The sequence below is a fragment of the Somniosus microcephalus genome, chromosome 10 (assembly GCF_052327205.1).
Source record: "Somniosus microcephalus isolate GS21.2 chromosome 10, FLI_Smic_1.0, whole genome shotgun sequence".
Classification (NCBI taxonomy): Eukaryota; Metazoa; Chordata; class Chondrichthyes; order Squaliformes; family Somniosidae; genus Somniosus; species Somniosus microcephalus.
This window is the reverse complement of record NC_140996.1, coordinates 214,439,157-214,727,514: the sequence shown is the minus strand read 5'-3', so window position 1 is coordinate 214,727,514 and position 288,358 is coordinate 214,439,157. Positions and strand designations below refer to the sequence as shown.

General features: G+C 46.1%; 1 long non-coding RNA gene across 1 annotated transcript; it reads left to right on the top strand.

Annotated features, from left to right (window-relative positions):
- Positions 1-102,460: 102,460 nt before the first annotated feature.
- Positions 102,461-258,374, top strand: LOC147112084 (uncharacterized). The gene is made up of 3 exons (XR_015079862.1): positions 102,461-102,585; positions 104,920-105,036; positions 258,145-258,374. It is a non-coding gene; the product is annotated as an uncharacterized LOC147112084 (long non-coding RNA).
- The last annotated feature ends 29,984 nt before the right edge of the window (positions 258,375-288,358 follow it).

The window sequence follows — 288,358 nt, the reverse complement described above, 5'->3', positions numbered from 1 at the left end:
GTCCCCTATCTCCCACTGGTGACTTTTGTTAGGTTTGAGCAGCAATCGGTTATTCCGATGCTGCTTCCCCATGCTCCCTGCTGTCTGCTCGTACACCTGCTTCAGGTACTCGAGGAGGGTTCGGGCAACTTTGTCCCGATTTACTTCCCGATGCTGCCCTTCAGTGAGAACCGGGGCTAGGACATGGGTGGGTGTCTGCATTACCCTGCCAGTCATTAGCTCGTACGGGGAATATCCTGTACTTTTGGACTGACTGGCCCGGATCCCCATAAGGACTAAAGGTAGGACCTCCGCCCATTTTTGGGGCGAGTCCGCTACCTCCTTCCTCAGTCTCTCTTTTAATGTGCGGTTCATCCTTTCCACAATCCCAGATGACTGTGGATTGTGGGCCACGTGCCACTTCCCCTGAATGCCTAGCAGCATAAGGGTGTTCTGCATCACCTGGCCGGTGAAGTGACTTCCCTGGTCGAACTCCACAAACTGGGGTAGTCCCCACCGCGAGAACACCTCCCGTACCAAGATCCTTGCAGTACCCAGTGCCGTAGCTGTTTTACAGGGTAAGGCTTCTACCCATTTGGTAAACACGTCTACCAGGACGAGGCAGTATCTGTAGCCTCGCTGGGCGGTGGGCAGGGGCCCAATGTAGTCGACCTGGATCGACTGCCATGGTCCCTCCACCCTCCTAACGTGTCCCATGGGCATCTTCCTTTTGTGGGGGTCAGGGTTGTTTGCAGCGCATACGAGAGAGCCGGCACAGAACTCGCGGACATCTTCCGGGAGTCCCGGCCACCATCCCACCTGTTCCACCCATTGCCAGCTGGTCTCAGGCCTGGGGTGTCCCGCTCCTGGACCCTCATGGGCCAGTTGAAGGAATTCCCTCCGGTGCTGCTGGGGTACTACCCACTGTCCTTCCTTAAACAGCATGCCTTCCCTTATGGAGAAGGCCGCTGCGCCGTAAGGGCCTTCTATCTTCCTACCCTCTATTACTGAACTGATGACGGTTTTCAGTACAGGGTCCTGGGCTTGGACCGTTTTAAGATCCGGGGCTAATACTATTTCTAAGCTCCTTTGGGTCCCATCCCTGCCTCTAACTGCCGCCACGGGCCCGGACTCATACGGGTCCCAGAAAGTGCCTGCGTGTGCACCCTCCTTGGCCAGCATGTCAGCTTGCTGGTTGCCCTGGCCGCGGGGTTCTGTGGAGGAATGGGCCTTCACTTTGTGGATAAAGACCTCACCTTCCTCCCCCACAGCTGCCAGGATTTCTCCAGCAGGGGCTTTACGGTTAAGGGTCTCCCGTCGGCGGAGGTATACCCGCGGCGGGACCATATGGCCAGGTATTCCGTAGACAAGTTGCATGTCAACATGCTGTCCGAACAAATCGTGTACAGGGTGGGGAAGATTTCGGGGTGGGTAACCACGTACACCACCGCAGACAGTTCAGCCTGCTGGGCGCTTATGGTGCTGGGGAGCTTGATCGCCAGGGCAATGTTTGCCGTTGGGTCATAAACTCTACAACCCGTGAGTCGTTCGCCAGCAGATACCATGCTGGAACCGTCTACATAGATTTCGCGGCCTGTGGGATGTATCCCGGCCCGTAAACCTACGTTCACCTCCCATACCCCTTCTATGGAACACCGATGGCCTTCCAGGATATACCATATTGGCCGCGAGCTTTGGCTCGCAAAGACCCTTCACCTTCAGATCCATCTGCGAGAGGAGGAGGGTCCAGCGCGCAATGCGGGCACTGCTGACCGTCCCATCTTTAATCCTCCCGTCCAGAAGCATCTGGGTGGGTGTGTGGTGGGTGAGGAGGGTGATGGGAGAGGTGCCTGTGAAGATCGAGGATCTTTTCACAGCCCAATGCGTGGCCAGAAGGTGCCGTTCGCAATTGGAATAGCCTCTCTCTACATCGGTGAGCACTCTGGAGGAGTAGACCACCGGTCTTAACCTGCCATGCCGCTCTTGGAGCAGCACAGCACTCAGGCTATCCCCGCTAGCTGCTACCTCCAGAAAGAACTCTTTCCCCCATCTATGGCTCCTAGGGCTGGTGCAGTCTGCAAGTCTCCCTTGAGCTTGACAAATGCTGCCTGGCAACCCTCATCCCAAAACCACTCCACTCCCTTGTGTAGGAGTCGGAGCAGAGGGGCTGCTGTGGCTGCATAGTCTTCAATGAAGTCTCTGCAGTACCCCGTTAGCCCTAGGAATGACCGCACACCTCTCACTGTGTTGGGGACCGGTAACTCTTGGACCGCTTCCCTCCTAGCCTTATCTATGGCTCTCTCTCCTGCACAGATGGTCAGGCCCAGGAATTTAACTTCCCGCTGACCGATCTGTTCCTTCTTCGGGTTTACCTTAAAACCCTTATTCTGAAGCAGCTCCAGCAGTTCGGCCAGTAGCGGGCCATGCTCCCCGACTGAGTCGGTAAACAGGAGCAGGTCATCCACATACTGCAGCAACTGGGTGTGTTAAGTATGTGTATTGTATTGAACAATTAACACAAAGACTTAAACGTATAACTCAAACAGGTCTTTACTGGTTGGAGGTAGGGACTACACGTAGATCTTTACTTCATGCCCACAGGCGGGAACTGAGGGGAGATCAGTACCCACAGTACTATTTATACCCCTATGGCCAGGAGTGGTACTGCGTATCACTACGCCCTACAAGTAGTGCAGTCCTGTCCATAGGTTCAAAGTAGCACACATATTACATACACAACATTCCTCCCTTCCTAGCTTTGCAGTCATCTCCCCATTTAACATAACGTAATAACATACATACATATATAACTTCAGGTTTACATAACAGAATAACATAGATACATAGATAACTTCATGTCAAAACAGATCACAGATTCAGTCTCTGCGGAAAACAGTTCACAGATTCAATCTCTGTGGTGTAGTCGGTTCACGTTGCTGGAGTGACTCATTCAATAGTCCTTCCATGGATTTAACAGTTTGAACTTCCGAACTGAATTGGCTCCGTTCGGAGGGACCACGTGTGTGATCTGGTAGAGGTAATAATGGTTCAGATGGGTCATCTTCTGTTTCGACTTTTCCTTTTCTGCTTCTTGGAGACTCTCTGGGCTCCGTCAGCTGCCAGCTGCATGCGCAGTTCCTCCTTCTCTTCCTCCTTTTTCCGTAGTAGAGCCACCTTCTCCCGATGTTCTGTAGACTTTCGGTGCTCCTCCATGATTTCTGTATGGTGGGAGTCGAAGTTACAAGTTGGGCAGGACAGGACATAGTAATATTCGGTGTCGTCCTGATCTAGGCCAGCGAGAGGGTCTTCTATTTCCTCCATACCCAGCTGGGCGTTAGCCAGCTTTTGTTCCAAGTCCAGACATCTTTCCTGAAGAGACTTCTTCATGCGTACCTCTTCATCCAGCTTTTTCTGGGCTTTCAGCAAGTCGTTTACTAATGACCTCATTTGAGATTTTACTACTTCAACTTCTTTTGGAGATTGATTGATCGGACTATTCAATCCCTCTACCGGAGCAACTGTTTCAGCGGTCTGTTGTTCTACGTTGACGTGAGTCAGCGTACTTTTGGCATCCAAGGGCTGCTCTGTTGCAGTCATCTCAGTCTGTGTTGCCACCTCAGCTCTTCCAATAACCTTTGAGAGCTCCGAACCCCTTTCGTTTGAATATTGAAGTTCGTGTTCAAGTTTTTCCCATTTCAGAGTCCTGTCCTTCAGCATATGCAAGAGTTGGCTGACCGTTAACTCCTCTGACATCAGACGTTTTGTGTGCTCCTGCTCCATTTTCTCCATCAGCTGCTTCTGTTGTCTTTCCAGATTCTCCAACTCTATATCAAAGAACTCTTTCGTTGCATTCAACTCTTGCTCAAAACGGCGAAGCATTTGTTCTAATTGCTGTTGTAGTTTGAAATGGAGTTGAGTTCGAGCCCGGTGTCCCTCAGAAATGGGCACATCAGTAGACTTGCCAGACTCAGAATCCACAGTTAAACTATGTTGTTGTTGCTCAGTGGAATTCTGTGCTGAAACTTTGTCTTTTGCACCTGAGTTGGGCTTACCATCATCCGTTCCAGAGTCTGGGCCGACTATCTTCACCGAGTTCTCACTCGTTATTGTTTGTAGGAAATGCCAGTCCATATTCATTTTCCTAATCCACTCCCGTCCTAGTAGTGGAGGACCTCCTTCAGATATCACATATAAGTCCATTATTTGACTGTCTTCGCCCTTGTGGACCACTGCAACCTCTATTTTCCCGATGGGGTACACTCTTTGCCCCGTGTATGTTTTCAATATAATCCCCGTATCCTGTAGGGGAATATGTTGGAATAACTTTCCGTAATCTTTCTTATTTATGACCGTCAATGCCGATCCAGTGTCCAATTCCAGTTTTACTTGGACTCCTTCTATCTGAAGAGTGACCCAAATTGTCTGGAGGTCTGCACCCTTACCAGCGTTGAGTACTCTTAAGCTAGCCAGTTCATTACTGCTAGCGTCTGAATCGGACTCCTGTTCGGTCACCTTGTGTACCTTTGCGTATTTCCCTTGCGGTGACTTCTTGTTGCTGGTCTTCTTCCCTGACCTGCATACTCTAGCTATATGTCCAAGCCTACCACAAGTTCTACATTCTTGGTTTTTAAACCAACACTGGTTCTGATCATGCGTTGTCTTTCCACAACGATAACATTTGCCAGAACTCACACCCAATTTGTGTGCACTGAGCTCCGGTGACCGTAGCTGCATTACTGCAGTGCCTCTCGCTGCGGCTTCGTGTGCTGCTGCCATAGTGACCGCCTTCTCAAGCGTCAGCTCATTCTCCTTGAGCAGTCGCTTTTGTGTATCCTGTTTAAATAAACCACACACAAATTTGTCTCGTAGTGCCTCTGTCAGTCCCGTTCCAAACTGGCAATATTTCGCTAATTTACGCAATTCCAGCAAATATTCAGCATTGCTTTCATGCTGTAGCTGCCTTCTGTCGTAAAATTTAAATCGTTCCGCTAGCATCAGCGGCGTGGGGTTTAGATGATCTTTCAGGACAGTAACAATCTCATCGAACGTCTTATCCGCCGGTTCATCTGGTGATAACAGGTGTTTCAATTGCCCGTATGTCTTCGCACCCATTAAATTTAATAATGTTAGAGCTTTATCTTGGTCACGAATTTTATTGGCCTTACAATAATTTTTTACTCTTTCAACATATATGGCCCAATCTTCGAGGTCACTATCAAAGGTACTAATATTCCCGTGTTTAGGCATTGTAGATTTGCAATTTCTCAGATTTTATTTTCTTTACTTGTTATCAAAGATGGCGGCTTCCCGCTCTTGCCGTCGTCCTCCGCCCACAAAATGGCGGTTTTCCCGCGCTTGGCGGTCTTCACCCGTCCCCCGACGCCGTCTCCCTTCAGCCCCCGAGTGCGGCCCTTATCTTCGCCGCGATCGCCCGAGTGCGGCCCTTATCAGCGGATGCGATCGCTGGATAGCGAAGTGGCTCCCGACCGAAGCGGCTCTTGCTCGCTCCCTCCCGGGCTCTGGCTTACCCGCTCGCGCGTTTCACCGCGGCTCTTATCAGGGATTGCGATCGCCCTTATCTTCTCCAACTTCCCCAGCCCTGTCTTTGCAGCCAACACTGCACGGCTTACCCCACCACCTAGGTTGAACAAGGAAACTGCAGAAAGACTTCTGTCAGTCGCTGGAAGCTGTCAGGATGGCTGCTGCATTCCAGTGCTCAGTCGCTGATGGAGGCTTCAGAGTCCTAAAGCCTGTCGCTTCTAGTGGGGTGGTGATGTTTGAAACCTCTCTTCAACTGCCGCAGGGTAAGAACCTGACTCGTCGCCAGTGTTAAGTATGTGTATTGTATTGAACAATTAACACAAAGACTTAAACGTATAACTCAAACAGGTCTTTACTGGTTGGAGGTAGGGACTACACGTAGATCTTTACTTCATGCCCACAGGTGGGAACTGAGGGGAGATCAGTACCCACAGTACTATTTATACCCCTATGGCCAGGAGTGGTACTGCGTATCACTACGCCCTACAAGTAGTGCAGTCCTGTCCATAGGTTCAAAGTAGCACACATATTACATACACAACAGGGTGGGCTGACTAAATTCCTTTAAGCTATTTGCCATACACTGGTGGAAGATGCTGGGGCTGTTGTGAAAGCCCTGCGGCAAGCAGTTCCAGGTGTACTGTTGCCCTTTAAAAGTAAAGGCAAACTTGTACTGGTCCTCCCTCCTTAAGGGGATGGACCAAAACCCATTCGAAATATCCAGCACCGTGAACGTGGTCGCGGATGCTGGAATGCTCCCGATAAGGTTGGCCACCGCTGCTACTGTGGGGGCACATGCGGGGATATTGCTGTTGAGCATCCGATAGTCCACCGTGGCTCTCCATGAATTGTCCGGTTTCCTGACTGGCCATAGCGGAGAGTTAACATGGGTGGCTATGGGCCTCAACACTCCCTGCTGTACTAAAGAGGACATGGCTGCTTCCATGTTGGGCTCTGCTTCTCTGGGGAAGTTATACTGCTTCTGGGGCCTGGCCATGGGGTCCCCGTCTACTCTGACCTCAAACCCGGTGACCTTCCCGCAGTCGTGTCTGTGCGTGGCAAACGCAGCTAGGTGAGCCTGCACGAATGCCTGGAACTCCCTCGGGACACCATTGACCATGAGCCCGAGGTTGTAACCCTCTTTCGGCTTCAAAGTACACAGGGTCCCCTTCCCTTCCTTTCCTGGGATGACGACCACTTCGCCCTCCTTTCCTGTGCTGGCTCCCCAGAGGCAATGATTGCGGAGGTCCACGAGAATCCCGTGGCCCACAATAAAGTCGGCCCCTAGGATCCCCTTTCCTCCCTCCACTTCCCACTTCGCCAGGTTACATGTCCACGTGGTGCGGAGCATGCCCAGATGAATTGAGAGCGGCTTGGAGAACGACCCAGTCTGTTCCCTGCCCGTGAACCTTGATAAAATGTATGGAACCCTGCTAGACAGGGGTGAGGTGGTGGGGCTAGCCGCATGGATCACGGTGTGCGATGCTCCTGTATCTAGCAGGTAGGTCCCTTTAACCTTCTCTACCTCCATCTGCACGAGCGGTCTCTTCCATCCATCATACCGGAGAGCACACAGGTAGATAGGCTGCGCGGGCTCCAGTCATTGCGTGGAGTCAGATGGGGCTGATGGGACTACAACACCTGTGGTGGCTGCTACTTTTCCCTGGCTGGTCAGGAAAACCCGCATCGACTCTAACAATGATTCGACCGTGGGAACTCCTGCCTCTGCCTTTTGGGCTGGGGGTGGTGAATTCTTCCCTTTATTATCCTTCCAAGGATTTTTACAATCCTTGCGCCAATGGCCGTCCTTCCCGCACCCATAGCAATTTAGCTTGATTTGAGAGGGACGGTTCCCTTCCTGGTGCCACTCTTTCTTATTTTGGACCCCAGGTTTAACCTCATAAACTTTGCCCTTTTGCTGGGGCGCCTCATTACTTCTGCCGTTTTTATAGGCTACCGTGAGCTGATGGATTACGGTCTCTTCGGTGGTTTGGGTGCTTCGGGGGTCGAACCAGGCCTCGGCCTTGGTTCGGATCTGGGGTAGGCAGTTCGACACCAGGCAACGAAGCCAGTGGGTCAACTGCGGCCGGGTCAGGAATGCCCGATCCGCCACTCCCAGACACGTGCTATTGTAGACTGGCCACAGCCTGTCTGCGAACGCCTGCGGGGCCTCCCCTGCGAGCTGTACCATCCTCTCCACTTGGGAGAACGGACTGCCATCGTTCATACCCATGGCCTCCAGTATCTCATCTCTCAGATCGCCATGCCCCTTCTGCCCTTTTTTGCACTCATCCGAAAGGGTCTGGAGGAGCTTACCCTCCAGAGTGAATAGCAACATCACAATCGTTGATGCAGGCTGCCTGCTCTACCTCTCGGAAGTGCAGTGAGGGGTCTCCTGTTTTGGAGAGCTTGGGGATATGACTCACCATGGCCCTGAGCTGGTGGGTGCCATGAGGTAAGACAAATTGGTTTTGGATGGCCCCGGGTTCATTGTCCTCCCCGGGCGGGCCATACCTCCGCTGTCGGATGGGGCACATCGGTCCCGGTCCCGACCTATCTAACGGGGGCTGCTGTACCTCCCCTACCACTTCATCTTCCACCCCCCTTTGCTGCCAGACCTGCTGAAAGTTCGGCGCTATGGGTGGTGGCCATGAAGCCTCTGGTTCCCTGACTAGCTCGTCCCCAGGCGCTGCCTGCGGGACAGTTCTGCTTGGGTTGCCGGTAAAGTCCGACTGGCCTGTCTTCGGGCTGATAAGGCATACCATCCCCTTTGCCCTCACTAAGGCCATACTCAAGCTTTCTATCTCTCCCCTACAGGGGCCATGATCTGCTTCCTCGAACCCTCGGTCACAGGCTAGCTTATACGCTGCCTTTACCTCCCTAACACTCTCCTCCTGTTCTCGTATTTCTTGGGTAAGGCAGGCGTTCTTCTCCCGCAACCTTACCTCACTATTCTTGGCCTCGGTAACTTGGCACTCCAGATACTCCAGCTTGTGCCTCGTGTTACTTTAGCCCTCACTAATCTGGCGCTCCAGGCGCTCTATTTTGGCCTGGTGTTCCCTTGCCGTCTGCGCTCATTCCTGATTTAGCGTCTTAAGGGCAATTAACAATTTCTCCTCTGCTAGGGCCTTATCCTGAATCTCTATTTCCTTATCCTGGACTTCCAGGGCTGCTTCCTTAAGCTTGACAGCCTGTGCCGCTACAACTCCATCCAACAGTAGGACCTGCTTCTTGTAGCACATTAGCCACACTGCTTTCTCTATTGACCTTTTATGTTTCTTACTCTCTGTCCACTGGGCGGCAGCATCTATCGGATGCTCAGCCTTTAACAGAGTGCTTATCCACTTCTTGGTGATATTCACCTTTCTAAAAACACAATCGGACAACCTCTCTTCCATAGCTGTTCCTTCCTCTGCACCACTGTCTGCTATATTGCTTAATGCTGCCGATGGTCCTGCCGTGGTCGCCATTCTGTAAGGGTTTTTTACTGTGTGAGTGTCTTGGGTTCATCAGTTATGCCTCTGACTATCCCCTTTTGAGCGGCTCGAATCGCTCGCCCCTTTTTGAGTTCTGACCACCAGACTTATTTGCAGGTAGTGATATAGAAAACGAGCAGACCAGTGGTTTGGTGCAAAGAAAAGCCAAGATTTTATTACCAGAAAATGATTCTATACAAAGGATAATATGGATGCAGTACACTTACACTTAACAGGGATGGGAAATAAACGGCACATCGAGGGAAAATGACTAAAATGACAATTTTAGCAATCCCCTTAACTCCCACCCTCTAAACCTCGCTAGGCTATCTTATGAGGGGTCAGAATTCCATGCTCACCAGTCTGAGTCATTTAAACAGATGAGAATCTTGCTTCTTTGCCCTGCTGCCTTTCGATGCCACATGGTTTCAGTGCTGCACAGGGTATCATCCAGGTGAAAATACCCCAGTAATAAAATAGTCTCTGGCAGGGTATTTCATCTCTCGGGACGGGCTCTTCTTCGTAGGTCCTCTTCCTGAGGTGGTGGCAGGCAGGGCGCGGGAGGCGAGGAGAGAGAGAGAGCATGGCTTCCTGAGGGGCTATAGTTATACTCCTCTTGGTAGCCCTTATCTCACGCGCTAAATCAGCTCATCCTTTGTCTGATTTGAGCGGGTTGGAATTGAACAAAAGGTGTCGATCTTGGCCCATCGACTTAGATGGCCGGTAATAGCTTCTAACGGTCCCATAACTGCTCTCCTTTGTTCAACAGATTCCTTGATGGGGCCAGCCTAACCTGGATGGCTCCGCTGATCGTTTGGATCGTTTGAGTAAACAAGCTTGATGGCCTGTAAACGGGGGCCTGAATGTAACTGAGTTTGCTCCCAATACATAAATGTAAAAGTTCTGTCTGGTTTCGTGATCTCCCAGGCATCAAAAATACCCAAGCTGTTAGCTTGTCACAGAGTCCACAATTGGAACTTACAGGCTTTTGGTCACAAGGTTGACCGCAGCCATTTTGTGTGCCCCTGGATTTTTAAAATCAGTACAACCAGGCTCTTTTAATTAAATAATCTTCGGCGGGGGGGGGGGATCTGCCTGAATTTTGCGAAACTTACATTTGTTAGTTTCTCTGTCACTTCCTGACCCACTCTGCTTATTATTACCCAAAACTCTACTCTGCTCTAGAGCCTTGACATTTCTCTTGCTGCTTTTAAATTTACTCTTTCCTGAGTCCTCTCACCCCCACTTCATTAGTTTAAAGCCCTGTCTACTGCCCTAGTTATTCGGTTCACCAGGAAACTGGTCCCAGCCTGGTTTAAGTGGAGCCCGTCCCAACAGAACAGCTCCCTATTTCCCCAGTACTGGTGCCAGTGCCCCATGAACTGAAAACCCTTCTTCCCACACCACTCTTTGAGCCACGCATTTAAACCTCTAATCTGTTTGTCCCTATGCCAATTTGCGTGTGGCTCAGGTAACAATCCAAAGATTATTACCTTTAAGGTTCTGCTTTTTAATTTGGGTCCTAACTCCTCAAACTCCCTCAGCAGAACCTCATTCCTAGTTCTACCTATGTCGTTGGTTCCTATGTGGAGCACAACAACTGGATCTTCCCTCCCACTCCAAGTTCTCCTCCAGCCACGAGGAGATGTCTTTAACCCTGGCACCGGGCAGGCAACACAACCTTCGGAAGTCTCAGTCACGGCTGCAGAAAACAGTATCTATTTCCCTGACTATACTGCTCCCTACCACAACTACATTCCCTTTCACTCCTCCCCACTTGAATGGCCTCCTCCGCCATGGTGCCATGGTCAGCTTGCTCATCTATCGTGCAGGCTTTTCCCTCATCCACACAGGCAGCAGGAACCTCATACCTGTTGGACAAGGGCAAAGGCTGAGGCTCCTCCAGCACTGCACCTGGGGTCTGCGTACCTGCCTGAGTTGCAGTCATAACCTCCTGTCTGTGACCACTAACCAGACCTGTACCACTACCCAACCTAAGGGGTGTGACTGCCTCCTGGATCAAAGTGTCCAGGTAACTCTTGGGTCCCTGATGCCCTGCAATCTCTGCACCTCAGACTCCAGCTCAAAAACTCTGAGCTGAAGTTCCTCAAGATGCAGGCACTTACTGCAAACATGGTTGTCTGGGATCACAATGCTCTCCACAAACTCCCACATGCTGCAGTTGCAGCACACCGCCTGCACTGCCGTCCCTATATGACCTAGTTTTATTTATTTAAATTTAATTAAATTTGTAATTAATAACTTAGTTTACAGCATAGTTTCTTGACTACTTACTTGATCTAAATCAGGTTACGGGTACTGAAATTAAATGTCTACCTGTAACACAAAGCACTACAAGTAGTGTAGGAAAAAGCAGGAACTCCTTCCCCCTCCTCTCTGAAATCCCACTCTTTCCAAATTCCCAAATAAAACACTCTGTTTAAATACACTCCATTTTAATCCCACTCTGTGCGGACCGCTTGGTTGGTGATCTTAGCCCCAAGCAGGCACACTGGCTGGGAAGGTCGGCGAGAGAGGATGTTGGGGCAATTGGGATTGTTGCTTAAAGGAGACAGTGATGGTTGCTTCAGTGGGCCTTTCGGAGAATGCCAAGAGAGACACAAGGTCTTATTTTGGGTGGGGTTGGGGGGGGGGGATTCAAGCCTGGGATGGCAGCATTAAGTAGAAAGGCAGAGGAGTAGTGATGGCTTAGGGTAGGGATTGGAGGTGGTGGTGTGGGGAGCAGGGGGTGGGTGTGGTACAAAGTGCCTGAGAGGGAAGAAATGAAAGATGGCATGGTTGGAAGGGCGGGAAGGTATTGGTTGTGAGAGAAATGTTGGCCAGGACACTGGGGGAAGTCCCAGCTTCTTCTTTATGCCATCTGACCAGGCAGATCATCTAAATGTTAGTTCCTGGTTCATGTTGACTACTCTTGTACATCTTTCAACCTTGACAGTGTCACTTTGGCACCAAAGCATGGAAACTCAATTTAAAAGAAAACTCAATTATGGAAAGGTAAATGCCCAAGAAAATGGATTTCAATAACAAGCACTTTTTTTGTTGCAAAATCCTCACACAAACAAGAGGTTGTATGACCCATTCCATTGAATGAAAACACCCAAGAGTTCTTTCCAAAATGTGCTTGCAATGAAAATAGTATGTCCACAATAATGTGGCACAAGACTTGCCCCCTCCCCAGTAAACATCCTGAAGTTGGTTAATGAGTCAAGGAATAATTGAACCCCCAATGTTCAAAACCCGGTACATCACTCTAATCTGAAAGGCATGCTGATTCAGCGCTCATTAATTTTCTTTTATTCCATACCAATTCTTGTGCAATTATAGAGAATAACACAAAGAATTTTGGTTAAAAGGTCTATAAATTTTCATTATGCGAAGCCAGCTCAGCCACAAATGTTACAGAACAGAAATATTCTGTAATCATGCGGCGGATGCTTTTTTGGGAAGAAATGAAAAAAAAGAGGAAATTGGGACATGTTCTCTGAACGTATAATAAAGCAACTTTTCCTATGAGGAAAATTTTCTCCGATAGTTTTGCTCCATAAATGTCATAATTTCACCACATTAAAGGTTTCAGTCTTCTGTTAGTTATTTGCAGAACTCAAATGCTACAGAAACTCCTGTGAAACTTTAATGGGCTGATGACAAACAAAAATGTGCAAAATGGAAGAGCACTTTTAATGGTACCTTCCTGCCTCTTTGGAGTTGTGGCCATTTTTTTTCCTATTCTTTCTTTATATATCTGCCAAATGGCATACCGTACAGTTAACATAGAAACATAGAAGATAGGAGCAGGAGTAGGTCATTCGGCCCCTCGAGCCTGCTCCGCCATTCAATGCGATCATGGCTGATCATCCAAATTCAGTACCCTGTCCCTGCCTTCTCCCCATATCCCTTGATCCCTTCACACAATCCTTAGAATCATAAGCCTCGAACAAGCTGAGAGATTAGAAAGTAACTTTTTTTTCCACAGGATATGTGGAAGCAAATTCCCAGAGAAGGAAGTTGATGCGGGATCAATTTGGCACGTTTAAAAAGGAGCTGGATCAATGTCTATGGAGAGGTGGTATTGAGGATTCTGGAGATATTTAATGATACAGCTTGATTTTTTTGTTTCAGGTTACTAATGTCCTCTGAAGTAGGTAGTGTGGGAAGTCCACGATTGAATAATCGCCCAAGGACTCTGATGGAGTGGGAATTATCCTACATGGACACTGGATGGAGCTGGAGTAAGCTAGATGGGGGTCTCGATGGAGTGGGAATAATTATGCCTGGACTCTGCATAGAGCAGCTTTCATGAGCTGAATGGCCTGTTCACATTCTGGAATGTCTTACATTTTTATGAATGGAAATAACCAGCTTCCCTTCTCCTCCATAGAGGCACAATGCTCAGGTTTCCAAACGATATCAGCCAACCTACTGAGATCTTCTTTGGAGGCCTGTTTACTCAGGCACTTTGTCCCCCGCCCCCGCCAATCCCTACTGCTGAGGGCGGGAGGGGATAGCAATAATATAGTCAGAACCTACAGTCAGAGTATTTGTACAAATCTTTACATGGATAGAATTATATAGAATATACAGCACAGAAACAGGCCATTCGGCCCAACCAGTCCATGCGGCCACTCATGCTCCACTCGAGCCTCCTCCCATCTTCCCTCATCTAACTCTACCAGCATAACCCTCTATTGCTTTCTCCCTCATATGTTTATCTAACCGCCCCTTAAATGCATCGACGCTATTAGCCTCAACCATTCCCTGTGGTGGCGAGTTCCACATTCTCACCACTCTTTGGGTAAGGAGGTTTCTTCTGAATTCCCTATTTGATTTCTTAGTGACTATCTTCTATTGATGGCCTCTAGTTTTGCTCTTCCCCACAAGTGGATACACTCTCCCTGTCTATTCTGTTAAAACTTTTCATAATTTTAAAGATCTCTATTCAAAAGAAAAGAGACCCAGCCTGTTCATCATTAATGAAGCTAATGTTTGGCTGAATATCAATCTATGTTTATACTATTGAATTCTTTGGTTTAATCTAAAAAAAATTCACACCAAAACTGCCTTTCATGTATGTTATCCTCATACTCCCTCACATGCTCCCCAAATTTTAATTTTTAAAAATTTATTTATGGGATGTGGGCGTCGCTGGCAGGCCCAGCATTTATTGCCCATCCCTAATTGCCCTTGAAAGGGTGGTGGTGAGCCGCCTTCTTGAACCGCTGCAGTCTGTGTGGTGAAGGTACTCCCACAGTGCTGTTAGGGAGGGAGTTCCAGGATTTTGACCCGGCGACGATGAAGGATCGGCGATATACTTCCAAGTCAGGATGGTATGTGACTTGGAGGGGAACTTGGAGGTGGTGGTGTTCCCATGCACCCGCTATCCTTGTCCTTCTAGGTGGAAGAGGTCGCAGGTTTGGGAGGTGCTGTCGAAGAATCCTTGGCGAGTTGCTGCAGTGCATCTTGTAGATGGTACACCCAAATGTGTTGATTTCTGCATGAACTAGAAGAGAGATACAGCTCAATGAGAGTACTTGATCTTCAACAGGTGTGTGAACTGGCCCAGTCAGAACAATATATAATTGAAGCGGATTGCAATAAGAAGGAACATTCCTCAATCGCGGTGAGCAATAAGCTGCCAGTTGCATTTCTGCCATTGATGTAGTAACAGGCTGAGCAGGTGACTTATAGTATGGAGAAGGGAAAGGTACTAACTCATTTCAAAGGAGTGAGAAAAGCAATATTATGCTCTGGTTTTTTGTTGTCATGCATCCATAACCTCAGCACATCTGGTACTGATGTTGCTCCAGCTTACACAAGTAATTGCAACATTTATACAGCACCTCTAATGTCAAAAAACTTCTCAAAAGTCGAAAAATGGACCCCGAGCCAAAAGGTGAAGCTATTATGTGGAGGGGTGACCAAAAGCTTTGTCAAAGAGGTGGATTTTATGGAGAGTTTTAAAGGAGGAGAGGGTGTCTTAGGAGTTATGGGAGGGAATTCCAAAGCAGGACGACTAGGCAGCTAAATGGAGAGGAGGGATGCATAAGAGACTAGAATCAGAGGAATGGAGAGTTCGGAGTGGTAGGGTTATACCGTAGTACTGGAGGAGGTACAGAGATAGAAAAGGGAATGGAGTGCTTTAAACATGAGGATGAGAATGTTAAATTTGAAGTGGCGGCGGGAATCGCGGAGCAGCGGCAGTATAAAAGGCTCCAAGAGACCAGGTAGGCCTCAGTGCGGCGCGAGCGGCGGCGGGAATCATGGAGCGGCGGCAGTATAAAAGGCTTACCAATCTCCAATCTCCGAACTCAGAGGGAAGGAGAGAAGTAAAAAGTAATCGAAGTGTGATGTCACCAGAAAGCAGGTAAGTGATTGGTTGGTGAGTATTTCTCTCTTTTTTAAACTTAAACTCTGTGGTTTATAGTTTCTAAAGTCTCTGTGGTGTAGCAGGGACTGTTTGTAAACCAGGGCCCTTAAATATACCATTTAACAGTAGTGTAATTGGTGGGATTGATTTGATTTAATTTAATTGCAATTAATTAAAGGGTAAGTCATGGCAGGACAGCCCAGTGCCGTGGTATGCTCCTCCTGCACTATGTGGGAACTCAGGGACACTTCCTGTGTCCCTGACAACCATGTGTGCAGGAAGTGTGTCCAGCTGCAGCTACTGGCAGACCGCATTGCGGCGCTGGAGCAGCGATTGGATACATACTGGACCATTCACGATGCTGAGGAAGTCGTGAATAGCACATTTAATCAGTTGGTCACACCGCAGGTAAAGGTGGCACAGGCAGAAAGGGAATGGGTGACCAACAGGCAGAGTAGTAGGCACAGGCAGGTAGTGCAGGGGTCCCCTGTGGCCATCCCCCTCTCAAACAGATATACCGCTTTGGATACTGATGGGGGGGGATGGCTTACCAGGGGAAGGCAGCAGCAGCCAACTTCCTCGCACCAGGGGTGGCTCTGCTGCACAGGACGGGAGGAAAAAGAGGGGTAGAGCTATAGTAATAGGGGATTCTATTGTAAGAGGAATAGATAGGTGTTTCTGTGGCCGCAAACGAGACTCCAGGATGGTGTGTTGCCTCCCTGGTGCAAGGGTCAAGGATGTCTCAGAGCAGCTGCTGAACATCTTGGAAGGGGAGGGTGAACAGCCAGTTGTCGTGGTGCATATAGGTACCAACGATATTGGTAAAAAAATGGGATGAGGTCCTAAAAGCTGAATATAGGGAGTTAGGAGGTAAATTAAAAAGTAGGACCTCAAAGGTAGTAATCTCAGGATTGCTACCAGTGCCACATGCTAGTCAGAGTAGAAATAGAAGAATATTTCAGATGAATACGTGGCTAGAGGAATGATGCCAGGGTGAGGGATTCAAATTCCTAGGACATTGGAACCGGTTCTGGGGGAAGTGGGACCAGTTCAAACCGGACGGTTTGCACCTGGGCAGGGCTGGTACCAATGTTCTAGGGGGAGTGTTTGCTAGTGCTCTGGGGGAGGGTTTAAACTAAAATGGCAGGGGGTTGGGAACCTGAGCAGGGGGACAGAGGAAAGGGAAACAAGGATAAAAGCAAAAGATAGGAAGGAGAAAAACAAAAGTGGCAGTCAGAGAAATCAACGGTTTAAATCAAACATGGCCACAGTAAATAATAATTCTAATAGGTCTAAGAGCATTAAAAAAACAAGCCTGAAGGCTTTGTGTCTTAATGCGAGGAGCATTCGTAATAAGGTGGATGAATTAGCTGCGCAAATAGAGGTAAACGAATATGATTTGATTGGGATTACGGAAACATGGCTCCAGGGTGGCGAAGGCTGGGAACTCAACATCCAGGGGTATTTAATATTCAGGAAAGATAGGCAAAAAGGAAAGGGAGGTGGGGTAGCATTACTGGTTAAAGAAGGGATTAACACAATTGTAAGGAAGAATATTAGCTCTGATAATGTGGAATCTGTATGGGTGGAACTGAGAAATACCAAGGGGCAGAAAACGTTAGTGGGAGTGGTATATAGACCTCCAAACCTCCAATGGGGAAGGCATTAAAAGGGAAATTAGAGAAGCGTGCAAAAAGGGCACAGCAGTCATCATGGGTGACTTTAATCTACATATAGATTGGGCTAACCAAATTAGTAATAATACTGTGGAGGAGGAATTCCTGGAGTGGGTATGATATGGTTTCCTGGACCAATATGTCTGAGGAACCAACTAGAGATCAGGCCATCTTAGACTGGGTATTATGTAACGAGAAAGGATTAATTAGCAATCTTGTTGTACAAGGCCCCTTGGGTCGGAGCGATCATAATATGATCGAATTCTTCATTAAGATGGAGAATGAAGTAGTTGACTCAGAGACTAGGGTCCTGAATTTAAATAAAGGAAACTACGATTGTCTGAGGCGTGAATTGGGTAGGATTGATTGGGGAATGTCACTCAAAGGGTTAACGGTGGATAGGCAATGGCAAACATTCAAAGACTGCATGGATGAACTACAGAATTTGTTCATCCCAGTTTGGCATAAAAATAAAACAAAAAAGGTGACTCAACCGTGGCTAACGAGGGAAATTAGGGATATCATAAGATCCAAGGAGAGGACATATAAATTGGCCAGTAAAAGCAGTAATCCAGAGGATTGGGAGCAGTTTAGGATTCAACAAAGGAGGGCAAAGGGATTAATTAAGAAAGGGAAAATAGAATATGAGAGTAAGATTTCAGGGAACATAAAAACTGACTGTAAAAGCTTTTATAGATATGTGAAGAGAAAAAGATTGGTGAAGTCAAGCGTAGGTCCCTTGCAGTCAGAATCAGGGGAATTTATAATGGGGAACAAAGAAATGGCAGACCAACTAAATACATATTTTGGTTCTGTCTTCACAAAGGCGGACGCAAATAATCTCCCAGAAATGTCGGGGAACATAGGTTCTAATGAAAGGGAGGAACTGAAAGAAATCAGTATTTGTAGGGAAATGGTGTTAGGGAAATTGATGGGATTGAAGGCTGATAAATCCCCAGGGCCTGATAATCTACATCCTAGGGTACTTAAGGAAGTGGCCCTAGAAATACTGGATGCATTGCTGATCATCTTCCAACATTCGATGGAATCTGGAACAGTACCCATGGATTGGAGGTAGCTAATGTTACCCCACTATTCAAAAAAGGTGGTAGAGAGAAAATGGGGAATTACAGACTGGTAAGCCTGACATCGGTAGTGGGGAAGATGCTAGAGTCCATTATAAAAGATTTAATAGCAGAGCACTTGGAAAACAGTGACAGGATCGGACAAAGTCAACATGGATTTACAAAAGGTAAATCGTGCTTGACTAATCTACTGGAATTTTTTGAGGATGTAACTGGTAAAATAGATAAGGGAGAACCAGTGGATGTGGTGTATTTGGACTTTCAGAAGGCTTTCGTCAAGGTCCCACATAAGAGATTAGCGTGTACATTTAAGGCACATGGGATTGGGGGCAAGGTATTGACTTTGATAGAGAACTGGTTGGCAGATAGAAAGCACAGAGTTGGAATAAACGGGCCTTTTTCCGAGTGGCAGGCAGTGACTAGTGGGGTACCGCAGGGATCGGTCCTTGGACCCCAGCTATTCACAATATGTACTAATGATCTAGACAAGGGAACCAGATGTAATATCTCCAAATTTGCAGATGACACAAAGCTGGGTGGGCGTGTGTGCTGTTGAGGAGGATGCCGAGAAACTACAGGATGATTTTGACAGGTTGGGTGATTGGGCAGAAGCATGGCAGATGCAATATAACGTGGATAAATGTGAGGTTATCCACTTTGGTGTCAAAAACAGGAAGGCAGATTATTATCTGAATGGCAATAGATTGGGAGAAGGGGAAGTGCAACGAGACCTTGGTGTCCTTGTGCACCAGTCGCTGAAGGTAAGCATGCAGGTGCAGCAGACGGTTAAGAAGGCAAATGGTATGTTGGCCTTCAGAGCGAGAGGGTTTGAGTACAGGAACAAGGATGTCTTGCTGCAGTTGTACAGGGCCTTGGTGAGACCACATCTTGCGTATTGTGTGCAGTTTTGGTTGCCTTATCTGAGGAAGGATATTCTTGCCATGGAAGGAGTTCAGCGAAGATTCACCAGGCTGATACTTGGGCTGGCAGGAATGACGTATGAGGAGAGATTGGGTCGATTAGGCTTGTACTCGCTGGAGTTTAAAAGAATGAGAGGGGATCTCATTGAAACTTATAAAATTCTGGCAGGACTGGACAGACTAGATGCAGGGAGGATGTTCCCGATGGTCGGGGAATCCAGAACCAGGGGTCACAGTCTAAGGATAAGGGGTAGGCCTTTTAGGACAGAAATGAGGAGGAATTTCTTCACCCAGAGAGTGGTGAACCTGTGGAATTCTCTACCACAGAAGGCAGTAGAGGCCAATTCATTAAATATATTCAAGAAGGAGTTGGATATATTTCTTAAGGCTAAAGGGATCAAGGGGTATGGGGAGAAAGCAGGAACAGGGTACTGAATTTGGATGATCAGCCATGATCGCATTGAATGGCGGAGCAGGCTCGAGGGGCCAAATGGCCTACTCCTGCTCCTATCTTCTATGTTTCTATGTGTTGAGGAAGCAGGAGGTGAGGGCAGGGACTTGATGCGGGATAGGGCACAGGTACCAGAGCTTTGGATGAGCTGATGCTTATGGAGGTCCAGGATGAGAGACCAGCCATGAGAGCATTGGAATGGTCGAGTCTGGAAGTGACAGAGGCAAGAATGAGGACTTCAGCAGCAGATGGGCTGAGGTAGGCAGGGCCTGAGGCGGCTGATGTTAATAATGAAACTGGACTCATTGGATCAGCCACATCCACCCTCACTGAGGCCAGTTTGAGGCTAACAGCTGTAGTTTGGGGTTATAGCTAGGCAGTACCCTGTTTGGGGTTATAGCCGGGCAGCACGGTGGCATAGTGGTTAGCACTGTTGCCTCACAGCGCCAGGGACCCGGGTTCAAATCCGGCCTCGGGTGACTGTCTGTGTGGAGTTTGCACATTCTCCCCGTGTTTGCGTGGGTTTTCTCCGGGTGCTCCGGTTTCCTCCCACAGTCCAAAGATGTGCGGGTTAGGTTGATTGGCCATGATATAAAAAAAAAATTGGCCCTTAGTGTTAGGGGGGATTAAATACGTGGGGTTACGGGGATAGGGCTTGGGTGGGATGGCTGTCGGTGTAGGGATCGGGTGCTAGGGTTTGGATGATCAGCCATGATCTCGTTGAATGGCGGAGCAGGCTCGAAGGGCCGAATGGCCTACTCCTGCTCCTATCTTCTATGTTTCTATGTTTACACTGCCGAGGTGAAACTTGAATTCTGCTGAACAGGAAGAAACTCTGCACGTGTCTGCTTACATATAGGCTCAGAGTTCCTATGAAGCATTAACTCTGTTTCTCTCTCCACCAATGTTGCCTGACCTGCTGTGTGTTGCTAGGTTTGAGTCATGTTATTACATATACTTTAGTTAGAGACCATAGAACTGCTAGACCACATAACCAATCATGTTCAGGACAATTTCCAGTCATTTAAGGTTTTCAATTATCCAGCTTTTTATTATGGTTGTTTTAAGCCAGACAATAGACTAACCACCTTATCCTGAATATAGCTGGAAATGATACCATCCACCATTAATAATGCAAATTCCCCACATGCACCATTAAAGAAACTCACCAACCCTCTGATATTATTTAACTAGCAAATAATTGGCATCCAACCCATCACCACCACTTCAAAGAAAGCAACTCAACTCAGCAATTTGAGAGGAGTCCCAGGTTACATATCATTTAAAATCAAAGCTGCTGTTGTGTGCTATACATTTTACCACATACTGTAAATTATTAAAAAATGAATTTAAAAAAAGGATACACCACATAAAAAAATAACTCTGCAAAGTTCAGGGGTGAGATGAGGAGAAATCTTTTTACGCAGCTAGTTGTTATGCTCTGGAACGCACTGGCTGAAAGGGCAGTGGAAGATTCAATCATAACTTTCAAAAGGGAATTGGATCTCTACTTAATAAGGAAAAAATTTGCAGGGCTATGGGGAAAGAGCAGGGGAGTGGGACTAATTGGATAGTTCTTTCAGTGAGCCAGCACAGGCGCGATGGGCTGACTGGCCTCCTTCTGTGCTGTACGATTATATGTACAAAATACAACTGATATCGGGGAGTGACCTCCAGACTATAATCCAATCTCTGGATTCAGGTGACAGGTATAAAGTGCTTGAGGGTTACCCTCATGTTTTATAAGGTGACTGGAACTGTTTACATAGATTTTAATCACCCTCTGGCATCAATCCAACATCACAGTTTGGGGAAAACCGTGAGCCCCAAGCCCCTGACTTTCCACCACTTTTAACTGAATGGACAGAATCATAGACTAGAATTGTAGAATGGTTACAGCACGGAGAAAGGCCATTCAGCCCGCCGAGCCTGTGCCGGCTCTCTGCAAGAGCACTTCAGCTGGTCCCACTCCTCCGCCCTTTCTCCAGAACCCTGCAAATTTTTTTAGACAGAGACTCAGTGACTGTGAGCCTACGATTTTCCGACCAGTGCTCCACGTCAGGAGATCTCCAGCGGGGAATCAGCCATGTGACGTGAAGATCAGAGTCTAGAAATTACACCGTGTAATATTAGGTTACGAAAGAAAAGAAAAAAGACTTGCATTTATATCGCGCCTTTCATGACCTATGCTTAATGCAATGATATTTATATTACCCCCCTACTTTAATACAGATGTTACGCCAGTTATGTTAAACAGATTAATGCCTCTTATGCAAACAACGTCACGCTAATATCGCAAACAACAACTTCTAGGCTTTGAATTTGTTTTAGTCACCGCTATTATTTAAAGGAACATAAATCGTACCTCACAATAGTTTTTCTATGAACACCACAACTGTACTCAACTGCAACTTTGAGCATTGGCATACCCAGATAAACCACAGTGGTCTTTTCCGGCCCTGTTGGTTCCTATGCAGGAAATGTAAGTGTGAAACATAGCCAAGACATAATTATCTAGATTGATCCCTGGGATGAAAGGGTTGTCCTATGAGGAGAGATTGAGTAGATTGGGCCGATACTCTCTGGCGTTTAGAAGAATGAGAGGTGATCTCATTGAAACATACAAGATTCTGAGGGGATTGACAGGGTAAATGCTGAGAGGTTGTTTCCCCTGGCTGGAGTGTCTAGAACTAGGGGGCATAGTCTCAGGATAAGGGGTAGGCCATTTAAGACTGAGATGAGGAGGAATTTCTTCACTCAGAGGGTTGTGAACCTTTGGACTTCTCTACCCCAGAGGGCTATGAATGCTGAGTCTTTGAGTATATTCAAGGCGGAGATAGATAGATTTTTGGACCCTAGGGGATTCAAGGGATATGGGGATCGGACTGGAAGCTGGAGTTGAGGTCAAAGATCAGCCATGATCTTATTTGTAATGATCAGTAACCTGTCATTCTGGAATGGTACACTAGGTGGTGCTGTATGTATATAAGAGTGGGCTACCCACGATGCACTAGGCTACCCACAAGGCAGCAGTCAAGATGGAGGCCTCTACAGATACTGTGCTCAATAAAGTGTCTAGCAAAAGCTAGCTGTTCTTAATAAAAACGACTAGTTATTAATGAACATAACATTATTGAATGGTGGAGCAGGATCGAGGGGCCGAATGGCCGACTCCTGTGCCTAATTCTTTTGTTCTTATGTTCTTAACACAAAACCAAAATACTGCAGATGCTGGAAATCTGAAATAAAAACAGAAAATGCTCTCTCTGTAGCTACTGCCTGAACTGTTGAGTGTTTCCAGCATTTTCTGTTCAGACATAAGTAATACAGATTAAAACTGGTACCTCAAAATTAGCACCTCAAGTCTTTTTTCAACAAAAGCCACCTTTACCTGAGGCAGCTCTCCTCTTCCCGTTCAAAGTCAGACGAGGTAGGCTACCAAACAGTAATGGTAATGTAGGGCACAGTATCAATCAAGAGATTAGAAGGGCAATACGGTAATCATGGGGGACTTTAATTTACATATTGACTGGGCAAATCAAATTACCACTAATGATGTGGAGGACGAATTCTTGGAATGCATGCGAGATGGTTTCCTGGGCCAGTATGCGGAGGAGCTAACCAGGGAACAGGCTATTCTGGATCTGGTACTGTGTAATGGGAAAGGGCTAATCAATAATCTTGTGGTAAAGTCGCCTTTAGGGACAAGTGACCATAATATTATTGAATTTGACATTAAGTTTCAGAGTGATGTAGTCCAAACTGATACTAAGGTCTTCAATCTAAACAGAGGAAACTACAAGGGTATGAGGGACAAGTTGGCCATGGTAGATTGGGAGACTACACTAAAAGGTCTGAAGGTGGACATATAAGGAAATAATGCATAATTTGCAACAAACACATATTCCTCTAAGGCATAAAAACCCAAAAGGAAAAGTGATCCAACCATGGCTAACAAAAGAAATTAAAACTAGTATTAAGTCAAAGGAGGAAGCTTATAAAGTTGCCAGAAAAAAGCAGTCAGCCTGAGGATTGGGAACTTTTTAGAAATCAGCAAAGGGGGACCAAGAAATTGATAAAGAAAGGGAAAATGGAATATGAGCACAAACTAGTGAAAAATATAAAATGGATTGTAAAATCTTCTATTGTTATGTGAAAAGGAAAAGACTGGCGAAGGTAAATGTAGGTTCTTTACAGTCAGAGACGGGAGAATTTATAATGGGGAATGGCAGAGAAATTAAATAAATACTTTGTTTCTGTCTTCACGGAGGAAGACACAAAAAACCTCCAAAAAATATGAGAAAACCAAGGGTGTGACAAGAATGAGGAACTTAAAGAAATTATTATTAGTAAAAAAACAGTACTAGCAAAATTAATGGGACTAAAAGTCGATAAATCCCAAGGACTGGATGACCTACATCCTAGGGTTTTGAAAGAGCTGGCCATTGGAATAGTGGACGCATTGGTTACCATCTTCCAAAATTCTATAGATTCTGGAATGGTTCCTGCAGATTGGAGGATAGCAAATGTAACCCTGCCATTTAGGAAAGGAGGGAGAGGGAAAACGAGGAACTACAGACCTGTTAGCATCACATCAGTAGTTGGGAAAATGCTGGAATCTATTATAAAGGATGCAATAACTGGGCACTTAGAAACTAATAGTAAGATTGGGCAGAGTCAACATGGATTTATGAAAGGGAAATCCTGTTTGACAAACCTATTGGAGTTCTTTGAGGATGTAACTAGTGGAGTAGACAAAGGGGAACTGGTAGATGTGTATCTGGATTTTCAGAAGGCCTTCGATAAGGTCCCACACAAGAGGTTGGTGAACAAAATTAGGGCACATGGAATTGGGGGTAATATACTAGCATGGATTGAGAATTGGTTTACAGACAGAAAACAAAGAGCTGGGATAAACAGGTCTTTTTCAGGATGGCAGGCTGTGACTAGTGGGGTACCGCAAGGATCAATGCTTGGGCCCCAGCTATTCACAATCTATATCAATGATTTGGATGAGGGGACTAAATGTAACATTTCCAAATTTGCTGATGATACAAAGCTAGGTGGCAGTGTCAGTTGCGAAGAGGATGTGAAGAGGCTTCAAGGGGAACTCGACAGGCTCAGTGAGTGGGCGAGAACATGACAGATGGAATATAAAGTGGATAAATGTGAAGTTATCCACTTTGGTAGAAAAAACAGAAAGGCAGAGTATTTCCTAAATGGTGAAAGATTGGGGAATACAAGGTGTCCTTGTACATGAGTCACTGAAAGTGAATGTGCAGGTGCAGCAAGTCATTAGGAAGGCAAATGATATGCTGGCCTTCATTACAAGAGAATTTGAGTACAGGAGTAAATAAGTCTTACTCCAATTATATAGGGCCTTGGTGAGACCACACTTGGAGTACTGTGTACAATTTTGGTCTCCTTACCTAAGGAAGGATATACTTGCCATAGAGGGAGTGCAACAAAGGTTCACAAGATTGATTCCTGGGATGGCGGGACTGTCGTATAAGAGATTGAGTAAACTAGGCCTGTATTCTCTTGATTCAGATGAATGAGAGGGGATCTCATTGAAGCATACAAAATTATTACAGGGCTTGATAGGGTTGATGCTGGGAGAATGTTTCCCTTGGCTGGGGAGTCTAGAACCAGGGGCCACAGCCTCAAGATAAATGGTAGGCCATTCAGGACTGAGATGAGAAGAAATTTCTTCACACAGAGGGTGGTGTATCTTTGGAATTCTGTACCTCAGAGGACTGTGAAGGCTCAGTCATTGGGTATATTCAAAACAGAAGTCAATAGATTTCTGACTAGTAAGGGCATCAAGGAATATGGCGATAGGGCCGGTGAATGGAGTTGAGGCAGAAGATCAGCCATGATCTCATTGAATGGCGGAGCAGGCTCGAAGGGCCGAATGGCCTACTCCTGCTCCTATTTCTTATGTTCTTATGCTAAGCGCCATACAAACTTTCATGACGTAGCTTTTTGAGTTTTGAGAAATTATTGGTGCTTTTCTTATTTGATTCAGAAAAGTAGAATAACCTCCGCATAGAGATAGGGATAAAAAGCAGAGTTTTAACCATTTTAGCTCAGTGCTTCGGTCAGTTATGTCATTTGTTGTTCAAAGGGCCTATACCAGCCTAACAAGTATACCTTCTTGGCTAGGGCAGAGATCACATCACATAGAAGGTAAGTCTATGACCATGCAAGTCTTGGTCCATGTGATCTCCTGCACTGGTTTTGGTCACCTGAGAGGGTCAGGGAGGAATTTTCCTGAGTATTTTTTCCCTTATTGGCCCTGGGTTTTTTCTCTGCCTTTTTGCCTCTCCCAGGAGATTACATGGCAGCGGGAGAGCAGGTTGGGGGCAGGGGGTGGGGGGTGGGGGTGGGAGTGAGAAGTGTTTGGTCATGATGCTCCAGACATCATGGTGTGGGGCAAGCCTGATGGACCAGCTGGTCTTTCCCTGCCCGTCAATTTCATATGTTCGCATGGACCTGCACTGCACAGTGTGTGCTTTGTGTAACTTAGCATAGAGAAACCTTAAATGCAAACATGTATGGGGTTACTATATGCAAACAAAAGTATGGTTCTGACTCACCAGTGTCAAATTTTTCTTTAAGATCTCTCAACCCTCCGAATATTCAAGGTGTCAAATGTGGGCACATAGCTCATTGTGTTACTGTAAGAAGAGTTATCCAGTTTGAACCCTTTGCTATCTCATTTGTATGAACCTGAGAAATTGTAATGTGGGATCGTCTCAATGGTAATGTGGGAGCAGATAAAGGAAACCAGAGGAAATGTGCTAGTATTTACTGACCAATAGAAGAATGCATTTAAAATGTTAAAGAGAGGCTTAAATAACCATGATTGGCCAGTGATTATGGTGCTGGGCCAGCAACCCAAAGTTCCTATGTTCACAATCTCACCATGGCAAGTTGTGAAACTGAATTCAAATGCTCTAGTCATTTGTTGACCAGCGCCAGAAAATGACCATAAAAGCTTCTGGATTGTTGCAAAAACTCAACCGGTATTACTAAATGTTAAGTCTGTGTGTCCCAGTTATGCTTATTATAAATCACTGGACACAGACCACAAGAATAACTTTAACAGGTCTTTACTATTCGGAGGTCAGGGCTGAACTGCCCAGCAAATCCCTACACAACACTTATATACCGGTGTGGTCACCACCGGTATTACAGTATACAGCAGCCAAGAGAAAGTAGTACATCTCTTAAGGTAGTTCTCTTAAGGTGGAACAGGTTACATACACCACAATCCTCCCTTTTTAGCTTAACAGTTATATCCCCATTTAACATAACATAATAACATATATATATACAACTTCATGCAAAACAGTTCAAAGATTCAGTCGCTGAGGAGGCCTCCTGATTCGAGTTGGATAACGCCTTTCAGGGGTCTCTGATTCTCGTTGCTGGGGTGACTCATCTAGTTGGTCTCTTATGGATTGGACATCATCATCAGGTACATTCACTTCTGAGGTAGATGCTTCAGGTTCACTAACTTCTTCCACGGTTGTCTCTGCCGTAACCATAGGTTCGACCCTTGTTCTCGATTCTACCAATTGGTCAGCATGACGCCGTATTACATTTTCATCAATATCTACCGTGTACATCAGGGGTCCTTGTCTGGCCCGAATTGTTCCAGATTGCCATTTCTCGTTTTTATAGTCCCGGGCTAACACTGGTTGTCCTATTTCGAAACTCCGAGTGGTTTTGTTATTTATATGCTGGAACTGTTTGTTTTCAACTTCCCTCCGCACATTTGGTTTTAACAAGTCCAACCTGGACCGCAACCTCCTGGTATAGAACATCATGGCAGGACTTTGGTTTGTCACTGCATGAGTGGCGTTTCGATATGCCAGTAGGAATTTGTCCACCTTGTGTTGTAGTGGAATCTGATCTTCGCTCATGGCCTTTATTGCTTTTTTGAACGTTTGTACAAAGCCGGATGATATGGGGCAGAGGTATAATGTTTCACCCCATTCTTCTTCATGAATTTCTGGAATTCTTCTGACACGAACTGCGGTCCGTTGTCTGAACATATTTGTTCTGGCAATCCATTTCTTGCAAATATCGTTCTTAGCACCGCGATCGTCTTTTCCGAGGTAGTGGTAGTCATCTTAATCACTTCTGGCCATTTAGAATGTGCGTCCACTGCAATTAAAAACATGGAGTCCATGAATGGACCAGCAAAGTCAATATGTACACGTTGCCATGGGGTTGAAGGCCATTCCCATGGATGCAGCGGTGCAATCGGAGGTGCATTTTGCACTTTTTGGCACCCTGAGCAGCTTTTCGTCAGATCCTCTATCTGTTGGTCGATACCCGGCCACCACACATAAGCCCTAGCAAGGCTTTTCATCTTGACTTCCCCCAGATGACCTTCATGCAGTTCCTTTAGAACTCGCTCTCTTAACTTAGGAGGAATAATCACCCTTGTTCCATACATCAATGTTCCTTGACAGACGGACAGCTGTTCTCGTCTTGCTGAGAATGCCGGTAGCAGTGGATCACCATGTGCTGGCCATCCCTTCACTGTCACTTCGTAGACCCGGGACAGTGTCGGGTCGTTCCTGGTTTCTCTTTCAATACTTGCATTGGTGACTGGTAAACATTCGATGATGGTCGAGTGAAATAACTCAACAGGGTCAACCGTCGGTGCCTCCTCCTCTGTAGGTAGTGGCAGGCGCGACAGCCCATCAGCATTACCATGCTGCTTTGTACCTTTGAATTCAATCTGATATTGATGTGCCCCTAGGAAAAGGGACCATCTCTGGAGTCTCTGTGCTGTCATCACCGAAACACCCTTCTTAGGGTTAAAAATGGATACCAACGGCTGGTGGTCTGTCAGAAGCGTAAACTTTTGGCCCTGCAGGTAATGATTAAACTTCTTTACTCCCCACACAAGGCTGAGAGCCTCCCTATCTATCTGAGCATAGTTGCGCTCAGCGGAGGTCAATGATCTGGATGCGAACGCAACTGGCCTCTCCAGGCCATTTGGCAACTTGTGTGAGAGTACTGCCCCAATACCATATGGAGAAGCATCACAAGCCAAACGAATAGGCAGCGTTGGGTTGAAGTGAGCCAACACTTCCTCTGAGGTGATCAATGCCTTGCTTTTGCGAAAGGCCCTCTTACAGTCCTCGCTCCACTTCCATGGTACTCCCTACTGCAAAAGAGCGTTCAGCGGGTGCAGCACCGTGGATAAATTTGGCAGAAACTTATGGTAATAGTTAATCAACCCTAGGAACGACCTCAACTGGGATACATTATCCGGAGCGGGAGCCTTCACAACAGCTTCGATCTTGTCAGGAGACTTATGAAACCCCTCCTGGTCAATGACATGACCACAGTACGAGATCCGCTTCTGAAAGAACTCACATTTCTGGCGATTAACTCGAAGTCCATATTCTTTCAATCTGGTGAGCACCAGTTCCAAATTTGCAAGGTGTTCCTCGTCATCATCTCCTGTAATCAGAATATCGTCCAGGTAACATTGTGTGCCTGGAATTCCCTGTAATACCTGCTCCATGGCACTCTGCCAAATTGCTGGAGCCGATGCCACTCCAAAAACCAGTCTATTATACCGGTACAAGCCTCTATGCGTGTTGATCGTGAGATACTGGCGTGACTCTTCCTCAACTTCCATCTGTAAGTACGCCTGCGCCAGGTCTATCTTGGTGAAGTGTTTCCCGCCAGACAACGAAGCGAAGATATCCTCAATCCGCGGAAGCGGATACTGCACCGTGTGAAGCACCGGATTAACAGTGATCTTGAAATCTCCACAGATGCGAACCTTCCCCGGTTCCCCCGGCTTGTTGCTCGATGAATGCTTCATGACGGGGACAATGGGCATGGCCCACTCACTCCAGTCTGCCTTAGACAGTACTCCTGAACGTTCTAGCCCTTCCAGCTCAGCTTCCACAGCAGGTCGTATCGCATAAGGTACTGGTCTGGCTTTGAAAAATTTTGGGTTTGCATGTTCTTCGACCTTGATGTTTGCCATAATTCCTCTCAGTGTTCCCAGTCCCTGTTGGAACACCTCTTTAGCATCGTCCAATATTCTGGACAATCGTTTAGGTTTGACATCTTTTTTACCGGAATCTACCGTTAGTGCTTTTAAGGAATGCCAGTCCATATTTATTTTCCTAATCCACTCCCGTCCCAGTAGTGGTGGACCTCCCTCAGGTAGCATATATAAGTCCATTCCTCGGCTTTCTTTGCCCCTGTGGACCACCTTTACCTCTATCTTCCCGATGGGGTATACTCTTTGCCCCGTGTATGTTTTCAATACAATCTCCGTATCCCGTAGGGGAATATGTGGGAATAACCTTTTGTAATCTTGCTTATTCATGACCGTCAATGCCGATCCAGTGTCCAATTCCATCTTCACTTGGACTCCTGCTATCTGAAGTGTGACCCAGATTGATTGGAGGTCTACTTCCTTACCAACATTGTGTACTCTTAGACTACCCAGTTCATTACTGCTGGAGTCTGAATTTGACTTCTGTTCGTTCGAACTGTTCTCTGTCACCTTGTGTACCTTTGTGTACTTTTCCTGCGGTGACTTTTTGTTGCTGGTCTTCTTTCCTGACTGGCATACTTTAGCTATGTGACCAAGCCTGCCACATTTTCTGCATTCTTGATTTTTGAACCAGCACTGGTTCTGATCATGCATTGTCTTTCCACAATGATAACATTTTACTGTACCCAAGACCATTTGATTGGTGCTGAGTTCCGGTGACCGTAGCTGCATTTCCGCAGTGCCTCTCGCTGCGGCTTCGTGCGATGCTGCAATAGTGACAGCTTTATCAAGCGTAAGATCATTCTCCTCAAGCAGTCGCTTTTGTGTTCCTTCTTTTAACAATCCACACACAAATTTATCTCTCAGCGCATCTGCTGGTCCTGTTCCAAACTGACAGTACTTTGATAGCTTACGCAGTTCAATTAAAAATTCAGCGTTGCTTTCGTCTTTCAGCTGCGTTCTTCTGTAAAATTTAAATCGTTCCGCTATCATCAGCGGCGTGGGGTTTAAATGATTTTTCAGGACAGTAACAATATTCGCGAAAGTCTGATCCGCCGGTTTATCTGGTGACAGAAGGTGCTTCAATAGCCCGTATGTCTTCGCACCCATTGAGCTTAATAAGGTTAGTGCTTTCTCATCATCTGGTACCTTATTTGCTTTACAATAAACTTCCATGCGTTCTACATACGTGGTCCACTCTTCGATATCACTATCAAAGGTATTAATGTTCCCATGTTTAGGCATCCTTGCAAGTTTTTAAATTTTTCTTTTTCTCAAAATGGTGGCTTCCCGCGCTTGTCTTCTTCCCCCGCCTACTAAAATGGCGGCTTCCCGTGCTTGGCGGTCTTTCCCGCGCTCGTCTTCTTCCCCCGCCGACTACAATGGCGGATTCCCGCGTTTGCCTTCTTCCCCCGCTGGCTGCAATGGCGATTGCCGTGCTGCTGCCGTTCTCGCCTCCCCAGCGGTTCTTATGCAGCCCGGTCCTTTACACCGGCTGCGTTTGAGTTCTCCGCGGCTCTCGTGCCTTAAGCTGCCCCAGTCGCTGCGCCTCTCGGCCTCGATTGCAGCCCGGCCCTTTTCACCGGCCGTGGTCGAGTTCTCCGCCCTTTTTCCTCCGTTTTCCCTCTCCCACTCCACAGTCAACGCGGCTGACTTTCTGCTCGTGTCGCTGATCGGCTTACCCACCACCGTGGTAGAAGGGATGATCACTGCCTGTCGCTGATGGAGGGCTTCGTGGTCAGAATTTTTCTTTTTAACCCGGGTTCTCGATGCCTCCCGTGCGATGGTGCTCAGCAGGATGATGAGGGTGGATGCCTCTTCTCGACGCCCGTTCTGAGGACGAAGCTGCCTTGGATGTAAAACTGCCGCAGGGTAAGATCGGACTCGTCGCCACTGTTAAGTCTGTGTGTCCCAGTTATGCTTATTATAAATCACTGGACACAGACCACAAGAATAACTTTAACAGGTCTTTACTATTCGGAGGTCAGGGCTGAACTGCCCAGCAAATCCCTACACAACACTTATATACCGGTGTGGTCACCACCGGTATTACAGTATACAGCAGCCAAGAGAAAGTAGTCCATCTCTTAAGGTAGTTCTCTTAAGGTGGAACAGGTTACATACACCACATTAAAGTCCTACTATCACTACCTGGTCTGGTCAGCACATGACTCTACCTCGACCGCCTAGAAGGATAAGGGCAGCATACGCATGGGAACATCATGGCCTCCAAGTTCCCATAAAGGTCACACACCATCTTGGCTTGGACATATATCGTCATTCCTTCATCGTGGCTGGGTTAAAATCCTGGAACTCCCTCCCTAACAGCACTATGTGAGTACTTTTACCACACGGACTGCAGCGGTTCAAGAAGGCGGCTCACCACCACTTTCTCAAGGGCAATTAGGGATGGGCAATAAATGCCAGCCTTGTCATAGATGCCCACATCACAGGAACGAGTAAAAAAAACTCCAATCCCACAATAAGTTGTTAACTCTTAATGCCCTCATGGGCAATAAATATTGCCTTGCCAATGCAGCCCACATCCCAAGAACATAAGAAATAGGAGCAGGAGTTTGCCATTTGGCCCCTCAAGCCTGCTCCGCCACTCAATGAGATCATGGCTGATCTGATCTTGGCCTCAACTCCACTTTCCTGCCTGCTCCATAAACCTTGACTCCCTTATCGTTCAAAAATCTGTCCATCTCCACCTTAAATATATTCAACGACCCAGCCTCCACAGCTCTCTGAGGTAGAGAATTCCAAAGATTCATGACACTCTGAGAGAAGAAATTCCTCCTTATTTCCGATTTAAATGGGCGACCCCTTATTCTGAAACTATGGCCCCTAGTTCTAGATTCCCCCACGAAGGGAAACATCCTCTCTGCATCTACCCTGTCAAGGCCCCTCAGAATCTGATATATTTCAATAAGATCCCCTCTCATTCTTCTAAACTCCAATGAGTATAGGCCCAACTTGCTCAACCTTTCTTCATAAGACAACCCCTTCATCTCAGGAATCAACCTAGTGAACCTTCTCTGAACTGCCTCCAATACAACTATATCCCTCGTTAAAGAAGGAGACCAAAACTGTACGCAGTACTCCATGTGTGGTCTCACCAGCGTCCTGTACAGCTGTAGCAAGACTTCCCTACTTTTATACTCCATCCCCCTTGCAATAAAGGCCAACAACATTTTTAGGAAAGGTCCATCTGTTGGGTAATTTTGTAATAATCTGAGTCACCAATTCCAGGTCATTTGTTCATCGGTAGCCATGGACCGCAGTGGCAATCTGATCCGTAGATGAGTACAATGATAATATATTACACAGAATATCTCAGACTAATAAAATGCCATTGTTATACTTGACTTCATTAATCCCAGTTGAGTAGAGCAATTGCTGGGGCGGGGGGGCGGGGGGGTGGGTGGCGGGGCAAAGTAGTTTCAGTTGTGCTAATGGCCAGCTTTCCGACCAATGTCAGATTCTTCCAGTGAAGCTTATGCCCCTCCAATCTTTGTACCTCAATATCACTATAAACAAATATCTCAAAAACTCAAGACTGAAGATTTTTTTTCCACATTATGTTCAGAGGTGACAATCCAGATAATTTATGTACTGATGAAATGCGTCGAATGAGACTGTTTCTACACCTCCCCCTTCCAACGCAGCTCAGATGATTATGAAGCGTCCCAGCTTGCCTGTGATAAATTTCTGAATTTCCAACGGCGATCCATCAAGATTTGTCAATGAGTTCACATATCTTCTGCAGTGCCTTTTTACCTTAAGTGGCACCTTTTTTGAGTTCATGGACGATCGAGAGCCATTAAAAGGTGTAATGGGAAGATTCAAATTCATGCAAATCTCTGAATGTTCAATTACAACTGTCGGCGAGCATCTATGACCTGTCATGGGCGAGATTCGGCCAAATTGATTATTAACTGCTCCTGAAACTCTATGCAAAATTTGCGAATCTTTTGTGGCCATCCATCAAGGTTCATCAAGTGGCAGATGCAAATTCTCCCCAACTGTTCAATCTCAGATGTCTGCAAAGCAGCACTCAATAAAATATATTGATAACGCTTTCCCAGAATATTAATTAAAAGCACTCGGTTGGTGCTTGGAGACATCCCGCAACATCCTGGAGCTGTGCTGGGCAGAAATATGCCTCCCAAAAAAGAAGGAAGGCCAGGGTCAAGCCTCAAGTGACTGTAGCTCTGAAACGAAGTTCTCGGAGAAGGGTTAGCTCATTCCTTCGTTGCATGAAAGAAAATTGATAGATAATTCCACAGCTGCAGTGGCCACACGACCACCTAAATAACAATCACTGCACGCCAGAAAGAAACTCATTGTGTGATGCACTTTGAAACTTTTGATGCAATAAGGTGGCGCTATGTAAATGCAAGCGCAATATTTTAGTACCCGACATGAATGTAAAAGATTTCCGCACCAGAATTATAACCCTTTTAATCTCGGGGCCACTAAGAAAGAGCAAAAATGATGTCTGGCACTGAAACGTGGTTTGTATTGAATCACAGCAAGCAAATCGTGTCGATACAAAACGAGACAGAAAATGTTCCATTACCACTCCAGGGGCTTGAGCTCATAAAGCTAGGCTGACACTCCAGTGCAGTACTGAGGGAGTGCTGCACTGTCGGAGGTGCCGTCTTTCGGATGAGACGTTAAACCGAGGCCCCGTCTGTTCTCTCAGGTGGACATAAAAGATCCCATGGCACTATTTCAAAGAAGAGCAGGGGAGTTATCCCCGGTGTCCTGAGCCAATATTTATCCCTCAACCACCATAACAAAAACAGATTATCTGGTCATTATCACATTGCTCTTTGTGGGACCTTGCTGTGCGCAAATTGGCTGCCACATTTCCCACATTACAGCAGTGACTACACTTCAAAAGTATTTCATTGACTGTAAAGCGCTGTGAGACTTCCAGTGGTCGTGAAAGGCGCTATATAAATGCAAATCTTTCTTTCTTTCTTTTATCATGTGCAACTCAAGACAGTGGCCGAGAAATTTGTTGGCACGGCACCCGTTTCTCGGGGGCGAAACATGAGCCCAAGCCGGCAGCAGCAACAGGTGACGGCAGGCGGCGCACACACGCTCATTCCACTACCGGATGCACGTCGCCCGCCATATTGGGTCGGTCGGCCCCGTAGGCATCCAGGACACACGCCGGAAGTATGTTAAACCCTGATTAAGATCTATAATAAGGGTTTTATGCTTGTTGTAGGACACGTGCGCTATTGGTCTGCACCAGTGCCTGGCTCTCCACGTGAGAAACTCGCTCAGCTAATCGATGGTGCTAACTGGCAGGAAGGACCCTTCAGCAGCACTCGTTAAACGTATCATCCACTGCAAGTTAGTTGATGCTTTGATTTTTGAGGCTGCTGGTTAACTTCTGGGTGTTGTTTTGGCGAGTGTTCCGATTTATAAGATGATGATTGAGGCACGCAGCTGTTTATTGGCTGCACGTCTGAAACATTTCAATAATTTTAACATGCTGCCTGGGACCACAGGAAGATCAACACCTCCCACCGCACCCCCCACCCCGCCGCCCATCGACCCTAAAGGGGGATCACATTCAAGCTTGATGTCCACAGGAACAAACCTTTCAGCACTGGATCAAGTGTAGGAAACCCGGCTTATTAAATGGCCCAGAAATTCCATTCGTAGCCCTCCCGTGGGCGGAGGGCTGCAATTTGGAAAAATCTCCGCCTGGACCAGAGGGCTCCCGGGAGGCGCCGAATTCCGTTGCTGTGCCTCTTCAAACTGCCGGTGTGCAGTGCCCGCATATCCCAGGGGCGCAGGAAGTTCGCAGCGTCCCTGGGATCAAGTGGGCCATGGGAAGCCAATCAGAGCAGGGAATCTCCATTCATAGATTTGACAGGAAGACCCCCAAAACATAAGTAAAACTTCAAATAAATTTTTTTTTTAATTACATTTTTAAAATGACTATAAATTACATAAATTAACTATTTTAAACAAAAATTGTAATTTTTTAAAAAAATAATTAAAGTTTTTAACGGGGCTAAAAATAAATTTACCTTTCTTTAAAGTATTTTAAAATGATAAATCAGTGGAAAAAAATATATTTTTTAATTTCTTCACCTCTTAGCCTGGTAAAAGCAGGCCTTGCGCCGAGGAGCTGCCGGCTGTACGCCTGCTTTTCCAGGCACAGCTGTTTCCGACTTACCTGGACTGAAGCAACTGTGGAAAAAAACGGAAGGTTCAGCCGTATGCGCTGCCTCTCCAGCGCAGGCGTTTGACCTGTGAAGCCCTTCTTCACAGAACGGAAGTTCCGGTTTCCAGCGCATGCGCAGTGCATACCTAAAACCGGCACTTCCGTTGGCCCCACGGGTGAGTACACAGCGCGTACACACCCATAGGGAATCGGAATTTATGGGCCATTGTGTCCCCATCCCGAGCCCAGGAAAACTGCTGCCCATTTTAGCAACCTGCTACCACTTTGACTAAGAGCAGCTAACTGAAGACGGAGCAGGGGTCGTACTTGGGACCATTTGCTTTGTGCAGCTTGGTATAACTTCACAAGGTGTGTTGTAGCCATCAAAATAACAGATGTGCCTTTTAGATTGACGTGAAAGAGCACTTGGGGTGAAACTGCGGCTTCGGACATCTTTGTGATGACCGCATCGCTGCATTTATATGAAACACCTGAGGTGGCGATGTTAACCTTTGGGGCACCATCTGGCAGAGGGCGCAGGCTGAACGCTCCATTCCTGCGGTGACGAGGCCCCTGCGATTTTGAAGCCCCGGCCTCGTTTAAATTCGGCAGGCGAGCTGCGGGGTGCCAAACAGAGGTCCTGACACAGCTCGCCTGTTTGAGGCCTCAGGATCAGGCCAGGCTTCCGCCATCAAGTTAATTTGCAGGAAGTGGGGTCGGGGGGAAGGGGGAAGGGGGATGATCAAGATCATGGAGGGTGGGGGTCCCGGGGCGGCGGCGGCCAAGATTATTTTTGTGAGCACTCAGAGCCCACAAAAATAATTTGATGCTTACCTTCGACGTGTCATAAGAACATATGAGCATAAGAAGTAAGAGCAGGAGCAGACCATATGGCCCCTCGAGCCTGCTCCGCCATTCAATAAGATCATGGCTGATCATCGACCTCAATTCCACTTTCCCGCCCGATCCCCATATCTCTTGATTCCCCTGGAGTCCAAAAATCTACCTATCTCAGCTTTGAATATACTCAAGGACTCAGCACTTTGGTTCCATCACCCGTGGCAAGCCAGTTCTGACCAAAAATGGCAATCGGGGTTCTTTTTATGTTGGAAGATCCCGATTTCCATGTTAAAAGGGGCCCATCGCCTGTAACAGGCAGGCACTTTGGACACCCGGCAGTAGGCCCCTTTCAAAATGGAGCCAGCCTCATTATAAGAACATAAGAACATAAGAAATAGGAGCAGGAGTAGGCAAATCGGCCCCTCGAGCCTGCTCCGCCATTCAATAAGATCATGGCTCACCTGACCCTAACCTCAAATCTACTTTTACTCTCCATCCCACCCGAACCCATGTGATCTCCCGGGAGAGGCGAAAAACCAGCTAAAAAACCCAATGGCCAATTTGGGAGAAAAAAACTGGGAAATTCCTCTCCGACCCATCGAGGCGATCGAAACTCGTCCAGGAGATCACTCTGTCCCTGTATTTCCTGCAGTACTTACCTTCTGTAAGAGGTGATTTCCACCCCAGCCAGGAACAGGCCCAATTTACTCTTGAAGGACTCCTAGCTGGCAGCCTGTTCCCGAGGTCTCCACTAATCCCTGTGAATAGAACCATCTCCTGAAATCTAACACAGAATTAGAACACAAGAAGTAGGAGCAGGACCAGGCTACACGGCCCCTGGGCCCACTCCGCCACCCACAGGGCCATGACCGATCCAAACCTAGCCTCATGTCCGATATCCTACCCGCTCCCTGTGACCCCTAATTCCCCTTACTTCTAGGAAACTGTCTATTTCCGTTTTAAATTTATTTAATGACATAGCTTCCACAGCTCTCTGGGGCAGCAAATTCCACAGACCTACCACCCTCTGAGTGAAGAAGTTTCTCCTCATCTCAGGTTTGAAAGAGCAGCCCCTTATTCTAAGATTATGCCCCCTAGTTCTAGTTTCACCCATCATTGGGAACATCCTCACCACATCCACCCGATCAAGCCCCTTCACAATCTTATACGTTTCAACAAGATCGCCTCTCATTCTTCTGAACTCCAATGAGTAGAGTCCCAATCTACTCAACCTCTCCTCATATGTCAACCCCCTCATCCCCGGGATTAACCGAGTGAACCTTCTTTGTACTGCCTCGAGAGCAAGTATGTCTTTTCTTAAGTATGGACACCAAAACTGTATGCAGTATTCCAGGTGTGGTCTCACCAATACCTTGTACAACTGCAGCAATACCTCCCTGTTTTTATATTCCATCCCCCTAGCAATAAAAGCCAACATTCCATTGGCCTTCTTGATCACCTGCTGCACCTGCATACTAACTTTTTGTGTTTCGTGCTCCAGGTCCCCCAGATCCCTTTGTACTGCAGTACTTCCAGTTTCTTGCCATTAAGATAATAACTTGCTGTATGATTTTTCCTGCCAAAGTGCATAACCTCACACTTTCCAGTATTATATTCCATCTGCCAAATCTCTGCCCACTTACTTAGCCTGTCTATGTCCCTTTGCAAGTTTTTTATGTCCTCCTCACTCACTACTTTCCCTCCCATCTTTGTATCATCTGCAAACTTTGATATATTACACTCAGTCCCTTCCTCCAAATCGTTAATATAGATTGTAAAGAGTTGGGGTCCCAGCACTGACCCCTGCGGAACACCACTAGTTACTGATTGCCAGTCTGAGAATGAACCATTTTTCCCAACTCTCTGCTTTCTGTTAGATAGCCAATCCTCCACCCATGCCAGAATATTACCCCCAATCCCGTGATTTTTTATCTTGAGCAATAATCTTTTGTGTGGCACCTTGTCAAATGCCTTTTGGAAGTCTAAATACACTACGTCCACTGGTTCCCCTTTATCCACCCTGCATGTTACATCCTCAAAGAACTCAAGCAAATTTGTCAAACATGACTTCCCCTTCATAAAACCATGCTGACTTTGTCCTATTAAATTATGTTTATCCAAATGTCCCGTTACTGTCTCCTTAATAATGGATTATTTTACCAACCATAGGTGGTAATGGGGCGGTTAAGCTATTGACTCCATTTTGAGGCCTCTTCACGCTAGGCGATGGCAGTAAAAATCCATCCCCTAAATGTGCTATTTTAATCCATTTATTAAACCATTTACAACAAATATGCTAACAAATGCAATAAAATAGCATGAAAGGAAATTGTAGTGTATGTACCTTTAAGGGGAGAACTACTTTTTACAGCTCCTGTATACTGTAGTACCGGCAGTGACCACACCTGTATATAAACCCTGAGTAGGGATCTGTATGTTTAGTTTTAGAGTAACCCTCATCCAGTAAACACCTGTTGATTGTTCCCTGCAGTCTCGTGTCTAGTTATTGAAGGACCCATAACATCAAGATACACGGATCTAACATTGGCGACGAGGCAGATTCGAACCTACCTGCAACTCTGCATCACCTCCCAGGGATTCGCTCCTGGAGAACAGTGGAAGAAGATCGAGGCCAGAAGCACGGGCGTCGACCACGAGCAACCGCCCAGTCATCCAGCGGAGATTTGAGCATTGCAGGGGAGGCTGTTGAGAGATGGGCTTGGTTTTCCAGTCGCGGTGGTCCAGCGAAACGGGCTGGCAACAGGTACAGCGCAGACCCTTCCCGGACAGCGGCGGCTAGAGCCGACCGACGGCACAGAAAAGGCCGAGCAGCATCGACGGGAGGAGAGAGAGGATAGAGCGCACAGGGCGCAGCCGGTGTTCAGGACTGAATGGCGTTGATGGGAGAAGAGAGAGGGTAGAGCGCACAGGGCGCAGCCGGTGTTCAGGACCGAATGGCGTCGACGGGAGAAGAGAGAGGGGCGCAAAGGAAAATGAGCAGAGCGCAGCCGGTGTTCAAGGGACGAGCAGCGGCAGCGGGGAAGAAAGGGAAATGCGCAGAGCGCAGCCGGTGTACAAGGGCCGAGCAGCCGCAGCAGAGAAGAAGGGAGAGCGCGGGAAATGCCATTTTGAGCCACAGCGGAGAAGAAGGGAGAGCGCGGGAAAACGCCATTTTGAGCCGCAGCGGAGAAGAAGGGAGAGCGCGGGAAACGCCATTTTGAGCCACAGCGGAGAAGAAGGGAGAGCGTGGGAAAACACCATTTTGAGCCGCGAGAAGAAGGGAGAGCGCAGGAAAACGCCATTTTGAGCCAGTCTAACCACACCCAGGGATGCCGAAGATTGGCAGTATCACAGCGTTCGACAATGAAGTCGAAGATTGGACGACATATGTCGAATGCATAGAAGTGTACTGCAAGGCGAATGAAGTGCCAGATAAGAGGAAAGCACTGGTATTGTTGAATGCAATGGGTGCAGAAACGTATGGATTACTGCGAAACCTAGTAACCCCAGAGAAGCCAGTGGAAAAGGATTTTGGAAACATAGTGTCAATCCTACAGGTTCACTTAAACCCCACACCGCTGCTGATAGCAGAAAGATTTAAGTTTCACAAAAGGAACCAGCATAAAGATGAAAGTAATGCTGAGTATTTAACGGAACTGCGCAAGCTATCGAAACACTGCCAGTTTGGAACGGGACTAGCAGATACTTTAAGGGACAAGTTTGTGTGTGGGCTTCAAAGTGAAGGAACCCAGAAACGGCTTCTATCAGAAAAGGATCTTACGCTGGACAAGACTTTCAGCATGGCAGTATCACACGAAACAGCCGCACGGGGCGCTGCAGAGATACAACGGAGACCGCAAGAATATGGCACAAATGAAATGTCATACGGAACAGTGAAGTGCTATCGCTGCGGCAGAACAATACACGACCATAATGATTGCTGGTTCAAGGACAAAGTGTGCAGACAGTGTGGAAAAGTAGGACACATAGCAAGAGTCTGCAGGTCGGGAAAGAAAACCAGCAGCAAGAAATCTCCACAGGAGAAGTACAAGAAGGTACATAAGGTGACGGAGAGTTGTTCAGACGAACAGAAAAGTGATACAGACTCCGGAAGCAAGGAGCTGGGTTGTCTGAAACTACATAAGGTGATCAAAACGGAGCATCACCAAACTATCTGGGTCACGCTCAAGATAGCTGGAATCCAAGTGAAAATGGAATTGGACACAGGATCAGCCCTAACAGTCATAAACCGAAGGGACTACAAGCGGCTATTCTCACATATACCCTTGAGAGATACAGAGATTGTCTTGAAGACGTACACGGGGCAAAAAGTCTACCCCAAAGGAAAAATAAGGGTGAACGTTATATATAACGGCAAGGAAACACCAAAAATGGACCTATATGTATTGCCAGATGGAGGACCACCACTACTAGGACGTGAATGGATCCGGAAGATACAGCTAGATCGGCATTCCATACAAGCACTGACTGTAGATGCCAAAAAGGATGACGACGTCACACCTGGATGACTGTCAAAAATGCTAACTGACGCACAAGAAGTGTTCCAGGAGGGACTCGGAACACTAAAAGGAATAACAGCGATGATCAAAATAGAGGAAAATGCAAGCCCAAAGTTTTTTAAGGCCCAGCCGTCGAAGCAGAGCTGGAAGGGTTAGAACGTTCAGGAGTACTGTCCAAAGTGGACTGGAGCGAGTGGGCTACACCCATCGTTCCTGTAATGAAGAGGTCATTGAGTAATACGCCTGGGGACCAAAGAAGGTTCGCTTCTGTGGGGACTTTAAGGTGACAGTGAACGCAATCCTTCACACGGTACAATATCCGCTTCCACGGATTGAAGATATTTTCGCCTCGCTATCTGGAGGGAAACGCTTCACTAAGATTGATCTGGCCCAGGCGTACCTGCAAATGGAGGTAGAAGAAGCCTCGAAACAGTACCTCACGATCAACACTCATAAAGGTCTCTACCAATACAACCGGCTGGTGTTCGGGGTAGCATCAGCTCCGGCTATTTGGCAAAGGGCAATGGATCAAGTCCTGCAAGGGATTCCAGGGACCCAGTGTTATTTGGACGACATCCTGGTCACAGGCGAAAATGACAGTGATCACCTTGCCAACCTGGAGCAGGTGCTCACTAGATTGAAGGAATATGGGCTCCGAGCGAATCGCCACAAATGCGAGTTGTTCCAGAAGCAGAACTCGTATTGTGGCCACGTTATTGATGAAGAGGGGTTACATAAGTCCCCTGAAAAGATTGAGGCAGTTGTCAAGGCTCCAGCACCGGAAAATGTGTCACAACTGAGCTCGTTCCTCGGGCTGGTGAACTACTACCATAATTTCTTGCCAAATTTGTCTACAGTACTACACCCACTGAACACCCTACTGCAAACGGGGGTACCATGGAAGTGGAATGACGAATGTAAGCGAGCTTTCCAGAAGTGCAAAAAACTGATCACATCAAAAGAGGTGTTGGCTCATTTCAACCCCGCACTACCAATTCGGTTGGCGTGTGATGCATCACCCTATGGCATTGGAGCAATGCTGTCGCACAAGTTCCCGGACGGCTCGGAGAGGCCGGTAGCCTTTGCGTTTCGGTCACTAACCTCAGCCGAGCGTAACTACGCCCAGATTGACAGGGAGGCCCTCAGCCTAGTGTGGGGAGTGAAAAAGTTCAACCACTATCTGCACGGGCAGAAGTTCACCTTGCTGACTGACCACCAACCACTTGTCTCCATCTTTAATCCAAAGAAGGGCGTTCCGGTGATGACTGCGCAACGGCTACAAAGATGGTCCCTTTTTCTAGGGGCGAACCAACATGAAATCGAGTATAAGGGCACGAAACAGCTTGGAAACGCTGATGGGCTATCACGCCTGCCACTGCCTACTGCGGAGGAAGCACCAGCAGTGGACCCTGTCGAAATATTTTATTCGACTATAATTGAACGCTTGCCAGTAACTAACGCTGATATAGAGAAGGAGACCCGAAATGACCCGACACTGTCTCGGGTATATGACTTGATGGTGAAGGGATGGCCAACACATGGCGACTCACTGTTGCCAGCATTCTCATCCAGAAGAGAACAGCTTTCAGTATGCCAGGGGACCTTGATGTGTGGATCCTGAGTGGTAATTCCACCCAAGTTAAGGGAGAGAGTGCTAAATGAGCTTCATGAAGGCCATCTGGGAGGGGTGAAGATGAAAAGCCTTGCTAGGGCTTATGTGTGGTGGCCGGGATCAATCAGCAAATTGAGGACCTGACTAAGAGCTGCTCAGGATGCCAGAAGGTCCAAAATGCACCACCACATGCCCCTCTACACCCATGGGAGTGGCCCTCATCTCCATGGCAACGGGTGCATATTGATTTTGCTGGTCCATTCATGGACTCGATGTTTTTAATAGCTGTGGATGCGCACTCGAAATGGCCTGAGGTGATCAAAATTTCGTCCACCACCACGGAGAAAACTTTTGCAGTCCTACGGACCATATTTGCCAGGAATGGCTTGCCAGAGCAGATTTGCTCTGATAACGGACCACAGTTTGTGTCTGAAGAATTTCGAAGATTCATGAAAAGGAATGGGGTAAGGCATTACACATCCACCCCGTATCATCCAGCCACAAATGGATTGGCTGAGAGGTTCGTACAAACCTTTAAAAAAGCAGTAAGGGCCATGTGCGATGACGACATTCCACTGCAGGACAAGGTGGACAATTTCCTGTTAGCCTACAGAAATGCGACACATGCAGTCACCAACCAGACCCCGGCCATGATGTTCTTTAACCGAAGGTTGAGATCTCGTCTGGATTTGCTCAGACCAAATGTACGAAGGGATGTTGAGAATAAGCAATTCCAGCACATCAATGAGAAGCCGACAAGGAGATTCAATGTAGGGCAACCAGTCTTGGCCCGCGACTACCGAACAGAGAAATGGCAACCAGGAACGATATGCACACGGCAGGGGCCACTAATGTACACAGTGGATGTTGGGGAGAACATTGTGAGACACCATGTTGACCAGATCCTAGAGTCACAGGGATGAGTCAACCCCATGTCTCACGTACCTGGTGATGAACCCGACATACAAGTAGCATCTACCCCAGAAACAGTAGCATCGGAAGCTGATGAACCAACTGACGACAGGGGGCCTCCGCACCAAGCGCAAGACACTCAGGAAAGGCGCTATCCAGAAAGGATCAGGAAGCCGCCCCATAGACTGAATTTATAAATGTACTATTTTCAGTTTATGTGCATGTTAAAAGTGTTAATTGTTAAATGAATGTTATGGTACTGTTAATCTAAAAGGGGAGTAATTGTAGTGTATGTACCTTTAAGGGGAGAACTACTTTTTACAGCTCCTGTATACTGTAGTACCGGCAGTGACCACACCTGTATATAAACCATGAGTAGGGATCTGTACGTTTAGTTTTAGAGTAACCCTCATCCAGTAAACACCTGTTGATTGTTCCCTGCAGTCTCGTGTCTAGTTATTGAAGGACCCATAACATCAAGATACACGTATGTAACAGAAATATGATATGAAACCGGTAACATGGTTGTCACAATTATCACTGCGAGTAATTTCATCACCATCGGGGCAGCGTAGATATACTATGGTTGTCAGCCTTGGCTCAGTTGGTAGCATGCTTGCCTTTGTGCCTGAAGGTTGTGGGTTCAGGTCCTGCTCCAGGACATAACGAGCACATAATCTAGGCTAACACTCCAGTGCAGTAGTGAGGGAGTGCTGCAGTGTCTGGCAAGGTGCTGTCTTTCAGACAAGACATCAAACCAAGGCCCCTGTCTTCCCTCTCAGGTGGATGTAAAAGATCCCAGAGTGGGGGAGTTTTCCCCAGTGTCCTGGTCAATATTTATCCCTCAACCAACACCTAAAAACAGATTATCTGGCCATTATCACATTGCTGTTTGTGGGAACTTGCTGAGCGCAAATTAGCTGCTGCATTTCCTACATTACAAAAGTGAAAAAATTACTTAATTGGCTGTCAAGCACTTTGGGAAGTCCTGATGTTGTGAAAGGGCGCTATATAAATGCAAGTCTTTCTTTCTTTAGCCTAAAACAAATCTATATGTTTGACCTGGGAGTGTTTGCTGCTAACTGGAAACGAATGGGAAATCACCGGTATCCCTCAATTTAGTGAGCAGAAATTCACAAGAAAACCAAATATATTCCCATTGATCAGCGGAGCTGTAATTTTCAGGGTCTTTCTGTCGCGACAAACAGCTCGGATAGATGTTTATTTATTGATTCATGTCGGTTTTATTGTTCCCCATATGAGATGAGAAAAAGTGTGTGACGTGACAGGTTAGAGATGTGCTCCGCCTTTACGATAATTTAGCTATTCACATCGCATTTGTACACCATCACATCATAACAGCTGTGTAACTGCCTTGAACTTAATCCTTAGCAGATTGCCACTTCAGACTTCTCTCAACAGATACTACAGCTACACCTAAAAGGCACTTCACACTTTCCCATGGTATGCCAAGCTTTCTCCGCACAACAATCTGTGCGCTCGTAAATTGATACTCCAGCCCTCTCACAGTGAACTCCCCAGGTTTTCTTTGCAGGCATTTCCACAGACCAATGTTCCGTGGTTCCGCAAAACAAAAACCTGTGCTCACTGACCTGCATTAGCTCCCGGTCCGGCAACTCCTCAATGTTAAAATTCTCATCCTTGTTTTCAAATCCTCCATAGCCTCGCCCCTCTCTATCTCCATAACATCTTTCAGCCCTGCAACTCTCCAAGATCTACTGCGCTCCTCTAATGCATCTTGTGCATCACCATTGGCGGAATTGCCTTCCACTCCCTCGGCCCTAAGCTCTGGAATTCCCTACCTAAATAAACCTTTCCATTTCTCTAAATGTCTCTCCTCCTTTAAGGTTCTCCTTAAAATATACCTCTTTGACAAAGCTTTTGGTCACCTTTTTTTAAATTTATTCATTAACAGGATGTGGATGCCACCAGCAAGGCCAGCATTCCTAATTGCCCATGAGAAGGTGGTGGTGAGCCACCATTACACAACTGAGAGTCTTGCTAGGCTATTTCAGAGGACAGTTAAGAGTTGCTGTGGGTCTGGAGTAGACCAGACCAGGTAAGGATGGCAGATTTCCTTCCTAAAGGACATTAGTGAACCAGATGGGTTTTTATGACAATCTAGTAGTTTCATGGTCACCATTAGTGATACTAGCATCTTATTCCAGATCTATTTGTTAACTGAATTTAAATTCCCCAGCTGCCGTGGTGGGATTTGAACCCATTGGATGGGATTTCCATTGAGGAGGCGGGTAGGAGGCGGGACTACAACTTTCGGGGTTGTAGTCCCGCCTCCATCGAGTTGTAGCCAATCCACGCGATTTTGACTTGATTGACCTTATTGAGCCCGCCCAGCGGGCTCAGCAGGCCAATTAAGGGCCACCCGGCAACAGGTGACGTCACAGATTGACATTTCATCTGTCAAGACCTTTTGACAGATGAAATATCAGCGTTTCACAGCTGTTTGAAGCTGTCAAACACTGACAATCTGTACTCTAAGTTAATTCCTTCCTCTCAGGATGATTTAGAGATCTCTCTGGAACAGAAAGCTGAATGCTGCAATTTTTGACAGATCACAGCCATTCTGCATTCTGTGCCGGTGAGATGAGCGACTCCCGAGACCTGAGGGAAGGAAGGCTGTAAAGGTAAGTAAAACTTCTTTAAACACTTTAAACACACCAAACACACTTACCTCTGCACTCATGCACCCATCACTCACCTGAACACCGAACATCTCGAACCCTCCAAGCCCTTCAGCCCGACGGCCCGCCTCGCTAACTCGGCATGGTTTGGAGCCGTCGGGAATCCCACACTTCAAGAATGAAAATAGGGATTAGGCTAAAAACTGCCTGTTAACTACCTGTTAACAGGCAGTTAATTGGCACTAATCCCCTTCCCACCTCGGGAAGGCGGCTCCCAGTGCGGGTCGGGTACCCGCCTCCTTTGAAACTGGCATGGAGGCAAGTTGTGGGCGGGATGGGTTCGTGCCCCCCGATTTTGGGATTTTAACCCCCCACACGCCTCCAATCCCGCCTCTACGGCCCAATGAAAATCAAGATCATTGTCTCTGGATCATTAGTCCAGGCCTACTGAATTACTAGTCCAGTGACATAACCACTATGCTACCATACCTGATATCACTTTATGTAGCTCAGTGCCTAATTTTGGTTTTGATAATGCTCCTGTGAAGCACCTTGGGACATTTTACTACGTTAACGCTGCTATATAAATGTAAGTTGTTGTTGTTGTAAAGACATTTACCAGCTAACACAGCAGACTTCTGTAAAGCAAGGCTGCGGGCTTCTGCCAACAGATTCCAGACTTTCGCCAATGAATGCTGTGGACATTCACCAACTGACGCTCAAAGCTTTTGACCAAAAGGCTTGCCCCCCCACAACAGCTAACCTGATCTTTGCTGAAAGAGTTTTGCAGCCTCCCACAATGAATGCTCCGAACCTTCCAGAATAGAATCTAAAGAAAGATAGGAAGAGCTTGCATTTCTATAGCACCTTTCACGACCTCAGGAGGCCCCAAAACACTTTACAGCCAATTAAGTACTTTTGAAGTGTAGTCACTGTTGTAATGTAGGGAAACACGGCAACCAATTTGCGCACAGCAAGCTCCAACAAACAGCAATGTGATAATGACCAGATAATGGGGGAAAAATTCGGTTGATTTGCGTCTCCCATTAGCGCCCTAAGAGGGCACTAACGGGGCGCAAAGCAACTAGCGCCCAGACGCGGCGATGTTTGCGCCGCTCGCTAAATTGACCAGAGATTTTGTGGCAGCGCTAAACACTACCGCCACGATCTCCTGTGCCCGCAGATCGTGACATCAGTTGAGTGTGTCCCGGTAGTGCCATGGACTGGATATTGAGTGGCGCCCCTCTGCCTTTCCGCCTGCCGCTAGCAATGACAGGTAAAAGGGATCATTCTGCAGTTGGGAAGGGGCTCTGGGAGCACTATTTAAAGGCGGTCGCTTCCTGCCTTTTTTTGTCAGCGACATTTTTGCACCACACATTCTGAGAGAGAGAGAGAGACTTCTGAAGAGATTCAATGCTGTGTGAAGCAGTTTTGGGTGACTGAGCAGCACTTTGATGGTTCCTTTTTATTTGAACTTCCTTGCATCGATTTAGAAGAGACTATGGGGGCTGCACTCTGAGCTCTTTCCCTGGGCCTCTCCATTGTTCTTTCCAGCAGAATTGATGTACAGGTCTTTCTCCAGGCCGAGATTCAAGGCTGCAATGAGCAGGGTGTGGACGGAGAGCAAGATCGACCCTCCCCTTTAAGAACTGGCCGGCACCAGTGTGTCTGTGTTCCATTGCTAACTGACATCACATGATCTTCGCCAGCGCTCTGAGGTAACGCCTTGCTCCTCGGCATTAGCGCCTTAAGAGAGGTGTGTAGCGCCTGATTTAGCACTCCAATCACCTCCAGGGGCGATAGAAGCCAAGTTTATAGTCGGAGGCAATAATTAGTGCCAGGTGCTAAACTTTGCGCCCGGCCAATAATTGCGCCCCAAACGGGGCGATACCGAATTTCTCCCGCAATCTGTTTTAGTGACGTTGGTTGAGGGATAAATATTGGTTAGAACACTGGGGAGAACTCCCCTGCTCTTCTTCAAAAATAGTGCCAAGCAATCTTATATGGCCACCTGAGAGAGCAGACGGGGCCTCGGTTTAATGTCTCACCCTAAAGACGGCTCCTCCGACAGTGCAGCACTCCCTCAGCACTGCACTGGAGAGTCAGCCTAGAATTTTGTGCTCAAGTCTCTGCGGTGGGATTTGAACCCACAGCCTTCTGACTCAGAGGCGAGAATGCTATCCACTTTCGTTTTATATATTATTTATTGAACATTATAAACAGTTACAACATCGTGATCACTCCATTGTATCATACAAATCCATTCCGCTACTCTGCACAGCCATTCCTCCACCACATATTAACGTCAAAACCTAAAGTTTAATTTGTCTCCCATAACATATACTAATCTATTGTACTTTAAAAATTGATCAGTAATCATGGCTTCGAATAAAGGAAGTGTGCCTGATAATCCCCCCATCCTTTAATCTCTGGCCCTTCCCTCCTCTCATGCTCCTTCCCAACTTTTCGGGCAGCTGTTGCTTTCTCCTGCAGCCTCTGGTGCTTTTTCACCTCCACTTTGCACCTTCCCTGTACTTTCAGCCCCTTCCTTACGTTAGGTTTGGGCCAAGGAGCTGCCCTTCTCTTCCTCCTGCCCCTCACTAACTGTTCCCTTTCCACATGATGCCACCCCACCCCCCACTTCCATGTCTCTGTCCCCCTCTGACTCCTCACTCTCGAGCTCTTCTGCAACCTCCCGTCCCTGCTCCCCATCAGATACATAAGGCTGGATTTTGATTGAGGAGGTGTGTAGGAGGCGGGACTACAAATTTCGGGGTTGTAGTCCTGCCTCCATCGAGTTGTGGCCAACGCATGCAATTTTCACTTGATTGACCTTGTTGAGCCCGCCCAGCAGGCTCAGCAGGCCAATTAAGGGCCACCCGGCAACAGGTGATGTCACAGATTGATATTTCATCTGTCAAAAGCTTTTGACAGATGAAATATCAGCGTTTCACAGCTGTTTGAAGCTGTCAAACACTGACAATCAGTACTCCAAGATAATTCCTTCCTCTCAGGCTGATTTAGAGATCTCTCCAGAATAGAAAGCTGAATGCTGCAATTTTTGGCAGATCGCGGCCATTCTGCTTTCTGTGCCGGTGAGATGAGGGACTCCCGAGACCTAAAGGAAGGAAGGCTGTAAAGGTAAGTAAATGTAAGTAAAACTTCTTTAAACACTTTACACACAACAAACACACTTACCTCTGAACTCATGCACCCATCACTCACCTGAACACCAGACATCTCGAACCCTCCAAGCCCTTCAGCCCGACGGTCCACCTCGCTAACTTGGCGTGGTTTGGAGCTGTCGGGAATCCCACACTTCCGCAATAAAAATAGGGATTAGGCTAAAAACTGCCTGTTAACTACCTGTTAACAGGCAGTTAATTGGCACTAATCCCCTTCCCGTTTCGGGGAGGCGGGTCCCAGCACAGGTCGGGTACCCGCCTCCTTTGAAACTGGCATGGAGGCGGGTTGGGGTGGGATGGGTTCGTGCCCCCCGATTTCAAGATTTTAACCCCCCACACGCCTCCATTCCCGCCTCCACGGCCCAATGAAAATCTTTTCCCTTAGAGAGTCTTCCCGCTATCACGGTTTCTCTAACAGTGCCGCTCCCTTCAGCCTCATCTCCACTGCTGACCCTTGCTCCCCGTTTCTTCTCTCTCTGGGACAATGGCGCATCTGCACCTATCTTGCTCCCTTCTGGCGCCTTTGTCTTCCTGCTCCCATCCTGCTGCCCCTTTAAGGCTCCTGCCTCTTGCACCCTCTCCTTGTCTTGCCCCCTCCTGCTCCCTGAGATGTCCGACTCCCCGTCTTTCTTTGGAGTAACTACACTTATCCCGCACCCTGCTCCCACCTCCTCTCCCCCCACGGACACCAGATTCTTTAGGGAGAACCGAGCCTTATTATGGCTCAACTATGTCCTCGACCCATGCTGCCTGCTGCTGTCTTTGCCATTTTCTACCATACTTGGTGTGTTTTCCACCATCTCCATCTGCTCCACAATTTTCTGCCTCTTCCAGCGCTCTTTTCTCCTTCCATTCACCAGCTGTGTCCTCTGCCTGCTCTGCTCCTCCAGCCGCTCCACTCACACCTCCTGCTCCTTCTCCTTCTCACATCGTCTCATCACTCAAGGGGCTTCCTTCTGCTTCACACTCACAGTGGGTGGGGCCTCTGTGACACACCCCACAGCTCTCCGCCTTGCAGCTCCGAGCGATGTGTCCAGACTCGCCGCTGTTATAACAGTACAAGTCTGGACAGCTTCTTACAAGATGGTCGTGTCCAAGACAATAATAATAAACCTTCACCTGGTTATCATGCAGTACCCGGAAGTACTGCATTCCTTCCATTGTCTCAAATTTCATACTATACGGCAATGACTTCACCCCCTCTGGGACCGTACCTTTACGTAACGAGTTCCATCTGCTACCTGTGTTCCTGGATAGTATCTCCTCTTTATTGCCGAGCAAATTTTAATGTCCCATGACTACAACTTTTTTATTAGCACATCGTCCTCAATATAAATTGGCAGGTTTAAGAATGAGACCACCACCTCTTCAGAATATAGCAGAGAGACTTCCAAGAACTTATCTCCAACCTTGAAACTCAGTAAAAGTCTTTCCACCTCCTCTCGGCCACTGACCGTCACCTCGAACCCAACATTCGGCTTTGGTCGGCAGGCAAAGCAGCTTCCCTCGCCACAGCCCTCATGTACCGCCTGGATAATATCCCAAGCTTGTATCTCCTTATCCTCGCACTGAACCACCACCATGTTTTCTTTTCCAAACCTCCTGGGGCCCCGGCCCAAATCTTTGGGCCTTTTTTTCTCCCTTCCCCCAACATTTTATCCCCTGATTAAATTCCTCCTGAGAACATTGTCCTCTGAGGGGCCCGGCACTCCGGGTGCCCTCAGCAGCCATCTGGCCGCTGTTTAAGGACCAAAAAGGCCCTAAAACCTGAAGAGCAAAAACCACCACCAACATTTTACAACCGCACTCCAACTCCCTGCAGCAATCAAGCACGCAGCAGCACCTGCTAACTCCTTGCCCCTCCCACCTAGAGAGTGCTACCCACTGAACCATGGCTAACACTTAGAAGGAGATGAAGATAAATGCTTAGAGCGAGTTTTCCACACAGGCATAAACAAGAGGGTGGGCACCTCTGACAGTGCAGAGTTAGCTAGACTTCATCTGACAGATACTTTAGGCTTCCCCAACAGATACTCAAACCTTTTTTCCAACAAACAACACAGGGCTCCCCAGTGAATACTTAAAGCTTCCCCAATATGTGCTTCAGGCTTTCCTGAGGTGCGCCTCCAGACGCTGTGTGACACTCTTATGAGTGTGCATGAATGTTCTCCTGATAAGCCACTTTTTTCTTTTGTTTAATAAATCTGTTGGGCCTACGGAGGCAAAATAATAATATCACAGATGTAATCTCATGAGAGAAGACAAATGTCACTATTTTCATTGAGAAATTCAGAAGCTGCTTTTCCCTAAAAATAAATGCTAAACTTGAGTTTTCAGGAGCAAACTTTTCATAGTTCAGTCCAATAAGACTAGTCCTCTTTTGAATTGGCTCAGTTCTTTGACCTGCCAGGTTCCAATCCTCATCCGATAGTCCAATCTGAATTGTTAGCATTCTTTGATTTCAAATTAAAACCAGCCAAAATAATTATTTGGTTTAAGGGAGAGGCAATATACACTTAATGGCACAGTTTTAAAGAGTGTGCAGGGATAGAGGGACCTGGGAGTTAATGTGCATGGTCCCTGAAGGTGGCGGGACATATTGAGAGAGTGGTTAACAAAGCATATGGGATCTTGGGCTTCATAAATAGAGGTATTGAGTACAAAAGTAGAGAAGTTATGCTGAATCTTTATAAAGCGCTGGTTAGGCCACAACTGGAGTATTGCGTCCAGTTCTGGTCACCACACTTTAGGAGGGATGTGAAGGCCCTTGAGAGGGTGCAGAGGAGATTTACCAGAATGGTTCCGGGGATGGGGGATCTTAGCTACAAGGACAGGTTGGAGAAGCTGGATTTGTTTTCATTAGCGCAAAGGAGGTTGAGGGGTGATTTGATAGAGGTGTACAAGATTATGACGGGTTTGGATAAGCTAGACGGGTAAAAGCTGTTCCCACTAGTTGATGGTACAAGGACTAGGGGACACAGATTTAAGGTTTTGGGCAAGAGATACAGGGGGGATGTGAGGAAAACCTTTTTTACGCAGCGAGTGGTGATGTCCTGGAATTCATTGCTGACGGAAGTGGTGGAAGCGGAGACTCTCAATGTTTTCAAAGCAAGACTGGATAGCCACTTGAGGGAAATAAACTTGCAGGGCTACGGGGATAGAGCGGGGGAATGGGACTGATTGGATTGCTCTACAGAAAGCTGGCACGGACTCGATGGGGCGAATGGCGTCCTTATGTGCCGTTATGACTTTATGGGGTAAAATTGAGTCACGCCCCCTTGGGGTGCTAACTCCCGAAAAAATTAGCGCCCTCACAGCCGAAATTCATCGGTAGTGCCCCAAGAGGGATGCGGGGTGCTACTGGAAGTGCCCCACCTCCCTCTTGGGACGCTGTGAGTGAATATCGCGGCGCTACATGCCGCGGTACTGCAGGCCTTCCTCCCCTTCTTAAAGGGGAGGGGCCTTGCACAGCACAACCCGGGGCCCAGCTGGGCCACCAGGGATTGGACTGCCGGCAAAGGAGCCCGGCACGCAAGAGAAGTGCCGGGCTCACGGAGCGCAGCCAGCACTCCACGGGGGGCGGAGGGGGAGGGCTTCAGAGGAGGCCGGGGACGGCAGAGGTGGCAGTTGCTGGCAGGCGGCCAGCAACAAAAATGGCCACCCAGCACCTCGCCCTTAATTAGCGCTGCCCCGGCCACAGGTAGGCCCCCCTGACCCCGTCGGACATAGCATCCAGCGGTAAGTCAGGGGCGCTACCGAAGATTGCGGCCAGGGCGCGAGCGGGGCGCTGCGCATGGCGATGATGTCATCGCCAGTGGCGCAGCACCATGGGGCGCTAATGGTTACCGCCACCGCTAAGCTCCCGCTGAATTTCACAGGAGGCGTTGGTGGCGCTGCGCCCGGGTGCTAGTTGCTTTGCGCCCGTTATAACGGGGGGCACAAAGCAACCGAATTTTTAGGCGTATGACTCTTCGCCAATGCACGTGCCTTAGTTGGATAATAATATTTTATTATCACTTTGAATTGTTATATTTTACACAATATCACTTCCTCAGCCCCACTGTAAGGAGGCACTTGGCGTAATTTTGACTTTGTTCGATAGTGTAAAGTGGGTGATTTCCATCAACGGAAATAAAAATCGGGGGAGATGTAAACCAAGCTGCTGACTCGCTATCGGGCTACTTTATCACACAAACTCAAAATTACCTCCACTGTCACTGCCTTCAGTGCCAATCAATGTAAAGACATGCCTCCCAGCCTTAGTGGTTGCTGTGTCAATGGAACCCTGGATCATAATCAATGTGCCGGCCAAGATTAAAAGCTTTATTTTCCCGAATCTTACTTTGTAACTACTGAAAGTCAAATTTTTTTTCTGTGCGATTTGTCGTGACTGCTGAAAGCACGAGAGGAAGCGAGAGATCGGAACACGAGGCAGACTAATTTGCACCATTTGGCTGTCACTCACTCCCGCATGCACATCGATTCAAAATGGCAGGTCGGGCAATTACATCGGCTGCTCTTGAAGTTGGACGTTTTATGCAAAATATGGTGGTTGCAGCTGTAATTTATATACAGTTGCAATCCAGACAGGACTCTATTTAAGCTGAAGCAATTGCTATTTCATGTATTTAAAGCACATCACTCCTTTAATAACCATGGCCTTCAATCAATACTCATCCAATCAAGTGCATTGCCCTGGGTTAAAAGGGTAAACAGCATTTCCCACTCTTTCACTGGTGTTTGATTTACAAATCTGCCTCTCTCCCACATCACCTGAAGTACTCAGCACTGTCAAGTCTTGAAATAAGCACAATATCTCACCATTCAGATCTAACTGGAGGTTCAGTCTTTGACTCAAGGAATATTTCTATACTCATGTGTCAGCTGTGGCTCAGTGGGTAGCACACTTGCCTGATGTTAGAAGGTTGTGGGTTCAAGTCCCACTCCAGAGACTTGAGCACAAAACTCTCGGCTGACACTCCAGTGCAGTACTGAGGGTTTGCTGCACTGTCGGAGGTGCTGTCTTTTGGATGAGATGTTAAACTGAGGCGCTGTCTGCTCTCTCAAGTGGACATAAAAGATCCCACAGCACTATTTTGAAGAAGAGCAGGGGAATTATCCCCGGTGTCTTGGCCAATATTTAGCCCTCACTCAACATCATTAAAAAACAGATTATCTGGTCATTATCACATTGCTGTTTGTGGGAGCTTGCTGTGCGCAAATTGGCTGCTGCATTTCCTACATTACAAGTGACTACATTTTTTTTTTATAAGTACTTTATTGGCTGTAAAGTGCTTTGGGATGTCCGGTGGTCGTGAAAGGCGCTATATAAATGCAAGTCTTTCTTTCTCTTAAGTCTTTGAAATTGGTGGGGATGAACTTCATGAAAATTCAAATCAATCCGGATTGGATTGTGGGTGAATCCAAAACGAGGGGCCATAAATATAATATAGTCACGAATAAATCCAATAGGGAATTCAGGAGAAACTTCTTTATCCAGAGAGTGGTGAGAATGTGGAACTCGCTACCACAAGGACTAGTTGAGGTGAATAACATAGAGGCATTTAAGGGGAAGCTAGATAAGCACATGAGGGAGAAAGGATATGCAGATAGGGTTAGATGAAGCAAGCTGGGTGGAGGGTCATTTGGAGCATAACCACTGGCATGGACCAGTTGGGCCGAATGGTCTGTTTCTATGCTGTAAATTCTATGTAATTCAGACTGATTTGGAAAGAATTAAATTTGGGCACTCTTTGTAATATTGGAATTCATCTTGCATGCTAACAGGACACTATACAAACAGTGAGACAGCCTCCTGTTTTTTGTCATCCCAGGTAAATGACCTGATTTCAACAGCCAGAACAGTGTCAGGATGGGCGCAGTGGGTGGCACTCTTGTCTTTGAGTCAGAAGGTTGTGGGTTGAAATTCCATTCCAGAGACTGGAGCCCATAGTCTAGGTCGACACTCCAGTGCAGTGCTGATGGAGTGCTGCATTGTCTAAGTTGCCGTCTTTTGGATGAGATGTTAAACCGAGGTCCCATCTGTCCTCTCCGGTGAACGTTAAAGGATCCACCATTTTGATGAAGAGCGGGGGAGATCTGTCCTGTGTCTTGGTCAATATTTATCCCTCAACCACCACCACTAAAACAGGTTATTCGGCCATTATCTCATTGCTGTTTGTGGGACCTTGATGTGCGCAAATTTTTAAAAATTTGTTCACGGGATGTGGGCTTCACTGGCTAGGCCAGTATTTATTGCCCATCCCTAGTTGCCCTTGGGAAGGTGGTGGTGAGCCACCTTCTTGAACCACTGCAGTCCGTGTGGTGAAAGTACTCCCATAATACTGTTAGGGAGGGAGTTCCAGGATTTTGACCCAGCAACGATGAAGGAACGGCGATATACTTCCAAGTCAGGATGGTGTGTGACTTGGAGGGGAACTTGGAGGTGGTGGTGTTCCCATGCGCCTGCTGCCCTTGTCCTTCTAGGTGGTAGAGGTCGCGAGTTTGGGAGGTGCTGCCGAAGAAGCTTTGGCGAGTTGCTGCAGTGCATCTTGTAGATGGTACACACTGCAGCCATGGTACGCCGATGGTGGAGGGAGTGAATGTTTAAGGTGGTGGATGGGGTGCCAATCAAGCAGGCTGCTTTGTCCTGGATGGTGTCGAGCTTCTTGAGCGTTGTTGGAGCTGCACTCAGCCAGGCAAGTGGAGAGTATTCCATCGCACTCTTGACTTGTGCCTTGTAGGTGGTGGAAAGGCTTTGGGGAGTCAGGAGGTGAGACACTCGCCGCAGAATACTTAGCCTCTGGCCTGTTCTTGTTGCCACATTGGCTGCTGCATTTCCTACAATACAACAGTGACTTCACTTCAAAACGTTCTTACTTTTATCAGAATTTGGCCCAATCAGCCCACGTCAGTGCTACCACCCGCGCAAGAAAATAGTGCTACTCATCTTTACCAGCCCTGTTCCCATATCTGTTCAACCCCTCTTCCTTCCCCCACCTATCCAATCGATTTTGAGTTCAGTGCAGTGGGAGACACAAGGAGCCAGGCAGGTCAGCAAGGACAAGCACGACGGGCGAGCAGGACTTGGCGTAGGACGGGTGTATCGGCTGAGTTGGGTTTTGTGTGTGGTGGGGCTCAGGAGGCTGGTGGCGATGGCTGGTCTTCAGTTAATGATAGCATGGGCAAGGGTTGTAGCAAGCTCAAAAGAGCGGTTTCATTGAATTTCCGACATGGTGGAATCACTTCAGCCCTCAGAGAGTTTAATAGCTGGCCAACAATCATCAATGTCATATCGGCAATAAGTAACCTCAGTCTCTAGGGTTTATAGTCTTTGTTTGCATCTCAAACTGAAGCATCAACCAGCTATTTCGAAATTCTCTAGTTACAAGTCTCTTGACATTGCAGAGCTGCCAGCCCTCAAGTTGCTAGTATATAAATATTTATTATCTAGGCCTAGCCTATATTCTATGTATAATGAATATCGTTAGATCTTTGATTGTGTTCTTATTTGAATATTGAATTAAACATGTGCCTTCACAAAACATTTCCAAATTGCACTGGCCTCAGTTCCTTGATAGTATGGTAAATGTGTTACAAATATCTTTCATTAAAAATGTATTTAGTCAATATATTTCTGAGTATATCAAGATGCATATTGTTTTGATATTCATCCCATAAAATGATATCCAAATGGACCTAATTAACATCTAAATACATTGAAATAACAATAATAGGTATTTTTGAAATACAATGTAAAATTTTCTTTTCAAGAGAAATTTAGTAAATGAGGGAGTTTTCTGAAATAATGGACCCAGCCCCAGTTCAACCTCTGTTCAGGCATGTGCAGATGCTAAAGATTTAATAGGTCCTTCGCCTTTGGAACTGTTTTCACTCAGTATTTTTCAAGGTATTGCGGAGTCCTGTGTGGCGCACATACAAACGAGGAAGAGTAAAGTTCAGAGGAAGGGGAAGCGTTATGCCCAGAACAGATTTTCAAAGTAACAATGTTACGTTTGAGACATAGGAACAGGAGTTGGCCATTCAGCCCCTCGAGCCTGTTCCGCCATTCAATTGGATCATTACTGGTCTGTATCCTAACTCCAGTTTGCCGCCTTGGTTCCGTAACCCTCAGTACCCTTGGCGAACAAAAATCTATCGATCTCAGTTTTGAACTTTTCCAATTGGCCCCCAGCTTCAACAGCATTTTGGGGGGAGAGAGTTCAAGATTTCCACCACCCTTTGTGTGAAGATATAATCAGTAAATTGTAAATGGCTCTCAACAAGTCAGGAATAGTTACGATGGATTTCCCATTTTAAGCAACTTTCTCCTTTCGGTTCTCTGTTCAGCACTGTGCACCATTCCCTTGACTTGCTCTTCAAGCATCTGCCAGTGCCACTCTTGTGCCAGCCACTGGGATGTGTGCAAGGGTACAAGGCGTGTTGCTTCGCCCTTCTGCATTCCCCATTATCATGGTGGAAGTATGGCAGCAGAATACTTCTCTATGCATAGGTCTCAAAGAATTTTTCCAAGGTAAGCTGCTCTGAGTGGGGGATAGTTTATGATGAAGGATCATGCCCGAAATGGTAGCCTATCCCAAGCTGCATTCGATGGTGCATTAATGAGAAAGTGGCAGGAGTCGGATCCTGATTTGAAAACCATAGGGGTAATTTTCCTGGGTTTAGCAGCCAAATAGCACTCGATAAACAGGAAAATTTGGCCATCCTCTGCATTTGAAAGCACTGCAGCTAAATTTCCTGTACGGCTACTCAAGTAGTTGCAGCCAACTGCACCTGAAGAGGGCGCCGCATTGTAAACTGCATGGAAAGGAATGTCGGAGACCTGGGCACTCAGATGGTCTGCTCTGGCACTGGGTGCAGTCCAGGGCAAAATTATTCCCAGAAAAACTGTGCTATTGATTCCTGAACCACTGTTAAGGCACTATAGGCCCTACAGGCCTGGCGGGCAGTTAAAATTGGGGCAGAGACTTACCCACTCCGATCCCGTGACCTTCTGTTGTTTTAGCAGGTGAGCGAGACACCCGCCGGAAGGCAATGTGGTCCTTCTTTAAATACGCATACCAGTCTCCAATGATGTCAAAGGGGCCTAAATGCAATTTTAACCCAAGGCCTGTGCAGGGAAGCCATGGTGGCTTCCTCACTAGGCCAACCTGGCGCTACGTTCATCTGGGGCTAGAAGAGGCCCAGAACAATAAGTTATTTTAATTCTTTAGTGTGTCCTAGTGGGCTAGGAGGAGCAATGGTCTTCCTGTGGGCCCCACAAGGCAACCGTGAGCCTCCCTTGTACCAGGCTTACCCTCCCCCTCCTCTGACTGCAATGCTCTGCTCACCTCACCCCCGTACCTAATCACTCACCTGACTGCCAGAGGCCTTTCCTTCCTTCAAGTCCTGGCCGTGCCCTCCTGCCGCCTGCCCGCCGGCCGACCGGCTAGTGCTTCCCGACGGGAGACTGATGGCAAGCATGCAGGTAAGGCCCTGCAGTTAAAACCTCCCCGGTCTTCACGCCGCAAAGGGCCAGATGGATTGCTGCCTGCCTCAGCCTCCACCTGCGCCCCTCTCACTGGGAGTTAAAATCTGGGCCATATCTGCCTTAAGCGGCAGGCTTGTGGTTTCGATAAAGGTCTTTATTTATGACTTTTTAAATGGAAAATGGCTTTCTTGCTTCAGGGCTTGTTGCAGAATGCTGTTCGTCTTTTACATTTAGCGATGGAGGCCATGTTTAGAACAGTGCCACTTTTGCACTTTCCAATATGGCTCATTTGGAGGTAGACAAGGCAGAACAACGGCAAGCCCTCTTGGCAGCTGCTGAGCTCATTTGCCTCGGCCTCTGCTGACCCCCTCACAACTGATTCTCTACCACAGAGTAGGAATCCCCCTCCCCCCTGACCATACAGTCGCCACATGCCACCTGGCATGAAACTAGAAGCCTCGCAGCCAGACCAGCACTGGCCTCCCAGTCCCACACAGTCATTCTTCATACCTGCACTTGTCTCCCCAGCGCCTCTACCTACTGCTTGGCAAAATGGTGCCGCCCTCTTACCAGCTCCCCGCAAAGCGAATTGTGGAAGTTCCCAGACTGCTGCTTGCGGTACTGCTGTCATCCCAGCCTTGGCAATAGCAGTAGGATCCTGCTGACAGGGGGCCGGGCCTTGAAATTAACGTGAAGACCATTGACACCTGCCGAAAACTGCTCGGGCAGCAGCACCGAAACCATTGGGGCAGAATTTGCCTAGAAATAGAAACATAGAAACATAGGAGCAGGAGTAGGCCATTCAACCCTTCGAGCCGGCTCCGCCATTCAATATGATCATGGCTGATCCTCTATCTCAATACCATATTCCTGCTCTCTCCCCCATACCCCTTGATGCCTTTTGTGTCTAGAAATCTATCTATCAAAAGCATCCACCCCGTCGGGGAATTGAACCCCGGTCTCCCGCGTGACAGGCGGGGATACAACCGTGGCTAACAAGGGAAATTAGGGATAGCATAAGATCCAAGGAGACGACATATAAATTGGCCAGAAAAAGCAATAATCCTGAGGATTGGGAGCAGTTTAGGATTCAACAAAGGAGGACAAAGGGATTAATTAAGAAAGGGAAAATAGAATGTGAGAGTAAGCTAGCAGGGAACATAAAAACTGACTGTAAAAGCTTTTATAGATATGTGAAGAGAAAAAGATTGGTGAAGTCAAGCGTAGGTCCCTTGCAGTCAGAATCAGGGGAATTTATAATGGGAAACAAAGAAATGGCAGACCAACTGAATTCATACTTTGGCTCTGTCTTCACAAAGGAGGACACAAATAACCTCCCAGAGATGCCGGGGGACATAAGGCCTGATGAAAGGGTGGAGCTGAGAGAAATCAGTATTTGTAGGGAAATGGTGTTAGGAAAATTGATGGGGCTGAAGGCCGATAAATCCCCAGGGCCTGATAATCTACATCCCAGGGTACTTAAGGGAGTGGCCCTAGAAAGAGTAGATGCATTTCTGGTCATCTTCCAGAACTCGATAGACTCTGGAACAGTACCCATGGATTGGAGGGTAGCTAATGTTACCCCACTATTCAAAAAAGGTGGCAGAGAAAAAGCGGGGACTTATAGACCGGTAAGCCTGACATCGGTAGTGGGGAAAATGCTAGAATCTATTATAAAAGATGTAATAGCAGAGCACTTGGTAAGCAGTGACAGGATTGGACAAAGTCAACATGGATTTACAAAAGGTAAATCATGCTTGACTAATCTACTGGAATTTTTTGAGGATGTAACTGGTAAAATAGATAAGGGAGAACCAGTGGATGTGGTGTATTTGGACTTTCAGAAGGCTTTCGATAAGGTCCCACATAAGAGATTAGCGTGTAAAGTTAAGGCACATGGGATTGGGGGCAAGGTATTGACTTGGATAGAGAACTGGTTGGCGGACAGAAAGCAAAGAGTTGGAATAAATGGGTCGTTTTCCGAGTGGCAGGCAGAGACTAGTGGGGTACCGCAAGGATCGGTCCTAGGATCCCAGCTGTTCACAATATATATTAATGATCTGGACGAGGGAATTGGATGTAATATCTCCAAATTTGCAGACGACACAAAGCTGAGTGGGAGGGTAAGCTGTGAGGAGGATGCCGTGAAACTCCAGTACGATTTGGACAGGTTGGGTGATTGGGCAGAAACATGGCAAATGCACTATAATGTGGATAAATGTGAGGTTATCCACTTTGGTGGCAAAAACAGGAAGGCAGATTATTATTTGAATGGCAATAGATTGGGAGAAGGGGAAGTGCAAAGAGACCTGGGTGTTCTTGTGCACCAGTCGCTGAAGGTAAGCATGCAGGTGCAGCAGGCGGTTAAGAAGGCAAATGGTATGTTGGCCTTCGTAGCAAGAGGGTTCGAGTACAGGAACAAGGATGTCTTGCTACAGTTGTACAGGGCCTTGGTGAGACCGCACCTTGAGTATTGTGTGCAGTTTTGGTCACCTTACCTGAGGAAGGACGTTCTTGCCATGGAAGGAGTGCAGCGAAGATTCACCAGGCTGATACCTGGGATGGCAGGAATGACGTATGAGGAGAGATTGTGTCGATTGGGCTTATACTTATTATGTCCGTGTATGATTGAAACACGGACAGCAGGAGTTGAACAAAACAAGTCTTTACTGAAAGGAGTCAATCGGGAAACTGAACTACAGAGGCTCGCCAGCGCCTTTTATACAGGGGTCGTCACTGCCGGTACTGCAGTCTGAGACCAGTTATTCTCTTAAAGGTACATACACAACAATTCCTCCCCTTTTAGATAAACAGTACATAACATTCATTTAACAACTAAATGATAACTAATTGCAATCACAATTACGGTTGCTAGATACATTGGTTGAGTTTAAGCAATTATAAGTTCAGTCTTTGAGGAGGCTTCCTGATTCTGTCTGGATAACGCCTCTTTGGGGTATCAGGTTCTTCTGGCAAGGTTGAGTCGGGATCAATGTCGTTGTTTGGTTCATCTGCTTCCAATATCACCGATTCTGCGGTAGCTGCAATTGGTACGTCGATTTCATTGCCAGGTGTATCAGATCGTGGTGTGGAGTTGACGTTTTCCAGTGACTCTAGAATCTGGTCAGCATGGCGTCTTACAATGCTCTCTCCAACGTCCACGGTATACATGAGAGGTCCTTGCTGTGTACAAATCGTTCCTGGCTGCCATTTCTCAGTGCGGTAGTCCCGGGCCAAAACTGGTTGACCTATCTTAAAACTCCTGGTCGGCCTTTCATTCATATTCTGAAACTGCCTGTTCTCCACATCTCTTCGGACGTTTGGCTTAACCAAATCCAAGTGGCATCGTAGTCTTCGATTGAAGAACATCATGGCTGGAGTTTGGTTGGTAACTGCATGTGTCGCATTCCGGTAGGCAAACAAGAAGTTGTCCACCTTGTGTTGTAGGGGTATATCTTCATTACACATTGCCTTGGTAGCCTTCTTGAATGTTTGAACAAACCTCTCGGCCAATCCATTAGTGGCTGGATGATATGGGGCAGATGTGTAATGCTTAACACCATTGTTCTTTAAGAACCTCCGGAACTCTTCAGACACAAACTGTGGTCCATTCTCAGAGCAAATCTGTTCAGGCAGCCCATTCCTGGCGAATATGGTTCGTAAAACTGTGATAGTTTTTTCTGTGGTGGTTGAGGACATTTTTATTACCTCTGGCCACTTTGAATGTGCATCCACCGCAATTAAAAACATTGAGTCCATGAAGGGACCAGCAAAATCAATGTGCACCTTTTGCCATGGAGATGAGGGCCACTCCCATGGATGTAGAGGAGCTTGTGGTGGGGCGTTTTGGACCTTCTGGCATCCTGCACAGCTCTTGGTCATCTCTTCGATTTCTCTATCGATTCCCGGCCACCACACAAATGCTCTGGCTAAGTTCTTCATTTTTACCCCTCCCAGATGACCCTCATGAAGCTCATTGAGCACTCTATCCGTCAACTTAGGTGGAATTACTACTCTGGATCCACACATCAATGTTCCTCTGCACACTGACAGCTATTCTCTTCTCGGCGAGAATGCTGGCAGCAGTGGTTCGCCATGTGCTGGCCATCCCTTCACCGTTAAATCATAGACCCGGGATAGTGTCGGGTCATTTCGTGTTTCCTTTTCTATGTTTGCATTCGTCACAGGGAGACATTCGACGATGGTCGAGTGGAATAACTCCATTGGATCCACTGCAAGGTCTTCTTCTTCCACCATCGGCAACGGTAGGCGCAACAATCCATCAGCATTCCCATGCTGTTTAGTTCCTTTGTACTCGATGTCATATTGGTGTGCCCCTGGAAAAGGGACCACCTCTGCAGCCGTTGCGCTGTCATTATCGGTACGCCCTTCTGAGGGTTGAAAATGGAGACAAGAGGTTGATGATCGGTTAGTAGAGTAAATTTCTGACCGTGCAGGTAGTGATTGAACTTCTTCACCCCCCACACTAGGCTGAGGGCCTCTCTGTCAATCTGGGCGTAGTTACGCTCGGCAGAAGTTAACGAGCGTGATGCAAAAGCTATCGGCCTCTCTAAACCATCAAGGAATTTATGTGACAGTACCGCCCCAATGCCGTAGGGAGACGCATCACACGCCAGTCTGATCGGCAGTGCTGGGTTGTAGTGAGCCAATACTTCTCTTGAAGTGATTAAGTCCTTACTCTTCTGAAAGGCCCGCTTACAGTCATTGCTCCATTTCCATGCTACTCCCGTTCATAGTAGGGCGTTCAGTGAGTGCAAAATTGTCGACAAATTCGGCAAAACTTATGGTAGTAATTCACCAATCCGAGGAATGACCTCAGTTGTGACACATTTTCAGACGCTGGGGCCTTAACAACCGCTTCAATTTTGTCAGGGGACTTATGTAACCCCTCTTCATCAATCACGTGGCCACAATACAATATCTGTTTCTTAAAAAACTCGCACTTGGGGCAGTTGGCTCATAGCCCATGTTCCCGTAGTCTAGTGAGCACCTGTTCTAGGTTGTTAAGGTGTTCACTGTCATCTTCACCTGTCACAAGGATGTCGTCCAAGTAACACTGAGTCCCCGGAATCCCTTGCAGGACTTGTTCCATCGCTCTTTGCCATATCGCCGGAGCCGATGCTACTCCGAATACCAATCGATGATACTGGTAAAGACCTTTGTGAGTGTTTATCGTGAGATACTTCCTAGAGGATTCGTCAACCTCCATCTGCAAATATGCTTGTGCTAGGTCAAATTTTGTAAAACGCTTCCCTCCAGATAGTGAGGCGAAGATGTCTTCTATTCTTGGAAGAGGATATTGTACTGTCACCTTGAAATCCCCACAGATGCGAACCTTCCTTGGCTCCTCAGACTTATTGCTTAACGTTTTCTTCATGACAGGAACGATGGGTGTCGCCCACTCGCTCCAGTCGACCTTAGACAACATGCCTGCCTTCTCCAGATTCTCCAGCTCTGCCTCGATGGCTGGGCGAATTGCATATGGTACCGGTCTTGCTTTGAAAAACTTGGGAATTGCATTCTCTTCTCTTTTTATCGAGGCGGTTACGCCTTTAAGAGTGCCCAGTTCTTGTTGAAATACCTCTTTGGCGTTAGCTAAGATTGTTGACAATCGTCTAGGAGTGACGTCTTCATCATTTTTACCATCCACCGTCATTGCATGAATGGAGTGCCAATCTAAGATTATCTTCCTGATCCATTCACGTCCCAATAACGGTGGTCCACCATTTTGCAGTATGTAGAGATACAATTTCCGTATTTTCTTGCCGTTGTATTCGACAGGTACCCTTATTTTTCCTCTGGGGTATACTTTTTGCCCCGTATACGTCATCAAGACGATGGATGTCTCTCTCAAGGGTATGTGTGAGAATAGCCGCTCGTAGTCTCGTCGATTCATGATGGTTAGCGCTGATCCTGTATCCAATTCCATTTTAACCTGGGACCCTGCTATCGTGAGTGTGACCCAAATGGTTCGGTGATCCTCTTTTGCGATTACATTGTGAAGTTTGAGACAGCTTAGTCTCCTGTTCCCGGATTCACTATCGATCATCTGGTCTTCGGAACTACTGTCCGTCATCTTTTGTACTTTCTTGTATGGTTCCTTAGTAGCCTTTTTGTTGTCGCTGGTCTTCTTCCCAGACCTGCAAACTCGTGCAATGTGTCCCATCTTTCCGCATTGCCTGCATATTTTGTCTTTGGACCAGCAGTCCTTCTGGTCATGGTTAGTTCTGCCGCAGCGATAACATTTTGCAAATCCCGTGTCATTTCGTGGGTGCCGTATTCCTGTGGCTTTTGTTGTATTTCTGCAGCTCCCCTGGCTGCTGCTTCGCACGATACTGCCACGCTGAAAGCCTTATCTTGCGTCAGCTCTTTCTCTGAGAGTAACTTCTTCTGTGTTCCTTCACTCAGGAGTCCACAGACAAATTTGTCCCGTAGGGTATCTGCCAGTCCTGCTCCGAACTGGCAGTGCTTTGATAGCTTGCGTAGTTCCGTAAGGTACTCAGCATTGCTCTCATCTTTATGCTGAGTTCTCCTGTGGAATTTAAATCTTTCTGCTATCAACAGCGGTGCAGGGTTTAGGTGTTCCTGTAGGACAGCAACAATTTTGTTAAAACTCTTCGCCTTCGGTTTGGCTGGAGTAATCAGGTCCCGCAATAGGCCGTACGTTCTAGCGCCCATTAAGTTTAGCAATACCAATGCCTTTTTCTCATCGGCTATTTCGTTTGCCTCGCAATATACCTCGACTCTTTCCACATACGTGGTCCAGTCCTCTATTGTATTATCAAAGGCAGTGATACAGCCAGTCTTCGGCATCTTGAAAATCTAAAATGGCGCCTCCCGCGCTTTGCCTTCTTCCCCGATTTAACAAAATGGCACCTCCCGCGCTTTGCCTTCTTCCCCGCTGATTAAGATGGTGCCTCCCGCGCTTTGCCTTCTTCCCCGCTGTTGCTAGCGCTGCTTTCCGTGGTTTCCGTTGCAACCTGCAGCTCCTCGCGGTTTCCTGCGCGCTTAATATTTCCTTTTTTTATTATTTTCCCGTCGTGGAACAACCCTGTGGGACTCTTGCCTCCCTCTTCTCGGGTCTATACGCAGCCCGGCTTCATAGCACCGGCCGCGCCCTGTGTGCTCCACCCTCTCTCTCTCCTCTTCCCGACAATGCTGCTCGGCCCCGTTGCAAGCCACCCGCTCGAGTTCGCGACTGCCGCAGCCCAGGAAGGATCAGCGTACTACCTGCCACCAGCCCGATTAGCTGAAGCACTGTCGGCAGGAACCAGGCCCCGCTTTCAACAGCTTCTCCAGCAATCTTCAACTCCGCTAACACAGGGGCGGATGCCCACGGTCGACGCCCATTTCTACTGCTTTTTTCTTCCTTCTGGCCTCGGCCTCTGCTCACTTTGCTGCAGGAATGGATCCCAGGAGGTGGTGCAGACTGTAGGTAAGTTCGTATCTGCTCGTCGCCAGTATTATGTCTGTGATAAAAATAATAACTTCCGGGAAGTTATGTCATCACTTCCTGTGAACTGTGAACTGTGAACTATGAACTATGAACTGTGTACATACCTCACTTCCTGTCATGTGTCACTTCCTGTTGGACTGGTATAAATACTGGTCTGTTCAGTATTGTAAGAGGCTTCTACCAGAGGCATGGTAAAGACCTCTCTTGTATATAGTGTGTTTATAAGTTACTTAAAGCTTACTTTAAAGTTACTTGATGGTAAGCCTCCTTTTTCTTACATCAATTTAAGTAACTTAGTATTTACACTCACGAATACTAGACCTTCGGACAAACTCGGAATTAAGGATCCAGGGAACCACCCATCATGGAGAAAATCCTTAGACCTATTCGTCTGGACTTGGACCCGAATGCACCAGCAGCTGGCAGGGTATGGAAGCATTGGTACCGTACTTTTGAGAATTTTCTGGATGAATGTGAAGCAGATGCTCCTGCTAGATTGAAGATACTTATCAATTATGTGACCCCAAAAGTGTTCGAATATGTTGATGAATGGGATAATTACGATGAGGTGATTCGGGCACTTAAGAAACTGTATGCCAAGACCCCAAATGAGGTCTATGCTAGACATCTACTGGCCACAGCCCGACAAGGGCCAGGGGAATCAATTGACGAATTCCTGCAAGAATTTCGCAGGCTCAGCGTAGATTGTAACTTTCAGGCAGCCTCAGCTGAGCTGTACCGCCAAGAAATGATTCGTGATGCTTTCATCTGCGGGATTGCCTCTCCATTTATACGCCAGCGTCTACTAGAAAGTAAAACACTTGAGCTACAAAAAGCTTTTGACCTAGCTTGTTCACTGGATTTGGCAAAGAGAAATGCAGACCTCTATCAGCTGCCCAGATCTCGATCTGCTGCTGTAGCTGCAACCAGACAATTCAAGCGGTCTCAGGTGAACCCTATCATGGGGGAATCTAATTCTGATAATTCTGATGAAGAAGAGGAGGACGACCCCACTTTAGCAGCCTCTTGGCAATCTAGGAAGGAATGCTTCTTTTGTGGAGATGCTTTTCACCCTAGGAAAACCTGCACTGCTCGCAATGCAATCTGCAGTTATTGCGGGAAAAAAGGACACTTTGCTAAAGTTTGCCTATCAAGGGCCTCTACGAGGGCCAATCCAGCTAAGGCCTACCGAACTGCCCCAATTAGGGCCTATCAAGATGCTCCAGCTAGGACCTATCAAGCTTCCTCTCGAGCTCTCTCCCGAAGAAGCACATCGAGAGTTTTAGCCACTCTCTGTGCAACGACACCAATTACAGCTGCTTGCCCACAGAACCTGTCTCATGCTGCCACAAAAATTTCAATTAAAGGGCATACCTTAGATGCCTTAATTGACTCAGGAAGTACTGATAGTTTCATTAAGGAACAGATTGTTGCGAAATTGAAACTACATGTCTTCCCATCGGACCAGGCAATTGCGATGGCCCAGTCATCACTTAATACCAGAATCTCCGGCTTTTGTGTTGTTGATATGACACTTCATGGTCGTATGTATCCCTCCACCCGACTTTCGGTGCTCAAGGACTTATGTAGTGATCTCCTCTTAGGACTGGACTTCCAAAAACAGCATAAGAAACTCACCATTGAGTTTGGTGGATCCAAACCCGGACTTACTATTTCTAATATACCGTCTAAATTACCATTTTGTGCATTATCAGCAGCTTCACTTGATGAACCCTCATTATTTGCCAGTATTCTGCCTCAATGCCAACCGATAATAACGAAATCGCGGCGCTTTAATCAGGAAGACCAATCTTTTATTGCGGCTGAAATCTCTCGACTTCTAGCAGAGGATATCATTGAACTATGTTCGTCGCCCTGGCGGGCTCAAGTCGTCATTGTCAAGAACCCTCTAAAACCTCACAAACAGCGACTATGCATCGATTATTCGCAAACCATCAATCAATATACCGACTTGGACGCCTACCCATTGCCACGCATTGATGATATGGTTAATAAACTGGCCGAATACAAAGTGTTCTCAACTTACGATTTAAAAAGTGCCTATCATCAGTTACCCTTGAAGGTCTCAGATAAGCAGTACACAGCCTTTGAGGCTAATGGACGGCTGTACCAATTTCGTCGCCTCCCATTCGGGGTTACTAATGGAGTGGCTGTCTTTCAACGGGCAATGGATGGCCTGGTTAAGCAGGAAAACCTAAGGGACACTTTTCCCTATCTTGATAACATTACCATTGCAGGTCACGATCAACAGGAACACGACTCCAACCTCCAAAAATTTCGGGATGCCCTCCATCGCCGTAATTTGACCCTGAATGAATCCAAATCTGTTGAGTCGCAACCGACCATCAACATCCTTGGCTACTGCGTAGGCAATGGTATCATTAAGCCAGACCCAGAAAGACTTCGCCCGCTCCAAGAGCTCCCGTCACCTAAGAATCCGGCTTCTTTACGTCGGGCTCTCGGTCTGTTTGCATACTACGCTAAATGGATTCCTCATTTTTCGGACAAAATCCAACCCTTGCTGCATGCTAGATCATTTCCACTGGGAACAGCGGCTGTTGTAGCCTTTAACCTTCTCAAAAAACAGTTGGAGAAAGCGGCTCTTCACTCCATTGATGAGAATCTCCCTTTCGTGGTTGAATGTGATGCCTCGGAGGTGGCGATCTCGGCTACTCTGAATCAGGAAGGTCGTCCTGTAGCATTTATGTCCAGGACCTTACAAGGTGCCGAGCTACATTATCCTCCGGTTGAGAAAGAAGCCACAGCCATCATAGAGGCAGTACGGAAGTGGAACCATTTTCTAGCTCGCCAGCACTTTACATTGATCACGGACCAACGATCAGTCGCCTTCATGCTCGATAATCGAAAACGAACCAAAATTAAGAATAATAAAATACAACTTTGGAGGATGGAACTGGCCTCTTTTGGTTATACCATTCTCTATCGGCCTGGCAAGGAGAATGTGGCCCCTGACACCCTCACACGGGCATTCTGCTCCACTATGTCATCCTCCATCCTGGCGTTACGCGCATGCTACATTTCGTACGATCACGGAATCTCCCTTTTTCCACTGGAGATGTAAAGAAAATATGCTCAGAATGCCGGCTTTGTGCGGAATTAAAACCTCAGTTCTTCCGCCCCTCAGATGGTATACTCATACATGCAACCCAACCGATGCAACGACTTAGCATCGATTTTAAGGGCCCAGTGCCCTCTTCAACTCGGAACACATATTTGCTCGCCATGATCGACGAATATTCACGTTTTCCGTTTGCCTTCCCCTGCTCCAATATGCTGGCATCCACAGTAATCTCCTGCCTTGAGCAGGTATTTTCTCTCTGTGGCATGCCGGCTTATATTCACTCAGATCGGGGTCCATCCTTTATGTCGAGGGAACTCAAGGACTACCTCTCAGAACGGGGAATTGCTACAAGCAAAACAACACCATACCATCCCATCGGAAATGGGCAGGTAGAGAGGTATAACGGTATCATCTGGAATTCCGTACGTCTCGCTTTAAGATCTCGGGGCCTACCAGACCAGCAATGGGAAACAGTGCTTCCGGATGCATTGCACTCTATACGGTCCCTGCTTTCTACAGCCACAAATACTACACCTCATGAGCGGTTCTTTGGATTCCAGCGTCGCTCATCTCATGGGACATCACTCCCGTCATGGCTAACTACTCCTGGACCTGTATTACTCCGAAGATACGTTCGGACGTCTAAAAATGACCCTCTTGTAGACGAGGTCGAACTAACCGATGCCAACCCCACCTATGCAAACATACGATATTCCGACGGCCGAGAATCTACCGTATCATTACGGGATCTGGCTCCCTGCCCACCAGGACCAAGTGGGACATCGGGTGATGGCATTTCACCAGGAAACTCTTGGGACCTATCGGGTACCCCTCTCCAGGATCCTGATCGGACACCAACTAGCTTGGTGCCGGTAGAACCCCGTGCTCAAGGTTGCGACCCTCCCAGTACCACGCATGAAAGTACTGGTCTGCCACAGACCAGCTCTGCACCTCCCTCTGAACAGAGGCAGTCTGACTTTGAACCTATTGGGGCTCGTACTCGAAGCCATGATCTCCCCGACCCTTCACAGGGCAATCCAGGCCACACGGACTCTGGCCAATGGCCAACCGCATGTAAGCGGACCAGTGACCCTCTACGACGGGAATCCAAACGGGTGCGACTCTTCCTTGTTCGGCGGCTGCGGACCAAAAGGTAGACCACAGCCTCCTAAACCTGCAGGAGGGAAGAATGTGATAAAAATAATAACTTCCGGGAAGTTATGTCATCACTTCCTGTGAACTGTGAACTGTGAACTATGAACTATGAACTGTGTACATACCTCACTTCCTGTCATGTGTCACTTCCTGTTGGACTGGTATAAATACTGGTCTGTTCAGTATTGTAAGAGGCTTCTACCAGAGGCATGGTGAAGACCTCTCTTGTATATAGTGTGTTTATAAGTTACTTAAAGCTTACTTTAAAGTTACTTGATGGTAAGCCTCCTTTTTCTTACATCAATGTCCATGTATGATTGAGACACGGACAGCAGGAGTTGAACAAAACAAGTCTTTACTGAAAGGGGTCAATCGGGAAACTGAACTACAGAGGCTCGCTAGCGCCTTTTATACAGGGGTGGTCACTGCCGGTACTGCAGTCTGAGACCAGTTATTCTCTTAAAGGTACATACACATCAATACTCACTGGAGTTTAGAAGATTGAGAGGGGATCTCATCGAAACCTATAAAATTCTGTCAGGCCTGGACAGACTAGATGCAGGAAGGATGTTTATGATGGCCGGGGAGTCCAGAACCAGGGGTCATAGTCTAAGGATAAGGGGTAAGCCATTTAGGACTGAAATGAGGAGGAATTTCTTCATCCAGAGAGTGGTGAACCTGTGGAATTCTCTGCCACAGAGGGCGGTGGAGGCCAGTTCATTAAATATATTCAAAAAAGAGTTGGATATATTTCTTAAGGCTAAAGGGATCAAGGGATATGGGGAGAAGGCAGGGACAGGGTACTGAATTTGGATGATCAGCCATGATCTCATTGAATGGCGGAGCAGGCTCGAAGGGCCGAATGGCCTACTCCTGCTCCTATCTTCTATGTTTCTATGTTTCTATACTAACGAGGAAAAAATGGACAGCAAGTTCGGGATTTCCGCAGGCACTTGCGCACGCGCTACATCCTGAACTTGCGATCTGTCGAGTTTTGACTTGACAGATCATCCACTACAAAATTGAAATCCTAATGGCTGGCACAGAGTTGGGCTAAGTGCCCACCAACTGCCCAGCAATTACCTATGAAAATTTCACGGCTGGTGCAAACAGGCGCAAGGCCTGTTGGCACAGCGCAAGGGGATCCCCCCTGACACATCTGAGTAGATATTTAATTTTAAAAGCTTAAACTACAAGCTAGTCTTTCAAACTCACCATCAGGTGGGTGGTGTTCTGAGTGAGGCTGCTATCTTTGAGATTCTGAAGCCGGAAATGGAAGCATTTATGTATGACCCACTGGATTATGACAGTTGTACTTATTGTCCGTGAAAAGTATTTCTTGTCCATAAAGGACTGTCTTCCAATAGATTTTTGAAGAAAGCATTATTCTCAGGTTTCTGAAATGGTTTGCTGGGAGGGAAAAAATGAAAATGTAGATGACTTACAAAATAATGCATTCTGCACGCACCCAGAACCCCAAATCTCAAATTTAAGTATATTTTCAAAGTGCTAAAGTTTAAATGAAGAAGCTCTACGATCTCTAGTCATATTAATGAGAGACCTTCTGTTTGCTGATTGGAGCACCGGCCCACATGATCCCAGGTACGCTTACACACACGGTTACGCCCCTGGGATCCGTGGGTCACTAAGCTGCCCTCTACTCCGCAGCGTCTGATAGCAACATCTTGAAGGAGGCTTCCCAGCACGTAAGTGCGCATTCGGTTCGGATGCCAGTGGCGTAATCATTAGTTACGCCACCGACTGCAAAATCCGGGCCATTACTTCAGGGCACTGGTGCAGAGACACACGTGGAGGTGATGTCACAGAGAGGAATGGAGGGCAAAGGTCATCCATCCAGTCTGCCTGTCCCTTGTAGTAATGCAGGTACCATGGCAGGTGCAAGATAAAGGCGTCAAGGTTGCTGTCGCAGTATTGTGCATTAACCTACGTTGTTCTGTTCATGTAGTTCCACAGTAATGGAATGAAAGCCTCTCCTGTTCATGTATGCCGTGGAGTTGTTGGTAGGAGCCTTGATGTGTGTCATAAATGAGGGCCTGCAGATTAGGGAAGCCTGCCACTTGGTAAAACTCCTATGCTTTCTTGTCTAGTTCCCTGCCTTTCCATGGGGAATGTGTCAAAAATGTTCCCCTGATCTGCTCGACGTAGTCTGATTCACATGGCAAATGTTACCAGTGTTGGGTGAAAGGATCCAGAGGCATAAACGTTCAATGCTGTGGTGACTTTCAGAGTAACGGACGGCAGGGCTGTACGTGCGCAAGATCTTGTCTGCAGGTCACGCAAAAGATGACCAGACGATGAAGATAAGAAGGTAAGAAAGCGGACATGGCCTCCCCTAACATTAAGAAGTGGGAACACGGGGAGAAGAGCTTTGCGCATGTGTCTGAGCAGGCATGCACAGTACTCTCCCCTCCAGGCAGAGGGGAAATCACAGCCGGGCACAGCACGACGTATAACCTGAGAATTCCTGGCTGCTAGTCACACTGTATGGCTAAAGATCTCCAAACAATAGTGTAGTCTAACTGCAACCCTTTTACTTCAGATGCTGATAACTTGTGGTGTGTTTCTAAAGAAAGACAACAGCTAACCCAGACTACTGCCGAGAGAGATTTGAAGCATCCCACAACAAACCACCCGGAATAGAATCTAGAGAAAGATAGAAAGAAATTGCATTTATATAGCGCCTTTCACAACCTCAAGATGTCCCAAAGCGCTTTACAGGTCATGAAGTACTTTTGAAGCGTAGACACTGTTGTAATGCAGGAAAATCTAGCATCTTCTATCTCTAGTTTGGATTTCCGGTATGCATCATTTCTCTCTATTTGAGCTCGATTCCATGAATTAGCAATCCAGGGGCGTAGCTTTGTGGGACCAGAATGTACATCGGGAATTCAGTTGTGGAGGCCGGCACGGCCCGTACAATTAAAATCAATGGATCGAAAACCATCCAGTGAATCTCTGAGCCAGGGGCACTAATTCACCAATTTCCCCCTTCATAACCTGCTCATTACATTGTTAGGAAAGAGCTTTAAACCAATACCAGGCCATTCCTTAGAAGCACAAAGGAAGAACTTTGTGGCTTTGTCGCTGCGGTGCTCTGGAAATCCCATTGCACTTTGACTTGAATATTAAAATGGCAGTACTCATCACTTAGTGGCCCAAAGCGGCTTGCCCGTGCCACTCACAAAGGCTGGTATTTAACGCCGAGCCAGTCAAGCTGCCAACTGCGCATATTAAAAGCTTCGTCCACCTGACAGCTGCCAACAGTTCGAAGTGAAATGAGTATGGGTAGTCTCAAGGCAGCTCGGAACGGGCATTGGGCCATCGCACTATTCCCATTTGGAACAAGAAATGTAAAACAATACATTTTTTGAAGAAAGATTGAAAAGAATGGTCTCCGCGTGTTGGCGCTTTCTCACAATATCCTCATCATCGTTTGGATTGCATTGATCACTCACACTGATTGACAATCAGCGTGCTGCAACAACTGACTGCTGATGGGGCCACGGCAGTGAAATGTAAGGTCCAAAGGGGTAATCAGCCCAGCTTGCACTGGCCTCTATCAATACACCATGTCCTGTCGCCATTGCTTTTGAGTATTGTGTGCAGTTTTGGTCGCCTTATCTGAGGAAGGATGTTCTTGCCATGGAGGGAGTGCAACGAAGATTCACCAGACTGATACCTGGGATGGCAGGAATGACGTATGAGAAGAGATTGGGTCGATTAGCCTTATATTCGCTAGAGTTTAGAAGAATGAGAGGGGATCTCATTGAAACTTATAAAATTCTAACAGGACTATATAGACTAGATGCAGGAAGGATGTTCCCGATGGCGGGGGAGTCCATAACCAGGGGTCACAGTCTAAGGATAAGGGGTAAGCCATTTAGGACTGAGATGAGGAGGAATTTCTTCACCCAGAGAGTGGTGAACCTATGGAATTCTCTACCACAGAAGGCAGTTGAGGCCAATTCATTAAATATATTCAAGAAGGAGTTAGATATATTTCTTAGGGCTAAAGGGATCAAGGGATATGGGGAGAAAGCAGGGACAGGGTACTGAACTTGGATGATCAGCCATGATCTCATTAAATGGTGGAACAGGCTTGAGGGGCCGAATGACCTACTCCTGCTCCTATCTTCTATGTTGCTATGATTTTCAGCTTTGTTCTTCGGCAGCACCTCCCAAACCCATGACCTCCAGCACCTAGAAGGACAACGGCAGCGGGTGCATGGGAACCTCCAAGTTCTCCTCCAAGTCACACACCATCCCAACTTGGAAATATACCGCTGATCCTTCATGGTCACTGGGTTAAAATTCTGGAACTCCCTCACAAACAGCACTGGCGGAACATTCACTTCACGGACTGCAGGGTTCAAGAAGAAGGCCCACCACCACCTTCTCAAGGACAACTAGGGTTGGGCAATAAATGCTGGCCTTGCATGCCACACCAATATCTCCAGAATAAATATAAAATTTTAGTAATGCACAAATCCGCTCATAGAGCATCAGATTCAGGACTACTAAATCTCTATCCATGTTTTGTTTCTAGCTTTGTCCTTAATGGAATTGTCAATCTTGTTATATACAAATCTAATTACATGTGTACTTTGATCTCTCCTGCCCTGGAACAGTTTTCCCCCGTGCTTCATAATACCGCTTTACAATCAAGGCCTGATTTTTTTGACAAAGTTGTTATTTGTTCATTCATAGATCCAGTTTCATGCAATTGCAAACACTGGAAACATTGCTCCCAAAGTTGCACTTTTTTCCAGTATTTAAAAAGAAAGACTTGGATTTATATTGCACCTTTCATGACCATTGGACGTCCGGTGGTTGTGAATGGCATTATATAAATCCAAGTCTTTCTTTTACCAGACATCCCAAAGTACTTTACAGCCAATGAAGTACTTTTGAAGCATAGTCACTCTTGTAATGTGGGAAACACAGCAGCCATCGTGCACACAGCAAGCTTCCACAAACAGCAATGTGATAATGACCAGAGAATATGTTTTTGTGATGTTGGTTGAGGGATAAATATTGGCCAGGACACCAGGGAAAACTCCCCTGCTCTTCTTCGAAATAGTGCCATGGGATCTTTTACATCCACCTGAGAGGGCAGACAGGGCGTCAGTTTAACGTCTCATCTGAAAGGCGGCATCTCTGACAGCGCAGCACTCCCTCAGTACTGCACTGGAGCGACAGCCTAGATTTTTGTGCTCAAGTTTCTGGAGTGGGACTTGAACCCACCACCTTTTGGCTCAAGAGGCAAGGGTGCTACTAACTGAGCCACTGGCTGACACTTTTACACAGCTGATTTGCAACTTCACCACCTGAGGGGTAACCTGGCAGAGCAGCACAAGACCATCAGCACCTGAAAGAGAAAGATGAGTTAAAGCAGGAGTACTCAGTTACTTTAACAGGAGATTGACATACAACAAATCTTAGGCTGGGGTCCTGAGTTCCCAGATAATTAGAAATGGGTTAAAATAGCGCAGTGCGATATTAGTGATGAATATATCAAGGCGTATGTATGAAATTGTTTTATCCGCTACTTTAATGGCAGTGCTAATCCAATTATTTGAACATCTACAAACCCAAACATATAGGAACAGTCTTATGGAATAAATAAAATCACTGCTCGTTAGCTTGATCTTTGATAATCATATATAATTTATCATCAAGCCTCTTCGTTTTAAAAGATTTTGTGTGTCAGTCCTACTTTAATGTTAAAAGAGTGTCGAAGTCAAGCAGTGCCAATGTTTTGCGTGCACCAGAAGATTAAAAGCAACAAATAAATTAGCTCTTCTTTAATGAGTTGCTAATTCACTCAGAACTCCAACTTACACAAAAAATAATAGATCTGCAAAATGGAAAGACTGCTATTCCTCACCTGCCCCCAATTCACCTCATTTACCTCCCCTCCCTCTGTCCTCCTGCCTCCCTTGATCATGACTTTTATCCATGTGATCCACTGCCACCAAGGTGCGGATACAACAGCTTCCAAGTGTGGTTACAGCCTGCAGTCTGCTATTTGAGTAGTCCTGGGTTCACGGTACGGGGGCGACCCATTCATTAGAACTGGTGATTCATTCAAATGCAAACTAGATAGATTTATTTCGGAAAATAACATTTTGGGCTACAGTATGTGAGCAATTTGAGACATGACGTATGGCGAATGTAGCATGTTTGGGAGGAAAAGGTGACTTTGAACCTATGGTTCCCTAATCCCGCCACCACTGGGGTTTTCCTCGTGTCATGTCTGGGTCTGTAGTAGACTAATTGATAGAGATTGATTGCTGTGATTAGTTAAACAACTCCATTATATTGTATCAGGCGACAGGATGGTAGAAGGCGAACTAGATGGATCTTGATACAATAGCAAAATACTGTGGATCAAAATCAAAATCAAATCAAATCAACTTTTATTGTCATTGTTAGTGCACAAGTGCAGTACAATGAAATGTAGGCTTGCGGCTCCCGAGAGTGTACAATTTGGATTGTACACTCTCGGGAGATGTTGGAAATCTCACATAACTCTCGGGAGATGTTGGAAATCTCACATAACAACAGAAAATGCTGGAAACACTCAGCAGGTCAGGCAGCATCCGTGGAGAGAGAAACAGAGTTAACGTTTCTGGTCGAGGACCCTTCGTCAGAACTGGAAACGGTTAGAGAAGAGAGATTTTTAAGCAAGTGCAGGGGCAGGGACAGGGAGGAGGGGAGGAAAGAACAAAGGGAAGGTCTGTGATCATTTGGAAGACAGGAGAGATTGACTGACAAAAGAGACGATGGTGCAAGGCAAAATGGGACAAGTTAATAAACAAAAGATGACTCTAGATGAGGAGTAAATGGCGATGGCAGAATCATCAACAGCTGCCATGTGAAAAAAAAGGAAAACAAATATAGGGGCAGAGGTTATGGTCTGAATTTGTTGAATTCGATGTTGAGTCCAGAAGGCTGTAAAGTGCCTAATCGAGAGATGAGGTGCTGTTCCTCGAGCTTACATTGAGCTTCATTGGAACAGTGTAAGAGGACAAGGACCGAGAGATCAGAGTGGGAGTGGAGCGGAGAATTAAAGTGACAGGCGACCGGAAGCTCGGGGTCACGCTTACAGACTGAAGGGAGGTGTTCCGCAAAGCGGTCACTCAATCTGTGATCTTGATTTGTTTTTCAGCTATGTTCCAACGTTAAGCCCCATTCATAGGACTGGTGAGGACAAATCAGGACATGTCCAAGGACCCTGCACGCACTGTTAAACTACCTTGTGCATGCTGATAGGCTTGCTTTACATTTCTAGCATTTTCACTTTTTATTTCTGTTAATTATGTCACTAACAGAACAAGAACTTGTATTTATATAGCGCCTTTAACGTAGTAAAAGGTCCCAAGGTGCTTCACAGGAGCGTTATCAAACAAAATTTGACAGCAAGCCACATAAAGAGATATTAGGAATTCCAGGGCTTAGGGCCTAGGTAGCTGAAGGCACGGACGCTAACGGAGGAGCAATGAAATTCGTGGATACTCAAGAGGCCATAAATTGGAGGAGTGCAAAGATCTTGGAGGGTTGTCGGGCTGGAGGAGCTTAGAGAGATAGGGAGCGGCGAGGCCATGGAGGGATTCGAAAAGAAAGATGAGAATTTAAAAATCGAGGCGTTGCCAGACTGGGAACCAATGTAGGTCAGCGAGCACAGGGGTGATAGGTGAATGGAACTTGGTTAGGATACTGGGCAGCCGAGTTTTGGATGAGCTCAATTTTACAGAAGGTGCAAGGTGGGAATCTGGCCAGAAGAGCTTTGGAATAGTGGATTTTAGAGGTAACAAATGCATGGAGGAGGGTTTCAGCAGCAGAAAAACAGGAGGAATAATGCAGTTTCTAAATATCAACACATTGCACACACACTGTATGAATGTTAGTTAAATGGAACTTCCTTTTCCCCTTGTCCCAATCTATCGGATCTCCAACTGCCCTTGCGGAGACCAGCAGCTAATGGAGCATGTCCCTCGTCATTTTGAAATGCATTGCAATTGTGTCAGTGCTGGAAACATGTCACTTTATTAAGGTGAAGATAAAATTGCTTTTAGCATTCGTTCATTTGCCCAGTGCACTTCAATCACTTCCAGTGCCCACAATCCATGTGCCTTGCATCAACATCCCAGAAACACTGATGTCTCTAATTATAGGCAAGGATAACATCAGCGCGTTCCTCAATCTTTGTCGTCCACGGCCAGGCTAATGTTTTGATTGGCTAATTAGGTTTAACGATGAACACAAAGAAATGCAGCGATAACAGCGAGGAACAAATGGAATGATTTAACAAGCAAGGGTTTGGAATGCGACCCTTCAGAGGGCAGGGTGAAGGTAAAGTGCGATTACCGGCAGGCACTTTGGATAAAATGCACTCGGTGTTGATGGTGGGTAACGAGGAACTTTTACTGTCGACTACTCACACACTGCTGAGTGATCGGCGCCCATTAAAATTGACCAATATGCATGCGAGACTTGTGCAGTGTCGCAAAAGCGCCCGAACATATTACAGTGGGGCTATGTCTATCAGTACGCTTAGAAAAATGCATAGAATTACATAGAACTTACAGAACAGAAACAGGCCATTCAGCCCAACTGGTCCGTGCCAGTGTTTATGCTCCACACAAGCTTCCTTCCAACCTGCTTCATCTAACCCCGTCAGCATATCCTTCTATTGCTTTCTCCCTTATGTACTTATCTAGCTTCCCCTTAAATGCATCTGTGCTATTCGCCTCAACCACCGCATGCGGCAGCGAGTTTCACATTCTCACCACTCTCTGGGTAAAGAAGTTTCTCCTGATTTCTTTATTGGATTTATTAGCGACTATCTTAGCTTTATGGTCCCCAGTTTCGAATTTAACGAACATTCACCAGGGCCAATCAATTGACCCAGGGTCACTTTCACCTCCATCGCCTGGGTGGTATCATGGTGGAGTGTATCACCTGCCTGTTATAGAACTAATCCCATTTGAAGTCAATGCCATGAAGATCGGACGAGTTCTATAACAGGCGGGCGGTCCGCTCTGCCACATTAATGCCCAGGTGGTGAAGCTGAAAGTTAACCCCCTGCCCCACTGCAATGTGATGATATTAAGAGACTGCATTAATCTTCCTGTGTTACTAACATAATTAAACAGAAATAAAAAGAGAAAGCGCTCCAAATGCAGAGCAGGCCAGTCAGCATCTGAGAAGGGAGAGATAATTGAAGCGCATGCACAAAGTTCTCAGGTCAGACTACCTTTTGGCTGCCGATGGAGATCTAGGAAGGTTCCGGTTCAATTTAAAACATCCTGGGAGGTTTGAGGGAGGATTTATAATAATAATTCAACTTTATTGTCATTGTACAATGCACAAGTACATGAACAACAAAATGTGATCTTGCAAGCTCCCACGAGTCCAGTACAAATAACATTAAGATTAAACGTAAATAGCACCGTCCTGGGAGAAGCAAAGCCGCTGCATCTGGGTGCGCTGCCATTCCATTATTCCTCCTGTCCGACAATCTTCAGCCCAACGCCCGGGCCTACTCACCAGCCGCCCCTCCCGGGGCTCCTTCCGTGACCTTCTCACCAACCCCCCCTCCTCGGGGCTCCTTCCGTGACCTTCGTGCACCTGGTCTTCCCTGATAGTCACCCCTCCAAGTACTAACCAGGCCTGGCTCTGCTTAGCTTCCAAGCCTTGCCAGTGACCCTGTCCCTAGTCCCAGGAACAGGGCTTTAACTTTGAAGACAGTCCTCACCTTTGAATCTTTAACCTGCCCCAGGACAATGTTCGACATTCTGGTTGGCAGGAATTCCGTGCTCAGGGTCAGTGCTGGAGAGCACCAGCAGGCATAATCCCGGCATAACTACTGAGATTGTGGCCCATGCCTTTTCATTTGCTCCAGTAAGCAGGACCTGAAAATCTTTGCAGTGGGCATTCATAATGTCGACCCATCATGATTTGGATTGACACAACCTATCCAACCCTGGCCTCATAGCGTCAATGATGGGAGGTGATGATTAAATATATCAAAGCCCTAGAACTTGAGCTAACTCAGTCAGATCTGCGTAGTTTTCTGTTCAGTGCCTTGTCTTTGTCCTTGTGATGGTCAGAGATTTGAACCTAATGGTTTTTGGGCAAAACTGAGTAGGCAGGTGCATACCCATTTTCATACCCATTTGGATTTTCTGACTAGGAGGGACAGGTGGGGTGTGATCTCGCCAGCCCTGGGGAGGCAGGTTTGGAGGTTGGACTGCCGGGAAAATGGCAGAATCTGAGGGCGGGTGCCCAACCCGCCTCCATGCCATCTTACTACGAGGCGGGTAGCCGTCCCGCGCCGGGTCCCATCTCCTTGGAGGCGGGAAGGGATTACATCCACTTAACTACCTGTTAACAGGTAGTTAACAGGTCAGATAAGAGGATTATCCCCTTTTTGCCCACACAAGTGCAGGCTTCCCGAAGGCTCCGAACCCCGCCAGGTCACCGAGGCAAGTAGGGGGTCGGAGGGGTCCAAAAGTATGCTTTGGAGGTGAGTGAGGGGTGCAAGTGTGGAGAGGTGAGTATCTGAGGTAAGTGGAAAGTGTTAGAGAAAAATTTTACTTACCTTTGTTTCTTCCTGCAGGCTTCAGTCAGTGGGGATGCGGAGAGTCTCACACCTTCGTGGTAGAGATGACAGATGGCCGTTGCATTCTCCAATGCAACAACCATCTCATTTCTGCAAAAGAAAGAGGTTTGATGAGGTCTTGAATTCAAGAACTCATCAAACTACAGAGAATAACACAGTTTGACAGCTTCACAGAGCTGTCAAACGATGACAAGTCATCTGTCAAAACTTTTTGACAGATGACTTGTCATCGTTTGACAGCTCTGTGAAGCGTGGATTTGTCAGAAGTTGATGGAGGCGGGACTGAAACGCGACAAGTGGGAGTCCCATCTCCAAAAGCTCCCCATTGCGAAAATCACCCCCGTGATGTTCAATATATGCGAATAGAAACATAGGATCAGGGTTAGGTCATTCAGCCCCTTGAGCCTGTTCCACCATTCAATTCGGACAAGTAAAAATGTTTTATTTATATTAAATCCACTATGTTCCTCCGCTTTCCTTATCTTTCTGTTTCCTTGTACCGCTGATATTTTGTCCTCTTCCTCCAATGTAAAAACAGATACAAAATATGCATTAACAAGTCTGTCATTTCCTTACTATCCAACAAGTCTGCCATTTCCTTTCTATTCATTGGAGTCTTTACACATCTATCTGTATCTCTAATGGGCAGGCATGTTGAAATTATTCAAATGACAGCACTACCTCAGCCAAATTATTTTCTTTCTTTTCACCTATAGCAACGCTGGATTCAGGGGTTGCCTGTTCATCTCTTGTGTCCAATGTGGCAATGACAGTGGAGGGGATGGGATTTAGACGTTAAAATCCAGAATCAAAATATTTTCCAAACTTCACGAGCATCTCGGAGTATTACCACTGGAGACCTCAGCCTTCCACTAGGGGCAGAGTTCTTGGGGGAGGCCGGGAAGCCCACCAAAAATATCCAAATGACCCCAAGGATAGAAAATCGGCTCGGGTCAGGGATTCAACTTTTGGGGTAGGTGGCGGTCCCACCAGAATGAAGATTCATTCCATTTGTGCAAAAGCAGAGGATTGAGGTCACAGTCTTTAGATGATGCAAATATTTACTGAAGTGTACTGGCACAGCACGTTGGAGCACAAAGTGGTAAGGGGTAGGTACTGCCCATGATCGCCCACTTGCTTAAGTTCCCAACATCAAACTGGCACGAGTTGGTGCCTATTGAAGGCCAGGCACTACCTCACAAACAGAGAAGATTAGAAACTGATTCATGATGGACAATATTGGTAATTGAAGAGGGAGCTGACTAACGTTCTGGATGAGGGAGTGATTAAGGGATAAAAGAAGTATCGTACCGTATGATATTTTTGAACTGTTAAACTGGTCAGGTGAACGGCAATGGTCATTCCTTGTCCTGGATGTAGTGTATGTAACTGTTCTACCTTTAAGAGAACTATTGTATGTAACCGTCCACCTTTAAGAGAACTATTTTGGGTGTGGCACTACTTTATCCTGGCTGCTGTATACTGTAATACCGACGGTGACCACACCGGTCTATAAGTGCTGTGGCAGAATTTATTGGGCAGATTCGCCCTGACCTTCGAATAGTAAAGTCCTGTTTAAGTTACTCTTGTAGTCTGTGTATTACTTCGCTATACAACCCACAGACTTTACAGTGGCGACGAGTTCGATCTTACCCTGCGGCAACAATACTTCTGAAGAAGTAAACGAGCGTCGAAAAGAGGCACCCGCCCTCGTCGTTTTGCTGAGAGAAAACTCGAGTCTGCAGACCAAGAAAGGAGGAAGATTCAAACACGAAGTCTTCCATCAGCAACAGGCACGGATTGTCCCTTCTGCCACGGTGGTGAGTGAGCCGATCAACACGAGAAGCAAGTCGGCCACGGTGACTGTGAGTAAAGGGAAAATAGAAACAAATAAACGGAGGATAAGGGCGGTGCACTCGACCACGGTCGAGGGGGAAAGGAGCCGGACAGAAGTCGGGCCCAGAGGCGCTGAGACTGGGGCAGCGTGGAGCAGAAGCCGCGGTACAAGCGGGCTGGGGAGCGTCGTGAGACGACTAGACCGCGACGGCGAAAAAGGCCGGGCACCTACCGAGGCTGCGAGGCACTGCGACCGGGATCATAAGGCGCGGAGGCAATAAATAAATAAATAACTAAATAACCCGCGAAGAATCAGCCGCAGCCGGGGAGGGAAGGACCGGACTGCGGGAGGTCTGGGAGAGGCGTTTAAAGCCGCTGAGGGAGAGCCACGCGAGCGGGAGAGACAGAGCCCGAGAGAGAGCGAGCGAGAGCCGAGCGAGCGGGAGAGACAGAGCCCGAGAGAGAGCGAGCGAGAGCCGCGCGAGCGGGAGAGACAGAGCCCGAGAGAGAGACCGAGCGAGGTTCCGGCCAGTGGCTTGCAGCAGCTGCCGTGAAGGACCAGGAGCTGGATCTGTCCGACGCCAACTGGTTGTCCCCAGCGCCGGTTGCCCCTGCCGAAAAGAAGAAGGGGGGGGGAACAAGGAACGCGATCAGCTTTTCTAGCGCGCGCTTCAGAATAAACTGAAGCCGGCGCACAGGCTACAAACCCCGTAAACCAGCGGTCGTCGCCCGAGGGCAAAGCTTACCCCTCCCACCAGAGGAAGAAGTCAGGAGCGGGAAACCGCCATTTTGCCAGTAGGGGGGAAGAAGACAAGCGCGGGAAACCGCCATTTTGCCAGTAGGCGGGGAAGAAGACAAGCGCGGGAAACCGCCATTTTTGGAAAAAAAAAGAAAAAGTTAAAAAGTTAAAGAGAAATCCTGTTGTTTCGCAGAAAGATAGTGAGAGATAGTGAAAATGCCTAAGCATGGTAACATCAGCAACTTCGATGCCGAGGTGGAAGATTGGGCCACGTACGTAGAACGTATCGAGATATATTGTGAGGCCAATAAAATAGAAGATGATGATAAAGCTATAACCTTGCTAAACTCGATGGGCGCAAAGACATACGGGTTATTGAAGCATCTTCTATCACCAGCTAAACCGGTGGATCAGACTTTCGATAATATTGTTGCTGTTCTGAAGGATCACTTGAACCCCACACTGCTGATGTTGGCGGAACGATTCAAATTTTATGCGAGAACGCAACGGAAAGAGGAAAGCAACGCAGAATACTTGGTCGAACTGCGTAGACTAGCGAAATACTGCCAGTTTGGAGGAAATCTGACAGAGGCATTGCGAGACAAGTTCGTGTACGGGTTGTCGAAGGAAGGAACGCAAAAGCGACTACTCGAAGAGAACGACCTTACACTTGAGAGGGCTGTCCTTATTGCAGCATCGCACGAAGCCGCAGCGAAAGGAACTGCGGAAATGCAGCTAAAGGCAACGGTACTCAGTGTGGATCAAATTACTTCGGGTACAACGAAATGTTATCGTTGTGGGAAGACAACACACGACCAGAACCAATGTTGGTTTAAAAACCAGGAATGTAGAAAATGTGGCAAACTGGGTCACATAGCTAAAGTATGCTGGTCAGGAAAGAAGACCAACAACCAAAAAAAGCCATCACAAGGAAAGTACAACAAAGTACACAAGGTGGCTGAGAAGAGTTCAGACGAACAGAATTCGGATTCAGACCCAAACGGCCAGGAACTGGGTAGTCTGAGAATTCACAATGTGAGTAAGAAAGCTGACCTACAAACTATCTGGGTCATGCTAAAAATAGCCGGAATCCAAGTGAAAATGGAGTTGGACACTGGATCAGCCCTATCAGTCATAAATCGAAGGGATTACAACCGGCTATTCTCACATATACCCTTGAGAGATACCAAGTTCGTATTGCAGACATACATGGGGCATAAAGTATACCCCATGGGGAAGATAAGAGTCAAGGTGAGAGACAGGGGCAAAGAACACCCAGGAATGGACTTATATGTACTACCTGAGGGAGGACCACCACTTCTAGGACGGGAGTGGATCAAGAAAATAGACATGGAATGGCACTACCTAAAAGCAATAACGAGTGAGGACTCGGTGCAGACAATCAGCTCAGACTCTGAAACAGATGACGATAAGACCAGCCCAAGTATGAAAGACAAGGCTAAAATGGACTTGCTGACTGAGGTTGGAAAAACGAAGGCGTGCATAAAGGCTTATGCGCCAGAGGAGAACAAAGTTTCAGAACAGAATTCCACTGAACAACAACAACATAGTTTGACAGAGAATTCTGAGTCTGTCCAGTTTACAGACATCTACATTACTGAGGAACACCGGGCTCGAACTCAACTTTATTTCAAATTACAACAGCAATTAGAACAATTGAGTCGCCGTCTTGAGCAAGAGACAACAGCAATGAAAAAGTTCTTGGACACAGAGTGGGAGAATCTGGAAAGACAACAGAAGCAGCTGGGGGAGAAAATGGAGCAGGAGTACACAAACCGTCTGCGCGAGGAGGCCAAACGAATCAAAGCTGATTCGGTCTCTGAAGGTGCGTGCTCTAATCTGGTGGAGCAAGATGTTCAGCAACTGAAGGCGCTTGTTAGCAGGTTGCAGGCAGAAAAGGCTGATTTGGTCGCCATGAATTCCGAGCTCCTACTGAAGTCGGGTGCAGCATCACCGGACGATTCAATTGTGGAAATTCGAATGGTGGGGGCTGCGGATGATGGCGAAGTAGAAACAGCAAAGGAGCCCCAGGGCAAGGTTCTAAACAGCCCTGCAGCTAATGGGAAATGGATGATGGCAGAAGAGTTAACAGTCAGCCAACTCCTCCAGGGCAAGGTTATAAACAGCCCTGCAGCGAATGGGAAAGGGATGATGGCAGAAGAGTTAACAGTCAGCCAACTCCTTCATATACTGAGGGACAAGACTCTGAAATGGGAAAAACTTGAACACGAGCCTCAATCTTCAAGGAAAAGGGGTTCGGAGCTCTCAAAAGTTATTGAAATAGCTGAAGTGGCAACACAGACGGAGAAGACTGCAGCAGAGCAGCCCTTGGATGCCAAAAGTACGCTGACTCACGTCAATGTAGAACAACAGAATGCTGAAACAGCTACTTCAGTAGAGGGATTGAATAGTCCGATCAATCAATCTCCGAAGGAAGTTGAAGTATTGAAATCACAAATGAGGTCATTAGTAAAAGACTTGCTGAAAGCCCAAAAAAAGCTGGATGAAGCGGAACACATGAAGAAGTCTCTTCAGGAAAGATGTCTGGATTTGGAACAAAAGCTGGCTAACGTCCAGCTGGGTAAGGAGGAAATAGAAGACCCTCTCGCTGGCCTAGCTCAGGACGACACCGAATATTACCATGATCTGTTGAGTGACACTGAATATTACGAGGACCTGGTCTGCCCAGCTTGTGCCGAGAACTCCCAAAGTGCCGAAATCAGGATGAATCACTTAAAGTCTAAGGAACATAGGGAGATGGTGGCGTTACAGCTGGCAGCTGACAATGGAGCCCCGAGAGTCTCCAAGAAGCAAAAAAGGAAAAGACGAAGCAGAAGATGATAACCATCTGAACCATTATTACCTCTACCCGATCACACACGTGGTCCCCCGAACGGAGCCAAATCAGTTGGAAGGTAGGAAAATTTCCCAAGGCAATCCAACTGTTTTTTGTTTGTTTTAAAAAGTCAGCAATGCTGGTTCAGAAGTGATGGAAGTCAAGCTGTTAAGTCTAGGGAAGGACTATGGGATGAGTCCCTCTAGCAAGGTGACCCGACTACACCACGGAGGCGTGGTCCGGACCGAGTCAAGAAGATCAGAGACTGAATCTGTGAACTGTTTCCCGCAGAGACTGAATCTGTGAACTGTTTCCGCAGAGATTACCTCTGTGAACTGTTGTAACATGAAGTTGGATATGTTATGATGTTATGTTAATGGGGAATAAGTATGTTGTAAGCTAAAAAGGGAGGATTGTAGTGTATGTAACTGTTCTACCTTTAAGAGAACTATTGTATGTAACCGTCCACCTTTAAGAGAACTATTTTAGGTGTGGCACTACTTTATCCTGGCTGCTGTATACTGTAATACCGACGGTGACCACACCGGTATATAAGTGCTGTGGCAGAATTTATTGGGCAGATTCGCCCTGACCTTCGAATAGTAAAGTCCTGTTTAAGTTACTCTTGTAGTCTGTGTATTACTTCGCTATACAACCCACAGACTTTACACTGGACATCCCTATGTTGCTAGCTCACAATTATCTTCATGCATCTGCTGGTGGCTGCTGCCAGAGCAGCATTGGTGGAGGTCTATGAGTTAGTAGGTCTCCCGCCCGGCATCTGGTCTGTAGACGGTGTGTACCGTCAATAAAATAGGATGCCTTAAAAAGAAAGAGCTCACCCTAATCAAAATGAAAAGAAGCTAATCTCCGTGCAGACCTTAAGGGTCAATGTTATAATTGGTGGGTAATGTCGTTGAGTTATTCATAATCAACACCAGTAGCTGGTGATTTTTCACATATGTACGAGGCAAAATGAAAATGGTATGAATTAGGGAGAAGGAAATGCAGGCAGCTTGATCCCAAGGCCTCAAAATGATTAGTGACTGTGTTCGGTTTGCTTCAGCGGCCTAAGGTGAATATGATCTCCTGAAGTTTATACCTACAGCTGCTCAGATTTAGTTCGTATGCCGAGCAGCATTACATTACCAGTCTGACATGTGCCTGGAGTCGACTTCTTTATGGAAAGCACCAAGGGACCTGCATCAGGTCCTTATACCGGCTTACTGTGAAACACAGCCCAGGTCAATGACAATATAATGCTAGAAAGGAAGGGCTTGCATTTACATAGTGGTGTTCAGGAGTATCCATCGCCTCCCTGCCCCCTCCCCCCATAGGTCTCGGAAGAGTTGCCATTCTACGTGCTACTCTTATTTCCTTATCAATTAACTTTTGTAAATAAAGCAAAAGACTTGCCTCCCCACCGCCCCCACCCCCCCACCCCTTCCAGCAAGCTGCTGGAATAGTTGCTCATCCTTTCAGCTCCCCACATGGACACCCCTGCCCGTCAAAACCTCAAAAGGCCCCAAAACACTTCACAGCCAATGAGGTCCCCGTATTTAGTGACTCTGTTTCATAATTTGCCAACAACTGTGAATTTTCGCCATGTGTTAAAATAGCTTTCAGAATGTACATTTTCTCTTTCCCAGCATTCATTTCGGTTAGAATTGTTTTCTCCTCTTCCCCTACTGGTTTCCCACAATCCACCATCCCCAGCTAAAAGACCAGACAGGTCTTGGGCAGAAGGCACAACAGGAGCATGGCAAGCGGTGAGATTGTGGCTTGAGTTCCAATGTTCGATTTACTGATAGCAAGAATTCATTGCAAAACCTTGGTATTATTAATAGCTAAAACATCCAGAAATGGGAAAAAAAAGATAAAATGTAGACATTAGGGGCTGGATTTTCATTGAGGAGGTGTGTAGGAGGCGGGACTACAACTTTTGGGGTTGTAGTCCCGCCTCCATCGAGTTGTGGCCAACCCACGTGATTTTCACTTGATTGACCTTGTTGAGCCCTCCCAGTGGGCTCAGCAAGGTCAATTGAGGGCCACCCAGCAACAGGCGATGTCACAGATTGACATTTCATCTGTCAAAAGCTTTTGACAGATGAAATATCAGCGTTTGACAGCTGTCAAACACTGACAATCTGTACTCCAAGTTAATTCCTTCCTCTCAGGCTGATTTAGAGATCTCCCCAGAACAGAAAGCTGAATGCTGCAACTTTTGACAGTTCACGGCCATTCTGCTTTCTGTGCCGGTGAGATGAGGGACTCCCGAGACCTGAAGGAAGGAAGGCTTTAAAGGTAAGTAAATGTAAGTAAAACTTCTTTAAACACTTTACACACACCAAACACACTTACCTCTGCACTCATGCACCCATCACTCAGCTGAACACCGGACTCTAACACATATATTCAGAACCTCTCTGGCCACAGGGGATGTGCCAGAGGACTGGAGAACTGCTAATGTAGTACCATTATTCAAGAAGGGGAGTAGGGAAAAACCGGGGAACTACAGGCCAGTGAGCCCAACATCAGTGGTAGGTAAATTATTGGAAAAAATTCTGAGGGACAAAATTAGTCTCCACTTGGAGAGGCAAGGATTAATCAGGGATAGTCAACATGGCTTTGTCAAGGGAAGATCATGTCTGACTAATTTGATTGAATTTTTTGAGGGGGTGACTAGGTGTGTGGATGAGGGTAACGCAGTGGATGTGGTATACATGGATTTCAGTAAGGCCTTCGATAAAGTCCCGCACGGGAGACTGGTCAAGAAGGTAAGAGCCCATGGAATCCAGGGTGCCTTGACACATTGGATACAAAACTGGCTTAGTGGCAGAAGGCAGAGGGTGATGGTCGAAGGTTGTTTTTGTGACTGGAAGCCTGTGGCCAGTGGGGTACCACAGGGATCGGTGCTGGGTCCCTTGCTGTTTGTGGTCTACATTAATGACTTGGATATGAATGTAAAAGGTATGATCAGTAAGTTCGCGGATGATACAAAAATTGGTAGGGTGGTAAATAGCGAGGAGGGTAGTCTCAGTCTGCAGGACGATATAGATGGGTTGGTCAGATGGGCGGAACAGTGGCAAATGGAATTTAACCCGGAAAATTGCGAGGTGATGCACTTTGGGGGGACTAACAAGGCAAGGGAATACACAATGAATGGTAAGACCCTAGGCAAGACGGAGGGTCAGAGGGATCTGGGTGTGCAAGTACACAGATCCACCTGGATAAGGTGGTAAAAAAGGCATATGGGATACTTGCCTTCATTAGCCGAGGCATAGAATATAAGAGCAAGGAGGTTATGATGGAGCTGTATAAAACACTGGTTAGGCCACAGCTGGAATACTGTGTGCAGTTCTGGTCGCCACACTACAGGAAGGATGTGATCGCTTTGGAGAGGGTGCAGAGGAGATTCACCAGGATGTTACCAGGGCTGGAGCGCTTCAGCGATGAAGAGAGACTGGGCAGATTGGGTTTGTTTTCCTTGGAGCAGAGGAGGCTGAGGGGGGACATGATTGAGGTGTACAAAATTATGAGGGGCATAGACTTAGTACAGACTTGGTGAACATAACCTGGCGATTGAAAAAGGTAGACACAGACAGACCCGGCTACCAAGAGAGGACAGGATATGCTCTCACTGCAGTCAGGGAGTGGTGGAGACAGAGATGCACTTCCTCACAGCTTGTAGAAAATATCAGGGCATAAGGGAGAATTTCTACCCAAAATTCACAAAAATATGCCCGGAATTCAGAAATTTGAATGACGACCAAAAACTCCCATACCTACTAGGGTAAGAGAGAAATTGCATAACACTAGCGGTACACTATGTTACAGCTTGCCATAAACAGAGGGACAACCAGTAAATATAAGAAAAGAGTATATATAAATTATATGAAAGTATATATTTATACACTCAGGGATATATCTGTTTATACACTGTATGGATAGATCTGTATTTTTGTGAACAAACATGAACGTTTTCTGATGCTTTGGCAACATAAGATGTAACTTGTCATGCCAATAAAGCGATTTGAATTGAATTGAATTGAAATTGATAGGATGGATACTAAGGAGCTTTTTCCCTTAGTAGAAGGGTCAATAACAAGGGGGCATAGATTCAAGGTAAAGGGCGGGAGGTTTAGAGGGGATTTGAGAAAGAACTTTTTCACCCAGAGGGTGGTTGGAGTCTGGAACTCACTGCCTGAAAGGGTTGTGGAGGCAGGAACCCTCACAACATTTAAGAAGCATTTGGATGAGCACTTGAAATGCCATAGCATACAAGGCTACGGACCAAATGCTGGAATATGGGATTAGATTAGACAGGGCTTGATGGCCGGTGCGGACACGATGGGCCGAAGGGCCTCTATCCATGCTGTATAACTCTATGACTCTATGACTCATCTCGAACACTCCAAGCCCTTCAGCCCGATGGTCCACCTCGCTAACTTGGCGTGGTTTGGAGCCGTCGGGAATCCCACACTTCAGCAATAAAAATAGGGATTAGGCTAAAAACTGCCTGTTAACTACCTGTTAACAGGCAGTTAATTGGCACTAATCCCCTTCCCGCCTCGGGGAGGCGGGTCCCAGTGCGGGGCGGGTACCCGCCTCCTTTGAAACTGGCATGGAGGCAGGTTGGGGGCGGGATGGGTTTGTGCCCCCCCCGATTTCAGGATTTTAACCCCACACACGCCTCCAATCCCACCTCCACGGCCCAATGAAAATCCTGCCCTAGATTTTTGGTGGTCAGTTTATGGTAAAACCAGACCGCACACTCCATAACTGGACAGAAAGCAACTCTGGGCGAGCCTCAGTCAACCCTACTTCGTGATTAGCTGCTAGGTTGTGCGTAAGATGGATCTCAAGGGTATGGGTTGACACTCTCTTCTATCTGCCCTTCTTCTGAGTTTAGAAGAATGAGAGGGGATCTTATTGAAACATATAAGATTCTGAAGGGGCTCGACAGGGTAGATGCAGAGAGGATGGGGGTGAATTTGCCAATGGGGGCGCGTTGGAGGCGGCACTGCTGCTTGTCGGGTTGTTGTCCCGCCTCTATCGACTTCTGACCAACACACGCTATTGTCCCTTGATTGACCTTATTAAGCCCACCCAGCGGGCTTAGCAGGCCAATTAAGGGGAGGTCGGTTACAGAGAATGTCAGTGTATGATGTTTCATCTATCAAAAATTTTATGTCAGATGAATTGTCATCATTTGACAGCTCTGTGAAGCTGTCAAACACTGACATTTTCTGTAGTTTGATGAGTTCTTGTATTCAAGACTCACCAAACCTCTTTCATTAGCAGAAATTAGATGGTTGTTGCATCAGAGAATGCAGCAGCCATCTGTCATCTCTGCCGGTGAGGTGCGAGACTCTCCGCATCCCCAACTCTTGAAGCCTGCAGGAAGAAACAAAGGTAAGTAAACATTTTCTATCACTTTCCACTTACCTCACATACTCACCTCTCCACACTTGCACCCATCACTTACCTTCACAGCGCACCTTTGCACCCATCCGACTCCCGCAGCTCCACTGCTTGCCTCGATGACCCTGGTGGTATTTCCCGACATCGGGAAGCCCGCGCATCAGTTGGAAAAATGGGGATAATCTTCTTAACTGACTGTTAACTGCCTGTTATCCCCTTCCCGCCTCCAGGAGACGGGACCCAGCGCGGGTCAGGTGCCCGCCTCCTGGCAAGATGGCACGTAGGCGGGTTGGGGGCGGGATGGTCACCCGCCCCCAGGTTCTGCCATTTTCCCGGCAGTCCCGCCTCCAAACCCGCCTCCCCAGGGCTGGCAAGATCACGCCCGATGTTTCCCCTCATGGGGGAATCTAGAACTAGGGAGCATAATTTCAGAATAAGGGATCGCCCATTTAAATCAGAAATGAGGAGGAATTTCTTCTCTCAGAGGGTCGTGAATCTTTGGAATTCTCTGCCCCAGAGAGCTGTGGAGGCTGGGTCATTGAATATATTTAAGGTGGAGATAGACAGATTTTTGAACGGTAAGGGAGTCGAGGGTTACGGGGAACGGGCAGGGAAGTGGAGTTGAGGCCAAGATCAGATCAGCCATGATCTTATTGAATGGCGGAGCAGGTTCGAGGGGCCGAATGACCTGCTCCTGCTCCTATGTCTTATGTTCTTATGTTTATGTTCTCTATGTGAAAGAGGCTGATCGCTGCTTGGTTGTTCCTTCCATGATAGTTGACCGAGATCGGGAAGTAACAACGTCTGATATACAAGGGCTGAAGGAGGAGAAAACAGGATTCTGGGTTTTACATAGAGAGGTGTAGATGGCAGTATGCATCATTGTATGTAAATTGGGTTCTGCAATATTGAAGGTATGGAAAAGATGCAGTATAGATTCACCAGAATGCTACCAGCTATCATGAGAGACTTTCAAAAAAGTAGGGCAGCAGTCGCTGGAGAAAAGAAAGATGCGGGGGAATCTAATAGAAGTGTTCAATATTATGAAAGAGAGTAAATAATCAAAGCTTATTCCTGCTGGTCAGTGAATTGGTAACGAGAAGATTGATATTAGAACCATAAGGGACCTGGGTGTCCTTGTATATCAGTCACTGAAAGCAAACATGCAGGTGCAGCAAACAGTTAGGAAGGCAAATGGTATGTTGGCCTTCATTGCAAGAGGATTTGAGTACAGGAGCAAGGGTGTCTTACTACTGTTATACAGGGCCTTGGTGATACCACACCTGGAGTACTGTGTGCAGTTTTGGTCTCCTTACCTAAGAAAGGATATACTTGCCATAGAGGGAGTGCAGCGAAGGTTCACCAAACTGATTCCTGGGATGGCAGGACTGTTGTATGAGGAGAGATTGGGTCAACTAGGCCTGTATTCATTAGAGTTTAGAAGAATGAGAGGGGATCTCATTGAAACGTATAAAATTCTGACAGGGCTAGACAGACTGGATGCAGGGAGGATGTTTCCCCTGGCTAGGGGGGGGTCTAGAACGAGGGGTCACAGTCTCAGGATACGGGGTAGGACATTTAGGACTGAGATGAGGAGAAATTTCTTCACTCAGAGGGTGGTGAACCTGTGGAATTCTCTACCCCAGAAGGCTGTGGAGACCAAGTCACTGAATATATTTAAGAAGGAGACAGATAGATTTCTAGACACAAAAAGCATCAAGGGGTATGGGGAGAGAGCAGGAATATGGTATTGAGATAGAGGATCAACCATGATTATATTGAATGGCGGAGCAGGCTCAAAGGGCCGAATGGCCTACTCCTGCTCCTATTTTTTTTTCTATAAAGTGTGTGTTCATGCACAGGGTTTTAAGGGGATGGAATGCTTTAGCATAAGTGCCTATTGAAGTCAATCACAATACTTAAGAGGGAATTAGATAAACACTCGAGTCTATAAATTACTTTTGGTGAATTTAGCAGACAGTTAGGATATTCTTCTACTATTTTAGTGAAGCAATTTAATGTAGGTAGTAATGCATTTAATAAATAAGATAGCACGTGTGTTGGAATGGCAGACAAAGAAATGTCACAGGAACACGTTAAGTGTCTATAAACTCTAAAAGCATTTGTTTCGCAACCTTGTGACGAACACCTGCCTTTATTTTTGATGATCTTAGCGAGGTTAAATCCAAATCAAAACAGGATTCCGGCAACTGTGTCACTGGGATAAAAACAGAAAATGCTGGAAACACTCAGCGGGTCAGGCTGCATCTATGGAGAGAGAAACAGAGTTAACATTTCAGGTCGATGGCCTTTCGTCAGAACTGGAAAACGTTTGAGGTGTAACAGATTTTAAGCAAGTACAGGGGCAGGTGTGTCCCTGGGACGTCTGCAAATTCATGTTGTTTTGTGGCCAATTTGATATGTAGATGACCAATAGACATGGCTGGTTGCATTGCAGTTAGGCTTGTCAGTTGATTCAATGACAATGTCTGACATGAATCTTGTCATTCATGTGGAAATGACTTATGAGATAATACTGGGCGGCCTGCTGGTGGCGCTGTCCAGGGAGAGTATAAATACTTGGGCATGGGCCCAGCTTGCTCAGGGCATTCTTTAACAGGAACTAGTGAAGGACACAACTAGACTTCCATGTTGTAAAACAGTTGATTAAAGCTTTGTTTAACGCTTAGACCAAATGCCTAGTAGTTTCAATCACATTTACCTACCCAAAACACATCGGAGCCAAAAATCTTGGGGTGGGGGGTTGACATCCTAGCATAATTGCCAGGATGTGCCCACCGGTGATCTCCGTTCCTGACCCCACAGGAGGTCACCTCATTTAAATAGAGTTCACCGATACTACACCAACCACCACAGCACGGGAACAGGAAATAGTGGCAGAGACTCATCCCTCCAAGGGACGCTGACAGTTCCAGGCCCTTAAGAGATAGGAAAGGACTAATCGCACCACTTGTAAAGGGGAGCAATTTATCAACATAGTGAGCTTCTGTCTTTGGGGATCCTGGCCAGGAGCTAGACCTGGTCCTCAGATGGGTCAAATTTCTGACGCTGACGAAGGATGTCTACCTTCTATCTCTTGGTGTTTGGCCAATCAGTGGATCCCAGGCTGGGGAGAAGGATGTTCCCGGCCCGGTAGTCCCCTTCCCCTTGGCCACACACCCTCTGATATGATGGACAGAGTTTCTGCCCCAAACTCCGGGCTGCCGAGACTGGGATCCAGCATATCTGGGTACAGGCCGTAGTAATGTGACTTCCGCCACCGTGTCCCACCAGATGTACGGCAGAAGTGCCCTGGAAGGTCATGTGGAAAACCACTGTTCTTTTTGTCCACGGGGATCCCCAGAAGGGCCACCTTAACTGATTACATCTTAGTGGTAGTTGTTTCAAAAATGTCCTTATTTCCGTTATGGAGCTGGCAAGATGTGAACCACAAAGAAGAAACATGTTCTGGACCATTAATACACAGCATGGTGTGATGTGTATCTGCTCAGATACTGTTTGACAGTCATCGAGGAGACTGCTTCAACATCAATGGAAAACACACCCTTATAATCTACGGACCTGCCAGGGCCTTCAAATTTCCATTCGTTCAATCTCTGTTGCATCAGGAGTAGAAAGCTCCTGAGAAACCATTTGATGTAATGTACCATGTGTGCCTAAGAAGACCCTGGCAGGAGTTTCAAGAACTATAGACACTGCCATTACTTTTAATTAGTCGATCCGGTTGGTACCAATTTGAATTAAAAGCAAAAAAAAACCAAACCTTCAATCTGAAACATAAACAGAAAATGCTTGGAAATGCTTATCAGGGCAGTCAGTATGTGTGGAGAGCACACAGGTTAATATTTCAGGTGCAACCCTTTAATCACCCAAATGACCATTTGCCGTGAGTGAGCCTGCGCAGCGAGCGTAGGGAGGTTAGCGGGAGCACTGGGTTGACTTTTTCTCCTCCATTGCCTAGGGACACTGTGGATCACCTGTAGCAACCTCCACCACTGCCTGTTGAGATCTACAAACCAGGGTTTGACCTGGGGATAGTCCTGCTCTGTGTGGCTAAGCACCATACACGTGCATTTATCCACCTTTGGGAGGCTCGAACCAAAATTTGCTTACTCTGTGCACATGTGCAACCAAATATAACGGAGGAAGTCACCAAGAGAGTGGAAGTTAGCCCTGGAGAAGGAGCATGCGGTGTCCGCCGGTACGCTTGAGGCCTTCCGCGACCAGTGGGCAACGCAGGGACTGGAGCGCATAGCGGACACCCGTAATAACATTATTATTTAATTTGTTAAGTTTCCTTTTTTTTTTATTATTTCTTTTCTATTAGTTGTGTCCCTTTAAAAGGGGGCACTTTAGTTAGATTCTTGGGTTGATGACACTGGGGCAACCCAAGAATCTAACAAAAGTGCCCCCTTTTAAAGGGACACAACTAATAGAAACTAAATCATAAAAAACAAAGGAAAATTAACAAGATTGGTCAAATTAAAATAGAAGAGTGGAATTTAAATACTTTTTGTTAAAGTTCAGTTTAAAGGAAAAATCAGATTGGGGAACAATGCAAGGTAGATTTTCTCATTGGCTGTTGGTAAGTCCCAGTAAATGGGATGCAGGTAGGAGAGATTAGCCAAATTACCTGATTAGTAGCAACTGTTTGAGCCATTATCACATAAAATGTGAAATCTTTGCCAACTCACTCCTCTCTCCAATATTTCTCACTGGTGAATCGTTTTATTGGTGCATAAGTAAGCCAGTCACCAGGTAAAGCTGGCACTTCAGTGGTAAGGCAAGCAAGTATCAAGGAAGAACCAAATGGCTTGATAACAGAATATAGCAGACAGGGGGGACAAAATGGTTTCCAGGCCAATTGAAGTAGAGTGGGGGGGACAAAATGGTTTCCAGGCCAATTGAAGTGGAGTGGGGGGGGGATAAAATGGATTCCAGGCCAATTTAATGGTGTTTTAATACATTGTTACTCAGTCTATTGTCGTATGTCTTGGTGTTTTTAAAGAAAAGACAGTTACAAATCAGTCTTAGAAATGCCTACATAACAGTTGCTGCATGGCCAGTAAATGAGAAATTCAACAACCCCCAAGCATTTCAGAATCTATTATAAAATAAGCAAGCAATACAAAGTTTTGCTTGTCACGGGCAAGTGAAGGGTGTGTGGAAATTGTGCCTGTCAGAAACCTGATTTGACCCCTTTGAGAGCCCAATCTTGATTTTTCACACCCTCTTAAGTTTGAAATGTGAAACGGCATTTATTCTCCATTGAGCTCAAGGCCTAGGGTTACATGATCTTTATTTTAATTTTATCAAAATCAGCTCATCCTGTCTGGGCTGACATGAAGGCATCGTCATTTACACTGAACGAAAACTAAATCTATTTTATAAACTCATTATAAGTGGTACATTTTCATTATCTCAAGCTCACTTTGTCTTGCACTGTGTCGCACCCACGCCCTCATTAGAAGCCTCGTATGGCGATAACACTATCTCCTGTGCTATGACTACCAGAGCTTGGCTCTGGGTATTTATTTTTAATGGTTAAACTTCACTGGTAAGCAATGAGATAGCACGCACCGTTTTCCAACACACAGACTCCTGATCTGTCAAGGACCAGATTTTAATGAGGAATTTTTTTTTAAATTGAGGAAACAAAGTGACAAAGCCAAGGCCCCATAATACAGGACAACACCAATTTTCAAAATCATGAAAGGGGAGATAAAGTAAATCAGGATGTAATAATTAGGTGGTGTCAAACTTGGGTTTCAGATGCTTGAAGAATACAGGAGGAGCTCCACAGTTTTGAGGTCCTCTGGGAGAATGAGTCAGGGCAGAAGACGGCAAAATTGGCCTCAATTTCAATACAATGCTGATGCAGGGAGGAGGAAAAGGGCGGGGTGGAATCTGCTTTTAACCCATTGCTTGTTCCCATGGAAGCGAGAAGTACTTCTACATAGATTAAAAATGGTCGATATATTCCTGTATCTTAAGTATGTAACGCTATTGTTCAGTTTCAGTTACTTCTAGACTCGACTATTCCAATGCTTTCCTGGCCGGCCTCCCAACTTCCACCTTGAGCTCATCCGAAACTCTGCTGCCCGTATCCTAATGCGCACCAAGTCCCGTTTATCCATTACCAACATTCCCGCGAAGCGGAGGTCCTGTACACGGGCCGCTCACCGACCTGTCAATGCAACTGAATATCCGGCGCTGCGTATAACGGGCGGCCGATCCGAGACCGCCTGTTTATCGCCACCGCCCAGGATGAATTTCTAGGCCTATAAGTTTTTTTTAAAAATCCAACACTGACAAAGTCCATTTTTGGCAAACATGCACTTTTCAATAGGGGGTGACTCGGCAGCGTTCAGGATTGGGAACTCTGGCTGCTGTGCCCTCGGTAACTTGGGAAAAGTACAGGCAATTTCAGTGCCCTATCATTGCCCCCAGCTGACTCAACACTAACCAGGAATTGAAGCTCAGACTCCCCTGACCTCTGCGTCACAGACATCGGGGGATCGTTTTACAAGAAATTAGATGAGCATCTGACTGTACTTAAGACTAGAAGAAGAGTTGTATAATGGTGGGAAACTCCACAATGAAGTTATGCTTTTACTGTGTCTCTGAACAGTGCATTGCTTTGCCTCAGAGCTACTGCTGAGAAGTGAAGCACAAAGCGCTCCCAGATCACCACCAGGCTCCTCCTGTGAACTGTATGTTCTTCTGTGTACTGTTTTTGTCATTTCTTTTATATTTCCCTCTGTGCCCAGATGAATGGAACCATACCAGTATGGAAACAATGAAATGCTCAGTTGTTGAGTATATTCAAGACAGAGATCGATAGATTTTTGGATATTCGAGGAATCTGGGGATAGTGCTGGAAGGTGGAGTTGAGGTAAAAGATCAGCCCTGAATTTATTGAATGGCGGAGCAGGCCCGAAGGGCCAAATGGCCGCCTCCTGCTCCTATTTCTATGTTCTTATATTTGCTAAATTGAAACAAAATGCAGTCGCGTCCCCGTTAATACTGGTGTATCTCATTAACTTACAAATGCCACTGCAGCCACAGGTTCTGGTCCATGTAAAAAGAATTGCTAGCCAGGTGATGTCTGTGAAGGAAGCATCTTGCACATTCCCGATTTCCATCGCCCTGCCTTGGCGGCCGTCCCTTCAGCTGCCCAGGCCCTCAGCTCTGGAATTCCCTCCCTAAACCTCTCCGCCTCTCCACCTCTTGCTCGCCTTCTTTAAGACGCTCTTTGAAACCTACCTCTTTGGCCAAGCTTTTGGTCACCTGTCATAATATCTTTACACATGTCTCGGTGTCAAATTTTTGTTTGATAACGCTCCTGTGAAGCGCCTTGGGATGATTTACTACGTTAAAGGGGCTATAGAAATGCAAGTTGTTGTTGTTGATGATGATGCACATATCCTGTCTGCTCTCTTTCGTGAACGCTGCACTGGGCCAGGTTGAAAAGCACTGCAGTCTATTCATGGGCCATCAAGATCCCTCTTTTTATCTGCTTCTTTTCCTCTACCCCCATTTTGCCCTTCTCCTCTCTCTCACCTGTCTCTCACTTGCCACTTTTCCTGCTGCATCTCTCCATATAGCCTCGCTCTTCCTATCTCTCCCACTTTACCCTCTTACTTTCTGCCTTCTCTGATTCTCCTTTTTTCCTCCTACACCTTCTCTCCTCTTTTTCCATCTTGTTCCCAACTCTACAAACTGTGAACTGCCCTTGACCTTATTCTGTTTTCTATTACAGAGTACAGGAAAGAAATTCCTGGGAATCTGGGAATTCGGGGAGCTGAGATCATTGAAATAGCAAGCAGGAACTATTTAATCACTGTGTGATTGATATCAATGCTGCAACTGACCATATCCCACCTGACCCAGAACTCAAATCTTTCACTTCCTATCTATGCTTTTCCATTTAAACAGTGGAAGATATTCCAGATTTAAAAGCTGCTCAAAGCTACACTGGCTTGCCTAAATGATGCACTTTCACAATATCACATTCATCCGAAGTAAAACAAAAAGGTTGAGGGGAAACAGTAGGTCCATCAGCATCCAGCAGGAGATAGATGGGTTAGTATGTTGGGTGCAGACCCTCAGTCAGCCATGGCTTAGTTGGTAGCGCTCTCGCTTCTGAGTCAGTAAGTTGTGGGTTCAGAATCCTACTCCAGAGACTCGCATGCAAAATCTAGGCTGACACTCCAGTGGAGTACTGAGGGAGCGCTGCACTGTCTTTTGGATGAGACGATGGCCCTGAAATTAGGATCGGGTGCTTGCCGCGCGTGCAAGCCCCCAATCTGCACTCACCCTGCGCGCCAACATCTGAAGCCCGGGCCTGCTTGCATTTCCTGTCACTGGCCCGGTTCAGATGTTGGCGCGATGTGCTTACCTGATCCAGCGGCGTAGTTAGTGCTATGTGCCGGCTGGGATCAGGTGATCACTGTGCAGCCAATCAGGGGAGGGGAAACTCATTCATGAGTTTGACAGTAAGAGCTGTCAAACTCATGAAAACTCCTGGCCCCAAAACACAACGTAAACCTGAAAGAAAATTACAAAAAAACATTGCACTACTTAAATGAACAATAAAGAACTCTGAAAAACTATTTTAAACAATAATTTTAAAATTTGAAAAAGAAAAATGTTTTTTTAAATCGGGTCTAAAACTAAACTTACCTTACTGTAAATTCTTTAAAAATAACAAACCTATGGAAAAAAAAATTCTCAACTGTACTAAAAGCCCACTTACCTGAAAAACGAAGTACTTACGTGTGGTTTTTCTATGCGTAAAAACCAGAGGCCTTTACACACGCGCAACTCTGGAAAAAAAAAGGAATTTCACTGCACACGCGCTGCCTGTGCAGTCGCGTGCATTCTGCCTCTTAACCCCTTGGGTCAGAGGACAGGAAATGCCGGTTTTCAGCGCATGCGCTGTGCATGCTGAAAACCGGCAATTCCTCCGGGCACACGCGTGAGTACCCCGCCCTTACTCACGCGTTGTGCCCGGAATTACTGGGCCGATAAATCGAAGCCCTGTCTGCACTCTCAGGTGAATTAAAAGATCCCCTGGCACTATTTTGAAGAAGAGCAGTGGAGTTCACCCTAATATTTACCCCTCAATCAACATCACTAAAACAGATAGTACGATAGCAAAATACTGCGGATGCTGGAAATCCGAAATAACAACAGAAAATGCTGGAAAAACTCAGCAGGTCAGGCAACATCGGTGGAGAGAGAAACTGAGTCCTGATGAAGGGTTTTGACCTGAAATGTTGACTCTGTTTCTCTCTCCACAGATGATGCCTGGGCTGCTGAGTTTTTCCAGCATTTTCTGTTGTTATTTCACAAAAACAGATTATCTGGTCATTATCACATTGCTGTTTGTGGAAGCTTGCTGTGCGCAAATTGACTGCTGCGTTCCCCTACATTACAACAGTGACGACACTTCAAAAAGTACTTCATTGGCGGTAAAGCGCTTTGGGACATCCCGAGATCGTGAAAGGCGCTATAGAAATGCAAGTTCGCTCTTTCTATCTTCTCTTCAGTATGATTGCACCAGCAGGGTGCCAACCCAGGGAGGTGTAGCTAGCAGTGTAAAGTTTCCCCTGGGCCCCCGCAATTATCACTCCACTACGGAGTTAACACTCTTGGAAGTTGAGCAAAGACTACGACCTTGTGGACATCATTGTGCGTGCTGTTTCCTGTCTTCTGGACAAAAGTGGTGACAAATGAGCAATGTTCCCAATCGCCCCCTGCTGTTGCCCAGGCAATGCTGAAATAAGTTCCTGTGCAATTGCTTAAACGCTAATGTTTTTTCTCTCTCTCTTTATAGTTGCTGGATAGCCCGCTGTGAATTTCCAGCATCTTCTGCTTTTAATTCAGATTGCCAGCATTCACAATTGCCATTCTTATCTCAAAGAAAACATCTGATCTGTACATATGGTATTTTTTTAAAGATGTTCAATGGCATTCCATGGCAATAATGAAACTGTATATATCAGAGATAAAAACAGAAAATGCTGGAACTACTCAGCCGGTCAGGCAGCATCTGTGGAGAGAGAAACAGTGTTAATGGCCCAGTAATTCGGGTCCCAACGCGTGAGTACGGACGGGGTACTCACGCGTGGGCCCTTTGGAAGTGCCGGATTTCAGCATGCACAGCGCATGCGCGGAAAACCGGCATTTCCTCTCCTCTGAACCAAGGGGTTAAGAGGCAGTTCCCGTGCGACGTTTCAGGCAGCGCGTACGTGTTGAACTTTGGTTTTTTTGACAGGTTTGTCCGTGCGTGAAGGCCTCCACTTTTACGAATGAAAAAAGCAGACGTAAGGACTTAGTTTTAAAAGGTAAGTGGTCTAATAATTAAAGTTAGAACATTTTTTCCACAGGTTTATTATTTTTAAAGAATTTACAGTAAGTGTATTTTTGGACCCGATTTCTTGGGAAAAAATTTTTGCCAGAAATTTGAATAATTGTTTAAAATAGTTTTTTTACAGTTATTAATAGTTCATTTAATTAGTGGGATGTTTTTTTAACTTTTATTTGAAGTTTAAGTACTGTTTTGGGCACCCGTAGTTTTCATGAGTTTGACAGGTCTTATGTCTAACTCATGAATGGACTTTTGCAAACTCCAATTGGCTGCCCAGTGCTCACGTGATCCCAGCCGGCTCATCGCACTAAGTACGCCGCTGGATCACGCACGCACAGCGCGCGGGGAGCTGAACCGGGCCACAGACCGGAAATCCACGCCGGCCCAGTCTTCAAATGTCAGCGCGATATGTAAGTGTAGGTTGGGGGCTTGCACCCGCGGGAAGCCCCCGACCCGAATTTCTGATCCAATGTTTCAGGTCAATGTACCTTCATCAGAACTGGATATATCAGTGGGTAAATTCACTGATCCTGCACTCCCACCAGTGTTGCAGTACTATCTCTGACTCCCAAAACAAGCGCTCTACTCAGAGCACCGACATGGCAGAAGAGCCCCAGGTGGGCAGAGGAAACGCTTCAAGGACACCCTCAAAGCCTCCTTGAAAAACATAGAAACATAGAAGATAGGAGCAGGAGTAGACCATTCGACCCCTCAAGCCTGCTCTGCCATTCAATGAGATCATGGCTGATCATCCAAATTCAGTACCCTGTCCCTGCCTTCTCTCCATATCCCTTGATCCCTTTAGCCTTAAGAAATATATCCAACTCCTTCTTGAATATATTTAATGAATTGGCCTCTACTTCCTTCTTTGGTAGAGAATTCCACAGGTTCACCACTCTCTGGGTGAAGAAATTCCTCCTCATCTCTGTCCTAAATGGCTTACCCCTTATCCTTAGATTGTGACCCCTGGTTCTGGACTCCCCGACCTGTCCAGTTCTGTTAGAATTTTATAAGTTTCGATGAGATCCCCTCTCATTCTTCTAAACTCCAGCGAGTACAAGCCCAATCGACCCAATCTCTCCTCATACGTCATTCCTGCCATCCCAGGTATCAGCCAGGTGAATCTTCGCTGTACTCCTTCCATGGCAAGAACATCCTTCCTCAGATAAGGCGACCAAAACTGCACACAATACTCCAGATGTGGTCTCAACAAGGCACTGTACAACTGCAGCAAGACATCCTTCTTCCTGTACTCAAACCCTCTCACTACGAAGGCCAACATACCATTTGACTTTTTAACCGCCTGCTGCACCTGCATGCTTACTTTCAGCGACTGGTGCACAAGGACGCCCAGGTCTTGTTGCACTTCCCCTTCTCCCAATCTATTGCCATTCAGATAATAATCTGCCTTCCTGTTTTTGACACCAAAGTGGATAACCTCGCATTTATCCATGTTATATTGCATCTGCCATGCTTCTGTCCAATCACCCAACCTGTCCAAATCATACTTACCTCTTTGAACATGCCTTTCTGCATCTCCCCATCTTGTCTCCTGTATCGTGCTCACCTTGTAACATTTTGTTACGTGAAATACACTATATAAATAGAAGCTGTTGTGCAAAAAGTGCAACATCCCCTCCGACACCTGGGAATCCCTGACCCAAGACCACTCAAAGTGGAGGAGAAGCATCCGGGAAGGCGTTGAACACCTCGAGTCTCTTCGCCGGGAGCAAGCAGAAGCCAAGCGCAAACAGCGGAAGGAGCGCATGTCAACCCAAGCACCCCACCCACCCGCCCCTTCAACCACCATCCGCCCCACCTGTGACTGAGACTGTAGGTCCCACATTGGACTCACCAGTCACCTGAGAACTCATTTTTAGCATGGAAGCAAGTCATCCTCGGTTCCGAGGGACTGCCTAAGAAGAAGAGACTATCTCCGACCTGTGTTCCCTTCGAATGTGACTTCTCCAGGTCTTCTCCAGGACACTGAAAGTTTCCTGGGCTGCCCTTTTCTAAAACCATTTGCTGCAGTAACTCACACAGCTTCTCATTCATTGTCCTCTACCTATTAATAGAAACTAGAGAGAGGAACAACAGCTTCTATTTATATAGTGTCTTTCACGTAACAAAATGTTCCACGGTGAGCACGATACAGGAGACAAGATGGGGAGATGCAGAAAGGCATGTTCAAAGAGGTAAGTTTTCACCATTGGACCATAGAAGTTTACAGCACTGAAGGAGGCCACTTGGCTCATCTCATCTGTGCTAGAGCAGTCCATAACTAACGCTACTCCCTTGTTCTCTTCCATAGCCCTATGTTGTCCTTTGCTTTTGAAGAGGGGAGAAGGACAAGGTGAAGAGAATTATAGTGTGAAGAGAAAGGATGGCTGAAGGCATTGAAAGAATGGTTGGCATAATGAAGAAAAAGGTGCCTATTTAAGCTTTATTCTGTTTTTTTCTCCCCCCACTTCCTCTCATCTCCTCTCCTGAAAGTGCTGACCCATGTTGAGCTATAGTTCCACTTCCACCCAAGTTGCCTTATAAACCTTCTGGCAGGCATCACTGGCTGGTGCTCATGAGGGGTGCCAATGCCAATTGTAGCACGCCAACTGCTGCCCTCACTGAAATCCAGGAACTGAATCTGGAACCACCTTGGTCTTTTTGGTTTCAGTTCCCTTCATACAGATATCATTCTCCGTACACACTGAGGTCCGGTAGCATAGTGGATTTGTTACTGGACTAATGATCCAGAGACATGATGTTCATCATTTTTAAATTCCTCACATGCTGTGGTAGGATTAAGTTAATTAAATAAAATCTGGAATTAAAAAGCTAGCATCAGTAATGGTGACTATGGAACTACCAGATTGTTGTAGAAACCCACCTGGTTCACTAATATCCTTTAGGGAACGAAATCTGCCGTCCTTAGCTGGTCTGGTCTATATGTGACTCCAGACCCACAGCAATGTGTTTGACTCTTAACTGCCCTCTGAAATGGTGGCTCACCACCACCTTCTAAAGGGCAATCAGGGATGGGCAGGCACATCCCATGAATAAAAAAAACACAAAAAAACAGGATAAATGCACATATTGCCTGAGGATCCACTCGTGATCACCATTTTTTAACCCCTGCCGAAAAGTGCATATGGAGAGGATAGGTTGTGACTCGGCTGTGATTCCCTTTCACAGTCAAATAGCTTGCTAACAGAACCAGGCAGTTAAAATCTATCCAGGGGTCCTACCCGCCAACACCCAGCACTGATCTCACCACCTTCGATATTAATCCATTCTTCTGAGCAGGTGGTGAGAACGCCCACCTGAAGTGGACGGAGTCTTTATTTAAACACGCAGCACAAATTCAACTGGGACCTGAAAGAGGCCCAATACAGGAACGTTTCGTTTACTTTCCTTGCGTGGCAGGAATGCATCTATGAGCCCCACAGGGAAAGTTTAGGTCTTCCTGGGCTTTCCCCACCCCACCCCCCCCGCAAGATTGTCCTAAAACCCCCTTCCCCGCTACTTACCACGTTGCCGGCGACGGTTCTTTTGGTGCCGGCTGGCTGGCAGCCTGAAATTCTGCGCCCGCCTGTCTCGGGCGAGCAGCCGACCAGTGCCATGCCGACGAGGCCTGCGGAATTAAAATGCCAGGACCTCGCGCTGTCAAGGTCCGGGGAGTCTGGCGCTCAACTCTTTCCCGTCCGTTTCCCATTGCCAGTTAAAATCGGGGCTTCAGTGTCCCAGGTCAGAGTGAAGACCTGCCACTCGGCTGCCAAAGTCCTAAGGAACCAAGCCTGAATCAGGTGACCAAGTTGCTTAACCAGCCCTTTGGCTTGTCCCAGCTATTTGCAGTACATTATGCATCCTAGACTTTATTCAGCGCCCATTTAAAAGAAAACAAATAGGAATGGGATAATAAACGTTACTAATATCTGCTTTCAAAGTGACAGATTAGCATGACCAGTTAATCAAAGCGATTAGCATATTTATTTGTGTAATTTGATCACGACAGCAATTCCTTTTATAATAAGATTTACAAGTGCAAGTGATTAAGTAATTAGCCTACATCTTCACAGATTAGAATTCCTCCAAGTTCCGCTCATTCTGGTTATCGATGATTACAGTGCTTAGTTAGAGTAACTGTTTTTCTCAATGAGGTTCATCTGGTCTTGGTCAAAATTAAAGTGTTTATAAATGACCTCGCCGACACTGGAGAGAAAATAGAACCCCTTTTATGCACATTTGCACCGGGTTCCCAGTCCGCAGCTACTTCTTTATTCACAAGGAGCATACACCAGGGAAATAAGTACAGCGTATTAAATTCAATTGAAAAATTATGTACACTTGATAAAATAAAGCATACTTTTCTGTGCTCGCATATCTAAAAACAGCCATCAAGGATCCCTTTGTTGCTCCAAAAAGCAATTGCCTGAGGGGTGAAAACTATTTCTCAAAAGTTCTATACTTACCCTCATATTTACAAAGTAATTTGATGGTTAGTGTTAATTTCCTAAATGCGGACATTAAAGGCTGTGCGGGAGAAAATTTTGAAAGAGAAAATCATAAAAACAGCACAGAATCAGCAAAATTGCTACCATGTGTGCTGCCCTGCCAACCAGATTGCAGTATAACTGCGTTTGACCTATTGAACCTTTGCCAAATCAATTTTAAAGCCAATGTTCTCTAATGAAGGCCTAATTTTTATTGCCACTCCATTGACTTCAAAGTAGTTCAAGTTGCCAAACATAATTTCGCTAGAGGTATTTTCAGGTGCAGTGCAAATGGCTCATAAATAATTTCCCCGTTAGGCTATTTTCCCATTAAGCATCCCCCTCCTCAAGCATTCTTTGCCTGTTATATCATCATTAAAGATTGCTGGGATTTTCAGACTAATCATAGAGTTAGTGCTGTTTTGTTTTGAAAATGACAATGTAATTGGTTTTGATCTTTTCAATAAAAAATGCCATTATTAAATAGCAGAAAGCACATATACCAAAAGGCCTTTTGTACGCCAAGGGTCTCTGCCTTTACACAGCACGTGGGCATTTGTAAACCTGCCCGTTGTGTTTCTGTGCTGTTCAATGTTGCACGGAGTAACCTGAGATTTCCGTGAAGGCTGATTCTCGGCACAGTAGGTGATGGTTTGGGGAATCATTGTTGTCACCTTCCCCTCGTTTTCAGTACATTTGAATCAAAGGAGCTCGTGGATTAATAACTCTTGCCAGCAGGAAAGAACAGTATGTTCCATCTGGATGTGGATGAACCAACCTCGCATCAAAAATTTGGTTTGAAGTTTCCTCGATGGCCTGGTGGGCAAAGTACAATCATCTACACAGACTAGTAAAACCCAGGTTCAGTTCCTGGTCAAGAAAGAGAGCAATTGCATTGATATAGCGCCTTTCACGACTTCATGATGTCCCAAAGCATTTTTACAGCCAATGAAGTACTTTTTGAAGTGTAGTCACTGTAGGAAGCGCGGCAGCCAATTTGCGCACAGCAAGCTCCCACAAACAGCAATGGTATAATGACCAGATAATCTGTTTTAGTGATGTTGGTTGAGGGATAAATATTGGCCCCAGGACACCGAGGAGAACTCCTCTGCTCTTCCTCGAAATAGCGCTGTGGGATCTTTTACCACCACCTAAGAGGGTTACTGTCTCATCCGAAAGACAGCAGCACCTCTGACAGCGCGGCACTCCCTTAGTATTGCACTAGAGTGGTCAGTCTAGATTTTGTGCTCAAGTCTCTGGAGTGGGACTTGAACCCACAACTTCCTGACTCGGAGGCAAGAGTGTGACCATAATTGACCTCAATAGTAAGGGTGCTATAATTAACTCTGAGTTCTGACGAAGGGTCATCGACCTGAAACATTGCTGATGCCGAGAAACTCCAGTATGATTTGGACAGGTTGGGTGATTGGGCAGAAGCATGGCAGATGTGATATAACGTGGATAAATGCAAGGTTATCCACTTTGGTGGCACAAACAGGAAGGCAGATTATTATCTGAACGGCAATAGATTGGGAGAAGGGGAAGTGCAACGAGACCTGGGTGTCCTTGTGCACCAGTCGCTGAAGGTAAGCATGCAGGTGCAGCAGGCGGTTAAGAAGGCAAATGGTATGTTGGCCTTCGTAGCGAGAGAGTTTGAGAGAGGAACAAGGATGTCTTGCTGCAGTTGTACAGGGCCTTGGTGAGGCCACATCTTGAGTATTGTGTGCAGTTTTGGTCGCCTTATCTGAGGAAGGATGTTCTTGCCATGGAAGGAGTTCAGCGAAGATTCACCAGGCTGATACCTGGGATGGCAGGAATGACATATGAGGAGAGATTGGGTCGATTGGGCTTATCCTCGCTGGAGTTTAGAAGAATGAGAGTGGATCTCATCGAAACTTATAAAATTCTAACAGGACTAGACAGACTAGATGCTGGAAGGATGTTCCCGATGGTCAGGGAGTCCAGAACCAGGGGTCACAGTCTAAGGATAAGGAGTAAGCCATTTAGGACAGAGATGAGGAGGAATTTCTTCACCCAGAGAGTGATGAACCTGTGGAATTCTCTGCCAATGAAGGCAGTAGAGGCCAATTCATTAAATATATTCAAGAAGGAGTTGGATATATTTCTTAAGGCTAAAGGGATCAAGGGATATGGAGAGAAGGCAGGGACAGGGTACTGAGTTTGGGTGATCAGCCATGATCTCATTGAATGGCGGAGCAGGCTCAAGGGGCCGAATGGCCTACTCCTGCTCCTATCTTCTATGTTTCTTTGTTTCTATGTTTCTGTTTCTCTCTCCACAGATGCTGCCTGACCTGTTGCGTATTTCCAGCATTTTCTGTTTTTATTTGCTATAATTAACCTCAGCTCTAAGATAAGGAAAGGAAAACTTTGATCACTAACTAATGACCTCCTCTGCACCCTTTTCCTTAAACCATTGCCTTCAGCCACCTAGGCCTGACACTCGTGAATCCTCTCCTTAAACCCTCTGCTCCTCATTTAAGACCCCCCTTAAAACTCCTCTCTTTGACCTCACTCTTCTTACCCTTCTTTATATCTCCTTCTTGGGCTTAGTGTCTATTTTATTTTCTTCTTACATCTCTTTGAAGTGTTTTAAAGGTGCTATATAAATGCAAACTGTTGTAGTAGTGATGGTAGATTTTGGACATCAGATGATTATAGGATCACCTTTGGTTGTGAATCCTTGAATGACCATTAGCTAGCCAAGACTCACTGCCCAGATATGATGAGTGACCACTTTTACAAGGTATCGGAGGGCTGTCAGGGCCTGTGGATTCAGCACCTTTAGGGGAGGAGGGAAGCGGTACGAGGGAAAATATCTGGTTTTGTTTCCTCCCTCACACACTCACTTGCACAAACTTGAAGAAAATCTGAAACCGCCAACAACATACGCAAAGAAAAAAAAAGAGTTCTCTTCCAGCTCCCAAGCTTCTCCAGATCCCAGACTTCTCCAGACCCCGAACCTTTCTTATGCAAAGAAATAACATTTCTGATTTTAGAAGGAGGTTTGACCAGATCCAAAATGCAAAAGCTTCCCAAGTAGGTCCAACATTTTAAACCTTTCACACTAATTGAATTGGCTCATGTTTGTGCAAATTCTCTTCCACCTACCGTCACCTCGCACCCCCCCCGCCCAAACTCCCAGCTGGTCCAACTGTTAAACTATTCTTTTGACCAAGTGTTTGCACCAATCGGATTTGAATTGGCTCGTGTTCGTGCAAACGTCCTCTTCCCACCCCAAATCTTTTCCATATTATTCACATGCTTTTTTTTTCCCCTCGGCGATTTTAATGCATTCTGCGAGCTCTGCGTGGTTTGAAAAAAAATTGTGCCAGGACATTTTTTTTTCCTTGCAGATGTTCAAAAAAAAAATTTATTACGAAAGAAGGGGTCTCGTAATGAGTAATTAAATACAGGAAGCACTGCCCAAATGAATCAGATTTTACAGGGCCTGTAGCGAGGTCACGAACTATGAAGTACCAGTTGCCAGTCATAGACTCTTCAAGAAAGCCAGACAACATGCTTTAACATCAGTTAGGAATTGTTTCGCTTCCTTCCCTTCCCCCTTAAACTTCGGTTGGGGGGGGGTGAAGAATAACACGTGTCAATCTTACTATATATTTTAACTGTAGGAGTCTATTCATGCAAGCCCATGCACCACACGGAATTTTAATAATTGTCTGTCGTCCTGTGTGTGTTGGTTTTGTTAGAGTCCAATAAACCTGCTTTGTTTATGGAAAGTCAACTTGTCTGTTACTGAGGCTAATAAAACGAATCGAAGAGTTGGAGCGGGGCAGGGGGGGGAAGCGAGTGCATTGAGGAGTATCAGGTTCCAGTAGTGCAAAGGGACCTGTTTTTTTTTACTCCTGTTTTATTGTCGGCTTTGATTGTTATTGTTGTACTCCGACATAACTATCTAGGTCTGCATCTCTTAAATAATTTTGCAGACGTCGACGGCTGCATCTGTTGGCCAGCTCGGGTTTTAATAGGCCAGTTAAAACTGCGCATTTAGCAGCGAAGTGAAATTCGGGATCTGAAGACAGCCAACTCAAATTGCGGAAAGCAGCATAGGACCACCTCAAGGGGGTGGTCTCACACTGTTTCAGCTTCGCGTCGCCTGCTTTCGAACTTCGACTGGTGTGAAGCAAAATTCCCAGTTGGTCCAACTTTGAAACTTTGTATTGACCAACTTGGGGACTGTCAGGTAGCGATATAGAACAGGCACCATTGCTCAGGCATGTCACCTCTGCCTCACCGTGAGCACTTGGTACATAGGAACAGGAGCAGGCCAGTCAGCCCCTCGAGCCTGTTCCGCCATTCAATTAGATCATGACTCCATCTACCCGTCTTGGTTCCGTAACCCTTAATAGCCTTGCCTAACAAAAATCTGTCAATCGCAGTTTTGACATTTTCAAGTTTGATAAGTTCAGGCCAGTTTGTGTAGGTGAGTGTGTGAGGGAGGAAACAAAACTTGAAGAAAATCTGAAACCGCCAACAACAACATATGCCGATTTTTGGGGGGGAGGGAGTTCCAGATTTCCACTACCCTTTGTGTGAAGAAGTGCTTCCTGACATCAACTCTCAACAGTCTAGCTCTAATTATACCCCAGTGTTCTGGACTCGACTACCAAAGGAAATAGTCTCTCTCCACCTACCCTATCAATTCCTTTAATCATCTTAAACACCTCAATTAAATCACCCCTCAATCTTCTATAGTCAAGGGAATCCATGCCTAGTCTCTGCAACCTGACCTCGTTAAACCTTTTTAACCCCATTACTGGGAACAGGTACTGTTCTCAAACTTGTAGTTGTGTCCCATTACTACACCTGGTTGTGGATTAAAGGTACAAAAATGGCAGTTAGATTATTAACACATTGGAGTAGATTTTGTCTTTGTGTGAGAGTGTAAAACGGATGATAGTGAGTCAACCACCGTCTGCCCCACCTGTGACAAAGGTTGTAGGTCCCGCATTGGACTCATCAGTCATCTGAGAACTCATTTTTAGTGTGGAAGCAAGTCATCCTTGGTTCCGAGGGATTGCCTAAGAAGAAGAAGATAGTGAGTCGGCAGCCCGTTTTACATCTCTCTCGATTTTTATTTCGATTGAAGTCAAAATTGGGAGAGTTGTAAAACTGGCTGCCGACTCGCTATCGTTCCTTTTACACTATTGCACCTATTATGTTCTGACATGTTTTCTAATGATAATGTTTTAGTGATGTAAAATTTGTATGCTGTAATTTTTGTCAACTTTCAATCAGACTTAAGCTAGTGATTCTCTACAGCGTATGACATTACAACAGTAACTACACTTCAAAGGTACATTATTGGCTGTAAAGCACTTTGGGACATCTTAAGGTCATGAAAGTGTCTATATAAATGCAAATCTTTCTTTCTTTTACAAAGACCTAAGTTTATGCCACAGATCATTTCACTGTTAGGTAAAGGACATAAGAAATAGGAGCAGGATTGGCCATTTGGCCCTTCGAGTCTGCTCCTCCATTCAATAAGATCATGGCTGATCTTCTACCTCAACGCCACCTTCCTGCACTATCCCCAGATCCCATAATTCCCTTACTTCCCAAAAATCTATCGATTTCTGTCTTGAATATAATCAATGACTGACATCCACAGCCCTCTGGGGTAGAGAATTCCAAAGATTCACAACCCACTGAGTGAAGAAATTTCTCCTCATCTCAGTCCTAAATGGCCGACCCCTTATTCTGAGACTGTGACCCTGTGTTCTAGATTCCCCAGCCAGGGGAAACATTTTCTTAGCATTAACCCTGTCAAGCTCCTTAAGAATGTTATGCGTTTCAATTAGATCACCTCTCATTCTTCCAAACTCTAGGGAATATAGGCCTAGTCAACTCAATCTACTCAATCTCTCCTCATAGGACATCAGTGGAATTGGCTAATAGAAGGAAAGAGACACGTGTCAAAGTACTATTAACAATTACCGAAATCTTTTAAATGTTACATTAACAAGCATTAGAACAGTATAAAATAAGAAATGGCCATTTGGACCATCAAACGAATTCCTTCTATTGACAATGTACATTTAATTTATCATGAATTCCACCCTAAGGCACTTAATCCCCAAAAGAAAGGCTCTGCAAAATAACAACAACTTGCACTTATATAGCGCCTTTAACATACTAAAATGTCACAAAGTGCTTCACAGGAGCGTAGTCAGACAGAATTTGGCACCAAGCCATGTGGAGCTATCAGGACAGGTGACCAAAAGCTTGGTCAAAGAGGTAGGTTTTAAGAAGGAACTTAAAGGAGGAGAGAGATGCGGAGTCGTTTATGGAGGGAATTCCAGATCTTAGGGCCTAGGCGGTTAAAGACACGGCCACCGATGGAGGGGCGAAGAAAATCGGGGAGGCACAAGACAGATTTGGAGGAATGCAGAAATCTCGGAGGGTTGCAGGGCTGGAGGAGGTTACAGAGATAGGGAGGGGCGAGGCCATGGAGGGAAATGAAAACAAGGATGAGCATTTTAAATTTGAGGCGTTGCCGGACCGGAAGCCAATGTAGTTCGGCGAGGTAAGGGGCGATGGGTGAATGGGACTTGTCGCGAGTTACGATATGGGCAGCACTGTTGTGAACAGTCGGCCAACATTCCTGTGGCCCAAAACCGGCGAGCTGCCTTGGGGGGCCCGTTTGGCAGCCCCAGCTTGCCGGTTGAGGATTCAAATTCCGCCCGGGGCCTCAAGATCGCGGCGGCCGGCTTGCCATCGGAACAGGCAGCAGGTTGGCTGTCCAAAAGTTGAACTCTACCCGTGGAAGTGACAATAAGGAAAGGTACTGAAGTGCACGATGTTATTAAATTTGTCCGAGTTCGGATGTGCAGCTGGTCAGAACTCAAAGAACAGCCAATATAACCCAAGTAAAGCTGATGCACTAATGCTTGGCTTCTTGCCTGTGACATGTCTCCATTTGAGTTGAATTCTTGAGGTTTCAGGACAAGGCCTGGAGCAGCTTCTTGAGAATGATGGAATTGTTTTCCAATGTTTATCAGTTGCTAAGTCATTACTCTCCAGATAACATTACAGAGAGCAACACAGTATAAGATTAAAATCCACGCTTTAGGGAATGGCACATTAGAAAGGTCCTATTTTGTTCGGGCGCTTAACCAAAAGAAAAAGAAATAATATTTTTCTGTCACGCCAGTCCATGAATGCCATGCACACCCGCAATGCAAACATAATGGGCAATCGTAATGTGGTTGAGGTTACTTTTCCTGGCAAGATTCTATTCATACCAGAAACAGCCCCAACCTAAAAGACAACTCTTATAGTTCAATAGGACCAGATCAGACAAGGCGATACATACTTCTACTATTCTATAATGTGGTGGTCTTGTTTTGTGAGCTCTCCAGTGCCGTGCATTGACTCATGAAGTGTCAAATTTTTCTGTGTGGGAGGAACGCCTTTTTAAGTACTGACGCATTCCCAGGAACTGTTCCTTGTTCACAAGCCCAAAAGAATCAGCTATCCCAAGAAAAACAGTGTCCCACTCCAAAGACTTGAGAACCAAAGCTAGGCTGACACTCCAGTGCAGTACTGAGACAGTGCTGCACTGTCTGAGGTGCCGTAATTCAGATGAGACATTAAACTGAGGTCCCAACTGCCCTCTCAAGTGAACGTAAAAGATCCTGTGGCACTATTTCGAAGAAGAGCAAGGGAGTCATCCTCGGGATCCTGGCCAATATTTATCTCTCAATCAACGTCACTAAAATGGATTATCTGGTCATTTTCACATTGCTGGTTGTGGGAGCTTGCTGTGCCCAAATTGGCTACTGTGTTTCCCACATTACAAGAGTGACTACACTTCAATAGTACTTCATTGGCTGTAAAGCACTTTTAGACGTCCTGAGGTCATGAAAGGTGCCATATAAATGCAAGTAAGGAGTGTGATGGAATGCTCTCCACTTGCCTGGATGAGTGCAGCTCCAACAACACTCAAGAAGCTCGACACCATCCAGGAAAAAGCAGCCCATTTGATTGGCACCCCATCCACCACCTTAAACATTCACTCCCTCCACCACCGGCGTATCGTGGCTGCAGTGTGTACCATCTACAAGATGCACTGCAGCAACTTGCTGAGGCTTCTTCGGCAGCACCTCCCAAACCCGCAACCTCTTCCACCTAGAAGGACAAGGGCAGCAGACGCATGGGAACACCACCACCTCCAAGTTCCCCTCCAAGTCACACACCATCCTGACTTAGAAGTATATCGCCGATCCTTCATTGTCGCTGGGTCAAAATCCTGGAACTCCCTCCCTAACAGCACTGTGGGAGTACCTTCACCACACGGACTGCAGCGGTTCAAGAAGGTGGCTCAGCACCACCTTCTCAAGGGCAATTAGGGATGGGCAATAAATGCTGGCCTTGCCAACGATGCCCAGATCCCATAAATGAGTAATAAAAAGAGTCACAGAAAATGCTGGAAAAACTCAGCAAGCCAGGCAACATCCACGGAGAGAGAAACAGAGTTAATGTTTCAGGTCGAAGCCCTTCTTCAGAACTGAGAAAAAAGCAGGAAATGAAACAGATTAAAAGGCCAGTTTGGGGGCTGGGAAATGGGGGAGGGGATGAAAGAACAAAAGGGAAGGTCTGAGAGGTGAAGAGACATTAAAAGATATTCAAGGCGAGACGAGATGGTAATAGGACAGGTAAAGAGACAAAGGATGGCTCTAGATGAAGTGTGAAATGCGCTGGCAGAGTGAGAGACAGCTGCCATGTGGGAGAGAGAAAAAGGAAAAGGCACAAACCAAAGGTGTGGGAAAAAAATATATAAAAATATAATAGGGGCCGAGGTTATGATCTGAAATTGTTGAACTCGATGTTGAGTCCGGAAGGCTGTAAAGTGCTGAATCGGAAGATGAGGTGCTGTTCCTCGAGCTTACACTGAGCTTCCATGGAACAATGCAAGAGGCCGCGGACGATGAGGTCTGAGTGGGAGTGGAGCGGTGAATTGAAATGATAGGCGACCGGAAGCTCGGGGTCACCCTTACGGACTGAACGGAGGTGTTCTGCAAAGCGGTCACCCAATCTGCGTTTGGTCTCCCCAATGTAGAGGAGACCGCATCGTGAGCAGCGAATACAGTATACTAGATTGCAAGAAGTACAAGTAAATCGCTGTTTCACCTGGAAGGGGTGTTTGGGGCCCTGGACAGTGGGGAGGTATAAGGGCAGGTGTTGCATCTCCTGCGCTTGCACGGGAAGGTGCCGGGCGAAGGGGAAGGGGTGCTGGGGGTGATAGAGGAGTGGACTAGGGTGTCTCGGAGGGAGCGGTCCCTACGGAATGCTGAAAGGGGAGGGGAGGGGAAGAGTGGGGAGGTCCGGTAGCGCATGAGAGACCCAGAGGTCTGGGTTTCCACTCACGCTGTGGAGATTTAACTCCACAACATGTGACTCTTGGCCAGACAGGTTCCTCACCTGGAAGTCAGCCTGATTGACAGGCTTGGCTTCCACTCAGGTGGGGAGCATCCTGGGGCAGGCCGCAGGACCAGATAGATCAGATCCCAGAGGGACCAATTCCCGACCCAGGGGTGTGGTGGGGGGTGGGGGTTGTATGGTGGGCGAGCTTGTGGAGGGGGGGAGGAAGCACTCCTGCTTCTCCCGGCCCACAAGGAATGCTCCCCACCCTGAGGCTGTCCTCTCCTCGCTGCAGCTGCCACATTTCCCGAGGCCTGGGAACCCGCCTCCTGGGAGTGGATTGGCTGCCTGCCCCTTGTCCCCACCCTCAGTAAAACACGGAAGTCAAGCAGGTTGGAGCCGGCTTCCCAACATGCTTGGAATTTTTGCCCATTTAACCCCCCCCCGCCACCTGCACCCACTCCCACCCACTCCCCCATGTTAAAAGTCCCCCCTCTGTTTCTCTCTCCGCAGATGCTGCCTGGCCTGCTGAGCATTTCCAGCACTTTTTGTTTCTTGTTTCGGATCTCCAGCATCTGCGGTATTTTGCTTTTGTTTACATAGAAACATAGAAGATAGGAGCAGGAGTAGGCCATTCGGCCCCTCGAGCCTGCTCCGCCATTCAATGAGCTCATGGCTGATCATCCAAACTCAGTACCCTGTCTCTGCTTTCTTCCCATATCCCTTGATCCCTTTAGCCTTAAGAAATATATCTAACTCCGACTTTGCCTGTCTTCCATGCTGATCCTCGCCCCACCCACACCAATGGAGCCTCCAGGTGTCTGGCTCAAGAACAGCCTGGGACATTTGAGGGGGAAGTTAGATAAGTTCAAGAGGGAGAAAGGAATAGAAGGGTACGCTGATAGTGTGAGAGGAAGAGGGGTGGGAGGAGGCTCATGTGGAGTATAAAAGCCGGTATAGACCAGTGGGGCTGAATAGCCTGTTTCTGTGCTGTAGACGGGACAAGTCTACTACCCCGAGCTGTTTAGCAGTGGTGAGCACTGAGACTTAAAGAGTGGTGGGGAGGGGAATGAAATCAATCAAAAATGAGGGGAGAAGAAATAGCTAATTATCCAAGTAGTACCAATTTAGATTAATAACTATGTTTTTCTTTCTTGTTCTATTAGCGTGTCACCACGTTGCTGGCCTTGCAAAATCTCCTTAAAAGAGCTCATTCCTCTTCTACTACCCAGAATGAGAGCTTATAGTTACGAAGAAAATATTTTTTTCCCACTGGAATGGAGAAAATTAAGGGGGAATTTAATTTAGGCTTTCTAAATTATGAATGGTTTTTGAGAGGGTAATTACTGAAGAATAGTTTCCACTGGTTAGCGGATTGGTAACAAGGGGTCATGGACTTAAGATAATCACTGGAAGAGCAAAGGGGAAAGCCAGAAGAATTATTTCCAGACAGTGGGTTATGAGAAGATGGAATGCTTTACCAGAAGTGGTTATTGAGGCACAAGCTACAACATTTAACAGGGAATTGGAGAAGTATTTGAAAAAGAGGATACAGTGAAAGGCAATGGGTTTAGGGTAGATGGGTTCCTTTTGAAGGGCAGAGTCACAATTGGGTCAAAAGGCCTAATTATCTGCTGTGGTTCTAGTCTGTTTGGACAACAAATATATCTTTAATTCAATACTGCTTAAGAAATAAGAGCAATTGTTCCACCGGGCTTTCTAGCCATTCGAATTAATTTTGTGGCACATGCCTTGTGACTGATTTATGATGCAGTATGCAAATGGCGGCACCATTTTCTCAAGTAACACATGCCGTATGTCTAGAATAACAATCTGGTCAGAGAAGGCTACAAGGTTGTGTCTCAATCAGGAGTGCAATGGTGACATCTTAAGCTGCAAAACGTTAAGCTTGAAGCAGCCTGTGCCGCGGGTCAGAACATGGAGATTGTGTTACAGCCATAACTCATTCCAACACACCTGCTATCTGGAGTAATATAAAGAGGCTGAGTCCGGCCCATACTGGCAGCGGGTGTAGAAACTGGTGCTTTGAAGTTTATATGAGCTGCGAGACAGAGCCTGACAAGGTGCTGCAACAACTTTATGTCTTCTGCGCACACCAGTGCTATTTATACCATGTGACAACAGCTTTGATGAAGTTATATCAGGTCCTGCAACAGTGATATAGCATCTCTCTGCCTGGCACGATGCAGAAACACTGCATAGCCCCTGCATATTTGTTAGGATAACTGTTGCTGCAGAGATTACCCTCATAGCTGGCAGATCCAAAGGGCAGCACATAAACAGGCGCGGATCCATTGTAAAGGTATTTTCAATCTCGGGCTACTTTGAGACTGGCATGTGAATTGGAGACTGTCACAAGGCTCATACAAGCCCCAAAGCAACAAGATGCCAGGTGGTCTTTCACTCTTCGGATGGAGCGGATAGAAGAAAATCCGACAAGAAGAATCACCCACCTGTAATGGAACCCACCCGATTTTTCCACCCAATTTAATATAATGGTTGGGAAAGCGGATGGGCTCCATTAGCCCCTCTCGATTTTCCTCATCGAGTCTGTCCGGGCTATGCTCCAACACCAAGTGCAAAAGAGGAAAACTTGCCCCATTTTTCGGAACAGGCCATTAGGCACAACAAGCCTCTTCCTTTTTGATAGGTCAACTTCGGCTTCTCGCCCTATCCCTCAATTCCCGCTGCTTTCCAGAAACACGCCGAACTATCCGCTAAAGTTGTCTTTCCTCAGGCAAAAGGCGTTCGCTTCACTTCCCTTCGTAACCTCCTCATTTTTGTAATCTCTGACCAAATAAGGCCTCAGTGCGTCGGCGGGAATCCTGAGCGGCAGAGCAGGGCTATAAAAGTCCCCAGAGACCAGGTAAGGCCTCACAGCGTCGGCGGGAATCCTGAGCGGCAGGGCGGGGCTATAAAAGTCCCCAGAGACCTGGTAAGGCCTCACAGCGTCGGCGGGAAACTCGAGCGGCAGAGCGGGGCTATAAAAGTCCCAGAGACCAGGTAAGGCCTCACAGCGTCGGCGGGAATCCTGAGCGGCAGAGCGGGGCTATAAAAATCCCAGAGACCAGGTAAGGCCTCACAGCGTCGGCGGGAATCTCGAGCGGCAGAGCGGGGCTATAAAAGTCCCAGAGACCAGGTAAGGCCTCACAGCGTCGGCGGGAATCCTGAGCGGCAGAGCGGGGCTATAAAAGTCCCAGAGACCAGGTAAGGCCTCACAGCGTCGGCGGGAATCCTGAGCGGCAGAGCGGGGTTATAAAAGTCCCAGAGACCAGGTAAGGCGTACCAGTCTCCAGTCTGGGAGGAGAGAGGTAAAAAGTAATCCAAGTGTGGCGTCACCAGAAAGCGGGTAAGTGATTGGTTGGTAAGTATTTCTCCCTTTTTAAGCTTAAATCTCTTTGGTTTATAGTTTCTAAGGTGTGATATTCACCATCTAGAATCGGGGCAGAGGATATTTAAGAATAATATTAATAAATTTAATTAATTACATAGAATGGGAGATCAGGTGATGTGTTGCTGCTGCAATATGTGGGAGCTGGTGGACACCATTGATGCTCACGGTGATCACATTTGCAGTAAGTGTTGGCTGCTCGAGGAACTCCGGCTCCGTGTTGAAGAGCTGGAGTCCGAGCTTCAAACATTGAAACACATCAGGGAGGGGGAGAGTTACCTGGACTCTGTGTGTCACGAGGTAGTCACACCAATTAGATTAATTAATTCAGATGTAGTCCGTGGCCAGGGTCAGGATGGTGTGACTAGAAGTGAGGCAGGTACGGGGATCCAGGAGGTAGTGTTGGAGGAGCCGCAGCCCTTGCACTTGTCCAACAGGTTCAAGGCTCTTACTCCCTGTGAGGATGGGAACAGGGACTGTGGGGAGGATGAGCAACCTGACCACAGCACCGTGGAGCAGGGTGCCATTCAAATGGGGGGAGTTAAAAGAAATGTTGTAGTGGTAGGGGATAGTATCGTTAGGGGGATAGATAGAGTTCTTTGCAGCCGAGAGCGAGAGTCCCGAAGGCTGTGTTGCCTGCCCGGTGCCAGGGTTAAGGACATCTCCTCTGGACTGGAGAGAAACTTGGAGTGGGAGGGGGAGGATCCAGTTGTCATGGTCCATGTTGGTACCAACGACATAGATAGGACAAGGAATGAGGTTCTGCTGAGGGAGTTTGAGCAGCTAGGGGCCAAATTAAAAAGCAGAACCACAAGGGTAATAATCTCTGGATTATTGCCTGAGCCACGAGCGAATTTGGCTAGGACAAATAAAATTAGAGAGTTAAATGCGTGGCTCAAAGACTGGTGTGGGAGAAATGGGTTTTGCTTCCTGGGTCACTGGCACCAGTACTGGGGCAGGAGGGAGCTGTTCCGTTGGGATGGGCTTCACTTGGCCAGTGCTGGGACTAGAGTCCTGGCGGATCATATAAGAGGGCTGTAGAGAGGGCTTTAAATTAACTAGTGGGGGGGAGGTTCCTAGAGAGCAAATAATAAAAATGACAACAGAGAAGGTCATAGACTTAGGTAGCAGTGGGGAAATTAAAAACCAGAGCATGTCAGGAAGGGGCAGAAGGGATGGAGTAAAAGGTAAAATAATAAAAAGGGCAAAAGCAGGAACTAAGTGTCACAAAACATATTTGAAAGTTCTCTATCTGAATGCACGTAGCATTCGTAACAAAATAGACGAGTTAATGGCACAAATAATTACATATGGGTATGATCTTGTGGCCATTACAGAAACATGGCTGCAGGGTGACAATGCCTGGGAATTAAACATACCAGGTTATTTAACGATCAGGAAGGACAGGCAGGAAGGAAGGGGAGGTGGGGTGGCTATGTTAATAAAGGAAGGAATCACTGTAATACAGAGAAATGATATTGGGCCAAAAGATCAGGATAATGAAACAGTTTGGGTGGAGGTAAGGAATAATAAGGGGAAAAAAACACTAGTGGGAGTAGTCTTTAGGCCTCCGAACAGTGGCAACTCTGTTGGACGGTGTATCAATCAGGAAATAGTTGAGGCTTGTAATAAGGGAACATCTATAATTATGGGGGATTTTAACTATCATATTAATTGGACAAATCAAATTGGGCAGGGCTGCCTTGAGGATGAGTTCATTGAGTGTATTAGGGATGGGTTTCTTGAGCAGTATGTAACTGAACCGACCAGGGGGCAAGCAACCTTAGATCTGGTCCTGTGTAACGAGACGGAATTAATTAAAAATGTCCTAGTAAAGGATCCCCTTGGAATGAGTGACCATAACATGGTTGAATTCCATATTCAATTAGAGGGTGAGAATGTTGGATCTCAAACAAGCATGCTAAGCTTGAATAAAGGAGACTATGAAGGTATGAGAGCGGAATTGAGTAGAGTGGATTGGGAAAATAGATTAAAGGGTAAGACGATACATGATCAGTGGTGTACATTTAAGGAGTTATTTTACAACTTCCAAAAAATATATATTCCACTGAGAAGAAAAGGGTGTAAAAGAAAAGACAGCCATCCATGGCTAAGTAAAGAAATTAAGGATAGTATTCGACTAAAAACAAGGGCATATAAGGCAGCCAAATCTAGTGGGAGGATAGAGGATTGGGAAAACTTTAAAAGACAGCAAAAAATAACAAAAAGATTGATTAAGAAAGGGAAGATAGATTATGAAAGTAAATTAGCAAAAAATATAAAAACAGATAGTAAGAGTTTTTATAGTTATATAAAAAGAAAAGGGGTGGCTAAAGTAAATGTTGGTCCCTTAGAGGATGAGACCGGGAAATTAATGGTGGGAAATATGGAGATGGCAAAAACACTGAATGAATATTTTACATCAGTCTTTACAGTAGAAGAGACTAAGAATATCCCAACACTGGACAAACAGGGGGCTAAAGGGGGGGAGGAGCTAAACACGGTCAAAATCACTAAGGAAGTGGTACTCGGTAAAATAATGGGACTCAAGGCGGATAAATCACCTGGACCTGATGGCTTACATCCTAGGGTCTTGAGGGAAGTGGCGGTAGGGATTGTGGATGCATTGGTAATAATTTTCCAAAACTCCCTGGACTCGGCAAAGGTCCCGGCAGACTGGAAAACTGCTATTGTAACACCCTTATTTAAAAAGGGCAGTAGACAGAAGGCTGGAAACTATAGACCGGTTAGCCTAACATCTGTGGTAGGTAAAATTTTGGAGTCCATTATTAAGGAGACAGTAACAGGACATTTGGATAATCATAATTTAATAGGACAAAGTCAGCATGGTTTTATGAAGGGGAAGTCATGTTTGACAAATTTGCTGGAGTTCTTTGAGGAAATAACGTATAGGGTGGATAAAGGGGAACCAGTGGATGTAGTGTATTTAGACTTCCAAAAGGCATTTGACAAGCTGCCACACAAAAGATTATTGCTTAAGATAAAAAATCAAGGGATTGGGGGTAATATTCTGGCATGGATAGAGGATTGGCTATCTAACAGAAGGCAGAGAGTTGGGATAAATGGTTCATTCTCAGACTGGCAATCAGTAACTTGTGGTGTTCCGCAGGGGTCGGTGCTGGGTCCCCAACTCTTTACAATCTATATTAACGATTTGGAGGAGGGGACCGAGTGTAACATATCAAAGTTTGCAGATGATACTAAGATGGGAGGGAAAGTAGTGAGTGAGGAGGACACAAAAAACCTGCAAGGGGACATCGACAGGCTAAGTAAGTGGGCAGAGATTTGGCAGATGGAATACAATACTGTAAAGTGTGAGGTTATGCACTTTGGCAGGAAAAATCGTAGAGCAAGTTATTATCTTAATGGCAAGAAACTGGAAAGTACTGAAGTACAAAGGGATCTGGGGGTCCTGGTGCACGAAACTCAAAAGGTTAGTATGCAGGTGCAGCAACTGATTAAGAAGGCCAATGGAATGTTGGCTTTCATTGCTAGGGGGATAGAATATAAAAATAGGGAGGTATTGCTTCAGTTGTACAAGGTATTGGTGAGACCGCACCTGGAATACTGCGTACAGTTTTGGTGTCCATACTTAAGAAAGGACATACTTGCTCTCGAGTCAGTACAAAGAAGGTTCACTCAGTTAATCCCGGGGATGAGGGGAAGGACATATGAGGAGAGGTTGAGTAGATTGGGACTCTACTCATTGGAGTTCAGAAGAATGAGAGGCGACCTTATTGAAACATATAAGATTGTAAAGGGGTTGGATCGGGTGGATGTGGGGAAGATGTTCCCGATGATGGGTGAAACTAGAACTAGGGGGCATAGTCTTAGAATAAGGGGCTGCTCTTTCAAAACTGAGATGAGGAGGAACTACTTCACTCAGAGGGTGGTAGGTCCATGGAATATGCTGCCCCAAAAAGACGGCACCTTCGACAGTGCAGCACTCCCTCAGCACTGCACTGGAGTGTCAGCCTAGATTTTGTGCTTAAGTATCATGGTGTGGGACCTTCTGACTCGGAGGCAAGAGTGCTACCCACCACCACATTCTATGTTTTTACACCCATGTCAGGGTCAAGTATTCTTAGGTTATGTGTAACAGCTGCAGAGTAAAGCTCCACCTACTCTTCCTTCAGTAATATAGTAATATGTATTAACCCCCAACTCTCAAGAGGTCCCCCATCCTCCCAGACACCTCAATCACCTCCACCGGATCAGCAAACAGGGAGTTGGTGCTGGGCTCCTCCATCCTTTGCCTGCCTCCAACCCCCGCTCTTCCCCCCCCCGCCACCAAAAAATAGCTCTGGGGCTAGGAGTCAATTGAAAACTGAGACTGATGGATTTTTGTTAAGCAAGGTTATTAAGGGATATGAAACCAAGGCAAATGGAGTTAAGATACAGATCAGCCATGCATCTAATTGAATGGCGGAACCGGCTCGAGGGGGCTGAATGGCCAACTCCTGTTCCTATGTTTAAATAAGAACATATAAGAACATAAGAAATAGGAGCAGGAGTAGGCCAATCGGCCCCTCGAGCCTGCTCCGCCATTCAATAAGATCATGGCTGATCTGATCCTAACCGCCAATCCACTATCACAAAACCATCTCCTGAATCTAACAGAATTAGACACACGAAATAGGAGCAGGATCAGGCTACACGTCCCCTGGGCCCGCTCCGCTACCCACAGGGCCATGACCGATCCGAACCTAGACTCATGTCCAAATTCCTGCCCGCTCCCCGTAACCCTTAATTCCCTTTACTTCTAGGAAACTGTCTATTTCTGTTTTAAATTTATGTAATGATGTAGCTTCTACAGTCTTTCAGGATGAGATATTAAACCGAGGCCCCGTCTGCTCTCTCAGCTGGATGTAAAAGATCCCATGGCACTATTTCACAGAAGAGCAGGGGAGTTATCCCCTGGTGTCCTGGGCCAATATATGTCCCCCAACCAACTTCACAAAAACAGATTATCTGGTCATTATCACATTGCTGTTTGTGGGAGCTTGCTGTGCGCAATTGGCTGCTGTGTTTCCTACATTACAATAGTAACAACACTTCAAATGTACCTTATTGGCTGTAAAGCACTTTGGGACATCCTGAGGTCGTGAAAGACTCTATATAAATGCAAGTCTGTCTTTCTATTTTAACTGCCCCACACCCGGTTCCCGCCACCTGGCAGGGGGGGGAGTTTGCTTCTGAACCACTGGGACAGATTATGTCCTATGTTAATAACAATCAATTTAAATTTTAAATACTCGGCTTTCTAAAGAGAAAGAAAGTTATGCTTTTGAGTAATAATAATCTTTAATGTACCATGTTTAAAGAAAAACAAATCTAATGCAAGTTATGTTCGCTTCATTAGGAAAAGAAAATAGAGTTTGCCTGATCTTTCATCAACAATATTCAACATGCTGTAATAGTTACACTGAACAACATTTTTGCTTTTTTTCTATTACAAATTATATTAAAATGATTAAAAACTGCTCCCAAGAGGGGAGGGGAAAAAACTTGGAGGGGAGGGTGGGGTTATTTTAAACAAAAATGTTTTTCTTTTATTTCGCATTACTGTAGTGTAGAGTTTATATAAAGAATGTTTGCCTAATTATTTGACCATTTAAAGTAAAAAGGGAAAATAAAACTGCAATAAAACCTAAAATATAAACAAGAGAATGCCATAAATAAGCAGCAAAGAGTAAAAGGAAATGTCAGGTTATGGTGTTTCAGGTGTAAATCCTACATCAGAATCAAAGGTTCCACGCCAAGAACATCACAGCTTGTCCTTTAAGTGTCAGCCGTGGCTCAGTGCGATCACTCCTGCTGAGTCAGTAGGTCGTGAGTTCAAGTCACTCCAGAGATGTGAGCGGGTAATCCAGGCTGACACTCCAGTGCAGCACTGAGGGAGTGCTGCACTGTCTGAGCTGTCGTACTTCAGATGTAATGTTAAACTGAGGCCCCGTCCGCCCCCTCAGGTGGACGGAAAAAATTCAGTGGCACTATTTCGAAGAAGAGCGGGGAGTTCTCCCGGTGTCCTAGCAAATATTCAACCAATTTCACTAAAAACTGGTCATTAATCTCATTACTGTTTTGTGGGACCTTGAAGTGTGCAATTTGGCTGCTGCATTTCCCTATGTTATAATAGTGACCACACTTCAAATGTACTTGATTTGTGTTGGGAAGTTATGAAAGGCACTATATAAATGCAAGTTCTTCTGTATATCCTCTTCACTGATGCTGCCTGACCAGATCCTTTAGATTGGTTCACAATTTTCCTTCTGCTTACTCATTTTGGATCCTACAGTGCCATGGGATCTTTTACATCCTCCTGTGAGGGCAGACGGGGCCTCGGTTTAACGTCTCATCCAAAAGACGGCAACTCTGACAGTGCAGCGCTCCCTCGGTACTGCACCTCCTGTGTAGGGAGGAGGAGAAATCCAGCCAGGGTCCCACTCCTAATTCCTATTCTCTGCCTCAAGCTAAAAGATGCGTGTGTGCGTGCACATCAAGTAAGGGGTGGAACTAGGCTCCACTTTGATGCCCCAAATGATTGAACTGCCCATTGATATTCACTGCCTAAGGTCACAAATGGAGAAGTGGTCAGTTGACGAGGAATTGGAGCCTGACCTGCACCCAGGGAACTGTACCCTTGATGAATTCAAGACAGGAGGGAAGACAGCGGGAGGCAGCGGGGAGAACATTTGCCACCAAAATGAATGTTATCCTTTTGCTTTCGTGATTTGTGAGATTTGATTTAACAAATTAGTGTCCCCAGCAGAGAGCTTCAGCGACAGGAGCCCATATCGAGACTCGGGTGTGGTGGTCAGTTCGCCCCTCATGACTTTTCATCCTTGAATATTAATGATCAGAAAATCATGGAGGTTTCACAAAGGCAGACTGTTGCAGCCAGATCACTGTCCTGGCTGAGATCAGCTACCTCTACACTAGAATTCCCCATTTTGCACTCCACTTGCATGAAGCTCGACACAGGAGCACTAATTTATGAACTCGTCCCCTATAGAGCCCAAATCAAAGTCACAAATGACATCCTCTATGACTGTCACCATGGTGCACTATCCCTCCTCAGTGTCCTCGAGCTCTCTGCAAGCTTTGACATGGTTGATCACACCATCCTGCTCCAACGCCTCTCCTCCATTGTCCAGCTTAGTGGTAGAGTAGGCTGTTCAGATTTCGGGGCTTTGCTCAGTAAGCCTCTGGGACAGCTGTATCTTAACAGGATCATTTGGTGAGGACTCACTATTTTCAGTGAGCATCTCTAGGCCCGAGCGCAGGTTGGATTCCAGGGCCCTGATTCTCCAACTTATTTTCCCATCTAGCAAGCCTCAGTACCAACAGCAGGACATTGCAAAGTTACCCTTTAAGAACCTTTATTATCCTCAATGCAGTACTGTCAACCCAAGGACCCCACCCACCTGCCCCTTCAACCACCATCTGCTCCACCTGTGACAGAGACTCTAAGTCCCGCATTGGACTCATCAGTCACCTGAGAACTCAGTTTTATTGTGGAAGCAAGTCATCCTCGGTTTCGAAGGACTGCCTAAGAGGAAGAGAAGAAGTACTGAGGGTGTGCTGCACTGTCGGAGGTGTCTTCTTTCGGATGAGACGTTAAACCGAAGCCCCGTCTGCTCTCAGGTGGACTTAAAAGATCCTATGGCACTATTTTGAAGAAGAAGTGGGGAGTTAAACCCGGTGTCCTGGCCAATATTCATCCCTCAATCAACATCACAAAAACACAGATTATCTGGTCATTATCACATTGCTGTTTGTGGGAGCTTGCGGTGCACAAATTGGCTGTCGTGTTTCCTACAATGCAACAGTGACTACACTTCAAAAAAGTACTTAATTGCCTGTAATATGCTTTGGGATGTCCTGTTGCTGTGAAAGGCGCTATATAAATGCAAGTCTTTTTTTTTTCAGTCCCAGCCCGTTGAGAAAGCATTCAAGTGTATACATCTGAAATAAAAACAGAAAATGGTGGAAATACTCAGCAGGTCAGGCAGCACCTGAGGAGAGAGAAACAGAGTTAACGTTTCAGGTCGTTGACCCTTCGTCAGAGTTCTGACGAAGGGCCATCGACCTGAAACGTTAACTCTGTTTCTCTCATAGAAACATAGAAACATAGAAGATAGGAGCAGGAGTAGGCCATTCGGCCCCTCGAGCCTGCTCCGCCATTCAATGCGATCATGGCTGATCATCCAAATTCAGAACCTGGTCCCTGCTTTCTCTCCATGCCCCTTGATCCCTTTAGCCTTAAGAAATATATCCAACTCCTTCTTGAATATATTTAATGTATTGGCCTCTACTGCCTTCTGTGGTAGAGAATTCCACAGGTTCACCACTCTCTGGGTGAAGAAATTCCTCCTCATCTCAGTCCTAAATGGCCTACCCCTTATCCTTAGACTGTGACCCCTGGTTCTGGACTCCCCGACCATCGGGAACATCCTTCCTGCATCTAGTCTGTCCACAGATGCTGCCTGACCTGCTGAGTAATTCCAGCATTTTCTGTTTTTATTTCAGATTTCAGATTTCCAGCATCCGCAGTATTTTGCTTTTGTATAACTGTATGCATCTGAGGGTTTTTGGGTGGGGTAGAGTGTTTCTATTGTGATATGCACAGGTAAGTGCGTGGGACAGGCAGGATGGACCTGAGGGTCTATTCCTGTCTGTCATTGTTCCTATAGTATCTTCTCTTTACAGATGCTGCTGGGGCAGCACTGTACTTCCACCATTTTCTATTTTTATTTGTAACCGCATTTAAAATGATTGTTACTAATTGACAGGGTCCCTTTTTTAAATGCACACAAGTGTTAAATCTTTTTGCACGTTTGCCAATGTGAGGCTGATGTTCTATCATAACCCTCAAAAATGAATGGGTTTACATTCACGTGCAAGTGCTTGCCAAGGCAAAGAGCAGTGATATTGATACCATCGTAAAGGAACATTTATATGTGAAAATGGAAGGAAGTAGGACAAGGGGTATGTGTAGTAATACAGAGTAAGTGGTAATGTGCGTTCCAAGATGTTGGGTACATCTGGAATATTACACAGACAAGTGTTTTCATCTGGGAACTTCGACCGAGCACACATTTCTTTATTTGGTAAGTAGCCATAATTGGTGCAGGCTGATTGTTTAGAATTCATTCTTGAATAGAATCTTTTTTATACAGAAGGTGAAGTAACTTGGTAAACTAATATGAATAATCGGATAAAATCTCAGTTTCATCCATTTTTTTGTTGTTGTTTATGTCTGACTGTTAAAGACACGGGCTTGCTGTTTTCATACAGAAAAATTAATGAAATTGTGGACTGTTATCCTCAAAATTCCGATAAGAATGCCAGAGTTCCATGTTGTAAAAACAGGAACCGATTTAATTCAGCCGCCATGAAGCCTCTCACTTTTTTCTTTTTTAAATTCTCTATACGCCACGATCCAGCACATCAATCGCAAGCCCGTTAACGTCTCACTCTGCCCCGGCACCCAGTGTGATTCCTTTTCATCATGTGTAGTGTTTCTTGGAATTTAACTAAACTGAATACTAGCGCAAAGAGAATGAGTAAAGGCCAATCACCTCTCCCATTGTAGAACCCAGCCTCTTTTTGAACATCCTCAATATTTCTGCATCCATTAACCTAAGGCTAATGTATGAAGTATTTAAGGATTTTCAACAACAAAAAAAGGTCCACTGTGAATGCTGGATACCTGAAGTCAAAACAAATGAAAATCTCAGACGGTTTTCTCACCGAGAAAAGTCCGGTTAACATTTTGAGACAGTGGCAGTACAAATGAACACGAATGGTGTTATTTTATGACTTCACACTCCCAGTGGGGACTCTTGCCGGCCAGGAGTATGTGTCAGAAATTCGAGCGTGTGCTTTGCACAATTTTCGGATGGCTGCCTGTGTCCTAACTCGCACCAAGTCCCGTTCACCCATCTCCCCTGTGCTCGCTGACCTACATTGGCTCCCGGTTAAGCAGCACCTCGATTTCAAAATTCTCATCCTTGCTTTCAAATCCCTCCATGGATTCGCCCTTCCCTAGCTCTGTAATCTCCTCCAGCCCCATAACCCCCTGAGATATCTGCGTTCCGCTAATTCTGCCCTCTTGAGCAACCCTGATTATAATCACTCCACTATTGGCGGCCGTGCCTTCTGTTGCTGAGGCCCTAAGCTCTGGAATTCCCACCCTAAACCTCTCTGCCTCGCTACCTCTCTTTCCTCCTTTAAGACACTCCTTAAAACCTACCTCATTGACCAAGCTTTTAGTCACCTGCCCTAATTTCTCCTTATGTGGCTCGGTGTCAAATTTTTTGTCTTTTTAATACTCCTGTGAAGCGCCTTTAGACGTTTTACTACATTAAAGGCGCTATATAAATACAAGTTGTTGTTGTCGTTGTTCATTTAAAAGTCTAGATTCACAGATCCAAAAACCAGAATTCCAAACCTAGATTTGATTTACCAGCCCCACTGATCTCTGATCTACAATCTGGTTAACACTCCACCAGATTCGCACAGTGTAACTCTCGGCTTAAATTACTGGCGATACACGCAAGCCCTGATATAATCCTCATTTTTATTATGCCCATGAGATAGGAACATAGAAACATTGGAACTGACAACACTTCCTGACATAGGCTTATAAAGCAACAACAACAACTTGTATTTATATAGCACCTTTAACGGAGTAAAACGTTCCCAGGCGCTTCACAGGAGCGTCACAAGACAAAAACTTGACGCCAAGCCACTTAAGGAGAAATTAGGGCAGGTGACCAAAAGCTTGGTCAGAGGGGTCGGTTTTAAGGAGCGTCTTCAAGGAGGAAAGAGAGGGAGAGAGGCGGAGAGGTTTAGGGAGGGAATTCCAGAGCTTAGGGCCTTGGCAGCTGAGGGCACGGCCAGATTCCCACGGTTCAACTCTAGGCTGAAATTATTGGCGATACAAGCCATGATAAAATTCCCATTATTCAGCCCATGAGGTAGGAACTTAGAAACATTGGGCTGAATTTTGCCGGTGCTCAGAGAACGGGTTTAGAGGCGGGTCTGCTGTCAAAATCACAAAGATTGGCAGCGAGTCGGTATCCCGCTGTAAACCCACCTCCTTGTCAGTTTCCTCAAGTGTCGGGTCTGTCTCCCTGAACAGACCCGACACCAAATGGCAGGTCAGCCAATTTAGATAGTTAAAAGGTTATTAAAGGTTAGTTAAGAACTATTTTTCCATGTACTTACCATTTTACCAGGTTTTCAATGAGGTTCCTGGAGAGCGACTATCGCATCAGGTAAGTATGTTAGGTTTTCAATGACTGTGGATTGCTGTGAATAGGTGAAAGCTGCAAAAGTGGTATACAACCTACCATTTCACAGCTGTTCGCTTCCCAATCTTAGAATTTGGAGCTTTAATGATTTGGAACCCACTTTTGAGCTTTATGCACTTTTGAAGTGTTTGGAGTAATCTCTCTATATCCACTGTCACCTCCTTGGAGCACGCTCTCTTACCATTGACACATTACTTCTGTCATCTCAACCTCACCTGCCATCTATTCCATCAGCATCGGTGCCCTTGAAAAAATCTCACCTTGGTCCTCAGAATCCCAACAAGATCAACCCCAACACCAGCAGCACCAGGCACACCAGCAGCACCAACATCCACACCAACCTTCTCCGCAATCAATTGATGCTGCACTGGACACAGGGCATCATCACCCATGCATATAGCTGCCCGGGATGCCAGCGATGGCCTCACCATGTCCAGATTTGCTTCACTTTAACACTAAACACCCTGGCTGCCACATGATGCACCAGGTTGGCACCACCCCACACCAGCACCATACAACATCCGTACAATGTCCAAGCCATTCCTTTCACACTCACCACCATTGGAGGCGGGGGAGGGAACGTTATGTCGCACCATTCACTGGAACTCACTAAGGCACTTTCAAAGGTGCACACAAATCTGTCAAAGTCAAAGTGGTGACAAATAAGGATTTCAATGTTTGACAACACATTAACAGAAAGTTTACACGAACATTGGCTAAAACACCCAAGTGTGTTCTTTTTTATTCATTTATGGGATGTGGGTGTTGCTGGCAAGGCCGGCATTTATTGCCCATCCCTAATTGTCCTTGAGAAGGTGGTGGTGAGCCGCCTTCTTGAACCGCTGCAGTTGGTATGCTTGGACTAGGATGAGGGTGAGGGTGAGGGGTGGCTAGTGAGATGGGGAAGTGATAATGTAGATAGAGAGGGATGGGTGGAGGGGCAAGGTAAGTTGGTGTGAGTAAGGATGTGCAGGAGTCGGGAAGGCAGAGTGATGGGGATGTGATGAGTGGCACAGCAGGATGAGCTTGAGTGTGGCTTTTCAGTAACGTTTCGTGATCTACTGAGATCATTGAAAGGTTTGCGTCACTGCAGCCTGGTCCTCCTGACCACATCCCTGCTTGTGTGCTCCTGTGCAATGTGCAACTAGGCTGCTTTGGTGTCCTGGGGAGGTGTCTTCTGCCCATTGGAAGGGAAGAGAACCTCCCTGCATGCTGTGACTACCTCCATAAGCTTGTCAGTGTTTGCAGCACCTCAGTAGAACTGTCAAAATCAATTTGGACATGGTCCCTTTAAGAAACCGGCTGATAATATGTCACCAAATGACGTCATCAGACCCGCTTCCTATTAATTGGCCGGGAACCTCGCAGGGTGGGCTTAAGAAGCTCTATTAACATAAAATCTTATTGGGAGGCCAGGATCGAGACAAATGCTGCGTCCCCACACGCCAGGGACGTCGCCCGCCCCGGACCGGAGGTTGGAAAAATCCAGCCCATTGGAACCAATAATACTTCCTGAAATAGGGTTTTTAAGCAACTATTTTCCTGCATTAACAGAGGTGTAAATTTACAAATTGCAAGGTCTTGTAGCGCCAAAATACCATTGAGGTGTTAAATGTTTTTTCTGCATCTGTTTTCACTACTAAAGGTAATGTTGAGTTGCCAGTGGTGATAGAGGAGCCCCTGATATTGAATCCACGGAGGTCAATGCAGAAATAGCCCCGGCTAGGATTAGAGCTCTGAAGGCAGATGGAGGTGCTGACCCTGATGGTACTCACTCTAGATTAGGAGCATAGGAGTAGGCCATTCAGCCCCTCTAGCCTGCTCCACCATTCAATTAGATCATGGCTGATATGTACCTCAATTCCATACACCTGCTTTAGCTCCACATCCCTTGATACCCTCACCCAACAAGTAATTTATCTGACGAAGGGTCATCGACCTGAAACGTTAACTCTGTTTCTCTCTCCACGATGCTGCCTGACCTGCTGAGTGTTTCCAGCATTTTCTGTTGTTGTTTCAAATTTCCAGCCTCCGCAGTATTTTGCCGTTGAAAAAAATCCGTCCATCTCTGTCTTGAAAGCTTCAATTGACCCCCAGCGTCCAGTGTAATTTGCGGGGAGCGAGTCCCGGGTTTCTACTGCCCTTCATGTGGAAAAAGTGCCTCCTAATTTCCCTCCTAAATGGCCTAGCACTAATTTTAAGATTCTGCACCTCTTGTTCTTGATTCCCCCTCCACTAGAGGAAATAGTTTCCCTGTATCTACCCTATCGAATCCTTATAACATTTTACACAGTAGTAAAAGACATGGGGGTTGTGTTATGCAAGCTGTTGGTTGTTATAAATGTAACAGTTCATTGAAATCTCGGATTGTTTAAACAGGGCAGTAAGTCAGAAACTGGGAATTATAGGCCAGTTCGTGTGACTTCAGTTATAGGCAGATTGCAAGTAATTAATTGCCTGTAAAGTGATTTAGGGACCTCTTCAAGCGCAGAGGCCCTGCAACAGCAAAACCGGCCAAGGTTTTCCTCTTCGGCAGCTGGCGGGAATCGCGCTGCGAGCTCGTCCTGCATGTTCAACGGCCCCCAACCCAGAGAAATAGGCAGGCGATGGGGGCAGGTGGAAATTCTGCCCATTCACTAAGCTGCTGGTAAGTGGAGAATCCAGCCTTGAACATTTGCTCAACGTTGGCATGCATCATGTTATGTGCCTGGCTGCAATTCCGTTCTTCCAGCGTCTATGGGTTGCACAATGGGGGTCATAAGCCGCATTTGCAGGCCAAAGCACAAATCCTTCAGCAAGCCAGCATTGCAATCATTCATCATGTTCAAATGCAGCAGCCACAGAGGATTAGCTAAGGGTGAAGGAGTCATGTTTTGATCCTGGGTGTCGTGCAGTCATATGCAGGATATTTCACCGTGCATCACAGAACACTTGTTTATTCATTAAATAGAGGTTTTTGCTGTTGCTGCATGCTTATAGGATTGAGCTAATAGCAGAGATGTTTATTCCCTCCCCCAGGTGATTAGAATGAGCTAATAGTAAAACAATTCAGGATAGCTGCAACAAAAGCAAAATACTGCGGATGCTGGGAATCGGAAATAATAACAGAAAATCCTGGAAAACACTCAGCAGGTCAGGCAGCAGCTGTGGGAGAGAGAAAAACAGAGTTTGGGGGAAATATTAACAGGGAGCGCAAGGGTTTGGGAGTGGGTGGGGGATGAAAGCTGGGGAAAAATGACAGCACATCGGGAAGCCAGCTCCAACCCGCCAACTTTCGCATTTCACTCCAGCGTGTTAGGCTGCATGTGCGCAACCCCCCCGGGAGAGAGGCGGGTCGTCAATTGACATGTTAATCGTTCAGTTAGAGCAATATTTCAAATACAGTTTTGACGTCAACATCGGATCCACGAATTTCCCGGGCTTCCTGAAACTCGCCAGTGAAAGCAAGGCAAGAACACAACGGCAATTGAGGGGGCTGAATCAATCTCATGGAAATATTGCAATAAATACTCAGTACTCACAGCTGCTTTCTTACCAGCTGGTTGGAAAGGGTTTGTTCCCTTTCATCAGAACTGGAAGATGTTAAAGATTAACAGTTTTTAAGCAAATTTAGAGCCAGGGAAAAGTGGCGGTGGGGGGGCGGCGGGGCGGCAGTGCAGGAAAGAACAAAGGAGAAAAATCTGTGATAAAGTGGAGGGCAAGAGTGATTAATCAGCAAGAGGGATGACGTTCAATGGGGTGATAGTGAAACAAGTAAAGAAACAAAAGATGGGTCCAGAGGAGATATAAATAGCACCCTCGCCTCTGAGTCAGAAGGTTGTGGCTTCAAGTCCCACTCCAGGGACTTGCGTACATAAATCTAGGCTGACGCTCCAGTGCAGTGCTGAGGGAGTGCTGCACTGTCGGAGGTGCCGTCTTTTGGATGAGACGTTAAACCGAGGCCCCGTCTGCTCTCTCAGGTGGACGTAAAAGATCCCAGGGGCACTACTGTATTTCGAAGAAGAGCAGGGGAGTTATCCCCAGTCTCCTGGCCAATGTTTATCCCTCAACCAACATAACAAAAAGAGATTATCTGGTCATTATCACGTTGCTGTTTGTGGGAGCTTGCTGTGCGCAAATTGGCTGCTGCATTTCCCACATTGCAACAGTGACTCTACTTCAAAAAGTACTTCGTTGGCTGTAAAGCGCTTTGAGAAGTCCGGTGGTCATGAAAGGCGCTATATAAATGCAAGTCTTTCGTTCTTTCTTTCAGAACAGCAGCGGGTGAGGGAAACATGGAAAATCTAGCCAAGTGGAGAAAGCTTCCGTGTCCTGGGAAAATAGGCCAGAATAGCTGTAACCTTCTGGTGAATGGTCTCAGACCTGAAACGTTGGGCTGGATTTTCATTGGGCCGTGGAGTCAGGATTGGAGGCGTGTGGGGGTTTAAAATCCCGAAATCGGGGGTCCCGACCCCATCCCGCCCCCAACCTGCCTCCATGCCAGATTCAAAGGAGACGGGTCCCTGCCCCGCACTGGGACCCGCCTCCCCAAGGTGGGAAGGGGTAGTTAACAGGCAGTTTTTAGCCTAATCCCTATTTTCATTGTTGAAATGTGGGATTCCCGACGGCTCTAAACCACGCCAAGTTAGCGAGGCGGGCCGTCGGGATGAACAGCTTGGAGGGGTCGAGATGTCCGGTGTTCAGGTGAGTGATGGGTGCATGAGTGCAGAGTTAAGTGTGTTTGGTCTGTGTAAAGTGTTTCAAGAAGTTCTACTAACCTTTACTTACCTTTACAGCCTTCCTTCCTTCAGGTCTCGGGAGTCCCTCATCTCACCGGCACAGAAAGCAGAATGGTCGCCAGCTGTCAAAATCTGTAGCCTCTGCTTTCTGTTCCGGGGAGATCTCTAAATCATCCTGAGAGGAAGGAATTAACCTGGAGTACAGATTGTCAGTGTTTGACAGCTTCAAACAGCTGTCAAACGCTAATATTTCATCTGTCAAAAAGTCTTGACAGATGAAATGTCAATCTGTGACGTCACCTGTTGCCCGGTGGCCCTTAATTGGCCTGCTGAGCCCGCTGGGCAGGCTCAACAAGGTCAATCAAGTCAAAATTGCATGGGTTGGCTAGAACTCGATGGAGGCAGGACTACAACCCCAAAAGTTGTAGTCCCGCCTCCTACCCGACTCCTCAATGAAAATCCAGCCCATTGACTCTGCTTCTCTCTCTCCGCAGATGCTGCCTGACCTGCCGAGTGTTTCCAGCATTTTCTGTTGTTATTTCAGATTTCCAGCATCCGCAGTATTTTGCTTTCAGTGTAGCTGTAACTTTCACAGCCACAGGTAAAAAGTTCTAATCTTTAAGTCATCCGCTACAATTAGCACACTTCAGTAATTGTCTTCGAATACTACTCCGCCATTCTACCCTGGCATGGCTTTTTGCCCCAGTGTGCGGACGCTCTCCCTCAAATATACCCATCTCCCCGGAGTCCAGCGATGGTGTGTTCTCACCTCCCATTTACACTGCTCCTCCTCCAAGGCGGAGAATGGCGGCCATGATAGGAACAAATAACATGTTTGCCGTCCTCCTGTTGCAATTGGTGGAGTCATAGATTCATAGTCATAGAGTCATAATGGCACAGGAGGCCATTCAGCCCATTGAGTCCATGCCGGCTCTCTGTAGAGCAATCCAGTCAGTCCCATTCCCCCGCTTTATTCCCGTAGCCCTGCAAGTTTATTTCCCTCAAGTGCCTATCCAGTCTCCCCTTGAAAACATTGAGTGTCTCCGCTTCCATCACTTCCTTCGGCAGCGAGTTCCAGGTCCTCACCACTCGCTGCGTAAAAAAGTTTTCCCTCACATCCCCCCTGTATCTCTTGCCCAAAACCTTAAATCTGTGCCCCCTAGTCCTTGTACCATCAACTAGTGGGGACAGCCTTTCCCCGTCTAGCCTACCCAAATCAGTCATAATCTTGTACACCTCGATCAAATCACCCCTCAACCTCCTTTACTCTACTGAAAACAAATCCTGCTTCTCCAACTTGTCCTTGTAGCTAAGATCCCCCATCCCCAGAACCATTCTGGTGAATCTCCTCCGCACCCTCTTAAGTGCCTTCACATCCTTCCTAAAGTGTGGTGACCAGAACTGGATGCAATACTCCAGTTGTGGCCTAGCCAGCACTTTATAGAGGTTCAGCATAACTTCTCTACGTTTGTACTCAATACCTTTATTTATGAAGCCCAGGAACCCATATGCTTTGTTAACCACTCTCTCAATATGTCCTGCTACCTTCAGGGACCTATGCACATTAACTCCCAGGTCCCTCTGTCCCTGCACACTCTGTAAAACTGTGCCATTAAGTGTATATTGCCTCTCCCTGTTCCTTCTGCCAAAATGCATCACCTCACACATCTCTGTATTAAATTCCACCTGCCACTTGTCTGCCCATTCTGCTAGCCTTTCTATGTCCTGTTGCAGTCGATTGGTAGCATCATCACTGTTTGTCACACCCCCAAGTTTGATGTCATCGGCAAATTTAGAAATTCTACTCTGTATTCCAATATCCAGGTCATTTATATATATCAAAAAAAGCAGTGGCCCCAGCACTGACCCTTGGGGAACGCCCCTGTCTACCATCCCCCAGTCTGAAAAACAGCCATTTACCACAACTCACTGTTTTCTGTCCTTAAGCCAATTCCTTATCCAAGCTGCCACTGACCCACCTATTCCATGAGCCTCAATTTTGTTAACCAGCCTTCTATGTGGTACTTTGTCAAACGCCTTCCAAACATCTATGTAGACAACATCCATTTCATTCCCTCCATCAATCCTCTTTGTTACTTCATCAAAAAATTCAATTAGATTAGTCAAACACGAACTGCCTTTTACAAATCTGTGTTGGCTCTCCTTAATTAGCTTAAACCTCTCCAAGTGCCCGTTAATTTTTTCCTTGATTATTGTTTCTAAAACTTTTCCCACCACTGTTGTTAAACTGACCGATCTGTAGTTACTAGGATTGTCCTTGCAACCTTTCTTGAACAGTTGTACAGGGCCTTGGTGAGACCACACCTTGAGTATTGTGTGCAGTTTTGGTCACCTTATCTGAGGAAGGATGTTCTTGCCATGGAGGGAGTGCAGCGAAGATTCACCAGACTGATACCTGGGATGGCAGGAATGACGTATGAGGAGAGATTGGGTCGATTAGGCTTATATTCGCTAGAGTTTAGAAGAATGACAGGGGATCTCATTGAAACTTATAAAAACATAGAAACATAGAAGATAGGAGCAGGAGTAGGCCATTCGGCACCTCAAGCCTGCTCCGCCATTCAACGAGATCATGGCTGATCATCCAAATTCAGTACCCTGTCCCTGCCTTCTCCCCATATCCCTTGATCCCTTTAGCCTTAAGAAATATATCCAACTCCTTCTTGAATATATTTAATGAACTGGCCTCCACCGCCCTCTGTGGCAGAGAATTCCACAGGTTCACCACTCTCTGGGTGAAGAAATTCCTCCTCATCTCAGTCCTAAATGGCTTACCCCTTATCCTTAGACTATGACCCCTGGTCTGGACTCCCCGGCCATTGGGAATATCCTTCCTGCATCTAGTCTGTCCAGGCCTGACAGAATTTTATAGGTTTCGATGAGATCCCCTCTCAATCTTCTAAACTCCAGCAAGTACAAGCCCAATCGACCCAATCTCTCCTCATACATCATTCCTGCCATCCCAGGTATCAGCCTGGTGAATCTTCGCTGCACTCCTTCCATGGCAAGTGCATCCTTCCTCAGATAAGGCGACCAAAACTGCACACAATCCTCAAGGTGCAGTCTCACCAAGGCCCTGTACAATTGCAGCAAGACATCCTTGTTCCTGTACTCGAACCCTCTTGCTACGAAGGCCAACATACCATTTGCCTTCTTAACCGCCTGCTGCACCTGCATGCTTACCTTCAGCGACTGGTGCACAATAACACCCAGGTCTCTTTGCACTTCCCCTTCTCCCAATCTATTGCCATTCAAATAATAATCTGCCTTCCTGTTTTTGCCACCAAAGTGGATAACCTCACATTTATCCACATTATAGTGCATTTGCCATGTTTCTGCCCAATCACCCAACCTGTCCAAATCGTACTGGAGTTTCATGACATCCTCCTCACAGCATACCCTCCCACCCAGCTTTGTGTCGTCTGCAAATTTGGAGATATTACATCCAATTCCCTCGTCCATATCATTAATATAGACTGTGAACAGCTGGGGTCCTAGGACCGATCCTTGCGGTACCCCACTAGTCACTGCCTGCCACTCGGAAAATGACCCGTTTATTCCAACTCTTTGCTTTCTATCTGCCAACCAGTTCTCTATCCAAGTCAATACCTTGTCCCCAATCCCATGTGCCTTAATTTTGCACGCTAATCTCTTATGCGGGACCTTATCGGAAGCCTTCTGAAAGTCCCAATACATCACATCCACTGGTTCTCCCTTATCTAGTTTACCAGTTACATCCTCCAAAAATTCCAGTAGATTAGTCAAGCACGATTTACCTTTTGTAAATCCATGTTGACTTTGTCCGATCCTGTCACTGCTTTCCAAGTGCTCTGCTATTACATCCTTTATAATGGACTCTAGCATTCTCCCCACTACCGATAAAATTGTAACAGGACTAGACAGACTAGATGCAGAAAGGATGTTCCCAATGGCGGGGGAGTCCAGAACCAGGGGTCACAGTCTAAGGATAAGGGGTATGCCATTTAGGACTGAGATTAGGAGAAATTTCTTCACCCAGAGAGTGGTGAACCTATGGAATTCTCTACCACAGAAGGCAGTTGAGGCCAATTCATTAAATATATTTCTTAAGGCTAACGGGATCAAGGGATATGGGGAGAAAGCAGGGACAGGGTACTGAATTTGGATGATCAGCCATGATCTCATTAAATGGCGGAACAGGCTCGAGGGGCCAAATGGCCTACTCCTGCTCCTATCTTCTATGTGTCACATTTGCCACTTTCCAATCCTCAGGCACCTCACCCGCATCTAGGGAAGATTGGAAAATTATGGCAAGCCCTTCTGCTATCTCCTCCCCCAATGTTGCTCACCCTCCTGCCAACTCTGAGCCAGACTTACAGCCATGTGTCCAGGCCCCCTGAAATTCTTAACGTGACTGGATTGAATTGGATCCGCCCACCAATTAATGGGCTTAATTGGTATCCCCACCCCCCCCCCCACACACCCACACCCTACCCACCCCACCAACAGCTTTCCCGACATCGTGAACCCATGTTGGAAACTGGGAAGACCTTCTTTCACAACGGGTGACTGTTTCAATCTGCATAGCTGTGCTGTTTCTTAACGTCGTTGGGCCATCGGAAACATGACCAACAGACGGAAACTTGCCCCTAACCTTCTTTAGCTGAATAAATCTTAGCAGCGCCAAACATATCCACAGATTATTATTTTTTTTTTGTTGTTGGCCGCCGTATCAAGGAGAAATATTGCAGGCGCACAACTCAAAATATTTTTATACCTAGAGATTTAAAATGTCAACAGCGCTTGAAGCCCATTGAAGTGAGACTCCAGCAGCATTAAAGGGAGGTTTTGTCAAACATTTTTGCGATGTTTGCACATCCACACACAGTCTATGTATATATATATATAAATATTAAAAAAACACAATACTGCAGTTACAATTCCCAGGCCGGTAAAAGGAAGAGAACTCAGTAAAGGCTGCTTAATGGAAATTGTTCAAAGGCCTTTGATGTATGTTTGTCCAACTACCTTCCCCAAACAAAGAGGTTAGCAGCAATTACAGCTCTGCTTGCTAAATTGGAATGACCTCTGCTGTGTAATTTCTCCATATGAATGTAGTTTGCTGCGATGCAAATGGAAATTAGCACTCGCCCCCTCCAAAAAAAGACCCAACATGTAGACACTGCAGAAATGCCATGTTTCCTTTATATTTAAACACATACACACACATACCGCACAATCAAATTAATTGCCCAGTCTCCGACCAGCACTATTCGAATGAAAGCAACCTTTTTTTTAAAAAAAAATGTACAACTTGTAAAAAAAATGGGTTCTGGTTATTTTTTTTTTAAACATGCCATCCAAGTTTCAGTGAAGGAACTGCTGGTAATATTAAGCACCTGGGGAGCTCTGGGAATTTGATGCCGCAGTATTTGTCCTCAGGCTCTTGTAACTCCGTGTTCAGCTAAGTTAGTCTTTGTCATCCACTCCAGCCTAGACATACACACACACACAAAAACACCATTCTGAAGAGAAACACCTGTTTGTAAAGCCTGACCCCAGTCAGTGCAAGGATGAAAGAAGAAGTCAGCTGGGTGGAACAGAGCCAGATGTCGAGAGTGCAGGTGCTTCCCCTGTAGTCCTGCGCACCAGGAAAAGCCGCAGTGGCAAACAGCAAAAGCATCTGAATGCACAGCGTTGCAGCACTGGATACAATCGAGGCCTTAGAAATGATTCCTTTAGGCACTTAAATGCCGGGATTCTAAATATTTCATCAAATTAGCTCTCTTCTGTTTGAAGCTTGCTGTGGTGTTCCAGGGAAGCTCTTGTTTTGAACATGTTTGATTGCAAAATGACAAGAGCAGCCAATGTTGAGAAGATGTGAGCCATTCGTTGTTACAGGCTGAAGCTTATGTTACCGTCACATAGAGTTACATCGAGTTTTTTTTTTCGCTCCTTGAGTAGAGGGTGCTGTTAAATCAAGGCACACCTCTTCCTTTGTTGATTGATGAGAGAGGGTCCTTCTTTCCCTCTGCTCAATGATCAATAAAATACTTAAGGTGCCTCTCAGAGAGAGAGGTAGAGAGAGAAAGGGAAGGAGGGAGGCCGCAGGGGCGGAGTCGCCACCCTCTGATGGTGGGTGGGTGGGTGGGTGCTTGCAGGGGTGCACTCTCCGATGGAATCACAAAGTCTTTGTTGTTCCTCTGGTGGTGGGGGTGGTGGGGGGAGATGTCTTCACCTGGGGATAGCTGGAGACGCCCAGGCACCACCAGGTCTTAACGATGCGATATTAAGGGGACTTCACCCAGGCTACATCGAGTTTACAGCAACAGTTCAACCCAGCTGGTCTGTTTACATGCTCCACAAGTTTGCTATTTTCCTGACTCTAGACAAGGGGAATGTGTGCCCAGTGCAAAGCGGAGGGTAGTGGCGCTTTGCAGCAATTGCCACTCCTCTGCCCACCCCCCCCCCCACCCGCTATCTATGGTACATCCTTCACTGTTGGAGAAGAATGATCATCATGACCGGTTTCTGATGCAAATCCTCTGAGTTTTGCGTGCTATGTTTTCAGAAGCAAAGTGAGTTGATTGTCCCTCGATGACCTAGTGTCCATTTCTAAGTGTGCAAGCCTGCTGACAGGTACTAGGTTGAAGAATGCAACCTGCTAAGCACAGCATAGTGCCAGCAGATTTGAGTTATACTGCTGGCTGCACATTGCTTGCTTGTTGGGGAAAGCAGTGCTCTTAATCACTTCCCACATTACAACAGTGACTCCACTTCAAATAGTACTTCATTGGCTGTAAAGCGCTTTGAGATGTCTGGTGGTCGTGAAAGGTGCTATATAAATGCAAGTCTTTCTTTTATTAACGTAGGTTATCTTTTAGTAAAGATCTTCAATGGACGTTTTACCTCTTTATACATAATGGGCTTGATCTTGCCAGAGCGAGGCATCTTTGAGATGTGTGCCCTTAGTTAGACCTTATCCTGCACCCTGCAGCTCAAAAAATATTTGCGCCATTACTTGTTGGAAGTGTGAGCTGATAACGGGCAATGGGGCATCTGGGACCTTAGTGAATGGTGGGACCAACAGTCTATCTCCTTGACCAATGAGATTGACCAATGAGATTGAAAAAGAAACAGAGGACAGAGAAGGAAATAGGGTGAATTAGAGTCAAATCAGGGATAGAAAGAGAAGGGGCGATTTTAACCCTACTCGCTCAGCAGAAACCTGGGGGGTGGGCAGTTAAAATCGCCCTGGCTCTTACCCGTCCGAAAGCCGCCATTATTGTGACATCTGCAATTTTAACCTGCTCTCCTGAGCAGGCAGCAAGGACAGGCGCCCGAAGCCAACAGGGTCCTTCGTTATGTCTGCATGTTGTGGCCCGATGACATCATTGAGACCCGATTGTAATTTTAACTCAGGCCTGAGCGGGGAATCCACCCGGAGTTAAAATTGGGGCCAAAGAGAGGGAAATAAATTAGGAGAGAGAGAAAAAAGAGACAGAAAGGAAAAGTAAGAAAGAAACTAAAATTAAAATAAGATTTGGCCCAATATATTGGGGGTGAAATTGGTCTATACCAGTCGTGTGAACCAGGCAATATGGCTCTGACCATGAACACAGAATATGATAGGATCTAAGTCTGGCATAAAAATTAAGCCATCGGGACCAAGTCCCATTCATCCATCACACCTCTGCTTGTTGACCTACATTGGCACCCGGTCCAGCAACGCCTCGATTTTAAAATTCTCATCCTTGTTTTCAAGTCCCTCCACAGCCTCGCCCCTCCCTATCTCTGTAATCTCCTCCAGCCACATAGCCGTCCGAGATATTTGCATGCCTCTAATTCTGCCCTCTTGAGTATCCTCGATTTTAATCACTCCACCATTGGTGGCCGTGCCTTCTGTTGCCAAGGCCCTAAGCGTTGGAATTCCCTGCCTAAACCTCTCCGCCTCTCTTTCCTCCTTTAAGACTCTCCTTAAAACCTACCTTTTAACCAAGCTTTTGGTCACCTGCCCTAACATTTCCTTATGTGGATCGGTGTCAAATATTGTTTTGTAATGCTCCTGTGAAGCACCTTGGCACGTTTTACGATGTTAAAGGCGTTCTATAAATGCAAGCTGTTGTTGTTGTTGTTTTCAGGTTCAATCCCCAGTCTGCACTGAAATAGTTGATCGCAGCCGAGGCAGTGGTTGGGGATCTTCACTTGTTATCCGCACCCATGGGTTAGCAATGGGGGGATGGGGTGAATCGCCCAGGATCCCTGCTCTTGATCTCTCTCCGGTAACCCCTGCTGAGACCTGCACATCTTTGGATGTTGGATGAGGACAGGATTAGGCTCCCACATGGCAGCTGTCTCCCATTCTGCCAGTACATTTCACACCTAATCTAGAGCCGTCTTTTGTCTCCACTAGTCCTATCACCATCTCGTCTCGTTTTGAATACCTCTTAATGTCTCTTCACTTCTCTTTTGTTCTCTCCCAGCCCGGCCTCTTAATCTATTTCATTTCCTGTGCCTCTTTAGTCTTGACAAAGGGTTTTCACCCAAAACGTTGACTCTTTTTTCTCTCCATGGATGTTGCCTGGCCTGCTGAGTTTTTCCAGCATTTTCTGTTGTTATTCAGGAATATGGTTTTGTTCTGATGCCCCACGTGTTTAAATAACCTGTCAGCTGACTCTGTTCGCATATGAAGGAAGGCGACTTGGGTGAGATACCAGAGGACTTCTGGTGTCCGTTAGCCGTAGCCACGCCACAGCCCACGCCTTCAGGAGAGGAGGAAAGAAAACAACAACTACCTGCCAGATGACTTTAACATAGAAAAATGTCCTAGGATGTTTCACGGAGCCATAAATAATGCTGAGCCACAGAGAGAGTTAGGAGGGATGAGCAAAAGCTTGGTTGTGAGTTCCCGGCATTCCGACCCTCAGTCAGGACCCAGCGTGACATTGGCGGAGGTACACCCGGTGTCACCTGGAACACCTCCCAACACCCCAATAGCAGTGGGGTCCATCTGGGGGTCTAGCCCAAGATCGAGGTCTGGAACTCTGAAACATAGAAACATAGAAGATAGGAGCAGGAGTAGGCCATTCGGCCCTTCAAGCCTACTCCGCCATTCAATGAGATCATGGCTGATCATCCAAATTCAGTACCCTGTCCCTGCCTTCTCCCTATATCCTTTGATCCCTTTAGCCTTAAAAAATATATCCAACTCCTTTTTGAATATATTTAATGAAGTGGCCTCCACCGCCCTCTGTGGCAGAGAATTCCACAGGTTCACCACTCTCTGGGTGAAGAAATTCCTCCTCATTTCAGTCCTAAATGGCTTACCCCTTATCCTTAGACTATGACCCCTGGTTCTGGACTCCCGGCCATCATAAACATCCTTCCTGCATTTAGTCTGTCCAGGCCTGACAGAATTTTATAGGTTTCGATGAGATCCCCTCTCAATCTTCTAAACTCCAGCAAGTACAAGCCCAATCGACCCAATCTCTCCTCATACATCATTCCTGCCATCCCAGGTATCAGCCTGGTGAATCTTCGCTGCACTCCTTCCATGGCAAGAACGTCCTTCCTCAGGTAAGGCGACCAAAACTGCACACAATACTCAAGGTGTGGTCTCACCAAGGCCCTGTACAACTGTAGCAAGACATCCTTGTTCCTGTACTCGAACCCTCTTGCTACGAAGGCCAACATACCATTTGCCTTCTTAACCGCCTGCTGCACCTGCATGCTTACCTTCAGCGACTGGTGCACAAGAACACCCAGGTCTCTTTGCACTTCCCCTTCTCCCAATCTATTGCCATTCAAATAATAATCTGCCTTCCTGTTTTTGCCACCAAAGTGGATAACCTCACATTTATCCACATTATAGTGCATTTGCCATGTTTCTGCCCAATCACCCAATCTGACCAAATCGTACTGGAGTTTCTCGACATCCTCCTCACAGCTTACCCTCCCACCCAGCTTTGTGTCTGTAGTGTCTGAGGATCAATAATACTCAGACTGCAGGAGAACAATAAAACAGGTATTTACTGAACAGATAGTAATTCAAGACTGAAGTACAGAAGCCTGCTATGGCTTTATATACAGGAGTGGTCACTGCCGGTACTGCAGTAATGTGGTGATTATTCTTTATGTTAGTAAGAAGTATTGTGATTGGTTGTTGTTTCCTGCCTTGGGATATATGCTGTAATCTCATTGGTAGTTGATGTCATGTGATTTGTGGTGGCCATCTTAAATTCAGTTCTTTCCAGCCTTTAGTTGGGACTGGGTGTTGAAGATGTGCTGCAGGATTTTTAAGTTAATAAAGCCTAGATTAGAAAGGCAAACCTATTCTTTATTTCAATTTATTAACTTTATGTCAGAATGGAGCGATATCTTCAACCAGAACGATTCAATGCTGACCCTAATTCTGCAGGAGTGGATGATAAATGGAAACACTGGTATTGTACATTTAAAAACTTTTTGGGCGTGTTGGATCAAGAGTCTCCAAATAAGCTGAATATGCTGATCAACTACATTGCTCCGGATGTGTATAAGTATATTTTGGACTGTAAAACTTACGAAGTGGCTATTTCTACATTGGAAAAGATTTTTGTTAAACCAAAGAATGAGGTATTTGCACGTCACCTTCTATCTGCCCATAGGCAGCAGGTGGGAGAATCTTTGGATACTTATTTACAAGCACTTCGGTGCCTTAGTGTTAACCGTAATTATAAGGCCGTGACGGCTGAAGAATATAAGGAAGAATCGGTACGGGATGCTTTTATTAATGGATTACTGTCTAGATCAATTCGTCAGCGGTTGTTAGAAAATAAGACTTTGGATCTTAAGAGTGCTTTTGAGCAAGCTTCTACATTGGATGTGGCTCAGAGAAGTTCGGATTCTTATGCTCTTTTTAATCGGCCTGTGACTGTGGTTTCGGCAGTTCCGGATGAAAAGGAATTATGTGGACTTAATAGGAGTGGTTTACTAGATTCTGAAACAGTTTCTACTTCAGCGGCTGTTGCCTCTAGGATTCAGAAGTGTTATTTTTGTGGGAACGTCCGGCACCCTCGTCTGAAGTGTCCTGCTCGGGAGGCTGTGTGTAGTAAATGCGGCAAGAGAGGTCATTACGCACGTGTGTGTAAATCATCAGGTTCAATTACCTCCTCTGTGACTATTCAGCCTTTAGATAGGGCGTTTATTGCATCAATTTCTGCTGCATTTGCTCATGGCCTAAACAAAGCTATAGTTACGGCCCAAGTTAATGGTTTGGAAGTGAAGGCCCTTATAGATACGGGCAGTACCGAGAGATTTATAAGTCTTCAGTTTGCAAAGGAGAAGCATTTGAAAATTTCGCCTGTTTCCTATCAGGTGTGTATGGCTCAGACGACTCTCACTTCACAAGTAGCTGGTTGTTGCCTTGTGAAATTGGTTCTTCTAGGTAATACGTATACTGATATATGCCTATCTGTTTTGTCTAATCTCTGTGCGGATATTTTGATTGGTCATGATGTGCTTCAGTTACACGAGTCTCTCAGCCTTTCATTTGGAGGGACCAAGCCACCTTTATCTATTTGTGGATTAACCTCTTTATCCATTTCTCCATTATCACTTTTTTCCAATTTGATGCCAGATTGTAAGCCAATTGCTACCAAGTCAAGAAGGTATAGCAGTCAGGATAGAGAATTTATTAATTCTGAAGTTCAACGTCTCTTATTGGAAGGAATCATTGAACCTAGTTGTTCGCCTTGGCGGGCACAGGTAGTTGTCACGACTAACGAGAGACATAAGAAACGAATGGTGATAGACTATTCCCAAACTATTAATAGGTATACTCAATTAGATGCGTACCCTTTGCCTAAGATTGATGAGCTTATCAATAAAGTATCTCAGTATAAGGTTTTTAGCACTATTGACCTAAAGAGTGCTTATCATCAGATTCCTATTGTTAAGAAGGATCAACCATATACAGCCTTTGAGGCTGGTGGAAAGCTCTATCAGTTTTGCCGAATACCATTTGGTGTTACTAATGGTGTTGCTTGTTTTCAACGGGCAATGGATGCTTTTATAAGTGATAACTCTCTCTCTGACACCTTTTCATACTTAGATGACATCACGGTGTGTGGCAAATCAAGGGTGGAGCATGATTCTAATTTAGAAAGATTCCTTCAAGCTGCGGAAAAAGTTGGTTTAACTTTCAATAAAGAGAAGTGTACCTTTTCGACTACTGAGGCAAATCTGGGGTACATTATCTCGGGAAACAAGATTAAACCAGACCCAGAACGTCTGCGACCATTGATTGATTTACCTTGTCCTACTAATTCTAAGACTTTGCAATGAGTTGTTGGACTGTTTTCTTACTATTTTAATTGGATTGCAAATTTTTCACAGAAGATCCGGCCTCTTATTCGGGTTACGACATATCCTCTATCATGGGAGGCCAGGACATGTTTTGATAATTTTAAAAAGGATATCCTTGGAGCAGTTGTGCATTCTATTGATGAGCAGGTTCCTTTTGTGATTGAGACGGACGCTTCTGATTTTGCAATTGGGGCTACTCTGAACCAAAATGGAAGACCTGTGGCCTTTTTCTCACGTACCTTGAACAATAGTGAAAAAAGGCATTCTTCAATAGAGAAAGAGGCGTATGCAATAGTAGAAGCACTGCGTAAATGGAGACATTATTTATCGGGGCAACATTTTACGTTGGTAACTGATCAAAAGTCTGTGTCCTTTATGTTTGATGTCAAACATTTTGGAAAGATTAAGAATGATAAAATAATGAGGTGGAGGATTGAGTTGGCATGTTACCATTTTGATATAGTTTATCGTCCGGGGAAGGATAATGTTGCTGCTGATGCGCTGTCGAGGGCTTATTCTGTGATTCACGGAGATACGCTTATTAATCTTCACAATGCCTTATGCCATCCTGGGGTTACGAGGATGATACACTTCGTACGCAGTAAGAATTTGCCCTTTTCAGTTGAAGACGTCACGCGGATGACTTCATTATGTTCTATCTGTGCTCGGTGTAAACCGAATTTCTTTAAGCCTCAACGAGCTCATCTTATAAAGGCTACTTCTCCTTTTGAACATTTGAGCGTCGATTTTAAGGGGCCTCTTCCTTCAACTACTCAAAACCGATATATATTTACTGTTGTGGATGAGTTTTCAAGGTTCCCTTTTGCTTTTCCTTGCGCAGATGTATCAGCTGCTACAGTTATCAAATGTCTGACTCAACTTTTTGTCATCTTTGGGATGCCTGCGTATATCCATTCGGATCAGGGAAGTTCTTTTATGTCTTCCCAGTTGAAGGAATACCTTCAGAGTCGGGGAATTTCTACTAGCAGAACTACCCCGTATAATCCCCAGGGTAATGGACAGTGCGAACGATACAATGGGGTGGTCTGGAAGGCAGTTATGTTGGCTTTGACATCCCGGAACCTTAAGAATACACAGTGGGAAATGGTATTGCCTGATGCCCTGCATTCCATTAGATCATTGCTTTCAACGGCTACTAATGTGACCCCCCATGAAAGGCTCTTTAACTATCTGCGGAGATCTACTACGGGATATTCGGTACCTTCATGGCTTACTATGCAGGGACCTGTGCTGCTTCAACGCCATGTTAGATTGTCAAAATATGATCCTTTAGTGGAGGAGGTGGAGCTGTTGGAGGCAAATTCCCAATATGCTCATATTCGATTCCAAGATGGGAAAGAAAGTACCGTTTCAATTAAAGACTTGGCTCCTTGTGGTGGCCAGCCCTCTTCTGAGGATATTAACAATAGTCATGATTCAGATAATGTGGATGCTGTTACAGATACTACGAATATTTCCAATCCGACTGCAGATAATTATACTTCTATTAGTCAGCCCTCGATGGATGTTCATGACCGTCCCAGTTTACCTCCTGATGTGATTTCTAATCCGGAAACCGTTGAAAATCGGGATATGGATAGCCTTCCTGCAGAAGATACTTCTGTGTCTCCTGGTGTGGGAGGGCAAGGAATTTCACCAAGGTTAAGAAGGTCGACACGAACAAGATATCCGGTCGACCGATTGAAAATGGACTTTTAAATTGATCGTAATGTTTTAAAATTGTTGAAATATTATATTATTGTTTTAGTTGAGAGATACTTCATACTTATGTGCAATGTTACTATTTGTTGTTGCTCACTTAGTATTGTGTCATGTTGAATAGTTTTATTTTGTCTGTGCATAGTTTTAGTTGTAAATAATTAATTATAAATTGTAAAGGTTATTTAGGTTGGAGTATATTTTAAAAGGAGGGGTGAATGTGGTGATTATTCTTTATGTTAGTAAGAAGTATTGTGATTGGTTGTTGTTTCCTGCCTTGGGATATATGCTGTAATCTCATTGGTAGTTGATGTCATGTGATTTGTGGTGGCCATCTTAAATTCAGTTCTTTCCAGCCTTTAGTTGGGACTGGGTGTTGAAGATGTGCTAAGGATTTTTAAGTTCATAAAGCCTAGATTAGAAAGGCAAACCTATTCTTTATTTCAAGTATAGAATCAGTTCTTCTCTTAAAGGTACATACACAACAATGTCGTCTGCAAATTTGGAGATATTACATCCAATTCCCTCGTCCAGATCATTAATATATATTGTGAACAGCTGGGGTCCTAGGACCGATCCTTGTGGTACCCCACTAGTCACTGCCTGCCACTCGGAAAACGACCCGTTTATTCCAACTCTCTGCCTTCTGTCCGCCAACCAGTTCTCTATCCAAGTCAATACCTTGCCCCCAATCCCATGTGCCTTAATTTTGCACGCTAATCTCTTATGTGGGACCTTATCGAAAGCCTTCTGAAAGTCCAAATACACCACATCCACTGGTTCTCCCTTATCTATTTTAGCAGTTACATCCTCAAAAAATTCCAGTAGATTAGTCAAGCATGATTTACCTTTTGTTAATCCATGTTGACTTTGTCCGATCCTGTCACTGCTTACCAAGTGCTCTGCTATTACATATTTTATAATAGATTCTAGCATTTTCCCCACTACCGATGTCAGGCTTACCGGTCTATACTTCCCCGCTTTTTCTCTACCACCTTTTTTGAATAGTGGGGTAACATTAGCTACCCTCCAATCCATGGGTACTGTTCCAGAGTCTATCGAGTTCTGGAAGATGACCAGAAATGCATCTACTATTTCTAGGGCCACTTCCTTAAGTATCCTGGGATGTAGATTATCAGGCCCTGGGGATTTATCGGCCTTCAGTCCCATCAATTTTCCTAACACCATTTCCCTACAAATACTGATTTCTTTCAGTTCCACCCTTTCATCAGGCCCTATGTTCCCCGGCATCTCTGGGAGGTTATTTGTGTCCTCCTTTGTGAAGACAGAACCAAAGTTTGAATTTAGTTGGTCTGCCATTTCTTTGTTTCCCATAATAAATTCCCCTGATTCTGACTGCAAGGGGCCTACGCTTGACTTCACTAAACTTTTTCTCTTCACATATCTATAAAAGCTTTTACAGTCAGTTTTTATGTTCCCTGCTAGCTTACTCTCATATCAGAGGAATTTTTTTTTTGATCTATACATTTTGAGTGGCCCATCGACCCGTCACCCACATTCCTCCCAGGCCAGTGAGCAAACGTTTTCTGGTTATCTTCTGTTGGAAGGCACCGCGTCCAAAGGCCCCCTCCTTGTGGACCCTTCCCCTGACCCCGTGAACTTCAGCAGGGTCAGGGGCAGAGGTCATCATCTGTTGGATCTCGGTGTAAATGCTGAGGAATTTCTAGGCCAATGTGTGCTATTTGTCTTATGTGTTCTTTTTATCACACATAAGAACATAAGAAATAGGAGCAGGAGTAGGCCATACGGCCCCTCGGGCCTGCTCCGCCATTCAATAGGATCATGGCTGATCTGAATCTAGACTCACGTCCACTTCCCTGCCCTCTCCCCGTAACCCCTAATTCCCTTATCTGCTAGGAAAATGTCTATCTCCATTTTAAATTTATTTAATGTTGCAGCTTCCACAGCTCTCTGGGGTAGCAAATTCCATAGATTTACTACCCTCTGAGTGAAGAAGTTTCTCCTCATCTCAGTTTTGAAAGGGCAGCCCCTTATTCTAAGATTATGCCCCCTAGTTCTAATCTCACCCATCAGTGGAAACATCCTCACCGCATTCACCCGATCAAGCCCCCTCACAATCTTATATGTTTCGATAAGATCGCCTCTCATTCTTCTGAACTCCAATGAGTAGAGTCCCAACCTACTCAACCTTTCCTCATACGTCAACCCCCTCATCTCCGGAATCAACCGAGTGAACCTTCTCTGAACAGCCTCGAGAGCAAGTATATCTTTTCTTAAATATGGAAACCAAAACTGCACGCAGTTTTCCAGGTGTGGCCTCACCAATACCCTGTATAACTGCAGCAAGACTTCCCTGTTTTTATACTCCATCCCCCTTGCAATAAAAGCCAAGATTCCATTGGCCTTCCTGATCACCTGCTGCACCTGCATACTAACTTTTTGTGTTTCATGCACCAGGACCCCCAGATCCCTTTGTACTGTAGCACTTTGCAGTTTCTCTCCATTTAGGTAATAACTTGCTCTTTGATTTTTTCTGCCAAAGTGCATAACCTCACACTTTCCAACATTATATTGCATCTGCCAAATCTCTGCCCACTCACTTAGCCTGTCTATGTCCTTTTGCAGGTTTTTTATGTCCTCCTCACTCACTGCTTTCCCTCCCATCTTTGTATCGTCGGCAAACTTGGATATGTTGCACTCGGTCCCTTCCTCCAAATCGTTAATATAGATTGTAAAGAGTTGGGGTCCCAGCACTGACCCCTGCGGAACACCACTAGTTACTGATTGCCAGCCCGAGAACAAACCATTTATCCCAACTCTTTGTTTTCTGTTAGATCTTAACGGCGGACAGAGAGGTGGAGGGGCGGAGAGGTTTAGGGTACAGAACAGCTTCTACATACACACATATTTGAAACTTTTAATGCTCTGTAAAGACCAATTTGTTAAATGTTGATCTAAATGATTCCCACACCGGTGGGAAAACTGTGAAAATAGTCTCCCTGTTAATATTAATTCTATCGTGTTGGCTTAGCCCATGTACCCAAGATATGTCTATTAAAAAATGTTTAGATTTAAAATGAACACACTACTTTATTTTAAAGGACAATTATATGAAAGCCAACATATATAAAATGCAAGGTGAAAGAATACATAGTTTTTTTTTATTTATTCGTTCACGGGATGTGGGCGTCACCAGCACGGCCAGCATTTATTGCCCATCCCTAATTGCCCATGAGAAGGAGGTGGTGAGCCACCTTATACAACTGAGTGTCTCGCTCGGCCATTTCAGAGGAGCAGTTAAGAGTCAACCACATTGCTGTGGGTCTGGAGTCACATATTGGCCGGACCGTGTAAGGATTAAGATTTCCTTCCCTAAAGAACATTAGTGAACCAGATGGGTTTTTACAACAATCCGGTAGTTTCACGGTCACCATCACTGATATTTATTCCAGATTTATTTATTAACTGAATTTAAACTCCCCAGCTACCATGGTGGGATTTAAACTCATGTCTCTGGATCATTAGTCCAGGCCTCTGGATTACTAGTCCAGTGACATAACCACTATGCTAACATACCCGATTCTTGATGAGTGAGAAACGTATTTGGTATTTAAAAAAAAAATTATCAACCACCACATCAAGAGAGCGTTTATCAACTTTTAGCTAAATGATCGTTTTTTAAATGTGAATGGCACCAAGAGTTCAGACACATTACTGGAGTGGTGAGCACTGTTAATCATTCTGGCCGCAGTCTTACACTGAGCGCAGATCATTGACAGAAGGATAAGGCTCAAAATTGGGAGGCAGGAAAGAAGCTATTCCAAGGAGCAGATTCCCATAAGTTCCAGGAGGCATCGGGCCTCTGCTTACAGCAAAGGCACTTGACTTAAGTGTAGCGCCGCTTTAGAGGAATTTTATCTGTAATTATCGGAATTACACACTGAGTAGGAATGTACTGTAGTGCAAATAAGACTTCGGCATTTTACTTTACTTTATGTATTTACAGGAATGGGACAATTTGAAGACATTTAAGTTGTTTAGATCCAAGTATTTTAAATCATTTAGATCAACATTTAACAAATTGGTCTTTACAGAGCTTTAAAAGTTTCAAATATGTGTGTATGTAGAAGCTGTTCTGTACCCTAAACCTCTCCGCCTCTCCACCTCTCTGTCCGCCGTTAAGATGCTCTGTAAAACCTCTCTTTGACCAAGCCCTACCCTAATATCTCCTTATGTGCCTGTGTTGAATTTTGTTTGATAACGCTCCTGTGAATCGCCTTGGGATGTTTTACTACGTTAAAGACGCTGTATAAATGCAAGTTGTTGTTGTTGGTTGTCAGTATCCCTTTGATGTTACAGGGCAGAGGCCAGACCACTGGTGGAAGCATATAACGTGCGTGCATGGGGTGAAATATTGCCTTAAAAATCGTGCATGTGTGCAATTGTTTAAAAGTTAGGAACCGTGACTTTCATATTCTGGGAGTGGTTCTTCTCCTCATGGCTGGAAATAGTTCATTCAGTTCAGCAACTTGAAAGGCTATGTTATTAGCTTCTCCAAGCTGCCAGTGGCCACAAAAATCTGTGTGTTCAATGTCAATGTCCACTAGTATCCTACTGAAGCTCTTTTAATATAGAACTTGCATTTATATAGCACCTTTCACGACCTCAGGACTTCCCAAAGTGCTTCACAGGCAATGACGTACTTTTGAAGTGTAGGAAAAAGCAGCAACCAATTTGTGTACAGCAAGGTTCCACAAACAGTAATGAAATAAATGATCAGATCATCTGTTTTAAATGTTGCTTGAGGAGTAACTGTTGGCCAGGATACCAGGAGAATGCGCCTGCTCTTCTTCAAATAGTACTGTGGGATCTTTTACGTCCATCTGAGAGGGCAGACAGAGCCTCAGTGACGTAATAAAACTCACTACACACTTGGTTTGCGTATAAAGCAAGGCTTTAATCAACTTGTTTCAGAACATGGAGGTCTAGTTGTACTTCACTAGCTCCTTGTCTTACAAAATGTCCCTGGAAAGCTGGGGCCCATGCCCGAGTATTTATACTCCTTGGATGGCGCCACCAGCTGGCCGTCCAGCGTTATTTCATAAGTAGTTTCTTGATGATGAGATTTATAACACTCAGATTAATGTTTCTTCCGAAAGACAGCATCTCCTGCAGTACTGCACTGGAGTATCAGCCTGGATTATGTTGCTCAAGTCTCTGGAGAGGGACGATGAACTCAGGTCCTTCTGACTCAGAGGTGTGAGTGCCACCAACTGAGCCAAGGCTGACACCTAAGTGCTCGTGCTTCTCGCGAGAAATTTTACCTGTAGCTCCATAGGAGTGTTCATGTTTCCCACATGAATAGTCATCTTTAATAAAAACCATCGCAAACACCAGAGTTCGCATGTAAATCACAAGCTTTGGTCAACACTGTGCCAGTGCCCAGCGGCAGTTGAGGCATCAGCTTCAGGTACCCACAGAACCGAGGAAGACCAACCCCATTCAGGTGATTGATGGCAACACAGGCAGCAGCACCACAACCCCATTTCTCCTCTTCACAGTCCCCTCATAGCTCATGGCCACCGTCCGTGGCAAGAGGGCAAGTAAATCCAGCACCTCTGCTGCTGTGTTAGCCATTGCATTCATTAAAAGCGTATCAGAATCAGACATTTCTGGTGACTGTGACCGGCGATCAGAACTCAATGGCATCCTTCTAATGCCAATTCAGTCATTGCTCCCTTCCCTTTACTGATTTGGGGAGGAATGGCTTCTCTTTGATATTTGTACTAGCATCATAGAATCATAGAATATAAACCACATAAAGCATTATCGGGTCCTATTCTTGTCTGCCAAAACTGTTCACTATTCCAGGATAATTTTGGAATGCAAAGATAACCCCTGGCTTCTATGGTCTACTGCTAACCGTCTTCTTAAACCCCTCTCCCCTGTCTCCTCCACACTCACCTCCAACAACAAATGCGAGGAGCTCATGGACTTCTTTGTCTCTGAGATTGAGATCATCCGATCTGCTGCCTCTGCCACTTCCCTTCCTTCCCCTAGCCCACTGGGCCAAACTTCCTCTAAAGATCCCCCCTGCCCTAGCCCTGAACTCACATCTTTCTCCAGTTTCCTCTCCGATCTCCCCTCTTGACCTCTCTACGCTCATCTTGTCCATGAGACCCACTTTTTGCTCCCTCGACCCTATTCCCACCAAACTGCTGACCACCCAACTTTCTTTTCTGGCTCCCATCTTAGTTGACATTGTTAACAGTTTGCTCTCCTCAGGTACTGTCCCCCACTCCTTCAAATCTGCCGTCATCACCCCTCTCCTCAAGAAAACAACCCTTGACCCCTCCATCCTTGCCCCACCCCATTTCCAACCTCACTTACCTCTCCAAAGTCCTTGAACATGTTGCCTCCCAAATCCGTGCCCATCTTTCCAACAACTCCATGTTTGAATCTCTCCAATCAGGTTTCCGCCCCTGCCACAGTACCGAAACAGTTCTCATCAAAGTCACAAATAACATCCTTTGTGACTGTGACAAAGGTAAACTATTCCTCCTCATCCTTCCCGACCTGTCTGCAGCTTTCGACACGGTTAACTGCTCCATCCTCCTCCAATGCCTCTCCACCGTCGTCCAGCTGAGTGGGACTGCACTCGCCTGGTTCTATTCTTATCTATCTAATTGTAGTCAGAAAATCACCTGCAATGGCTTCTTTTCCCACTCCCGCATCATTACCTCTGAGGTCCTCCAAGGATCAATTCTTGGCCCCCTCCTATTTCTCATCTACATGCTGCCCCTTGGCGACATCATCCGAAAACACGATGTCAGTTTCCACATGTACGCTGATGACACCCAGCTGTACCTCACCACCACTTCTCTCGACCCCTCCACGGTCTCTAAATTGTCTGACTGCTTGTCTGACATCCAGTTCTGGATGAGCAGAAATTTTCTCCAATTAAATATTGGGAAGGCCGAAGCCAATTTTCGGGGAGCTGTCAGGCGGGGTTTCAGGCGTCTGGGGGGGGGGGAAATCCCGAATTTGGGGGTCCCGACACCATCCCGCCCAAAACCCCGCCCCACGTAAGTTTCAGGGGCGGCGGGTACCCGCCCCGCACTGGGACCCGCCGAAACCAGGCGGGAAGGGATTAGTGCCAATTAACTGCCTATTAACAGGTAGTTAACAGGCAGTTTTTAGCCTAATTCCTATTTTGAGGGGTTTCATGTGGGTTTTCCGACGGCTCCAAACCACGCCAGGTTAGAGCAGGCGGGCCGTCGGGTTGAAGGAGTTGGAGGGGTCACGATGTCGGCGCTCAGGTGAGTGATGGGTGCATGAGTGTAAAGGTAAGTGTGTTTGGTGTGTCTAAAGTGTGTAAAGAACTTTTACTTACCTGTACTTACCTTAACAACCTTTCTTCCTGCAGCCGTCAGGAGCGCATCACTCACCCGGAACTTAAAGCTGAACGGCTGCGATCTGTCAAAAGTGACAGCCTTCAGCTTTGAGTGTCTGTGAGAGTTCTAACTGAGTCTGTGCCGAATGACTCAGCTTAGAACTCAGAGTGTCAGTGTTTCACAGCTTCAAACAGCTGTGAGACACTGATATTTCATCTGTCAAGAAATCTTGACAGATGAAATTTCAGTCTGTGATGTCACCTGTTGCCGGGTGGCCCTTAATTGGCCTGCTGAGCCCGCTGGGCAGGCTCAACAAGGTCAATCAAGGGAAAATCGCGCGGATTGGCCGGACGTCAAAGTAGGCGGATCAAAAACACGGAAGGGAAAGTCCCGCCTTCTTCCCGACAGGTTCGACAAAATCGACTCCATTGTTTTCGGTCCCTGCCACAAACTCCGTTCCCTAGCCACTGACTCCATCCCTCTCCCTAACATCTGTCTGAGGCTGAACCACACTGTTCGCAACCTTGGTGTCATATTTGACCCTGAAATGAGCTTCCGACCACATATCCATGGCATAACTAAGGCTGCTTATTTCCACCTCCGTAACATCGCCCGTCTCCGCCCCTACCTCAGCTCATCTGCTGCTAAAACCCTCATCCATGCCTTTGTTACCTCTAGACTTGACTATTCCAACACACTCCTGGCTGGCCTCCCACATTCTACCCTACATAAACCTGAGGTCATCCAAAACTTGGCTGCCTGTGTCCTAACTCGCACCAAGTCCCATTCACCCATCACCCCTGTGCTCGCTGACCTACATTGGCTCCCAGTTAAGCAACGCCTCGATTTAAAAATTCTCATCCTTGTTTTCAAATCCCTCCATGGCCTCGCCCCCTCCCTATTTCTGTAATCTCCTTCAGCTCCACAACCCCCCGAGATATCGGCGCTCCTCAAATTCTGCTCTCTTGAGCATCCGTGATTATAGCCACTCAACCATCAGTGGCCGTACCTTCAGCTGCCTAGGCGCTAAGCACTAGAATTCCCTCCCTAAACCTCTCTACCTCTCGTTCCTCCTTTAAGACCCTCCTTTAAACCTACCTCTTTGACCAAGCTTTTGGTCACCTGCCCTAATTTCTTACGTGGCTTGGTGTCAATTTTTTTGTCTTATAACACTCCTGTGAAGTGCCTTGGGACGTTTTACTCTGTTAAAGGCACTATATGAATAGAAGTTGTTGTTTTTGTAGAATCATAGAATGGTTACAGCACAGAAGAAGGCCATTCGGCCAATCGAGCCCGTGCCGGCTCTCTGCAAGAGCACCTCAGCTAGTCCCACTCCCCTGCCCTTTCCCTGTAGCTCTGCAAATGTTTTTCCTTCAGGTACTTATCAAATTCCCTTTTGAAAGCCGTGATTGAGTCTCCCTCCACCATCTTTTCAGGCAGTGCATTCCAAATCCTAACCACTCGCTGCTTTAAAAAGTTTTTCCTCATGTCGCCTTTGGTTCTTCAGTCAGTCACCTTAAATCTGTGTCCTCTGGTCCTCGACCCTTCCGCCAATGGGAACCGTTTCTCTCTATCTACTCTGTGCAGACCCCTCATGATTTTGAACACCTGTATCAAATCTCCTCTCAATCTTCTCTGCTCCAAGGAGAACAACCCCAGCTTCTCAAGTCCCTCATCCCTGGAACCGTTCTTGTAAATCTTTTCTGCACCCTCGCTAAGGCCTTCACATCCTTCCTAAAGTGCGGTGCCCTGAATTGGACACAATACTGCAGTTGAGATCGGACCAGTGTTTTATAAAGGTTCATCATAAAATTCCTTGCTTTTGTACTCTATGGGCTGGATTTTGATTGAGGAGGCGTGTAGGAGGCAGGACTACAACTTTCGGGGTTGTAGTCCCGCCTCCATCGAGTTGTGGCCAACCCATGCGATTTTCACTTGATTGACCTTGTTGAGCCCGCTGGACGGGCTCAGCAGGCCAATTTAGGGCCACCCGGCAACAGGTGATGTCACAGATTGACATTTCATCTGTCAAAAGCTTTTGACAGTTGAAATATCAGCGTTTGACAGCTCTTTGAAGCTGTCAAACACTGACAATCTGTACACTAAGTTAATTCCTTCCTCTCAGGCTGATTTAGAGATCTCTCCAGAACAGAAAGCTGAATGCTGCAACTTTTGACAGCTCGCGGCCATTCTGCTTTCTGAGATGAGGGACTCCCGAGACCTGAAGGAAGGAAGGCTGTAAAGGGAAGCAAATGTAAGCAAAACTTCTTTAAACACTTTACACACACCAAACACACTTACCTCTGAACTCATGCACCCATCACTCACCTGAACACCGGACATCTCGAACCCTCCAAGCCCTTCAGCCCGATGGTCCGCCTCGCTAACTTGCCGTGGTTTGGAGCCGTCGGGAATCCCACACTTCAGCAATAAAAATAGGGATTAGGCTAAAAACTGCCTGTTAACCACCTGTTAACAGGCAGTTAATTGGCACTAATCCCCTTCCCGCCTCGGGGAGGCGGGTCCCAGCACAGGTCGGGTATCCGCCTCCTTTGAAACTGGCATGGAGGCGGGCTGGGGGCAGGATGGGTTTGTGCCCCCCGATTTCGAGATTTTAAGCCCCCACACGCCTCCAATCCCGCCTCCACGGCCCAATGAAAATCGAGCCCTACGCCTCTATTTATGGAGCCCAGGATCCCGTATGCTTTTTTAACCACTTTCTTAACCTGCCCTGCCACCTTCAACGATTTGTGCACATATACCCCCAGGTCTCTCTGTTCATGCACCCACTTTAGAATTGTACCCTTTAGTTTATATTGCCTCTCCTCGTTCTTCCTACATAAATGGGAGTATTAAGAACCCGTTTATCATTTGCGACAAATATGAAGAAAGGAGTCTTGTTCCTGGCAATTTACCTCACAAGATAATTTCCCAGGTGACTTTGCTCCTTTTAATATGGCAGGTTGCCGTGGCAATAGCCGGAAAGAAACGTTGGCTTGAAAGTGCCCGTTTCCTTATAGGCAAACTTCAATGTTTAAACTACCACGTAACCATTGGAAAATAATGGGAGCTGATACATTTATATTCCACAAGCTGTCTGTGAGAAATGATGGTCTATCTCAACAATAGGTGAAAGGTGAAGGAAACCCCTTTGTATGTTTGAAAATGTAACTATTGTAATGCCCCACCACTGTTCTGGCTGAGCTTTGTGCAGACCAGACATTGACTGTGCCGGTAAGCCTCAGTTCCAAGCTAGGGAATGTACCAGGGACTGAGCCATCAGAGAAGAGCCCAAAATATTCACGTCCAGTCTTTGCACAGTAACAAATAGCTAGCAGAAAAGTGGAAAGCTTATCAGTGGGGCACTGGTGATGTTTGTGAGCTGCTGACATCTCATCCCTCGTGTTTTATAACTCCATCTTACCTGCTTAATACTGTTGCTGCCTTGTGTCTCACTGCTTGCAATCTACCACTTTATATTTAATTAATCCACCATCAAAACAGGACTCGGAACTATGGTGGGAATGATGTCAAATGGCATGTTTAGGAGCTAATCAACCAACTGGTGTACACTCAAGTAGGAAGTACAGCAAATTGCTTAGCCAATTAGTCACTTGATTTCTTTCATCTGAGACGCACTTTGTGAGGATTACAGCATGCATTGATAACATCACTTATCATCCTTTATACTGCAGATCTACTGTAACGTGAAGTGATTCTGCAATGTGCTGGGGCTCCGGGTACCGAATTTACACTGTGGAAACGATTTCAGAGTACTGGTGACAATGGAGAAACAACATAGGAAATAGGAACAGGAGGAGGCCATTCAGGCCCTCGAGCCTATTCCGCCATTCAGTTAGATCATGAATGATCTGTATCTCAACCCCATATAGCTGCCTTGGTTCCATATCCCTTGATGCCCTTATCTAAGAAAAATCTATCAATCTCAGTTTTGAAATTTTCTATTGACCCTCAGTCTCAACAGCTTTCTGGGGGAGAGAGTTCCAGATTTCCACTACCCTTTGTGTGAAGAAGTGCTTCCTGACATCACCCCTGAATGGCCCAGCTCTAATTTTAAGGTTATGCCCCCTTGTTCTGGACTCCCCGACCAGGGGAAATAGTTTCTCTCCATCTACTCTATCAAATCCTTTAATCATCTTAAGAGATTGCGGGGGCTCTAACACACATATTCAGAACCTCTCTGGCCACAGGGGATGTGCCAGAGGACTGGAGAACCGCTAATGTAGTTCCATTATTCAAGAAGGGAAATAGGGAAAAACCGGGGAACTACAGGCCAGTGAGCCTAACATCAGTGGTGGGAAAATTATTGGAAAAAATTCTGAGGAACAAAATTAGTCTCCACTTGGAGAGGCAAGGATTAATCAGGGACAGTCAACATGGCTTTGTCAAGAGAAGATCATGTCTGACTAATTTGATTGAATTTTTTGAGGGGGTGACTAGGTGTGTGGATGAGGGTAACGCAGTGGATGTGGTATACATGGATTTCAGTAAGGCCTTCGATAAAGTCCCGCACAGGAGACTGGTCAAGAAGGTAAGAGCCCATGGAATCCAGGGTGCCTTGGCACGTTGGATACAAAACTGGCTTAGTGGCAGAAGGCAGAGGGTGATGGTCGAAGGTTGTTTTTGTGACTGGAAGCCTGTGGCCAGTGGGGTACCACAGGGATCGGTGCTGGGTCCCTTGCTGTTTGTGGTCTACATTAATGACTTGGATATGAATGTAAAAGGTATGATCAGTAAGTTCGCAGATGATACAAAAATTGGTAGGGTGGTAAATAGCGAGGAGGGTAGTCTCAGTCTGCAGGACGATATAGATGGGTTGGTCAGGTGGGCGGAACAGTGGCAAATGGAATTTAACCCGGAAAAGTGCGAGGTGATGCACTTTGGGGGGACTAACAAGGCAAGGGAATACACAATGAATGGTAAGACCCTAGGCAAGACGGAGGGTCAGAGGGATCTGGGTGTGCAAGTACACAGATCCCTGAAGGCGGCGGAACAGGTGGATAAGGTGGTAAAAAAGGCATATGGGATACTTGCCTTCATTAGCCGAGGCATAGAATATAAGAGCAAGGAGGTTATGATGGAGCTGTATAAAACACTGGTTAGGCCACAGCTGGAATACTGTGTGCAGTTCTGGTCGCCACACTACAGGAAGGATGTGATAGCTTTGGAGAGGGTGCAGAGGAGATTCACCAGGATGTTACCAGGGCTGGAGCGCTTCAGCTATGAAGAGAGACTGGGCAGATTGGGTTTGTTTTCCTTGGAGCAGAGGAGGCTGAGGGGGGACATGATTGAGGTGTACAAAGTTATGAGGGGCATAGATAGGATGGACACTAAGGAGCTTTTTCCCTTAGCAGAAGGGTCCATAACTAGGGGGCATAGATTCAAGGTAAAGGGCGAGAGGTTTCGAGGGGATTTGAGAAAGAACTTTTTCACCCAGAGGGTGGTTGGAGTCTGGAACTCACTGCCTGAAAGGGTTGTGGAGGCTGGAACCCTCACAACATTCAAGAAGCATTTGGATGAGCACTTGAAATGCCATAGCATACAAGGCTACGGACCAAATGCTGGAATATGGGATTAGATTAGACAGGGCGTGATGGCCGGCGCGGACACGATGGGCCGAAGGGCCTCTAGCCGTGCTGTATAACTCTATGACTCTATGACTCTATGACTAAACACCTCAATTAGACCATCCCCTAATCTTCTGTATTGAAGGGAGTACAAGCCTAGGCTGTTAGTTATGACTCAGTGGGGAGCACACTCGCCCCTCAGGCAGAAGGTTGTGGGTTCAAGTCCCACTCTGGAGACTTGAGCACATAAATCCAGGCTAGTGCTGCACTGTCAGAGGTGCCATCTTTTGGATGAGACATTAAACCGAAGCCCCTTCTGCTCTCTCAGGTGAATGTAAAAGATTCCATGGCACTATTTCGAAGAAGAGCAGGGGAATTCTCCCTGGTGTCCTGGCCAATATTTATCCCTCAACCAACATAACAAAAACAGATTATCTGGTTATTATCACATTGCTGTTTGTGCGACCTTGCTGTGTGCAAATTGACTGCTGCATTTCCCACATTACAAACACTTCAAAAGTACTTCATTGGCTGTAAAGCGCTTTGGGACATCCAGTGGTTGTGAAAGGCACGATATAAATGCAAGTCTTTCTTTTTATGCAACCTGGCCTCATAATTTAACTCTTTTACTCCTGGTATCATTCTGGTGAATCAGCTCTGCACCCCCTCCAAATATATCCTTCTTGTGGTGTGGTGCCCAGAACTGACTGCAGTACTCCAGATGGGATCTAACCAGAGCTTCATACAACAGTGGGACTCTGTGCCAGCGACACTAGTATCACCTCATTCATATTACAGGCTGCCACTGCAGTCGGGGACACTGTCAGCTACACTACTGTAACACAAAGCAGGCATTAAGGTGTCGTCAAATACTATTTGTCAGTCAAAATAACTTGACAAGAAAGAAATATATAGCGTAGAATAGTTTTCAAGCAAGTGTTAGAAAGAGAAAGAAAAGCTGGCATTTATATTCAGGTTCCTCAGAAACATCCCAGAGCACTTCATATCAAATGAATCACTTTGAAGTGCAGTCAGTGTTGTTAGGCAGCCATTTTGCACACAGCGAGATCCCACAACAACAATCGGATGAATAATCAGTTCATCTATTATTTATTTTGATGGTATTGGTTGAGGGAAACCTACACCAAAAACATGGAATCCTGTTGGACATTTGAAATAATTGCCGTTCTGCTGGAAATCTGGGAATTAAAAAATAAATGTTTCTAACTAATGGAGACATTTGCTTCCTAAGATCAGGACAAGTCTTGTTCATTTCCTTGACATCAAAACCTGGAAAATGACATTATTAGCTGTTGCTGTGCAGTGATATCCCTCACTTCCTCTGAGCTTGAATTTGTGATCTTTACTACAGTTTTTGCCTGTAGCAAGGATTGATGCTGTGGCAGTTCTGAACTGCAAAGGATCAGATAGCTCTTGGTGCCCCAGGTATAATCCATGACTTGTCATTACTTTGTTAATCGCAGCAGTAATCCTTGGCTTCTCCGTGCTCAACTCAAAGCAAATAAGTGTTGGAGGGAAGGCTGTCTCATCTATTTGGGAGAACTATTTCTCAATTAGGCCCAGCTAAACAGCAGCTCAAAGAATCCCCAATCAGTATTTTTCATCAAACATTTTACTAAATGCTTCAAGAAAGGATGAAGTGAGAAAAGACCATTTGGCCCATCAAGGCAGCTCCTATCACAGGCCATGTACAATCTATCATGCCATGGACCCTATCTCGCCCATTTAACCTCTGGAAAGTAAGTTCCTCATAAGTGCGGTCTGATCCTCCAAAGGTCATCAAGCAGACCTCCAGAATATCTATCCTCACTCCTCCAGCAGGCAACCTTCCCCTGCAGTCCTTCCCAGACAATATTCCCTCCAGCGTGTCTATTGGCACCACTGTGTCAGCCAATAAGTTGCACAAAGTCAGCCAATGAGTTGGAGGCATGGTGGGACTTACAGCAGGCCTCACAGCAAACAGTCTATCTTACAGCAAACAAAGTCTATTCACTCAGAAAGCTGGGTCTATTTAAACAGCGCTCTGCAGCAAACAGTCTACAGAGTCTATTTAAAAAGAGTTTCTATGAACTGCAACAAACAGAAACGACAGCAGAGTCTCAGGATAAAAGCAGGGTGCTTTCTCCAGCAAAATGCAGTGATTGGAGGATAGTTACTTATAAATTATGTGTGTAAAATTAATCCCAGTCCTAGACTCCCCAACCAGTGGACATTTTTTCTCTCCATCTACCCTATCTGTTCCCATTAATATCTTGAAAACTTCGAACAAATCCCTCCGTTACCTTCTGGTATCATTCTGGTAAACCTGCGCTGCACTCCCTCCAGACATAATTGCCAGGGGAATTACCCCATCATCTCCATTCTGGCTGGGAATAGGGGTGTCACTATAGAAACATAGGAACCTGGGACCAGGAGTGGGCCATTCAGTCCCTCAAGCCTGTTCCGCCATTCAATGAGATAATGGCTGATCTGCAACCTAAATCCATATACCCGCCTTTGCCCCATATCCCTTAATACTTTTAGTTAACAAAAATCTATCAATCTCTGATTTAAAATTAACAATTGATCTAGCATCAATTGTAGTTTGCGGAAGAGAGTTCCAAACTTCTACCACCCTTTGTGTGTAGAAGTGTTTCCTAATTTCACTCCTGAAAGGTCTGGCTCTAATTTTTAGACTCTGCCCCCTAGTCCTAGAATCCCCAACCAGCGGAAATAGTTTCTCTCCATCTACCCTATCGGTTCTCTTTAATATCTTGAAAACTTTGATCAAATCCCCCTTAACCTTCTAAATTCTAGGGAATACAACCCTAGTTTGTGTAATCTCTCCTTGTAACTTAACCCTTGGAGTCCGGGTATCATTCTGGTAAACCTACGCTGCACTCCCTCCAAGGCCAATATATCCTTCCTAAGTTGTGGTGCCCAGAACTGCTCATGGTACTCCAGGTATGGTCGAACCAGGGCTTTGTTTGCTGCAGCATTACTATATGCAGCCTACTTACCTAGCACCTTTTGATAGCAGCCAATCATGCTCTGCCAATGGCTCACTGAGTTTACTCCAGTGAGTAGTGAAGTCAGGAAGGTCCAAGGGTTAAATCCCTAGTCCGTACTGAGTTAGCCGACCTCAGCCTGGATCATCAATAGGGATGATAGAACTGGCAACGGTCACTCTGGGTTAAAGAGGGAAAACCATGCAAGAATCCAGTCCCGATCGCTGACCAATGACCCCTGCTGGAAGTCCACATGTGAACGTCAACTGAAGACAAGGGACGAGCTCAGCTAATGCTTCCTATAGATAAAAAACCTTCCCACACTTACTGTTCAGGCTCCCACATAAGGATTGGATATATGAGAATGAAGCCATACCTCACTAAGGAGTCAATGCCTAGGGGAGGGAAGTTAATTGTCTCACCCTTGACTACATTTGCTAGGAGCAATCAGCAGCAGGCCCGATTATTCTTTTCTTTTTTTAAAGGAGAAAGTGATTTTTTGTTTTTAGTCACTTACCGTTGCCCCTGGTGATCCGTCCGCAGCCAGCGATGTCTGTCGTGCCAACTCACCGTAACTGCCAGGAACCATAGAGGAAATTCAAAATGGTGGCATTAGTGGGAACGACAGCTGAGGGCCGCTGCTCGAAGTTTAAATCCTCTTTGTTAAGTCTGTGTGTTCTAGTTATTGTTAATAAGAATCACTGCACACAGACCACAAGAATAAATTCAACAGGTCTTTTCTAGTCGGAGGTCAGGCTGAACTGCCCAATAAATCATTACACAGCACTTATATACTGGTGTGGTCACCACCGGTATTACAGTATACAGCAGCCAAGATAAAGTAGTGCATCTCTTAAAATAGTTCTCTTAAAGGTGGAACGGTTACATACACCACAATCCTCCCTTTTTAGCTTAACAGTATATATTCCCCATTTAACATAACATAATAACATATATACACAACTTCATGTAAAAACAGTTCACAGATTCAGTCTCTGAGGAGGCCTCCTGATCCGAGACGGATAACGCCTTTCAGGGGTCTCTGGTTCTCGTTGCTGGGATGACTCATCTAGTTGATCCCCTATGGATAGGACATCATCATCAGGTATATTCACTTCTGAGGTAGATGCTTCAGGTTCACTAACTTCCTCCACGGTTGTCTCTGTCGTAACCATGGGCTCGACCCTTGTTCTCGATCCCACCAGTTGGTCAGCATGACGTCGCATTACATTTTCACCAACATCTACCGTGTACATCAGGGGTCCTTGTCTGGCCCGAATTGTTCCAGATTGCCATTTCTCGTTTTTATAGTCCCTGGCTAACACCGGTTGTCCTATTTCAAAACTCCGAGTGGGCTTGTTATTGATATGCTGGAACTGTTTGTTTTCGACTTCCCTCCGCACATTTGGTTTTAACAAGTCCAACCTGGACCGCAACCTCCTGTTATAGAACATCATGGCAGGACTTTGGTTTGTTGTTGCATGGGTGGCGTTTCGATATGCCAGTAGGAAATTGTCCACCTTGTGTTGCAGTGGAATCTGATCTTCGCTCATGGCCTTTATTGCCTTTTTGAACGTCTGTACAAACCTCTCGGCCAGCCCATTCGTAGCTGGATGATATGGGGCAGAGGTATAATGTTTCACCCCATTCTTCTTCAGGAATTTCTGGAATTCCTCTGACACGAACTGTGGTCCGTTGTCTGAACATATTTGCTCTGGCAATCCATTTCTTGCAAATATCGTTCTTAGCACTGCGATCGTCTTCTCCGAGGTAGTGGTAGTCATTTTAATCACTTCTGGCCATTTAGAATGTGCGTCCACCGCAATTAAAAACATGGAATCCATGAATGGACCAGCAAAGTCAATATGTACACGTTGCCATGGGGTTGAAGGCCATTCCCATGGATGCAGCGGTGCAATTGGAGGTGCATTTTGGACTTTTTGGCACCCTGAGCAGCTTTTCGTCAGATCCTCTATCTGTTGGTCAATAACCAGCCACCACACATAAGCCCTAGCAAGGCTTTTCATCTTGACTCCCCCCAGATGACCTTCATGTAGTTCTTTTAGAACTCTCTCTCTTAACTTAGGAGGGATAATCACCCTTGTTCCATACATCAATGTTCCCTGACAGATGGACAGCTGTTCTCGTCTTGCTGAGAATGCCGGTAACAGTGGATCACCATGGGCTGGCCATCCCTTTACTGTCAATTCGTAGACCCGGGACAGTGTCGGGTCATTCCTAGTCTCCCTTTCAATATTTGCATTGGTGACAGGTAAACATTCGATGATGGTCGAGTGAAATAACTCCACCGGGTCAACCGTCGGTGCCTCCTCCTCAGTAGGTAGTGGCAGGCACGACAGCCCATCAGCATTACCATGCTGCTTTGTACCTTTGAATTCTATCTGATATTGATGTGCCCCTAGGAAAAGGGACCATCTCTGGAGCCTCTGTGCTGTCATCACCGAAACACCCTTCTTAGGGTTAAAAATGGATACCAACGGCTGGTGGTCTGTCAGCAGTGTAAACTCCTGGCCCTGTAGGTAATGATTAAACTTCTTTACTCCCCACACAAGGCTGAGAGCCTCCCTATCTATCTGAGCATAGTTGCGCTCAGCGGAGGTCAATGATCTGGATGCAAATGCGACTGGCCTTTCCAAGCCATTTGGCAACTTGTGTGAGAGTACTGCTCCAATACCATAAGGAGAAGCATCACAAGCTAAACGAATAGGTAGCGTTGGGTTGAAGTGAGCCAACACTTCCTCTGAGGTGATCAATGCCTTGCTTTTGCGAAAGGCCTTCTTACAGTCCTCGCTCCACTTCCATGGTACTTCTTTCTGCAAAAGAGCGTTCAGTGGGTGCAGCACCGTGGATAGATTTGGCAGAAACTTATGGTAATAGTTAATCAACCCTAGGAACGACCTCAACTGGGATACATTTTCCAGAGCGGGAGCCTTCACAACAGCTTCGATCTTGTCAGGTGACTTGTGCAGCCCCTCCTGGTCAATGACATGACCACAGTACGAGATCCGTTTCTGAAAGAACTCACATTTCTGGCGATTAACTCGAAGTCCATATTCCTTCAATCTGGTGAGCACCAGTTTCAAATTTGCAAGGCGTTCCTCATCGTCATCTCCTGTAATCAGGATATCGTCCAAGTAACATTGAGTGCTTGGAATTCCCTGTAATACCTGCTCCATGGCCCTCTGCCAAATTGCTGGAGCCGAAGCCACTCCAAAAACCAGTCTATTATATCGATACAAGCCTCTGTGCGTGTTAATTGTGAGATACTGGCGCGACTCTTCCTCAACTTCCATCTGTAAGTACGCTTGCGCCAGGTCTATCTTGGTGAAGTGTTTCCCGCCAGACAATGAAGCAAAGATACCCTCAATCCGCGGAAGCGGATATTGCACCATGTGAAGCACCGGATTAACCGTGATCTTGAAGTCTCCACAGATGCGGACCTTCCCCGGTTCCCCTGGCTTGTTACTCGATGAACGCTTCATGACGGGAACAATGGGCGTGGCCCACTCACTCCAGTCCACCTTAGACAGTACTCCTGAATGTTCTAGCCCTTCCAGCTCAGCTTCCACAGCAGGTCGTATCGCATAAGGTACCGGTCTGGCTTTGAAAAATTTTGGGTTTGCATGTTCTGCAATCTTGATTTTTGCCGTAATTCCTCTCAGTGTTCCCAGTCCCTGTTGGAACACCTCTTTAGCCTCATCCAATATTCTGGACAATCGTTCAGGTTTGACATCTTTTTTTCCGGAATCTACCATTATTGCTTTTAGGGAGTGCCAGTCCATATTTATTTTCCTGATCCACTCCCGTCCCAGAAGTGGTGGACCTCCCTCAGGTAGTACATATAAGTCCATTCCTTGGTGTTCTTTGCCCTTGTGTACCACCTTGACTTTTATCTTTCCGATCGGGTATACTCTTTGCCCCGTGTATGTCTGCAATACTATCTCCGTATCCCGTAGGGGAATATGTGTGAATAACCTTTTGTAATCTTGCTTATTCATGACCGTCAACGCCGATCCGGTGTCCAATTCCATCTTCACTTGGACTCCTGCTATCTGAAGTGTGACCCAGATAGTTTGTAGGTCAGCTTCCTTACTCACATTGTGAATTCTCAGACTACCCAGTTCCTTGCTGTTGGAGTCTGAATCCGAATTCTGTTCATCCGAACTCTTCTCAGCCACCTTATGTACCTTTCTGCACTTTTCCTGTGGTGACTTTTTGTTGCTGGTCTTCTTTCCTGACCGGCATACTTTAGCTATGTGACCAAGCTTGCCACATTTTCTACATTCCTGATTTTTAAACCAGCATTGGTTCTGATCGTGTGTTGTCTTTCCACAACGATAACATTTCGCTGTACCCAAAGCCATTTGATCTACGCTGAGTACCGCTGCCTTCAGCTGCATTTCCGCAGTGCCTCTCGCTGCGGCTTCGTGCGATGCTGCAATAGTGACAGCCTTATCAAGTGTAAGATCATTCTCTTCAAGCAGCCGCTTTTGTGTTCCTTCTTTCGACAATCCACACACGAATTTGTCTCTCAGTGCCTCTGTCAGTCTTTCCCCAAACTGACAGTATTTCGCTAGCTTACGCAGTTCAATTAAATACTCCGCGTTGCTTTCCTCTTTCAGTTGCGTTCTCGCATAAAATTTAAATCGTTCCGCTAACATCAGCGGTGTGGGGTTCAAATGATTTCTCAGGACAGCAACAATATTAGCGAAAGCCTGATCCGCCGGTTTAGCTGGTGATAGAAGATGCTTCAATAGCCCGTATGTCTTCGCACCCATTGAGTTTAGTAAGGTTAGTGCTTTATCTTCATCTGATATTTTATTTGCCTTACAATAAATCTCTATGCGTTCTACATATGTGGCCCAATCTTCAACATCGGGATCGAAATCGTTGATGTTACCACGCTTAGGCATCCTCGCAATCTTCTTGAGAAACAAAAAGAAATTTTTCTTTTCTTTTTTTTTCAAAATGGCGGTTTCCCGCGCTTGTCTTCTTCCCCCGCCTATGAAAATGGCGGCTTCCCGCGTTTGCCTTTCTCCCCCGCTGGCTGTAATGGCGATTGCCGTATTGCTGCGTTCGCCCTCCCCAGCGGTTCTCAAAACGTGCCTCCCAGCCCCTCTTGCAGTCCGGTCCTTTCCCCCCGGCTGCGGCTGAGTTCTCCGTGTTTTTTTTAAAATTTTATCCTGCGCCTCGCGGCCTCGGTAGCTGCCCGGCCTTTTTCCCCGGTCGCGGTCGAGCTCTCTCTTGACGCTGTTGCGTCTCCCAGCCCGCTTGCAGCCCGGTCTTTTACACCGGCTGCGTTTGCATTCACCGCGGCTCCCGTGCCTTACGCTGCCCCAGTCTCAGCGCCTCTGGCCCCGACTCCTGTCCAGCTCTTTTCCCCAGCCGTGGTCGAGTTCTCCGCCCTTATATCCTCCGTTTTTCCCTCCCCTACTTCACAGCCAACGTGGCCGACTTGCTGCTCGTCGCTGATCGGCTTACCCACCACCGTGATAGAAGGGATGATCACTGCCTGTTGCTGATGGAAGGCTTCGTGTCAGGATTCTTCCTTGCTCTTCAGACCCGAGTCTTTTCTCAGCAGGATGATGAGGGCGGATGCCTCTTCTCGACGCCCGTTAAACTGCCTTGGATGTATCTCTGCCGCAGGGTAAGATCGCCATCGTCGCCACTGTTAAGTCTGTGTGTTCTAGTTATTGTTAATAAGAATCACTGCACACAGACCACAAGAATAAATTCAACAGGTCTTTACTAGTCAGAGGTCAGGCTGAACTGCCCAATAAATCATTACACAGCACTCATATACCGGTGTGGTCACCACCGGTATTACAGTATACAGCAGCCAAGATAAAGTAGTGCATCTCTTAAAATAGTTCTCTTAAAGGTGGAACGGTTACATACACCACACTCTTCACCAGCGAGCCGCCTGGGCATGGCCAGCAGGCAGGCAGGCAGGCAGGCGCAGCTCACCGGTCTCATGTAAATAAAGCCCCTGGCCCAATACCGGGTGGGCCTCGGGCCTACCTGTTCCTGCGTGGGGATCGTTCCCTGCGGCCCATTTCGCACCGGCATGAACCAATTTCTAGACCATTCAATTCAATTTTATAATTCACTGTGTGATTGAAAGGCGCAGCCTCTGGGTTCCGAGTCCCATAACACAATCACTGCAATACCATGCCCCAAATTTAATGCATTGGGAGCGGAGCGCCAATGTTGATCTGCATGGAGAGGTGTGGTGGACAAACTGGATTAAACATAACTCAACACCACCACCTGCAAGATCCCCTCCAAGTCACACACCATCCTTGGGCCTCACGCTGCCAAGATAAGGACGATTCGCTGCTCACCTTGGCCCCTTTCCCTGCCTGGAGTTAAAATCAGAGCACAGGAGTCAAAAGCCAAAGCTTCTTCAACAAACCCATGACTTCTACCACCTAGAAGGACAAGTGCAGCAGGCACATGGGAACGCCATCACCTCCAAGTCACACATCATCCTGACTTGGAAGTATATTGCCGATCCTTCATCGTCGCTGGGTCAAAATCCTGGAACTCCCTCCCTAACAGCACTGTGGGAGCATCTTCACTACACGGACTGCAGCGGTTCAAGAAGGCGGCTCACCACCACCTTCTCAAGGGCAACTAGGGATGGGCAATAAATGCTGGCCTTGCCAGCGACGCCAACATCCCAGGAACGAATAAATTCTGTCCCGAATGATTTCCAAATTGACAAAAGATGGCAGTCCAATGCATTGGTGACGAACATGCAGAGTCCTGCTGTATGGGAGTTCCCCTCTGTTTTCCAAATTCAGGCTGGGCTGTCCGAGGGAGGCACCAAGTGAACATGCAATGGTTATTTCTGTGAGGCTCTGCTCCTGATGAGGGGCTACACTTGACGACAATACAGATTGGAGAATAGGGCGCGGAGGTCAGTGTACCAATTTGTGGTATTCCAAATGTTCCCAGGTGTCAGCCGTGCCTCAGTGGGTAGCACGCTCACCTCTGAGTCAGAAGGTTGTGGGTTCAAGTCCCACTCCAGTGACTTGAGCTCAAAATCTAGGCTGACACCAGTGCAGTGCTGAGAGAGTGCTGCACTGTTGGAGGTGCTGTCTTCCGGTCTCTCAGGTAGACGTAAAAGATCCCACAGCACTCCTTGAAGAAGAGCAGGGGAGTTCTAGCCAATAACTAACACCACTAAAAAGCTTATCTGGTCATAATCTCATTGTTGTTTGTGGGACCTTGCTGTGTGCAAATTGGCTGCTGCATTTCCTCCTTTACAACACAGTACATTTCATTGACTGTAAAGTGCTTTGGGTCATGAAAGGCGCGATATAAATGCAAGTCTTTCTTTCTTCCAATTGCATCGCCGTTGATGAGATTTGATGCAGGGAGCTTCCCCCTCACAAGATTTACACTAAAGGTATTCTTGGTCAGAACAGGAGAGGAGAATTATGGAACATACCACACCCGCATAGAAATCCTGTATTTCTCAGTGGCTGTTTCACCTTCTCCAATTTTCTCCCCAGCTTCCACTGAAGCCAGTGACTAATAGTTCAACTGGTGCAGACGGGTCCTGGCTGAAGCTCAGAATTCTAAGGAGGCTTACAAACCTGAGGTTCTTTAGCCTGCCCCATGAACCTTCCAGTCTGTAGTGGTCTACAGCCAGGCTACAGAGCCACGTTCCTCAGGCGTCCCCGCCATAGGGAGCCGAGCAGACATTAGAGCCGGAGATCGAGTTAAGAGAGGAACGCCCCTCCCCGCCTCATTAGACTATGTCTGCCTGCAGGCACAAGCCAAACTTCACGCAGACCCCCGCCCCCTAATGAAATTCAGGGGCTACATTAAAGGGACCTCTTTTAATCATGACCTTCGCATAAGGGGCAAGTGGCAGGGGGGCAGGAATATTGGCTTGCGTGCGTGTCAGTGAACTACTTCATGGTGAGGGGGCATCATAGCTGAGCCTGATCCTATAGAACCATTCAGCACAGAAGGAGGCCATTCGGCCCATCGTGCCTGTGCCGGCTCATTGAAAGAGCTATCCAATTAGCCCCACTCCCCTGCCCTTTCCCCCGGTCCAGCAATATTTTTCCTTTTTAAATATATATCCAGGGGAGAATATATCCACAAAATACCAATGACGTAGTGGGTTGACGCACCAGGTGATACTGAGTCACAATGGAAAGTCCCAGACTCAACCGCCGGTGCGTGCTGAGTTCAATACTCTGTCAGCCAGGGAAACCAATTGGCCCATGGCCATCATCCTCAGTGCCCCCTGGGCTAGAAAGCCAAAATAACAGCCAGCTTTTCCACCAATGTCTGCTATCCAGTGATCCAATGCTTCTGTGCCCTCATTGGGTGAGGTTCAGGCTCCACTCTGATGCCATCCATGGTCAAATAGCACATCTGGGCTCGCATATGAAGATTTGTTACTTGGGAGAGGGAATGGAGGGCTGCCGGTGCCCATAGCAAGAGTTAATGGCTGGGAAGCTCATCTGCAATGGAACTGAATACCAGGCGCTGCGTGTAACGGGCGGCCGACCCACTACTGCCCATTCTGCGCCACGACCACTGATGAAATTCTGGGCCAATACCTTCAGTAGGGTAGGGTGGGGTGGGCGGAGAGGAATCAGAATTGTCGAAAAACGCCAGTTTCTGCATTTTCCTCCACTAATCAATTCACTTTTAAAAGCAGGCTTGTTTCTCCATTGAAAAAGGCTCATTAAAAAGAAAAGCAAGTTTACATGGAAGCCTGGCAGCAGTCAAAGGAATGGAGTATAGAAAGCTTTTGTGTTGAGAAAAAAAAAACCCAGCTTGAATGACCCGCAGTTGATAGCTTGACTAAAGCGAAATCAAAATGGGAAATCAATTATGCAAGCAGCATCTCGCCTTATAAGAGAGAGAGAGAATAAAAAGATGCACAAAGTTATGCAAAGCGGGAGACATCTGCACAGTAATGACATGATTGTTATGATAGGTGTTTGCTTTACCCCGAGTGGCGGTATTGTAATTCATCTACCTCTGAATTAGGATGGGACAATTAGTGCAGTCACTGCATCTCACGTGTTACCTCCAGCATTAATGAGGCAGCTTCGAGCTCCTGTCGATGCTGGCTTGAAAACTGAGACTGATTTTTTTTTTCTCTCTCTGCGAGCATGAATGTGATCCTGATTACCTCAGTGGAGGCCACCTGCTGCTGGTTGCTTTCCCTTTGTAAGCGGCCTCCATTTGCACAGGGTCCCTGGGGACGGCAGCCTCAAGGGCATTCCCAGCTGACACCAATCTGGTCACCCACCGACAGAGCAATCAGCTAAGCGGCCACTTCCCCCCCCCAGACGCTCTCTCTCACGCAGGCTGAGTGGATATTTGCACTCTTGCACACAGCACTGTGCCCTCCTATACATCGCTGACTTGCCAGCCATTTTTTGTAAGACACTTACAGTGATCTTTCTCCAGGTCTAAAAAGTGGACAGGGGAGTGCTTAAGTTCTAAGGTGTGCTTCGCTCAGAGATTCTTAACTTATATCTCCGCGTTGTAAGTCACAACTCAAGTAGATGACTGGATTTTGATTTTAAAATTCGAATATTTGATTTGTTTTATGGACATTTCTGGCCACCTCCCTAAGACTGTTTGGTAACGAAGAGAGAGAGAGAGAAAGGAGAGTGAAGAAAGGTTGAGAGAGTGAGAGAGAGCAAAAAAGCAAAGTGAAGGAGTGGAGAAAGAGAAATGAAGCAGCAGCGAGAAAGAGATGTGCAGAAGGAGAGACAGAGAATAAGAAGTGTAGGAGGAGAGTGTTGTGTCTCCTTGTGTTCTTATTACTATGTAATACAGACACTTTTAACTCATTTTAGTTTACGACTTTTACTCAGTTGTATTCTTGCTTTTATGATGTTGCTGCCACATGGTGCGGAGTGATACAAGATGTCCGACCTTGCACTGCGCACTGCCTTTCACAGTGTGCCACATAGCAATATAAATACACTAACCAAAGTAGTTCCATATAACGATGTCACAAGTAGTTCCATTTAACGATGTAATAATATAACGATGTAACATCCCTCTTTCTCAAAAAAACTAAGACATGAAATTTAATTTAATTTAAAAAATATTATATCTAAACTATTATTATCAAATACAAAGAATCGTGAGTTTTCTTTTCTTATTCGTGATATCGCTCAGGTGGTTGGATGTTGTCCCTCCATCTTGTGGATTTGGTGGTGACCACTCCTCTCTACGGTGTTTTGGTGTGTTCCGCTCTTGTTGTTGTTGTTGTTGTCGCACTTGGAGTTGGAGTGTGCATGCTCGTGGTTGTTTGATTTGTGGCGCTTGTTTCTGGCATCATACAGCTTGTGGTAGCTGGTGTTGTCAATGTTGCTGATGTTGTCTGCTGCTTAACCAGTTCAGGTGAAGGTCTGATGTGGAGTCTGTTCCGTCTGTATTGGTTACCAGGTTCAGTCTCTACGAAGTAGGATCTTGGAGTATCAGCTTTTCCAATGACCTTGGCTGGATTCCAGGTTTTCAACACCGGGTCTTGCACATGCACTGATTGCCCATTCAGCAATTCTGGTAGCATCTTTGCATGTTTGTCGTAATGTTTGCTTCCTACGACTTGTGCTTCTGCCAACTTCTGTCTGAAGTCCTCCTGGTCCTGGGGAGGATGTATTTTTGCTGGTAGGGTCGTCTTAAACTTCCTCCGATTCAGCAATTCCACAGGTGATTTCATGTCTGCTTTCAGTGGTGTTGATCTGAGTGATAGGAGGGCAAGGTCTTGGTCTTCCCCCATCTCACTACTTTTGATGAGAGTTCTCTTGACTGTCTTTTGATGAACCCATGTCCCCTTGGGAAATGTGGGGATGAGGTTACTATTTTGAACCCATACTTTTCTGCCAGAGCTCTGAATTCACTCGATGTGAACTGGGTTCCATTGTCACAGATTACCTTTTCCGGGATTCCTTGTTCAGCAAACAAGCTCTTTGCAATTCTGGTGGTAGTTGTGGCTCTCAGATCTTTCATCCTTCTCACAAAAGGAAACTTGGAATAGTAATCTGTCACTATGAGATACCATTCTTGATTGCACATGAAGAGATCTGCCCCAACAGTGTGCCATGGTCTTGACGGTATTTCACTAGGTATCATCTCCTCTTTCTGTTGTGCATTTCTGTATTTCTGGCATATACCACATGCAGAGACCATCTGTTCGATATTTTTGTACATACCTATCCAGTATACAGCTGATCTGGCTCTCAGCTTGCATTTCTCCATTCCCATGTGGCCTTCATGTATTAGATGGAAAAGTTCTGTCTGCATCGTCTTTGGCATGATGATCCTCGATCCAGCAAGGAGAATACCGTCTTCTATTGTGATGTCATCTCTAATCGTCCAGTATTGATGAATTGTCACCTGTACCTGCTGGATTCTCTCTGGCCACCCCTGTATCACTTGTTGTGTGAGTAGTTGCAATTCCTCATCTTTGCTAGTCTCATCTCAGATTTGACTGAGCTTTGTAGGGGTAACGCTCACTAGGTGGTGGATTTTTACTGTTTGACCCTCCACCTCATGTTTCTCATATGGTGACAATAGAGACAACGCATCTGCTAGCACCATTTCCTTTCCTGGCTTATATTTAAGCGTGAAGTCGTGGCTTTGGAGCCTTAGAAGTAGTCTTTGCAGTCTTGTAGGTGCTTTGCACAGATTCTTCTTGTAGATCTGTTCTAGTGGACGATGGTCACTCTCTATTGTAAACTGCCTTCCATACAGGTATGTATGGAATTTCTCGCATCCATACACTACTGCTAATAGTTCTCTTTCTATGTTGGCGCATCTCGTCTCGGCTGACGTCAAGACCTTTGATGCGAAAGCTATTGGCTTTCCTTCCTGCACAAGAGCTGCCCCTAGTCCTCTGGTAGAAACGTCTACTTGTAGAGTGACTGGTTTTCTTCTGTCATAATATGACAGACTTGTTTCTTTGCACAACAGTTCTTTAAGTTGTTTGAAATTCTTTTCATGTGATTCAGACCACTGGTATTCGGCGTCTTCTTTCATTAGCTCTCTGAGATTTGTTGTATGTTCCGACATGTGTGGGATGAAAGAACTCATGTATTAGACCAAGCCGAGGTAACTCCTCAGCTCTTTCTTAACTTTGGGTGGTTTCATTTCAGCAATCGCCGCAATCTTCTCAGGACTTGGCTTGACTCCCTCTGGTGTGTAAATCATACCGAAGAATTGGCATTCCTTGACTTTAACTATGCACTTATCGGCATTTAACTTGATGCCAGCCTTCCTGGTACGCTCCATGGCCTCATGTAGGTGCATATCATGGTCTCTTTCATCTGCTCCGTAGATCTGAATATCATCAGGTATTCCTATAGCTCCTCCACAGCCTCTGTATGTCTCGTCTATTTTCTGTTGAAAGATATCTTGACTGACCTTTAACCCAAATGGTAGCCGCAGGAATTTGTAATGCCCAAATGGTGTGTTGAATGTTGTCAGTGTTGTTGATTCCTCATCCAACTTCACGTTCCAATATCCATTTCTGGCATCTAGTTTTGAGAAAACCTTGGCTCCTGCCAGTGATGGCGTAATCTCCTCTAGTGTTGGGGTGGGATAGTGGTCCCTCTTTATCGCCTGGTTTAGATCTTTGGGGTCCAAACTTATTCTGAGACGCCCGTTTAGCTTTTCTCGTATCACAATTGAGTTTACCCAGTCTGTGAGTTCAGTGACCTTTACGATCACTCCCTTTTCTTCCATCTCCTCTAGCTCTCTTTCAAGCTTTGTCTTCAGCTCGATGGGTACTTTTCATGGAGCATGGATGACGGGCTTTACCTCTGGATCGATGGTGATGTGGTATTGGAAATCTCCGAAACATCCCACTGTATCATCGAAACATTCCGGATACATGTCTATCAAGTCTTTTTTACTCTTGATTTGTGGGCGATTCTCCAGCGGGGTGTTGCTGTCTATCCTCAGTGACGTTTCCGTCAGCTCGTGATTCACTGAGATCAATCTCAACTTCTCGCAGCTGTTTAATCCCAGGCTCGCTGGCCCCTCAGTGTCGGTGGCATAGAACATGCAGTTGATGTTCTTTCTTTTATGTGTCCCTTTGACAAAGGTTATTCCGAGTTGTTTAATCTCATTCCCCCCGTATGCTGTCAGCGTGACATTACTTGCCTTTAAACAACCATTTTTCGGGTAGCCATCTTCTCTCAAGTTTTCGGGAAAGATCTGCTGGTACAGTCTCAATGGGAGAATGTTGCTCTGAGCCCCTGTATCCAGCTTCAACTTTAAGTTGATGGTTGTGGGCTGACCTTTGACCCTCTTTTCGATTTGGATGATGGTGTGCAATTCTCTCTTCGGAGTATTTTCCGCTCTGGACATCTCATGAAGCTGTGCCTTTATGGTTTCGATGTTTAGTGTATTGTCATGACCATATTCATCATCATCCAGTTCATCCATGGCATGGATATTGTGTTTCTTTCTCTGGTTCTGCTGTCCACCTTTGTTTTTAATGTATGTTCCTTCTTTCTTCGTTCTACACCTCTTTTCCCAGTGGTTCAGTTTGCCACATGCATTGCAGTTTGTTCCATATGCTGGACATTTCCTCCTGTCTGTATAATCATGCGGTCTTCCACAGTTTCTGCACATGTTTCTCCCGTTGTCATGTGCATGTCTTTGTGTGTTGTACTTTTCTCTCACTGTATCCACTCTGTTGTCCGTCTCAGAAGCCGTCCGCATGTCAGCCGTTTGAGAAATCAACGTTCTCATTTGCTGCTTCATGGCTTCATGAGCTCTCGCAGTATCTATAGCCTCTGTTATTTTGAGCTTTTCCTTCCCTATCAGGGCTTTTTGTACATCTGCATGCGCTGACCCCCATATCAGCTGGTCCACAAGCCTTTCCTCCATTTCCTTAAATGCACACTTGCTGGCTTCATTTCTCAGCCTTGTCAGGAAATTGTCAGCTGTTTCACCGGGTTCCTGTCTTGGACTCTGGAATTTGTATCTGTGTATCTGATGGCAGAGACATCAGTTGTTTCTGCCACACAGCAGAGGGCGTGTGGGATTGCCCATGTTACAGTCTCCAAGAAATCATTGTAGGAGCTGTGCCGCCTACAGAACGTGACCACTCTGCTCCACAACAACCACACCGACCTGATGTCATTGAGACTCACCATAGCGGGCAGTGGTGTATTGTGAGGTATGATGACCAGCCATACCCTGGCATTATACTGGAGGTGGAAGAGCACAACATAAAAGTCAAGTGCATGCACAGGAATGGCGTGAACAGGTTTTTCTGGCCAAGCCCAAGAGATGATGTAAACTGGTATGGGGATGACCAGATAATGTGTTTCATGCCAGAGCCAGTTCCTGTGAACAAACGATCAGTTCAGGTTGACCAGAAGATCTGGGGACATATTTGAAGGGGCAGCTGGATATGTGACCACAAGTCAAAAACCAGTTGCTGGAAGCCTAAAGTTGATGTATAGACAGATTACTTTGTTTACTTGTGTTCTAATGAGTATGTTTTATATCTGGCTCAATCAGGATAGAACTAGGCTACATGTTTTATGAGTTTTTATGGAAATGGTGATGTTGACTACGATGTTGATGACAATGTTCAGGCACAATCATTCTTGGTCTTGGTCTTAATGTGCTCTCTTTAATGTGCTCCTCTTTGGTCTTAAAGTGCTTTGGCTAAGTTTTTTTGTTATTACTCAAATTATATGAATCTCTCAGTGCTGTAAATGAGTTAACTGAAAAAAATGGCACATTAGTTAGATGAAATGTAATAAATTCATTGAGTTGTTTGAAATAGTCTGGGGTCAAGTCATTGGTGTTGTATTGTGTCACTGGTGTTACTGCATGTTTTTTTTCAGTGATATGATATCAAAGGTGTCATTTTTGACTTTATAATAATTTTGTGTTTGTTGATTGTTGCTTTATTCATGAGTTAGCAGTTTAAGGATAGTATCATTCAATTTTGATGACTGTCCTTCAGTTATTGTTGATATTATAGCAAAAACATGATGGTGCAAATGAAAAAATGTCACACAATGTAACTTTACACATACCTGATTATAATAAATAAATAAATAATCAAAACTTTTTCTTTAAATTATTATCAACCTACTCTGTCTTTCAGTATATGTGCAGATTGAATTGAGAAATAGCATTCTGATAAGCCTTTAATTTTGTTTAAGGTATAAGTAACACCAATGACAAAAAGACGGCACAAGCATTCTTTGAGTGAATGTATAAAAATAATTAAAATACATTAAGCTTTCATTTTTGTGGATTGATAAAGTTAAGAGGTTAATTAATATTGTACAATAAGTTTTGTTTATGTAAAATGAAATACATTTCAAGACAGCTTGCAATTCCAAATGCCACCGTTTCTGTAGAACGACCCATACGGTGATTGGATTTAGGCTCTAGATGGTTGCTGAATTTCTCAAAGATTGTTGCAGGGTTTTCCTTTTCCTCTTCAGTCAAACTCCAGCTATTATACAAATCTAGACCTTTTTCTCCTGTCCACAACAGAATGTAACTAACCTTTTCCTCGTTGGCAGTACCCTTCAGGAACCTTTTGAATGTAAGGTCACATTTCTGTTTGAACTTGCGGAATGCCTCTACTATATCGTCGGCTTCCCAGTTCATGAGGGGTTGCATTTGCGCAGTCAGTGCCACGGCAGCCGCCATCTTAGTTGCCCGTACGATTCACGCTCAATCACCGCAGACACCGGCACTCACGATCAGCTCATATATTCACTTTTCGTCTTATTCGTAGTTCGTATGGCACAAATTGTACTCACTTATACCGCTGCCACCATGTTGTGTCTCCTTGTGTTCTTATTACTATGTAATACAGACACTTTTAACTCATTTTAGTTTATGACTTTTACTCAGTTGTATTCTTGCTTTTATGATGTTGCTGCCGCATGGTGCGGAGTGATACAAGATGTCCGACCTTGCACTGCGCACTGCTTTTCACAGTGTGCCACATAGCAATATAAATACACTAACCAAAGTAGTTCCATATAACGATGTAACAAGTAGTTCCATTTAACGATGTAATAATATAACGATGTAACAGAGAGAGAAAGAGAAAGGAAGGAGGGGATAGAGAGAAAGAGAAACGGAGGAAAGAGAGAACAAGAAGTGAAGGGGGGGAGAAAAATAAATGGAGAAAAAATGGAGAATGGGAACTCCCGAGAAGTGTAGGAGGTGAGAGAGAATTGAAAGAGGAGAGAAAAAGAAGGTTAAGTGAAGGAAGGCAGAGAAAAAGCAAAGGGGAGAGAGAAAAGAAGGAAGAAGAGAGAGGAAAGAAAGTGAAAGCGCTCAGGAGGATGGACAGAGAAAGAAAAGTGAAGGAGGAAAGAAAGAAATTAAGGAGATGAGTGAGAAAGAAGTGAAGGTGGAGAGAAAGAAGTGAAGGAGGATGGAGCTGTTTAGGCTGAGATGAAGGGAAGTAGCACTGACCAGGCATCAGGCCTGGAATCTTCCTGGCCCTTATGGTAGAATGCTACACTGTGCAAGGTATTTACCCAAAGCGCTGTCAGAAATCTGAGAACTCATTTCAAAACAGAAAAGGTAAAAAAGAATTCTGCTTTAATACTAATTCTTTAATTTATCTCTGTCTATTTCTGTTACTCTTAAGAGTACTACAACACACAGCAGGTATTGCACTGGAAAAGGTATTTTTTTTCATAATTACAATAGCAGGCAGTTTAAACTGTATTTCTTTCAGTTTTCGCCCTTCTTATCTTGAAGATGCAGGTTGTGGCCTGTGAAGGTGTGGGAGGTGGCTGTGAGGTGGCGTGTACGCCCAGTCAGTTATGCCTCTGACTGTTTATGAGCAGTTTGAATCGCTCCCACACCCCTGGGTTCTAGACACCGGACTTAGGTACAAGGCGGCGGTACAGAAAGGACTCGAGTAGACAGGTGGTTGGATGTAAACAAAACCAAGATTTTTATTGAAGAGGAAATTAATACAATCTTATGAAAAGTTACTAGTGTACCCTGTTCCTGGGACTAGGGACAGGGTCACGGGCAAGGCTTGGAAGCTAAGCATGAGCCAGGCCTGATTAGTACCTGGAGAGGTGACCATCAGGGAAGACCAGGTGCAGAAGGTCACAGAAGGAGCCCCAAGGAGGGGCAGTTGGTGAGAAGGTCAGGGGGAGGGGTGGCTGGTGAGCAGGCCCGGGCATTGGGCTGAAGATTGTCAGACAGGAGGAATGGTGGAAATGGAATGGCGGTGTACACAGATGCAGCGGCTTTGTTTCTACCAGGACGGTGCTATTTGTGTTTAATGTTAATGTTATTTGTACTGGACTCATGGGAGCTTGCAAGATCACATTTCGTTGTTCACGTACTTGTGCATTGTACAATGACAATAAAGTTGAATTATTATTATATTATATTCTACAGGCAAAATACAAAAGAATAATATACTTATACAGGGAATGGGGAACACACGGCACATCGAGGGAAAACAATTATCTTAACAATCCCCTTATCCTTATCCCACCCCCTATACCTAACTAGATTAAGCTATGAGCAGTCAGAACTTCATGCTCACCAATCAAAAGGGGGTCTGCTGAACTCGAAACAGTGGTGGGGTTTGGGGTTCGCTCTTGGTGCTCTCTGGAGCCTACCGTCGTCACGTGGTCTCCGGGTGCTGCAAGGGCGTTGTCCAGGTACAAGTACCCCAAAGTTAAAGTCTCTGCTTGGGTACTTTACCTTGCAGGGATGGCGGTTTCTCTTCCTCGGCCGAAAGTTTGAGCTTGCATGAAGATAGTCGCAGGTCAGCTGAGGCTGAAGGCCTGATGATTCGAAGCCTGTCTTCAGTCGTCTTCCTCAGTTCGTCTTCTCCGTCGTCTTCTTCACTTCATCTCCCCCTCGCTTCGTCGCATCCCGCCTCGCCTGGCCTGAATTGTCTGTGTCCGCCCGATGCAGTGCCTGGGTGAGTCCGGATGGAGTGGGGAAAAGGCACAGGCAAAGGCCAGGGGGTAAGCGCGGGACGGGAAAAGAGCAGCAGCCACGAGGGCGAGGGGCCGGAGCAAGGCTGAGAGCAGAGCACCGAAGGTTGTCGGTGGGCCTACAATTATACTTCTTTGGATGGCCCTTATCTGCGCGCCAAATCAGGTTAGTTCTTTGTCTTCATTTTGGCGGGCTATTTTAAATAACGGTGACAATCTACTCTAACTGTTTTTAGATGGCCGGTAATCGCATCTACCGGCCCGATGATTGACTTTTTTTGTCATGAATGCACCTTGATGGGCCTGTCTGGCCTCGATGACTTCCTTAATCTGTTGCCGATTATATATGCAAACTGCTTGATGGCCTTAACTATAGGCCTAACTGGGTTTAGATTTGTCTCCAAGTTGATCTAATACATAATTCAAAATCCTGTTTGGTTTTACAAATGCAAAGTCTCTCTTCACAGAAACTGCAGCTTTGGTTTCGATTTCTCCATGAGCTGCCTGTGCCGCAGAGTCCAAGTTTTAAAAATCTCACAGGCTTTCTGCCACAAGGTGCGGACGCCATTTTGGGCACCCTTTTTCATTAAAATGTTCATGCAGGGTCCCTTTTCTTATTAATAACCTTTGGGGAAATGTAGAAATTTTGCGAATCTTACACTCCCCCTCCGTGACTAAAACTTGCTTGAAGTATCATACTTTTACAAAGGGAGCAAAAAATTTCCGACCCTCCATAGTCAACCTTCCCCTGTAATTACCTATCTAAATACACCCACAACTCATGCACTTCCCATTCCGCAAAAATGTAGTGTGCATCAGCATACAGAGAGTAAAATTACAGACTTTACACACATCCAAGCATGGAGGGGGTCCAACACCCCTGCACCACTTGGTACACATACATCTTTATTAACCGCGTCGCAAAAAAAAAGAAAAACCTTTAATTTTATTTTACAACTACATTAAAAATAATCAATATACAAGGAAAAGGACTCAAATGGGCGTATCACCCTCCACTTTTACATAATGTTCCTTCCAGATCCTCTGGTTTCGGAATTCTGACCACTGACCTTTTCCTTTACATTGAATGCAAACTAGATACAACACTATCCCTAACTGGCAAACCACGAGAATGTGGGAAGCCAGTCTGATCCACGAAGGGACCTCTATATTATTGAAAATGTCCCACCAGGGCGTAATCACAATATCCAATATCTTAGTCCCTATCTCTACTGTTTTCTGCTCTAGAGTGTAAAAATGTTTCTGCGAAACTATGACGACTTTGAGTATTTTGGTAAGGTGTTCAGGGAGAGGGGGAATTTCGTAGCCAAAGTGGGCTACGTACTTTTGCAAATCCGTAAAATTCTCCTTCACAGTGAGGTGAACAGTGGAGGGTTCAGGAATGGGGACAATTCGCTCCTGGGCCACTTGAACTTCTGCCTCGGGTTTAAAACAGAAGCTGCTTTCACTGACCGGACACCAGCTATGCTGTCCATGCTGGTAGTGGGACACGCCGGTGGTGACACAATATGTCCCACCTCCTATATATGCTACCTGTGGGGGAACATGGCCTTGTGCCATTGCCTCCATGGTACAATTTATAGGTTTCGCGCCAGCAGCTCTGAACCCACACTGCGGTTTTGAAAAGGCATTCAAGTGCTGGGGACACAGGATTATGTGTGCTCCCCGGCTCCGGCACCCTGAGAGGTCAGTACCTGTCATAGCGTGCTCCCACTTAATGACGTAAGGCAGGACCGCTGTGAACCGAATGTGTGCACCCCCTTGAATGACTTCAATGTTCTCCACCCTGTATACCGGTGCAGGTCGGGCTGTCCTACCCATGACCGGCATCCTAACTACTACTCCCATGATTGTGTGGTTGGACCGCCCACAATCCACGGGGACTGGATAGGCTTCGGAGGCTAGCCGGAGTTGGCACGGGTTCAATGCATTCTCAAAAGGGTGGAGGGCTGCGAGGTGCTTGTTGCTAATCCAGGAGGGGACCAAACCTTGTTTTAAATCCTCCAGATTACTGCGGCCCTCGACCAGTAACCACGCCCCGTATAACACGCACACCTCATTCTGTGCAGCCTGGTCAGAAGCATTTCTGTCCTCCCTTATGAGAGCATTTACCGTCTTTGCATGCTTTTCCAACTCGGCTATGATCTTCTTTAAATGGACCGTCATGGCCTGGTCCTCATGCAACTCCGAGCCCACTACCTTTTTCTCATACAGTAATATCTTCTTTAACTGTGTTTTTAAACTGTTTATCTGGGTCTGCAGCTCTATGTCATCTAAACTGTTGATGACAGAGGACCCAGTATTAAACGCAGTAAAAACATCATTCCATACTCCCCTTCTTTGCCTCCCTGCATTACCCAAAAATTCTCGGTGTGTGGTGTAGTGTTCGGTTTTGTCCACATGGGCAAAATCGAATTCGTAAAACTTCTTGAACATGTCCTTTAATAGGGCCTGATACAGGTGCTCTGTTTCTTTGGGGCACCACTCCGGTAAATGTACCTTGGTGAGATTTAAAATTACGGAGGCTACCGCGTAGTGTACCCCTTGGTACAGCATCTGATCGGTGGGGACTAGTACCAACCCATTCCCTGGTCCCTTGGTGGTGGTGGGGCAACCTTCCCTGGGTAACCTCGCTGCCTGCACCGTGGGCGGGGGCTGACGGGGGCGGGTTACCAGTTCAGTGGCGTTGACTGGGATCGGGGAGAATGGGACTGCGCATGCCTTCAGGCTGGTCTCCCACTTCATCCCCTCCCCGGTGTCTTGCCACTGCCGGTGGAAAAAGATGGATATGCCTGCGGGGCAGACCTCCTCTGACCCCCACATACAGATATAAATCCCTTGATCCGGTTCCCACCACTTGTCCCAACACACGCTCAATCCTCCATGAGTCCCTGTGATCGCCCGGTGGGTGTTGTTCCCCAACCGTTCCCACTCGACTTTGGGGTTCCTCATGTCCTTGCTCAGCTTCCTGAGCCACCACCACCTATCCAGTGAAATGTGTCCTTTACACGTCAAACATATTCGCTTTCCAATGGTGACGCTGACCCTCGTGGTAACGACTCGTACCCTGGGGCACAGGAGGGAGGTCTCCCCGTACGTGAATCCAGTTTGGCTGGAGTACTGAGACGAATTGGACCCCAGCCATCCTGGCCACCTTCCCTCGTGGATGTAGATGGCGGTCTCCTCTGCATCCCGTTCACCGCTCCCATCGATCGCGGTGGGCGCCTTGTCTCCCGAGCACCCATAGATGTGGGAGTCTTGGACGTCAACCCGTCTTCCGGCGCTCATCCCAATCAGGGCGAATAGGATTGCGATCCCTTCATCCTGAAAATCTTTCTGCAAAAGATACAAAAACATGGAGCCAGGTCCCCAAGAGATTCTCTGGCTTGGTGAAGCATGGTCGGGTCCCGCGACCTCGACCCTAAATATACACTCTCTTAGCAGACTGCTTACTTAAAACTACCCATCACCTTATTTAACTTAAACTAAAACACCCAAGCTTAAGCTAAATAATTAAACTTAACAAATAAACACTAACCAAAACTTAAACTAAAACTATATACATCCGCCGCCCGTCTCCGGGCGGCCAGGCTAATCCCTGGTCGGACTGCGGCTCACCGCCGCCCCCGGCGTGACCGCACCGTCCTTCATTGTTGGTCCCTCGCAGCCCGTGGCTGCTGGCTGAGGACCTCTGTCCATAGACCTCTCCCTGACTCGAGGGGTGGCCCTTGGTAACTGGAGGGCTGGTGACTATGGCTTTCTCAGCTGGGGCGTCCATGGGGACCTTCTGGGGGCCTTGATGGGTGGGGCTTTCTTGGCCATTGGGCCTTTTACCCGAACCGCTGCTCCCTCAGGCTTGACCCCTCCCGAACCTGGGCTGGGGGCAGGTAAATTTTCACAGCCTGCTGCTGCGAGCTGAGGGTCTCCGCCCCCAGGTCCCATGGCTGGGTCTGGGGCAGGGTTGTCGAACTCAGGTCCCTCCCTCTCTGCACCTGGGTTAGGGGCGGGGTTTTCGCCCTCAGGTCTCTCCCCCTCATCTGGATCCCAGAAGAGTGGGGGAGTGTCCCAATCGATGCGTGGGATGGCCCCTCCCTTTAAGCAAGCCACAGCACCTGCCTGTGCAGTCTGTGAACTCGCTCCTGCTGCAGGCTGAGGCTCGTTATCCTCAGCCCTTTTCCCAACTGGCTGTTTTCCCCTTTCAGGCGTAAACAGCTTACACTGGTTGATATGAAACCATTTTTGTACGCTGGGGCATCTTCACGGCGTAAACCATGGGGCTGGCTTTATCTACAATACTGTAGGGCCCCATGTACAATGGCTCCAAACTCCCTACTTGGGCATAGTTTCTTACCATGACCCGATCTCCTACCTCCCACTCGTGGTGCTTTCTCGGTTCGAGCAGCAATCGGTTACTCCGATGCTGCCTTCCCATGTTCCCAGCCGCCTGCTCATGGACCTGCTTCAGGTGCTCAAAGAGGTTTCGGGCGAACCTGTCCCAGTTGACCTCTCTGAGCCGACCCTCCGTGAGCACCGGGGCTAGTACATGGGTGGGGGTCCGCATAACCCTGCCAGTCATCAGCTCGTACGGGGAATACCCCGTGCTTTTGGACTGGCTGGCCCAGATCCCCATCAAAACCCACGGTAGGACCTCGGCCCATTGACGGGGCGAGTCCACCGTCTCCTTTCTAACCTTTCTTTGAGGGTCCGATTCATACATTCCACAATCCCTAATGACTGCGGGTTGTGGGCCACGTGCCATTTCCCTTCAATGCCCAACAGCATAAGGGTGTTCTGCATCATCTGTCCGGTGAAGTGACTCCCTTGGTCGGACTCCACAAACTGTGGTAGTCCCCACCACGAGAACACTTCCCAGACCAGGATCCTGGCAGTACCCAGAGCTGTGGCTGCTCTGCAGGGAAAGGCCTCTACCCACTTGGTAAACACGTCCACCAGGACTAGGCAGTACTTGTAGCCTCCCTGGGCGGTGGGCAGGGGCCCGATGTAGTCGACTTGTATCGACTGCCATGGTCCCTCTACCCTTCTGACGTGTCCCATAGGGACCTTCCTTTTGTGGGGGTCAGGATTGTTCGCAGTGCTCACAAGACAGCCTGCACAGAACTCGCGGACATCGTCCCTGAGTCCCGGCCACCATCCCGCCTGTTCCACCCGCTGCCAGGTGGTCTCAGGCCCGGGGTGTCCCGCTCCTGGACCCTCATGGGCCAGTTGAAGGAATTCCCTCCGGTGCTGCTGCGACACAACCCACTGTTCTCCCCGGAACAGCATACCCTCTTTAACGGAGAGAGTCGCTGTGCCATACGGACCTTCTATTCCCTTTCCCTCAGCAACTGCGCTGAGGACTGCTTTTAGGACGGGGTCTTGGGCTTGGACCATCTTGAGGTCCGGGGCTAATGCTACCCCTACACTCCCTTGGGTCCCGTCCCTACCTCTGACCGCCGCCATGGGTCTGGACCCAAATGGGTCCCAGAAAGTGCCTGTGCGGGCACCCTCCTTGGCGAGCAAGTGAGCTTGCTGGTTGCCTTGGCCGCGGGGTTCTGTGGAGGAATGGGCTTTCACCTTGTGGATGAACACCTCCCCTTCCTCCCCCACTGCTGCCAGGATCTTTTCCAGCAGGGGCTTTACTGTGAGGGGTCTCCCGTCAGCGGAGGTGTATCCACGGCGGGACCAGATGGCCAGGTACTCCGTACACGAATTGCACGTGAACATGCTGTCCGAGCAAATCGTGTACGGGGTGGGGAAGATTTCGGGGTGTGTAACAACGTACACCACTGTGGACAGTTCAGCCTGCTGGGCGCTCATGGTGCTGGGGAGCTTAATCACCAGGGCAATGTTTGCCGCTGGGTCGTAAACTCCACACCCTGTGAGACGCTCGCCAGCAGATACCGTGCTGGAACCGTCTGCATAGATCTCGCGGCCTGTGGGATGTATCCCGGCCCATAAACCTATGTTTACTTCCCAAACCCCTTCAATGGAACACCGGTGGGCTGTTCCAGTATATACCAGATTGGCTGCGAACTTTGGCTCACAGAGACCCTTCACCTTCAGATCCATCTGTGAAAGGAGCAAGGTCCAGCGAGCAATGCGGGCACTGCTCACTGTTCCATCCTTGATCCTCCCGTCCAGAAGCATCTGGGTGGGTGTGTGATGGGTGAGGAGGGTGATGTGAGAGGTGCCTGTGAAGATCAATGATCTTTTCACAGCCCAATGTGTGGCCAAAAGGTGCCGCTCAGAGTTGGAATAGCTCCTTTCCACATCAGTGAGTATCCTGGAGGAGTAGACCACCGGCCGCAGCCGGCCGTGCCGCTCTTGGAGCAGCACAGCACTCAGGCTGTCCCCACTGGCTGCTACCTCCAGGAAAAACTCTTTCCCCCCATCTATGGCCCCTAGAGCTGGCGCGGTCTGCAAGTCTTTCTTGAGCCTGACAAATGCTGCCTGGCAACCCTCATCCCAAAGCTACTCCACTCCCTTGTGTAGGAGTCGGAGCAGAGGGGCTGCGGTGGCTGCATAGTCCTCAATGAAGCCTCCACAGTATCCGGTTAGCCCTAGAAATGACCTCACACCCGTTACTGTGTTAGGGACCGGTAGTTCTTGTACCGCCTCCCTCCTAGCCTTATCTATGGCCCTTTCTCCAGCACGCACGGTCAGACCGAGGAATTTCACCTCCTGCTGGCCGATCTGCGCTTTCTTGGGATTTACTTTGAAACCCTTCTGTCCTAACAGCTCCAGCAGTTCGGCCAATAGCGGGCCATGCTCCTCCTTCAAATCAGTGAACAGGAGCAGGTCATCCACATATTGAACCAACTGTCCGGGCTGGCTAAAATCCTTCAAACTGTTGGCCATGCACTGATGGAAAATGCTGAGGCTGTTGTGGAAGCCCTGAGGCAAACAGTTCCACGTGTACTGTTGCCCTTTAAACGTAAAGGCAAACTTGTACTGATCCTCCCTCCTTACGGGGATGGACCAAAACCCATTTGAAATATCCAGCACCGTGAAAGTGGTCGCGGATGCTGGAATACTCCCGATGAGGTCGGCAACTGCTGCTACTGTGGGTGCGCAGGCTGGGATGTTACTATTGAGCACCCGATAGTCCACCGTGGCCCTCCAGGAATTGTCCGGCTTTCTGACCGGCCATAATGGAGAATTCACGTGGGTAGCTATCGGTCTCAGAACTCCCTGCTGCACGAACGAGGACATGGCTGCTTCCATGTCCGGTTCTGCTTCCCTGGGGAAGTTATACTGTTTCTGTGGTCGGGCCATGGGGTCCCCGTCTATGCTGACCTCAAACCCTGTGACCCTCCCGCAGTCGTGTTTGTGAGTGGCAAATGTGGTCAGGTGGGCCTGCATAAATGCCTGGAACTCTGGTGGGATGTTGCTGACCATGAGCCCGAGGTTATAATCCCCTTTGGGCTTCATGGTGCAGAGGGTCCCCTTCCCTTCCTTTCCCGGGATTACTACTACCTCTCCGTTCTTCATTTTACCTGCCCCCCAAAGGCAGTGATTCCTCAAAACCACTAGGATCCCGTGGCCTACGATAAAATTGGCCCCCAGGACCCCTCTTCCACCCTCCACGTCCCATTTCATCAGGACACACATCCACTTGGAGCGGAGCGGTCCTATCCGAATGGCGAGCGGGATGGAAAACGAGCCAGCCTGTTCCCTACCCGTGAACTCCGATAGGCTGTATGGGACCCCGCTGGAGCGAGGTGAGGTGATGGGGTTAGCTGAGTAGACCACGGTGCATGATGCCCCCGTGTCTAACAGATAGGTTCTTGTCACCTTCTCCACCTCCATCTCCAAAAGGGGTCTTTTCCACTCATCATACCGGAGAGAACACAGATAAACAGGCTGCGTTGGCTCTAGTCATGGCTGTGGGTTGGATGGGGCGGATGTGGTGAGAGCACTGGTGGCGGCTGCTACTCTCCGTTGGCCAGTCAGTAAGGACCTCATGGCGTCCAAAAGAGACTCGACCTCTGCGGAAGGGGTCCCTGCCCCCGTCTTTTGGGCTGGGGCTGTGGGATGCTTTCCCTTGTTATCCTTCCAAGGGTTTTTGCACTCCTTCCACCAGTGACCATCCTTCCCACACCGTTAACAATTGGTCTTGGTGGTGGGGGAGTTACTCCCTTCCTGGTGCCACTCTTTCCTACCCGGTCCGGGTTTTACCTCATGCACCTTTCCCTTGGGTGGGTGTGCATCGGCTCCCCTACCGTTTTTATAGGCCAGAGTGAGCTGTCTAATTACCGTAAGTTCGGTGGTCTGGGGATTTTTGGGATCGACCTGTGGCAAGCTGTTTGCCACCAGGCAACGGAGCCAATGCGTCAGGGAATCCCCGTTCAGGAACGCCCTGTCCGGCGTCCCCCGGCAGGCCCTCTGGTACACCGGCCACAGCCGGTCCGCAAAAGCCTGCGGGGTTTCCCCTGAGAGCTGGATCGTTTTCTCTACACGGGAGAAAGGACTTCCCTCATCCATCCCCATGGCCTCCAGAACCACATCTCTAAGCTCCTCCTACCCGCACTGCCCCCTTTTACACTCGTCAGAGAGGGATTGGAGGAGATTACTCTCCAGGGAGAATAGCAGCATTTTGGCCTTCTCAGCGTCATCGCAGTCGTTGACGCTGGCGGTTTGCTCTACATCCCTGAAGTGGATCGAGGGGTCTCCCTTTTCGGAGAGCCTTGGGAGATGGCTGACCATCGCCCTAAGCTGTTGGGTGTTAAAGGGTAATACGAACTGGTTTTGGAGGGGTCCCTCAATGTCGCTATTGGCGGGTGGGCCGAACCTCCGATGCCGTGCTGGGCATATCGGTCCCGGCTCCGACCTCTCTGGCAGGGGTTGCTCTACCTCCGCCTCCACCTCTGGCTCCACTCCAGGCTCCACCCCGAGTTCCACCCCCCCTTGCTGCCAAACCTCGCTGAAACTTGGCGCTATGGGTGGTGGTCTCCTCTCTCTCAACCGGGTCATCCCTAGACACTACCGGTGACGTTGGAACTGTCCTCCCCTCGTTCCCCATAAAATCTGCCTGGCCTGCCTTTGGGCTTATGAGGCATATCATGCCTTTTGCCTTCCGGAGGGCCCGGCTCAGATTTTCTATCCTCTCTTTACAGGGGCCATGGTCTGCCTCCTCAAACCCCTGTTCGCTCGCTAGCTTATACGCGGCCTTTACCTCCTGTACTTTCTCTTCCTGTTCCCTGATCTGCCTTGCCAAGCGGGCATTCTTCTCCCGCAACCTTAACTCATTTCCCTTGGCCTCGGTGACTTGGCACCGTAGGTATTCCAACTGGGCCTTGTGTTCTCCCACTAATTGCACTCTCTCCTGATTCAGAGCCTGCAAAGCTACTAATAACTTCTCCTCTGCAAGAGCCTTGTCCTGGATCTCCAGGACTGACTCCCTTAACTCGACTGCCTGTGCTACAATGAGCCTGTCCAAAAGCTGGACCTGCTTTTTAAAACAGATCAGCCAAAATGCCTTCTCTAAGGACTTCTTGTGTTCCTTACCCTCTGTCCACTTAGCTGCTGCATCTATCGGACGCCCAGCCTTTGACGGAGTGGTGATCCACTTCTTAGTGATATTCATCTTGCTAAACACATAATCAGAAATCCTTTCCTCCATCATGGTTCGCTCATCTGAACCATTGTCTACTGCATCGCAAATTTGTTGCCAGTGTCCTGCCGCGGTCGCCACTATGTAGGGGGTGGCTGTGGGGTGGCGTGTACGCCCAGTCAGTTATGCCTCTGACTGTTTATGAGCGGTTCGAATCGCTCCCACACCCCTGGGTTCCAGACACCGGACTTAGGTACAAGGCGGCGGTGCAGAAAAGACTCGAGTAGACAGGTGGTTGGATGTAAACAAAACCAAGATTTTTATTGAAGAGGAAATTAATACAATCTTATGAAAAGTTACTAGTGTACATTTCTACAGGCAAAATACAAAAGAATAACTATACTTATACAGGGAAATGGGAACACACGGCACATCGAGGGAAAACAATGATCTTAACAATCCCCTTATCCTTATCCCACCCCCTATACCTAACTAGATTAAGCTATGAGGGGTCAGAACTTCATACTCACCAATCAAAAGGGGGTCTGCTGAACTCGAAACAGCAGTGGGGTTTGGGGTTCACTCTTGGTGCTCTCTGGAGCCTACCATCGTCACGTCGTCTCCGGGTGCTGCAAGGGCATTGTCCAGGTGCAAGTATCCCTAAGTTAAAGTCTCTGCTTGGGTACTTTACCTTGCAGGGATGGCGGTTTCTCTTCCTTGGCCGACAGTTTGAGTTTGCATGAAGATAGTCGCAGGTCAGCTGAGACTGAATGCCCGATGATTCGAAACCTGTCTTCAGTCGTCTTCCTCAGTTCGTCTTCTCCGTCGTCTTCTTCACTTCGTCTCCCCCTCACCTCGTCGCATCCCGCCTCGCCTGGCCTGAATTGTCCGTGTCCGCCCAATGCAGTGCCTGGACGAGTCCAGATGGAGTGGGGAAAAGGCACGGGCAAAGGCCAGGGGGTAAGCACGGGATGGGGAAAGAGCAGCAGCCAAGCGGGTGAGGGGCCGGAGCTGGAGCAAGGCTGAGAGCAGAGCACCGAAGGTTGCCGGTGGGCCTACAATTATAGTTCTTTGGATGGCCCTTATCTGCGCGCCAAATCAGGTTAGTTCTTTGTCTTCATTTTGGCGGGCTATTTTAAATAACGGTGGCAATCTACTCTAACTGTTTTTAGATGGCTGGTAATCGCATCTACCGGCCCGATGATTGACTTGTTTTGTCATGAATGCACCTTGATGGGCCTGTCCGGCCTCGATGACTTCCTTAATCTGTTGCCGATTATATATGCAAACTGATTGATGGCCTTAACTATAGGCCTAACTGGGTTTAGATTTGTCTCCAAATTGATCTAATACATAATTCAAAGTCCTGTTTGCATTTATAAATGCAAAGTCTCTCTTCACAGAAACTGCAGCTTTGGTTTCGATTTCTCCATGAGCTGCCTGTGCCGCAGAGTCCAAGTTTGAAAAATCTCACAGGCTTTCTGCCACGAGGCGCCGACGCCATTTTGGGCACCCTTTTTCATTAAAATGTCCATGCAGGGTCCCTTTTCTTATTAATAACCTTTGGGGAAATGTAGAAATTATGCGAATCTTACAAAGGTTTGCCCTGGTAAAGGTTAGTCAATATTTCAGTATCCCTACTTGTTGGGCACGTTTTGAATACTTTGAGGAGTTACCTTTCTGAAAACAACTTTTCCTCAGTTTCCCATTCACGCCCATAGTACCACAGGGTACACGCTATTCCTGCTATTCTCAAACGCTGACATTTGTTGTATTACTATTTGCAAAGGCGAGCCCACAAAGCAACCTTACAATACAGCCTACCTGTGAGGCACACACAAACCGTGATGTTGGGTGAAAGAAAGCAAGCACTCGCAATTACACGCGCCTTTCATGACCTCAGGATATCCCAAAATGCTTTACATCCAATGCTAACCTCAAAATACCTACATTGTGGAGGCGTGAAAATGGTGCAATTTGGGTGTGTGGGTGGGTGGCTGGGAGGAAGTAGTTGTAGGTGGACTCAGTTATGTCAGGTCTTCAAACCATATTTTTTGCTAGTTCAAAATGAGCCTTTCTTACCTCCGCCCCTTACCAAGCAAATTTCACAGAAAGAGGCGGAACAGCTTCATGTACAAGCATACTGGCATGCTCGGACCTGATCCTGGTAGAAGGATGGTTTCCCTACAGCAATGACATAGAATTGACAGCACAGGAACAGGCTATTTGACCCAACTGGCCTGTGCCGGTCTTTGTGCTCCACACGAGCCTCCTCCCACCCTACTTCATCTAACCCTCAATCAGTATATCTTTCTATTCCTTTCTCCCTCATGTGTTTATCTAGCTGCCCCTTAAATGCAACTACGCTATTCGCCTCAACTCCTCCCTGTGGTAGCAAGTTCCACATTCTCACCGCTTTCTGAGTAAAGATGTTTCTCCTGAATTCCTTATTGGATTTATTAGTGACTATCTTATAATGATGTCCTCTAGTTTTAAATCCCCCACAAGTGGAAATATTTTCTCTACACTTACCCTATTAAACCCCTTCATAATTTTAAAGAACTCTATCAGGTCACCCCTCAGCCTTCTCTTTTCGAGAGGTAAGAGCCCCAGCCTGTTCAGTCTTCCCTGATACTTGTAACCTCTCAGTTCTGGTCTCGTCCTTGCAATCTATCATATCACAATCGATTGCCATTGGAAAAGCAGCAAAATCAGAATTGAACTTTTACAAACTTTGACCATCTTCGGCTGGTACAGTAGAGCCACTTACACTGGTAAAATGCTGCTGCGATATCCCAACCTCCCCCAGCCAACCCAATAGCGCAGGCACCCGCATAAAATATAGCTTGCTACTGGTGAGCATACCCATCATTGGAGGTAAGGGAGTCAAGGGTTATGGGGAGCGGGCAGGGAAGTGGAGTTGAGGCCAAGATCAGATCAGCCATGATCTTATTGAATGGCGGAGCAGGCTCGAGGGGTCAAATGACCTACTCCCGCTCCTGCGTCTTATGTTCTTATATTCTTATTGCCCCCTCCACTCTAACAAATTCTGGCCTATCCCATGAATGTGCTCCTGGGGGCATTGATGAGAATGCCCACCTGTAGCAACCTTTCCAGTTTCTGACACCCTTTTAGTTATCAAAGGTTGACCAGATTGCATCACCTTAATGAACAGAATCTTGGCATTAGAGGCATTCCTGCTAATTAAAATACTTTAAAAAAAATTGCTATGAACAACAACTTGTATTTATTGATGTTGCCTTTAGCATAGCAAAATAACTCAAGATCCTTCACAGTTGGGCTGGGGTGGGGTGGAGGGAGGTTAGCTTCGAGTTGGAGTAAGAGAGTAGAGACTGTCAAAGATGGGATAGGTTTTAAGGAGGATCTTGAAGGTGGAGAGATAGCATGGAGAAGGAGATTAGCTAGCGAGTTCCAGAGTGTGGGGGACAAGATGCCTGAAGATTCTCCACTGTTGGCAGAGAAGAGGGAAGGAGGACCAGAGTAGGAAGAATGAAAGGCACATGCAGGAATGGAAGGCTTGAGGAGGTTGCAAATGTAGGATGAGGTACAGTTGAGGAAGGATTTGAAGACGGTCATGAGGAGTTTTAATTTTTTTTTCTGGAGAACAGAAACCACTGAAGTTTGGCAAGGATCAAAGTGATAGGTGAGTGAGGTTTTGTGTGGGATATGATTAAGGAAGCAGCTTTCTGGATTAGTGGTAAAAGAAAAAAAGACTTGCATTTACATAGCACCTTTCACGACCTCAGGACGTCCCAAAGCGCTTTACAGCCAATGAAGTACATCTTGAAGTAATGTAATTACTGTTGTAATGTAGGAAACACAGCAGTCAATTTGCACACAGCAAGGTCTCACAGACAGCAATGTGATAATGACCAGATAATCTGCTTTAGTGATGTCGGTTGGGGGATAAATATTGGCCAGGACGCGCCGGAGAGAACTAGTTTCTGTCGAATGCATTCTGAGGGAACCGAGGAGGGGGTAGTTGGAAAAGCCGAGTCCTGAGGTGACAAAATCCTGGGAGAAGATTTCAGCAGGAGTGGGGACGACAATGGGTGAAAACGGAGGACGTTGAGGTGAAAGTACGCACTCTTGGCGATGGGCTGGGTGCAGTGTTTAGAAGCTCTGCTCTGAGTTGAGCTGAATATAAAGGTTGCTCACCAGTGGGTTGAGCTTGGACATATAGGGAGGGGGATAAGATCAGAAGTGAGAGTGCAAGGTATTTGGCAGAGGCTAAGCAGCAGGGTTTTGCTCTTGCCGACATTGAGCTGCAAGAAACTTTGGCTCATTCGGGACTTGATCGCACAGCAGCAGTCATGAAATCAAGGATGAAAGTTAGGATAATGCTAGGTTCAGTCAACGTATATATTAAAGTTGACCCCATGCTTATATAAAATATCACCCAGGAGCCAAAAATACATAAGGAATAGAAGGTGATTGATTGATCCAAAATAGTGATTGTTCGGATTGCAGTGGGACTGACTGCTTCTGCTGCCTGTGATAATAGGATTGAGGCCAGTTCTGTGTCTCTGCACTCTGTGAGTGATAATGTACCCCTGGCTGGGGAGTCTAGAACCAGGGGTCACAGTTTCTGAATAAGGGGTTGGCCATTTAGGACTGAGATGAGGAGGAATTTCTTCACTCAGAGGGTGGTGAATCTTTGGAATTCTCTACCCCAGAGGGCTGTGCAGGCTCAGTCGTTGAGTATATTCAAGACAGAGATCGATAGATTTTTGAATATTAAGGGAATCAAGGGATATGGGGATAGTGCAGGAAAGTGGAGATGAGGTGGCAGATCAGCCATGATCTTATTGAATGGCGGAGCAAGCTCGAAGGGCCAAATGGCCGATTCCTGCTTCTATTTCTTAAGTTCTTATCTCAGAACATCCAGTTCTGGACCTTTCTGAAATCCAGTACATACCAAACCCCAAACCAGATTACTACTTCAAATCAAGGGATGAGCTTGCAAACGTCATCACCAAGGAAACGTCAAAGAAAACCACATATTGCAAGCAGAAATGTCCAATTCAAAATCACAGTTTCTCTTCATCATACTCTACATGAATTTAATTTACACAAAGTGAATCTAATTTACGTGAATTGCTTGTGTCATCTATTGGTGACTCCAGGCACATAGCAATGTTTATTTCTGTCACCTAATTTAATTGCTAATGTTGTGCGGTCTGTTGGCACATTATCAGAGCCATTTCCCATTCCACAGAATAATGACAATTTTTGCACAATTTAGGCACTGCCTCGGGGCTGCTGTATCAGTCATTCTCTACAAACCTTTATGCAAATCATATGTGAGCCCACACCTCACATTAACACTATATTGGGACAAAATAAAAAGTGTGGCTAATGGCGCTCGCCGTTATTTATGCGCAAATGGTACAGCAACTTCAGGCAGATGTGCGGTTAACAGCGGAAATCCAATATGGCTGTCCGAGTTGCGCCGCTCCGCCGTTAGCTTAGCAAAATTGGCATCTCGCTGTCCAGCTCACTATTGGAATGCACTAAATGATACTGGCCCATATTTTCCGATCCCTACGGGTGAGTACAGAGCTGTGTACACACCCATAGGGACATGCGCATGCACTGAAAACCGGCATTTCCGATCTGTCAAGAATGCTCTTGACAGATCCTCCGGCTGCCCTGGAGAAGGGCCTCTGCGGGCGGAGAGTTCCGCTTTCTGGAGAACCTCCGCCCGCAGAAAACCCTTAGAAATCTTACGCCTGGTAAAAGCATAAGGCCTGCTTTTACCAGCATAAGAGTTGAAAAAAAGTATTTTTTTTAAATTTCACTCATTTATAATTTACAAATACTTTTGAAAAAGGTAAGTTTATTCTTAGCCCCATAAAATACTTTAATTATTCTTTTTTAATTACATTTTTGTTTAAAATATTTAATTTAATGTAACTTTAACTCATTTTAAAAACGTGATTTAAAAAAAAATTATTTAATGTTTTACTGTGTTTTTGGGGTGATCGCCATATATTTGACAGGTCTATCTGTCAAAAGTATGAAGGGAGATTCCCTTCTCCTATTAGGTCCCCATGGCCCACGTGATCCCAAGGATGCTTGTGAAGTGCATGTGCCCCTGGGATACCTGGGCCCTGCGCATTTCAAGTTTGGAGAGGCCCAGGAGCAGAAGTGTCCAGAACTCTGGAGCCCTCAGGTAAGTTCGTAGATTTTTTTCCGATCGGTGGCATCCGCATGCAGGAGGAAGCCTCCTATCGGAAATTACGGGCCGTGAAGTTGTTGCATTTGTGCGGTGGATACAATCTAAACTCGCCACAGAAAGTTAAGTCTTGTCCATTTCAGTCTAAGTACCCTTTTAACGATGTGATAAGTGTTAATTACCATCAGACAACTGTAGTGTCCGTGTGTAGATAAAGACACTGAAGACAGGAGTTGGTTCATAGGTATTTACTAAGCAAGTCTGGGGGGGTTCTAAAGGATATACACAATACACAGGCTTATATAGCCCAAGTGGCAATTACCGGCATTACGCACACCTGGGGCTCTTAAAGGCACATACACCACAATTCCTCCCCTTCTAGCTAACTAGTACATCATATTTTAAGTAATTATTAATTACATATTATATGCAAAATAATATATATTGCTGTATTAATTAATTATAAGTTAGTCTCTCAGGAGGCTTCCTGACTCGGTCCGGATAACGCCTCGGGGGTGTAGTAGTTTCTGGTGGTGTAGTAGGTTCTTCTGGCAAGGCTGATTCGGCTTGAAGGCCAGTGTCGGGTTCATCGGGTTCCAGTATCACCGGATCGGAGGTAGATATGGGTATCTCTACTTCATCGTTAGATGTATAGCGTGGTGGTGTAGGTTGTCCCTTTTCAGATGACTTGATGATTTGGTCAGCATGGCGCCTTATTATGCTTTCTCCGATGTCCATGGTATACATCAGTGGTCCTAGTCGTGTGCAGATAGTTCCAGGCTGCCATTTCTCGGTACGGTAGTCCCGGGCCAAAACCGGTTGGCCTATCTGGAAGGCCCTAGTTGGCCTTTCATTCATGCCCTGAAACTGCCGGTTCTCCACGTCCCTTCGGATGTTGGGCTTGACCAAATCCAGCCGGCATCTTAGGTTTCTATTGTAGAACATCATGGCGGGAGTTTGGTTTGTAACCATATGTGTTGCATTCCTATATGCAAATAAGAAGTTATCCACCTTGTGCTGAAGTTTTATGTCTTCATTACCCATGGCCTTTATGGCCTTCTTGAAGGTCTGGACAAACCTTTCAGCCAATCCATTGGTGGCGGGATGGTATGGGGCGGACGTGTAGTGCTTTACCCCATTGTTCTTTAAGAACTTTCTGAATTCTTCGGACACAAATTGCGGTCCATTATCAGAACATATCTGTTCCGGCAGCCCATTCCTGGCAAATATGGTCCTTAATACTGTGATGGTTTTTTCCGTGGTGGTGGAGGACATCTTTATTACCTCCGGCCACTTGGAGTGTGCATCAACCGCGATTAAGAACATTGAGTCCATAAATGGACCAGCAAAGTCGATGTGCACCCTTTGCCAGGGAGATGAGGGCCATTCCCATGGATGTAGAGGGGCCTGTGGCGGAGCATTTTGGACCTTCTGGCATCCTAGGCAGCTCTTGGTCATGTCTTCGATGTCTCCATCGATAGCTGGCCACCATACAAACGCCCTAGCTAGGTTCTTCATTTTCACTCCACCCAGATGCCCTTCGTGAAGCTCCTTTAGCACTTTATCCTGGAGTTTCGGTGGAATCACCACTCTGGATCCACACATCAAGGTTCCTCGGCACACTGACAGCTGTTCTCTTCTTTGCGAGAATGCTGGCAACAGTGGTTCGCCATGTGCTGGCCATCCCTTCATTGTTAAATCGTAGACCCGTGAGAGAGTAGGGTCATTTCTTGTCTCCCTTTCAATGGCAGAATTTGTCACCGGTAGACATTCCACTCTGGTAGAGTGGAATATCTCTACTGGGTCTACTGTAGGTGCCTCTTCTATCGTTGGCAATGGCAGGCATGATAAACCGTCAGCACTCCCATGCTGTTTTGACCCTTTGTATTCAATGTTGTATTGGTGTGCCCCTAGAAAAAGGGACCACCTCTGTAGTCTTTGTGCCGTCATAATGGGGACACCTTTCTTAGGGTTGAATATGGAGATGAGGGGTTGATGGTCAGTCAGCAAGGTAAATTTTTGTCCGTGTAGGTAATGGTTGAATTTCTTCACTCCCCATACCAGGCTGAGTGCTTCCCTGTCTATCTGGGAATAGTTACGCTCAGCTGAGTTCAATGAGCGTGACGCAAAAGCTATCGGCCGTTCCGAGCCATCAGGGAATCTATGGGACAATACCGCTCCTATGCCGTAAGGGGATGCATCGCACGCCAGTCTGATTGGTAGTGATGGGTTGTAATGAGCCAAAACTTTCTCGGATGTGATTAAGTCTTTACATTTATGGAAGGCACGTTTACAGTCTTCGTTCCATTTCCAAATCACTCCTGTGCGTAGAAGATCATTAAGAGGGTGTAGAATAGTTGATAAGTTCGGTAAAAATTTAAGGTAGTAATTTATTAATCCCAGGAATGACCTCAATTGTGAAACATTTTCAGGTGCTGGGGCTTTTATAACTGCTTCAATTTTTTCAGGTGACTTATGCAACCCTTCCTTATTAATTATGTGGCCACAATATGATACCTGATTTTGGAAAAATTCGCACTTGGGGCGATTTGCTCGTAGGCCCCGTTCTTTCAGCCTAGTGAGCACCTGCTCCAAATTGGCAAGGTGCTCGTTGTCGTTTTCTCCTGTTATAGGGATGTCATCTAGGTAGCACTGAGTCCCCGAAATCCCTTGCAGGACTTGCTCCATAGCTCTTTGCCAGATAGCTGGAGCTGATGCTACTCCAAAAACCAGTCGATTGTACTGGTACAGGCCTTTGTGTGTGTTTATTGTGAGATACTTTTTAGAGGTCTCCTCAAACTCCATCTGTAGATATGCCTGTGCCAAGTCAATTTTTGTGAAACGTTTTCCTCCGGATAGTGAGGCGAAAATATCTTCTATCCTCGGAAGAGGATACTGTACCGTGTGAAGGACCGGGTTTACAGTCACCTTAAAGTCCCCACAGATGCGAATTTTTCTCTGTTCCTGAGTTATTTTTCAATGCTTTTTTCATGACTGGAACAATGGGTGTTCCCCATTCGCTCCAATCTATTTTGGATAATACGCCTGCCTTTTCCAAATTCTCCAGCTCTGCGTCGACTGCCGGACGTATTGCGTATGGCACCGGTCTTGCCTTAAAAATTTTTGGAATTGCTGCATCTTCCACTTTTATTGAGGCGGTGATGCCTTTCAAGGTTCCTAGTTTCTCTTGAAACACTTCTTTGGCGTTGGCCAAGATGTCTTTTAATCGTTCAGGTATGATGTCATCATTGTTTTTTTCCTTACTGGTCACCGTCAGTGCCTGAATGGAGTGCCAGTCTAAACGTATCTTCCTTATCCATTCACGTCCCAACAACGGTGGACCACCATCTTGTAGAATGTATAAATACAACTTTTGTATTTCTTTGCCGTTGTATACCACAGGCACCTTTATTTTTCCTTTGGGGTATACTTTCTGCCCCGTATATGTTTTTAAGATAATGGATGTGTCTTTTAGAGGTATATGCGAAAATAGCCTCTCGTAATCTCGTCGATTTATTACGGTTAGAGCTGATCCTGTATCTAGCTCCGTTTTAACTGGGGACCCTGCTATTATGAGGGTAACCCAAATGGTCTGGTAATCTTCATTGGCAATTACATTATGTAATTTGAGAGAGCTTAGTCTCTTGTTCCCGGAGTCGCTATCGCTCTTCTGGTCTTTGGAGCTACTGTCTGTCATCATTTGTACCTTTCTGTGCTTTTCCTTATTGATTCTCTTCCCGTTAGTGGATTTTTTATTTTCAGATCGGCATACACGTGGAATGTGTCCCATCTTTCCGCATCGCCTGCATGCTTTTTCTTTGAACCAGCAATCCCTCTGGTCATGGTTGGATCTGCCGCAGCGATAACATCTCTTGAAACCCCGTGTCATTTCATGGGTGCCGAAGTCCTGTGGCCTTTGCTGTATCTTTGCCGCTCCTATTGCACTGAAAGCCTTGTCCAGTGTTAAATCTTTTCCAGAAGATACCTTTTTTTGTGTTTCTACACTTAGGGGATCGCAGATGAATTTGTCTTGCAGAGAATCTGCCAGTCCTGCCTCGAATTGGCAGTGTAGGGTATCAACAATCTCCTCAAAATTCTTGTCCATCGGTTCGGCTGGAGTGATTAAGTTGCGTAACAGCTTGTATGTTTCTGCGCCCATTAGATCCAGAAGCACTGAAGCTTTTTTTTCATCTTCTATTCCATTTGCGGTGCAAAACACCTCCACTCTTTCTACATATGTGGTCCAATCCTCTATCTTGTTATCAAAAACATCAATATTGCCAAAGTTAGGCTCTGTTTCGTTATCAAAAGCATCAACATTGCCAGACTTAGGCATTTCAAAAAAGATATGGCGCTTCCCGCGCTTTTTTTTTTTGTGTAGCAACGATATGGCGCTTCCTGCGCTTTCCCGCCGCTGCTACCGATAACAACGCTGTTTTACTGTGGTTTCCGTTTATTCACTGTTGGAGACTCGTTCCCGACGGAGGTCTAAACGCTGACCTGCTTGCCGCGCCGGCCGTCTCCCGAGTGCACCCTCCCAGTCCGTTATTGCTTGCCTCCGATTTCGCTGCCTGTCTCAGCTGTAGAGCCCGCCGCTGGAGCCCCAGCCTGACGCCCAGGAAGGATTAGCGCAGTACCTGCCACCAGCTTGGCCAGCTGGTGAAACCACAGTTTCTATTACTTCCTTGAGTCTTCTGGACGCTGGAGGAATCGATGTCCTTGAGGTGCTGCCGAATTGCAGGTAAGTCCGTTTCCACTCGTCGCCACTGTAGTGTCCGTGTGTAGATAAAGACACTGAAGACAGGAGTTGGTTCATAGGTATTTACTAAGCAAGTCTGGGGGGGGTTCTAAAGGATATACACAATACACAGGCTTATATAGCCCAAGTGGCAATTACCGGCATTACGCACACCTGGGGCTCTTAAAGGCACATACACCATAATTGCTCTTAAAGGCACATACACCACAACAACCTCTCTGTCACTAAAAATTAACTATTACAAGCATGGAGTCTCATTCCTTCAGGTTTTGAATTGATGTTGGAGATTTTAAATATGTCATATTTACATTTTTTTAAATTTTCCTTTTTGTCTCTTTTTTTCTTTCTCTCTTAATCCAATCTTCCTTTCCCTCTCTTTATTTCTGTTTCTGTTGCTTATTTGACATTGAATTCACCCTCTCTAACTTACACTTCCTTCTCAGCCCTTGCGCTGTTAACTTCACAATCCTTCACTCTGATTGGTTAAGGCGATACACAGTTGCTTGCCCTGTTCACTCAGATTCCAGATGCCCTGTCTCCCTCACTGCAACATTATCTGCTCACACTTTCAACAACTTGCCACCAATGTTCCCATTAATTATTTTTTGGGTGCGTGGCCCCTTTAAGGGGCCGCACGGCCCATTCAAAATACCGTGCATGTGCGGTTTTTCCCATTGGAATGCCGGCGAGCCAGCTTCATAGGAGGTCCAGAATCATAGAATCATAGAAATTTACAGCACAGAAGGAGACCATTCGGCCCATCTTGTCCGTACCAGCCGACAAAGAGCTATCCAGCCTAATCCCACTTTCCAGCACTTGGTCCGTAGCCTTGTGGGTTACGGCACCTCAGGTGCATATCCAAGTACTTTTTAAAAGTGATGAGGGTTTCTGCCTCTACCACCCTTTCAGGCAGTGAGTTCCAGACCCCCACAACCCTCTGGGTGAAATAGTTTCTCCTCAAATCCCCTCTAAACCTCCTGCCAATTACTTTAAATCTATGCCCCCTGGTTATTGACCTCTCTGCTAAGGGAAATAATTTTATGCACCTCAATTAGGTCTCCCCTCAGCCTCCTCTGTTCCAAAGAAAACAACCCCAGCCTATCCAATCTTTCCTCATAGCTAAAATTCCCCAGCCCAGGCAACATCCTTGTAAATCTCCTCTGCCCCACCTCTAGCACAATCACATCCTTCCTGTAATGTGGTGACCAGAACATTGCTTACCACGCCAAAAATTAAAAAACCTAAACATTCAAGGGCTGGTCCAACTAATGACAGACGCCGTTAGATTCACTCCTGCAACAAATTATGGCCCATTATGTTCATTGGCAAACGCCTGATGGCTGTTTCCCTTCCAATTTTCTCCCCTTCTCTCCCCTGACTCAGACCCATGTTGCAGCGTGGATGCACAGGTCCTAGTCACCCACCCGTACTTCACCCAAATGGCCATTGCACATGTGTGACCCCCAACTGTTGCATTCGATCTCCAAATCATTTTACAATACAGTAGTAGGATGTTACTTAACCCGGTATAGACTAGCTATCCGTAAAGGTTTAAATAAAGAGAATCTTAGACCAGAGAAAGAAAGACTTGCATTTATATAGCGCCTTTCATGACCACCGGACGTCTCAAAGCACTTTACAGCCAATTAAGTACTTTTGAAGTGTAGTCACTGTTGTAATGTGGGAAACGCAGCAGCCAATCTGCGCACAGCAAGCTCCCACAAACAGCAATGTGAGAATGACCAGATAATCTGTTTTTGTTATGTTGATTGAGGGATAAATATTGGCCAGGACACTGGGGATAACTGCCCTGCCATGGGATCTTTTACATCCACCTAAGAGAGCAGATGGAGCCTCAGTTTAACATCTCATCCGAAAGACGGCACCTCCGACACTGCAGCACTCCCTCAGCACTGCACTGGAGTGTCAGCCTAGCTTAAAGTCCCTGGAGTGGGACTTGAACCCACAACGTTCTGACTCAGAGGCAAGTGTGCTACCAACTGAGCCACAGCTGACACGAGAGAAGGAATTTTCCTTTTACTTTTCCTTTATTTATGTAATGCTCATTTAATTATATAGGACATTTGTTCCACTGTCTAATAAACAGAGAATCTCATAATAACACTGGTTTACTCTGAAGAAAAGTCTACTTGTTTGATGATCATCTCCCCTCAAGCTAGGGCACAATTTTGGCTACTTAAAGTACTTCATTGGCTGTAAAGTGCTTTGGGATGTCCGGAGTCGTGAAAGGGGCGATAGAAATGCCAGTCTTTATTTGTTTTCTTTTACTTCTTCCTTCAGCAGGTCCAGAGCTTGGCTGCTGTCCATTTGGATGTTTAGCTTTATTTATGTCCCATTTGCTTATTACAAAGTTCTGCCAACCTACACAGCCTTATCTACTCTTCCTTAGAGCAGAGGTATAAGTTCTAGTTATCACAGTATGGACAATGAGACAAAGCTCAACTCAGCTAACCCAGTACAGGTCAGGGATTGAACCCAGAGCCTTACTGGAACAAGGTGTCAGCCATGGTTCAGTGGCAGCACTCTTGCCCCTGGGCAAAAAGGTTATGGGTTTCCTACATTACAACAGTGACTACACTTCAAATAATACTTCATTGGCTGTAAAGCGCTTTGGGACGTCCTGAGGTCATGAAAGAAGCTGTAGAAATGCAAGTCTTTCTTTTTCTTTCTGTTTCACATTTCACTCCAGAGACTTGAGCACAAGGTCTAGGTTGACACTCCCAGTGCAGTACTGAGGGAGTGTTGCAGTGTCAGAGGTGTCGGCTTTCAGATGAGACGTTAAACCGAGGCCCCCGTCTCAGGTGGACGTAAAAGATCCCATGGCGCGATTTGAAGAAGAGCAGGGGAGTTCAACATTCATCCCTCAACTAGCATCACTAATCTCATTCGATAGCAAAATGCTGCGGATGCTGGAAATCCAAAATAACAACAGAAAACGCTGGAAAAACTCAGCAGGCCAGGCAACATCCGTGGAGAGAGAAACAGAGTTAACGTGTAGGATTCGCAAAATTGGACTTTATATTAATAAGGGTCAAATGGCAGAAGAGGCCGTGATTTTAAAGACTGTTTTAAAAGAAGCCCAGAAAAAAGGGGCATACAAAATGGCCACCATACCATGTGACCAGCTTATTGGGACACTTTAAAATGGTTCCTGCGCAACCTCAGACAGCTTTGTGGATTCAACCCACAGCAAGTTCTGGAAGCCGTTTCTGAGAGAACGAAACCAGACCCACACGTATGCATATGGGTTAGATGCAGATCCAGTCAAGATCGGCCTGGAGACAGAGGCCATCAAAATGTTGACCCAGACAAAAGGGGACAATTTCATATTCATGAGAACAGCACCCAAGACTAGATAATGAGATCAGCAGGACATTAAAAACAATGAAGGTCATTCCAGACCAGAGATGGGCCTTTACCGGCCATCGAATAAATTTTAAAATATAATAACTACCCCGCTGTGCTCCCAGCCCGCCAAAAGTTAAACAAAGACTAACCTGATTTTGGGCGGGAAACGGAAGTTTCTGGAAGAAAGGTATATCTGGAAGACTTTTCGGCAGCTGGGGAGAGTTTTTGAATACGCGCACTCAGAAGAAGAAGTAGGCACTCGGAGGAGGAAGAAAAAAGCCAACATCAAGAAGGCCACCTCGAAGCCGGCGTCCCGCCCCGGGGAAACACATCGGGAGATCATCGACCATCGCCGGGCCGTTGCCGGAATGAGAGGCCATCGACCCAACTTGGGAGAAGAAACAAAAAAATAAAAACCCCAAGAGAAGAAACCTTCCAGCCACCCCGGTTGGAAGGAGAAGAGATAAAAACAAACTGAAGAAGCGATGGGATCCAGCCCAAGGCTCCTCTGACCAGGGTCGAGCCGATGATCCTCGACCCCGCCGACATCCAGGCCCGCCGGTGTCCAGCCGCCCCCGACCCCCACCTCAAGAGAGAGGTGTGGCGCAGATCGCAGGGGCTCCACGATCCACGTGGAGACGAAACACCTGAAAGGACCAAACACAGACTCGATTTCAAAACCTTGCACTTCCTAGTGGGATTGGTGAGCATGTTTCTGGCCCTTCACAATCAGATCTAGATAGGTTTAATAAGGGGGTGGATTTAAGGGTACAATTAACATGAGTTGTTGTCCCTCGATGTTCCATGTGTTTCCTTATTTCATGATGATCATTGTAGAGTATAAGATGCCTGTATTTGCCTTAGTTAGTATCGTGTCATTATGATTTGTTTTGTGTTTTTCCCTCCCATGTACTCTCTTATCTGCTTGCATTTGATTTGATATTTTTCCTTATGCAATAAAATTTCATTTTGTTTCATCAAACTTGGTCTACAAGAGTTTTCTCTACATTGTAGTTCCTGCCCCAAAGTCCAGAGTATAGAATCTAAGGGGCGAGTGGGTCGAACCACTCAAGGTTTTACTGTGCAAGAGAGAGAGGCCTCTAGAGAGAGAAACCTCAGGGACATCTCTCAGGAAAACCCCTCACAAACGTTTCAGGGTTTCGACCTGAAACGTTAACTCTGTTTCTCTCTCCACGGATGTTGCCTGGCCTGCTGAGTGTTTCCAGCATTTTCTGTTGTTATTTCACTAATCTCATTGTTGTTTGTAGGACCTTGCTGTGTGCTAATTGGCTGCCACGGTTCCCTTCAGAACAAGTGACTACAATTCAAAAGTACTTCAGTGGTTGTTCCTGGGACATCCTGAGGTTGCGACAGGTGCTAAATAAATGCAAATTCTTTCTTTCTTTTTTTATTTATTCAGTCACTGGATGTGGACATTGCTGGCAAGGCATCCCTAATGAGCCTTGAGAAGGTAGTGGTGAGCTCAGCCATTTCGGAGGGTAGTTAAGAGTCAACCACATTGCTGTGGGTCTGGCATCACATATAGGCCAGACCGGGTAAAGACAGTAGATTCCCTTCCCTAAAGGATATTAGTGAACCAGATAGGGTTTTTGAAACAATCCAGTAGTTACACAGTCACCATTACTGATACTAACTTTTTTTTAAACTCCAGATTTATTTAACTGAATTTAAATTTCTTAGCTGCTATGATGGAATTTGAACTCTTGTTCCAGGCTCATTAGTGCAGGTCTCTGGATTACTTGTCCAGTAATGTTACCACTATGCTACCAGTCCAGTAATGTTACTACTATGCTACCAGTCCAGTAATGTTACTACTATGCTACCAGTCCAGCATTGTTCCCACTATGTTACCAGTCCAGTAATGCTACTGCTATGTTACCAGTCCAGTAATGTTACTACTATGTTACCAGTCCAGTAATGTTACCACTATGTTACCAGTCCAGTAATGTTACTACTATGTTATCAGTCCAGTAATGTTACTACAATGTTACCAGTCCAGTAATGTTACTACTATGTTACCAGTCCAGTAATGTTACCACTATGTTACCAGTCCAGTAATGTTACCACTATGCCACCAGTCCAGTAATGTTACCACTATGTTACCAGTCCAGTAATGTTACTACTATGTTACCAGTCCAGTAATGTTACCACTATGCTACCAGTCCAGTAATGTTACCACTATGTTACCAGTCCAGTAATGTTACTACTATGTTACCAGTCCAGTAATGTTACTACTATGTTACCAGTCCAGTAATGTTACTACTATGTTACCAGTTCAGTAATGTTACCACTATGCTACCAGTCCAGTAAAGTTACCACTATGCTACCAGTCCAGTAATGTTACCACTATGCTACCAGTCCAGTAATGTTACCACTATGCTACCAGTCCAGTAATGTTACCACTATGCTACCAGTCCAGCAATGTTACCACTATGCTACCAGTCCAGTAATGTTACCACTATGCTACCAGTCCAGTAATGTTACCACTATGCCACCAGTCCAGTAATGGTACCACTATGCTACCAGTCCAGTAATGTTACCACTATGCTACCAGTCCAGCAATGTTACCACTATGCTACCAGTCCAGTAATGTTACCATTATGCTACCAGTCCAGTAATGTTACCACAATGCTACCAGTCCAGTAATGTTACTACTATGCTACCAGTCCAGTAATGTTACTACTATGCTACCAGTCCAGTAATGGTACCACTATGCTACCAGTCCAGTAATGTTACCACTATGCTACCAGTCCAGTAATGTTGCTACTTTGCTACCAGTCCAGTAATGTTACCACAATGCTACCAGTCCAGTAATGTTACTACTATGCTACCAGTCCAGTAATGTTGCTACTATGCTACCAGTCCAGTAATGTTGCTACTATGCTACCAGTCCAGCAATGTTGCTACTATGCTACCAGTCCAGTAATGTTACGACTATGCTACCAGTCCAGTAATGTTGCTACTATGCTACCAGTCCAGTAATGTTACTACTATGCCACCAGTTCAGTAATGTTGCTACTATGCTACCAGTCCAGTAATGTTACTACTATGCTACCAGTCCAGTAATGTCGCTACTATGCTACCAGTCCAGTAATGTTACTACGATGCTACCAGTCCAGTAATGTTACTGCAATGCTACCAGTCCAGTAATGTTGCTACTATGCTACCAGTCCAGTAATGTTACTACTATGCTACCAGTCCAGTAATGTTACTACTATGCTACCAGTCCAGTAATGTTACTACTATGCAACCAGTCCAGTAATGTTGCTACTATGCTACCAGTCCAGTAATGTTGCTACTATGCTACCAGTCCAGTAATGTTGCTACTATGCTACCAGTCCAGCAATGTTGCTACTATGCTACCAGTCCAGTAATGTTGCTACTATGCTACCAGTCCAGTAATGGTACCACTATGCAACCAGTCCAGTAATGGTACCACTATGCTACCAGTCCAGTAATGGTACCACTATGCTACCAGTCCAGTAATGGTACCACTATGCTACCAGTCCAGTAATGTTACCACTATGCTACAAGTCCAGTAATGATACCACTATGCTACCAGTCCAGTAATGGTACCACTATGCTACCAGTCCAGTAATGGTACCACTATGCTACCAGTCCATTAATGGTACCACTATGCTACCAGTCCAGTAATGTTACAACTATGCTACCAGTCCATTAATGGTGCCACTATGCTACCAGTCCAGTAATGGTACCACTGTGTTACTAGTCCAGTAATGGTACCACTATGCTACCAGTCCAGTAATGTTACTACTATGCTACCAGTCCAGTAATGTTACTACTATGCTACCAGTCCAGTAATGTTGCAACTATGCTACCAGTCCAGTAATGTTGCTACTATGCTACCAGTCCAGTAATGTTGCTACTATGCTACCAGTCCAGTAATGTTACTACTATGCGACCAGTCCAGTAATGTTGCTACTATGCTACCAGTCCAGTAATGTTACTACTATGCTACCAGTCCAGTAATGTTGCTACTATGCTACCAGTCCAGTAATGTTACTACGATGCTACCAGTCCAGTAATGTTACTACTATGCTACCAGTCCAATAATGTTACTACTATGCTACCAGTACAGTAATGTTACTAAGATGCTACCAGTCCAGTAATGTTACCACTATGCTACCAGTCCAGTAATGGTACCACTATGCTACCAGTCCAGTAATGTTACCACTATGCTACCAGTCCAGTAATGTTACCACTATGCTACCAGTCCAGTAATGTTACCACTATGCTACCAGTCCAGTAATGTAACCACTATGCTACCCGTCCAGTAATGTTACCACTATGCTACCAGTACAGTAATGTTACCACTATGTTACCAGTCCAGTAATGTTACTACTATGTTACCAGTCCAGTAATGTTACTACTATGTTACCAGTCCAGTAATGTTACCACTATGCTAACAGTCCAGGAATGTTACTACTATGCTACCAGTCCAGTAATGTTATTACTATGTTACCAGTCCAGTAATGTTACTACTATGTTACCAGTCCATAAATGTTACCACTATGCTACCAGTCCAGTAATGTTACCACTATGCTACCAGTCCAGTAATGTTACCACTATGCTACCAGTCCAGTAATGTTACCACTATGCTACCAGTCCAGTAATGTTACCACTATGCTACCAGTCCAGTAATGTTACCACAATGCTACCAGTCCAGTAATGTTACTACTATGCTACCAGTCCAGTAATGTTACTACTATGCTACCAGTCCAGTAATGGTACCACTATGCTACCAGTCCAGTAATGTTACCACTATGCTACCAGTCCAGTAATGTTGCTACTTTGCTACCAGTCCAGTAATGTTACCACTATGCTACCAGTCCAGTAATGTTACTACGATGCCACCAGTCCAGTAATGTTACCACTATGCTACCAGTCCAGTAATGGTACCACTATGCTACCAGTCCACTAATGTTACCACTATGCTACCAGTCCAGTAATGTTACCACTATGCTACCAGTCCAGTAATGTTACCACTATGCTACCAGTCCAGTAATGTTACCACTATGCTACCAGTCCAGTAATGTTACCACTATGCTATCAGTCCAGTAATGTTACCACTATGCTACCAGTCCAGTAATGGTACCACTATGCTACCAGCCCAGTAATGATACCACGATGCTACCAGTCCTGTAATGTAACCACTATGCTACGAGTCCAGTAATGTTACCACTATGCTACCAGTCCAGTAATGTTACCACTATGCTACCAGTCCAGTAATGTTACCACTATGCTACCAGTCCAGTAATGTTCCCACAATGCTACCAGTCCAGTAATGTTACTACTATGCTACCAGTCCAGTAATGTTACCACTATGCTACCAGTCCAGTAATGTTACTACTATACTACCTGTCCAGTAATGTTACCACTATGCTACCAGTCCAGTAATGTTACTACTATGTGACCAGTCCAGTAATGTTACCACTATGCTACCAGTCCAGTAATGTTACCACTATGCTACCAGTCCAGTAATGATGCTACTATGCTACCAGTCCAGTAATGTTACTGCCATGCTACCAGTCCAGTAATGTTACCACTGTGCTACGAGTCCAGTAATGTTACCACTATGCTACCAGTCCAGTAATGTTACCACGATGCTACCAGTCCAGTAATGTTACTACTATGCTACCAGTCCAGTAATGTTGCTACTATGCTACCAGTCCAGTAATGTTACTACTATGCTTCCAGTCCAGTAATGTTACTACTATGCTACCAGTCCAGTAATGTTGCTTCTATGCTACCAGTCCAGTAATGTTGCTACTATGCTACCAGTCCAGTAATGTTCCTACTATGCTACCAGTCCAGTAATGTTACTACTATGCTACCAGTCCAGTAATGTTGCTACTATGCTACCAGTCCAGTAATGTTACTACTATGCCACCAGTCCAGTAATGTTGCTACTATGCTACCAGTCCAGTAATGTTACTACTATGCTACCAGTCCAGTAATGTTACTACTATGCTACCAGTCCAGTAATGTTACTACTATGCAACCAGTCCAGTAATGTTGCTACTATGCTACCAGTCCAGTAATGTTGCTACTATGCTACCAGTCCAGTAATGTTGCTACGATGCTACCAGTCCAGCAATGTTGCTACTATGCTACCAGTCCAGTAATGTTGCTACAAAGCTACCAGTCCAGTAATGGTACCACTATGCAACCAGTCCAGTAATGGTACCACTATGCTACCAGTCCAGTAATGGTACCACTATGCTACCAGTCCAGTAATGTTACCCTGATGCTACCAGTCCAGTAATGTTACTACTATGCTACCAGTCCAGTAATGTTACCACTGTGCTACCAGTCCAGTAATGTTACCACTGTGCTACGAGTCCAGTAATGGTACCACTATGCTACCAGTCCAGTAATGTTACCACTATGCTACCAGTCCAGTAATGTTACTACTATGCTACCAGTCCAGTAATGTTGCTACTATGCTACCAGTCCAGTAATGTTACTACTATGCTTCCAGTCCAGTAATGTTACTACTATGCTACCAGTCCAGTAATGTTGCTACAATGCTACCAGTCCAGTAATGTTGCTACTATGCTACCAGTCCAGTAATGTTGCTACTATGCTACCAGTCCAGTAATGTTACTACTATGCTACCAGTCCAGTAATGTTGTTACTATGCTACCAGTCCAGTAATGTTACTACTATGCCACCAGTCCAGTAATGTTGCTACTATCCTACCAGTCCAGCAATGTTACTACTATGCTACCAGTCCAGTAATGTCGCTACTATGCTACCAGTCCAGTAATGTTACTTCAATGCTACCAGTCCAGTAATGTTGCTACTATGCTACCAGTGCAGTACTGTTGCTATTATGCTACCAGTCCAGTAATGTTGCTACTATGCTTCCAGTCCAGTAATGTTACTACTATGCTACCAGTCCAGTAATGTTGCTACTATGCGACAAGTCCAGTAATGTTACTACTATGCTACCAGTCCAGTAATGTTGCTACTATGCTACCAGTCCAGTAATGTTACTACAATGCTACCAGTCCAGTAATGTTGCTACTATGCTACCAGTCCAGTAATGTTACTATGATGCTACCAGTCCAGTAATGTTACTACTATGCTACCAGTCCAATAATGTTACTACAATGCTACCAGTCCAGTAATGTTGCTACTAGGCTACCAGTCCAGTAATGTTACTACTATGCTACCAGTCCAGTAATGTTACTACTATGCTACCAGTCCAGTAATGTTACTACTATGCTACCAGTCCAGTAATGTTGCTACTATGCTACCAGTCCAGTAATGTTGCTACTATGCTACCAGTCCAGTAATGTTGCTACTATGCCACCAGTCCAGTAATGTTGCTACTATGCTACCAGTTCTGTAATGTTGCTACTATGCTACCAGTCCAATAATGGTACCACTCTGCTACCAGTCCAGTAATGGTACCACTATGCTACCAGTCCAGTAATGGTACCACTATGCTACCAGTCCAGTAATGTTACCACTATGCTACCAGTCCAGTAATGTTACTACTATGCTACCAGTCCAGTAATGTTGCTACTATGCTACCAGTCCAGTAATGTTGCTACTATGCTACCAGTCCAATAATGGTACCACTTTGCTACCAGTCCAGTAATGGTACCACTATGCTACCAGTCCAGTAATGTTACCACTACGCTACCAGTCCAGTAATGTTGCTACTATGCTACCAGTCCAGTAATGTTACTACTATGCTACCAGTCCAGTAATGCTGCTACTATGCTACCAGTCCAGTAATGTTACTACGATGCTACCAGTCCAGTAATGTTACTACTATGCTACCAGTCCAATAATGTTACTACTATGCTACCAGTCCAGTAATGTTGCTACTATGCTACCAGTCCAGTAATGTTACTACTGTGCTACAAGTCCAGTAATGTTACTACTATGCTACCAGTCCAGTAATGTTACTACTATGCTACCAGTCCAGTAATGTTGTTACTATGCTACCAGTCCAGTAATGTTGCTACTATGCTACCAGTCCAGTAATGTTGCTGCTATGCTACCAGTCCAGTAATGTTGCTACTATGCTACCAGTCCAATAATGGTACCACTATGCTACCAGTCCAGTAATGGTACCACTATGCTACCAGTCCAGTAATGGTACCACTATGCTACCAGTCCAGTAATGGTACCACTATGCTACCAGTCCAGTAATGGTACTACTATGCTACCAGTCCAGTAATGTTGCTACTATGCTACCAGTCCAGTAATGTTACTACTATGCTACCAGTCCAGTAATGATGCTACTATGCTACCAGTCCAGTAATGTTACTACTATGCTACCAGTCCAGTAATGTTGCTACTATGCTACCAGTCCAGTAATGTTGCTACTATGCTACCAGTCCAGTAATGTTGCTACTATGCTACCAGTCCAATAATCGTACCACTATGCTACCAGTCCAGTAATGGTACCACTATGCTACCAGTCCAGTAATGGTACCACTATGCTACCAGTCCAGTAATGTTACCACTATGCTACCAGCCCAGTAATGGTACCAATATGCTACCAGTCCAGTAATGGTACCACTATGCTACCAGTCCAGTAATGGTACCACTATGCTACCAGTCCAGTAATGGTACCACTATGCTACCAGTCCAGTAATGGTACTACTATGCTACCAGTCCAATAATGTTGCCACTATGCTACCAGTCCAGTAATGTTGCTACGATGCTACCAGTCCAGTAATGTTGCTACTATGCTACCAGTCCAGTAATGTGGCTACTATGCTACTAGTCCAGTAATGTTGCTACTATGCTACCAGTCCAATAATGGTACCACTATGCTACCAGTCCAGTAATGGTACCACTACGCTACCAGTCCAGTAATGGTACCACTATGCTACCAGTCCAGTAATGTTACCACTATGCTACCAGTCCAGTAATGGTACCACTATGCTACCAGTCCAGTAATGGTACCACTATGCTACCAGTCCAGTAACGGTACCACTATGCTACCAGTCCAATAATCGTACCACTATGCTACCAGTCCAGCAATGGTACCACTATGCTACCAGTCCAGTAATGGTACCACTATGCTACCAGTCCAGTAATGTTGCTACTATGCTACCAGTCCAGTAATGTTGCTACTATGCTACCAGTCCAATAATGGTACCACTATGCTACCAGTCCAGTAATGGTACCACTATGCTACCAGTCCAGTAATGGTACCACTATGCTACCAGTCCAGTAATGTTACCACTATGCTACCAGTCCAGTAATGTTACTACTATGCTACCAGTCCAGTAATGTTGCTACTATGCTACCAGTCCAGTAATGTTGCTACTATGCTACCAGTCCAATAATGGTACCACTATGCTACCAGTCCAGTAATGGTACCACTATGCTACCAGTCCAGTAATGGTACCACTATGCTACCAGTCCAGTAATGTTACCACTATGCTACCAGTCCAGTAATGTTACCACTATGCTACCAGTCCAGTAATGTTACCACGATGCTACCAGTCCAGTAATGTTACCACTATGCTACCAGTCCAGTAATGTTACCACTATGCTACGAGTCCAGTAATGGTACCACTATGCTACCAGTCCAGTAATGTTACCACTATGCTACCAGTCCAGTAATGTTGCTACTTTGCTACCAGTCCAGTAATGTTACCACTATGCTACCAGTCCAGTAATGTTACTACTATGCTACCAGTCCAGTAATGTTGCTACTATGCTACCAGTCCAGTAATGTTACTACTATGCTTCCAGTCCAGTAATGTTACTACTATGCTACCAGTCCAGTAATGTTGCTACTATGCTACCAGTCCAGTAATGTTGCTACTACGCTACCAGTCCAGTAATGTTGCTACTATGCTACCAGTCCAGTAATGTTACTACTATGCTACCAGTCCAGTAATGTTGCTACTATGCTACCAGTCCAGTAATGTTACTACTATGCCACCAGTCCAGTAATGTTGCTACTATGCTACCAGTCCAGTAATGTTACTACTATGCTGCCAGTCCAGTGATGTCGCTACTATGCTACCAGTCCAGTAATGTTACTGCTATGCTACCAGTCCAGTAATGTTACTACTATGCTACCAGTCCAGTAATGTTGCTACTATGCTACCAGTCCAGTAATGTTACTACTATGCTACCAGTCCAGTAATGCTACTGCTATGCTACCAGTCCAGTAATGTTAATACTATGCAACCAGTCCAGTAATGTTGCTACTATGTAACCAGTCCAGTAATGTTGCTACTATGCTACCAGTCCAGTAATGTTGCTACTATGCTACCAGTCCAGCAATGTTGCTACTATGCTACCAGTCCAGTAATATTGCTACTACGCTACCAGTCCAGTAGTGGTACCACTATGCAACCAGTCCAGTAATGGTACCACTATGCTACCAGTCCAGTAATGGTACCACTATGCTACCAGTCCAGTAATGTTACCACTATGCTACCAGTCCAGTAATGGTACCACTATGCTACCGGTCCAGTAATGTTACAACTATGCTACCAGTCCATTAATGGTACCACTGTGTTACCAGTCCAGTAATGGTACTACTATGCTACCAGTCCAATAATGTTACTACTATGCTACCAGTCCAGTAATGTTGCTACTATGCTACCGGTCCAGTTATGTTTCTACTATGCTACCAGTCCAGTAATGTTACTACTATGCTACCTGTCCAGTAATGTTGCTACTATGCTACCAGTGCAGTAATGTTGCTACTATGCTACCAGTCCAGTAATGTTGCTACTATGCTACCAGTCCAGTAATGTTGCTACTATGCTACCAGTCCAGTAATGGTACCACTATGCTACCAGTCCAATAATGGTACCACTATGCTACCAGTCCAGTAATGGTACCACTATGCTACCAGTCCAGTAATGGTACCACTATGCTACCAGTCCAGTAATGTTACCACTATGCTACCAGTCCAGTAATGTTACCACTATGCTACCAGTCCAGTAATGTTACCACGATGCTACCAGTCCAGTAATGTTACTACTATGCTACCAGTCCAGTAATGTTACCATTATGCTACCAGTCCAGTAATGTTACCACTATGCTACGAGTCCAGTAATGGTACCACTATGCTACCAGTCCAGTAATGTTACCACTATGCTACCAGTCCAGTAATGTTGCTACTTTGCTACCAGTCCAGTAATGTTACCACTATGCTACCAGTCCAGTAATGTTACTACTATGCTACCAGTCCAGTAATGTTGCTACTATGCTACCAGTCCAGTAATGTTACTACTATGCTTCCAGTCCAGTAATATTACTACTATGCTACCAGTCCAGTAATGTTGCTACTATGCTACCAGTCCAGTAATGTTGCTACTATGCTACCAGTCCAGTAATGTTGCTACTATGCTACCAGTCCAGTAATGTTACTACTATGCTACCAGTCCAGTAATGTTGCTACTATGCTACCAGTCCAGTAATGTTACTACTATGCCACCAGTCCAGTAATGTTGCTACTATGCTACCAGTCCAGTAATGTTACTACTATGCTGCCAGTCCAGTGATGTCGCTACTATGCTACCAGTCCAGTAATGTTACTACTATGCTACCAGTCCAGTAATGTTACTACTATGCTACCAGTCCAGTAATGTTGCTACTATGCTACCAGTCCAGTAATGTTACTACTATGCTACCAGTCCAGTAATGCTACTACTATGCTACCAGTCCAGTAATGTTAATACTATGCAACCAGTCCAGTAATGTTGCTACTATGTAACCAGTCCAGTAATGTTGCTACTATGCTACCAGTCCAGTAATGTTGCTACTATGCTACCAGTCCAGCAATGTTGCTACTATGCTACCAGTCCAGTAATATTGCTACTACGCTACCAGTCCAGTAGTGGTACCACTATGCAACCAGTCCAGTAATGGTACCACTATGCTACCAGTCCAGTAATGGTACCACTATGCTACCAGTCCAGTAATGTTACCACTATGCTACCAGTCCAGTAATGGTACCACTATGCTACCAGTCCAGTAATGTTACCACTATGCTACCAGTCCAGTAATGGTACCACTATGCTACCGGTCCAGTAATGTTACAACTATGCTAACCGTCCATTAATGGTACCACTGTGTTACCAGTCCAGTAATGGTACTACTATGCTACCAGTCCAATAATGTTACTACTATGCTACCAGTCCAGTAATGTTGCTACTATGCTACCGGTCCAGTTATGTTTCTGCTATGCTACCAGTCCAGTAATGTTACTACTATGCTACCTGTCCAGTAATGTTGCTACTATGCTACCAGTGCAGTAATGTTGCTACTATGCTACCAGTCCAGTAATGTTGCTACTATGCTACCAGTCCAGTAATGTTACTACTATGCTACCAGTCCAGTAATGTTGCTACTATGCTACCAGTCCAGTAATGTTACTACTATGCTACCAGTCCAGTAATGTTGCTACTATGCTACCAGTCCAGTAATGTTACTACGATGCTACCAGTCCAGTAATGTTGCTACTATGCTACCAGTCCAGTAATGTTGCTACTATGCTACCAGTCCAGTAATGTTACTACTATGCTACCAGTCCAGTAATGTTGCTACTATGCTACCAGTCCAGTAATGTTACTACGATGCTACCAGTCCAGTAATGTTACTACTATGCTACCAGTCCAGTAATGTTACTACTATGCTACCAGTCCAGTGATGTTACTACTATGCTACCAGTCCAATAATGTTGCTAATATGCTACCAGTCCAGTAATATTGCTACTATGCTACCAGTCCAGTAGTGGTACCACTATGCAACCAGTCCAGTAATGGTACCACTATGCTACCAGTCCAGTAATGGTACCACTATGCTACCAGTCCAGTAATGTTACCACTATGCTACCAGTCCAGTAATGGTACCACTATGCTACCAGTCCAGTAATTTTACCACTATGCTACACGTCCAGTAATGGTACCACTATGCTACCAGTCCAGTAATGGTACCTCTATGCTACCAGTCCAGTAATGGTACCACTATGCTACCAGTCCAGTAATGTTACAACTATGCTACCAGTCCATTAATGGTGCCACTATGCTACCAGTGCAGTAATGGTACCACTGTGTTACCAGTCCAGTAATGGTACCACTATGCTACCAGTCCAATAATGTTACGACTATGCTCCCAGTCCAGTAATGTTTCTACTATGCTACCAGTCCAGTAATGTTACTACTATGCAACCAGTCCGGTAATGCTGCTACTACGCTACCAGTCCAGTAATGTTGCTACTATGCTACCAGTCCAGTAATGTTACTACTATGCTACCAGTCCAGTAATGTTGCTACTGTGCTACCAGTCCAGTAATGTTACTACTATGCTACCAGTCCAGTAATGTTGCTACTATGCTACCAGTCCAGTAATGTTACTACTATGCTACCAGTCCAGTAATGTTGCTACTATGCCAACAGTCCAGTAATGTTACTACGATGCTACCAGTCCAGTAATGTTACTACTATGCTACCAGTCCAATAATGTTACTACTATGCTACCAGTCCAGTAATGTTGCTACTATGCTACCAGTCCAGTAATGTTACTACTATGCTACCAGTCCAGTAATGTTACTACTATGCTACCAGTCCAGTAATGTTACTACTATGCTACCAGTCCAGTAATGTTGCTACTATGCTACCAGTCCAGTAATGTTGCTACTATGCTACCAGTCCAGTAATGTTGCTACTATGCTACCAGTCCAGTAATGTTGCTACTATGCTACCAGTCCAGTAATGTTGCTACTATGCTACCAGTCCAATAATGGTACCACTATGCTACCAGTCCAGTAATGGTACCACTATGCTACCAGTCCAGTAATGGTACCACTATGCTACCAGTCCAGTAATGTTACTACTATGCTACCAGTCCAGTAATGTTACCACTATGCTACCAGTCCAGTAATGTTACTACTATGCTACCAGTCCAGTAATGTTGCTACTATGCAACCAGTCCAGTAATGTTGCTACTATGCTACCAGTCCAGTAATGTTGCTACTATGCTACCAGTCCAGTAATGTAGCTACTCTGCTACCAGTCCAGTAATGTTGCTACTATGCTGCCAGTCCAATAATGGTACCACTATGCTACCAGTCCAGTAATGGTACCTCGATGCTACCAGTCCAGTAATGGTACCACTATGCTACCAGTCCAGTAATGTTACCACTATGCTACCAGTCCAGTAATGTTACTACTATGCTACCAGTCCAGTAATGTTGCTACTATGCTACCAGTGCAGTAATGTTGCTTCTATGCTACCAGTCCAGTAATGTTACTACTATGCTACCAGTCCAGTAATGTTGCTACTATGCTACCAGTCCAGTAATGTTACTACTATGCTACCAGTCCAGTAATGTTGCTACTATGCTACCAGTCCAATAATGGTACCACTATGCTACCAGTCCAGTAATGGTACCACTATGCTACCAGTCCAGTAATGGTACCACTATGCTACCAGTCCAGTAATGTTACCACTATGCTACCAGTCCAGTAATGTTACTACTATGCTACCAGTCCAGTAATGTTGCTACTATGCTACCAGTCCAGTAATGTTGCTACTATGCTTCCAGTCCAGTAATGTTGCTACTATGCTACCAGTCCAGTAATGTTGCTACTATGCTACCAGTCCAATAATGGTACCACTATGCTACCAGTCCAGTAATGTTACCACTATGCTACCAGTCCAGTAATGGTACCACTATGCTACCAGTCCAGTAATGTTGCTACTATGCTACCAGTCCAGTAATGTTACTACTATGCTACCAATCCAGTATTGTTGCTACTATGCTACCAGTCCAGTAATGTTACTACTATGCTACCAGTCCAGTAATGTTGCTACTATGCTACCAGTCCAGTAATGTTACTACTTTGCTACCAGTCCAATAATGTTACTACTATGCTACCAGTCCAGTAATGTTACTACTATGCTACCAGTCCAGTAATGTTACTACTATGCTACCAGTCCAATAATGTTACTACTATGCTACCAGTCCAGTAATGTTGCTACTATGCTACTAGTCCAGTAATGTTACTACTATGCTACCAGTCCAGTAATGTTGCTACTATGCTACCAGTCCAGTAATGTTGCTACTATGCTACCTGTCCAGTAATGTTGCTACTATGCTACCAGTCCAGTAATGTTGCTGCTATGCTACCAGTCCGGTAATGTTGCTACTATGCTACCAGTCCAGTAATGGTACCACTATGCTACCAGTCCAGTAATGGTACCACTATGCTACCAGCCCAGTAATGGTACCACTATGCTACCAGTCCAGTAATGTTACCACTATGCTACCAGTCCAGTAATGTTACTACTCCGCTACCAGTCCAGTAATGTTGCTACTATGCTACCAGTCCAGTAATGTTACCACTATGCTACCAGTTCAGTAATGTTACCACTATGCTACCAGTCCAGTAATGTTACCACTATGTTACCAGTCCAGTAATGTTACCACTATGCTACCAGTCCAGGAGTGGTACCACTATGCTACCAGTCCAGTAATGGTACCACTATGTTACCAGTCCAGTAATGTTACCACTACGCTACCAGTTCAGTAATGTTACCACTATGCTACCAGTTCAGTAATGTTACCACTATGCTACCAGTCCAGTAATGTTACCGCTATGTTACCGTGCCCGTTGTCTTTCTGGTTTGTGCCGCTCAGTACCATAGTGGAGAATGCACTTAACGACTGAGCCACCAGGAGAGACGGTGTTGAAGAAAGCATTTCCTGAACAGCAGTGGCTTGTGTTGAGCTTTGCGCTGCTTAGCATTTCACTGTCAATAGTCTTTTTCTTTAGTCAATATTGCTGTTTTGGGCATGAAGATGGATCACCAGCTGAATAAAAATGTCACCCTGCTGGGTTTTTGAGTGTGCTGATTTCTAAAAATATTTCACATCTATTTGCCGTATCATGTCAGAAGACACTGGAGTCTAGAGGCTGCTCTTCTTCTGTATCTAATCAATAAACTTGTACAGCTCTGTGACATTCTATCAATAAAAGCACATGACAAGGGTACAATCCAATAAAAGCTGGAACAGAATTATTTAAGCAATTATAATACACTGAGGTTGCTCAATAAGTAACCGTATAATACCATTTAATCCCAGGAGTGGGAAAGGCCCCATAACTCATACTGGATGCAATAAAAAACCATAATTCACCTTTCAGTATTGTATTCTATTTATACCGCAAGGTTGTTTTTCTAAATAAAACTCCTATGTTTATATACTGATTAAATACTTTGCATCCAACCCTCCTGGGGCTTTCTTTTGCTCACTACAATGATTGTGCATTAGATGCAAGTTCATTTTTTTTCTCCTTTTTTTTTGTCAACGTTCTTGAAGCTCGGATGCTTTATACAGGAGCATAGGTGTCCCGGCCAATATTTGTCCCTCAACCAACATCACTAAAACAGATTATCTGGTCATTAGCACATTGCTATCTGTGGGAGCTGGCTGTGCACAAAAATTGGCTGCCGCATTTCCTATATTACAAGAGTGACTCCACTTCCAAAAGTACTTCATTGGCTGTAAAGCACTTTGGGACGTCCGGTGGTCATGAAAGGCGCTCCTTAAGTATACGTTCTCTCTTTTCTTTTGTAAGAACAGGAGTAGTCCTTTTGGCCATAAATTAAATCATGGCTGATCTGTATCTTGGCTCCAATTTCCTGCCTTTGATCCATAGCCCTTGATGCCCTTATCTATTAAAAATCTATCAATCTGAGTCTTGAAAATTTGAGTTGACCCAGTATCCACAGCCTTTTGGGGATAGGTTTCCAGATTTGCACTACCCTTTGTGTGAAAAAGTACTTCCTGATTTCACTCCTGAACGGCCAAGCTCTCATTGTAAGATTACGCCCCCTTATTCTGGATACGCCCAATAGAGGAAATAGGATCTCTGTATCTCTCAAAGCCTTTTCTCATTTTAAACACCTCGCTTAGATCACCCCTCAACCTTCTAAACTCAAGGGCATACAAACCAAGTTTATGCAACCTCTCCTCGTAAATATAACTCTTTAAGCCCTGGTATCATTTTCATTTACAACGAGAAAAAGTCTGAAATAATAGTGCTGAATCACCTGTTAACCCCTTCAATGGATGCATAAGTACTCAATGTGCAGCACCAGCTACTAGTCCAGTATCAAAACCGCTATGCTACTCGGGGTACTGTAGCATAGTGGTTATGTTACTGGACTAATAATCCAGCAGGACTTAATGATCTGGAGATGTGAGGTCAAGTTCCCCACCAGCTGGTGGTGATTAAAATAAATTGGGAATAAAAAGATAGTAATGGTGACCATGAAACTACTGGACTGTCATAAAAACCCATCTGGTTGACTCATGTCCTTGAAGGAAATCTGCTGTCCTTCCTTACCCGTCTGGTCTATATTTGACTCTAGACCCACCCACAGCAATGTGGTTGGCTCTTAAATGGCCTAGCAAGCCAATTAGTTGTACCAAAACCACTGCAAAGAATTATGCTAAACAGCACTGTGGGAGTACCTTCACCACATGGACTTCTTTTTACATTCATTTATGGGATGTGGGCGTCGCTGACAAGGCCAGCAAATATTTCCCATCCCTAATTGCCCTTGAGAAGGTGGTGGTGAGCCGCCTTCTTGAGCCGCTGCTGTCCGTGAGGTGAAGGTGCTGCCCAGTGCTGTTAGGTGGGGAGTTCCAGGATTTTGACCCAGGAACGGTGATATACTTCTAAGTCGGGACGGTGTGTAATTTGGAGGGGAACTTGGTGGTGGTGGTGTTCCCATGCGTCTGCTGCCCTTGTCCTTCTAGGTGGTAGAGGTTGCAGGTTTGGGAGGTGCTGCCGAAGAAGCCTTGGCGAGTTGCTGCAGTGCATCTTGTAGATGGTACACACTGCAGCCACGGTACGCCGATGGTGGAGAGAGTGAATGTTTAAAGTCGTGGTTGGGGTGACAATCAAGCGGCTGCATTTTCCTGGTTTGTTGCCGAGCTTCAAATCAATTAAAGCAAATCAAATCAACTTTTATTGTCATTGTTGGTGCACAAGTGCAGTACAACAAAATGTAGGCTTGCGGCTCCCGAGAGTGTACATTTAGATTAAGACATTTAAACGTTCAACATACATTTGGCTTGTAATACATTAACATAAACATAACCATAATAAAGTGCATTGGCAGATGTGCAGGCTTTAGAGTTTATTTGTGGAGTTCAGTAGGATGACAGCCCTGGGAAAGAAGCTGTTCCTAAATCTGGTCGTACGGGTGCGAATGCATCTGTAGCATCTCCCAGATGGCAGGAGGGCGAACAGACTGTGGCTGGGGTGGGCAGGGTCTTTGATGATGGACAGTGACCTCCGTAAACAGCGTTTCTGGTATATGTGCTCTATGGTCGGTAGCCAGGTGCCGGTAATGCGTTGGGCAGTTTTGACTACCCGCTGCAGGGCTTTCCGGTCATAGTAGCTACAGCTGCCATACCATACTGTGATACAGTTTGTCAGGATGCTCTCTATTCTTGAGTGTTGTTGGAGCTGCACTCATCCAGGCAAGTGGAGAGTATTCCATCACAATCCTTACTTGTGCCTTGTAGATGGTGGAAAGGCTTTGGGGAGTCAGGAGGTGAGACACTCGCCGCAGATACCCAGCCTTGGAATTGGAAGCTACCTTGATTGTGCTCCATGGCCTGGAAATTCGATGGCGCTGCGCTCATTTATCAGGCACAAAACGGGTGCCAAAGCATCCAATAAGGCGGACGGGGCCTGATATTGGCAACACAAATCACATGGAATATATCCCAGCTTAATTCTTGGCTTATTCAAAAAGTACCCGTCGGCGTTCCATTCATCATATATCATACACAAATATAGAAAAAAATGATTTGTTTGTAACCATTTTAATGTTTGATATGTACTAAGATTTTAATTAAAGTACTAGCGCTATCATTCTGATTTAGATCAGGATAAAATTCTAAATATGAATGCAACTCATTAATGCTATTTTTGGAACTTTTTCTTTTGCGAGTTTTGTGTTCGTAGGTTGGAGATAACGGGGCTGTGTAATTGAACATTCACCATTTTAAGCGTCCAGTGTCAGCATCAAGCCTTCCCAGATTAAGTAGAGGAAAGATCAGTGCAAAATAAACCTTTTTCTACTCTGCGCCGGCAATGTGCCTCAATTTTAACCTTTGAAAAGCACCCCTTGCTGTGCCAACGTGAATTTACCATTTCCCAAACCAGCCATTTTTGTGACCTGTCTAAGTGAGATTGCCAATTTAGTGCCAATTAGTACTGAACCAATGCTATTTTGTGCTAATGAGGGATTAGTATTTGGAAACCTTTTGACTTCTGATTAATGAAATAAATCAGCACAAAAGGAAAATTGGGTTAAGCAATCGTTAGAAGTAAGCGAAGTACCAATTACGGATCATACCATTCACTGCCAGCAAGCCATTAAAATAATTAATAAAGAGTCGCAATTCTCAGTGGTGTACCAGTGTTAATTGAGGTTCCCTTTGAGTCAGGCTCATCAATGGACCTTTTCATCGAAGCACATTTGTTTTATGTTGGACAAAACATGTTTAAAGTTGTTAAATTGAGAAAACTCCGCAGCGTGCCGTTCAATACAAAATTTATCCCATGAGTGAGGAGAGTCAAACAGCACATGAATGAGAAAGAAAGTGCACAGATAGAGAGGTAGGCAAGGTTTTTCAAATTGGAAACATTAAGCTGAACTCATAATGCAGGACTTCACCAAGGCTGAAAAGAGTAAGCAAGAAGAGGTGGTCAATCAGGAAATAGGGGTTATCGGTGTTGCCAAATTTGATTTTAAAAGCCAATAAAATGCAGGAGGAGGGGTAGATGAGGGAATTGAGGAGTTCCATGTTTTCAGATCTTGGGACAGAATTAATAAGAGGGAATTGACAGGGTAGACGCTGAGAGATTGTTTCCCCTGGCTGGAGAGTCTAGAACCAGGGGCCATAGCCTCAGGATAAGGGGTCGGCCATTTAAGACTAAGATGAGGAGGAATCTCTTCACTCAGAGGGTTGCGAATTTTTGGAATTCTCTACCCCAAAGGGCTGTGGATGCTCAGTCGTTGAGTATATTCAAGACAGAGAGCGATAGATTTTTGGATCTAGCTGAATCAAGGGATATGGGGATCGGGCAGGGAAGAGGAGTTGAGGTGAAAGATCAGCCATGATCTTATTGAATGATAGAGCAGGCTCAAGGGGCTGAATGGCCTACTCCTGCTCCTAATTCTTATGTTCTTGTGTTGCAATGTGTCTTGGTTTCAACAAAGCAAAGATAAAGAGAGGAGGGAAAGGTTGTAAGGTGGCATATTTGAAGCTGCGAAGGAAGAGAGGAAAGTTTAGAGGAACAGTGATCATAGTATCAATAAAACAGACAAGCAAGGAGAGAGCAGTTGGGGGTGAGAGATAGGGGACGAGAAGTTCCATTAGTTTGCACTGGTTTTCTCAGCGCAATTTACCTGAAATCGGCCAAACCAGCGTAAGTGAGCGAGGAATATTAAGCGCAAGTTACGTCGCGCATAAATCTAGTTTCCGCGATTTTTAACGCTGGTTTAAAAAACATTGTGCAGGAAGTCGGCCCCGCCCACAGCACTGGCCCTGCCCCGGGATGGCGAGTTTCCACTGATTGTGCCTGTTTGCAGCCGTTCCAAAAGGCTCTTCAAATTAAGCTTTTTTTTCAGGTGCGCAGACACTAGTAGGGGCATGTTTTAAAAGTTTTTAAATGTTAAAATATATTTAACTTACTAAGAAATTGACCAGTGTAGACCAATGAAACTAGTAAATGGTTCAGTATAGTTTTTTTTAAGTCTTTTTCTGTGATTTAGAATCAGGTTACTCACAGGTGGAGGACCAGACCCTGTTATTAGAAATGCTTATTTTTTTGTGATAAACCCATTTTCAGCTGTATTAATAAAAGAGGTTACCACTCTTAAGTACATAGACAATGCTAAAGATATCTAACTTGTAGGCTACCATGCTTTTATAATCGTGGCGTTGTCAGACCGGGGGCCAATGTAGGTCAGCAAGCATGGGGTGATGGGTGAACGGGACTTAGTGCGAGTTAGGAGACAGGCAGCAGGGTTTTGGACGAGCTCAAGTTTACAGCGGGTAGTAGATGAGGGGCCGGCTGGGAGAGTATTAGTGCATAGTTGCTTTATAGCCCAGGTTTTCAAGCATGGCCTCCTCCCTGGAGTCAAAGGCTTGTAATTTCTGAGACCTCGTCCAGTTCCACATCTTGATGAGTAAGCAGAATAGTCTTGGCATATGCTGAGTTAACAGTGGTGGAATAAGCTGCAACCCTTCATCCATCATGGTTTGCTTGTGTTCCAATTCTTTGGTGTGTGCAGACTTTAGAAGATGGCAGTGTGTCAAGGCTTTTAATTGTAAGTTTCAGTTGTATGAAAGAGTTGGAAAGCTTGGCATGAGAGCAGTAAATGTTCTCTAGTAATCCTTTTCTCGTGGCATACATGCATGGTCCATGTACCTTGTAGTGTCCGAGTATCAATAATACACGGACTGCAGGAGAACAATAAAACAGGTATTTACTGAACAGAGGGTAAACGTCAGACTGAAGTACAGAAGCCTGCTAGGGCTTTTTATACAGGTGTGGTCACTGCCGGTACTGCAGTATAAAATCAGTTCTTCTCTTAAAGGTACATACACAACAATTCCTCCCCTTTTAGATAAACAGTACATAACATTCATTTAACAACTAAATAATAACTAATTACAATTACAATTTTCTCTGTACTATGTACATCAACTGAAATAATTATTTATAAGTTCAGTCTTTGAGGAGGCTTCCTGATCCTGACTGGATAGCGCCTTTCTCGAGTATCCTGTTCTTGCGGCAGAGTCGATTCTGGCTCATTGTCATTGGTTGGTTCGTCAGCTTCCAATACCACTGCTTCTGAGGTAGACGCAATCTGTACTTCGGGTTCATTACCAGGTGCACATGCACATGGTACAGGTTTGGCTTGTTCCTGTGACTCTAGAATCTGGTCAGCATGGCGTCTCACGATGCTCTCTCCAACGTCCACTGTGTACATTAGTGGTCCCTGCTGTGTGCATATCGTTCCTGGCTGCCATTTTTCTGTTCGGTAGTCGCGGGCCAAGACTGGTTGCCCTATCTTGAAGCTCTGGGTTGGCTTCTCATTGATGTGCTGGAATTGCTTATCCTCAACATCTCGTATTATGTTTGGTTTGAGCAAATCCAGGCGACATCTTAGCCTTCGGTTGAAGAACATTATGGCTGGAGCTTGGTTGGTGACTGCATGTGTCGCATTCCGGTAAGCAAACAAGAAATTATCTATCTTGTGTTGTAGTGGTATGTAGTCGTTATACATCGCCTTTATTGCCTTTTTAAAGGTCTGAACAAACCTCTCAGCCAATCCATTTGTGGCTGGATGATATGGGGCAGATGTGTAATGTTTCACCCCATTATTCCTCAGAAACCTCCGGAAATCCTCGGACACAAACTGTGGCCCATTGTCGGAGCAAATCTGCTCTGGCAAGCCATTCCTGGTGAAGGTGGTCCGTAGGACTGCAATAGTTTTCTCCGTGGTGGTGGAGGACATTTTGATGACCTCTGGCCATTTCGAATGGGCATCCATGGTGATTAGAAACATTGAGTCCATAAATGGACCAGCAAAATCAATGTGTACCCGTTGCCATGGAGTTGAGGGCCACTCCCATGGGTGTAGAGGGGCCTGTGGTGCTGCATATTGGACTTTCTGGCATCCTGAGCAGCTCTTGGTCAGGTCCTCAATTTGTTTATCAATTCCCGGCCACCACACATAAGCCCTGGCTAGGCTTTTCATTTTTACCCCTCCCAGATGATCCTCATGAAGCTCATTGAGCACTCTGTCTCTCAACTTGGGTGGAATTACCACTCGGGATCCACACATCAAGGTCCCCTGGCACACTGACAGCTGTTCTCTCCTTGGCGAGAATGCTGGCAACAGTGAGTCGCCATGTGCTGGCCATCCCTTCACCGTCAAATCATAGACCCGAGAGAGTGTCGGGTCATTTCGGGTTTCCTTCTCTACACTTGAGTTTGTAACAGGCAGACATTCGACTATGGTCGCATGGAATATCTCAACAGGGTCCACTGCAGGTGCTTCCTCTACCATAGGCAACGGTAGGCGCGACAGCCCATCAGCATTTCCATACTGTTTCGTACCCTTGTACTCTATGTCGTACTGATGTGTCCCTAGAAAAAGTGACCATCTTTGCAGCCGTTGCGCCGTCATCACCGGAACGCCCTTCTTTGGGTTAAAAATGGAGACCAGGGGCTGATGATCAGTCAGTAGGGTGAATTTCTGCCCGTGCAGATAGTGATTGAACTTCTTCACCCCCCACACCAGGCTGAGGGCCTCCCTGTCAATCTGGGCGTAGTTACGCTCGGCTGAGGTTAACCAGCGCGACGCAAAGGCTATTGGCCTCGCTGAACTGTTAAGGAATTTGTGTGACAGCACTGCTCCAATGCCATAGGGAGACGCATCACATGCCAACCGAATCATTAGTGTTGGGTTGTAGTGGGCCAATACTTCTTTTGAAGTGATTAGGCATTTACATTTCTGAAAGGCACGCTTACACTCATCACTCCATTTCCATGTTACTCCAGTTTGCAGCAGGGCGTTCAGTGGGTGCAGAATTGTAGATAAATTCGGCAAGAACTTATGGTAGTAGTTCACCAACCCGAGAAACGACCTCAGTTGCGACACATTTTCCGGTGCTGGAGCCTTGACTACAGCCTCAATCTTGTCTGGCGACTTATGCAACCCTTCCTCGTCAATCATGTGGCCACAATACGAGATTTGTCTCCTGAAGAACTCGCATTTGGGGCGGTTGGCTCGTAGCCCATATTCCTGCAATCTAGTGAGCACCTGCTCCAGGTTGGCAAGGAGTTCACTTTCATTTTCGCCCGTAACCAGGATGTCGTCCAAATAACACTGCGTCCCCGGGATCCCTTGCAGGACTTGTTCCATCGCCCTCTGCCAAATAGCCAGCGCTGATGCTACCCCGAATACCAGTCGATTGTACTGGTAAAGGCCTTTGTGAGTGTTTCTCGTGAGGTATTTCCTAGATGCTTCTTCCACCTCCATTTGTAGATACGCTTGGGCCAGATCAATCTTCGTAAAGCGTTTCCCTCCAGATAATGAGGTGAAAATATCTTCTATCCGTGGAAGTGGATATTGTACTGTGTGCAGGACTGGGTTCACAGTTACCTTGAAGTCCCCACAGATGCGAACCTTCTTCGGCTCCCCAGGCATGCTGCTCAATGATTTCTTCATTACAGGAACGATGGGTGTGGCCCACTCACTCCAGTCCATCTTGGACAGCATACCCGAATGCTCCAGACTCTCCAGTTCTGCTTCAATGGCTGGGCAGATCACGTATGGTACCTGTTTGGCCTTAAAAAAATTTGGGTTTGCGTTATCTTCGATTTTTATCGTTGCCTTTACTCCTTTTAGAGTCCCAAGTCCTTGTTGGAACACCTCTTTTGCGTCAGTGAGAATTTTTGACAGTCATCATCCTTTTTGTCAGTCACAGTTAGCGCCTGAATGGAATGCCAATCCAATTGCATTTTTCGGATCCATTCACGTCCCAATAATGGTGGTCCTCCATCTTGTAGTATATATAGATACAGTTTCTGTGTTTCCTTGCCGTTGTATTTAACTGGCACCCTTATTTTTCCTCTGGGGTAGACTTTTTGTCCCGTGTATGTCTTCAATACAATGGACGTGTCCTTTAAGGGTATGTGTGAGAATAGCCGCTCATAGTCTCGTCAATTCATGACAGTTAGGGCTGATCCTGTATCCAATTCCATCTTTACTTGGGACCCTGCTATCATGAGGGTGACACAAATGGTTCGGCGATCCTCCTTTGCGATCACGTTGTGTAACTTTAGACAACTTAGTCTCCTGCTCCCGGAGTCATTATCACTCTCCTGATCTTCCAAACTACTGTCTGTCATTTTTTTTACTTTCTTGTACTTTTCCTTAGTAGTTCTTGTAGTGTTGGTTTTCTTTCCCGACAAGTAGACTCTTGCTATATGTCCCATTTTCCCACATTGCCTGCATACTTTGTCCTTAAACCAGCAGTCCTTCTGATCATGGGTTGTTCTGCCGCAGCGATAGCACTTTTCTGCTCCATACGCCATTTCGTTAGCGCTGTATTCTTGTGGTTTCTGTTGTATTTCCGCAGCTCCCCATGCTGCTGCTTCGTAGGATACTGCCACACTGAAAGCCTGTTCTAGCGTCAGGTCCTTTTCCGAAAATAGTCGTTTCTGGGCTCCTTCACTCTGGAGCCCGCAGACAAACTTATCCCGTAAGGTGTCTGCCAGTCCTGCTCCGAACTGGCAGTGCTTCGATAACTTGCATAGTTCCGTAAGATGGTCAACATTGTTCTCATCTTTGTGCTGGTTTCTTTTATGGAACTTGAATCTTTCTGCTACCAGCAGCGGTGTAGGGTTTAGGTGTTCCTGTAAGATATTGACAATCTCTTCAAAACTTTTCTCCATTGGTTTAGCTGGGGTAATTAAATTCCACAATAGGCCGTACGTTCTCACGCCCATCAAATTTAATAATACCGACGCCTTCTTTCCATTGGCCACCTCATTGGCATTGCAGTACACTTCAATTCTTTCCACATACGTGGTCCAGTCTTCTACCTCGTTGTCGAAAGCAGTGATACTGCCACTCTTCGGCATCTTGAGTTATTTAAAATGGCACCTCCCACGCTTTTTCTTCTTCCCCAATGGAATAAAATGGCGCCTCCCGCGCTTTTCCTTCTTCCCCAATGGAATAAAATGGTGCCTCCCGCGCTTTTCCTTCTTCCCCTTGCTGCCACGCTGCTCCTAACATTCTACAGGGTAATGGCGGCGACCCGCGGCTTCGGCGCATCTCACTTTTCCTCCCCCTCATTTTCTTTTCTCTACGCTGCCCGGTTCTTGAGCACCGACCGCGCCCTGTGCGCTCCACCCTCTCTCTCTCTCTCTTTCCTCCTGATGACACTGCGCGGCCCCTTTGCAGAGCTGCTCGATTGAGCTCGAGCCCGCCGCAGACCGGAAGGGTCAGCGCACTACCTGCTACCAGCAAGATTTGCTTGAACACCTTGACTAGGGAGCCAAGCCCAGCTCTCCACAGCCTCTCCCGCAATTCTCCGAACACCGATGGGCCCTTGGGCGGTTGCCCGCGGTCAACACCCGTTGACCTGACTTCGACCTCCAAGAAGCTTCTTCTCAGGGAAAGATCCCCGTGAGGTGATGCAGTACTGCAGGTGAGTTCGTACCTGCCCGTCGCCAGTGTAGTGTCCGAGTATCAATAATACACGGACTGCAGGAGAACAATAAAACAGGTATTTACTGAACAGAGGGTAAACGTCAGACTGAAGTACAGAAGCCTGCTAGGGCTTTTTATACAGGTGTGGTCACTGCCGGTACTGCAGTATAAAATCAATTCTTCTCTTAAAGGTACATACACAACATACCTGGTGAGTGGTACTGTCGGTAGTATTACCTTGCTTGTCAGCTTCCTTAAGGTATGCCATTTTCTTCTGCATCTGTCTTGCGCAGTGTTGACCCTGGCTGCCACCTCCTGCCAGGATGCCATCCTGCTGTCATTTGTAGAAGCACACTGTTATTTTAAACAATCTACCATTGTTCACTTGAGTAGTAACGAATTCAGTCTTATGGTTATAATTACTTTATTTTTTCTACTTTAACACAAAAAACAATCTAAAAGCGGTGTATAATTTCTTCAGACTATAATGCAATTTACAAGCAGAGTTTTGTCAGCAGATTTGCATGTAGGCATGCGCTCATCCTTGTATGTTTCTCTCTTCTAAAACTTAACACAAAAGCTTATTTTTTACACATTTTTTCTCCTTATCAAACTGGAACTGGCATTGCCTTATATGGTAGTCTCTGGTCAATGCAGAGTCCTTTAGCCGATTCTTATGCACACAAGTTTACATTTCTTTATAACATACGTACATCAACAACCTTTCACATCCCAAGGCCTTACTTCGATCTTGAATACTGGTTGATGTTAGAGTAATCTGTAATTCTTTCTCTCTCCCTCTCGACTGTTGCTAGGCTATGGTATCTCTCTCTCCCTCATGTACCAACACACACTGAGGTGGCAAACATGGCAACCCTTCTTGTACCCATCTCATACAATAGCAGCTCCACCTTACCAGCCATCAAACAGCTGGTTTGAGTGCTGACTTGGTCCTTGACTTGTCTACAGACTCTGCTTCCAGTCTCCATATCTATTGTGCCAGGCATTGCATCTGGGCAGACATTTTTAGTCTTAAAGAAAATAGCCTTTGGAAAGGTTGAAATATGCATTCAGAACAGCTACAGCCTTTTCAAAGGCTAACAACATCTTTTGGACCCATACGTGTTGTCCATTTAGCTTTAAGTAGGACAAAAGCAAAGTACTGCGGATGCTGTAAATCTGAAATAAAAACAGAAAATGCTGGAAACGATCAGCAGGTCAGGCAGCATCTGTGGAGAGAGAAACAGAGTTAAAGTTTCAGGTTGATGACCTTTCGTCAGAACTGGAGAAAGTTAGAGATGGAACAGGTTTTAAGCCACTGTAAGGGGCAGGGAAAGGCGGGGGGGGAAAGAACAAAAGGGAAGGTCTGTGATAGGGTGGAAGGCATGAGAGAAAGAAAGACTTGCATGTAATGACCACTGGATGTCCCAAAGCACTTTACAGCCAATGAAGTACTTTTTGAAGTGTAGTCACTGTTGTAATGTAGGAAATGTGGCAGCCAATTTGCACACAGCAAGCTCCCACAAACAGCAATGTGATAATGACCAGATAATCTGTTTTAGTGATGTTGGTTGAGGGATAAATATTGACTCGGACACCGGGGATAACTCCCCTGTTCTTCTTCGAAATAGTACCGTGGGATCTTTTATGTCCACCTGAGAGAGTAGACTCTGTTTAACGTCTCATCCGAAAGACGGCACCTCTGACAGTGCAGCACTCCCTCAGCACCTCACTGGAGTGTCAGCCTAGAGTTTTTGTGCTCAATGTCTCTGGAGTGAGCCTTGAACCCACAACCTACTGACTCAGAGGAGCTACGAACTGAACCACAGCTGATATTAAATGGCAAAAGGTTTAAGTTGCCACAGCACTTTAATTTTACCCAGAATGCTTTGTCAGCAGCTCTTTAAGAAGTCTGACTGGCTTTTTTTTTCAAATGTAACACCATTTGTTCCATTCACTCCTGTGTCTCATGCTGTGCAGTCATTAGTTATTATGGTCATCAATGAATTAGCAGCAGGAGCAAACCCTAACCCTAACCCTAACCCTAAATGCAGTCATCAAAATTTACACACCATTCCACCCCTCCAGCCTTACCCTGTCCTGCTTTCTCTCTGGTTTATATATGGCAATATATATGTCATTTATTTATATAGCGCCTCTTAATGTAAAACCTGTCCCAAGGCACATCACAAATAGATGCAAGGAAATAAACATAAATATGTAAAGTCCAGTTTTAACTTGCAACAATTGCAATATGCAATCCAGAATGGCCAAAGTTGATTTATTGACACAATGGCAATTAAAGATTTCTTGGTACCCAATTCTCTCTCTGTTTCCTCTCTCCCATTCTGGAAGGCACTAACTCACGCTGGGTTATAGTTTCACAGGTACTCGGCACTTCCAGCATCTTTACCAAGTGCCCATTTTTCATATGCACGCCTCGGCTAACTATTTCTCAAGGGGAGCATCACTACAGGGCCTCTTTCTGTGCTCCCTTGACATCCACACCTGCACACTTTCGGGCAAATGTGATTCAATCGCGATCAGAAGCAGAAACCGTGGCATATTTTTACCACCTTAATCGGCAGCAGACACTGAAGCCAACAATAGTAGCCCAGCCCTTTCTCCAATAGAAGACCAGCTAAATCCAACATTTGGCAAGGATCAAAGCTCAGATCTTGCTGCTTGTGAAGTAATATACTATATAACCTTTTCGGAAAACATAAGAACATAAGAAATAGGAGCAGGAGTAGGCCAATCGGCCCCTCGAGCCTGCTCCGCCATTTAATAAGATCATGGCTGATCTGATCCTAACCGCCAATCTACTATCACAGAACCATCTCCTGAATCTAACAGAATTAGACACACGAAATAGGAGCAGGATCAGGCTACACGGCCCCTGGGCCCGCTCCGCTACCCACAGGGCCATGTCCGATCCGAACCTAGACTCATGTCCAAATTCCTGCCTGCTCCCCGTAACCCTTAATTCCCTTTACTTCTAGGAAACTGTCTATTTCTGTTTTAAATTTATGTAATGATGTAGCTTCTACAGCTTTTTGGGGCAGCATATTCCATGGACCTACCACCCTCTGAGTGAAGGAGTTCCTCCTCATCTCAGTTTTGAAAGAGCAGCCCCTTATTCTAAGACTATGCCCCCTAGTTCTAGTTTCACCCATCATCGGGAACATCCTCCCCACATCCACCCGATCCAACCCCTTCACAATCTTATATGTTTCAATAAGATCGCCTCTCATTCTTCTGAACTCCAATGAGTAGAGTCCCAATCTACTCAATCTCTCCTCATATGTCCATCCCCTCATCCCCGGGATTAACCGAGTGAACCTTCTTTGTACTGACTCGAGAGCAAGTATGTCTTTTCTTAAGTATGGACACCAAAACTGTATGCAGTATTCCAGGAGCGGTCTCACCAATACCTTGTACAACTGAAGCAATACCTCCCTATTTTTATATTCTATCCCCCTAGCAATGAAAGCCAACATTCCATTGACCTTCTTAATCACTTGCTGCACCTGCATACTAACCTTTTGAGTTTCGTGCACCAGGACCCCCAGATTCCTTTGTACTTCAGTATTTTCCAGTTTCTTGCCATTAAGATAATAACTTGCTCTATGATTTTTCCTGCCAAAGTGCATAACCTCACACTTTCCAGTATTGTATTCCATCTGCCAAATCTCTGCCCACTTACTTAGCCTGTCTATGTCCCCTTGCAGGTTTTTTATGTCATCCTCACTCACTACTTTCCCTCCCATCTTAGTATCATCTGCAAACTTTGATATGTTACACTCGGTCCCCTCCTCCAAATCATTAATATAGATTGTAAAGAGTTGGGGACCCAGCACTGACCCCTGTGGAACACCACTAGTTACTGATTGCCAGTCTGAGAATGAACCATTTATCCCAACTCTCTGCCTTCTGTTAGATAGCCAATCCTCTATCCATGCCAGAATATTACCCCCAATCCCGTGATTTTTTATCTTAAGCAATAATCTTTTGTGTGGCACCTTGTCAAATGCCTTTTGGAAGTCTAAATACACTACGTCCACTGGTTCCCCTTTATCCACCCTATATGTTACTTCCTCAAAGAACTCCAGCAAATTTGTCAAACATGACTTCCCCTTCATAAAACCATGCTGACTTTGTCCTATTAAATTATGATTATCCAAATGTCCTGTTACTGTCTCCTTAATAATGGACTCCAAAATTTTACCTACCACAGATGTTAGGCTAACCGGTCTATAGTTTCCAGCCTTCTGTCTGCTGCCCTTTTTAAATAAGGTGTTACATTAGCAGTTTTCCAGTCTGCCGGGACCTTTGCTGAGTCCAGGGAGTTTTGGAAAATTATTACCAATGCATCCACAATCCCTACCGCCACTTCCCTCAAGACCCTAGGATGTAAGCCATCAGGTCCAGGTGATTTATCGGCCTTGAGTCCCATTATTTTACCGAGTACTACTTCCTTAGTGATTTTGATCGTGTTTAGCTCCTCCCTCCCTTTAGCCCCCTGTTTGTCCAGTGTTGGGATATTCTTAGTGTCTTCTACTGTAAAGACTGATACAAAATATTTATTCAGCGTTTTGCCATCTCCATATTTCCCACCATTAATTTCCCAGTCTCATCCTCTAAGGGACCAACATTTACTTTAGCCACCCTTTTTCTTTTTATATAACTATAAAAACTCTTACTATCTGTTTTTATATTTTTTGCTAATTTACTTTCATAATCTAGCTTCCCTTTCTTAATCAATCTTTTTGTTATTTTTTGCTGTCTTTTAAAGTTTTCCCAATCCTCTATCCTCCCACTAGATTTGGCTACCTTATATGCCCTTGTTTTTAGTCGAATACTATCCTTAATTTCTTTACTTAGCCACGGATGGCTGTCTTTTCTTTTACACCCTTTTCTTCTCAGTGGAATATATATTTTTTGGAAGTTGTAAAATAACTCCTTAAATGTACACCACTGATCATGTATCGTCTTACCCTTTAATCTATTTTCCCAATTCACTCTACTCAATTCCACTCTCACACCTTCATAGTCTCCTTTATTCAAGCTTAGCGCGCTTGTTTGAGATCCAACCTTCTCACCCTCTAATTGAATATGGAATTCAACCATGTTATGGTTACTCATTCCAAGGGGATCCTTTACTAGGACATTTTTAATTAATCCTGTCTCGTTACACAGGACCAGATCTAAGGTTGCTTGCCCCCTGGTCGGTTCAGTTACATACTGCTCAAGAAACCCATCCCTAATACACTCAATGAACTCATCCTCAAAACCATACTATATAGCCTTTTTAGAAAAATACACTATCTTATGGAAGAATTCTGGCCTTGTTGAGATAAGACAGTGGTTGATCCTGAAGAGTACCTTATAAGGAACTCTACCTTATACATTCTTTAAAACATGACAGACTGGGTTTGGAAATTTAGAAACCTAACTATGAATTAGCTATGAATGAATTCTGGCTATTGAAACAGGACAAGTTGTTGACCCTGAATAAATAACCATATTGAAACTGAAGAATGGGATGGCTCCGAGTGGCTGACCTTTTGGGAACAACACAATGGTCAACCCTGGATATGTGATATAGATTAAACTTCGTAAAGGTGGCACATAAGATAAGGAACATCTGCCCTCGTAAAGATGACACATAAAATAAGGGACATCTGCCTTTCACACCTTTTTATATAGTGAACCCAGAACACCTGGAGATGTGACAGATGCTGAAATATTACAAGCTGATGTGGCAGTAAAGAATTGCAGAGGTCAGCAGAAAGATGAATAGTGATAATTAACTTGCATCAGCAGAAACCTTAAAGGAAATACAACTGAAAAAGGATATAAATATTGAAGTCTCAAATGAGATATCAGAGTCGCTTTAATCGGGCAAAGCGATTCTCAGCTGCAGAGGCGGCTCTGTGGTCTTCCATTCTTTGTATCTCGGGGAATAAAGGCATTTTGATACTGATGAATATCCTGTATAGAAAACTTTAAGAATTGTAATACTGTAGCGAAGTTAAGATTTAAAAGTAAGATTCTCTGTTAAAAATAAGATCGTATTTTTTCTCTTTTTAGAACTGTTAACGTTGCAATTGACCGATTCACCAACTGTAAATTGCATGTTGATTCTTTTAATAAATCAATATATTTTTAGAACTGTCTCACATAAGTCTTCTGTATCAATAACTCGTGAACTCAATCTCTGTACACTCTTTGGTGATGAGTTACATATTTCTGAGGGGAGACCTCCGGACCCTCATAATATCCAGGACGTTACAGTCTGGCTAAGCTTACTAAAAGCGCTATCTGGAGGATGGTAACATTCTCAGGTTGTTCCTTTCCTTTAGGGAGAGATAGCCCGGACCTTTAGACCCAGTTAAGCGTCTTTAGGATTCGGCTACCTCCAACTTTAGTTGAAAGTGAACATCTGAGAAATACACCTGATCCGGGAGCTAGGATTAGTAAATATCCTTTCATGCTCTTGTGTGGATCAGTAAATAAAGTTTGACTTAAGCACTGTATTGCAACAGATATGTTGAGGGCGCTTGGTATGTGTGGATTCTTGTCTGTTTGTTAGCAGATATAATGTACAGCATGCTGTGCAGATCTATGTGCTGACCACACATCAAGTGAGAAGAGAGTGAAACAGGAGACTCAGGATTAAATCCTGCAGTACGTCGTAAGCTTTTGTGTGGAATTGGGTGGTGGAGTGGATTAGTACGCTATCCTTTCACCATGAGGTGTTTGATTCCAACCCGGACTAATGGGAGGAAAGTCTTTTGGCCGTAAGGGTGCTGTTGAAGTGAATTGGCACCGTCTCGGCCCTGTTCCTAAGTGACACGCCAAGTGCAAAACGACTCCAAATTTGTCAAATTCACTGAGAAAGACCATTATAAACAACTGAGGGTTCAATTTCCTCTGGCATGCGTTTGCACAAAATTCCTATGTGCTATTTTCACACTGTCGTTAATCTGTCTGAAATAAACAGGTTAATGACTGTGTTAAAATAGCACAGTGACATTTTACACAAATATGTCACCTCTCGGCAAAATTAAACCACCAGATCTGGAGAAGCGCAACGCGGGGTGAAACTGGACTTGGACAGTATCACAATACGGTCGCTAGTGAATCGCCAGACCGTTTTACACCTCGCACGACCTTCTTTTCTATTGAAGTCAAGCAAACGTACACAGGTATACAGCCGAACAGCACTAGAACTTGGTAACAGCCTTGGCTCAGAGGTAGCAGCGGTTGCGGGTTCAAGCCCGGCTCTGGAGACTTGTTGGAGTACATAATCCAGGCTGACACACCCAGAGCAGTGCTGAGGTAGTGGTGCACTATCGGACGTGCTGTCTTTCGGATGAGATGTCTGCCCCATCAGGTGGATGTCAAAGGCATTATTTGAAGAACTTCAGGGGAAGTTCACCCTGGCGTCCTCAACCAACCTAAGGAAAGACAGATTATCTGGTTAGTATCTCAGTGCTGTTTGTGGGAGCTTGCTGTGTGCAATTGACTGCTGCGTTTCCTACATTACAACAGTGACCACACTTCAAAAAGTGCTTAATTGGGTGTAAAGCGCTTTGAGACATCCTGAGGTTATGAAAGATGCTACAGAAATGCTCAGTCTTTCTTCTTTAACTTACAGGGTTGCCTTTAGGTTGCTTGAACAGATATTGAGTTTGAGGCCAATGGCCACATTATTACAGACTGGTACCAGATGAGACATTATTTCCGTTAAAGGCGATGCAGAATTTGAGGATGCTGTCTAACTTCATGAAAGAGCAGTTTTTTTTACGTGTGTCTTTAAGTATATTATATTTGAAGATGGTGCTTGATTTTAGAACTGAGCAGGAACAGCTCTGTATTAAATACAATAATCACAGTTTAATGAATGTTAGCACAGTGCATCAATTTTGCAGGCATGTAGCTCACGCTGGGCAACTAGAAAGGGATCACTGGAAATCTCAAAAATTAAAACCCTGAAAGCCAAATATAACAATTTTAAAATTGAAAATTGGAAGGACTGGTAGCTAAATGTAGAATTATTTACTAGATACAAATATAGAATTATTTGATACATAGAGAATTAACAGAATCAACCTTAAAATCTTAGTGGCTTTAAAACTTCTAGATTGTAATTACTGGAGTAAGTTCCAAGTTTTTTTAAATTCGTTCCTGGGATGTGGGCGTCGCTGGCAAGGCCAGCATTTATTGCCCATCCCTAATTGTCCTTGAGAAGGTGGTGGTGAGCCGGCTTCTTGAACCACTGCAGTCCGTGTGGTGAAAGTACTCCCACATGTGAAGGAGAGCAGTCTGCAGGGAGGGCAGGTCAGACTGGCAATCTGCCATTTTCCATCACTGGCTACAGGCCTGCGATTTGCCAACCTGCGCTCCCAGCAATCATTGCTCCTGATGTGAAGGAAGGGAGTTCCAGGACTTTGACCCAGCGACAATGAAGGATCGGCGATATACTTCCAAGTCATGATGGTGTGCGACTTGGAGGTGGTGGTGTTCCCATGTGCCTGCTGCCCTTGTCCTTCTAGGTGGTAGAGGTCACGGGTTTGTTGAAGAAGCCTTGGCTTTTGACTCCTGTGCTTTGATTTTAACTCAGGGCAGGAAAAGGGGCCAAGGTGAGCAGCGAACCATCCTTATCTTGGCAGCGTGAGGCCCAATGGTATTTTAACTCCTGGGCTTCACGTGCGTCCCACTCCAGTCAGTTTTCTGCCCAAAATCGGTGGAACGTGGAAGCAGGCCGGCGGGCGGGAGAGCAAGTGTTGGAAAGAACGGTCCCCGGCACTCTGGTAAGTCATGAGGAGGGCCTCGCGATCGGAGGAGGGGCCCGAGGCAGGAGAGGCCGAACCTTTCCTCGTGGGCTTGGAGGAAAGTAAAAAAAGAATAGCAAGAAGACTTACCTTTGAAAGAAAGAAAGAAAGACTTGCATTTATATAGTGCCTTTCACAACCACCGGACATTTCAAAGCACTTTACAGCCAATGAAGTACTTTTGAAGTGGAGTCACTGTTGTAATGTGGGAAACGCGGCAGCCAATTTGCGCACAGCAAGGCCCCACAAACAGCAATGTGATAATGACCAGATAATCTGTTTTTTGTTATATTGGTTGAGGGATAAATATTGGCCAGGACACCGGGGATAACTCCCCTTTGTGGGCCTCTTTTAGCCCTGACTAATCTTCCTGGTGAGAAAGCTACTCGGGCCTATGGTTAAAATAGCAGAGAGGCCCCAATGACGTCATCGGATCTGAATCTGAATATTTCAAGCTGGAACCTGTCGGATTCTGTCGCGCGTCCTTGTCGCCTACTCAGAAGATCGCAGCCTGCGGGATCGGTGCGGGATTATGGCAGGTGAATCCCATTGGCGATTTTAACAGCCCGCCGGGCAGATCAGGTTAAAATCTCCCCTCTACTAATCTCTCGATGTGATGAACACAGTCCTCGGCGCTGGGTTGTTCTAAGTTTTGAGGTAATTATCGTTTAAAAGGCTGTCACTTCATGGGGTGATTCCGAAATTGGGCATTCTTGGTGAGGGAGGGCAGTCGGAAGGGAGGGCAGGTCAGACTGGCACTCTGCCATTTTCCATCACCGGCTACAGGCCTGCGATTTGCCAACCTGCGCTCCCAGCAATCATTACTCCCGATGCGAATAAAGTAGCAATCTAATTTATCACTGCAACAAGACAATCCCCGCGTTATGTAAATAATATTGTGGCATGTACAATTATATGTATAGGTATATACACACATCAGGCCAACCCACATCTGAAATGGAAAGATTGGTTCGTGCTTCAAGTGGCATCAGAACGGAACATAGGAACATGGTGAGGCCATTCAGCCCCTCGAGCCTGTTCCGTCATTCAATTAGATCATGGCTGATCTGTATCTTAAACTCCATTTACCCGCCTTGGTTCTGTAACCCTTAATACCCTTGTCTAACAAAAAAAAATCTTCAGAACTGGAAAAGGCTAAAGATGTAACAGATTTTAAGCAGGTGCGGAGGCAGGGAGAGGGGAGGGGAGGATCTGAAGGAACAGTCTGTGCTAGGCTAGGAGGCAGGAGAGATTAAATGTTGCAAATGGGGATGACAGAATCATACAGCCTGAAAAATGGGGGCAGGGGTTATAGTCTGAAATTGTTGAACTTAATGTTGAGTCAAGAATGCTGTAAAGTGCCTAATTGAAAGAGGAGGTGCTGTTCTTCAAGCTTACGTTGAGCTTCTTTGGAACAGTGTAAGAGGTCGTTATTTGCTGATGAAGCTTGCGATCCTTGACATCAGAAAGGAAGAAAACGTTAACTCTGTTTCTCTCTCCACGGATGCTGCCTGGCCTGCTCGGTACTTTCAGCATTTTCTGTTGTTATTTCAGATTTCCAGCATCCGCAGTATTTTGCTTTTGAAAAAAAAAAAAATCTATCAATGGTCTTGAAGGCAGTTCTATAGAGTCATAGGCCTAGAAATTCGGTGTAGCCGCGTTTGGGGCGCTAGTCCTGGCGATGCGCAAAGTTGAGCGCCAGGCGCAATTTAGCACCACCTAGCGCGATATTGGGTTGCAGCGCCCCTAAAGGTGATTGCGGCGCTAAATCAGGCGCTGCACGCTACTCTTAAAGCACTAGCCCGGTGGCGCAACCCAATTTCACGGCGGCGGGGCGCAGCGAGGGTGCTGTCAATAATCACTTTCCCTGAGACACAGTGGCGCCGGTCAGCTCTTAAAGGGGCAGGTCAATTGGCATCACCAGACACACTCACTGCCTTGTAGGCCTTCAAAGCGGTGGGAGCCTACCTGTGGCGCACCAGCCTAGCAAAACATGGAAAGGGTGAGGCAGAGGGCGGAACGCCTCACTGATGGGGCATTGGATGCTTTGGTTGGCGCAGTGGAATCAAGGCCAAGGAAGATGGTCGGAATGTGATTTATGTTTTGGACAGTCTCCCGGGTGTGAGTGGCAATTATGCGTCAGTGTATTAGTTTTGCTTTCTGTTGCCATAGCTTTCTCATGTTTGAAGGAACCACATTTTGTGTAATGAAACACTTTCTTCATTTACAATGGCCATGCCTGCTATTTACATGCATCTTGCCCTTCACAGGCTTGGGGGTATCAGACCGGTTCCATTCATGTTCTTGGAATGGCAGCAAGCATTCCGTGAGAGGGGCCTAGAAGCTACTTCTGATCAGCCTCTGACACGCAGCCTGAGAAGAGCCGCCCGCGTAGAAGTTCAGGCCAGCAGCCATCTTCTCAGCCGCCGACAGAGATGTCCTGCACCTTATCTGAGGCTGCAGATCTGGCTGAAGCAGCTGGCACAGCTCAGTCACCACCTCCTTTCTAAATCGCAGCCTTCTGACACACTGCTCCTCCGGCATGTTCATGTAGGAAAACTGCTGTCGGATAACCCTGCCAGCGTAAGGTCTGCTGTGGCCGGCGGTAAATGCATGCTCAATGTGGGGCGAGGCGCTTGCGCCCGCCCGGAAATTGGCTAGCGCCCCACTTCTCGGCCTCTTTAGGCGTTAATCGGTGGCGCTAACAACCGAATTTCTCCCCTATAGAGTTATACAGCACAGAAAGAGGCCCTTCGGCCCATTGCGTCCACGCCGACCATCAAGCCCTGTCTAATCTAATCCCATTTTCCAGCATTTGGTCCGTAGCCTTGTATGCTATGGCATTTCAAGTGCCCATCCAAATGCTTCTTGAATGTTGTGAGGGTTCCTGCCTCTACCACCCTTTCAGGCAGTGAGTTCCAGATTCCAACCACCCTCTGGGTGAAAAAGTTCTTCCTCAAATCCCCTCTAAACCTCCTGCCCCTTACCTTGAATCTATGCCCCCTTGTCATTGACCCCTCTACTAAGGGAAAAAGTTCCTTCTATCTACCCTATCTATGCCCCTCATAATTTTGTACACCTCAATCAGGTCCCCCCTCAGCCTTCTCTGCTCCAAGGAAAACAACCCCAGCCTGTCCAGTCTTTCTTCATAGCTGAAGCGCTCCAGCCCAGGTAACATCCTGTTGAATCTCCTCTGCACCCTCTCCAAAGCAATCACATCCTTCCTATAGTGTGGCGACCAGAACTGCACACAGTATTCCAGCTGTGGCCTAACCAGCGTTTTGTACAGCTCCATCATAACCTCCCTGCTCTTATATTCTATGCCTCGGCTAATGAAGGCAAGTATCCCATATGCCTTTTTAACCACCTTAGCCACCTGTTCTGCTGCCTTCAGGGATCTATGTACATGCACACCAAGGTCCCTCTGATCCTCTGTCCTTCCTAGGGTCTTACCATTCATTGTGTATTCCCTTGCCTTGTTAGTCCCTCCAAAATGCATCACCTCATACTTTTCAGGGTTAAATTCCATTTGCCACTGTTCCGCCCATCTGACCAACCCATCTATATCGTCCTGCAGGCTGAGGCTACCCTCCTCGCTATTTACCACCCAACCAATTTTCGTGTCATCTGCGAACTTACTGATCATACCTTTTACATTCACATCCAAATCATTAATGTAGACCACAAACAGCAAGGGACCCAGCACCGATCCCTGCGGTATCCCACTGGACACAGGCTTCCAGTCACAAAAACAACCTTCGACCATCACCCTCTGCCTTCTGCCACTAAGCCAGTTTTGGATCCAATGTGCCAAGGCACCCTGGATCCTATGGGCTCTTACCTTCTTGACCAGTCTCCTATGCGGGACTTTATCGAAAGCCTTACTGAAATCCATGTATACCACATCCACTGCACTACCCTCATCCACACACCTAGTCACCCCCTCAAAAAATTCAATCAAATTGGTCACACATGATCTTCCCTTGACAAAGCCATGCTGACTATCCCTGATTAATCCTTGCCTCTCCAAGTGGAGACGAATTCTGTCCCTCGGAATTTTTTCCAATAATTTCCCTACCACTGATGTTAGGCTCACTGGCCTGTAATTCCCTGGTTTATCCCTACTACCCTTCTTGAATAATGGTACTATGTTAGCTGTTCTCCAGTCCTCTGGCACATCCCCTGTGGCCAGAGAGGTTCTGAAAATTTGTGTCAGAGCCCCTGAAATCTCCTCCTTTGCCTCACACAGCAGCCTGGGATACATCTCGTCCGGGCCTGGGGATTTATCCACTTTTAAGCCTGCTAAAACTGCTAGTACCTCCTCCCTCTCGATGCTAATATGTTCAAGTATATCACAGTCCCCCTGCCCGATTTCTATGTCTACATCGTCCTTCTTCATAGTGAACACAGATGCAAAAAATTCATTTAAAACCCCACCTACATCTTCTGGCTCCACACACAGATTGCCACTTTGGTCCCTAATGGGCCCTACTCTTTCCCTAGTTATCCTCTTGCCTTTAATATACTTATAAAACACCTTAGGATTTTCCTTTATATTGCTCGCCAGTGTTATTTCATGGCCCCTCCTCGCTCTCCTAATTTCTTTTTTAAGTATCCCCCTGCACTTTTTATACTCCTCTAGGGCTTCCTCTGTCTTTAGTCCTTTGTATCTGCCAAAAGCCCCCCTTTTTTTCCTAATCCATTCTCGTATATCCCTTGACATCCAAGGTTCCCTGGGCTTGTTGGTCCCACCCTTGACCTTTATGGGAACATGTTGCCATTGTACTCTCTCAATTTCCTTTCTGAAAGACTCCCATTGCTCCGATGTGGATTTTCCTACAAGTAGCTGATCCCAGTCCACTTTGGCCAGATCCTGTCTTATCATATTAAAATCGGCCTTCCCCCAATTTAGAACCTTTATTTCTGGTCCATCTCTGTCCTTTTCCATGACTACCTTAAATCTCACCGAATTATGGTCACTGTCACCAAAGTGCTCACCTACTAACACTTCTACCACTTTCCCGGCCACATTGCCTAGAATTAGGTCCAGTACCGCCCCCTCTCTTGTAGGACTTTCTACATGCTGGCTCAAAAAGCTCTCCTGGATGCACTTTAAGAATTCTGCACCCTCTAAGCCTTTCACACTCTGACTATCCCAATTAATATTGGGGATGTTGAAATCCCCCACTATTATTACCCTATTATTTGCACATTTCTCTGAGATTTGCCTACATATCTGTTCCTCTATCTCCCCCTGACTGTTTGGGGGCCTATAGTACACTCCCAGCAAAGTGCTTGCCCCCTTTTTGTTTTTAAGTTCTACCCATATGGCCTCATTAGAGGAACCTGTTAATATATCATCCCTCCTTACAGCAGTAATTGACTCCTTAATTAATATTGTGACACCCCTCCTCTTTTACCCCCCCCCTCTGTCTCACCTGAAGATTCTATACCCTGGAATATTGAGCTGCCAGTCCTGCCCCTCCCTCAACCACGTCTCCGCGATAGCAACAATATCATACTCCCATGTGTTCATCAACACCTTCAGTTCATCCACCTTATTCACAAGACTCCTTGCATTAAAATAAATGCCACCCAGCCTTGCCCTACTCCCTTGTGCCGTTACATATTTGCTCTGCCTTCCAAGCTGACTTGTTTTTTCCTCTATATTTGGCTTCACATCACCCCCTATTATAGCTCCACTCTGTATCCCATCCGCCTGCCAAGTTAGTTTAAACCCCCCCCAACAGTGCTAGCAAACCTCCCCGCAAGGATATTTGTCCTGTTCTGGTTCAGGTGCAACCCGTCTGACTTGTACAAGTCCCACCTTCCCCAGAAGCAGACCCAGTGATCCAGGAAACTAAAGCCCTCCCTTCTGCACCAACTCTTTAGCCACGCATTCATCTGCTCTATCCTCCTATTCCTATACTCACTAGCACGTGGCACCGGGGGTAATCCAGAGATTACAACCTTTGAGGTCCTGCTCTTTAATCTGCTACCTAGCTCCCTAAATTCTTGCTGCAGAATTCTATCTTTTCTCTGTCAGATGTTGACCCTGCCTGCTGTCCGATTTCAACATTTTCCGGGTCTTATTTCAGATTTCCAGCACTTGTGAATCTTTTCTTTTCATCCCGGGTTACCACGTATTTGTTTCTGGTCGGGAAAGCAAACAGCCAGCATCGTTATCAGAGCGAGTTGACTGCAGGGGAATAGGCAGTTAGCAACCAAGAACAGTGGATGTGTCAAATCAGACAAAATAAGAGAACTCCAGGCTGAATTCCTTGGGAAGAAAAAAAAAATACAATTTCGAAAGTCAAAAAAAGAAAGCCTGCCTGCCTGCCTGTCTTATCAAGAGATTGGCTGACCTCAAAAGGTAAAGCGAAAGAATGTTTGCCTGAATTATGGCAGGCATCAACGCGGAGGGTCGTCACTGAATAAGCAACCATCTGCAGCTGGCCAGAGGCTCATGCAAAGGGATCAATTGTTGGGACTTCGCTCGCTAGAGTGGGAATGGGAATTGTAATTTGGCTCTCTCAAGCCACCCTGTTGGCTCAAAGATCAAAAGTCTCCATCTTTGAACCATATAGATCAGGAAGGCAAAAGCACAATACTGCGGATGCTGCAAATCTGAAATAAAACAAAGTGCTGGAAATGCTCAGCAGGTCAGGCAGCATCCATGGAGAGAGAAACCGAGTTAACGCATCGGGTCAATGACCGTTCATCAGAAGGTCATCGATGAAAGGTCATAGGCCTGAAACATTAATATTCTGTGGTGCCCATCGGTTGCTGAAAGCCTCTAGGTAAACCAATGAACACCACATGTCACATGCCAGTCATAGCAGAGATCCAAACATGGGCAAGTAGTCAAAGACACCCACTGTGGTGATCTTACACATTCAGTGTGTGCGCAATTACACAAGACTTAAGAACAGACGCGCCAAGAGGTAAAGTGAGGAATTCCAACGCTGGGGAATTGGATACACTCGGGGGGGCGGAAATTGGGTGGTTTTTTTTTCTCCCCTTGTGCCCGGGCGCGGCGCCGCTAACAACTCCCACAAAATTCAACAGGAGGTTAGCAGCGGTGGTAGCCAGTAGCGCCCCACGCTGATGCGTCACCGGCGATGACGTCATCGCCGGCGCGGTGCCGCGCTCACGCCCCGGCCACAAACCTCCCTTGCGCCCCCTGACCTACCGCCGGGCGATATGTCCGACAGGATCAGGGGGCAGTTTGGCAGCGGTGGCGGCGACGGCACTACTTAAAGGGTAGGTGTCGGGAATGCCAGCACCTGCCCCCTTTGCACTTTTTTATGCAGGGTGCTGGCCGCGATCGCTCCAGCCCGACACTCCTCTTGAGTGCCGGACTGTTTTCACAGCACCCCTATCCCCGGTGGTCTAGCAGGCCCTTTAATCAGGGGAGGAGGCCCACAATGACACGGCGCTACGTGGCGCTGCTGCATGTAGTGCTGCGAAATTCAGTAGTAACGCCCCAAGCAGGAGGTGGAGCACTTTCCAGTAGCGCCGTGCCTCCTGCTTGAGGCACTACTACTGAATTTGCTGCGGAGGGGCGCTAACTTTTTCGGGCCGCTAAAATTAGCACCCTGGCATTGTTAACGCCCCAAAATGGGCGCCACCCAATTTTTCCCCCTTCAATTTCTGGTATAAAGTGCTTCGACATTGGGAGTGGCAGGGGTCAGATGAAGAGTGTGGCTAAATCCATCCTACTTCAATCCCAAATGAAGGTAAAGCTGGCTCTGCACAACATCAAGAATGTTGATTAACTTCATTCAGGAAGAGCATCTCCCATTGTATTAACGTAACATTCTAAGAAAGAACTTGCATTTATATAGCCCCTTTCACAACCTCATGATGCCCCAAAGTGCTTCAGAACCGATGAAATCTTTTGAAATGTGATCAGTGTTGCTATTGTAGAGAAACACAGCAGACAATTTATGGACAGCAAGGTCTCAAACAGCAATGAGGTAAGTGATCAGGTAATCTAGTGCTGGTGATGTAGGTTGAGGGATGAATGTTGGCCAGAACACCAGGAGAACTCCCCTGCTCTTCTTCAAATAGTGCCGCGGGATCTTTTAAGTCCACCTGAGAGGATAAATAGGGCCTCAGTTTAACATCTCATCCAAAAGACGGCACCTCCGACAGTGCAGCAATCCCTCATTACTGCACTGGAGTGTCAGCCTAGATTCTCTGGTCAAGTCTCTGGAGGAGGACTTGAATTCACAACCTTGCTGACTTAGAGGGGAGAGTGCTACCACTGAGCCAAGGCTGACACTATTGGTAATGAATAAACGGAAGTCTTGGTTATAGATGTGCAACCTCTAGGAATGGGGGAAGGCTGCCCAAACTCATTCAATTTAGAACTCTTACAGCCAACATTAAGAGGACTGGATTTAAATCTAGGTCCCAGTGGTGAAAGGACCATTGCACTACCTAATTTCTCTTGGAACCGTAGCTAATACATTTTTTTATTCCAGGATCACTATACAGGAGGTATAAGGTGGGTCCTTGAGTGACAGTCAATGATTTACTTTGTTGAAGTCATTACAGTTTCCATTTAAAATGCAGAAGTCCAAGAACTATAAACAAGAGTAGGCTCAACCCTGATGACCGCCACGACCAAATAGCCTGCCGACACTCACAGTCTGGGAGTCATACGTGCGGAATGGCCAGTTGGGTAAGGTGGCAGAGTGCTGCTGGGACAGGCAGAATTTAGGAGAGGAAGGATAAGAGGAAAACAGGTTTTTTTTGAAGAGCGCTCGATGGGGGTGAGAACCTTACACTAACGTTCGTAGCCCTCAAATCAGCTTCTCCTTTAAGAACAAGCGTTTGAGTTGTGGTTGAGCAAATCACCCTTCTCTGAAGATGAATCAATTGGAGCTTTAGTGTCTGGAGTCAACATGAAATGGATCAAATGAGGAGGAAAAAAAAATTGTACTGCAGCTGTTAGGAAGCGAAACTCTGAACAAATGGCAGCTACATTCATATTTTCCCTAATCAGATCGAAGCAATCAGCTTGAAAAATTTTCCCATATGTTCGAGAGCAACCAACAAGCCCAGGGTTATTGCAAGGACACAGGCCACTACAAGGTTACAAAGTCTGGCTACAATTAAACACTCAGTGCAGAGATTGTGATGATGCTTCAGGGAGCTCATTCATTTCAGTCAGATGTAATTATACGCCCAGGCTCTGCTTTCTGTGGAACAAAACCTCAACGTCAACATACCGCGATTCGGCAGCTTAAAAAACAGGGGACTTCTTAATAGTTGTGGGGCGACTGCGTCGCAATTAATCAATCGGGATGATCAATTAATAATAGGATATAAATCCCAGTTTTCAAAGCATGGACTCCTCTTTGGCAAACTATCTTCTATGCCTGGGGACTTCCAAATAAGCTTCCGATGGGGTTCCTGTGGTTTAGCTTTTGTACAGATTCAGCAAGGCCCACTTTGAACTGCTCAGCCCAAAATGTTGGCATGCACCGCCGCTGTTGCTGGCAAAAACAAGGAACCAGCAAGGGGGGAAATTGTCCCTGCCAGGTTTTTTTATATATATGTATGAATGGAAAGAAAATGATATAAAGTAATCTCGTTTTAACCTTTGCAGGAAGTTTACGAACGTGTTAGCTGTGGCTTAGTGGGTAACACTCTCGCCTCTGAGTCAGAAGGTTGTGGGTTCATAGTCCCACTCCAGAGACTTGAGCACAAAAATCTAGGCTGGCACTCCCAGTTGCAGTGCTGAGGAGGTGCTGTCTTTCAGATGAGATGTTAAACTGAGGCCCTGTCTGCCCTTTCAGGTGGATGTGAAAGGTCCTATGGCACTATTTTCGAAGAAGAGCAGGGGAGTTCTCCCCAGTGTCCTGGCCAATATTTATCCCTCAATCAACATCACATCACTAAAACAGATTATCTGGTCATTATTACATTGCTGTTTTTGTGAGCTTGCCGTGCACAAATTGGCTGCCACGTTCCCTACGTTACAACAGTGACTCCACTTCAAAAACTACTTTGTTGGCTGTAAAGCGCTTTGGGACATCTGGTGGTCGTGAAAGGCGCTATCGAAATGCAAGTCTTTCTTTCTTTCACTCAAGCTTTGTTTTTGCAGGTTAGGACAACAATGGACCTCTTCCATGAGGTTACCACCTTGTACTCTTGGGGATCCGTTACTCTCCATCCTGTATGTATTGTGGAGTTTATTCTCCACTTACCTGGCAACCATCACAGATTTAAACCTCTGCCGTACCTTTAAATCTCCACACAGCGGCTAACCTCTGTAACGACTGCCGACAAAATTAGCATCTCAAAGAAACCGAGTGCAAAACAGTTAAAAGAGCATACAATCAAAGCTGTTAAATTAATAAATAACATGTGTGTTTTATAGCACGGACAATGACAAATCCCCGGAAGTGACTGAAAAGCAGTGATTCCATTCCAGGGTTCAGATAATGTTCCTAAATGCCTCAAGTTTCACTTTGTCAGATCGTGATATCAGCAGAACACCTTGACAGGATTACTGTCTTGGAGTTCCTTCCCAAGGAACTTTTGTTCTGTTTTTAAATGCAAGCAGAAGATAAGTGCAGGGGGTGTGCTGTCAGTTTAGCAAGCTAACAATAGGCGCTGCATTTCCAAAAGAAGTCCATTGTCTGACAGACCTTGGCGTCTTTCACTGGGAAAGGCATTAATATAAATGCTAGTAGATAGAAATATCCTTACGTCCGTCAGCCGTGGCTCAGTGGGCGGCACCCTCGCCTCTGAGTCAGAAGGTTGTGGGCTCACACCCCCTTCCAGAGACTTGAGCACATCATCCCAGCTGGCACTCCAGGGCTGTACTGAGGGAGTGCTGCTCTGTCAGAAGTGCTGCCTTTTGGATGAGACGTTAAACCGAGGCTCCGTCTGACCTCTCAGGTGGAAGTAAAAGATCCCAAGGCACTATTTTGAAGAAGAGTTCTCCCTGGTGTTCTGGCCAATATTTATCCATCGACCAGCATCACTGGTCATTGTCACGTGGTTGTTTCTGGGAGCTTGCTGTGCGCAAATTGGCTGTCGTGTTTCCTACATTACAACAGCAACTACACTTCAAAAGTACTTCATTGGCTGTAAAGCACTTTGGGATGCCCTGAGGCTTTTTTGTCTTCCTCAGTAAATAGAAGCATTTGTTTGAATAAAACTCCAACTTGTGGGAGATTTCCACTGCCCAGTTTTCTTCTGAGAGGCACTTGGGTAATTTGTACAGGGCATAAAACCCTTGCGGATGGAATGCCCGTTATGGAAATGAAACTCGGAGGTTTCTACAGAGGTGACTCATCCCCAGTGACAGTTTGAAGTGCCCGGCATCAAATTGAAAATCTACCCCATTGATCCTTGCGGCTGTATAGACACTGGAACCCAACTAGCCTAGACAGTGCCAGCCGGTTCTTTAACTGTGGAGGACCTCATAGCCCAGGAACACTGAGGCCATTATAGTAGCCCAACTGCTGACCTGCCTGAGCCCAGACCAGGGATTGGACACATTTATGTATTTATCCAGTACACCATCCCGTAAGAGATTCATTTTTCCTCATTCATGAAGAGCTGTCATTTTTAGTCTGCATATTCAGCAGACTGATGATCAGCTTTGAGATTTGGCATAGAATGGGTTAACGAGTAATGAATAACAAGAAACATTAATCAGCATCCTTTACAATAAGAAAGAAAGAACTAACTTATATAGCATTTATCTAGCATCTCTCTTGACCTCAGGTCGTCCCAAAGTGCTTTACAGCCAATTAAGTACTTTTGAAGTGTAGTCACTGTTGTAATGTAGGAAACACTACAACCAATTTGCGCACAGCAAGCTCCCACAAACAGCAATGTGATGATGACCAGATAATCTGTTTTAGTGATGTTGGTTGCGGGATAAATATTGACCAGGACACCGGGAGAACGCCCCTGCTCTTCTTCAAAAATAGTGCCGCAGGATCTTTTACGTCCACCTGCGAGGATAAATGGGACCTCGGTTTAACGTCTCATTCGAAGGACAGCAACTCCAATAGTGCTGCACTGGAGTGTCAGCCTAGATTATGTGCACAAGTGTCTGGAGTGGTAAATGAACCCACAACTTCTGACTCAGAGGTAAGTGTGCTACCACTTTCCAGGCTTGAATGGCAAGTGGAAGATGTCTGATCTGAGAAGTCTCAGTTCTCACCAGTATGTCTAGGAACCTACCAATAAGATGGAGGACATAGTTCATATTGAAAACACTCCTTTCGTAGCTTACTGGTATGTGCATGCAGAGATTTATGGTCACTAAGTGGCAGATAAAGTAGGTAAGATTAGAAGTGAACATCAGTCAATGCCTTCCCTGTTCTCTTTACTTTACATTTGACCAAACATTGTACAGTACTAATTTGTTGAGGAATATAAACGTGTGCTACCAGCATAATATCAGTCTGGGAAACTCCATAAATGGACTGTTTGAGGATTGCTGGAGTAATTATAATTAAGCTCTTTTCCCAAGGTGAGCTGGTTTGAACCTCATTTCCTTTTCTTATTTGGAAGTTGATATCCCTGTGGTGTTCACCCCCACTGAATTAAAGTCTATTGTACAAAAGTGCAGGAAAATAAGGATTATGTTGTCTGGTGTTTTTCGTCTAACAGTGAATCACCTATGGCATTTAGGTAAGTTAGATGATAATGGCAGGAGTATCATAATATGCAACACACAATGTATTTTTCTCCAGCCAAGGTGAAGCTGTGTTTAGAGTGACCTGTTCTTTTAAGCCCCCGACTTCTAATTCATGTAAGTAATTACAGCCTGAGGTCAGTCAGAGTTTAATTGTTGTATAGTCATGAAAGTTTACGGGTTGCCTGGTGCTATTAAATTTCTAGTTTCCAGGTCAGAAGAAACAGCGTGAAAATGACTGCTTTGAAGTGTGGCAGGCGCTCTTTGATAGATAGGTAGGTAGATAGGTAGATTGAGAGGTAGGTAGATTGAGAGGTAGGTAGATAGAGAGGTAGGTAGATAGATAGATACGTAGCTAGAGAGGTAGGTAGATAGAGAGGTAGGTAGATAGAGAGGTAGGTAGATTGAGAGGTAGGTAGCTAGATAGATACGTAGATAGAGAGGTAGGTAGATAGAGAGGTAGGTAGATAGAGAGGTAGGTAGATAGAGAGGTAGGTAGATAGAGAGGTAGGTAGATTGAGAGGTAGGTAGCTAGATAGATACGTAGATAGAGAGGTAGGTAGATAGAGAGGTAGGTAGATAGAGAGGTAGGTAGATTGAGAGGTAGGTAGCTAGATAGATACGTAGATAGAGAGGTAGGTAGATAGAGAGGTAGGTAGATAGATAGATACGTAGATAGAGAGGTAGGTAGATAGAGAGGTAGGTAGATAGAGAGGTAGGTAGATAGATAGATACGTAGATAGATAGATATGTAGATAGATAGATACGTCGATAGATATCATGCTACAGGTTATGACCCTTCCTGAGACTTTGTGCACATCTGTAGAATATATAAGAATAAAACAGACTGATTACAAAATACCCAATTGTCCTAACAGATGTCAGTGTTCGCAGTAGAAGAAGTGTAACAGAGTGGTAAGATGTAGCTTTTGCACCCACATGCTTTCCAATGTGGTGATTTTATCATTTCAGTCACATCATTGCGGGCAGCTACAAAGTGGAGGTCAGGAGCTTCCCCACAGGGAAGGAGAGGATGTCAATGGGCCCACCCTCGTTCACCTACTTGTTGCAAGAAGGCGCCGGGAGAGGCCTGAGAAGCAAAACACTCATCCGCCTTCTCAGACAGCAAAAGGAACTAAAGGCAATGGAGGAATGCAGATAATATTGCGGGACTAGCCGAATCTCAGCTTATCAGTTATTCAACAATACGATGTAATAGTTTCTGGTACGTTGAGGATCACAATTGCCAAGGTTGCTGCTGCTTAAAGGGATGAAGTCACATTTTTAAGTTGCACACAGACTGTACTAAAATACAAAACCAAAGATCACAATCAGTAGCCTGGGGGATAATCAACCAGCACCACAGGTATCATTATGGAGAATCCAAACGTTTGAGGTAACTGTCTGAACAGTTTATCACCGTAATACTGATCTGCAGCCAAGTTCGTTCATCTACTGAATCCCTGTTAGCACAGCTGAGTTCTGCAAATCTTCCATTCACTTGGCCAAAATTCCTGACACTTGCACCTGATATTTAGTTTTCAATATGGACTGACGCAGTGGATCGTGTAGTAACTCGGGGCAATGGGCGAATCGCAAAGCCTGTTTGATTCAGAGTTCTGTGGCATTGTGTAGAAGCCATCCCATAACAATAAGGAGAGACCAAGGCCTAGAAATTCAGTGGCCTGCGCCACCAGTTTGCGCCCAAAGAGGGCTTTTGCGCCACTGTGCAAACCTACCGCGATATTTAGCGGGGCGCTAATGGCGGCGTTAGCCATTAGCGCTGCGCCGCCACCGATGACGTCATCGGTGTGCACAGTGCCCCGCTATCGCCCCGCTGGCCATATTTGGTTGCTGCCGCCTCCCCCGCGCCAGCCGCAAACAGCGACCGGTACACGGGGCCTACCTGTGCCGGTACTGGGGCGAGTTAAGGTGGAGGTGCGGCCGGCCGCTTTTCCGGCGGCCGCCTGCCCGCACCTCCTTCCCCGGCCTCCTACACCCCCCCGCCGTGGCATTGCCGGCTGTTTCCAGAGAGCCCGGCACTTCTCCTTGGTGCCGGGCTCACTTGCCGGCACTCACGAGCGGGGATCGCGCTGTTGCAGGCACCTCCCCCTTAAGAATGAGAGGAAGGCCTGCAGTACCGCAGGCTGCCGTGCCGCAGCGGGTGGCGCTGCGGCACTTTACACGCCGATATTCAGTTTCAGCGCCCCAAGCGGGGCGCCAAAACCCTTGTTTAGCGGCTGGCTTCCACTTGGGGCGCTGAAACTGAATTTCCCGCTGGCACAAGTGGCTCCGCGCGCAGCGGTAATTCCGGCGCCCAGGCGAGCTGGGCGCCCCTAACTGAATTTCTAGGCCCAAGGCTTTTCTGTAATTTATCCCTGACTACTTTCTTTTTTAGTAATCAAAGTTTATTCTTTATTACCTCCTGGATTAGATTATGATCAACGCTGTGTCAGGATAATACAACGAGACAAGGGAAACAGGAACACCGAAGAGCCAACAAAAGTAATCATGCACCATTAAAGAAAACAATGAGTGCACAATCTCACAGTTTGAAGTGATTTGGGACGTGGGCAGGGCAGCCAAAATAAAAAGTATGTCACAGTAGCATGTGTTGTACTGTATTAAACTATACAATCATTGAATAAAAAGAGACACACTGCACACTCTCCCACTCTAATTCATTGGCTTTAAAGTTCCACTGTGCAGATATTAGAATCACGACACTCAATCGTTACAACAACAACAACTTACACTTATATAGCGCATTTAACATAGTAAAACATCCCAAGGTGTTTCACAGGACTGATGTCAATAAAAAACAGTTTTGACACCGAGCCACAGAAGGAGATATCAGGACAGGTGACCAAAAAGCTTGGTCAAAGAGGTAGGTTTTAAGGAGCATCTTAAAAGAGGAGAGAGAGGTAGGGAGGCGGAGAGGTTTAGGGAGGGAATTCCAGAGCTTAGGGCCTCGACAGCTGAAAGCACGGCCACCAATGGTAGAGCGATTGAAATCAGGGATGCGCAAGAGGCCAGGATTGGAAGAGCGCAGAGATCTCGATGGCTTTTAAGGGCTGGAGGAGGCTACAGAGATAGGGAGGGGCGAGGTCATTGAGGGATTTGAAAACAGGGATGAGGATTTCAAAATTGAGGCGTTGTCAGACCGGGAGCCAATGTAGGTCAGCAAGCACAGGGGTGATGGGTGAATGAAATTTGGAGTTTGATATTTTTGAAGTTTTTTGGTCCTCTTCGAGTAACTGGGCTGCCCTGAGCGGTAAACAATTTTTTTTGTAAGGTTGCTGTGAAGGCAGGAAGACCAGGTGTGCTCCTCCTGGCTCCGCAGCACTCCAGAATGATACCCGGACTTCAAGGGTTAAGTTACGAGGAGAGATTACACAAATTAGGGTTGCATTCCCTAGAATTTAGAAGGCTAAGGGGTGATCTGATCGAAGTTTTCAAGATATTAAGGGGAATATACAGAGAGAAACTATTTCCGCTGGTTTAGGATTCTAGGACTAGGGGGCATAGTCTAAAAATTAGAGCCAGACCTTTCAGGAGTGAAATCAGGAAACTTGGGTTGACGTGCGCTGCTTGCACTTGGCTTCCGCTTGCTCCCGGCAAAGAGACTCGAGAGGTGTTTGGCGCCTTCCCGGATGCTTCTCCTCCACTTTATGCAGTCTTGGGCCAGGGATTCCCAGGTGTCAGTGAGGATGTTGCACTTTTTCAAGGAGGCTTTGCGGGTGTCATTGAAGTGTTTCCTCTGCCCACCTGGGGCTCTCTTGCCGTGTCGGAGCTCCGAGTTGGAGGGAGTGCTGCACTGTTGGAGGTGCTGTCTTTTGGATGAGATGTCTGCCCTCTCAAGTGGATGTATAAGATCCCACAGCATTTTTCGAAGAGACAGGAGAGCTCTCCCCAGTGTTCTAGCCAACATTTATCCCTCAACCAAAGTCACCAAAACAGATTATCTGGTCATTTCTCACATTGCTGTTTGTGGGAGCTTGCTGTGCGCAAATTGGCTGCAGCATTTCTTACATTAAAACAGTGACTACACTTCAAAAGTACTTAATTGGCTGTAAAGTGCTTTGGGACGTCCTGAGGTCGTGACAGGCACTATCAAAATCCAAGCCTTTCTTTCTTTAATACTAAGCTATTCTTACGTAGATAACTTTTATAACCATGACTCTGGGAATTAGCTACCTTAACTTTTTCTATGAATTTTGCAATGTTCTGATCGTTCACTCAATACCCTTTCACCAGTTGCCATGGCTTGTTTGGATTTTTCCGAACTGACAGTTGGATTCAAAATAATTGGCTGTCATGTATTTAACTGAACAAATCACACCTTCTGGTTCTTTTCCTAAAGCGTAGAGTTCAAAAGCCAGTTTGAACTGACATTTACATCATACGTATCAAAATAAGCATGGTGCAGTCATTTATAAAAAAAAAACTGCTTGTGCGCAGTGCCTGGATTTAAAGGACAGCCAGTAACTAAAACTAGTAAAAAATACATATTTTTGGGGTCAAAGCCAGATTGCCATCTGTTTGTGGGTAATTCTCATGTCTGTGAACTTTTCTCGGCCTTTCATTTCTAACCATGGATGCAAAGGCAGTTCTCAGAATCATTCGTAAACAACAACGCAAACAAAATGATTAAGGATGGCTGTCATTTGTCATTGGCTTGTGAAGCACTTTCCCATCGGGACAGACTGGTGTTTCCTGTAATCTCTTTGCCACGCAACGCATTGGCCTGATTTCTCCACGATACCACATGGCTCCTCGGATCACTTTAATCACTTTCCCATTCCTGCTGCTGCTGTAAGCAGACACCAATAATGCTATTCCACTAGGAACGTGGGGGAAAATCTTTCAATTCCTGCTTAATGATCCATTCACAAGTAAAATCACTGTTAGCTTAGGGTCAGTGTGTTGCTCCTATATACTTCTGATACTTCAACAACAACAACTTGTATTTATATAGCGTTTTTAATGTAGCAAAACATCCCAAGGCGCTGCACAGGAGTATTATAAGACACCGATCCACATAAGGGGAAATTAGGGCAAATGGCCAAATGCTTGTTCAAAGAGGTAGGTTTTAAGGAGCGTCTTAAAGAATGAAAGAGAGGTGGAGAGGCAGAGGGGTTTAGGCAGGGAATTCCAGAGCTTAGGGCCCTAGGCAACAGAAGGCATGGCCGCCAAAGGTTGAGCGATTATAATCAGGGATGCTCAAGAGGGCGGAATTAGAGGAGCGCAGATATCTCGGGTGGTTGTCGGGCTGGAGGAGATTACAGAGATAGGGAAGGGGTGAGGTCATGGAGGGATTTGAAAACAAGGATGAGAATTTTGAAGTCGAGGTATTTCTTAACCGGGAGCCAATGTAGGTCAGCACAGGGATGATGGGTGAACAGGACTTGATGTGAATTAGGAAATGGGCAGCCGAGTTTTGGATGGCCTCAAGCTTACATAGGATAGAATGTGGGAGGCCAACCAGGAGTGCGTTGGAATAGTCAAGTCTAGAGTTAACAAAGGCATGGATGAGGGTTTCAGTAGTGGATGAGCTGAGGCAAGGGCAGAGACGGGCGATGTTACGGAGGTGGAAATAGGTGGTCTTAGTTATGCAGCGGATATGTGGTCGGAAGCTCATTTCAGGGTAAAATATGACACCAGGGTTGCGAAAGTGTGGTTCGGCCTCAGACAGATGTTAGGGAGAGGGATGGATTCAATGGCTAGGGAACAGAGTTTGTGGCAGGGACTGAAAACAATGGCTTCGGTCTTCCCAATATTTAATTGGAGAAAATTTCTGCTCATCCAGAACTGGTTGTCGGACAAGCAGTCTGGCAATTTACAGACCGTGGAGGGGTCGAGAGAAGTGGTGGTGAGGTAGAGCTGGGTGTCGACAGTGTACATGTGGAAACTGACGTCATGTTTTCGGATGATGTCGCCAAGGGGCAGCATGTAGAAGAGAAATAGGAGGAGGCCAAGGATTGATCCTTGGGGGACACCAGAGGTAACGATGCAGAAGCGGGAAGAGGAGCCGTTGCAGGTGATTCTTTGGATACAATTAGATAGGTAAGAATGGAACCAGGTGAGTGCAGTCCCACCCAGCTGGATGACGGTGGAGAGGCGTTGGAGAAGGATGGAGTGGTCAACCGTGTCAAAGGCTGCAGACAAGTCAGGAAGGACGAGGAGGGATAGTTTACCTTTGTCACAGTCACAAAAGATGTCATTTGTGACTTTGATGAGAGCCGTTTCGGTACTGTGGCAAGGGTGGAAACCTGATTGGAGCGATTCAAGCATGGAATTGCAGGAAAGATGGGCACGGATTTGGGAGGCGACAACACGTTCAAGAATTTTGGAGAGGAAAGAGAGGTTGGAGATGGGGCGGTAGTTTGCAAGGACGGAGGGGTCAAGGGTTGTTTTTTTTTAGGAGAGGGTGATGACGGCAGATTTCTACTACTTGCCCAGCTGAGATACCTGTGCTGTAAGGTTGGGGTAAAGCAGTGAAGTGGCTGCCCCCAATATTCTGCTTCACCTCATTTCAATTTAATTATTCATAATTATTCGTCATTGTTGCTTTGGCCTTGTGTGGTGAGCAGGCCGACTGGGGAGGGAGAAAGAAAAATCTGGCCAACGGATCCAAATTAAAGGGAAGTGCACGCTTAAAGGTAAGTGGTTACATATGAGGACAAATATTTGTTTCCGTCTTTATCAAGCTTCAAAATCAAGTTGACATATTTGTCAGCCTTAGCCGGGGGTGGGGGGGCAGAGACACATGTAGCTCTGGTGGGGTTTGCGAGCCACTGTACACGGGCAATGGCAGGTCTGTGCCAACTGCCTCTAATGCAAGCAGACTTCCTACTGATGAATCCTCTGGAAATCTTCCTCATCCTCCAGCTTCCAGAGGCCAAGAGGAATTCCAAAAGGCATGACCATCCTACCAGAGAAGGCTGTTGCAAGTCGCAGTGCAACTCGCCTGGCTGGTAGGTGGTAAAAGGAGAAAGAATATAACTTAAGACCAACTTAAAATGAAATGGGAAAAATTGGTCCCAATTTTAACTAGTGAAATTCAGGCGGTGAAAATGATGGCACGACTTATCTCTCTGATCCCGTTACCTTCCCCACCGGGTCCTGATGTTAACCGGCTCTTTCGAGCAGGCGAGCAGGACGCCCGACCCGAGTTGGCCGAGGTCTTGCTTAATTAAGCAGGTCGGGGCCTGATGATGTCGATCGTGGATCTGGCCGGCTTCGGGTGGGAGTCGGAGAAAATTAAGTCCGGCCTGGCCTCCACGTTGCCAGACTCCCCGGGAGCGCCGCCCGCTTCGGGGCTCGCACGCTCCGTGCCAGCCCCTTCTCCCTTTAAAATTGGAGCTAATGTTCCCAAAAATACACACTGAAAGCAAAATAAAAAGTCAAAATACTAAACAAAAAAAACTCACCTGACCTTTGTAGACACAGCTTTACGAAGAGTAGGAAGTCTCTTCTGGTGGCTGTGCATCTGATGAACCGTGAATAATGATGACCCTGGCCGCCTCCAATATTCATTTGCTTGCTGCGTGATCTGCATAATTTTAAAATTCTCATCCTTGTGTTCAAATCTCTCCATATCACCCCATCTCTGTGCTCCTCTAATTCTGGCATCCCCGATTTACTTCACCCCACCATTGCCTTCAGCTGCCTGGGTCCTAAGCTCTGGAATTCCCTCCCTAAACCTTTCCGCCTCTCTGCCTCTCTCTCCTCCTTTAAGACGTTCCTTAAAGCCTACCTCTTTGACCAAGCTTTTGGCCATTTGTTGTAATATCTCCTCATTTTGATCGGCATCAAGTTTTGTTTGATAACGCTCCTGTGACCTGCCTTGGAATGTTTTACTATGTTAAAGGCACTGTGTAAATACAAGTTCTAGCTGTTGCTGTCTAACACTTTTGGTTTGGGAAGCACAGTATTGTATGGCTACGACATGGCTCATTGAAAAATCAGCAATTCAACAATCTCTTCATGACTGCAGGATAAAGTGGCGAATAACAGAAAGGACAGGCTGTCAATTGGAGGGAGTGCCCCCAATCTCTAGCCTCTAAACAGCTCACTCTCAATCTCAAGGGCTGCCATTATGTGGAGCCAATTGGCGCGACGCAGCCAGTATCACTGGTGTCTATTCGTGCAGCTTTCTCTTCTCTCTATAATTTGTCATTCACTTAGGCATTCTGCCAATATGCAACTTCCCTGGCACTAAGGTACCATATCGTGACGTGTTGGCTTCTTCGGCAGCACCTCCCAAATCCGCGACCTCGACCGCCTAGAAGGACAAGGGCAGCAGGTGCATGGGAACACCATCACCTCCAACATCCCCTCCAAGTCACACACCTTCACAACTTGGACATATATTGCCGTTCTTTCATCGTCGCTGGGTCAAAATCCTGGAACTCCCTACCTAACAGCGCTGTGGGAGCACCTTCACCACAGGGACTGCCGCGGTTCAAGAAGGAGGCTCACCGCCACCTTCTCAAGGGTAAATAGGGATGGGCAAAAAATGCCGGCCTGGCCAGCGACACCTACATCCCCAGAATGAATAATTTAAAAAAATCATGCCCATCTCCTGCTCCACACCTCCTGGCATGAGCTCACGACTATGAAAACGATGCTTACGTTTCCTGTGATTATTTTGCCTCACTTACTGCCTCCAGGGCATGCTGGCCCTTCAGTTTCCCCGTGCTGTGATTGACAAAAACATGCAGGGCACCACTGGGAAATCTGGCCCTTTTGAAAACGTTCTCCTCAGCCTCTTCCCAAAAGGTCACTACACTCTGCAGCTGGATTAACAAGCTTTTGTCATCATTCTCTCTGATTGCAGGGCTGTTTAGCTGCTTAAGAAATATTTAAAGATTGCCGATGCAGGTGCTTCATGATTAGCTGCTTTTTTTCATCTCCCTCCCGCGCCCCCCCCCCATCACCAAGTAGAAATTGCATTGTAGAAAAATCACCTGTCAAAATCAAGCATTCCTGGTGTTTCCTGAGTAAATGACGATGAAAAATTACCCTCTTTAGAGAAAGCAGGAAAACCAGGGGTAACTTTCTGACTGGACACTGGTCGGGTGAGCCTTTCCCCTCGGGGAGTGCTCGCCGAACATTCAGGTGGCCGCCCCACACCGTTTAATGCATTATCGCTTGGATCTGCTGAGAAACCAGCATTGTTGCTGCCTCCAGGACATAGAAACATAGAACGATAGCAAAATACTGCAGATGCTGGAAATCCCGAAATAACAACAGAAAATGCTGGAAAAACTCAACAGGCCAGGCAACATCCGTGAAGAGAGAACCGTGAAGAGTGACTCTGTCTTGACAAAGGGTTTCGACCTGAAACGTTGACTCTATTTCTCTCTCCACGGATGTTGCCTGGCCTGTTGAGTTTTTAGAAACATAGAAGATAGGAGCAGGAGTAGGCCATTCGGCCCCTCGGGCCTGCTCCGCCATTCAATGAGATCATGGCTGATCATCACATTTTCTGCCCAATCCAGGCATGCAGGATGCCTGGATTTTTTGCACGGAAGGTCTCAGAGCCAATGATCATGCCAGGTCCCACTACGCCATTTAGTTAAACAGTCGGAAAATCACATGCAGCCTAGAGCTGGATTTCCGCTCTGCATTATGCCGGGTGAGGCTTTCTGCATGGAATGCGAAATCAGCAGACATTGTTTTCATTATGCATTCTCGGGATATGGGCATCGCTAGCAAGGCCAGCCTTAAAAAGAAAGAACTTGCTTTTGTATAGCGCCTTTCACGACCACCGGACGTCCCAAATCGCTTTACAGCCAATGAAGTACTTTTGAAGTGGAGTCACTGTTGTAATGTAGGAATCGCAGCAGCCAATTTGTGCACAGCAAGCTCCCGCAAACAGCAATGTGATAATGACCAGATCATCTGGTTTCTTTTAGTGATGTTGATTGAGGGATAAATATTGGCCAGGACACCGAGGATAACTCCCCTGCTCTTCTTCGGAATAGTGCCGTGGGATCATTTATATCCACCTGAGAGAGCAGATGGGGCCTCGGTTTACTGTCTCATCTGAAAGACATTTATTGCCAATTCTCTGTATCCTTACACTACATTATCTCAGTATAGCCCTTAATTTAAAAAAAAATTGTATTTTTTCCCCCCTTTTATCTCATCTGTTTTAAGACACGCTACTGACAGAAATTGGCATCAAGATATGAATCCCATATTTGAGAGAGAGGGCTTCTAATCGGGAATGAGAGTCTTGCTTCGGTTCCCATCTAATCATTAAACGTTGCAGCCTCTTGTGATTCTCTTTTTTTAATTTTTACTGAAATGATTTAAATGCTGTTGGCAGCCAGGATTCAATATTCCTCTAAACTGTGACAAGCATGACATGTGCCTGTGCATATATGCACTCTATTATGCGTGCTACAATGTTTTCCGAGATTTTAATTGAATCATATGGTCCCAAATTTGTTATTTTTAATTTGCAGCATTTGATTTCCAACATTGCGTTCCACTGTGTCATAAATTATGCAGGTAATAATCTTAATTGTGCATGTTATTAAAACAAAAGTAATTAGTTTTGATTAAAAAATTATACTGCGAGATGGCTGGAGCATATGTGTTGCGGGCGGTCTCTCCCTCTTATTCTGGCTCCTCTTTACGTTTTCCTGGTCATCGGGTGCGAACACGTGAGAATTGATTGGTTCTGACGCAAATAAAGGCGAGCGGAGGATTCTGCCTGTTCGTGCGCGGAAACTACATTAGCCGGACCCGCTGATATTTCATTCTCCCCCATTCCCATTGTGGATCCTTTCGATTAGTTTGAAAGGAACTCGGAATTTGAAGCCAAGCCACATAGGGTTGAAATGCTGGCAAATTATAGATACAGAGTTGGAACCGTTTAAATGCAAATTCTGTCTGACAAAGAGCAGAGGAAAAAAATGTTATCCGATTTTTTTTTTTAGCATTTTATTCACAGAAATTATGATCAATCTTACTGTTATGAACCCAAGATTATAAAAAATTCATCCTCATTAATAAACTCTGGTAATAGAGTTGAAGCATCGTAATGAGACCCCCCTCGGTGAGCAAATTGTACCCTTTATCCAATCGTTCGTATTAAACAAATAGACAATACTCAGCAGGAAACTGCTAGATATGATTTGCAGTCTTCTTTAAATCATATATAATAATATTCAACCGAGTATCTGCAACGGCAAATGGCTTGTCCTCCACTGAAACTAAATATGATTTTTATTTATTGGTTCAAAAGGCGGTTAATCTGGGGAATCCAAGGTCTCGGTAACATTGCCCGTCTCCGCCCCTGCCTCAGCCCACCTGCCACTGAAACCCTCTTCCATGCCTTTGTTACCTCTAGACTCAGCTACTCCAATGCTTCCCTAGCCAGCCTAACTCGCACCAAGTCCCGTTCACCCAGCATCCCTGTGCTTGCTGACCTGCATTGTCTTCCGCTCTGACTTTTTGTTTCCTTGTTTTCCAATCCCTCCGTGACCTCGCCCCTCCCTGTCTCTGTAACCACCTCCAGCCCGACAACCAATGTTCCTTCCGATTCTTTTTCGTGCACGGTATCTCTTCAAGTGGCAGCGGCTGGTGAGCGGCCTGCGCGGGGCCTCGCGTTTGATGCGCGGCCGCCCACCTTAGGGGAAACATTGCCTACAACTCTCCGAGATCTCGGCACTCCTCCAGTTCGGGCCTCTTGCGCATCCCCGATTTTCATCGCTTTACCATAGGCGGCCATGCCTTCAGCTGCCTGGGTCCAAAGCTCTGGAATTTCCTTCCTAAACCTCTCCGCATCTCTACCTCTCTCTCCTCCTTTAAGATGCTCCTTAAAACCTTCCTCTTTGACCAAACTTTTTGGCCACTTGGCCTAATATCTCCTGAGGTGGCTCGGTGCCAAATTTTGTTTGATAACCGCTCCTGTGAAGCACCTTGGGATGTTTTACGATGAAAAAGGTGCTACATAAATGCAAGTTGTTGTTGTTAAATCATTTTCAACACAAGGGAGATTTGTTACTGGTTACACCATGTGATGTGGCTCTCCGCGGTGTCTCGTGGGTAGCGGAGCCATCTAGCATTGGGACTCTACCTGGAGTACTGCGAACAGATCTGTGGTTAGAAATTGGCCTCCTTAGCACCTCCTGTTATCGTCTCCGGGGGGGCGGTAGCAGCAGGATAAACGACTCCCGCGACCTTTGGTCAGAGGTTTGCAGCGGCGGTAAGACTTTGCGCCACGATCTCCTTCGCCCAGAAAGCGTGATGTCATTGCCGTGCGCATCGTCCCGGTAGAGCCCCGGACCCGAACTTTGGCTCTGCCCCCTGCAGCATCGCCGGGCGACGACACCGACAGCTGCAGGAGGCGTTGATCGGGAGGCCGGGCGTTTCGGGGGGCTAAAGTTAAAGGGGAAGGTTGCCGAGGTAAGTACCTAAATTTCTGAAATGTTCTGGTTCAATTTTTTTTCACTTCTCCTGGGCTGCGATCGATCGGCCCGGCACTCTGCTGGAGTACATGGGGTTGATCAGGCCGGATCGTGGCTGCTGCCGGAGGCCAGCTGACTGGTCCCAATGCAGAGCCTGCAGCGACGGCCCTTCCCTTTAAGGGAGGGAAGGAGCCTCGGAACGCGGCAGTGCTGCACGGGACATTGCCCAGCGCTGCACCACTACCATCCCACCTGCGTCCTTTAGTGCTCCAGGAAGGAAGTGGAACCCAATTTTGTGAAAGTTGGGAATCATTAGCGCCTGGCGCTGAGTGTGGGCCAATTTGGAGGAAAGAAATCTGGGAAATTCCTCTCCAAGCCCCCCTTAGGCAAGCAAAACGAATCCAGGAGATCACTCTGGCCCTGGTATTTTATGCTGTACCCATCTACGGGTGGCAGTTTGTTGCCCAAGTACCACAGTTTTTGCAGAGAAATTCCTGGGTGCAGTCATTTCTGAGCAGACCTGAGTGATAATATATCTACTTAACCAGAAAAAAAAATCAAATGTCTTGTCTTGGTTGGGTCAGCATATACACTCCAATCCGCTGGGACCGTTCTAGAATCTAGGCAATTTTGGAAGATCACAACCAATGCATCCACTATCTCGACAAAAAGAAAATACTGCAGATGCTGGAAATCTGAAATAAAAACAGAAAATGCTGGAGAAACTCAGTAGGTCAGGCAGCATCTGTGAAGAGAGAAACAGAGTTAACGTTTCAGGTCGATGACCTTTCGTCAAAACTGGAAAAAAGCAGGAAATGGAACAGATTTTTAAGCAAGTGTAGGGGCTGGGTAAGGGGGGAGGGGATGAAAGAACAAAAGGGAAGGTCTGTGATAGGATAGAAGGCAGGGGAGGTTAAGAGACATTGAGAGATATTCAAGGCAAAAGGAGATGGTAATGGGACAGGTTAAGAAACAAAGGATGGCTCTAGATGAAGTGTAAATTGCGCTGGCAGAATGAAAGACAGCTGCCATGTGGGAGAGAAGAACAGAAGGCACAGACAAAAAGTGTGGATAAAAGATATATATATGATAGGGGCCGAGGTTATGATCTGAAATTGTTGAATTCTATGTTGAGTCCAGAAGGCTGTAAAGTGCCTAATCGAAAGATGAGGTGCTGTTCCTCGAGCTTACGCTGAGCTTCCATGGAACAATGCAAGAGGCAGAGGATGGTGAGGTCTGAGTGGGAGTGGAGCGGTGAATTAAAGTGATAGGCAACCGGAAGCTCGGGGTCCCCCTTACGGACTGAACGGAGGTGTTCTGCAACGTGGTCACCCAATCTACGTTTTGTCTCCCCAGTGTAGAGGAGACCACATCATGAGCAGCGAATACAATATACTAAATTGCAAGAAGTACAAGTAAATCGCTGTTTCACCTGGAAAGGGTGTTTGGGGCCCTGGACAGTGGGAAGGGTGGAGGTAAAAGGGCCTGTGTTGCATCTCCTGCGCTTGCATGGGAAGGTGCCGGGCGAAGGGGAAGGGGTGTTGGGGGTGATAGAGGAGTGGATTAGGGGGTCGCGGAGGGAGCGGTCCCTACGGAATGCTGAAAGGGGAGGGGAAGATGCGTTTGGTGGTGGGATCACTTTGGAGGTAGCGGAAATGGCGGAGGATGATCCATTGAATGTGGAGGCTGGTGAGTTGAAAGGTGAGGACAAGGGGAACCCTATCGTGGTTCCGGGAGGGAGGGGCAGGGGCGGGGGCAGAAGTGCGGGAGATAGACAAGGTCAAGGGCCATGTCAACAACTGTAGAGGGGAATCTCGGTTGAGGAAAAAGGAAGACATGTCGGAAGCACTGGTGTGGAAGGTGGCATCGTCAGAGCAGATGTGGCGGAGAGGGAAAAACTGTGAGAATGGAATAGAGTCCTTACAGGAGGCGGGGTGGAAGGAAGTGTAGTCCAGGTAGCTGTGGGAGTCAGTGGGCTTGTAGTGAATGTTGGTCAATAACCTATCCCCAGAGATGGAGACGGAGAGGTCGCGGAAGGGAAGGGAAGAGTCGGAGACGGACCATGTGAAGGTGAGGGATGGGTGGAAATTGTAGGCAAAGTGAATGAAATTGTCTAGTTCAAGGCGAGAGCGGGAAACGGCACCGGTGAGGGAGGGGACCCGAGTAGGACTGGAACAAAGAGTGTTCCACATATCCCACGAAAAGGCAGGCATAGCTAGGACCCATGCGGGTTTCCATTGCAACACCTTTGATTTGGAGTAAGAGAGCGGAGTCCACACTCTCTGCTGTACTCTCGCTGTACTCCGCCAGCTTTGTAAGGGGTGAGGTCACTGGGCGAGTGCCACAGTGAAATTACTAATTCAAATTCATCGTTTACGTTTAAATGTGTCTCGTGTGCTTGCTGTTACTATTTCGTTATCTAACCACGTTCCAGTCGACGATTGTTCGTGGGGAAAAAGCTGAACCTGCGCATGTCTTTCTTGATCAGTGGTCTCGTTGGTTTGTGGCGAATCCCCTCTTGTTGATCTGTTGTTACGTGTAGGTTGCAGCAGGTTGAATGCTCTATCCATGATCTTAAGAATTGCAAGGAACTAGGGAAAGAGGTAAGAAAGGCTTGGAGACGGAGAGAGATATGTGCGTGGGCCTCTTCACAAACTGGATGAGTTAGTTTGGGCTCATCAAAGACTGAAAAGCTGGAGTTTGCCCCTGGAGAACTTTCATTGCAATGTTCCAATGTTGACTGCTTTTTTTGTGACCATCAGAACCAAATACGCATACTTACATTTTCAGTAACGCTTTTTTTTTTAAATAGTTGCATTACTCGTCAAGAAATAAACAGTTTAAAGCTCTACTGCTGACTTCGGAAATCAGTGGGCAATTTTAACCCTACCTGCCCGGTTGCGACTGGACGGATGTGCAGTTGAACTCGCCCTCGAAACGTCTGGATCACACTGACCGCGATTTTTACACGAGTTTCTGGTCGGCCGGCTAAGTCGCCATGCCCAAAGCCAGCGGCGTCCTTCTTTAACACTGCAGGCCGGCGTACGATGGCATCAGGCCTGGGCAGGGAAACCGCTGTGGCTTTCCCGCTCCAGGCGGAAGAGAATCGGGAGCGGCTGGGAAGATGAAGAGGCCCTGCCAGGTAGGGTGTTTTATTTTTGCTGTTCCTTTGTGGGGTCAGGAGGAGCAGGTGCACTTAGGACTCCCCCTTCCCCTACCCTCAGCCAAAAGACACTCCCAGAACCCCCTTACCCGAGTGCCGGCCGGGTGGCCGTGAGCTGCCCGATTTTTCAATGGCTGGGCAGGAAGTTGACCGGCGGCACATTAATGAGGCTCAGGAGATGAAGCAGCTGAAGGCCTGATTCCTGAGCTTCCACTCACCTCACCCGAAGTTAAAACCTGGGCTCAGAGCCAAGAATTTAGAGAGAATTATATGTGCTATGAAGAAGAATACAGTGTCAATGTTTTTATTTCTCTTTAATCATTTTATAATCTGATAAGTGATGTTGTAAAACGAGATTATAACCGTATTCTTTATATACGACAAGATCTTGTACACAACAGGCCACAATAAGCAAAATATGCAGTTATTGAGTCTTGAATTTAGCAGGAGTGGTTTACCAGTATTAAATAGACAAGCCAACTACAGGAAACTCTTTGGTATCCGGCACCAACGGGACCGGGATGGTGCCGGTTGATTAAAAATTCCGGATGACGGAGAGGGTTATCGACCGAGGTTATTTTTAACAAACAAAAATTTTAAAAATCGAGAAATGTGCAGTATACAGTAATTGGCGGATCGGAAGAGACTACCAGCAGCGCGGGAGAGTCAGACTCCTGTTATTGAGGTGTTCGGACTTCTGACAGTGCCAAGAAGCCGAGTAGTGGCAGTTTGGAGAACTACCCCCACTGACTAACTCGGCCACCGTGGGAAACTCGGACTCGGACTCAGCAATATTTCCGGTTACTGAGGTGTTGTTTTCAGAGTATGAATTTTGCCGGTTAATAGAGAATTCCGGATATTTAGGTGCTGTTTAAACGAGAGTTTCTTGTACAATGTTACATTCATACAATGCATCAGAGAGGCAAAGAATCTAATAAGATAGATAGATTATAACAAGAAGAAATAGCTTCACAGTAACTGTTCTTTGATTTTATTACTGTCCATCAACATTACAAATCTGTGCAATACACAGTTCCACACCTACAACACACAGCAAACAGATAGGGAACTGGGTTACTTACGATCTCCCTTTCCCAAATAAAGCGCAGGGACAGTCAAATCAGGGACACTCCATTGGCTCAGTAGGTAAAGGCGCCTCCTGGTGTGGTAAATGGACCACGCGGTCTAGGGAGGCGTTGAGCTTGCTCAACCCCATCTGTGATGAGTTAACTAGACATTCTGGGGCGCCTGGGAGGGTAATGACTATTAGCCTCAGTGACTCCACGCTATGAAGGAAAAAAATCAGCCCAGACTTCCCGCTCTTGATTGCTGTCCAGTGATCCCTGGTGAAAGGTGCTGGCGCAGTCACGCCGTGTTTACATGTGCAATTAGCTGAGGTAACAAGAGGCTACCGATGTCTATTGAAACAGATGCTTTCTAGTTCTTGCACGCCTCCCTATCTCAAAAGAAACGGATTGAGTGATTGTTTTATTTTCCGTGACGCGAGATATCTTCATTTTCGGATAAATGCAGATGAAGGGAAACCCCTCCTCATTCTAGGGGATCAACGTTCTGTTATGACTGCAGCTCATTCCAGGGGGAGAAGATTTCCTCGGGTCAATATGGCCTAGATCTTCCAATCCAGTGAGATCATTAGTGGACGGGTGTTGGGGTGGGCCTGCCGTACGCCTGAGGCAGTCGCCACTGACCTCACATCATTTTTCAACAGTCGCATCAATTTTTTTAATGATTTGTTCACGGGATGTGGGCATCGCTGGCAAGGCCAGCATTGATTGCCCATCCCTAATTGCCCTTGAGACAACTGATGGCTTGCTGGGCCATTTCAGAGTCAACCACGTTGCTGCAGGTCTGGAGTCACACATAGGCCAGACCAGGTAAGGGTGGCAGATTTCCTTCCCTCAAGGACATTAGTGAACCAGATGGGTTTTTACAACAATCCGGCAGTTTCTTGGTCAACATCACTTTTTATTCCAGATTTATTTAATTAACTGAATTTAAATTCCCCAACTGCCGTGGTGGGATTGTGAACTCACGTCTCCAGATCGTTGAGGCCAGGCCTTGGGATTATTAGTCCAGTAACATAACCACTGTGCTGCTGTACCCAGTAATAGCATAAATCAGACTGATTCCCAGCAGTATTACTTCCGACACTGGGGAGGCCAGCACTCGGGGAGGGAAGGGTCAGGGAATGGCTGCTGCTGCAGGAATTGAACACCCACAGAGCCTTTAAATAGGGCCATCTTGCCCCCCAAGAGATGAATCAGTCAGGGCCTCGCCCGAGTGCATAAAATCTGCAATTACGGAAGATTTCATTGACCATCCCTCAATTGATTACAAAGTTGCCCCTTTAAAATTTAAATCTCCTTCTGTTGGCCCTAGCAATAATGGATGACAGTAAAACGATGGTGTGATTAGAACATAACATAAGAACATAAGAAACAGGAGCAGGAGTAGGCCATTTGGCCCTTCGAGCCTGCTCCGCCATTCAATAAGATCATGGCTGATCTTCGACCTCATCTCCACCTTCCTGAACTATCCCCATATCCCTTGATTCCCTTAATATTCAATAGGGTTCAGCATTGCTAAGACATTAATGATAGAAACATAGAAGATAGGAGCAGGAGTAGGCCATTCAGCCCCTCGAGCCTGCTCTGCCATTCAATGTGATCATGGCTGATCATCCAAATTCAGTACCCTGTCCCTGCTTTCTCCCCATATCCCTTGATCCCTTTAGCCTTAAGAAATATATCCAACTCCTTCTTGAATATATTTACTGAATTGGCCTCTACTGCCTTCTGTGGTAGAGAATTCCACAGGTTCACCACTCTCTGGGTGAAGAAATTCCTCCTCATTTCTGTCCTAAATGGCTTACCCCTTATTCTTAGACTGTGACCCCTGGTTCTGGACACCCCGACCATCAGGAACATCCTTCCTGCATCTAGTCTGTCCAGGCCTGTCAGAATTTTATAAGTTTCAATGAGATCCCCTCTCATTCTTCTAAACTCCAGCAAGTATAAGCCCAATTGACCCAATCTCTCCTCATACGTCATTCCTGCCATCCCAGGTATCAGCCTGGTGAATCTTTGCTGAACTCCCTCCATGGCAAGAATATCCTTCCTCAGATAAGGCAACCAAAACTGCACACAATACTCAAGATGTGGTCTCACCAAAACCCTGTACAACTGCAGCAAGACATCCTTGTTCCTGTACTCAAACCCACTCGCTACGAAGGCCAACATACCATTGGCCTTCTTAATCGCCTGCTGCACCTGCATGCTTACCTTCAGTGACTGGTGCACAAGGACACCCAGGTCTCATTGCACTTCCCCTTCTCCCAATCTATTGCCATTCAGATAATAATCTGCCTTCCTGTTTTTGACACCAAAGTGGATAACCTCGCATTTATCCACATTATATTGCATCTGCCATGCTTCTGCCCAATCACCCAACCTGTCCAAATCATCCTGGAGTTTCTCGGCATCCTCCTCACAGCTCACACACCCACCCAGCTTTGTGTCATCTGCAAACTTGGAGATATTACATCTAGTTCCCTTGTCTAGATCATTAATATATATTGTGAATAGCTGGGGTCCAAGGACCGATCCCTGCGGTACCCCACTAGTCACTGCCTGCCACTCGGAAAAAGACCCGTTTATTCCAACTCTTTGCTTCCTGTCTGCCAGCCAGTTCCTATCCAAGTCAGTACCTTACCCCCAATCCCATGTGCTTTAACTTTACACACTAATTTCTTATGCGGGACCTTATCGAAAGCCTTCTGAAAGTCCAAATACACCACATCCACTGGCTCTCCCTTATCTATTTTACCAGTTACATCCTCAAAAAATTCCAGTAGATTAATCAAGCACGATTTACCTTTTGTAAATCCATGTTGACTTTGTCCGATCCTGTCACTGTTTTCCAAGTGCTCTGCTATTACATCTTTTATAATAGACTCTAGCATTTTCCCCACTACCGATGTCAGGCTTACCGGTCTGTAATTCCCCGTTTTCTGTCTACCAACTTTTTTGAATAGTGGGGTAATATTAGCTACCCTCCAATCCATGGGTACTGTTTCAGATTCCATCGAATGTTGGAAGATGATCAGCAATGCATCTACTATTGTAACATATGAAAGCACTTCATCGTTGCTGCCTTATTTAAGATGACCCGCCCATATTTGTACGTGTGTATCGGCCATCACTTCCAGCAGAAAATCCCAGAAGTCTCTGGGATTGCCAGAGAACCAATGTAATGGCTCTCCAACGAATTTTCCACCCTCACCTGTTGAAAGACCACCTGAAATCAAGCATCAATTCCTCGGAAATTTCTGCATTACATGTTGTAACAGCGTCAACACATCCTGTGAAGATTTCCACTGTTCAAATTTCAAGTGAGTTCTTTTAGAAGGTGTTTGCTATTTCACTGGAAGCACTGAAACAGAAAAGCTTCAAGAATATATTTACAATGTTGTCTCACACAACAACCAAAGGAATTCTCACCCAGTATCGACAATTGTTTGCGTAACCTTTTTGTTTCATTGCATTTAAACAGACTTCAGGCAGATAAGCGATTACTTGTGAGGCTGCCACATAAATATAAATTGAACTTTCTAGAGTTAGATATCAAGTGAAGTGCAGGATAGAAATGCGCCTGGGAAAATTAGGACGGTGAGCTTCATACAAAATTAGTTCTTCCCTGGTGCAAACCAACCTCAGATCTGGGAGCTAACATCCCACAATTAACAACACGGCCATTTGCAAATGTAACCCCCCAAGTTCCCCTCCAAGTCACACACCATCCTGACTTAGAAGTATATCACCGATCCTTCATCGTCGCTGGATCAAAATCCTAGAACTCCCTACCTAACAGCACTGCGGGAGTACCTTCACCACACGGGCTGCAGTGGTTCAAGAAGGCAGCTCACCACTGCCTTCTCAAGGGCAATTAGGGATGGGCAATAAATGCTGGCCTTGCCAGTGATGCCCACATCCCATAAAAATGTTTTTTAAAAATACGCTTCAAAAACTACTTAATTGGCTGTAAAAAGCTTTGGGATGTCTGGTGGTCATGAAAGACGCTGTATAAATGCAAGTCTTACTTTTCCTTTCTTTCCTAAAAATAAAATACTTTATTAACAGTAAGAAAATGAATTACATGCATTAGTTCTTGATGGGCCTTCAATAACCACAAAACTAGAAGTTATAGACTTAAACAAGTTGGCTTTTAATCACTAAGATCAGAGCTAACATCTCAACACGCCGACTGGTTCACAGGAATGAGTCATACAGATCCTGGGATCTTTATGTAAGAGAAGTCAGGGGCGGAGCCAAGAGCCAAGACCTGGAACCTCCCAGGTTAGTCAGGAAAGAGGAAGTGAAAATATACACAGTGGGGGAGGGTAATATACATGAGTGCAAAACGAATACAGGATCAAGACAAACAGATTTCATTACAGTTCTGAAATCTGAAACATGTTTTTGTTGAGAATTCTTATTCAATTAGAAAGCTGAACGGGTGGCGCAGTGGATCAGCACATTGTGCTTTTACCTTTGGGACCAGAGTTTAAGTCTAACCCAGATTGATGGAATGAAAGTGTCCTCCCTCTGCAGCTTCCAGAGTCCTGTATGAAACGTGGTTAGCCAGTCTCAACCTAGCTCCTAAAACTGCCGACGATTCACCCCCAAATTGACAGTCTGACTGGCAGTTTTCCATTCGCAGGACTGATGCAAAACCAAAATGTCAAACCAAATGTCAATTTCCTAAACAATTAATAGATACCAGCCTAGAAATCACTTCTCGTGATATTAGCGAATGATCATTTAATGTGTTTGCGTGACCTTCCTCTGACCACTATTTTAGCAGAGGCGTTAACACATTTAACATGGACCGGTTAATGTCTGCATTAAAATAGCAGACAGAGGAATGTCACATGAAAGCATTGAGCATTCATCCACTAAAATCACCAACAGTCATTTCACAGAAAGGCCTTTCAGCCCACCTTGGATCAATCATCCAGAGGAACCTATGGTCTCCTTATCACAGCTTCCAACATCTCTTAAAACAACTCCAAAGGTCTCTTTACCTATATTACATTACCAAGAGATCTGTTCCAAATGTTGGACAGTAAAGAGTAACATCCTACTATCTATTCTAGACTTGCCTCTCACCAATTTAAACCTCTGCCCGTTTGTTTCAATGAATTACAAGACATATCCTACTGTGGGGTTCTAATGATGTTAAGAACCAAAGCAATGATTTGAGACGTATTAGGAAATAATAATATACATAAGAAGAACATAAGAACATAAGAAATAGGAGCAGGAGTCGGCCATTTGGCCCTTCGAGGCTGCTCTGCCATTCAATAAGATCATGGCTGATCTTCTACCTCACCTCCACTTTCCTGCACTATCCCCATATCCCTTGATTTCCTTAATATTCAAAAATCTATCGATCTCTGTCTTGAATATACTCAATGACTGAGCCTCCACAGCCCTCTGGGGTAGAGAATTCCAAAGATTCACCACCCTCTGAGTGAAGAAATCTCTCCTCATCTCAGTCCTAAATGGCCGACCCCTTATTCTGAGACTGTGACCCCTGGTTCGAGACTCCCCAGCCAGGGGAAACATCCTCCCTGCATCTACTCTGTCAAGTCCTGTAAGAATTTTATATGTTTCAATGAGATCACCTCTCATTCTTCTAAACTCTAGAGAATATAGGCCTAGTCTACTCAATCTCTCCTCATAGGACAATCCCCCCATCCCAGGAACCAGTCTGGTGAACCTTCGTTGCACCCCCTCTGTGGCAAGTATATCCTTCCTTAGGTAAGGAGACCAAAACTGTACACAATACTCCAGGTGTGGTCTCACCAGGGCCCTATATAATTGCAGTAAGATGTCTTTACTCTTATACTCAAATACCCTTGTAATAAAGGCCAACATACCATTTGCTTTCCTAATTGCTTGCTGTACCAGCATGTTAACTTTCAATGATTTGTATACAAGGCCAGCCAGGTCCCTCTGAACACCAACATTTCCCAATCTCTCACCATTTAAAAAATAATCTGCTTTTCTATTTTTCCTACCAAAGTGGATAACTTCACATTTCTCCACATTATATTCCATTTGTCATGTTCTTGCCCACTCACTTAGCCTGTCTATATCCCCTTGAAGCCTCCTTGCATCCTCCTCACAACTTACATTCTCACGATTCCTTACATACACGATGACAGTGAATTTTTTTCATGTATGTCTGTATTTCTCACCATTGCTGTTGTGCTTTTGGAGTGACAAGTCATTGAAGATCGACATAACATAGAGCCTTAAGGACAGGCAGTCTGATATTTCTAGATTAGTTTGAGAGTCAGCTGTGAAAAGCACATCTTAATGCTACCATTCTGTAAATAGTTAAGCGATGTTGTTTCTTGACTGCCTCATATTTAGCTGTCGTAGTCACTCAGGTTTTGAATCTGTATCAAGGTACTTGAATAAAACTGTTTGACTTTGATGCTTTTGAAAACGTAGTTTCAGGATTATCTACTTTTTCTCACAAAGACACAGGTCAGCTTGATTAGCCAAATAAGGAGATGATTTCACAAATCCCCTGATTTAAGGAATGTGTGAGAGGGGTTGATGGGCACCGCCAACGTAAAAGTGTTGATGAAGTCTGTCGAGGCCAACAGCAGTAGATCTAAGGGTATCATTACATTGAAGGTACCCATTTGAGATTGGCTTAACATTAAAGAGTTGATGGCCTGGTCCTCTCAGACCCGCCATACTAGACACCCTTCTACAACTGAGAGAGCGGGAAGGCAAACTGCTTTTCCCCAAAATCATTCTAACGCCGACTACTCGACTAACAGTACCCTGAATGATTTATTGAATTTGCACTATTTTAATGTGCACGCTGACATGCATTAAACAATAATAGTGAAAAACTACTAACCACGATCCAAGTTGTGAGTATTGGTTGTGCTGCTACCATGAGGTGACTGAGGTCACCTCCAAGACATTCACCTTTTTCCCTTCCCTCCTTTGGACACATGCCCAGCCCCTGAACTTCACCGCCTTGGCTTTGCACAATTGAGCTTGGAAACGTGCCATAATGGCAACTGCAAGTCACCAATCCATTCTGGACCACAAGGCATTGGAGACCAACAGAGTTTACAGTTATGATACGATATGAAAGTACGATGTGAATATACTGAATGTTCTTGCCCTCTAGTGATCGAATGCAGAAAGTACTGCACAGGTCAGAAAATATCACTGTCTTGTCTAAGTAGAATCAATTAATTCTTTCGAGTTGCACTGTGCTTTGGCGCCACCGAATACTTTGATTGTTGTGCTTTTGTCTTGTGCCTTGGCGGTGGTCTGAGAATATAATCAGGTCAGTTCGGCTCATGTTGCTAACTGATATTAAAGTACTGCATAATGTATTCCTGGGAATGGAATTCATCATGTTTTCAATGGATTACCTACAGAGAAGAGCTACCACATAGATCAAACGCTCCAGCAAAGTCGCAGAAAGCCGGGATTTGTTCCTCAACATGCTTCCTTTATGTGGCTAAACCCCGATATTGCGCTGAACCCAAATCAAAGGTCCGGTAAAAGACCCTGAAGCAACTGAAGTACCGCACGTTAATTAATGTTTCAATCTGTAAGTCATTTATAGGAATGGAACTGCTACAGCCGCGCTGCGTGGTTCAAGGTGGAGTTTGGTCAGTGAGTGTAAGCATAGCATCATGAATTTAGCCGAAAACAATGAACAGAGAACATTGGGTATGAGGTGTAAAAAAAAATACCCAGTCGGCATCGATGCTGAAGAGTCGAACTTCGAAATCATTTAAAGTAAAGAGGTTAACGCCCATATAAATTGGTACGCCCAGGGATGTGATATGAGCTCATTGAGTGTTTGGCTGTGATCTTTGCCAATCTGAAGTTCAATCCCTATGATTGAAGAATTGCTCTGGTTGCTTTGTGTCACAAACCCACTCATGAACATTTCCTCTGCTCAGTGTCTTAGCAAAATCATAAATCATAACTCATTTCCAATTTGGCCAGAAATACTGAGCAGAGGAAATCATCATGAATACATTTATAATTCCGGTCATAGGAATGTTTCCCCTTGTTGGTATGCTGCTTCCAAACAATAGAGTTTGAAATTAAGGGTTAGATCTGAGCACAAGTGAACCCGGGTTTCCTCCGGGTGCTCCGGTTTCCCCCCACAGTCCGAAGATGTGCGGGTTAGGTTGATTTGGCTGTGATAAGTTGACCCTTGGTGTTGGGGGATTGAATGCGTGGGGTTGCGGGGATGGGGTGGGATGTGTGTCGGCGCGGGCTCGATGGGCCAGGATGGCATCTGTCTGCGCTGTGGGGATTCTGTGATTCTGTGATTCAACATTTTCTAAACTCCATGGCCTGTATCCTCTCCCTCACAAAATCCTGTACACCCATCATCCCCAGCCTTGCCAGCCTCCACTAGGTACCTGTGTGCCACCTTCCTTGTCCTCATCATTAAATGCATCCATGGCCTCGCCCCTCCATACCTCTGTAACCTTCTCCAGCCCTACAACCCTCCGAGATCTCTACACTCATCCAACTCTGGCCTCTTGTGCACCTTCCACTTCCTTCACCCCACCATTGGAGGCCGTACCTTCAGCCACCTAAGCCCTAAGCTCTGGAATTCCCTCCCTAAACCTCTCCACCTCTCTCCTCCTTTAAGATACTCCTAAAAACTTACTTGACTAGAGAAGTTGGGGTTGTTCTCCTTGGAGCAGAGAAAACAAAGAGGAGATTTGCTAGAGGTGTTCAAAATCATGAAGGGTTTAGATAGAGTAAATAAAGAGAAACTGTTTCCAATGACTGAAGGGTCGATAACCAGAGGGCACAGATTTAAGGTGATTGGCAAAAGAACCAGAGGCGACATGAGGAAAAAAAATTTTACACAATGAATGGTTAGGATTTGGAATGCACTGCCTGATAGGGCGGTGGATACAGATTCAATAGTAGCCTTCAAAAGGGAATTGGATAAATACTTGAAGGAGAAAAAGTTGCAGGGATCTGGGGAAAGAGCGGGGGAGTGGGACGAACAGGATCGCTCTTTGAAAGGTCTGGCCAGGCTCGATGGGCTGAATGGCCTCCTTCTGTGTTGTACTATTCTATGATTCTATAACTCTATGATTCTTTGACCAAGCTATTGGTCACCTATCCTAATATCTCCTTCTTAGGCTTGGTGTCAATTGTTGTCTGATTACACTCCTTCGGACGTTTTTGTTGTTGAATTGGAGCCATATTTTGTAACTTTATGTATATCAGAGTTTGGCTCAATTCATGTTGAGTTGGCCTGTCCCTTAAAGTTTGCCACCATTTTGTGCACACCAAATAAATACTTCCTCACTATGATGGTGGGTGGCTAGAACCACTGAATAATCAAGTTATATTTCATTTCAATTTTAAAAATTAAGCTTTCCTGATACCCCAGAATGGGTACTGGGGTGGAGGAAGGATGGGCCCAGCTCCTGGTCCAGTAAGCATCTGAACCATAATACTCAAGTCCAAGAACAATCTCTTCGGGGTCAAGTTGGCTCCAAGGTGAGATGCCTGGCAATGGTAGATTAGGATTTTTTTTTTGATTCTCTGTGGCAGACTAAGTAATCCGATACCTCCGCAGATCTGTGATTCTCCAGGGGAACTGTTGCTGATTGAGCAGTCAGCCCACCTCAAGGCTAGAACCTAGAAGAGTCTGAGGTTTCTCCCACTCAGCTCCACATAACCCTGCAAGGCAAGAATCCAATAGGTACGATGGTCTTAGCTGGATAAGCAAAATAAGCTTCCCAGCATGAGTGGACAGCATCATGTTTCATTCCCAGCTCCACATTGCTCCGTAGACGGGAAAAGCAGAGTTCTGTGGGTGTGCAATTTAAAGCACATACTGTAGGGGGGGCATCCTTTACCTGGTTTACGGTAATTTACCTGGTCAGGCAGCCTTTTGCCACTGCACTGTGACCAATTCCAATCAACAGTTTTGAATCGCTAAACCCCTTTCCAGTTCTGACTAGAGGAACTTATAATTAATGATATATTAAAAAAAACAGACAAATGGTCTGGATGCAAGAAAGTCAAACTTTATTAACTAAAGAAACTACACCACACGATCAAAGTAATCACGGTAAAATTGCTTAAATAGGGGAGGAAAAATGGACACAACGAGGGAAATCGACTAAAATCACAATTTCTAATGAAATTCCCACTTTACTCCCACCCTTAAGCCTATCCTAAGTTGCCTTGTGGAAGGCCAGAAAAATATATGCTCACCACTGCAATGCCAGCTCCGTGCCCTGTGAAATCTTCACTGCCCCGAAGTAAAGAAACACCCCAGTGTTTTAAAGCAAACTGCTGGTGTTTTTACTTCTTCAGACAGACTCCCACGCTGTAGAGGCACACAGAGGCAAGGCCAGAGAGCGAGATGCTTCTGAGAAGCTATCTCTTATACCCCAATTTTGGGGCCAAAATGTTCCCGCCCAGATCCGGAGGTTTCTGGGCTAAAACAAAAGGGATCCACTGTCCCATTGTCCAGTAATGGGTGATTCATCCAAACCCATTCAATTTTAAACTGTTCCTTTTCTCAGTCCAAGTGTCTCTTTTCAAATGTCTGTGCTGAGCTTTGAATGTAAAGCTGCAGTTTAAATGTGTCTTCATTCATCCTGATGGGTTTTGAATGGAGTTGTATTACTATGTAAACAGCTTGGGAGGAGTGTAAACAGAAACCCATTGTCTTGTAGTCACTCGAAACTGCAGTCAAGTGGTTTAATCCCTTGTGCAAACATCCTTGTAGCAGTTTCTGCAAACAAATCGATTATCTCTGCAGGGAGGGAACTTCCCGAACTGTCTTTGATTGGCAGATTCAAATGGGCTACTCCCTAGTGTAAACAAGCAGCTTGTAGGTCACCGGACCCGCCCAATACCACAGGGTGACTGACAACTCAGGCTCCATTCATATGCTAACAGCCTGTCTGTCCTTTTCTGCTGCCTTTTGAAATTCTGTTTCCATGAGGTCTGTTCAGCCAGTTTTATGCCCTAGGCAATTTAAACAGTCCAAACTCAAGAGTACATCTTTTAATAAAATGTACTATCTTAAAGTGTGCGATTTTCACAAAGTTCTTTGATTCCAGTGTCCAAGTGCTGCCTAGCTTACGAGCTTTTTAACGCAGCCTTTGCGGTTCTGGGTATGTTTTAAAACATTATCCAACCCAGAGACAATTTAAATCACACAAGTCTTCATCCACGATGTGGATTAATATTTCCCGATCTTCGGGGGCTGAGGGGATTTTGCGACCCCTACAATACAACGTCCTGTGGGTCTGTACTTAAATACCTATACAGCGTTCTGTGAGTCTGTACTTCGATTCACATATAGTGCTCTGTGGATGTGTACTGGGTTACTCAGTCATTGCTCAGTTCGTAGCATGCTCGCCTCTGAGTCAGAAGGTTGTGGGTTCATGTCCACACTCCAGAGACTTGAGCACAAAAATCTAGGCTGACACTCCAGTGCAGTGCTGAGGGAGTGCTGCACTGTCGGAGGTGCCGTCTTTCGGATGAGACGTTAAAGCGAGGCCCCGTCTGCTCTCTCAGGTGGACGTAAAAGATCTTATGGCACTATTTCGAAGAAGAAGGCTTCTCCCTGGTGTCCTGGCTAATATTTATCCCTCAATCAACATCACTAAAAAACAGATTATCGGGTCATTATCACATTGTTGTTTGTGGGAGCTTGCTGTACGCAAATTGGCTGCCGCATTTCTTACATTACAAGAGTGACTACACTTCCAAAAAAGGAACTTAATTGGCTGTAAAGCGCTTTGGGACATCCGGTGGTCGTGAAAGGCGCTTTATAAATGCAAGTCTTTATTTCTTTTACTTAAATGCATATACAGTGTTCTGTGTGTCTGTACTTAAATGCATGTACCGAGCTTTCCTCGCCACCATCTGACTGCTGCTTAAATCTTTAAAGTTAGAAAGCATTTGACTGTTTAAGGCAGATCGGTGGACCGAGCTTGACTCACTGTAACCTGAACCTTAAAAAGTTGGCTTTGCACCAATTGCAGTTAAGCAAAGGAAAGGACTTTCACTCAAACAGCATAGTGGACCATCTCAGACGACGTCAGAAGAAGCAGAGGAGGACTGTGAGCAAGAGAAAGGAAAGAGGAGTCTGGTGGATCTCTCGCCTGGCAGAAACAGGGCCCTGATTGACTGCTGTTGTACAGCTAGTCTTGAATCAGCGCAATATGGAAACAACATTACATTGTCAGCTCCACCAATAAGTGAGACCGCACACCACGGACAACAAGGTACGATGCAAAACAAAAGCAGAAGATACAGTGCTGCGGCCTTTGAGGTCTGTGTCTGTGGTGAGTTTGGTTGTGAACTGAACTTAATGGGCTGGATTTTCATTGAGGAGGCGTGTAGGAGGCGGGACTACAACATTCGGGGTTGTAGTCCCGCCTCCATCCAGTTGTGTCCAACCCACGCGATTTTCCCTTGATTGACCTTGTTGAGCCCACCCAGCGGGCTCAGCAGGCCAATTAAGGGCCACCTGGCAACAGGTGACATCACAGATTGACATTTCATCTGTCAAGAGCTTTTGACAGATGAAATATCAATGTTTGACAGCTGTTTGAAGCTGTCAAACACTGACAATCTGTACACTGACAATTCCTTCCTCTCAGGCTGATTTAGAGATCTCTCCGGAACAGAAAGCTGAATGCTGCAGATTTTGACAGCTCACGGCCATTCTGCTTTCTGTGCCGATGACATTAAGAGGGAGTCCCGAGACCTGAAGGAAGAAAGGCTGTAAAGGTAAGTAAAGGTAAGTAAAACTTCTTTAAACACTTTACATACACCAAACACACTTACCTCGGCACTCATGCACCCATCACTCACCTGAACACCGGACATCTCGACCCCTCCAAGCCCTTCATCCCGACGGCCCACCTTGCTAACTTGGCGTGGTTTGGAGCCGTCGGGAATCCCACACTTCACCAATAAAAATAGGGATTAGGCTAAAAACTGCCTGTTAACTACCTGTTAACAGGCAGTTAATTGGCACTAATCCCCTTCCCGCCTCGGGGAGGCGGGTCCCAGTGCAGGGCGGGTATCCGCCTCCTTTGAAACTGGCATGGAGGCGGGTTGGGGGTGGGATGGGTTTGTGCCCCCCGATTTCAAGATTTTAACCCCCCACATGCCTCCAATCCCGCCTCCACGGCCCAATGAAAATCCTGCCCAATCTTTCTCCCGTTGAATTATTTTTTTGGAGGGGGGCCCTTAAAGACTGTAAACCCAATTGCGTCAATATTAATCAAGTCCTGAAACACGTCATGTTGAGCATGTACCATCAACCGACACAAAACAATACAGTTATTGGGAAGCTGATGCTTTAAAGAGGAAGATAGATAAGTACATGAGGGAGAAAGGAATAGAAGGATATGCTGATAGTGTTAGATGAAGGAGGGTGGAAGGAGGTTCGTGTGGAGCATAGATGCCGGCATCCCCGAATGGCGGCGCGCATGGACGCAGCGGCTTTGTCTCTCCCGAGACTGTGCGTTTTTACCTTCTTCCTGTATCTCTTCTTGACTCTGCTCACGCTGGAATTGAGGGCGGACCTGCTGTACAGCCGGCAGACGCTCCTCGATAGCGGGGTCGATTGCGTGCGGCTCACACTCGGCGCCGTCGATCTGCCTCCCAACATCGCTTGATCCCCGGGACCAGCGTGGCGTCCTCCCCCAGCCGGAAGTCCGCGCAGAGAGCGCAAACAGAAGCGGGGCAAGAGGGCCAGAATCCACAACAGGTTAAAGAGGGCCCCACACAAACCCTCCCTCCCAAGTATTTTCCTGGCCAACTTTACTTCACTGGAAAATAAAATGGATGAGATCAAACTTGATCTCTCCTCACAGAAAAGGACAAAGGAATGCTGTGCCATGATCTTCACAGAGACCTGGTTGAACAGCAGCATCCCTGACACCACCATCCAGCTAGAAGGACGCACGGTCTTCCACGCCGACAGAACTGCAGACTCCGGTAAGAGCAAGGGAGGCGGTTTGTGCATTTACACTAACAATGCCTGGTGCACTAACACTGACATAATCGATAGATCCTGTTCTGCTGATTTGGAATTCCTCATGGTAAGGTGCAGACCCTTCTACCTGCCTCGGGAATTCACGGCTGTTATCATCACTGCGGTCTACATCCCACCACATGCTAATGCCAAACTAGCACTGAAGGACCTCTACAGGGCCATCAGCGAACAACAAACTGCGCACCCAGACGGAGCCTTTATCGTCGCGGGGGACTTCAATCACATAAACCTAAAATCTGTACTCCCGAAATTCCACCAGAATGTTTCCTGCCCCACAAGAGGGGAGAACACACTGGATCAAGTCTACACAAGTATTGTAGATGCTTATAAGGCCATTCCCTGCCCCCACATTGGGAAGTCTGACCACCTCTCCTTGTTTCTAGCCCCGGCATACAAACCGCTCATCAAAAGAGTGAAAACATCAGTAAGATCAGTGAAAGTATGGCCAGAGGGGGCAGTCTCGGAGCTTCAGGATTGCTTCGAACGCACTGATTGGAGCATGTTTGCCCATACTGACATCGAGGAATATGCATCCACAGTGCTATTCTACATCAACAGTTGCGTCGAGGTCGTCACGACCCATAAAAATATCAGGACATATCCCAACCAGAAACCCTGGATGAACGGGGAGGTCCGCTCGCTGTTGAAAGCACGCGACGTAGCATTTAAATCTGGTGATGCGGCGGCTTACAGTGCAGCTAGGACCAACCTAAAAAAGGGTATCAGGACTGCCAAAAGAAAACAGACACTGCGGATTGAGGATCATTCCCACAACAACTCGGACCCCCGGCGCATGTGGCAAGGCATCCAGTCTATCACCGACTATAAGGGCAAAAACACCAGCCCCCCGGTTAGCATTGCCTCCCTTCCGGAGGAGCTTAACAACTTCTACGCTCGCTTTGACAGGGACAACTGGGAGACGATTACCAAAGCCTTGCCACCCCCGGAAGACCAGGTGCTCACTCTGTCGACCTCTGACGTAAGGGGTGTTCTACGCGGAGTGAACACACGTAAGGCTGCTGGACCCAATAGCATCCCTGGACGGGTACTCAAAGAATGTGATCAGCTGGCTGATGTCTTCACCGCCATCTTCAATCTGTCACTGGCCCAGGCAGTAGTCCCTACATGCTTCAAGACTGCCAGCATTATTCCTGTGCCAAAGCAAACGGCTGTGACGTGTCTGAACGACTATCGACCTGTCGCACTCACACCCGTCATAATGAAGTCTTTCGAGAGACTGGTCCTGGCTCACATCAAAGCCAGTGTTCCCGCCTCTCTTGACCAACACCAGTTTGCCTATCGCGCAAACAGATCAACGGAGGATGCAATCACAACTGCTCTTCACTCTGCACTGAAACACTTAGACGGTAAAGAGACCTACATCAGAATGCTGTTCATAGACTACAGCTCAGCATTCAACACCATTGTCCCCAACAAGCTGGCCACCAAACTCCACACTCTTGGCCTGAACACTTCCCTTTGCAACTGGACCCTGGACTTCCTAACTAACAGACCCCAGTCGGTCAAATTAGGTAACCACACCTCCGCCCCCCCGACCCTGAACACAGGGGCCCCACAAGGTTGTGTGCTGAGCCCCCTCCTCTACTCCCTCTTCACCCACGACTGTGTGGCTGTTCATGGTTCCAACACCATCAAGTTTGCGGATGATACCACGGTGGTAGGACAGATCACCAACAACGATGAGTCAGCCTACAGGGAGGAGGTCCTGTACCTCGTGAAGTGGTGCGCCGACAACAACCTGGCCCTTAACATCAGGAAAACCAAGGAAATCATTGTGGACTTCAGGAAGTCTAAAGGCGGAAGACACACCCCCATCCACATCCAAGGGGCTGTGGTGGAAAGGGTGGGCAGCTTTAAGTTCCTCAGAGTCCACATCACGGAAGACCTCTCCT